At 37.2% G+C, this 286,862-nt stretch overlaps 19 protein-coding genes, 1 long non-coding RNA gene and 54 other non-coding genes across 75 annotated transcripts in view; 62 read left to right on the top strand and 12 right to left on the bottom strand.

The window, feature by feature from the left end:
• LOC114521158 overlaps positions 1-730 on the top strand; it is a 2,667-nt gene extending 1,937 nt beyond the window's left edge. Inside the window, exon 6 of the mRNA XM_028541576.1 lies at positions 1-730. This exon is cut by the window's left edge and continues 463 nt beyond it. Within this exon, the coding sequence (XP_028397377.1) occupies positions 1-22 (22 nt within the window). The 3' untranslated portion in view covers positions 23-730.
• Positions 731-1,343: 613 nt separating this feature from the next.
• On the top strand, positions 1,344-3,075 carry LOC114521106 (bcl-2 homologous antagonist/killer-like). The gene is made up of 2 exons (XM_028541522.1): positions 1,344-1,959; positions 2,506-3,075. The coding sequence occupies exons 1-2, from the start codon at positions 1,375-1,377 to the stop codon at positions 2,617-2,619; spliced, it is 699 nt and encodes a 232-aa protein (XP_028397323.1). The 5' UTR covers positions 1,344-1,374; the 3' UTR covers positions 2,620-3,075.
• Positions 3,076-3,216: 141 nt separating this feature from the next.
• Positions 3,217-5,769, bottom strand: LOC114521093 (transmembrane protein 19-like). Its single transcript, XM_028541508.1, has 2 exons — positions 5,392-5,769; positions 3,217-4,789 (listed from the first exon to the last, which is right to left on the bottom strand). The coding sequence occupies exons 1-2, from the start codon at positions 5,636-5,638 to the stop codon at positions 4,155-4,157; spliced, it is 882 nt and encodes a 293-aa protein (XP_028397309.1). The 5' UTR covers positions 5,639-5,769; the 3' UTR covers positions 3,217-4,154.
• A 13,321-nt stretch (positions 5,770-19,090) lies between these two features.
• On the bottom strand, positions 19,091-32,674 carry LOC114521103 (meiosis 1 arrest protein-like). The gene is made up of 15 exons (XM_028541519.1): positions 32,486-32,674; positions 27,942-28,099; positions 27,487-27,595; positions 24,324-24,391; positions 23,696-23,809; positions 23,534-23,612; positions 23,272-23,337; positions 22,883-22,987; positions 21,867-21,973; positions 21,584-21,721; positions 21,170-21,181; positions 20,747-20,848; positions 20,438-20,647; positions 19,660-19,785; positions 19,091-19,377 (listed from the first exon to the last, which is right to left on the bottom strand). The coding sequence occupies exons 1-15, from the start codon at positions 32,499-32,501 to the stop codon at positions 19,162-19,164; spliced, it is 1,626 nt and encodes a 541-aa protein (XP_028397320.1). The 5' UTR covers positions 32,502-32,674; the 3' UTR covers positions 19,091-19,161.
• A 1,088-nt stretch (positions 32,675-33,762) lies between these two features.
• LOC114521081 (26S proteasome non-ATPase regulatory subunit 13-like) lies at positions 33,763-50,106 on the top strand. The gene is made up of 16 exons (XM_028541487.1): positions 33,763-33,924; positions 34,324-34,402; positions 36,232-36,266; positions 36,354-36,409; positions 36,515-36,558; positions 44,206-44,292; positions 44,753-44,848; positions 45,411-45,486; positions 46,150-46,229; positions 46,368-46,446; positions 46,774-46,820; positions 46,933-46,995; positions 47,078-47,158; positions 48,292-48,337; positions 48,867-48,937; positions 49,766-50,106. The coding sequence occupies exons 1-16, from the start codon at positions 33,830-33,832 to the stop codon at positions 49,859-49,861; spliced, it is 1,131 nt and encodes a 376-aa protein (XP_028397288.1). The 5' UTR covers positions 33,763-33,829; the 3' UTR covers positions 49,862-50,106.
• Positions 50,107-51,430: 1,324 nt separating this feature from the next.
• LOC114521134 lies at positions 51,431-52,697 on the bottom strand. Its single transcript, XR_003686776.1, has 3 exons — positions 52,591-52,697; positions 52,326-52,484; positions 51,431-51,685 (listed from the first exon to the last, which is right to left on the bottom strand). It is a non-coding gene; the product is annotated as an uncharacterized LOC114521134 (long non-coding RNA).
• A 3,341-nt stretch (positions 52,698-56,038) lies between these two features.
• Positions 56,039-67,652, top strand: LOC114521140. The gene is made up of 4 exons (XM_028541551.1): positions 56,039-56,172; positions 56,450-56,538; positions 62,721-64,998; positions 65,759-67,652. The coding sequence occupies exons 3-4, from the start codon at positions 62,725-62,727 to the stop codon at positions 67,088-67,090; spliced, it is 3,606 nt and encodes a 1,201-aa protein (XP_028397352.1). The 5' UTR covers positions 56,039-56,172; positions 56,450-56,538; positions 62,721-62,724; the 3' UTR covers positions 67,091-67,652.
• A 5,346-nt stretch (positions 67,653-72,998) lies between these two features.
• On the top strand, positions 72,999-82,466 carry LOC114521042. The gene is made up of 3 exons (XM_028541430.1): positions 72,999-73,138; positions 78,381-80,658; positions 81,150-82,466. The coding sequence occupies exons 2-3, from the start codon at positions 78,385-78,387 to the stop codon at positions 82,464-82,466; spliced, it is 3,591 nt and encodes a 1,196-aa protein (XP_028397231.1). The 5' UTR covers positions 72,999-73,138; positions 78,381-78,384.
• Positions 82,467-87,273: 4,807 nt separating this feature from the next.
• LOC114521092 (achaete-scute complex protein T3-like) lies at positions 87,274-92,131 on the bottom strand. Its single transcript, XM_028541507.1, has 2 exons — positions 91,569-92,131; positions 87,274-88,572 (listed from the first exon to the last, which is right to left on the bottom strand). The coding sequence occupies exons 1-2, from the start codon at positions 92,037-92,039 to the stop codon at positions 88,471-88,473; spliced, it is 573 nt and encodes a 190-aa protein (XP_028397308.1). The 5' UTR covers positions 92,040-92,131; the 3' UTR covers positions 87,274-88,470.
• A 602-nt stretch (positions 92,132-92,733) lies between these two features.
• LOC114521183 lies at positions 92,734-98,221 on the top strand. Its single transcript, XM_028541602.1, has 5 exons — positions 92,734-92,966; positions 93,076-93,150; positions 94,532-94,654; positions 95,298-95,566; positions 95,846-98,221. The coding sequence occupies exons 1-5, from the start codon at positions 92,808-92,810 to the stop codon at positions 98,217-98,219; spliced, it is 3,000 nt and encodes a 999-aa protein (XP_028397403.1). The 5' UTR covers positions 92,734-92,807; the 3' UTR covers positions 98,220-98,221.
• A 4,008-nt stretch (positions 98,222-102,229) lies between these two features.
• Positions 102,230-110,954, bottom strand: LOC114521110 (putative ankyrin repeat protein RF_0381). 2 transcript variants are annotated; one of them, XM_028541527.1, is made up of 4 exons: positions 110,785-110,954; positions 105,478-106,722; positions 104,081-105,318; positions 102,230-103,237 (listed from the first exon to the last, which is right to left on the bottom strand). In XM_028541527.1, the coding sequence occupies exons 2-4, from the start codon at positions 106,688-106,690 to the stop codon at positions 102,434-102,436; spliced, it is 3,255 nt and encodes a 1,084-aa protein (XP_028397328.1). In that variant the 5' UTR covers positions 106,691-106,722; positions 110,785-110,954; the 3' UTR covers positions 102,230-102,433. The 2 variants fall into 2 exon arrangements, with proteins under 2 accessions (XP_028397328.1, XP_028397327.1); XM_028541526.1 differs by having other exon boundaries at positions 104,081-106,722.
• A 1,087-nt stretch (positions 110,955-112,041) lies between these two features.
• LOC114521127 lies at positions 112,042-116,314 on the bottom strand. The gene is made up of 3 exons (XM_028541538.1): positions 116,167-116,314; positions 114,940-115,925; positions 112,042-113,234 (listed from the first exon to the last, which is right to left on the bottom strand). Exon 2 carries the CDS (start codon positions 115,920-115,922, stop codon positions 114,954-114,956), a length of 969 nt encoding a protein of 322 aa, XP_028397339.1. The 5' UTR covers positions 115,923-115,925; positions 116,167-116,314; the 3' UTR covers positions 112,042-113,234; positions 114,940-114,953.
• A 3,344-nt stretch (positions 116,315-119,658) lies between these two features.
• On the top strand, positions 119,659-119,731 carry Trnak-cuu. Its single transcript has one exon. It is a non-coding gene; the product is annotated as a tRNA-Lys (tRNA).
• Positions 119,732-119,941: 210 nt separating this feature from the next.
• Positions 119,942-120,014, top strand: Trnam-cau. The gene has a single exon. It is a non-coding gene; the product is annotated as a tRNA-Met (tRNA).
• A 267-nt stretch (positions 120,015-120,281) lies between these two features.
• On the top strand, positions 120,282-120,354 carry Trnak-cuu. The gene has a single exon. It is a non-coding gene; the product is annotated as a tRNA-Lys (tRNA).
• Positions 120,355-120,564: 210 nt separating this feature from the next.
• On the top strand, positions 120,565-120,637 carry Trnam-cau. Its single transcript has one exon. It is a non-coding gene; the product is annotated as a tRNA-Met (tRNA).
• A 267-nt stretch (positions 120,638-120,904) lies between these two features.
• Positions 120,905-120,977, top strand: Trnak-cuu. Its single transcript has one exon. It is a non-coding gene; the product is annotated as a tRNA-Lys (tRNA).
• Positions 120,978-121,185: 208 nt separating this feature from the next.
• On the top strand, positions 121,186-121,257 carry Trnam-cau. Its single transcript has one exon. It is a non-coding gene; the product is annotated as a tRNA-Met (tRNA).
• A 266-nt stretch (positions 121,258-121,523) lies between these two features.
• Positions 121,524-121,594, top strand: Trnak-cuu. Its single transcript has one exon. It is a non-coding gene; the product is annotated as a tRNA-Lys (tRNA).
• Positions 121,595-121,800: 206 nt separating this feature from the next.
• Positions 121,801-121,873, top strand: Trnam-cau. The gene has a single exon. It is a non-coding gene; the product is annotated as a tRNA-Met (tRNA).
• Positions 121,874-122,140: 267 nt separating this feature from the next.
• Positions 122,141-122,213, top strand: Trnak-cuu. Its single transcript has one exon. It is a non-coding gene; the product is annotated as a tRNA-Lys (tRNA).
• Positions 122,214-122,424: 211 nt separating this feature from the next.
• Trnam-cau lies at positions 122,425-122,497 on the top strand. Its single transcript has one exon. It is a non-coding gene; the product is annotated as a tRNA-Met (tRNA).
• Positions 122,498-122,764: 267 nt separating this feature from the next.
• On the top strand, positions 122,765-122,837 carry Trnak-cuu. Its single transcript has one exon. It is a non-coding gene; the product is annotated as a tRNA-Lys (tRNA).
• Positions 122,838-123,047: 210 nt separating this feature from the next.
• On the top strand, positions 123,048-123,120 carry Trnam-cau. The gene has a single exon. It is a non-coding gene; the product is annotated as a tRNA-Met (tRNA).
• A 253-nt stretch (positions 123,121-123,373) lies between these two features.
• On the top strand, positions 123,374-123,445 carry Trnak-cuu. The gene has a single exon. It is a non-coding gene; the product is annotated as a tRNA-Lys (tRNA).
• Positions 123,446-123,655: 210 nt separating this feature from the next.
• On the top strand, positions 123,656-123,728 carry Trnam-cau. Its single transcript has one exon. It is a non-coding gene; the product is annotated as a tRNA-Met (tRNA).
• A 256-nt stretch (positions 123,729-123,984) lies between these two features.
• Trnak-cuu lies at positions 123,985-124,057 on the top strand. Its single transcript has one exon. It is a non-coding gene; the product is annotated as a tRNA-Lys (tRNA).
• Positions 124,058-124,265: 208 nt separating this feature from the next.
• Trnam-cau lies at positions 124,266-124,338 on the top strand. The gene has a single exon. It is a non-coding gene; the product is annotated as a tRNA-Met (tRNA).
• Positions 124,339-124,602: 264 nt separating this feature from the next.
• Positions 124,603-124,675, top strand: Trnak-cuu. The gene has a single exon. It is a non-coding gene; the product is annotated as a tRNA-Lys (tRNA).
• Positions 124,676-124,884: 209 nt separating this feature from the next.
• On the top strand, positions 124,885-124,957 carry Trnam-cau. The gene has a single exon. It is a non-coding gene; the product is annotated as a tRNA-Met (tRNA).
• A 262-nt stretch (positions 124,958-125,219) lies between these two features.
• Trnak-cuu lies at positions 125,220-125,292 on the top strand. Its single transcript has one exon. It is a non-coding gene; the product is annotated as a tRNA-Lys (tRNA).
• A 208-nt stretch (positions 125,293-125,500) lies between these two features.
• On the top strand, positions 125,501-125,573 carry Trnam-cau. The gene has a single exon. It is a non-coding gene; the product is annotated as a tRNA-Met (tRNA).
• Positions 125,574-125,837: 264 nt separating this feature from the next.
• On the top strand, positions 125,838-125,910 carry Trnak-cuu. The gene has a single exon. It is a non-coding gene; the product is annotated as a tRNA-Lys (tRNA).
• Positions 125,911-126,124: 214 nt separating this feature from the next.
• On the top strand, positions 126,125-126,197 carry Trnam-cau. Its single transcript has one exon. It is a non-coding gene; the product is annotated as a tRNA-Met (tRNA).
• Positions 126,198-126,464: 267 nt separating this feature from the next.
• Trnak-cuu lies at positions 126,465-126,537 on the top strand. Its single transcript has one exon. It is a non-coding gene; the product is annotated as a tRNA-Lys (tRNA).
• Positions 126,538-126,747: 210 nt separating this feature from the next.
• Trnam-cau lies at positions 126,748-126,820 on the top strand. Its single transcript has one exon. It is a non-coding gene; the product is annotated as a tRNA-Met (tRNA).
• Positions 126,821-127,075: 255 nt separating this feature from the next.
• Trnak-cuu lies at positions 127,076-127,148 on the top strand. The gene has a single exon. It is a non-coding gene; the product is annotated as a tRNA-Lys (tRNA).
• Positions 127,149-127,356: 208 nt separating this feature from the next.
• On the top strand, positions 127,357-127,429 carry Trnam-cau. Its single transcript has one exon. It is a non-coding gene; the product is annotated as a tRNA-Met (tRNA).
• A 261-nt stretch (positions 127,430-127,690) lies between these two features.
• Positions 127,691-127,763, top strand: Trnak-cuu. The gene has a single exon. It is a non-coding gene; the product is annotated as a tRNA-Lys (tRNA).
• A 206-nt stretch (positions 127,764-127,969) lies between these two features.
• On the top strand, positions 127,970-128,042 carry Trnam-cau. The gene has a single exon. It is a non-coding gene; the product is annotated as a tRNA-Met (tRNA).
• Positions 128,043-128,307: 265 nt separating this feature from the next.
• On the top strand, positions 128,308-128,380 carry Trnak-cuu. Its single transcript has one exon. It is a non-coding gene; the product is annotated as a tRNA-Lys (tRNA).
• A 212-nt stretch (positions 128,381-128,592) lies between these two features.
• Trnam-cau lies at positions 128,593-128,665 on the top strand. The gene has a single exon. It is a non-coding gene; the product is annotated as a tRNA-Met (tRNA).
• Positions 128,666-128,925: 260 nt separating this feature from the next.
• On the top strand, positions 128,926-128,998 carry Trnak-cuu. The gene has a single exon. It is a non-coding gene; the product is annotated as a tRNA-Lys (tRNA).
• A 208-nt stretch (positions 128,999-129,206) lies between these two features.
• On the top strand, positions 129,207-129,279 carry Trnam-cau. The gene has a single exon. It is a non-coding gene; the product is annotated as a tRNA-Met (tRNA).
• A 258-nt stretch (positions 129,280-129,537) lies between these two features.
• On the top strand, positions 129,538-129,610 carry Trnak-cuu. Its single transcript has one exon. It is a non-coding gene; the product is annotated as a tRNA-Lys (tRNA).
• A 210-nt stretch (positions 129,611-129,820) lies between these two features.
• Positions 129,821-129,893, top strand: Trnam-cau. Its single transcript has one exon. It is a non-coding gene; the product is annotated as a tRNA-Met (tRNA).
• A 266-nt stretch (positions 129,894-130,159) lies between these two features.
• Positions 130,160-130,232, top strand: Trnak-cuu. The gene has a single exon. It is a non-coding gene; the product is annotated as a tRNA-Lys (tRNA).
• Positions 130,233-130,438: 206 nt separating this feature from the next.
• On the top strand, positions 130,439-130,511 carry Trnam-cau. The gene has a single exon. It is a non-coding gene; the product is annotated as a tRNA-Met (tRNA).
• A 265-nt stretch (positions 130,512-130,776) lies between these two features.
• On the top strand, positions 130,777-130,849 carry Trnak-cuu. The gene has a single exon. It is a non-coding gene; the product is annotated as a tRNA-Lys (tRNA).
• A 210-nt stretch (positions 130,850-131,059) lies between these two features.
• Positions 131,060-131,132, top strand: Trnam-cau. Its single transcript has one exon. It is a non-coding gene; the product is annotated as a tRNA-Met (tRNA).
• Positions 131,133-131,399: 267 nt separating this feature from the next.
• Trnak-cuu lies at positions 131,400-131,472 on the top strand. The gene has a single exon. It is a non-coding gene; the product is annotated as a tRNA-Lys (tRNA).
• Positions 131,473-131,682: 210 nt separating this feature from the next.
• Positions 131,683-131,755, top strand: Trnam-cau. Its single transcript has one exon. It is a non-coding gene; the product is annotated as a tRNA-Met (tRNA).
• A 265-nt stretch (positions 131,756-132,020) lies between these two features.
• Trnak-cuu lies at positions 132,021-132,093 on the top strand. Its single transcript has one exon. It is a non-coding gene; the product is annotated as a tRNA-Lys (tRNA).
• Positions 132,094-132,302: 209 nt separating this feature from the next.
• Positions 132,303-132,375, top strand: Trnam-cau. Its single transcript has one exon. It is a non-coding gene; the product is annotated as a tRNA-Met (tRNA).
• A 266-nt stretch (positions 132,376-132,641) lies between these two features.
• Trnak-uuu lies at positions 132,642-132,714 on the top strand. The gene has a single exon. It is a non-coding gene; the product is annotated as a tRNA-Lys (tRNA).
• Positions 132,715-132,920: 206 nt separating this feature from the next.
• Positions 132,921-132,993, top strand: Trnam-cau. Its single transcript has one exon. It is a non-coding gene; the product is annotated as a tRNA-Met (tRNA).
• Positions 132,994-133,260: 267 nt separating this feature from the next.
• Positions 133,261-133,333, top strand: Trnak-cuu. Its single transcript has one exon. It is a non-coding gene; the product is annotated as a tRNA-Lys (tRNA).
• A 209-nt stretch (positions 133,334-133,542) lies between these two features.
• Trnam-cau lies at positions 133,543-133,615 on the top strand. The gene has a single exon. It is a non-coding gene; the product is annotated as a tRNA-Met (tRNA).
• Positions 133,616-134,161: 546 nt separating this feature from the next.
• Trnam-cau lies at positions 134,162-134,234 on the top strand. The gene has a single exon. It is a non-coding gene; the product is annotated as a tRNA-Met (tRNA).
• A 268-nt stretch (positions 134,235-134,502) lies between these two features.
• On the top strand, positions 134,503-134,575 carry Trnak-cuu. Its single transcript has one exon. It is a non-coding gene; the product is annotated as a tRNA-Lys (tRNA).
• A 209-nt stretch (positions 134,576-134,784) lies between these two features.
• Trnam-cau lies at positions 134,785-134,857 on the top strand. The gene has a single exon. It is a non-coding gene; the product is annotated as a tRNA-Met (tRNA).
• A 548-nt stretch (positions 134,858-135,405) lies between these two features.
• Positions 135,406-135,478, top strand: Trnam-cau. The gene has a single exon. It is a non-coding gene; the product is annotated as a tRNA-Met (tRNA).
• A 268-nt stretch (positions 135,479-135,746) lies between these two features.
• On the top strand, positions 135,747-135,819 carry Trnak-cuu. The gene has a single exon. It is a non-coding gene; the product is annotated as a tRNA-Lys (tRNA).
• Positions 135,820-136,025: 206 nt separating this feature from the next.
• Trnam-cau lies at positions 136,026-136,098 on the top strand. Its single transcript has one exon. It is a non-coding gene; the product is annotated as a tRNA-Met (tRNA).
• Positions 136,099-138,763: 2,665 nt separating this feature from the next.
• LOC114521041 lies at positions 138,764-141,632 on the top strand. Its single transcript, XM_028541429.1, has 2 exons — positions 138,764-139,112; positions 141,159-141,632. The coding sequence occupies exons 1-2, from the start codon at positions 138,972-138,974 to the stop codon at positions 141,630-141,632; spliced, it is 615 nt and encodes a 204-aa protein (XP_028397230.1). The 5' UTR covers positions 138,764-138,971.
• Positions 141,633-149,611: 7,979 nt separating this feature from the next.
• On the top strand, positions 149,612-149,684 carry Trnak-cuu. Its single transcript has one exon. It is a non-coding gene; the product is annotated as a tRNA-Lys (tRNA).
• Positions 149,685-150,476: 792 nt separating this feature from the next.
• Positions 150,477-150,549, top strand: Trnar-ccu. The gene has a single exon. It is a non-coding gene; the product is annotated as a tRNA-Arg (tRNA).
• Positions 150,550-159,210: 8,661 nt separating this feature from the next.
• Positions 159,211-163,950, bottom strand: LOC114521154 (achaete-scute homolog 2-like). Its single transcript, XM_028541568.1, has 3 exons — positions 163,539-163,950; positions 160,879-161,141; positions 159,211-159,730 (listed from the first exon to the last, which is right to left on the bottom strand). Exons 1-3 carry the CDS (start codon positions 163,855-163,857, stop codon positions 159,593-159,595), a joined length of 720 nt encoding a protein of 239 aa, XP_028397369.1. The 5' UTR covers positions 163,858-163,950; the 3' UTR covers positions 159,211-159,592.
• Positions 163,951-165,348: 1,398 nt separating this feature from the next.
• LOC114521144 (gelsolin-like protein 2) lies at positions 165,349-176,522 on the bottom strand. Its single transcript, XM_028541556.1, has 15 exons — positions 176,340-176,522; positions 173,727-173,816; positions 173,457-173,546; positions 172,925-173,020; positions 172,393-172,487; positions 172,010-172,082; positions 169,102-169,194; positions 168,711-168,776; positions 168,487-168,523; positions 167,733-167,812; positions 167,240-167,277; positions 166,786-166,868; positions 166,614-166,705; positions 166,009-166,129; positions 165,349-165,502 (listed from the first exon to the last, which is right to left on the bottom strand). The coding sequence occupies exons 1-14, from the start codon at positions 176,418-176,420 to the stop codon at positions 166,034-166,036; spliced, it is 1,110 nt and encodes a 369-aa protein (XP_028397357.1). The 5' UTR covers positions 176,421-176,522; the 3' UTR covers positions 165,349-165,502; positions 166,009-166,033.
• A 17,862-nt stretch (positions 176,523-194,384) lies between these two features.
• LOC114521038 (adhesion G protein-coupled receptor L2-like) lies at positions 194,385-244,333 on the bottom strand. The gene is made up of 31 exons (XM_028541428.1): positions 244,185-244,333; positions 241,023-241,178; positions 236,505-236,627; positions 218,297-218,492; positions 213,979-214,241; positions 213,026-213,251; positions 212,020-212,271; positions 211,681-211,700; positions 209,297-209,362; positions 208,424-208,586; positions 207,744-207,860; positions 207,004-207,070; positions 206,776-206,902; positions 206,175-206,221; positions 205,380-206,067; positions 204,667-204,729; positions 203,633-203,804; positions 202,892-203,011; positions 202,629-202,695; positions 201,533-201,653; positions 201,372-201,421; positions 200,805-200,940; positions 200,371-200,474; positions 200,084-200,183; positions 199,295-199,448; positions 198,937-199,003; positions 198,484-198,550; positions 197,726-197,823; positions 195,897-196,023; positions 195,691-195,732; positions 194,385-195,014 (listed from the first exon to the last, which is right to left on the bottom strand). The coding sequence occupies exons 4-31, from the start codon at positions 218,391-218,393 to the stop codon at positions 194,772-194,774; spliced, it is 3,864 nt and encodes a 1,287-aa protein (XP_028397229.1). The 5' UTR covers positions 218,394-218,492; positions 236,505-236,627; positions 241,023-241,178; positions 244,185-244,333; the 3' UTR covers positions 194,385-194,771.
• Positions 244,334-255,772: 11,439 nt separating this feature from the next.
• LOC114521194 lies at positions 255,773-258,048 on the bottom strand. The gene is made up of 2 exons (XM_028541620.1): positions 257,631-258,048; positions 255,773-256,093 (listed from the first exon to the last, which is right to left on the bottom strand). The coding sequence occupies exons 1-2, from the start codon at positions 257,965-257,967 to the stop codon at positions 255,897-255,899; spliced, it is 534 nt and encodes a 177-aa protein (XP_028397421.1). The 5' UTR covers positions 257,968-258,048; the 3' UTR covers positions 255,773-255,896.
• A 585-nt stretch (positions 258,049-258,633) lies between these two features.
• On the bottom strand, positions 258,634-262,780 carry LOC114521037 (non-reducing polyketide synthase cla3-like). The gene is made up of 6 exons (XM_028541427.1): positions 262,445-262,780; positions 261,942-262,322; positions 261,531-261,666; positions 259,312-259,496; positions 258,709-258,933; positions 258,634-258,666 (listed from the first exon to the last, which is right to left on the bottom strand). Exons 1-6 carry the CDS (start codon positions 262,778-262,780, stop codon positions 258,634-258,636), a joined length of 1,296 nt encoding a protein of 431 aa, XP_028397228.1.
• A 4,205-nt stretch (positions 262,781-266,985) lies between these two features.
• On the top strand, positions 266,986-268,011 carry LOC114521036 (uncharacterized protein K02A2.6-like). Its single transcript, XM_028541426.1, has one exon. It carries the CDS (start codon positions 266,986-266,988, stop codon positions 268,009-268,011), a length of 1,026 nt encoding a protein of 341 aa, XP_028397227.1.
• Positions 268,012-281,075: 13,064 nt separating this feature from the next.
• LOC114521035 (patched domain-containing protein 3-like) lies at positions 281,076-283,233 on the bottom strand. The gene is made up of 2 exons (XM_028541425.1): positions 281,194-283,233; positions 281,076-281,099 (listed from the first exon to the last, which is right to left on the bottom strand). The coding sequence occupies exons 1-2, from the start codon at positions 283,231-283,233 to the stop codon at positions 281,076-281,078; spliced, it is 2,064 nt and encodes a 687-aa protein (XP_028397226.1).
• Positions 283,234-286,862: the final 3,629 nt, after the last annotated feature.

Here is a 286,862-nt window from a genome sequence, read left to right as displayed (position 1 = left end):
AACTGCTGTGACTTATACCTAAATTATGTCAGAATGACTGAAGTGAGTTATGGAAGTTATATTCAAATCCAAACGACATTGAAAAGGACTGCAGAGCATTTTGTCAGACCCCAAAAAGAGAACTCTCAAAATAACACCCCCCTCGCTGAAGTTATTGAGTTTATTTCTGAGTGTTCCATTGTTAGACTGTTTACAGTAATAGTGTGAATAGATCAGACTATGGGTACAGGACCAAAACTTCAAGAGCAAGTCCTCCAGGAATTTAAACATAGCTCAGGCCTCAGTGATTCAACCTCTACAGACTCTGAAAAAAATATAATTAATTCAGAACTCATTATTTGTGGCCTTTGCATTGTTAATTGTCCTTAAGCATTGTTTAACAAAGGGGGGACATGCCGAGGTGAAATATGCAATTTTCACCAAGATTTTTCAACGAACTCGTATCAGCTGGTACCCAGGCGCTTTAATAGTAAAATATAGTAAAAAAATATCTATACAATAAATGAATTTAACATCTGTGGTACGAAACGCAAGACGAAAAGAAACCGGAAGTCTGAATTACATTCCAAAGTTAATAGAATGTAACACAGACGTGCTATTAGCTTGTTCTGTGTTCTGACCAATAGAAAATAACCTTATTACAGCATTCAACAGCGAAAAGCATGATCTATCATATTACAAAATTTCTGATTTCACCATAGGCGGCCCAGAAATCTGTTTATATTCAGTCTTCGACTGCATTGTTTACGCGCGCGGTCAGCTTCTCCTGCCTGTACTAATTACTGTATTATATGTTAATTATACAGTAATTAGTACTGGCAAGAGAAGCTGACCGCGCGCGTAAACAAAACAGATTTCTGGGCTGCCTATGATTTCACTTGCTGTCGCTGATCAAGTAATTTACGCACAATAGCACGCTTAAGTTAGGTTACCATTCTTTGATAGGCGCTGTACAGGGCGTCCCCCAAAAAAGTCCCCCTATGGCCCTATTGAAATGAAGCTTTTGTTAGAATTTGAAATTTTGAATGCATGGTCATGCAACGTAGACTTACGCAGTAGTGTGTGTAAATAGCATGGTTATTAGGTTGGGGCATTCAAATAAAGCGTCTTGCTTTTAATTGAGTTTATCATAATATTAAGGCAATCAGATATTAACAAAGGCTTGATTTCAATAGATGGGACATTTTTGGAGGGCACCCTCTATGTATAACGCAGTAAGGTGTAACGATGCAAATTTTTGTAATGAGATCAGTGACTGAATGAGATTCAGTCTGTTTTCTGTGCGCAATTCATATGTTCAAATATTCACAATTATCCCTAATTATCCACTAGTTTATTGTAAAATACTTTTTGCAATGTCGTCGTAAAAAAGTGATGGCAAGTTTTGCCGGCGAAGGAGATTCAAATTCAGACGAAAACGACTCAAATACAAGCTTATCGGACTGTGATACGGACGCAATGTTAAAGACTGAAACAGCCAGCATTGTTAGGCAGTTTGTTTACGACAGATTCGAAGAGGAAAACGAGGGTTTAGACTCTACAGGTCAAGATGAAATCCCTGTGCTCGAAACGGCAAGGCCAGATGCTTTAGAAGAATTGCGAAGCGTTCGTGAAGAAAACGACCCTGATTCAACTGCCGTAAGAGTTAGCAGACGTCTACGCGAGATTGGAGATGATATACAGCATAAATATCAAGACGAATTTCAAGATATGATTAATCAACTAAATCTGAATTCGGCAAACGCTTACAAATCTTTTGCCGAAGTTGCGCGAAGATTGTTTAGGAATGGTATTACTTGGCATCGTATCGTCGCTCTTCTGTGTTTTGGATACGAAATCGCTAAACATGTTTTGATAAATGGACTAGCTGGAACGTACATGAGAAAAATATACCAGATGATAGTTGATTTCATCGTGAACGAAAGGATTGCAGCTTGGATAACACAGAATGGGGGCTGGGTAAGTAATTCAGAATTTATTTCGATCCTCCCCCTTTCCTCTACCATTTTCGATTTTTTAATTCAATTTTATTTTAGTATATTATATGAATTCCCATGGTAAATTGTCAGTGTTTTCCCATACATGGTGTATATGTAAAGCAATCTTACAATTTCTTTGGAAATTCCAATTTGTTCTCAAGATTGTTTGTTCTTATTAGTGCCTAAGGTATTTTTAATAGTTTCAAATTCCAGGCTGAATAGTGCAATCTAGGCTGAATAACAAAAGCTGAATAGTGCAATCCACCAGATATTGTTTTTTTCAAATTGTAAAAAGTATAAGGAAGCATCTCTGATACACAAAGAAAGTAAACAGTGTAGGGATGTCATGCACAACATGGAATCACCCTTGGGGATTTAATAGTGTTTTCCACCAAGGCATTGTGTATAATCTCTTGAATAAAAAAAATTGTATTTAAAATATTTCAAGGGAACATTGTCATTCCTAAATGTTTTTCATTCCAAATTGATATTATTTATAGGATACTCAAATATTTCTCTCTTTTAGCTTGGCTTTTTGGCAGATTTTCGACTCAGTGAACCCAGTTGGTCAACAGTGGCAGCAGTCTTAGGTGTTGGTATACTCTTTGTAATGTGGTCTATGAGAACAGGAAACAAATAAACAAATCTGTATAGTACATTATTTTGTAAATTCAAACATGGGAATGTAGTATATTACCATGACATTGATTTTAGATAGGGAATTTTATGTATTTGGCAAAACTCTTCATTCCTTTGCATATACCTTTTTTGGGAAATAGGATCATTCAAATACCTTTACCATGTAACTAGTATTGCTAAACATAATTGTCAACAATTTTGCTACATCACAAGAAATTACATCAAGGCTTTTATAATTGTGGTTGATCTTCAGCTAGTGATAAATCACTTATGCTTTATTGCCATATTACCATTAAAACTGTTTCATCAAATGGAACATTTGGAGCATTTTATCTTTGCGTGTAACAGTGGATTACTTGATAGATCAACAATATTTATGTGTTATTAGTAATTAGTTGTAAGATTTGAGCATGAACTTTAAAATAATATGGTTGACTCATTTTACTTCCTGATTTTCAATTTGTTTTGCTTGAAATGTGTTTTTGCTAAAGGGAGGATGAAGTTTAGCTAAAACTAATTATAATAAATTAACCCATTACATGGCTTTTGAGATAGTCAAGTGATGATTCTCTTGAATAATTTACAGATAAACAATGTCTCATTTGAAAATAATTTTATGTAATTTTCATTGCTTACAGCTATTGTACATTCTGTACAGAAGAAGTCCTTGAGTAATATGTATGTGTACATGAGTTCCAAAAATTTAATTTTATGGTGAATCAGATCAGTGGTGGTTCAGGGTTATTCAAAATATAAATTACACCAGCCTAATCTCCAATTCAAAAACCTGATTGGTTATTCATTTCTAAAGAATATTCTTACATAAATATCTACCAATATGACTGGAAGTTGGAGCTGTGGTCATTTATTCAGATATTTATCCTGGATCTGCCACTGAGTCAGATACACCACACATTTAGCTATGGTTTCACTTGGGTGAGGGAGGGACACTTTGGTGGTCAAACTAATACAACATTCACTGTTTGTGTTATATCAATAATATAACAATTCAAGCATTTAATTTACCTAAAATTGTTCAGTCTATAACTACCAATGATTACAATTTAATATTAAATTACACAATTACAAAATAAATTAGCATAAAACAAACTAATGACACTCCATGACCCACTGACTAGGCAACGTGCCTGATATGTAAGCTAAAATCCAGACCTTAGCTTATAAGACTTATATCCATGGGAACCTTATCTGAGTCCCAAACAGAGATAAGGAGGTAGTTATGGAGCATTAGTGGCTAACCAGAGTTAGTCTGAATGCTCTTGTCTTGGGTGATTATTACATTACGGGAAGAAATGTACAAGGAAACATTTTGTTGTCCAGCAGACAATGTACTTAGCAGCAGGTGAAAAAGACCAGCGCAAAAATTTCAGTTGTCAAGTAATTCTTGTCTTAGAATGCACTTGTCTTGGATTGCTATGATTTGTTATCATTCTTCTGGGCTCTGACATGATTGCATGCACAACTAATGTCGCATTTGTCACACATAATAACTCAATTTAAACACAACACTCAAAATTAAACATATTTCCACAACACATATGCAATGACTGGCATAACAAATGCCGTTACCAATGAAGACACAAAATTAACACCATGATTACTCAGAATTGCTTTTCCACAAATGTGTTTTGTAGTTTCAGATGATTCATGAACTATTCTTTTGTTGACCTCACAGTACCCAGAATACTGCAATTTAGCACCAATTAGCGAGTCAAATAATGATCCAAGGATGCCACCCAGCAGTCCAGTTACAACTATAGGCCACTGTGGTGGGTACTTGTTAAGTGTCATATCAAATGCCATTACTGCCACTATAGTAACATAATAAGCAACACCAACTATGGTGCCTCCCACTAAACTGGCAATTGTACCAATTATTGTTACTCCACCATTAGTTCCAACAGGTACATGACGAAAGGTTGTTATCAAACGAGGGTTTCTACCATACACTGATCCAATTTCTGAAGCCCATGTATCACCACTACAGCAGGCTAATGAGCCAAGCAAAGCAATTGAAATAATAGAAGCATTAAAGTCATGAGCAAAGTCAATTGGTTGCTCTAGGCAACCAACATCAAGGAGATACAATACAGAAGCAGCAACAGCAACTCCTCCATTGCATACAACTTGAACCCAATTACGCTGACCACCTATATAATAAATATGAATTATAAAGCCTGTTTGTGTTTGAGCATTCATTGGAATCTCTACTATTGCATTCATTAATCAACCCATGAACAAACAGATGAATTATCTACTATATATTGATGATTATAATTGTGGTCAAGGGTCACTGATGTCTTGGTGTCTGTATTCCAAAATAATATAGGGAATAATAAATGGGTTCCCAACATAACTTTGGGAACAAAACTGTCACCACACAAATCTATATGGGGTTACTTTATATATTGCATAATTTTTCACTTTCTTGGGTGATCGGTCCATTATATCAAGAGCACATCATTCTCTAATGTGTTATTACCACCACGTTAAAATAATATAAACAGGGCTCCTCCAAAACGCTGGTTTCCATAGTATACATATTTATATGGTATATACTATGGAAAACAGCGTTTTGGAGGAGCCCTGTTATTATTTTAACATAGTGGTATAATAACACATTAGAGATTGATTTTCTCTTAAAACTGTTAATTTTTAATTTACTCTCATATTGGGGTATAACTTCAAGCAAATATTTAAGCTTGTTAAAACTTTGCAGAGGTAACTGATAATATATTAAATAGGAACAAACCTTCTTTAAAATCATATTCGATGCTCCGTTTTGCTTCCGACTTCAGTTTAGTGACAATCGACCCAGATACGAAAAACGCGAGGAGGGCAGAGAAAAAACAAAAATTCGTGAAAGTTAATAAGAATCCAACAATAAGTGACGACCAAGCACCACTTAAACTTAATGATTTCTTCTTGTAGCCACGGTTGACTATAAATAATGGTATGGTAATTGAAAACGTAAGACGAAAACCCAGAGGAATGTTCATTTTGAAAGAGATTTAGCAAGGATTTTCCGTACCAGTGTCCAGATTTGTACCACAAATTTACAGAGGCCAAAGTACAAAAATAACTTATATAAACAAATACATTTTTAATTTTTTATTGTGAAAATTTGAAAGTACTTTTGTGTACGGAAATTTCACCCCGGGGTCCAGCATCCAGGGTAAAATCACTCAGTGGGTAAAATAGCCTGCTTACCAGGGTCTGTCCACTGAGCTATATAATAATTCCAAAATTGAATTATTATATAGCTCAGTGGGTCTGTCCAGCCAGTGGTCCCGGACTCCCGACGTTCATTTAAATTTTCGTTAATTTGTCGACACCATAGGAAGCCCAGACAAATGAGTTGAAGTTAATAAAAGTCCGTAAAACACTTGAGATATGTGTTAAAATTAATTAAAGTATGTTATATGCTACAAAACTACTGTTAGAACCATGTATGTAGCGTGCTCCAGAGGCGCTGCCATTTGACTATGCAACTAGTGACGTAACTTACTATATCATTAGGAAGGATGGAAACTCTCGCCTCAATTTTCAACATGTTCACAAATTAAAACACAAATTACTATAGTAAAACGGCACGTCGACTGCTAAATGCCTACCCTAGGTTTAAGTTGAATAATCAAACTATACTTTCATCACAAAAATAATGCTGAATTCAAAAGAAAGCGCTGGAAAAACGTGCACAAACTTTGTAAATTTGCCGAAATTTTCGTGAATTCATGCGGGATGTAAGTACCTACCCAAAATGGTGGCGGCAGAAGAATCTGATTGGTCGAGAAAGGTAAACAAAGTATGATAAACCAATCTGATTGGTCGAGAAAGGTAAACAAAGTATGATAAACCAATCAGATTCTTTTGCCGCTGCCATTTTGGGTAGGTACTTACATCCCGCATGAATTCACGTAAATTTCGGCAAATTTACAAAGTTTGTGTACGTTTTTCCAGCGCTTTCTTTTGAATTCAGTATTATTTTTGTGATGAAAGTATAGTTTGATTATTCAACTTAAACCTAGGGTAGGCATTTAGCAGTCGACGTGCCGTTTTACTATAGTAATTTGTGTTTTAATTTGTGAACATGTTGAAAATTGAGGCGAGAGTTTCCATCCTTCCTAATAATCAGCGGCGTAGCCAGAACGATAATTGGGGGGGTCCATATTCATATATTCGTGATACGCAGGATTAATTTCTTTTCAAATCAATTGTCTTTACAGTCTGTTTACATGAATATATGAATGTGGACCCCCCCAATTATCGATGCTGGCTACGCCAGTGCTAATAATATAGTAAGTTACGTCACTAGTTGCATAGTCAAATGGCAGCGCCTCTGGAGCACGCTACATACATGGTTCTAACAGTAGTTTTGTAGCATATAACATACTTTAATTAATTTTAACACATATCTCAAGTGTTTTACGGATTTTTATTAACTTCAACTCATTTGTCTGGGCTTCCTATGTCGACACGTGCCACGTTACCTCTCCTGGTTTGTACGGATGCTTTTGTTAAAATCGTAACCATCTGCATTTGGACTGGCTAAAAGGTCACTTTAAAAATTAAAACTCTCATTTAACTAGAATCCTCACAGTGTTTTCTTGCGAGGAAACTCTTTCCAGCTCCATGTTATCACATATCACAAGGAAGATGTTTGGCATACTTTTGCATGCATGCTTGATCTCTGATGATTAACAAAGCAGAGAATCCAACTAGGAATTTAAACTGCCTCGTGGTCCTCTTGCAAACTGAATGCCCTCGTTGTGACGCAGTTAGTGGAAAAAGATGATTACTGCTAGTCGACTTCAAGAGGGCTGTGAAATTAAGGGAAGAAACATAATTGTGAAAGCAACTCTACCTCCTACACTGCCTGCACTGCCCCGCTTTTCGTCCAAGTTCAAAGATAACAAATCAATTTATGCTCTGGATTAATTAGATCGTCATAGCGCAGAACATCGTCAGCCAACAACTACAATCTGTAACTTCTTATCAGCTACATAAATTTGTAACAACCTTTTTATACAACCATTTACATGCAACCTTTACTTCCAACCTTTCTATACAATACAACCAATATATATATATATATATATATATATATATATATATATATATATATTATATATATATATATATATAATATACACCCATTTGCAAAAACGTTGGCCGCAGATAGATATATAGATAGATACTCGAAATCTAATTAGAATTGCATATGTTGTGTAATATGATTGAAATCCCATGCAAATGTAATCATATGCAATTCTAATTAGACTTTGAGTATCTATCTATCTGTCTATCTGCGGCCAACGTTTTTGCAAATGGGTATATATATAATATATATTATATATTATAAATATATATATAATATATATATATATAATTATATATAATATATATATATATATATATATTAATATATATATATATGGCACTATCCTGGCTTAATTCTCGAGGTTTAAGAGAGTGGTATTGGGATTCTAGGCTCCATCTACTGCTAAAATCACCAATGTCCTTTGTGCAACGCTCGCATCTCAACTCTCAAGACGCTGCAAGTGTTTCTCTGCTCCAGTTGTAAATTTCTTAGCAGAGAAATAGAGACGTTTTCACCGTCAACATCGTTAAGGACCATAATCAGAATATAGGCAGCCCAAAATTGTATGTTTTTCTCGCGCGACCTAACTGTTCGTCCAGATTTGTTCAAAAGGAAATCATGCAATAACCTCTGCCGTCCAAATCAAAGCTAGTACAGTCCTCGATATTCGACATATTCGGCTTGTTAAGAGCTGTCAGCGATGGAACACGAAAACGTAAGTCATTGAACAAATTCAAATTCGAAATATGACCTTTCCGAACGAGAGGATTTAGGGGGACAGAAAAAAAGAGCTCGCGCTATTGTTTATTACCAATTTTAGATATCAGCACTCTATATGCAACGAAAGAGGCAATGCATCTCACAAATGATGCGGAGAAAAGTAATGATCTTTTTAGGCAAGATATCGAAATTAATGTTTACTTAGTTATGAAAACGTAATTAATTCTTCGGTGTTATCTTCCATAATATTTGCCTTAGAAAATTTTTCATTTCCAAAGCAAATATTGCTGATTCGTATATTTTATGAATTTTTCTTTAACGATGTTACCTCAGCATAATTCGTTGTAATTTGGATTTTGTGTGAATTGGATTAGTCGTCGGAATGCAATACGCGTTATCAAATTTACGACGAATTATGACATGTGAAATCCATGTAACCTAGCTTAATTCGTTAAGGTTTTACATATTGGGGTAAAATCGTTAGCGGATCTACTTTCAAACCTGAGACCGTCTGGGTATAAAAAACTTCCATATAGGCAATTAGCTACATCATTTGTGACACCCTGTGGAAATAAAGTCTACTTTTAGCCGATACAGCCCAATTTCTACGCGCTTTCGTTCAAAACCACAGTGATGAAATATCAGTATTCATTACAGCACAAGTGTGATAGTTTTAATGACTTTTGGTTTTTACATGCATGGCTTCACAGGAAGCAACGTCATGCTACAATTAACATACATATAATAACAACATTGCAGGTGGTTATGACGATAGCTTCATAAACCGAACTTTTTATATAAAAGCACTTCGAATATTATATTCTTGAGACGCACAGTTGGTGTTATTCGTAGTATTATGTGGAGAACTTGCAGCTTAAAGTTGTGATTTTTACCCCTGGTTTCACAGTTGAAATTTGGCATTGATCGTGAGGGCACTCGGGTCGAAATTGTTTTGTTAATAAAACAGTGATATTTATTTGGGATCGCAATTGTATATTTAGCGTATCATTGGCATTGGCATTGCTGTAATTTTTTTGACCGTCGGGAGTAATTTCATATCTCGATTGCAATTTCTAAATTCGCTGCCAAGGCCGTGTCGGTAATCTTCAAAGGCTTTCAAAGCTGTAATATTTAGAAGAGGTCATCGGAGTTCTGTGAAGGATTGTAATCGGTTGGAATCTGACGATATTGTAAAATATTCGAGTTATTAAGAGGTTGCCCTCTTTGCTCTTATCGCGTGCACTTCAGCAGACAACACGGAATAGACCCAGTGTTTGCACAAGTTGATGTATTAAAGCGTTAAAACAAGGCGATCTTCGACATCGCGGAATATATTACTGGCGTTCAGATTCACAAACACATTTTTAGAAATCTTTTGAACACGTATATGGCGCAGTAAACTGAACCGATTGGAACAGTTTGAACCGGTGGCCAGGAAGTGAATTCGATATTGCAGGAAATTTTTTATTGGTATTACATTGTATATTCCGCTACATTCAATATTGTCGACTGGATTTGAGGAAATTACTGTTTGATTTTGACTGTTTGAGTTGATAACTCGGCCGGAAACTTCTAAACTGCATAGAAGGTGATATATAAAATCCTTCGGCTTCGGGGTTCAGTCACAACTGATTACTCATACTACTATAGACGTTAGAAACATGTCTATAAACAAGCGATGCATTACTATCGGACGAATTGTGATATTTTTGGTCGACGCCAACTACAGAAAGTTGACAAAATTTATTTTTTTAAAGACAAAGAGAATTTCAGGACGATATAGAAATTATTCAACGCTTTAGTTTGATTTGTATCGAGCTAGATCGCTTATAATGACTAATGCCGTAGGCCCGTAGCTAAATTGTTAGTTTGCCATGATGCATTGGTTGTTTGAAATGTAAGCAGACCAGGCCAGGGCCAGACAATTCTGAAATCCTAAAATAGCTGAAGATTATGTAATATAGCTAGATGAGCGTAGAGTTCAACTTGACACTTGCTTGTATTTGAAGGGTTTGTACTGAGTAATGTTTGGGGAATAAAATATAACAACAGAGTCTTTAGAGACTTACGGGCTCAAAATGAATTTTGAATCGAAGCAAAAAACACACGATATTTATGGCCAAAAACATCAGTTGTACTATTATAGCAATTTTAAAGTTTTTTTTTGAGTCGTTAACAAAGCACATGCATGGAATTTCAGCTTACGGACTATAAGTGTATTTTCAGTACTTTCATAGCCTAGAAAATTTTCCGTTTTAGTTGACAAAATGTCACAGCCACTCCCTAACATTGTAAGTCTGTAAATACCCAATATGGGCGATAAATTATTATGAAGTTTGAAATAACTTCAATGATAAACGGATTTACAACGAGTGAACGCCATGGGCATCTCGTAATATATTCGAGATAAATTATAACAGCTCACTTTTGTAATGTTAAAGCTTTTAATACAAATCGTCCAATGCCATTGGCCGGTAATGGACTTATATAGCATTATAATCTTAATTTCATTTTTTACTTAATATCATTGATGAGAATGTGCTATAAAAAGCGAGAAAAAAAGTTTTATACAGTAGGGGGCAAAAGTTTGAGTCCAGTCGTTGTAGAATTCCAGTATCAAATCCTGGCAGCGTATTCGAGTTAAGATATGCGTGCTAGTGTCTCAGTACTGTAAACCATATTAATTGCACACTGATTTGGTCATAATGATCCAAATTATAACAAAATAAAGTTCTTAGTCCATTACACTGCCCAAGATAAGTGCGAAAAAGGGCAAAGTGATGGCACACAAGGACAAATAGTTGCATAAAGTATTGAAGGATTCTTTCCTTGTAAAATCACAGAAAAAGCGAGAATTTCAAAAGGTGGTATGCAAGTAACCTTGGAGAGGCTCGAAGAAACTAAATCCTACTCAAGCAAACTTTTAGCTGCTTCGGTCATGCTGGGTTTGGCAATATCAAAAGATATAATCGGATCCTAATTAAAGAAAAGTATCATCCAATTCTTCAAGGACATGGAATTTCATCTGGTACAAAGATGATCGCACGTCTAACCATAGGCAGCCCAGACTTTGACTTGCGCGTGTGATACTCGCGCGCGTGTCGCGCTTACGTTGTTTACTTCGTATAGACGAAGTAAACAACGTAAGCGCGACACGCGCGCGAGTATCACACGCGCAAGTCAAAGTCTGGGCTGCCTATGGTCTAACTACATGATAATCACCCTGAGCACATGCACATCTTTTATGTGCCAGAAATCTTTTAGAAGCAAACTCGTTCTGGTGATCTCATTTTCATGGCTTTCCACCTCAAATTCCAGATCTAAAACCTATGGAGCACTTGTAGGACCGTTTTAACCGGAAAATGGAGAGGCACAGACCCATCAGCCTGGATGACTTGAGGCAAGTGGTCAACGAATGCTGGCAAGGTATTAAACGTGCGACATTAAAAAACCTATGGAATCTATGCCAGCAAGAATAAAGGCCATTTCAAGGGCAAAAAAGAGGAATATTAAGCATTGACATGTAATGCAATGTTTGCACATTAACATACGTTAATTGAATATCATAACATCTCATAGTTGTTTTACATCATGTATTTTCAGTTTACTTAATTATAATTACTTTTTTCTAGTTCACTTATCGGTAAAGTTTTCTGTAGAATATTAATATAAGCTGCTAAAACAATGAAATACAGTCACTGGACTCAGACTTTTGCCCCCTACTGCATATATTCATTATAGTATACGTATAGGCCTATATTCATAAATTGTAGAGAGCAATACAATAGAACAATGAAACAATAGAATAAGCCAATCGACTCCTTTTGTTTGCTCAGGGTAAAACCCTTATATTGTTTATACTGTTTTGCAAAATTTGAAGGATGCCATCTATTGTATCGCATTGTATCCCTTGAAATTATAAAATTCGTGACTTTTAGTGCACAGGGTATGTAACAAGTCATAATAAACCAATATACAATAATGCAACAGACCTAGTTATTTGTTAGTCTGCGAACCCAGGCGTGGAAAATGACGTCTGCGTTCGCAGACTAGTTATTTGTTCAACTGCTTCAATTTAAGAGGAGCTGTTGTGTGGGTGGTTAAGCCTTTGTTACAAACAGATTTGAATTTGGCATCAAAGTAAATCTGGAATTGAAATTCAGTGTCACAAATTCACGGATTTGGCTCTAGGGTCATTTCTGTCCTCCTATTCCATAACCATCAAATGGTTTCATACTAAATTATTCACCCTCAGTTGTGCTATTGCGACTCAGAGGGAAGCTCCAATTCAGGCAGAAAGGGAACAGGTTTTGTGTCTTCAAACATCTCAAAGCCGGTTTGGTAAATCATGATCAAGATCAAACTAGATTAATCATCTGGAATACCAATAACTTGGCCTTAATTTTTACATCAGGACTTGCATTTAAAATCTTGCTGGTTTAGTTTTATGAAGTTTCGGATTTTTCCACCTCTTCTGCGATCCAATAAACTTCACTTAGGTAAATCAGACTAGCCACGCCTCTTTCGTCTGGCTTTCCTTATTGCCCGTGGTCCGTCAACGAGTTGCTTGGATGTTGGGCACCTACATCTTAGCTTCGTCCTAATCGGGTTTTCTGTGTTGGTTGGGACCAGGTGGTTTCAACATGCGTGGTGGATTTTGGGCTGGTGCTGTTTGGACTGGGGTGTTCGGCTGTTGGCTTTGCCGAAGAGCCCTCTTCGCGATTATATTCCTTTAGTGTTTTATATTCCCGTCTGCTTGCCTATATACAGCGTATGAGGACGGGAGGGTGAGTCCACTGGTATAAATTTTGCTGAGGTATAGGTCTGCCTCTGATGTTGTTTGAGGCTGCGTTGTTGGCTGAAAAAATAAGTAAAAATTGTATGAATACAGCACATTATTTTACTTTTTGAAATAACCTCAGCCTCGTCAATATCGAAGCACAAACGAGATATTATCACTGATAGTATTTCTTTAAGAAAACGCTGAAATTTGCAGGTTTTGGACCGAAACACAAATTATTTGACAGATTTCTGCATGGACTTGTTTTTAGAAAGGTATTGTTTTTATGAACTCCAGAGATGCATCAAAAGAGAGTCATTTAATTTAAACTTAGCCGTGTTTCAGGCTTAAATGGCTTCCTATTACTCTGGTGTCATAATTACAATGGCGTTTTTCGTTTGTATCTTTATATACTTCGTTCATCTTCACTAAAAACAGCATGATAGCTTACCGTCCTCGATCGGTCTCGTTTTTGATACCTTGTGAAAATATTTTCCTATCCGGACCTCGCAGCCAGTAAATGACGATGTTTTAAGTACACTGACCTTGAATATTTGAGCAATAAGTTTCTGAACACTGAATGGATCAGTGCCAGGCTGGGTTGACCAGACAATAAACGCTGTGGAAAAATAAGATAAATTTCTGTATGAAACTTGCGGCGATAAATTAAGGCAAAAACGGCTTCTCAAATGCTAGATTTTTATCGCTGACTTCTACGAAGAACTTGATGTTTTCATCAAGATGTCGGTGGGTGTTGTAAAGCTGTTAGGTGTAAGAAAAACTAAAAATGAAAATAAAAAGTTTTAGCCTTATCGCTCCATGGCTGGAATACGGTTTACAATCAATTCCATCTCTCAGACTTACGGGAAGAAATTCCTGGACGTATATGAATAATTTTTGAGTCACTTTGCCATCAAAATGGATCAGTGCTGCGGTATTTGTAGGATTAATTCTTTATCGTAGCGAAACATAAAGCTCAAAGTTCAGCTGAATTCAAAATGAATTTCATTCACTGAGAATGTGGGTAATTTTTTGTATGTATTTATTTGCGTGTACAAACCTGGCGCCGTTCCCTGACTGCATCTATCACACTCTGTTTCCCGCATTGGTGTCTGCATGTGATGAAACCGGAGCCTGCAAGTTAAAGGTTTGTCAAAAAATGCAAGATAAAAAAGGATTAATCTTCAGGTTGTCTTCGGGTTTTCCTTTCCAAGAATCGAGTAAGCTCAAAACTACAGAAAACTGTTCTAATTTATCTCGAATGAGTCGACTCCCTAATAAGACACGATTCCAACCATGCACAGTGATTCTACGATGATTGTTCACATTATAATATTAAGACAACAACCTTTGAATGCTAGGTTTTTATCACTGACCTCCACGAAGTGCTCGATATTGTCTAGAAATCGCTGCCGCTGGGTGTTGTTCAACTGTTCCATATTTAAAATAACTAAAACTAATAATAAAAAGTGATAATCAATTTAATTTCTCAGACTTACGGAGAGAAATTCCTGAACGTTCATGACTTGTTTATGGACAATTTTTCGGTCAAAATAGCTCACTACTGAAAACGGTTCTATTCTATCCTTGCTCCCTGGCGTGAGACCCAAGTTCTACACTGCCAGTCAGAAGCAGCAAAATAGAGTTATCATAGCGCAACGCTCACCATATCATTCTTGGCTGAGATATTTTAGCCATGATCTGTTGGCACTTAGGTAGTGATGGTTGGTGGCTCTTTTACATAGAAAATAGGGGGAGAAAATATGAGACACTTGTCCTACACTGCCAGTCAGAAGCACTAAAATGAGTTATTATGGCGCAACGCTCACCATATGGTTGACGATCATATTTTAGCCATGATCTATTGGCCCTCAGGTGCTGACTGGTTGCTCTACAGGCTCTTCAACATAGAGAATAGGGAGAGAAAATAAGTATGAGATGTGGATGCGATTTATTGAGAGCTGAAGAAAGGTGATGAGAGTTGCATGTTATATAGGAGTTGATGAGAATTGTTATGCGAGATAATGAGAGAGAATAAGATATAAGAGACAACTAACATCTTCCTTGCCCATCGCCATTACCTAAATAAAAATACTTTCGTACAACATCAACACACAAAATAAATCTCGTCGTAAAAACGTACCGGATTCTCTGCCGGCATTGCCATCAAAGTTGACTCTTCCCTTTCCTTCTGCGTCTTGAACAACAGGCTGATAAACAATTTCCCATTTCAAATATAGTGTGAAATCTCACTCTGAAAAATTTCACTGTTTCGTAACTGACTTTTTCAAGCAAAATGAGGCAATTAACTTGCGCAAGACAATAGGCAATTAGGTTGCGTAGGGCCTGTGACGTGTTAACAAGAGAAAATTTGCGCGCGCTTCTCCCCTCGTGATGCCAGCTTTTCACTTCGTGAATTTTTTGTTCAGGTACTGTAAAAAGGAAGTTCAGCAAAGTAGTTTTCCTGCAAGAATACTTTTCACAAACCGTATCGTTTCGCCAGCGGAAAGCACCAACAAAATTTCTGCATGTCTGGTCAAGTCGCACAAACAACTCGATATTTTCATTCATTTTATATCGTTTTCTAGTATCGGTTTGTTTTCTTTCAAACGATGCTTCGTCTCCAATAATGAATAGGATGAGTTTAGGTCTAAAAAGTTTACATTTTGGTGCTAGTTGGTATGGGTAAACCACTCAGTCCGGCAATCTAGAAATAATCTATTGGTTTGCAAAGCTTGTTAACGCAACTCACCAGATGGTACAAGTTCTCCAAAGCATTACGAAGGTTAATGAAGTTCACTTAGTTAATGATCTGGTCGATGCAGTGGCTGCTTCAATCTCTCCTTCCGTGGAAATTTACAATCAAAAGATCAAAGATGAAGTTTTGAGAGCAGAAGGAAGAAGTGAAGTTGAGTCCAAGTGAGACTCAACGAGATTAATGTTGAAATGAGTCTAATGAGTCAATGAGTTATGAGTCAATGAGTGATGAGTCATAAAATTTTGCTGCATTTTCCTAACCACAGTTTTGTAACTGCGGATGAAGATTTCGCCTGATTTGCATAAAATTTACCTTCGAATTTCTCGGCTACATTTTACATTATCGCCAAAATAACTCTTAAACAGGGTTAGATATATCTATTCCGGTTTGATAAGTACTATACAACATTCGCATCCGTGTTGTATCAGAGATAAAAACACTCGTCTTCGGCTCGGGTTTGTATCTACTGATACAACACGACCGTTCATGTTGTATATGGTACTTATTAAGCAGTTATTTAGGAGGGCATTTATCATTTTATGGCATTATAAAATTCGGGGATCAAAAATATCGGAATCAGTCGCAAATGTTCAAAAACGACTTACTGCGGTGACTGCATTGTTCTACCTTGTACATATGAACCCTTGAAATTGTATTAATACTGGATTATTATTGAAGAATACTTCTAACCAGACAAATGCAAATAAAGTTCATACAGACAATGAAAAGTTCAAAAATCTGTAATATAATATAAATCTTAAGGGTGGTTTGCAACACCGTACCAGTAACATACTACCCAACTGAAAATATGAAAATAACATCGTATAAAATTCGTAAACCGTGATCTACATAGTTATATGTATCATCGATTTTTCACTGAACTTATATATATTTACTGTACTCACGTCAAAGGACTTTACCGGGCTTTCTGTCAAATCAATCTATTGCAAGAGAAAAACGCATGTCAGTGGGAATACATGTAAAAAAAAATTGAATTAAAAATTGAATTAAAAATTGAATTAAAAATTGAATTAAAAATTGAATTCAAATTCAATTAAGATGAAAATATATTGTCATGAAAAATAATGCTTAGTCGCTTAATAGTGCGATTTATGGAAACAGGATTAATAATTATGTAAACTTTTGAGAGATTTTTCGAAGGAGAAATTTCGTTCATTTTCGTTCATCATGATTATACCATTTAAGATGAAGAGGCAAGCGCCGTGACTATAAATATACTGTTATAATACAGGATGGAAAAGGATTGAAAGATAAAAAAAAGACATTTCCAAAACACTCACCGTTTCCATATTTGCCGTGAATTAAGAATTCAAAACTGAATTTGCTTTGGGCGCCAGTGTTTCCACAACGAAAATATTGTTTTCTTTTCGTGATGTGAAATTCTCCAAATAATTTTCTTATTCTCTGAATTTTCCTTACAAAAATCTCTAATTTTTTTTCCGTTTTTCCTTGCATGCGGCCATTGACTCTATTTAAGTTTTTAAATATTTATTCCATTTAACGATACTCTTTACGAGAATTTAACGAAAATAAAAAAAATTTTTGAGCTGACTCATAACTCATTTACTCACAACTCGTATTCATTTGACTCACAAAACAGGCGTTCTCGATCGCGAGATCAACGATTGCCTTATTGGGGCTCCCTGGAGACGAAAGAAGTAAATATGTGGAAAAACAAGATTCCTCGTGGTCTGGTCAACTTTCATGAACCTTTGGAGTTTGGAGGTGTACCATCTAGGGAAATGTTCCATAAAGATTGCTGCTAACCCATTCGCTAGGAGTAAGTTACTGACTGCTTATCATGCATGGTAAATATGCCAATTAATGGACAGAGCAGAGATCAGTTCTAAAGCAGTTTAACTACACGAGTGAAAATCAATTTGTCCTATATCAAGAGCAGATGGAAATTCAATCCGTTGCAATAGCTTTGGCTGATAAATACAACACCATAAAGCCAGCTGGAATTTCCATCGTTTTCAGCCAGTTTATACTGCTTTTTCAGGAGAGACATGTACACAGCTCAGACAGTTTCGGCGAATAATTGTTATATAATTCACCTTGATTCTATTTAATTAATTAATTAATTTGATGGTCATGCATTTGATGGTCATTAATTTGATGGTCATGATAAGTGACTGAATTATATGGCGATCACATGTTGGCAAATTATCCGGCAGCATAAGACTTTGATTGAAAGGAAATCGGCGGTATTGTTGAGAGAGCGTACGGGAGAGCGAACTGTATAATTATAGACAAGAGTTATTCAGTCCGTAGAAATATATATACTCTTCATTCTGTTGTAAGTTGTATTTCGTATTTTGAATCCTTAATAATTAATATAATCTGTGTAATAATAGTCTAAACAGAGTCAAATCATATACAAAGTAGCGTGATCTACACACAATATTAACTGAAACTCTTGGAAAAATACGTTATAAAGACAGAAATTGGATCCCTAATTTTTTTTAGGTATTAGCAGATAAACCTGCAATAAATAGTGCTAAAAGGAGAAGAAAAGAAATAATGAAAGATTGGTGAAGTGCATAGAAATATAAAGTGGGTTAAAAATTGATGTAGTTTTAGGCTTTAGCTGTTGGCTTATAAAGATTCAATTTACCTTCAAATATGGCGGCCAAATTTCGTTCCAGTCTCCTTAGGCTTAAAGTTCACTATTTTGGAAAGACAAATCCTTTTTTGAAAACCTAAAAGGTCCTAAATAATTGACGTTTCACGTCCGATTGAAACTAATGTTTGCACGTGATTGCATGTTTGCATGCGATTCTGAAAGTCCTAAAATAACTGCATATTCTGTAGTAAAGCTAGATGAGCAAAGAACGGGCAGTTGTTGTGCTCAACTGGAAATATATTTTTCTGCAATATTGGTACACCTGAATATTTATGTCAATTCACATCATATTTCGGGAGTTTGTCTAATTTTAAAAATCTTTCTTACACTAAGGAAAAAATACATAGAAACCTCCGTAGATTCGAGATTTGAACATTAAAATCATATTTGCAAATCATATTTACACCAAATATAAAATGAAAAAATCCTTACACCAAATGCACATAATTTTTATTATCGAATGTTATCGCCCATGACATCGTCAAATGCTACTCTCATAAATTATAACGATGTATATCACGCGTGATATTTAGGATTTGGTTCCAACACTGCAACGGTAGACAGTGTACGAGCCCGTTTCTGGGTCGACGTCGTCGTGTTTCGAGAACCAGTATGTAGGTGGCTTGAGGTTCGTGGTGATTGGAAAGAGACTCGTTTATTTGTCTGGCGCCCAACACCTTGATTTTCACTGCTGATAGAGTTGGATGATCGACTTTGTAAACCCTGGATTCTCTAAAAAGGAGCAAAAAAATAGTCGAAGACGTCAATTTGAAATCATTAGTAGCTACCTTTAAATGATATTAACAACTCCCTGAGAAGGCTAGCTTCACTGGCACTTCCCCAGCAAAACTTTAGCCTATGATAGTTGGGCTCATATATTATTAGAAAGTAAAAAAATAAAATCCAATCCATTATTCCATACTGGATAGTTCACCAATAAATTCTACATCGAATTATATGTTGAGGTAAAAAAAGGTCATATAGGTTATATATCCCAAGAGTGATTTTTAATACCTGTGGCGCTTGGAATTTTCTTTTACCACCCCGAGATCCTCGATTATTCTTGAGAGTCTTTGATATAAAGAACTTGAAAAGATTTGATTTCATGAAGAAAGGGTTGTACACATCCTGGACAGGTAACTTAAAAAAGAGAAAGTAATTTTTAAACATGATAGAGCTAGTAGAGTTGTAAAAAAATATTAGGTGATATTAGTTATATTAGTATTAAAAAGTTATATTAGTAGTAACCCACCCTTCCTCAAAAACTAATGGTTTTAGTGATTAGAATTGTTTTTGAATGCATAATAACCCGACGAACATTCAAACCAACATACCCAACGCTACCCAATCCTAGTAAATTCCTAGATCATTATTGCTGCATCTACTTGTATCAGGCCCTTATTTTCTCTAGTTTCATGCACTTAAGAGAAATTTGTCCGATGAGATGAATGCAGGCGAGAAGAATATTTGAAATGTTGCATGCTTTTTATACAAGGCAACGAAGAAATATTATAATTTGCCATTTCTCGTAGCAGTTTTTTTCGTATTTGAAGTTGTTTTTTTTAATTGTTTTCCTCTTTTCCTTCTTATATTTCTTTTGTTGTTGTTTTTTCCCTAACTTTACTCTTTCTTGAAATATTTCCCCCCTAAATTTATTTTTAACTGTGCGGTTAACTATGTACATTTCTAAAAAAGGAAGCCATACTAGACGTTATTTAACCGAGGTTATTCTTTATAGCGCAAATAACTAAAATCAAAGTATGAGCGGTGCTTAAACATCCTCTCATCCTACCAGATCTAGACATCCTGCGATGACTTCAGTAGATTGTTGAGATGTCTTCTCAGAAAGTGAGGGGAAATTTGATGGTAGCATAAGCTCTTCCATTACAACAGGCTTGATTAGCAGAGTGGAGTTAGAAGACGCCATAACAAGATAGTGTGCTTGGGGAAAGATCTCGTTGTTTGCGTCGTCAGTTTCGGATTTCAAGATCAAAGACAATTCCTGGATAACAGGATACATTACGTAACAACATGCAGGATATTTGAGAAAAGTCGAAAAGCACACGAATTGTGTTAGCATATATATGATTTGAATATTTACCTTTTCATTTAAAACTTTGCATAACGAGTTAAAATCTTGTTGATTTGAGTCCAATTCATCCCAGTCAAGCTTCCAGCAACACGTTGGACGAACAAACATGGGCTGAAAGGTTACCAAAGCATAAAAATATTTTTGCGATGTATTTTACCGATATAATTAATGCACGACTTTCTAAATAATTAGTTCTCCATGTAGCTGAATGAAACGTGGAATGGAATGAAATGCGTGAATAATACCATGCGAAATCTAATTCGGACTCGAATACCAAAACGCGAAACTGTTTAATTCCCACGACAACATTTCAGCACATATATACCAAATAATTTCATATATTGGTTCTCAATTTGACCAAAATCTAAACGTTCGTCTCAAACGTCTAACTCCAGTTCGTGCATGATATAAAATCGATAACCGGGCTCTTACCATCCCGTAAAGCTTGATAGTTGCCAAAACATCAAAGATGAAACATAAAAGAAAGATAAAGCTATTTTAATCTGAAATTCAAGCAATATTATTACCAATATAAAACATAACTGAAATTGATTGATTGATTTGACGGTCCTAAAAATGAAATGACCAAGTCATGTAATCGTCAATTTGAGTGGTGATCAGTAAAAGATTTCTCAGTTGCGTGGTCGGGGTCGAGTTTGAATGTGGTCAGTGTAGTGTAATGCTGAATAGACTGTCTGTATACAAGTGGCTATATATAGGAGGGGCATGCATGGACGTATTGCATGGATATATCTTCAGGTTCAATTTCCAGAGTAATCTTTCGACCAGAAGTTATAGTAAGTAATCCTTATTCAGGTTTTGAAGAAAGGCATATTAGGTACTTACCACAGATTCGCACACACCACTTTTTTTCACGAGAGAAAATGCTCTTAGTCTGTAGACTTTATTCACAGATTGCGACATATTTACAGCTTTGTTGGATTCAGAATAACTCTTCAGGAAATTGTAATCACCTTTCAAGGTCTAAGGATCGACAACAACATAAAAAGACTTTTTGTGAGTCCCACAAAAATAATAATATATGCTACGTGTTATAGTAAGTGTCGCCTCCCCCCTTTCGTTATACATGGTAAATTTTCAAAAAAAAGTAACAAGATTTGCCACTTACAAAATATTCTCCGCACAAAAGGTTTAAAGGGTCGATCAAGGATTCATGTAGGTCACATTTCAATACCATTTCATTGCTATGCGCGCCAAAATTATTTTCCATTAGATCTAAGAGATATAGTTCGGCTTTTAGAAATCATATAGATCATAAGTTCAGTTAGCTACTTAACGGTTTCCGTGTCTGGACTGCTTGATTCAAACATTTGGGAATGTTGCTCGAGTTAAGAAAAGCTCACAAAATCACTCGCCTCCGACTCGTATTTAGCGCGCTTTTCTGAACTCTCGCAATATTCCTGCGTGTTTGGATCAGGCCATCCAGACACGGAAACCATTACGTAACTGTTTAATCACCATCTTAATCGTACATCAATCGGAGTCATTAAACATAGTTTAGTTGTAATACAGTATTTATTACTGCACCTAACTAATTTATTCATAGAACTATATATCAAGTAACGAGATTGTCTTTTAGTCACTGATGAACGATTTTGACACTGACAACAGTGGCCGTGACTGTACTGTTTCGAAACATCAAATGGTATTTTACTCAATTTTTGGCCTAAAACGCAGTAAGCAAGTCATTTTTCAAGATAACGCTTCAGAGCGAACACTATTCCTGCTAATGACGTAAAGCACTGGGCAACAATGTTCTTGCAAACGATTAGCCTATTATTTTCACCTTGTTAGAATGGTGTGCAAATCTTACAGCAATCAAACAGCTGGTTCGTGAACACAGCTTTAAATATACTAGCCTAATGCTCTTTAAAGCCCATCACTTACATACATATCATGAGCTCACAGAAGCCCACACTTATTTTACTTAAGGGCCTGAGCGCCTACGGACATAATGCATTTACACCTTAAGACCCATCTTATTACCCCCCCCCCCCTCTAGAATTCGACGTCATTAAACTCCTGTCGGAGACCGATTGGAGACTGATTAATATAATTGATCTTATATAGTTCATACTTGATGCTTGTACACTACGCAAATTTCTACCTATTAAAAAATCTCACCTGGTGAAGAGCTGATATTTGCAGGCAAAATGATATGAACAGCTTCACTGTCAGTACCACAATCTTTCAACCATGTTTTAAAATAATTCATCAGGCTAAGAACGTCTAGACAAAAGTATAGTATTGACTACATTAATACTGATATTCCATATTTTTCGGGAAATACACATGCAGTTGCGGAAGTTGTTAACCCTGACCGCAATAATCGTGCCAATTAACCTCGATTGAAGGTGTAAATCTAAGTAAGTGAATATTGGATGTGGAATAGTCGTGGAATGTGGAATCCTTGTATTATTGTTTTACACTTTTCCCTCTAGATGTTTTAACCCTCCATCCTTCATTATTTCTTATTAATCTAATCGATTAGACAAGTTATACAAAAACCTTACTATTTTCGATGTTAGCAATATCGACTATGTCAGACAACGTCTCGTTTGAATGATCTGACCCATCCCCTGTTTAAAAGGAAATATAAATTGAAGCTCTTTACTTTAGTTTTATTCTGCGTGTCTTAATAGCACACGCAGTGTCTTAATAACATGTGCATTCCATGGGCGTAGCTAGACCGCTTCCGATTTGGGGTGCATATTCATATTGTACACTTAATATCTGTGGCAATGTCTTGTAGGGATTATTTTATGAAATATTTACCTGGTGGTGAAATTGAACTGTTAAGTTCACTCTGAATACTTGCACTATTAGGAAGTCTTAGATTGAGCACTTGAACCTTCTAAAATCAATTGAAAATCCCTCTTAAAATTAAAAATATCTCTCCCAAACAAAACCATGGCAGAACGTATGCGTATTCCATACCTTTAAGCAGTTTAAATCTAATGTTTGAGACAATTTGTTGACTTGCAGGCTGAGAGAATGGCTGGGTTGACACGATAGTATTGATATCTCTAGTTGACATGACGAATTCTTCACCTGTTGGGATGCATTGGAATAAACTTGCATTACTATATTATTATTATAGGTAAGTGTAACTATGAGGTTCCCATGCTGTGGACAGAAAATTTGAGCTCCGTTTATACACTGCATGCACTGCATGAATTTATCGCCACGCCATGGCTAAAATGGGCACTCGTGGCTTAAACATTGTAAAACTTAAACATTAAGTGTAAACGGGGCTGAAATATTATACACCAAATGTATGCTCCCGAAAGAAATAGTTTGTTTTCCCAAGAGTCGGAAAACACTCAAACTCAAGGGAAAACAAAACTCACTATTTCCCGAGGAATTGTACATTAAGTGTTTTGTTATATAGGAACAAAAACATACATGTTACACAACAATTTCCTTGAAAAAGAACCCCACTTTACTTTGTTATGGCAAGAAATGGCCAACAATTTTTCACTTGCATTTATTTAAAGTCATGTGACTACGAATGAACCAATCACATTTAAAATTAACAGCACCTATATAACAATTATACACATACCTGCCTAAACGTCTGCTGTTGTCTTTGGTATTGCAAAATAATATTTTTAAATCCTTGAATCAAAGAGTCTGAAATTATGAAAACAAGGTCGATTTAATGAGACATAAACGAGAAAAACGAAGATTTACCAAGAGGAAATTTTACATTCGGTGAAACATTCAACAAGAATGGACCCCCCCATATAGTGGCAAAATCACGCGATGCGTGGATCCCACGCGGGACGTAGGGAACAGTCGGTTTTTACCGAAGGCATGCGCGGCCTCCACGCGAGATGACTTGCGCACAAGTGTGTTGTTGCAAGTTGCAACATAGCCAGTGCAAATGGTACACGTAGAATGACTTGCGTGGGAGGGCTGTGCGCTCACGCTATTTTAAGACATAATTAAATACAAACTAAGGATTTGCGAAAACAATTTTTATTGCTCAAATTACACACGTTACAACATTGAGAATGTTTCTTTCAATATCCTTAGGACTGTTCATTTTAAAATTTGATTCTTTAAATATTCTTTATATGCTTTCATTGCTTTGTGATGATTGTTGTCGTGTCTTATAAACTGTTCTCTTGTCGTTTTAACAGTGTACTTAAGGGTAGAAGGCGTGGTAAAAGAGACAACAAAACCTGACTCGAGCGGGTCATTTTGGTATGAACTTTCTTTCCAACGAGATAGCTGATTCAAGATACTTAGAACATTAGGGTCTTCTACATTTCCCAGGGACTCGATCAATATAGAATCTGGGTCTTCGGTTAGTTGTTTCCAATGTTCAAGTACATGTTTACTGTTCACTCCACTTGATCGAGGCCTAGGACTCTCGTTACTTCGATAAACGTACTCCGTTTCATGTTTGTATTGGTAACTTGCTCTATGGCTTCCAAGCTGTACAATTGCCATGTATCGGGACGGCACTGGCATATATTACTTCCAACAGTTGGAGTAACTTGTTTTGTTTGGTTAGTGATGCGTGGGTACATGCAAAGGGAAGTCGCTATACTGATTTGACTGATCTGGAAAGGGATCTTCTGTTTGAGAAGAAGATAGAAATTATGAGTCGTTTACTCCGGTGGGAAATGGAAAATGAGCGAGCATTTATTTTTCGTGCAATTACATACTGCAATAAATAATAATTTCTCCTTAATCGTTTTCAACTTTTGGCGTTTGTCTCCAAGGGCCGTAGCATGTTTTTTGTTTGTTTTGGCACACGTAGAATTTCTTCCCGCCTAAAACCGCGCATATGGAATAACTCAGCACTCCAAGCGATGTGTCTTTTCGGGTGCCCGCATTGAGTTATGTCAAAAGGGCGTTTGTCTTTGGGTATTTAGATACGTAGTTACAATGCATGTGATTTTGCAATGTATATGTTTACAAAACGCCACGCTTCAACTCATAGGGAGTGAGGCAATGGCTTCAAACGCTACCGTAGAAAGAGGAAATTAGAGGAAGACGCAAAAAATGCGCAGCTGGAGAGGCACCGCGAATTTTACCAATATGTGTTTGAAAACCATATTGAGATCGTGGTGAAATTTGATAGCAAACGGATAGTCAATGGTGAAGACCTGATTCTTAGATTCTATCTTCTTCTTTTCAAACAGAAGAAAGTCAAATTATAGCGACTTTGAAACGCCTTCCATCTTTCTGCGCTTGTGGAAAATCGTTCACGGTAGATCATGCCCTGTCGTGCCTGAAAGGAGGTTTTATCCATCGAAGACATAATGAGATCCGTGATCTACTTGCTGCTGCTATCGATGACGTTGCTTACGATGTTTCAATTGAACCTGCTCTTGCTCCTTTGACTGGCGAGGTTCTTCCATCCAGTGCTAACTCAGCCGATGACGCCAGAGTGGACATTGCTGCGAGAGGTTTCTGGCAGAGATGTGAAAAGGCATTTTTTGATGTAAGGGTGTTTAACCCATACGCCTCTACACATCGACGCCAGACGTTGAGCAGCTCGTTTAAAGCCAACGAACGGGAAAAAAAGCGACATTACAACCAACGGATTGTTGAGGTCGAGCATGGCTCCTTCACACCGGTCGTCTTCAGCGCCTTTGGCGGATGCGGAAGAGAGACGCAACATTTTCTTTCCTTCCTGGGTGCGAAGCTGGCTGACAAGAAGAATCATTCTCCATCTATGGTGGTTAGCTGGTTACGACGAAAGATCGCCTTTGCTTTGCTTAGAGCTCGCGTGGTGTGTGTTCGTGGCAGTCGAAGTTGGAGGACTGCGTCCATCACATCAACTAACGACATTACGTTGTCGGAATGGAACTCCAACATTAGCGAGTAGTCTAGTTAAGTTGTTTTTGTAAATAGTCTGTAGAACTATTATACTTAATTTTAATGCATGATTGATTATTGTAAATTTCCCTAGTACTAATAATGTGAATAAATTATAATAATTATAGCGACTTTCCTTTTGCATGCACCCACGCATCACTAACCAAACAAGTTACTCCATCTGTTGTAAGTAATATATGCCAGTGCCGTCCCGAAACATGGCAATTGTAAGCCATAGAAGCCATAGCGCAAGTTACCAATACAAACATGATATGGAGTACGTTTATCGAACTAATCGAAGTAATGAGAGTCCTAGGCCTCAAGTGGGCCGAATATGCACGTACTTTAACATTGGGAACAACTACCCGAATGTTCTAAGTATCTTGAACCAGCTATCTCGTTGGAAAGAAAATTCATACGAAAATGACCCACTCGAGTCAGGTTAATTTTGTTGTCTCTTTTACAAGTCACGAGAACAGTCATCACAAAGCATACAAAGAATATTAATTTTTAAAGAATCAACTTTTGAAATGAACAGTCCTAATGATATTGAAAGATTATTCTCAATGTTGTAGCATGTGTAATTTGAGTAATAAAATATTTTTCTCGCAAAACCTTAGTTTGTATTTAATTATGTCTTACAGCTCTCCCACGCAAGTCATTCCACGTGTACGATTTGCACTAGCTATCCATGTTATCTCGCCTGGAAGCCGCGCATACTTTCGGCAAAAACCGACAGTTCCCGAAGTCCCAGATCCACGCATCGCGTGATTTTGCCGCTATATGGGGAGAGGGGAGGGTAACCTACTCTGAAATTAGCCATATCATCCGAAAAAATAAGGCAATATCCAGGGCACTTGCATGTATGGTATTTGACATAAGCGTATTCCCACCTGGATCAAATACTGGCATCGGGGTGTCCATCGCTGATCTTTTGAATTCTGTTGTAACCATGTAAAGTCGAGAAAAATTTCCTTTGGTTGGTTGTAGAGGGAAAATAGTCTAACAGAAGAAAAGCGGACCGTCATAAACAAGCCTCAAAGAATAGGGTCTATTAGACACACTGCCTTCTCGTAATCTCAAATACAATCTCATATTAGTTGTAATAGGATGGAAAGGCCAACTAGCGAACGGATAGGGAGGCAGAGATTTAAATCGTGGAGATGCGGAAGATCATTTACTTGGGGGGGGATAATATTCATTAATCCATTTTCACTGACTTTAAAAAAATATTTTGAAAAGAAACTAATATTGCTGAACGTGAATATATATAGACCCCCCCCCCCTTCCTTAACATTCCATTCAGATGCTTAACTATTGTCTATTGCGTGTGCATAAATCACCCTACCTCAGCATATTGTCCTATCGTAGTAAGGCCCAACAAAGGCACTCTTAATGGCCCACTGATGTGAGTGACCAGAGAGAGGAAATCTGTAAGACTTTGATAAACATTTACCAATGCATCGTGGTTGAATGGCTGAGATATATCCAGTATCAAAACGTGTGCTGGAAAACATTAAACACAATGAAAATTACATGTTGATTCGGGGCTACAACTGTTTTTAATTTCAACTTGGAACGGTTTACAAAATATAGCTAGACCTATCATAACAAGAAGTCTTCACTAGGAGCAGATGATCATGAGCAGTTCAGTGAGCACTGTGATCACTGATGCCTGCTCATCGCATAAAATTCTACCCAAAATATGATTTTCTTGATCTAACAAGATCTTTTATGCTTAGTAGGTTGGCCCTAAAAGAACCTATATGAATAAATGCTCACGAGAAGTTACGAGCAATTGGGTAAGCGCTCAGAGGGGGTCTATCATAGGGGGTATGAATTTTCGAATTCCGTCTGTCTATTTTTTTTTAACCGCAAGGTAATTTGTGCTATAAACATATGTTCCACATGCGGTGACCTACATAATAAATATATAGAGTTTAAAAATTTATTGAATAAGTAAGAAATTGTCAAAAAGCGAGATTATGTAATTATAACTTAATCACACAAGCTACACAGACAGTTAGCCACAACTTTAAACTATATGACCCGCGATTAGAACATATTAAAAGCTGTCAAACTCGCCAAAACGCTCCCGTACAAAAGCGCGATGTTTATTGTTTAATACAATATGGGCTATTTTGAGGAAGAAAAGCAATATTATTAGGTATCAGATCTATCCAGTAAAACAATTCAAAATCGACCAAAACTTGAACCGAATCCGACTAGAGAAATTCAAGATTTTCCGTCTACGGTCCTTCCGTCTAAGTTATCCGCAAATTCTCGTAACCGTAAAACTATAATAGACCCCCCTCAGACATTTATGGGAAGCACAAAGAACACAGACATTCAAACTAAAGGCTGCTTCTCATATGTCGAGCCTGGTTCTCATATGTCACCGACAGTCTACGATGTAAGGCACTTCATTCATCAGAGATCACAGACAATGGCAATCGCCGACCGTCGGTGACATATGAGAACCAGGCTTTATCATCAGTCGGGGATGTATTGTTAGTGGCCCGTAAGGGCTCCTTAACACATTAGTTACTTATGTTCAAATAAGAGTTCTTATACATCAGAGCATTCGTAACTAATTATTCGTTCACATCTATCAAAAATCGCACATAAAATGGCACTAAAAATTGCCAGTTTAAACGGGACTTAACACAGAAAATTAATTCAAAATAAGAAAGAATTCCATTCGCAAAAGCCATGCATAACCGACTTTCGGTGACATATGAGGACCAGAGGCCGGTTGTATAAAAACGTCGTTAACTTTTAACTAGGATTAGCGCTAATCACTGTAGTTAAATCCTTAACCATGATTAGTTAACTACACGACTTAAATGCGTTGCACAAAACGTAGTTTGTCGGATGATTAACTAATGACGTAACTTGCGTTGAGCTTGCGTTGGGTTGTTGACAGAGAAATAGCATGAAGTATTCCTGAATTGTTGACCGCTATTATTGATTTTGAACAAGACTGTGGACTCGCATTTACAAAAATTGACAGTATTTTGATCCAAACTTCAAAATAATTAAAAAAGTGCTCTTAACATAAAAAGGTTCCTTTGAGTCAAACTACTGGTTGCAGTTGAGAATGGAGATGACCAATCTTTGCTAGGATCGTAATTTGGCATCGATACGTCTCCCGAAGCAAAATATACTCTGTTGCTGCCCAAATGAAAAACATAAAAGCATATCGAAAGTTTGCAAGCTTCGACGGGGTCTTTTCTGAGTGGATAACGGCAACCTTGGTATGTGTTGATCAGTTTTAATGTTTTCTCATTCCTCAAAAGCTCAAGACGCCATTCTTAATTACGATTTGTCATTTGGAAAGTTAACGATACCTTTCTACTTTTTAACTGCAGTTAGCGCTAACTACGTTTTTATACAACCGGCCCCAGGCTTATTGTTGACGCAAGTGCTGTACCAGACGGTAAGTTTGGACGACTTGAGCTTCATTTACACACCAAAAAAATCTCGGAACGGAAAAATTTCTGCGATCCGCATGCGCAATACACTGTTCAAATGTTCTGTTCGTTTCAAATGTTCTGTTCCGAGGAAAGAACCGCATCGTTAATGCGATTAGAATGTTTTTCAACCCTTTTCTTTTTCGTTCCGTTTCAAAGAAATTTTTCTAGTTGTAAATGCAGCTTTGGGCCACTTGGATGAATAGCTTTGCTGCATTTACTGTTTAAATTCGGTGTGTTTTTTTTGCGCAAGACTTATTTTCCCACGCGGCCAATCTTCATTTTCGCGGATATTCTGTTTACTTGAATCAAAGCTAAGCGGCTTACTGTACGGCAGTGTACGCATATTCTGTGTTCTCGATCAAAACTAAACGACTGAATGCGATGTATATTCTGTGAATTCGATCGAAGCTAAACGACTGCACGCATATTCTGCGCTATCAAAATTAAGCGTTTATACGCTGTACTCGATCTAAACTAAACGACTGCGTGCATATTTTGTGTCACTCGATTTTGTTTATATATTTCAAAATTTAAAATATATTAGGTTGCCAAAATTTTAAATTCAAGCTAGCCTGCGCTGTTTTTACTGTGCGTAAGTAAACGCTCGAGTAAACGCGTGAGTAAAGGCTTATACTTAGAATGCAGAATCATTCAGGATATATACACAAAGAATACTTACACCTCTTTTGGAAAAGTAAGTTTTAAGACAATGTATATTCTTGACCTTAGCTGTACCTGACATGGATGAGGTTGTATCATACATAGGCTGCCGCATTTCATTACTAACTGACCTAGCTTATTCCATTTTTTCTAGATGGGTCAAAATTTATTTCATTCAATTCCATCCATTGACCTTACTCCATCCACTGTCACGTACATCTCGGGTCCAGAATTTACTTGTTCTAATTTTTAATAAATTGTAAAATCAACTAAAAATCACTCCCTCAAACTAAAGCCTGCTTTTGGTATGTCATCGACACTCAACAGCTGGCGATGTATTGTTAGTGGTCTGTGACACAGAAAATTTATTCAAAAAAACAAGGCATTCCATTCGACAATAGTCAATAGCCATCGCAGACTGTTGGTGACAAACATGCAGGGTGTTTAAAAAAAGAAATAAATATCGGATGTCTCATGCAAAAAAAGCGGACACACTATTAAATTCACCTATACATAGTTAGAATTTCAATGGCTGCGTTAGCACTATAAGTGTTCCAGAGTATCCCTGAAAACGGGCGCTATTGAAATCACTCACATAGTTTGAACTTTGAATGGCCTGAACCCAAAAAACCGAATGTTTCAGCGTTTCGCACTGCAGTTGGACTTTGAGTCTGCGTATAATTTATAACAACAAAAACTCGTTCTTCTGTGGTCAGTGGAACCATTTTCTCCCGAACTGGTCATAGGATTAATTTGTAATTTAATTTTTATTATTTTCGCAATTTTTTATTATTCACGAAGCCACTTTAAGGCCTAGGTTATACGTCGCATTTTGGTCACGTCGAATGCAATTCAAACAATAGATAATGAGATGATAAACCTCATTAAGCTTCATTATCATCTCATTATCTATTGTTTCAATTGCATTCGACGCGACCAAAATGCGACGTATAACCTAGGCCTAAAGCTCACTTCATACGTCGCATTTTGGCCGCGTCGAATGCAATTCAAACAATAGATGAGATGATAAACCTCATTTAGCTTCACTACCATCTCATTATCCATTGTTTGAATTGCATTCGACGCGACCAAAATGCGACGTATGAACTAGGCTATATACACTAATATGTTATTCGTGCGCTTTACATATAAATTTCAACGTCGTAATGAATCGTTTTAAGCATCTTTGCGTTCAGCTTAGTGCTAGGCGACGCCCATTTTCTGGGACACTCTGGAGCTTTTATATTGCGCTGTGCCATATTCAAATTCTAACAATAAGTGAATTCAATACCGTCCGCGTTTTTTTAATGGATATTTTTACCGGGATACCCTGTACTGTATATAAAATTCATATTCTTCTTAAAGCTCAATTGGGTTTAGGTTAGTGGTATATAAATCTCCTTTGTTTGCGCACCCGGCACCCGACTTTATTTAGACAATTGTGACGCCAGAACAGGATTACAAGCCTCAAATTCCAGTTACCACACGTCATTTGTGTTATTAACAAAGTTAATATTCATGATGTCAAGTGGTTGTTTTTTTAATCACCCAGTATAAGAACAGGATGCACAATGAATTAGACTCAGAATGCAGAATCGTTTAGGATTAATACACAGGGAGATAGAGCATACTTTGAGAAAAGAAAATGTAGGATAAGAATATTCTTGAGGCGAGAGTTGTTTCTGACCGTGAATGGGTTTACTAGATTTACTAGCCGCATTTACTAGTTAGAAAATTGACTGTTAAGTTAACTGACCTTTATTATTTCTCATAATGGTTCAAAATTTTATTTTATGATCCAAACCTATCCACCGTCAGGTACAGGTCTCGCAATAGGAATTTTATTGTCCTTAGTTTGCTTTTCCCAAAGTGTTCCGTGTGTATTAATCCTAGATGATTCTGCATTCTAAAAATAATCATGAATTGTACTGTAAATGCGGCAAAGCTGATGATCCAACCCCATCCACCATCAGGTACAACTCTCGCGTCAAGAATTTACTTGTTCTTAATTTCTTTTCCCAAAGTGTTCGAAGTGTTCCCCGTGTAATTCTGCATTCTAAGTATGATGAAATGTACAGTAAATGCGGCAAACCTAGCGGTACCTGTCTCACGTTTCCTTTCTTCCAGGCGATGTTCTAAACGGATGTCTGAGACTGAGTATTAATTACCAGGAATTTTGCATTCTAAGTATAACGAATTGTTAAGTAAATGCGGTAAAGCAGTAAAGCAGATGATTACACCGGCATGTACAGCTTGTACAGCTTAGCGTCTTGTGTCCGCATTAGTGTAGCTGATACGAGATTGCGAGGCCGGATGTTTCTGACTTTCAGCAAATGCTACTGACCTTTAACTTGAAGCCTAAGAATGCGTATAATGTAATGAACCAATGATTAGTCATGGGGATATGCGTGGGCGTCTCGCAGACTGAAAAAATGAACCCCGTTCAGTATACACGATTAACATGGAACATGGCCATTGCTTTACCTTTATCTCTGAGACTCTGTCCCCTCCTGAACTTTTTCATTTGGCGATGATGTTAACGCATAGTTAATATTAAACTTTTTGGGGTCATAGAAATTTCTGGGTAGCTAAACAAGCATACCTGGTTGATGGGTAAAACGTGTTCCAACTTGTGTCATCGTGTTCAACTGAATAGATTGTCTAAATACACAGATGATACATTATTATCACAAAAGTCGAAAAGACCATAGCAGCAATGTCTGCATTTCCTACGCTACAGTACAGAGGCCTACAGAGTTTTCTACTTTTCTTATACTTTTGAATGATAAATGAAACATTAAACATTTCCTGCCTGTGAATAGTATATTATACAGACACCTTACCTTCTAAAATATACTAAAAACAATCAAATTGAAAGGCAAAAAAGTTGATTATTAATAAATGCAAATTCCTCTGAATGATGAGGGTCTTTTTTTGTTTTTTTTAAAAATGGCGGGAAATGCGGAAACACCTCGAAGGAATGGCACTACTGCAGATACCTGCTGGCGTGTAGGTAGGCGGGCTCGTATTTGGCCGCCATCTTGATTCTTGAAAAAAAGTTCTGAAAAGGAAGAATTTGTGAAAGAGGACTTGAATAGAAATGAAGGACGTGAAGGAATATTTGACTGAGAGACGGAGTGAGAATGAACCGCTCAGTGGAGAATGGGCATTCATGGCGGAGTTGTATGATAAAAGGTTCGTCAAACGACCCGTATTTAATACGGGACATGTGTGATGTGATTAATCACTAAATCAGGAATTTAAGGATCTTCGATATCGATTGGTGTTGAAATTTGACGGCCAATCAGTGATAAGAGTTTTGTAAGCTGATTGTTTTAAGACTTATTGTCATTTTATTGGAATTTGTGAATCAATTGGTCCCTATTACTGTAATGGGTTAATTCTAGCTTATTTGTTATCTTACAGGATGTACTAAGTCAATATTTTCTGTGACATAATAGTTTGTCTTAAAATAATAGTTTTCATATTAATTTACTACCAATACTTCCACCTATTTTTCTCAGCCCAGAGCATTTCACATGCTGATCTTTAAGTCCATCTATATAATTATTTTTTACTTAATATCTGTTTTAGATTGTGGCATCAGTTAACACTTAAACTTATGGAATTTGTCAAAAATGATTATTTCCTTTCAAATGGTGGATTACTTGATGTAAGTCAAATATATACATAGTATATAGCATTTATTTTGCACCTTCTTGATGATGATTAACAGGGGCGGAACTAGGAATTTTCTAACCCTAGTCAAAAATTTTCGGTCCGACTACCGCAGTTACATTTCTCCCGATTATTTTTTTGGAACGATTCGTGGGGAGGAGGGGGTGCGCATTTTATTTTTAAAACAAAATTAATCATGATACATATTACAGATCATATTACACCACACTGTACGACAAACTATGCTTTTATAAGCTTTAAACTCCGACTTTCATGTTTCAGCAAAGAAATTTGTAAATCTGTGTGCTAAACTGGTTTCTTAGATAAAAATGCTGACAGGAAAGCTTTGGTTGATGTAAATATTACATGATATGAAATTATAATCAGCTCTAAATGACCTTTTGGTCTGACCGGGAACTGCTAATGTATGCAAATACAATAACAAACCTGGCTCATACATTTATAGTGCTACAAAACATATTGAATTTATTATTATTGTAATATATTGCTTGTATGAAAATCAGCAGAATTATTTACCTTAATGCTGTACACTTCTTACGAAGAAGGAAAATTTCTCTGCAGCATGTTGTTTGTGTTGTAATTAGCGGCAAGAAGCTCTTCGACTGATTTTGCACTTACCCTGTGAATTTCTTTCGAAAGATCTGCCTTTTGCGAATCGAATCGCAGACCTGACTGTCTCGTACTCGCAGACTGGCATTATCAATTCACATGAGCGATCGTATTCAATAAAAATTTCTGGGAATTTAAAACTTTGCTAACTAAAATGTTATTATTATTTCTATTGACTGAAGTTGATAGATTACCCCAAGCAGCAAACTAGTCAAATGCATCAAGCCAATCAGAAGCCAGACGTTTTCTTTAGACAGCCAATCAGAACGCAAGAATATTACGCAATTTAGTCAACCCCTGCAAACTTTAGTCAAAATGCGAATTGACCAATCAAATGGCTTGAATCTGCCCCAGGTTAGTCAAAATTCACGCAGTCATCCGCTTTTTTTACTAATCTGCATGCTGGATCAAGCGATGCATGAGATATATAACTGGACTTTCTGGAGAGCATTTGAAATTAATATGCGGACTTCTGTATGGGATATTAAAACTGGAGTACTTGGAAGTTCTCTGAATTATTTTATCTGTGCAATTTTTACCCTAGTCGTGTGACTAGTCTGACTACCCCTAGATCCGCCCCTGATGATTATCAATTGACATTTCCCCCTTTAGCTTTCAAGCGTGCAATGCGGGATGGTAGTTGATTATTAAGCAACTTTGAGTTGCGATATCTCTTTGTTTAGAAGCAATTTTGTTTGTAACTTGTAAGAAAACTTTGCCCATTCTTTTTGCTTCTTTGTTAAGCTAAATCACTCCTGAACATGGCGAAAACACAACTCAAATTGGCCTTAATAATCAACTACCATCACTCATTGTTTGCTTGAAAAGCTAAAAGGGGAAAGGTCTATTGGCTGTTCTAACTAATAACAAACATTTTTTGCAAAGAAGGCACAAAACTGACCAAAAAGTGACATGCTGAATGGAGGTTCTATTGTGTTGTTAAATGAAAATTACTACATTTGTAGGCACAAAGTTTCGTGTTGATTTTTCCAGATTTTCTGTACAATATTAAATTATGAAAATGTATATAGACACCAACTATACACAATTGCCCAATATTGTTATAATTTTTTCTTCTAAGAAAACTGCGGTATTGTACTTGTCTTCACTTACTAATGCATTGAGCAGTGATGAAGGGTCATATAATCAAGGGTCATGTGATCACTGTAGTAATAATCTTTTTTTACCTTTTAGCTCTATGAGAATTTTCTATCTGACTTTGAAAACAAGTAAGTTTTTTAATCTTCTGTTTTGAACTTAGGCAAGGTACAATTTTCAGGTTATTTTTTAAAGTAGGTCTTTTTATTTTCAAACAGAATCAATCCTTTATCATTAATGGAAATTATAATGTCAATCATAAGAGAAATTCAAGGTAATCAATGTATAATTTTACATGTACCTAAATTATTTTAGATATTTATTCACAACTAGTTGCATCTGTCTCTGAACGATTTACATCTTTTTTATTATTATGAAGATCCTGAAAGAGCAATTGAATTTCTTAACCAACAGAAAGAGAAGGTATAAACTTATAATATATTATAAAAACCTGTAAATGGTGTTTGCCCAAATCCTTATTTGTATGTATCGACTTTGGCGTTATATTAGGGTGCACTTGAAATTTTAAACTATCCCGCCAAACATCGTTGTTAATATTTGCAACAATTTATCCATTTTTGTCCAAAATTTGAAAGACTTTGCAAAACTTAATTTCCAGTCTCAAAACCTGGCCTGAAATCAACAAAATTGCTATTTCTAATGATCGAAAAATGTGTTTGCATCCATGGATTGAGGAAATTGAGGAAACTCTGTTGATTTAAAAACCTTTAATAACGCGTTACAAACAAGCCTGTTAAAACGGCTTATTTCATGACTTTGTACAAAAATATTCTCTAAAGTTATATATAATGCTTTAAATTATTTCTAGTCTACTTATTCTTCTATTCATTAAAAACGTTCATTCATTCAAATCGATAGTCACAAACGATTTTTCGGCAATGTCTTCAACAGAATTTTCGCCGGTTTCAAGATTTGTATCGTCTATATCTTTGCTTTTAAAGCAACAACAGAAAAAAGAAAGAAGTCGTTGATGAAATTTCTTTGATTTCGTTCTTTTAGCTCCAGTCTCGTCTTGCTTCTTCTTTTTGTTGGCTTTTGACTTCTTTTTGTTGTTCCCCTTCTTTTTCTTACATGTATTTTTCCCGTTTCCATCTTCAGTCTTGGAAGTTGACAGGCCGCCGCTCTCAGTCACTGCTATGTCGTTGTCTGATAAACAAAAGTAAACAATGAGTCGATAAAAACAAACTGATCTACTTAAAAGTGCAGGGTTGGAGTTTTTAAAAGTTCACTCAGTTCAAGCGTAAACTCTTACTAAACTTTAGTAGACTTTAGATAAGGTAAGACCCGGACCTCTTTCGAAATGATCATTCGAATCTTTAGATGCAAAGAATTGGGTCTAATACTACTGGATCTATCATATACCCACTTACCGTTAATTTCGTGCTGATGTTGTGAAGATGAATGAGGAGAAGCGATAATTTTACTATTTTCAACAACTTCGTTACCCGGCGCGTTTTCGACAATGACGATATCTTTACTTTTTTCTTTCGTGGAAGTCGATGATGGATTCTGTTCGGTGGAAAATGTCGTTGTCGGATGATGGCCAACATGTTCCAAAGACATCGTATCTTCGATATTCTCGCATCCGGAACGAGGCAGTTCACACTCAGGTGGAGACCCGGTCACGCTCGACACCTGAGCGGAGTTTGTCTCAGATCCAGATGGAGGAACACCGTTGATGCTTTGTCTGTCGGAACAATTGGGGTGACACTGGATGTCATTCTCGGCTTCAACATCGGGCAGGATTTTCTTTGCGTCATCTTTATTGAGGACGTCTGTCGCACATTGTTCACCTTCAAGTTGAACAGTGACATCTTCCACTGTTCTTTCCACTGTTCTTTCCTCAGTGTCCACCATAGATGCGCACACCATAGCATCCGCGATCAAGACCTGGCCAGCCTCAGTTGACTTGTTGTTCTCATCTTTTACAACGGACAAAAAAACACCATGAGGTTTGCGAGAGAAAGTGACTATATTTAAAATCGTTACGTCATGATTTACATAATCAACAACTTGTTTGAACTTACCAGAAACAAGAACAATTTGAGTTTCTTCATGGTCAGTTTCGTTGGGACAGGAGTAAGAAACCTCAACAGTTGTGTTTGTTTTGTCATCATCCAACGTCACAGGAAAGTTGTCTGTGTTTGAATCACCAACAATTAGTTGGGTCCCGGCTTCTGTTAAGACACAATTTAGTATGTTGTCATCATATGTAGTTCAACAACGGGCTAAAAATATATGTCGGAAAAAATCTCGGAAGTCCGCTATTTGGACATGTCATTAATTTAAAGTTGGGAAAAATATCGAGCATTTTGTTTCTGTGAGGAAAAACCGTAGTCGAAAAAAACCTGCCAGGATTGGAATTTTCACACTCGCCTTGGCGTCAACGCCATCAGAAATAAGTGAATATTTTGGTTACGTTTCTTCAATCTGTCATAATTTAAGGACAGTGACTATCCTTGTGTCGGATGTAGAACTCAGTAAAAGTATAGTGGTTGACTTAAATATTCACATGCATGATATGATTATTCAAAATAGAGAGAAGTACAACAACTGTTCTGTTTGTGCCAATATAAACGAATTGAAGGAAAACTAATCAATTATTACTGATCATGCTGACTTGTTTGTAGCTAGCTACAGACGGAATTATATAGCTCAGTGCTACAGACTTACCGCATGTTGCAGACACATGTACAGTCAGAGTTTCTTCATGATGACTTTCGTTGGAAGAAGTGAGAGGAACTTCAACATTTGTGATAGCTCCTGTAATAAACTGAATTTAGATTTGTCTGTAATTCGACATGTTGTGATTCAAAGTTTGCGCTTACCTTGAACACCACGGTCTTTCTGTTGATTGAGTTCTAACGTTGAGAGAACATCAGCATTTTCTTGGTCAGCGTTATCGCCAACCAGTGTCAAGGCCGTCTGCTCTGTGTTTACGTCATTTGGTTTCGGCATTTCTCCAGACACGAGAACAGCTTCTCCTTCGTCTTTGTGAGGTTCTTCTTCAACGCCGACGACCAATGATGTTTCCTTTAAAAGAGCGATGCTTTCTCCAAGAATTGTGTTTGAATTATTTTCCTCAATCTTAATATCTTTGCAGTCATTTTGCTCCAATTCACAAAAGAGATTTTCTGAAAATTCATTCACTTTAATGCTTGCTTCCTTATTGTTAGGAAAACCTTCGATCTCGATATTATCTTCCATATTGGCAACCGGAATTTCACTTGATGTTGACAATGTTGCTTCAAGATGTTGTTGATCTAATCAGAAACGTAAATAAAAAAAGTCTTTTAAAGTCGCACGCGCAATTGAGTTAATTAGCGAGTTTGTTGCATAGGAACGAGAAAAATAGTTTTATCTTGTGCAATAAAAAAACGATTCGTACAATTTTTGCAAACGATTTTCAAGAAATTTTTAAATGCTTTGTTGTACCTTTATTCTGTTTCTTTACGAAAGAACTTTCCAATTCTTCCAGATGGGCTCTTGTGTCTGCAGCAGTTTTCTTGGCCGCTTCGACGATTTCATCCAAAGATTTTGCGTCGCCATAGATATTGAATTTTATCAACTCTTGAACTATATCTTCCTCAGTTTCTTCATGAAATCTTGAGGCACCCTCAATATCAACTTCAGTCATGCTTGTTTGATTACTTGCCATTTCAAATAAACCTCGAAAATTTTGAATTTGCTCAGAAAACGTAACGAACGTGCGTAGTCAAGCTCAGTCAATGAATTATGACAAACATAATTATGACATCACGGCGTTTTTATTGCATGCGCGTCAAGCTAGGAATTGTGGGTAATGGCTCTTATGTGACATAATTTAATTGGAAAGTGCAGTAGAGTCAATCACCTAGATCGAACCTATTCGCGGGTGTGTCGGGCTTAAGCGTTTTTGAGGACGGACGAATTGGAATCAAATTTGCCCGTCTTTGGGTTATAATCGAATAGGCTTTGTTTTTCCAATTATTTTCCAATATAAAACATAATTTATACTGTATTATCTTATGAGAAGAAGTATCTCCGTTTGGCGTTTCCGAGGAATTTTATTCTTATTTTAACCCCATTTCAACGTGTTTTTTTTCTTTCGGGATCTTAGAGTTTTATCCCAAATTCGGGGTTTCATCCCAATTTCGGCTTGTATCCGTGGATAAAATAAAAAATTGCAGTGTAGGTTTTTGCGGGTTAATTTGGCTCCTATCCATAACAAATATTTTATTGTTCATTGCAATTGAGAAAAAACTGTTCATTTAAAAATCTTTAATAACGCGTTACAAACAAGCCTGTTAAAACGTCTTATTTCATGTACAAAAATATTCTATAAATTTATATATAATTCTTTAAATTATTTCTAGTCTAATTATTCTTCTATTCATTAAAAACTTTCATTCGTTCAAATCGATTGTCACAAACGAATTTTCGGCAATGTTTTCAACAGAATTTTCGGCAATGTCTTCTTCAACAGAATTTTCGCCGGTTTCAATATTTGTATCGTCTATATCTTTGCTTTTAAAACAACAGCAGAAAAAAGAAAAAAGTCGTTGATGAAATTTCTTTGATTTCCTTCTTTTAGCTCCAGTCTCGTCTTGCTTCTTCTTGTTGGCTTTTGACTTCTTTTTGTTGTTCCCCTTCTTTTTCTTACATGTATTTTTCCCGTTTCCATCTTCAGTCTTGGAAGTTGACAGGCCGCCGCTCTCAGTCACTGCTATGTCGTTGTCTAATAAACAAAAGGAAACAATGAGTCGATAACTAATTTCGGTCGAGAATTGTTTGAGGCTTTTTACACTCGTTATCAAGGAAAACTAGAAAAACGTCCATAGAAATTTTGAACTGAACTACTTAAAAGTGCATAGTTGGAGTTTTTAAAAGTTTACTTAGTTCAAGCGTAAACTCTTACTAAACTTTAGTAGACTTTAGAAAAGGTAAGACCCGGACATTTTTCGAAATGATCATTCGAATGTTAGATGCAAAGAATTAGGTCTAATACTACTGGATCTATCATTCAGTTAAAAAAATACCCACTTACCGCTAATTTCGTGCTGATGTTGCGAAGATGTATGAGGAGAAGCGATAATTTCACTATTTTTAACAACTTCGTTACCCGGCGAGCTTTCGACAATGACGACATCTTCACTTTTTTCGTTCGTGGAAGTCGATGATGGATTCTGTTCGATGGAAAATGTCGTTGTCGGATGATGGCCAACATGCTCCGAAGACATCGCATCTTCAATATTCCCGCATCCGGAACGAGACAGTTCACACTCAGGTGGAGACCCGGTCACTCTCGACACCTGAGCGGAGTTTGTCTCGAATCCGGATGGAGGAACACCGTTGATGCTTTGTCTGTCGAAACAATTGGGATGACACTGAATGTCATTCTCGGCTTCAACATCAGGCGGAATTTTCCTTGCCTCATCTTTATCGAGTACGTCTGTCGCACATCGTTCACCTTCAATTTGAACAGTGACATCTTCCACTGTTCTTTCCACTGTTCTTTCCTCAGTGTCCACCATAGATGCGCACACCATAGCGTCTGCGATAAGGAGCTGGCCAGCCTCAGTTGTCTTGTTGTTCTCATCTCCTACAACAGACACAAAGACACGATGAGGTTTGTGAAAGAATTGACTAAAATCGTTCCGTCATAAAGAACTTTGTATATTTACACCATCAACAACTTGTTTGAACTTACCTGAAACAACAATTTGAGTTTCGTCATGGTCAGTTTTGTTCGCACAGGAACAAGGAACCTCAACAGTTGTGTTTGTTTTGTCATCATCCAACGTGACTGAAAAGTTGTCTGCGTTTGAATCACCAACAATTAGTTGGGTTTCCGCTTCTGTTAAGACACAATTTAGTATATGGTCATCAGATATAGTTCAACTATCGGAAGTCCGCAATTTGGACATATCATTCATTTAAAGTTGGGGAGAATATCGAGCATTTTGTTTCTGTCAGAATGAAACGTTAGTCGAAAAAAACCTGCCAGGATTGGAATTTTCACAGTCGCCTTGGCGTCAGCGTCATCAGAAATAAGTATATATATTTTGGTTACGTTTCTTCAATCTGTCATAATTTAAGGACATTGACTTTCCTTGTGTCGGATGTAGAAACTCAGTAAAAGTATAGTGGTTGACTTAAATATTCACATGCATGATATGAATATTCAAAATAGAGAGGAGTACAACAACTGTTCTGTTTGTGCCAATATAAACGAATTGAAGGAAAACTAATCAATTATTACTGATCATGCTGACTTGTTTGTAACTAGCTACACACTTACCGCATGTTGCAGACACATGGGCAGACAGAGTCTCTTCATCGTGACTTTCGTTGGAAGAAGTGAGAGGAACTTCAAGAGTTGTGATAGCTCCTGTAATAAACTAAATTTAGAATTGTTTGTAATTCGACATGTTGTGATTTAAAGTTTGCGCTTACCTTTAGCACCAGAAGAACGGTCTTTCTGTTGATTGAGTTCTAACGTTGAGAGAACATCAGCGTTATCTTGGTCAGCGTTATCTCCAACCAGTGTCAAGGCCGTCTGCTCTGTGTTTACATCATTTGGTTTCGGCATTTCTCCAGACACGAGAACAGCTTCTCCTTCGTCTTTGCGAGGTTCTTCTTGAACGCCGACGACCAATGATGTTTCCCTTAAAAGGTCGATGCTTTCTCCAAGAATTGTGTTTGAATTATTTTCCTCAATCTTAATATCTTTGCAGTCATTTTCATCCAATTCACCAAAGAGATTTTGTGAGAACTCATTCACTTTAATGCTTGCTTCCTTATTGTTAGGAAAACCTTCGATCTCGATATTATCTTCCATATTGGCAACCGGAATTTCACTTGATGTTGACAATCTTGCTTCAAGATGTTGCTGATCTAAACATAAATGTAAATAAAAAAAAGACTTTTAAAGTCGCACGCGCAAATGAGGTAAATAATGAGATTTTTGCATAGGAACGAGAAAATTTTTTTATCTTGCGCGTTGAAAAAAAACATTCATACAATCTTTGCAAAAGATTTTTAAGAAATCTTTAGATGCTTTGTTGTACCTTTGTTCTGTTTCTTTACGAATGAACCTCTCGATTCTTCCAGACTGCCTCTTGTGTCTGCAGCAGTTTTCTTGGCCGCTTCGACGATTTCATCCAAAGATTTTGCTTCGCCATAGATATTGAATTTTACCAACTCTTGAACTATATCTTCCTCAGTTTCTTCATGAAATCTTGAGGCACCCTCAATGTCAGCTTCAGTCATTCTTGTTTGATTACTTGCCATTTCAAATAAACTTCGAAAATTTTGAATTTGCTCAGAAAACGTAACGAACGTGCGTAGTCAAGCTCAGTCAATGAATTATGACAAACATAATTATGACATCACAGTGTTTTTATTGCATGCGCGCTAAGGCTAGGAATCGTGGGTAATGGCTCTTATGTGACGTCATTTATTTGGAAAGTGCAGTAGAGTCAATCGCCTAGATCGAACTTGTTCGCGGGTGAGTTGGGCTTAAACGTTTTTGAGGGCGGAATAATGATTGAAAAAAAAAATGGCCGACTTACGAGTAAAACTTTTTTTTTTCAATTTTTTTTTCAATATAAGTGCTATATTTTCATTAATGTACAGTACGTAAAAGTTAAAACTAACTATGTCACACGTTTACAATTAAGCATGTACAAGCATAAGCAGCCCGATCAATGCAGTTTCGTCATACTATCTTATGTACCGCTACGAGTATCTACGGTTGGCATTTCCCATATTTCCCCCCCATTTCGACGTATTTTTGCTTTCGGTATTTTAGAGTTTTGTCTAAATTTCAACTTTTCTTCTCCATTAAGCATTTTATTTCCTATTTCATCGTTTTATCCATCATTTCATCGTTTTATCCCCTATTTCATCGTTTTATCCACCGTTTCATCGTTTTATCCACCATTGCAACGTGTTATTCCCATTTCAGCGTTTTCTCCCGATTTGAGCGTTTTATCCCTTTTTAGTTTTTCGAATTTCGTTCGGGGATTGGAAAAACCAAAAAGAACACTTTTACTTTTTTATATGAAGGTGAAAGCAAGCCATGATGCTCAAGTATTATGTCTCACTGCAATTGGAAATCTAAAGCTATCAGAAAAAAAATTAAAAGAGACAAAAGTGAGTTGTTTTCATCGCAAATTACTTTGCCCTGATTTGGTGTTCATTGACTTCGAAGACAATAAAATTGTAAAATAATCAATAATTATAGTAAATTAAGCTTTGCATAGCATTGGCATTAGCAGGATTAAATCTTCGGCCATACGCTATTACCTGCAAAAGATATATAGCAAACAGTGACAAGATATTTACGTTTTATATTGAGTTTTAAAGGGTTATAGTTTAGAATCACCTTCATAAATCCCACTGCCTAAGCACCACACAAAATAATTCAAATAGTCGATTTAAAGCCTTCTGAAACTAAGAGCGAAGGAACCAAAAGAAAGAAAAATGAACTGTTCTGTACATTATAATCCTTAATATCCCCATGCATGTATAGTTTGTTTTTTCCAGTCCCTAGTAAATACTCGTCGTTATACAGTCTGTATTTGTAGTGTACAGTATTTGTTGCGTTTTTCAGGAAATAATAGAAGAAGTAAACACACTTCTTGAAAATATCCAGGGTATTACTACAGTTCACGCTAGATTTTATGATCTGTCTTCTGGATATGATAAGGTAATATACATTATTGCTCAGTTATACTTCTCTAGGGTATGGTTACAGTATACACGATAGTTGTAATGAATGATCCGTGGTAATATTTTATGATCTCGTACACTCGAATTACTGCATTGAAAGCAAATAATAGAGCAGAATCCCTTGGTTTCCTCGCAATATTTCCCACCACGAGCGACTTGCTTGGTCTACTGATGTTTGTTGCGAACTAAATATCAACTGGGGCCAGTTGTTCAAAGATAGGTTAGCGCTAACTCCTGGATTAATTTTAATCCTGTGTTTTGTGCGCTTCTGAACCACTGTTCGTTTTAAAAATTTACAAAATGTGACGTCAATTGCCTATCGGTATAGAAAATAGTTATAGAAAAGATATTCGACTTTGTAAACAAGCGATTAAAGAATCAATGTAAAAATTTGCTTTAACCCAAGGTTAAGCTAAAATCCGGATTTTTTTTTTTTTTTTTGAACAACCGGTCCCAGAATCCATCTGTGTATCAAATTAAAATTATGTTTTATGAATATTTAATATCATTGAATCTATATTGCATATCGTCAATTATAGGCCGCTGGTTCATTCAATGATTATTACAGAAATGCTCTCAGATTCCTGGGCTGTATTGATGTTGCTGATTTGCCAGGTATGTTCTTTTACCTCCTGCGGCCAGTTGTATAAAAGACTAGTTAACTTTTAACTGTAGCTAAGAACAGAATTGGCCAATCAGAGTCGTGTATTTCTGAGTTAACTATATAGGATTTAACTATGCAAAATATAGTTAAAGAGTTTTATACAACCGGCCCTGAACGTAAGTATAAAATTATGTCGTTCTGTGAGATGATCTATAGTTCGAGCCGATACACTATTTGACAATCTGATGTCGATGTTTGATCGTTGAAATGAAATTTTAGTCTATCAATTTTGTTATGTGGGCATACAGCAAGTTGATTGAACTTTTTTACCCAAAATAAGTTTGAACAATTTAATTGCTCTACGTTTATGGTTTTATACTCTACTACACCTGCAATTTAGATATAACAGCCAGTGCAAAACTACGCAGAAATATAAAATATATTTATTACGGGGCGTATAGACTATATAACACATGCATATTTTCACCATACTTGGAGGCAAAATGTTGGAGGCAAAAATTGTATAAAAATATGTACAAAATGTCTGTACAGGTAAAGTGGCTTCCACCTCACATCACGAGTTCGTGATGTCGACCATCCTATACAAAGAAATAACTTGAATAAGACCCGAGTGTGGAATGTAATAGCTGTATTCATTCTATTTTTTAATTTAGCGAAAGAACAACAAGATAGAGCCTTCAACTTAGCCTTGGCTGCGTTGCTTGGAAGTGATATTTATAATTTTGGAGAACTGGTACGATTACTAGCGAATCGTGTTTAAGAATGAAATGCGTCCATACCATTGATTTGTGTTGATGTTTTTTTCGATATGTTAATATATATGAATTATATATATGTTTTATATTGCATCTTCATTCTTTTATTCTTTCAGCTTGCACATCCAGTATTGGATTCAATAACAAAAACGGACCACCAGTGGGTAGTGGACTTGCTTTATGCTTTTAACAGTGGTATGTGTTTATTTGTGATACTTTTATGTGTCACATCAATGCAACGAAACATTTTATACGTGCACTAATGGGTAATAAACGTTAGACGAAGGCCTCGCAAATAATTATTATTCATGTACTGTAATGTTTGAAAAACAGTAAAACCTACAATGATTTGGAGCGTATACATGTATGTCAAAGAGATTTCCCAAATTGTGATTTCAAAAAATCACAATTAATAGCGCTATCAAGGAAGTAAAGCTGCACATATAAAATGTCAAGAAAGCTAAAATGTGTGCAAGAAGTCCGAAACACTATAAGTAGTTCATTATAACAAAATGTTTTTAGGTGATATTCCCAGATTTGAGGCAATGAAATCCACTTGGACAAAACAAGTAAGAAAGTTGATACTCCGCGTGATACCCTAGTAACGTAGATGACCAAATGGAAATGCCCCGTTAAACAATTCCAAACACTTCCAATCAATTTTCTCATTTGTTATTCTAGCCTGATTTAGCAAGCCACGAATTATTACTGCGTCAGAAGATCACGTTACTCTGCCTAATGGAGGTAAAATGTACAAACGTGCACGAGGGTGGCTTATAGAATATTGTGCGATTTTGATCTAATAAAGATCTCGTTTTTATTTTAGATGGCATTCAATCGCCCACCAAACGACCGATCATTATCCTTTAAAGAAATAGCTACCGATGCGAGGATACCAGTAAACGAGGTAGACTGTATTCAGGGTCTCGAAATAACGGCCGGTCAACAGGCAATGACCAGCCAATGCTTGTTGACCGGTTAATTTTTTACCATGCCGGTCATTTTGACCATTTGACATAATTCTCTTGGCCTTCATTTATCAGCTCAACACCTATATTTAATGCTGATTTCATCAACGTTACCAAACATAGATTTCTTGAAAAGCCTTATAATACTACACACAGGAGAATCTGCGTAGCTTGGTTCTTAATTTTTTCGTGTTGATTTTTGAAAATTGTGTGATTTTGTGATCAGTCTAAAGCCCCGGCTACACTGGCGATTTTTGACGGCTATTTTCTTCTCTTGGTGTATGCTATTAAGTAAATTTAACAGAGTAGGTTACTTTACTTCGCCCCGCTTATACACTGCGTACGTAATTCACACAATAACATACGCTATGCCTATAGAAAGACAAAATCGTCGATGAAAATCGCTCTTGTAGCCCCGGCTTAATACCAAGTTTGACCGAGTTAAAATGAAGTTGAACGGTTACTTTGATCGGAGAACTCTCGGCCGTTATTTTGAGCCCTTAATGTATTATAAATATTAGTCGGAGTATGGGCGAAAAAATTATAAACAGTAGCTTTCAAGGCCCGGTTGTAGGAAAGCTGGACAGCGCAATACATCACGGATTGTGATTTTTCAACCGTCGTATAAAAATGTTTGAAAAGCAGTAAAACTACAGGTTTGGAGGTAACAATTACTACAGAGAATCCGCTAATTAGAAATACTAAAGTTTTATCCAAGGTTATACCGAAAAACGGGTAATATCAGAGCGATTAAAACACCGGTGGCGGTGCATGGGTGACGCTATCCAGCGAGATTTATATCGTTGTCCTGTTTTGAAGGATGCATGTTCGTACCATCGCACTGCGAACTAAACAAGAGTGAAATCAATTTTTCTATATAGTCCAGAAATTCCTACATTCGTCATTTTGTAACTTAGGCATACATTGATTACGTTTTATAGTAGATACAAGACAGTATTCGTATATATACAATCACATTTCTCAGTTCCATAGGCAAGCGGGTTCACACGCTAATAATTCATCCCACGATTCGGGGACTAACGACCAATGCTGTTTTTGTGTCTTTGTAAAGGTGGAACTACTTGTCATGAAAGCCCTTTCGATAGGATTAATAAAAGGTATCAATTTATTTAGGGGGTATTATAGATCTTCCTTAATTAAACCAAATTAAGATCAGACTCCACATATATTCTGTGTGAAAGACGTTTCGTGTACTGGAGCCGGTTGTTCGAAAGCTGGATAAAGTCATCCACTGGATAGTGATTTCAAACATTTAAAAAAATCCTCACCACTTGGCATTACCAATATTGAAATTTACAATTTTGAAGTTAAAATACCTTTTAACGATTATAAATTTAATAGATTTAAGTATAATTTGTGGATGACTTTATCCATCTTTCGAACAACCTGACCCTAGTGTTATTAGGGTGATTTAGCATGAGGACGTGAACGTCAAAGACGACGTGAAAATGGCGAGTAAATGGCGTGGCATGTCCATATTTGGGCGCATCACGCCATTTATTCGCCATTTTCACGTCGTCTTTGACGTTCACGTCCTCGTGCTAAATCACCCTAATATTAAATGTGGGTGTCTTCAATTAAAGTGTATGTTATATGCCTTTCTGATTGCAATTAATTCCTTGGCAGGCTCAATAAACGAAGTGAACAAGATTGTTAAGATATCTTGGGTTCAACCGCGGGTTTTAGACAGAAAACAGGTATGACTCACTATGGTACAGATATATGCATAGATTCGCGTCCGGGAAGTGTAGTATACTAGTAGCGACATGCATGTAAATGAGTGGTGGACATCTGCAAATTTAATTTAATTTTTTTATTACTGATCAATTCACTCATCAAATCACGTCTAATCGCAATAGCTTTAGATGTCATCTATATCTTTCAACTTTGTTGAAACTATACCGTGATAAAATCATCAATGTGATGATACAGATAATAGTAAGAAAGTTGTATATACCGCTAGTCGAGTGGCGATGCCGGTGCAATGCTCTTGCCACTGAGCTACAGAGGTAGCTGGCAAGAGCAAGCGTTGTTAATGTGTATAGGGTAGTAAACTAATGCTCAAAATTAAGACCCTTTAAATCCTAGAATTTACATGCATCGAGTAAAGTGCCAAAAATAATACTGCTACTGACTTGTGTATATATGCAATGTAAAATGTGTTTACTGGCAAGGATGGGGTATAATTATAGTCCATAATGTAATTCCTAGCTCTTTAATTTGGAAAGTGAGTTTTGTGGTTTTAAGGAAATGAGGTCTGTGGAAATGTGGCCGAAATCTGCATCTTCCATTAATGCATGCATGCTAGGCATCTTGTACTCATGTTTGGTGTTGTAGATTATTTGGTTTGGAAAGTAGGGGTTAGGGCTGGAAGGACGTTTGGTATAGTATAGTTTAGTGCTATAAGGCTGGTTAGTTAAAGTTTAGTATGGTTTTCTCCGCTGTGTTATGAAACCTAAGCAGCAAGGGTAAATATTAAGGTGTTTGCTATATGTTATGCCTTTTCTGCCATTTTCTTCATTTAGATATCCAATATGAAAGATCGTCTCTCAGAGTGGTGTGACAAAACAAAGAATACGAGTTATATGGTCGAAGACCAAGTCCCAGAACTACTAATATAATCTGCAATTGTAAATAACGTTTTTATAGTATTGTTTTGCCTGTCAGTTTGTTAAAAAACTTGTAATCAGTTAAATTTTACTGAACATCTGTGGTCCATGAACAATGCAGAATAATTTTTCCGATACACAATAATAGCCTTGTTGTTTCCATAGATCGTAATCATAGAAATAATAGACATATTATTTCTTTGATCGTAATTTATAATATCGGTTCAGAACATGTGTTAAACTAGTTATTATGAACTAGTTGCCACAAGATTGATACACTTAACGTCGGTACTTCAAAATGATCTTTCATACCCCCAGTAAACAATCCATACCAGGCAAAAGAATTCCACCTCCGCACACTAAAAAAAGGTGTGTTAAATTTACACACCTTTTTTGTCCAAATTTTAACACACCTAAAGGTGGGTTTTGAAACACACCTAAAGGTGTGTTTAACACACCATAAGGTGTGCAAAAAGCATCTTCAAAGGTGTGTTAACACATAGCAAGGTGTGTTTTTGTGCACACCAAAAGGTGTGTAGAACACACTAAAAGGTGTGTCAAAAAACACACCAAAAGATGTGTTTTGGCTATCTGTAAAACAAGGAACGGGGAATCGGGGAAAGGAATGGGGAAAGGAACGGGGAACGGTAAAACCAGAATCCGGAAAAAGCCGGAATCTGTAAAACCAGGAATGGGAAAAGCCGGAATCTGTAAAACCAGGAATGGACCTAGCCCCTTCTATATTATTATCATAGTCTCTTATCACTATTAAAATGATTCGTTTATACTTTACATTTTACGCGCAATATCTTATATATAAAGATAAAACGAACAATTCAATATGTAAATAAAGCAATCTTGAAAGTCAAAATTTCGACTTCATTTTAAAGAAATCTTCAGACAGAATGAAATACGATACTTTACAACGTATACAACACAGAGAATTAAAGCGCACGTCTGTCAAACGTCTGTTGCGAATAAAATTATAAAACTGAGTATGTATATAATAACAAACATAATAATGTTGATATGATAATAATTTTAGATAGTCTATGATAAATATGTATGATAACAACAATGCTACAGTCTGTTCCCGTTTGTTAATTAACACCAGTCGCCCCGTAGGACAAACACGCTCTACTGTTGTGAATATGATCAAAATCAAAAGAACATAAACATAACATTCATTCCTGGTTTTACAGATTCCGGCTTTTCCCATTCCTGGTTTTACAGATTCCGGCTTTTCTCATTCCTGGTTTTACAGATTCCGGCTTTTCCCATTCCTGGTTTTACCGTTCCCCGTTCCTTTCCCCATTCCTTTCCCCGATTCCCCGTTCCTTGTTTTACAGATAGCCGATGTGTTTTTGGCTTGTCCAAATTTTAACACGTTCTAAGGTGTGTTTTCAAAGAAGGTGTGTTTTCATACACACCTTGGTGTGTTTCATTACACAGCTAAAGCTGTGCTGGAGAACACACAAATTGTTTAAGTAAAAAGTTGCACACCTTTCCTAAAAGTAACATATAAACAGGGCTAGAAAACACACAAACACAATATTAATTTATAAATATATCTTAAGTTCCAATACTATTAAGAATTAACATGAAGTCACAGTAATGAATTATATAAATATCTTGAAGCATGCAGTTTAGTTTAAAATAATGTCTTACTCTATAAACAGTTTATTGACTTGATGTCGTCTCGACTTGACACTTGGTGGTGTTTTCTTGTCTTGTTGGTCACCCTTGTTCTTGTTTGTTGGAGTGTATGGTGCCTGCTCAACTGTTGCAATAACATCATCGCCTTAATTCATGATCTTCATAATCAACAAAGGTCACCTGAAAATATAAAATAAATGCATAAGAGGATCTGGTATTTAGAATTTTCCAATTTAAGATGTGCACAAGCATCTGTTAATTAATAGAACATGCTAAATGATACCCAATTTATGAGTTAAGATTTATTTTTGGTAAAAGAATTTAGGATGTATTGTCAGGTATAGGCAGGTATAATTACATGAATTATAACCTTCTGTTGAAATTTGAAAAATTGGGGTCTGGGCACATTTCCTATAGTTTCTTTAAAATGGGAAAGTTTTATTTAAATATGTATATATAGCTATCTTTCAGGATAAGTAGTCAAGTCTATAGTATTATAAAAAATCATAAACCATTCTGGAACACTCAAGTCAAATCAACTATCTAATATTTACAACATTTAGAAAGCAAATGCAGTATAGTGAGGACAAAAATTGGTCCTTTGGAATGTTACTAACCCCCAAAAGGAATACAAAATATTAAACATAAATTAAGACACAAAACAATTCATCAAGATTACACCTAGTGAATTATATGCTTTCTTTATACCAAGCATAAACTATGGCATAAACAGCCTTATGTATACACCGATATACGTGTAAATCTCCTTCTAAAAGCACCTAGAACAATTAAATTTTGAATGATAAAACGTAACACTCACCAAGTCTCTCTTGTGATGTCGAATCTGTTCGCGTCGCCATGCGCTTCGGTGGTCTCTGAATTATTAGAATGAAGCAGACTTTTCACTTTCAAGCTATTCGGGACCTTCGAAGTCTTGAATTTCTTTGCATCGTTTGTAACGGAACCATCAATTTATTCGCTACAAATAGATAGAGACAACCATATTGATTACACTCGTTGGCCATATTGAAATTGATACAAATGTTTGACACAAACGATTCGAAAAGCACTGCAATACAACTTACCCTCTTATAATTTCTTCTTTATACAACATCATAAGCTCTCGTGTGTTCATCTCCAAAAAAATCTTAAAATCGCCTTCACAATAAACATAATTTAAACTTGTAACAGACTCGAAACACAGTTGTCACAGTAGAGAAGGAAATGTAAAGTGGTTTGTATTTCGTGCGCGTGGGTTTCACACCTCGAGACATTCTTATTGGTTAAAAACGTATGACGTATTAGATCACTGACCTGTATATACAAGTCTGTATGGCAGATATTCAAAAACAACCCACGTTCATTCACAGTAAACCACAACGATCTGTAAATTCCCTTAAATCTATGTCTTATATAATGTTTAGAGTTTTTAATACTGATCAAAGCTGAAACGCAGGCCAAAGATGACAGGAATTTAAAGCAAAAAGTTAAATTTAAATGCAATGGAACAGCGTGAAATTTCCTGTGACTTGTGTAATTCCTCGTAAGGCTGACGCTTTTATCGACGCACTAAAATACTATAGGTAATAAATAAGGCCAATCAAGCATATTGTTAATAATTTAAAGGTGTGTTTTATAACACATCAAAAGATGTGTTTCTTTGATGGGTCAAGGTGTGCTGTCAAACACACAAAGGTGTGTTTTCAGTGAAAAGGTGTGTTACTTTACACACCTTAATGAGTAAAAGAAAAGGTGTGCAAAAGGAGGTGTTTTCGCTAACACACAAAGGTGTGTTTTCGAACACACGAATGTGTGTTTGCGTACACACAAAGGTGTGTTTCCTTACACACCAAGGTGTGCTTTCTAAAAGCGCGTAGAAAGGTGTGCAGAAATTACACACCATGGCGTGGGTGTGTAGTCAAACACACCTTGGTGTGTAATTCTACACACCTGTTTTTTGTGTGACAAATTCGAATATCATCGAAATCGAAAGTTTCGTTTTACACTTCAATTTGGAAGCACCATGTATTGGTTGCGTAAAGGCAAGTTCACACGATCCAATTTTGTTGGGTCCAATTCACTTCTGAGGGATGATTTATAGTCTGTTCACTTGCAAAGTATATGGGCAGCAAATCAACTATCCCCACGTCTCCACTGACCACGAGTCTTGTTCTTACGTGCCGGAATTGAAAATTCAAGTAAGTGAATTGCAGAGTATATTCAAACAACATGCCACTGGAAGAAAAGATGGAAAATTAGCGAAGGAATACTAACGGAAAACCAAAGCCGAACAAGAAGAAATCTGGAAAATGACTTTCTACTTTAATGGCACATATCAGCAAGCCCCCCTTGATAAAATTTTGGCAATACACCCCCTGGACGCACTATAATTATATGATTAGGTTAGTATTAAAGCTTGGGACACAGTTGTATGGGAAGAAATATATAAAAAACACGATAAAACGAGTGTTTCTAAATAGACAGTAGCCTATAATTTACGCGAAAAAGTGCTTAGTATATGTTCCACAACTGTCAAGGTGTACTGAACTCGTGCAGACGTGTGCTTTAGCGCTTATATAATTTAGTGCTTACATCGTTTAATTTCGGAGAATAAAATCCACTGCTCACGCCACAGTTCAATTGCAGCGTTTTTGCTTTCATGCTTTCAAATAAATCAATATAAAGTTATAATCAACCCAATTTTATTCTTGGGAATATCCTTGACATGTGATAGTATCAATAACACTTGGTGAGCTCTCGGAAATTGTACTCACCGTATTCGTGTGAAAACACATTTCCTATCACAATTCGCTTTCCCAGTTCATGTCATGTGTCACGCACATTCGTAATTCGTCAACCGGCCAGGAATTCTCGTCAACTTTTATTCCCGTGTGATAATTATACGCCGTATAGCCCCACTAGATTTGGACTGTCGAAATAAATATACCAAAGTCAAAATCTATCAAAACTAATCATTAGTGTGCGATTCTTTAATTCTTGGTGCCCTGATTCCTGAACTCGCACATGAATATAGACATAACATAATCTCAAAAAAACCGAAAAATATTGAAATCACTCATTGTTAAAATTTGAATGCCGTGTGCACGAATTTTAGCCAGTGGGGATATAATGCAATTCAGTAAAATGCTAAATGCTTTGTGTTGCTAGAAAAGGGAACATGTCGAAGGTCATGGTGATTGAGATGCACATTTAAATATTGTTAAATATCCATATTTGTAAATTGTAAATATTGTTAGTAAAAATAATTAATATCATTTTCGCGTACGAGCAAATTTTACTGCATCATACGCATGATACAACATTTACACTCCTGTGGGTCCCAACTGAGTGCTTAGGCATTCAAACTCTAACAATTACATTGTTATGCGTGATTTCAAAGGTTTTCCTTTTTTTTGAGACACCCTGTATACGTATAGTCTCGCAATTATTGTATTCTGGTATTTTGCTTTCTATTGAAATTTCGGAATATATTTTTTCATTTCGAAATACACAAATTCATCAAGTATGACGAGCAGTTATTGAAGTAGCGAGAAATATTTAATAAGGGTAAATGGAGCATTGGAATAAAACTGTGCATATTTTATTAAAATAAGTACTGTTGAAGTAAACATGGTTTGTTCTAACAGCTCTCAAGAAGTTATTTCTGGTTCATATTCTTGTCACAAATGTGGAAGTGAGGTTCATGTGAACACATGTGGCACAACAATCAAACAAAATGTCTGTGCTGTTCTTACTTGCATCTGTACAGTTGCATCAGCACCGTTGTTACTTGCATCCGTAATGTTCTTACTTGCATCTATAGAGCTCCTACTTGCATTTGTACTAGACACGTATCTGAATTGTGCTTACTTGCCTCTGTACTGCCCTAACATATATTTCTGCCGCCTTTACTTTCATTTCTATTGTTCCTGTCTGCATCGCAAGTGTTTTTATTACCTGATTAAACGGCAATGATTGATTCTGTTTCGTCTTTATTTTAATTAACACAGTAATTAATTGCGATGTCACTTGTGTGCCACCGTAGTTACTTAATGTCAATGACAATGTTTTTCCTCAAATTTTGCCGAATTCAAGAATAAGCAATGTAATTTATAGTGCAGCAATTGGAAAGTATTTGAACAAATATATGCAAATTATTTACTGCAAATTGCATATTCCTCAAGACTCAAACAGGCTCCCAATTCAATAATGACACAATATCCTCATCGAACAAAAGTCTATCAAAAGACATATACAAAGATGTATAGTACTAGTGGACTAAGTAGAGAACCCAATTGACACAAGTATCAGCGAACACCTTGGCTCAGATTATGATTTACGATGATATATATACTTAGAAAGGAGAGCGGACTTATAAAGAAGAGAAGTGCTATGAATTTCAATTCCCATGAAATTCCAATTCCTATGAAACTCCAATTCCCAGATTCCCCGATTCCTGTATTTCGCAATTCTTGGATCTCACCACCTCGAGCGTATAAAAGGACATGCTGCTATTAGAGGCACACAGTGCTAACGCGCAGTAAACTTGATTTGTTCTTAGCTCTTTGACTGTATACGAAGGTAAAAATATCGTTCGTTCAGTTTCACAGAAATTGCAGAAATTGAAGCGCTAAATTCGTGGTCGTCACTGAAGTATCTCCAGAAAGGTACGTCAAAGGTATTCTAATTCTCAAAACCTTGGACTTTAAGCTTCTTTCAAATCTTTGAGGCTTCATGATCCTCGAAGTATAATGATCAAAAATTGCCATTGGTGAAGTTCGCATTCATGCTACTGCTGGTGAACTTGCAACTGAGTCATTCGTTTCTTGAACAGCAATTATATACACGAGAGCTAGCTTTATAGGTTTCACTTCAAGCACAAAATTCCTTTTGAGTTTCATTGGTTTTGTTTATTTGTTTCTAAAACCATTATTCGCATTTTAGCTCTTTGATTTACACGCTGAAATTAAACCGATCGCTGTTCGGTAACCACTAAGCTGCATAGTATTGAAATTGGAAGTATATATCTTCAGGTATGGCAATATTCAATAATGTGAATTAATTAAATGAAACATTGCTTTACACTTTGTATAGATGTAAAACGATCGTAGATTACAATTATATCTCTTTTCTCAAACTCTGGGAATTGAAACTAGTTGTATTGACTATACATGAATGATACATACGTAATAATATCATTATGTAATATGATGAGTTTATATTGATTTAAATTCGAAGTGATAAGTCGTGGATTTTCTCGGCAAAGCACACATTTGGAAAACTCACTGCTGAAGTAATAACTTATAGTTGTTCGTTTTTGCACAGCAATTATAGAGGCAATTAGAACGGCCTTGCAACTGAAGATTGAAGTAATTTTCACCAAAGTTTTGCATCTTTGTTGCATAGTTTCCAAAGGTCAATAATGTTGGGTTGAAGTTTGATTGTAATCGCATTATCGCTTATAATAATGATAATATATCGCATTATCGCTTATATACCTTGATAACTCTGCATATCAGAAAAACCGAATTCAATCATTGTTTTATGATACATTTGAAGAATAGTATTAACGAATGAAAAACCTTATTTTATAGTAACATCCAAAAATACATCAATTATTCATACATAAATACATTCAAATGACTACCGCTTGTCAACCACCGCAGGCTCACTTGCAGATAACTCAGTTTTCTGCTAGCAGATAACTGGATTTTGCGTGATTGCACGATTTATCTGTCAACTATTAGTCAATCAAATTGCTTTTACTACCATAATGTATAATTATATGAGTTATGAGAATGCGTACTTATCACGAATACGTGTCCCACATTTTTTCATGCTGTTCCCTTTTAAATGCGCCATTTTGAATCTTGCGAGGAGTGAGAAATCTTTCAAAAAAACTTTAGATTCAAAACTTAAATTTTGGGTAAAGGCATATCACACAGAGGCAAAAATGCCAAACCCAGCTCGGCATTAAGTTGCAGAACAGAAAAAAAATTAGAAAAACAGAAAAAGCGACAAGCGATAATCGAGAAAGAGTCGGTTTTCACCGTTGAGCACACAACTGACAAACCAACGGCCTATCACCATATATATTCATTGTTATGTAGGAACTATAGTTAGTAGAGAATAATGTTTATTGTAATAGGTTGTCAATTAGTATTGCCTAACGAATTTTTCAACTGTGCTTTGCCTTTGTTTTTTGAGGATTTTCTGTTTTTTTACATGCAACCGTTTGTTTACATAAATTGTTATTTGGCTTGAACTGATTATTTGCCCCATAACGTTGCTTTGATGCAACGATAAATGGTTAAAAACTTTTTGCCTAGCTACGAAAAACATATCACTATGTATAAATTTTTAAAAGGTTTTATTTCTGCATAAATAGTTGAAGCCGTGGGAAGAGAAATGACTATGACTATATTTTATTTCGCTTCTCGTGCATTTTGTGAATAAATAAGAACACATAAAACGAGTTTAATACAATCAAAAAGATCATTTAGCGTACCTCAGTACCAGAGGAGATCAAGTGTTAATTATGTACTCCACACTCTAAAAGTTATGTCTTGTCTTTGTGGAGGTAATTTTCATTTTTCACACAATAAAATACTGCGTTATAAAGTCGACAGCGAAGCAGGATTCCATTTTTTCCGTATTATGACTTATGTACGCTTGAAAAAAGATTGATCGAAAGCTGAGAACAGCTATCAGACTCCATCAGTCAATTCATGAAACAATGTAGTCAACAGGGCCGTAGCTAGACCGCTTAATTGGGGGGGTGTATATTCATATATTCATGTTTATATACCATAGAAACAATAGCATACAAAAGAAATCATTCGGGCATATGACGAATATATGAATATGCACCCCTCCAATTAAGCTTCTAGCTACGGCCCTGGTAGTCAAACAAAAACAAAAACAAAAACAAAAACAAGCTTTTCTCTCAAACTCACTCATATTCATATCTCGCTCATCGCGACCGGGCACCAAAAACTCCTCGCAGGAGTCTGAAACGGGGAAAAATGCCCTTATAAATCCGCCATCTTTGGAGACAAATTTTTATAAGGGAAAAGGTATCAGTACGCATTCTATGTCTATTATTTCTATGGTTATGAGTAAGGAACTAGGAAGTCACATGAGATATGCATGCGCAGATCGAGTATTCGCTATTGAAGCAGTTGTGATTGCACCCAATAAGGGTGGGTCTGTTATTTGTAATTTTTCTCACACAGTGTGTTGGGTGGTAGATTCCCTAGTTCCTCACTGATTACTCATAGAATCACAATCAAACTTCAACTTACACTTGCAGGTAAGCCTTAAATTCTATTTCGTCATCAGTCACGTCACTAGGGAGTCACATGAGACTTCAAAGCTGCGCAATCACAGCAAGTTTGGGAACAAGGATTTATTGTATAACTGTACAGAGTCAAAGTTTTTAAAATAGTAACAACTGGAAAAGAAACAATACCTTTCATTCTGACAATATATCAGTTTAAACATTAATTTGACCATAATTTAATAACGTTTTACCAAAGTTGGTGTCCTGCCAGTCCTGGTCAATAACGTTTTTTTTTAAACTTTGCAAAAGGTATTTTCACTTGACCATCCAGCACTAGCCATGATAATGTCTGAAGGTATATCTGACTTGCGTCTGCTGCTGTTGTGGCAGCAGCTCTGGTATTGGCAGTTTTAAAAATAGAAATATCCATATTTGCCTGTTGCAAGACCGTGTGTATATATTCCAGTAGGTGATCATGCAAGACACATAATTTTTTGTCCACCGGATAAGCCTTAAAACACAGTTTCAGTGGTTTGGAACCAGGTTTCGTGGTATTTTGTAGTTTGTTGAAATGGAAAACACAGTCATCGTCCCCAATTTTCATGTTGTTGTTGTCAATACTTGTGATTGCAAAGTCTGGCATCGCTGCCCGGTCAAGAGTGACTTTCAGTGATAGTTCTTCGACAATGTTGAACTGTTTTAGGAGGTTTAAGACGATGTTCATTTCCCGTATCTCATGGTTTTTGAGCAGAGTTGGTTTTTCGGTGAATACTCCTTTAAGGAGCGTCGAAACAAGGGGTGTGTACCAAAACTGAACTGACAGGACAAGTTTGTTATTAATGAAAGTGCACATCGTGCTATGCTGATGCAGCAATACCCAACACCCGTATCCAATGTCCCTTTAACTTAAGTAGCATGCATGCCCATAATTATATTGCCCGCATATTGCTTTTTTGCTCTGTGCGCCAAGAGTTTTGGATGACTTTTGAAGCTGTGTCCGAAAGCCCCTGCTTTTTCAGCGGAAGTGCCATATCATAAGACATGCAGAGCTTTGGATTCATGGGATGTATCTCGTTGGTTGGTTTGGAAGTGATAATAGCTCCTTGCTTTTTAAAAAGACACTTGGTTTTTGGACAATCATGTTCATTGCTTTTGGCCACCATATCTGTGTTGGCCAGTATGGGATCACTAGAATCCCTGAGGCTTGATCTTCTTGATCCCTGAGATTTGATTCTGGAAGCAAATAAGTCAATGTCAGGGGTGAAACTGAACATGTTACATGCCAAGGTAAGTATTTTTTTTATTAAGGCACCATTCAGTACCCCAGTTGAAAGACCGAGGCTGGAAATCTGCTGGATAGTTTTCTGTGCTTCGGTTCTTTTAAGTGACAGGAGTTTGTCGGTTGATTTGGCAAGAATAACTCCTGCTTTCGCCAGATTGGATTGGTTTGCGCTGGCACGAAGTCCAATTAACTGCTTTGCTGTGTGTTCTATATTCTCGCCCAGATTTCTGGGTCTACTCGTGGCCCCACAAGTCTGTTACAGTTGTCTGGCCGGGGGTTTGATCCCGTTTTTCTTTTCGAAACCATTCTCAATTTTTGACAACTCTTGCCCGAGTCGAGCGTTTCGAAAGCTCTCAGCCAAGTCGGCCTTTGATGACCCACAAAGTACCCATATGCATGTGTCTTCGTCACTGCTCTGGTTATCTTCCACTTCTTCAGGCTCAGGTGTCACTGAAGCCAGGCGTGATTTCTTTCGTTTCGCGAGAGGTGTTTTGTCTTCCTGTAGGCGTTTCAGCGACTTTTCCATGATCGTGCCCACCATTGTTTGTAAGGACTGGTTTAACTGTCGAAGAAAACTGCTTCATTTCGCCGATAAGTTATCAATTTCGTTGGGTCCATTGATGTCTGCATCGGCAAAAAGTTCGTCTTCCTCGGGTGCTTCAACAGTTTGTTTTTCTGAGTCGGAATTCTGTACTCGTGTAAAACTTGCAGTGGAATACTTTGAACGACGCGTGCAAGTGAATACTTGATCTTCGCATGCATATCCCATGTGACTTCCTAGTGACGTAACTGATGACGAAATAGAATTGCAAGTTGCTACTAACTACAATTAAAAAGTTGGCGTTTATTGACAAATTCAGGAATTTATATTTCATTTGTAAATATTAGTTACTAAAGTTAATGATGGCTGTTACAGTACTACCAGAAACTATATAATATTCATGCACTGAACGTTTATAACAAAAAATACAAATACGCGTCGGCGAAGTTGCTCTATCTATATGATATTGAGCTCTCGCTGCGGAAAGTCCAGCCTATATTTAAAATTACTTTTTCGCAAATCTTGCAGGAGTGAGGGAACCATATAAATATATAATACAGAATTCTGGTTCCTATTGTAGAAATATTGTTGTCATGCTAAAATAAGAATATCTACTGTAATCAAAGTAAAATTATGCATCAGGAAGTAACCATATATGAGCTGCACGGTCACAGACCTGTATATGGTATACCATTTGCTATAGAATTTTGCATTATTGATTTAATACATAAGGAAAATATCGCATTGGTCTTCCAGCAGGTATAAAGGCAGTTAGAACTTAGAACAAATATTATCAACGGCTGGTTGGTATCCGGCGACATACTCTTTATTCATAACTCAATTTTTCTGAATTTTCTAGCCCTTTTCTTAATTTTCTCATTTGCCTATCGAAAAGTAAAACTATTCAGCCTAGTTGGCAGATCAAGTAGCTAGTTTCCATCTAATCAATGGCCTAATCTAGCTCCTCTTGCAAATCAGTGCTGACTAGCGCAATGAACTTCTATGGGAAATTTATCCTTGCCCATGATGGAAGCAGAGTTGTCTTCTCTTGTTAATCATGCATGATTTCAAAGTCAACAAAACAATAGGATTGAACCGAAGAAGATTTGTGTTGGAAAAGCCGTTCCTATATTAGATTCTCCCAAAATAAAATGGTTCAAATTATAGTATAAGACCGTATGCCGGTTTTTATGGTATATAAGGTATAATAAGTATTCGCTTTTACAATGGTCTTTCAAGGCTGATTTACTTGTCCTCTTTGCGTGTTTTATTTTACTCATAATTTAGTCCATTGATATAATAAACAGAACTTTACGATAACAGGCGAGCCGTCTATAATTATATGATCAACGATTGCTCTTAAAAGTATTTTTGAAAACCCTGCCAAGCAGATCTCCTATCTCTATGCCATTCTTATAATTTGTGAAAATATGATTATTGTATTCGAGAGATCAAAGACTAGAAAATTCAAAATTCAAATAATACATATTAGTATATTGTCTTTTCTACGAATGGTAATATTTTCAGCCGGGTGAAGAAAATATGGATTAGCTAGGGCGACATGAAATATTTCAAATTTTGAGAGGTCATGCAGGGGCCGCAGAAGATCCTTAAGTGTGGGGGAGGGGGTTAGTATTCATATATTCACGCTCAGGATTAATAGTTTCTTCCAAAAACTTTACGGTCTGTTAACACGAATATATGGAATTTGGATCTTCTTCAGCTGTCCTTGCAGGGGCTTCAAGATTGCTTGCATATCCCGTATGTGATTTCTAAATTCTGTAAAAGCCCTGAGAATTTTGGCATGATAAACAATTTTCTCTCCTGCATGCCTGAAGTTCGTTCAGCCCATGCACCATGCAGTATTTTGAGCTCTCTACGGTTGTACCACGAAGCTACTGCTCTCTAAAGGAAATATTTCCATGTTTATACGACATATAATTTGAGTGTTTCTCAACACTCATAGAAAGACCCTGGGCCAGTCAGAACAAATCTACTGGACAGGATCCCAAATTCTTGGGCTGGCTCAGTTGCTGCAAAGTTACCTCGCAAAGAATAGACCTTTTAAAAACGTATGCAGCATTAACTTTAAATTGTTCTTCCATTGCAGAAAAATGGCAAAGATGATTTCTTGTGTTGGACGGCCATTCGGCTTGGGAATGCTTTACGATCGTCGCTCAGACAAGTTGATTCTTGGCAAAACGTTGTGGTCTCCCGACCATTTAAATGCTGCACTCGACACTATACTACAACCATTCACTAACTCCAAAGTGTTCACAGAAAACACAGTTGAAGATAAGACAAGTGCACTTGACATAGAAGCCAGCCTAAAGTTGAGTTTTCTGTCCGGGCTAGTTAATGTGGAAGGAGCTGCAAAGTATTTGAATGATACCAAAACGTCAAAGCATCAATGTCGTGTCGTTCTGAAATATGAAACAACAACGGAACTTAAACAGCTCACAATGGAACATTTAGGAAAAGGCAAAATCCAATATCCCGAGGTGTTTGATACTGATATGGCAACTGATGTGGTGGTTGGTATACTGTACGGAGCAAAAGCATTCATGGTATTTGACAAAGAAGTCTCAAAAAACGAATCTGTAAAAGAAGTACATGGAAACATGGATGTCTTGGTTAAATCTTTGGCAGGCATCTCTGTTGACGGACATGGGTCTGTTGATATCACCGAAGATCAAAAGAAGAACTCCGAAAACATGCGTTGCCAGATGTATGGAGATTTCCGCACCAACGAAAGTCCAACAAATTACGAAGATGCAGTGAAAATCTACAAACAGTTGCCTTCCCTGATCGGTGAGAACGGAGAAAAAGCAGTTCCAATTAAAGTGTATTTATGTCCATTGAGTGCAATCGACAGCAAATGTCAAAGAATGGTGAGAGAAATCAGTTCAAATCTAGTTAACAAGACTGCTGAAATCCAAGAGCACCTCCTGTCTGTTATCGCGATATGTAACGACCTGGCAAGGGAAGAAATATGTTTCCATTTTCCAAGATTAGGAAGACAACTTAAAGATTTTTTGAAAACGATAGAGTTGTACAAAGTCTTTTTACAGAAGAAAATACTGGCGGTTCTTCGACCCCAAATTCGAGGTGGAGGAGTTGAGGAAACTGCGTTGGCACAAATCATCCAAGAGAAGGAAATGTCACCTTTTTCTTCCAAGGCTCTTGAACATTGGCTTGACTGTAAAAAACAAGAAATGAAGAAGTTACAGGGAATAATTCGCTCAATAAAAGAAACTCCAGTCGTGAATCCAGAAGCTGTAGAGAATGAGCTCTATGATCCAGACATCAAGTTTATACTTTGTTGTACGTTCAAAATTGCGTGCGAGGAAGACGAACAAATTTTGAAAATGGATGCCTATGTGAATGACAGCGAAGTTGTTACGAAAAATATCATCAAAGTTGACGAAAAATCCACCTACAAAAAAGTGCGTGAAACGTTGAGACATCTCGTGATTTTAAAGTCAGTCAATAAAGAAGACAGTTCCATGAAAATCCTCGCAACAGATGAACCGCTTCCCCATGACTATGAAGGTGAAACCGGGGCTTTTCTTTACTTTTATGAAGACGGAGAAATTGAGAACGAGGATCTGATTTCACAACCCCCGCCCAACAACCTGAAAGAAGAAGAAGCAGGCGAAAATGAATTACGTATTTCCTGGAATGTTCAAGCTGGAAACGATATTACGCGTTACAAGGTTCAATACAAGGATGAAGCAAGCGGGGACACGTGGTCAAGTGTTGATGTTGAATCTAGCGACAAAGTTCGGCAAACGGTTATCCTTAAAGAACTTAAACCAGCTACAAAATACATCATCCGAATCTGTGCAGAACAAAAAATCAATGTCGGTGAATACAGTGAGGTATTATCCGCGAATACAAAGCCAGCAACCTCTCCTGATAGCTGCGATGGAGCTCGGGAAAGCAACAACAAACCTATCAGTGATCGAATCCCTGTCCCAAAACAACCGGCAACGTTCCGTCCGGAAAAAATCCTTGGTGTGTGCAAGCTTGTCGAGCCACCTCAAAAATGCAAACTTGCTGTCTACACTCTTCCTCTTACTCATGTATTTGAAGATCCTGATCTGAAATTACGTAAATATGAGATTGACTTGGAACCCAGAAAGTCTCGAATAGCAAGTGTACCAAATAAAGTTATAATGATGGTTGGATCAACTGGTTCAGGAAAAACGACAACAGTGAATGCTATGATCAATTATATTCTCGGAGTCGAGTGGGAAGATTCCTTTCGACTGAAATTGATTCATGAAGATTCTTCCAACCAAGGATCAGAGAGTATTGGAAAACAGACTTGCAGCCAGACGCAGTTTGTCACATGCTACACCTTGCCACATTTGAAAGGTTTTAAGGTTTGATCTCAATTTTTTCCATATTATTTATGTTGCATCTCTTCAAATTGGTAAATTTTGTAATAAGTATTAGTATAATTATAAAGGTGATTATTGAAAATTCGGGCTTCTGATAGGTCAATCGACCTCGGATTATTACGCGAGAATCACCCTAAGCGGTTTTTCAAAATGGCTGCGAGTTGTTTCTGTCAAAGTGACACATGAAGAAATACGTTATTTTGACGCAAATACTGTACCTAAAAGCGCAGAAGTGAAAAAATTAGGCATAAAGGTAAAAACGTCTTTGAATATGTAAAACTATAAAATATTTTTACACCGGATTTTTACAAGGATCAAGAACTCTTGAAATCTTTAAGTTAAATTTCGACAAACTTCACCCTCAAAGAAATTTTTCATACAACATATCTTGCATTGCCATTGCCAGAGTTGCGCAAAGTATAGAAATGACTTCTGTTTTGTTCGCCTTTGCAAGGCATGTTAAATGCTGCATGACTCGTAGTGCCACTTTTGTTTCGCAATGAAGTTTATGAGGCTGAAAATGAAGGCCCTTCTATAAAATGAAAGATGTCAGCATCACGCGAAAAAGTGACGAGAAATACATTGATATTATACCTTCGAATTCATAGGTTAGACTACCATAGAAAAATTAACGCACATCTGCAACCGAAAGTTTTCATACGTTTTGAAGCGCTGCACTCAAGTACTTAATGGTCATCATCAGTCTAATTAATGTTTTGCCGTGATTTTCCGTTTTCTATAGGTACCGTACACTCTTACTATTGTGGACACTCCTGGGTTTGGAGACACTAGAGGAATAAAACACGATAAAATCATAACGGAACAGGTTCGCAAGTTCTTCGAGACCAGTGGCGACGGGGGAATTGATCACATTGACGCCATTTGCTTTCTTGCCCAAGCCGGTAGTCCAAGACTTACACATACCCAACGTTATGTATTTGACAGCATTCTGTCCATGTTTGGCAAAGATATCCAAAAGAACATATCAGTTTTATTCACCTTTGCTGATGGCGATACGCCTCAGGCCTTACCATCCCTGCAAGAGGCCGGAATTCTCAGTAAAGAAGATACGTATTTCCCGCTGAATAACAGCGCACTCTTCGCTGACAACTCCGGAAGTAATGCTAATAAGGTATTTGCCTCGATGTTCTGGTCAATGGGAATGAACAGTTTTGAGACGTTTTTCAAATGTTTGAATACAATGAAAAGCAGAAGTCTTGTTCTAACGAAGGAGGTGTTGCAGGAGAGAGCGCAATTGGAAGTTCGAGTAAGTAGCTTGCAGGATAGGATGAACCGCGGAATAAACACTCTTAGCTGCCTTCAGCAGAAGGAGAGAATATTCAAACAGCATGCCAATGATATTAATGACAACAAGAGTTTTAAGTACACAGTGACGCAAGTAAAAAGAGTGAAAGTTCCCCTGCCATCCGGTACATACGTAACCAACTGTCCTCCTTGTAATAATACCTGCCACTACCCTTGTGGTATTCCAAGGAGCGAAGATAAAGATGGGTGTGCAGCCATGACAAATGGAAATTGCCAGGCATGTCGTGGTCGCTGTCACTGGTCGGTTCATGTAAATGACTCAGTTCGGATGGTGGATGAATACGAGGAAATCCCACAAGAGTATGATGGTAAGAAGGCGAAGTTGGAAGAAGCAGAGAAAGGGTATACAAAAGTCGAGGCAGAAATCAACCGTCTTAAAGCGGAATTTTCCGAAACAGAGGAGATTGTTCTTTCGTTTGTTGCGGAGATGCAACGTGGCTTACAAAGGCTATCAGAAATTGCCCTAAAAAAAGATCCCCTCCAAGAAGTCGAATATCTTGACCTTCTCATTCAATCAGAAGAATCACAAGGCAAACCAGGTTTCATGGATCGTGTGAAGTCCCTAAGAGATACTCGGGAGAAAGCTGAAAAAATTAATAGCATGGCGACACCTGACTATGATCCATGGAAACAATACCGAGAAAACAAAGAAACACAAAAGTTCCTTCGAAAAGAAAACGAAAGGCAGAAACCAGGATTAATGGAACGAGCTTACAACCTTGGAAAGGACTTGTTTGGGAAAAAGTAGATTCTCCCCTCAATGTCACCTCAAAAAGAATTATTAGCGTCTATTTTTATAGTTATAGTAGTTACAGTAGTTACTACATTAAGTAATTAAAAGTGTATCCTAGGCATGCTGATAAGCCCTAATATGGGGCGAGGCAGTTCAGCTGGTGATCTGAAGACTTAAGCCAGAAAACTTTTGCATGCAGTATTATTTCAACTTTTTTCAACTTATGCAATATTATTTGTTATAATCAACGCATTAGCCATCGTAAATGATATTATATTCAATAAAGCCATCGTAAATGATATTTACTTTATTCTATTCCATATAAATTAATTATACAAATAATCGTAGAGATGTTTTAAAGAACAGACATTAACAATGCCACTGGAACCGTGGACAGTGAACGAAGTCAGAAAGGCGTGTACCTTAAACGGTGGATGAGTCCAAGTTCATACATTTAAAAAACATCTTAACTAAAGTTTTCATGATATATTTTTGTAATTTTGCATGACGAACAGCAATATATGATTTATCTTGTGTGTTGTATTCCACGTATATAATTTTACTGATGCATGAAGTCAACGGACCGAAAGCTTTGAGGGAATCGAAATATATACGTATGTTATACCTATATACAGACGAATAATTATTCTTCGCATATAAATAAGGTAGAATTACACTATTTTAAAATAACCAATTTACTGATAGAGACACTACATGCACCTGCTATATATATTCAACCCGCGCTTACCCGCACCCATATTCACCGAGTGTGACACAAATTATGTGTCTACTAGTCAATGAGAGAGTATTTTCTCGCTAAAAGGCAAGATTGAGAGAAAAACATTGAAATCTTCCAGTCGAATGGGAATACCGTCATGCAATCAAGGGCGCGCATACAGAATATAAAAGTAAAATATGGTTACTAAAAACGGTAAAAACCTTTGATTGCTATTCATATCTATTATAGACCTATCAAGTATATATCGGATTTCACTGGACTGAACTAGATGCTTTCTTGGTTTTTTATAGGCAGTGTCAATTAAATCCTCAGAGGCCCGCGAAGCAAACAGCGGGGGGCTATATATTATAGTTCTAAATGTTAATCAGCTGCAGTTACTGTCTGACTTTTATTTCAGAGTTTAATATAAAGTGCGGGTAGAGCAATTCATTTGTCACATTCATTTGTTGTTAAACTGGCAGCCAAATAAATAACTGTTATTTAGCGGCTTATCAGTTGTTCATGGCATAGCATTTTGGTAAAAAAAATAAATAAGCGTCTGTAATCACATATACACCATTCATTACTCATAACGATAAAACAAGGTATCATTTGTGTGAGCCAGCAACCATCAGAACGTTAAAATATGAATGTAGGCGGATTTGACAGGGAATTGAATTAAGCTCATATTCAATACGAAAATTTAAATATGCATAACCATTCATTATCGTCTAAAGGCATTCAACGTCAAGCAATAAACGTACAATAGCGTGAATATGCTGGCCATTGAAATCTAGAGAATATACATCAAAGTAAAAAATAATTCATTCTATTCAAATCGTTGTTCAATAAAATTTTTAAACACCAAAGGAGTGTCAATAAAATGAATGTATAATCATTACAATGGTGTAAATTACCAATTGTGTGATCGTACTAACAATAGAATTCATATCAAATTCATTAAACACAAATATCTTCTCAAGTTAACACTACAAAATATAGCTACAAAGATGTGGTGAAAAATTTTTAAAATTCAATCAGTAGACACGTGCAAGGGATCCGTGCTTTGTTTAAACAGTACGTAAGCATTCCGCAGACGAACATATAAAGACGTGTCAGGTCTTCTGTGTAGGTGATAGAGTCAGTACAAAGTGTACACTGTATGGAGACGTGGAAATGTTCAGGCGAAATAGAATCTCACAACAAGACAGGCATCGAATCGTACAAGCCTTTGAAAATGAAGACGAAGACTATTTACTCGTTGCAGATACATTAGGAGTTAACCCGTCGACGGCGGGAGGGATTGTCGCGCGTTTCATCCGAGAAGGACGAATCCATGAGTTTCCACGGGGCGGCAGAAACAACATCCGCGTAGACGAAGAAATGCGAGAGCGTCTTGAGCAAATTATCAACGAAAATTGTGTTCTAACATTTGTGCACATCAATAGAGAATTACGAAGACGTCTCCCACACAAACCCGAAATCCATGAAAGTACAGTTGCACGAACTCTGAATGGGATGTTGTTCACACTAAAACTGGTGCGACGTGTGCCAACCGAAAGAAATAGACCTGATGTGATTGTAAAGCGTAGAGAATATGCAGAATGGTTCATGAACCATGCTATCCTGCGCAACTGTGTGTTTATCGATGAATGCGGATACAACGTTTGGACCGCCCGTAGTCATGGTAGAGCTAGAGTGGGTGAAAGAGCGTATCGCCATGCAGGTTTGTGGACAGCGTGGACGAAACATGACAGTGGCCTTAGCTGTATCCGCCAATGGTGGCTTGGTGTTTCACACGGCATTTCTTGGAGGAATGAACCGTGAACGCTTTGCTGATTTCCTTACACAAACACGCCTTAATCTTGATCCTGGTGAGGAAGTAATCTTTATATATGACGGCGCACCAGCACACAACAATCCACCTGTCCCTGCTCCTAATACCGAGTTATGGAAACTTCCTCCATACAGTCCATTCCTAAACATTGTGGAGCAAGCAATAAGCGCCCTTAAAGCAGCAATAAAAGCAGACATTTCCCGCCCCGAAATTCAGCGTTTGATGGGTGATAGGGCCGCGGCAAGAAATCAACGACTACCTTTGGGAGAGTTCCGCACCCATCTCCTCTTAGATGCCCTTAATAGAAACATCGGTACAATAACTGCAGCAAAGTGCGGGCAATGGTACCGTTACATGCAGACGTACATTCCACGCTGTTTAAACGGAGAGGTCATCGACGGTTGAACGATAAATTGGGTCTTTTACTGCTGGATATTTTGCCATATTTCGTAGTGTTAACTTGAAAAGATATTTGTGTTTAATGAATTCGATATGATTTCTATTGTTAGTACGATCACACAATTGGTAATTAACACCATTGTAATGATTATACATTCACTTTATTGACATCCCCTTGGTGTTTAAAAATTTTAATGAACAACGATTTGATTAGAATGAATTATTTTTTACTTTGATGTACAGGGTGTATCAAAAAAAACGCAACCACTTAATATTCATGAATATCCTCTTTGTCCTACAACACAAAAGACGTTTGGCCTCTGGAATGCGAGAAAGCTTGTAATCATATTCTAGCGGCACAATCGTCGGTAAACAAAGTCGGGTGCGTAAACCAACGAGCTGAATTGAAAGTATTTAACGAGTAAAATTTTATTTACAATTTATTTTACAAGGTCGACATTTAGCATTCAAGTTATCATGCACGACAATAAAAACTCGCTGTTCGGTTGTTAGCTGCACCATTATTAGTTTAGCTGATTTGACCATTAGCAGTTGAACTGTACGATTAGAAGCTATTTTAAAATCCCAGGGGCATAAAATCTATTGAGCTTACGAACAATATGAATTTTAGAATATTAAGTGGTTGCGTTTTTTTTGATACACCCTGTACAGGGTGACCACTGACCACGAGTCTTGTTCTTACGTGCCAGAAATGAAAATTCATGTAAGTGAATTGCTGGGAGTATCTTCAAACAACATGCCACTGGAAGAAAAGATGGAAAATTAGCGAAGGAATACTAACGAAAAACCAAAGCCGAACAAGAGAAATCTGAAAAATGACTTTTTTACTTTGATGGCACTTATCAACAAGCCCCCCTTGATAAAATTTTGGCAATACACCCCCTGGACGCACTATATATGATTAGGTTAGGATTAAAGCTTGGGACACAGTTGTATGGCACCTGGGAAGAAATATATATAAAACGCGATAAAACGAGTGTTTCTAAATAGGCAGTAGCCTATAAGTCTGAGTGTTTATTTATCGGCGGCGAAAAAGTGCTTATATGTTCCTCAACCGTCAAGGTGTACTGAACTCGTGCAGACGTGTGCTTTAGCGCTTAATCTCGGAGTATAAAATCCACTGCTCACGCCACAATTTAATTGCAGCGTTTTTACTTTCATGCTTTCAATTAAATCAATATTATAAAGTTATAATCAATCCAATTTTATTCTTGGTAAATGTATTTATTTTAATTGATCCATACTTCCGTCTCTCGTGACAATTAAATTATCTTGGCCTTTGAGTATAAACTGTTCCCTTTCACTCAGTAAAATCAGGGAAAACATTAGAGCCAGTTGTGTTGTAAATGTTGTAAAGCTGGTTCACGAATCACGAATGCGCTGTTACACATGACATGAACTGGGAAAGCAAATTGTGATAGGAAATGTGTTTTCGCACGAATACGGTGAGTACAATTTCCGAGAGCTCACCAAGTGTTATCGATAGGCTACTATTACATGTCAAGGACTTTCCCAGGAATTCTTGTTAACTTTCATTCTCGTGTGATAATTATACGCTGTATAGCTCAAATCAGTAGCAATGCTGATTAGTTTTGATAGATTTGGACGGTGGAAATAAATATACCCAAGTCAAAATCTATCAAAACTAATCAGCACTGCTACTAACCATTGGCATTGCCCAAAGGCAAACGAAGATGTTGTGACAAGCGATTCGCTTATTCCGGTTATAGTGAAAACGGGGCTCACATTCGAATAATTTCACTGGAAAGAACTTGCACTTCACACGAACATCCATTCTATTAAAATTTTGCTTTTTTTAATACGGAGGATTTTTCAGAAAAAGATTTCTCAGAATTAGTGTGCGATTCTTTAATTCTTGGTGCCATGATTCCTGAACTCGCACATGAATATAGACATAATATAATCTATATATAGCATGCCTCAAAAAAACGAAAACTATTGAAATCACACATTGTTAAAATTTGAATGCCGTGTTCACGAATTTTAGTCTCTGGGGATTTATAATATGCTAAATACGAAAAGTTTGAAATTGTGAACATGATTTAAAAACTTAAATGAGCCTTGTTATTGCTTCGAAAGAAAATGGTACACCTGACCGCGGAACAACGAGTGTCTATTGTGATAAATTATATACGTATATCAAAGGCAAAGTTCAACGGAAGTGCGAAACCCTTTTCGACAAAGGTCGACAATGGTCTAGATATATATAGTCTCTCAATTATTGTATATTTGTATTCTGGTATTCTGCTTTCTATTGAAATTTCGGAATACATTTTTTCATTTCGAAATACACAAATTCATCAAGTATGACGAGCAGTTATTGAAGTAGCGAGAAATATTTAATAAGGGTAAATGGAGCATTGCCAGAATAAAACTGTCAAAGAAAATTAGGAACTTTACTATGCATATGGTATATACGACATATATCAATTTCTCAATGACAATGTTTTTCTCAAATTTTGCCGAATTCAAGAATGAGCAATGTAATTTATAGTGGAGCAATTGGAAAGTATTTGAACAAATATATGCAAATTATTTATTGCAATTTGCATATTCTTCAAAACTCAAACAGGCCTCCAATTCAATAATGACACAATATCCTCATCGAACAAAAGTCTATGAAAAGACATATACAAAGATGTATATAGTACTAGTGGACTAAGTAGAGAACCCAATTGACACAAGTATCAGCGAACACCTTGCCTCAGATTATGATTTACGATAATTTTATATATATACTTAGAAAAGAGAGTGGACTTAAAACGAAGGGAAGTACTATGAATTCCAATTTCCATGAAATTCCAATTCCCATGAAACTCCAATTCCCAGTTTCCTCGATTCCTGTATTTCCCAATTCTTTAATCTCATTAACTTAAGCGTATAAAAGGACATATGAGACGCTCCGCCTGCTATTAGAGGCACACAGTGCTACCGCGCAGTTAACGTCATTTTTTCTTAGCTCTTTGGCTGTTCATACGAAGGTAAAAACATCGTTCGTTCAGTTTCACAGAAATTGCAGAAGTTGAAGCGCTAAATTCGTGGTCGCCACTGAAGTATCTCAAGAAAGGTACGTCAAAGGTATCTTAAATCTCAAAACTTTGGACTTTAAGCTTCTTTCAAATCATGCAGTTTTGTGTCTTTGAGGCTTCATATTTCCTCGAAGTATTTAATGATCGAACTGGTGAACTTGCAACTGAGTCATTCTTTTCTTGAACAGCAGTTACACGAGAGCTAGCTTTATAGGTTTCACTTCAAGCTCAAAATTTCCGTTTGAATTTCATTAGTTTTGTTCATTTGTTTCTAAAACCATGCGCATATTATTCGCATCTTAGCTCTTTGATTTACACGCTGAATTTGAACTGATCACTGTTCGGTGACCACTAAGCTGCATAGTATTAAAATTGGAAGTATACATCTTCAGGTATGGCAATATTTAATAATGTGAATTAATTAAATGAAACATTGCTTTGCACTTTATATAAATGTAAAACGATCGTAGCTAGATTCCAGTTATATCTCTGTTCTCAAACTTTGGGAATTGAAACTAGTTGTATTGAATATACATGAATGATACATACGTGATAATATGATGGAATTTATATTGATCTAAATTCGAAGTGAGGTCGTGGATTTTCTCGGTAAAGCACACATTTGGAAAACTCACTGCTGAAGTTATAACTTATAGTTGTTCGTTTTTGTACAGCAATTATAGAGGCAATTAGAACGGCCTTGCAATTGAAGATTGAAGTAATTTTCACCAAAGTTTTTCATCTTTGTTGTATAGTTTCCAAAGATCAATAATGTTAGGACGGTGGGGTCTTTCAGTCACGGACAGTTCATGAGGCTTTAATTTTGAGGATTCTTATATATATATATATATATTGCTTACATAAATCAAAAACGAGACTTAAGGCCCTGTTACACGGTGCAATTTTTCTTGCAACTTGCAATGCAATTCTGCTTTTAATCACTGGCGTAGCCAGCATCGATAATTGGGGGGGTCCATATTCATATATTCATGTAAACAGACTGTAAACACAATTGATTTGAAAAGAAATTAATCCTGCGTATCACGAATATATGAATATGGACCCCCGCAATTATCGTTCTGGCTACGCCGCTGCTTTTAATTGATATAAATTAGTGAAGTGTCTTCAAAATGTTAAGTGTAAGAAATGCTATGGAGTGTAATAAAGACAAAAGTTTGGTAGTTGGCAAATTTAGATCCCTCAAAAGAAGAATTGCATTACAAGTTGCAGGAAAAATTGCACCGTGTAACAGGGCCTTTACCTGCAAGTGTGAGTTGAAGTTTGATTGTAATTCTATGAGTTATCAGTAAGGAACTAGGAAGTCACGTGAGATATGCATGCGCATGCAGAACGAGCATTCAGTATTTGAAGCAGTTGTGATTGCACCCAATAAGGGTGGGTCTGTTATTTGTAATTTTTCTCACACAGTGCATGTGTTGGGTGGTTGACTTCGTAGTTCCTTACTGATTACACTGGCGTAGCCAGCATCGATAATTGGGGGGGTCCATATTCATATATTCATGTAAACAGACTGTAAACACAATTGATTTGAAAAGAAATTAATCCTGCGTATCACGAATATATGAATATGGACCCCCCCAATTATCGTTCTGGCTACGCCGCTGACTGATTACTCATAGAATCACAATCAAACTTCAACTTACACTTGCAGGTAAGCCTTAAATTCTATTTCGTCATCAGTTAAGTTACTAGGGAGTCGCATGAGACTTCAAAGCCGCGCAATCACAGCAAGTTTGGGAACAAGGATTTATTGTATTACTATACAGAGCCAATGTTTACATAGTAACAACTGGAAAAGAAACGATATCTGTCATTCTTACAATATATCAGTTTAAACATTAATTTGAGCATACTTTAACAACGTTTAAACCAAAGTTTGTGTCCGGGTCGATAATGGTTTTTTGTAAAACTTTTTAAAGGTATTTTCCATCTTGACCATCCAGCACTGGCCATGATAATGTTAGAAGACACATAGTTTTTTGTCCAGCGGATCAACCTTGAAACACAGTTTCAGTAATTTGAAACCAGGTTTCGTGGTATTTAGTAGTTTGTTAATATGCATGGAAAACACACTCATCGTCCCCAATTTTTATGTTGTCAATACTTAGTGATTGCAAAGTCTGGCATCGCTGCCCAGACAAGAGCGACCTTCAGTGATAGTTCTTTGGCAATGTTGGACTGTTTAAGGTTGTTTAAGACGATGTTCATGTCCCATATATCTCTTGGTATCTGGGCAGACTTGGTTTTTTCTGTGAATACTCTTTTAAGGAACCTCGAGACAAGGGGTGTGTACCAGAACTGAACTGACAGGACAAGTTTGTTATTGATGGCGGTGTTGATGGAGCAATACCCATCACCTGTGTCCAGAAGTTCTGCCAGGAAGTTAATGCCATCACTCATATCCGGATAAATGGGATTAATGCCCAATATATTCCACGCGTATAGCTTTTTTGTTCCTGTGCGCCAAGAGTTTTGGATGACTCCTGTCGGATAACCCCTGTTTTTTCAGCTGAAGACTGAAGTGGAATATCAATAGACAGAGCTTTGGATGCATGGGATGTATCTCGTTGGGTTGGTTGGGAAGTGATAATAGCTCCTTGCTTTTTAGCAGGACAATTGGTTTTTGGTGAGTCATGTTCATCGCTTTTGGCCGCCATATCTGTGTTGGCCAGTATGAGATCACTAGAATCCCAGAGGCTTGATCTTCTTTGATTTTTTGTAACGCTTGCATTATTACACTAATGGTGCATAGGAAAGCATAGAAAGCAAATTGAGTCCACGTCATGTGAACGCGGTATTGATTGCCATTGCTTTGAGGTATGGTCTGAATGCTACACAGGGTTTGATTCTGGAAGCAAGTAGGTCAATGTCAAGGGTGACACTGCGCATGTTACATGCCAAGGTAAGTATGTTTTTATTAAGGCACCATTCAGTACCCCAGTTGAAAGACCGAGGCTGGAAATCTGCTTATTAGTTTTTCTGCTCCAATTAACTGCTTTGCTGTGTGGTCTATTCTCGCCCAGATTTCAGGGTCTACTCGTAGCGCCACAAGTCTGTCACAGTTGTCTGGCCGGGGATTTGATCCCGTTTTTCTGTCACAAACCATTCTCAATTTTTGACAGCAATGAGTCATTGCAGTTGTCAGTGACGGTGCCTGGCTTGAGTTAAGCGTTTCGAGAGATTACTGCCGAGTTGGCCTTTGATGGCCCACAAAGTGCCCGAGTGTCTTCGTCACTGCTCTGGTTGTCTTTCACTTCTTCAAGCTCAGGTATCACTGTAGCCATCCGTGCATGATCTCTTTCGTTTCGCGGGAGGTGTTTTGTCTTTGTGTAGGCGTTTCTACGACTTTTCCAAGATCGTGCCCACCATTGTTTGGACTGGTTTAACTGTCGACGAAAACTATTTGATTTCGCCGATAAGTTATTAATCTCGTTGGGTCCATCGATGTCTACATCGGCAAGGAGTTCGTTATATTCGGGTGCTTTGGCAGTTGGTTTTTCTGAGTCGTAATTCTCCATCGTGTAAAACTTGCAGCTGAATACTTTGAACAACGCGTGCAAAAGTGAATACTTGATCTTCGCATGCATAGCTCATGTGACTTCCTAGTGACGTAACTGATGACGAAATAGAATTGCAAGTTGCTATTTGCTACAATTGAAAAGTTGGCGTTTATTGACAAATCAGGAATTTATATTTTATTTGTAAATATTAGTTACTAAAGTTAATGATGGCTGTTACAATACTACCAGAAACTATATATAATATTCATGCACTGAACGTTTAAAAAAAAAATACAAATGCGCGAAGTTGCTCTATCTATATGATATTGAGCACTCGCTGCGGAAAATATAAGTCCAGCCTATATTTAAAATGACTTTTTCGCAAATCTTGCAGGAATGAGGGAACCATATAAATATATAATACAGAATTCTGGTTCCTATTTGCAAAAATATTGTTGTCACGCTAAAGTAAGAATATTTACTGCAATCAGTGTAAAATTATGCATCAGGAAGTAACCATATATGAGCTGCACGGTCACACCGTCACAGACCTGTATATGGTATACCATTTGCTATAGAATTTTGCATTATTGATTTAATACATAGGGAAAATATCGCATTGGTCTTCCAGCAGGTATAAAGGCGGTTAGAACTTAGAACAAATATTTTCAACGGCTGGTTGGTATCCGGTGACATACTCTTTGTTCATAACTCATTTTTTCTGAATTTTCCAGCCCTTTTCTTAACTTGCTAATTTGCCTATCAAAAAGTAAAACTATTCAGCCTAGTTGGCAAATCAAGTAGCTAGTTTCCATCCAGTCGATGGCCTAATCTAGCTCCTCTTGCAAATCAGTGCTGACTACCGCAATGAACTTCTAAGGGAAATTTATCCTTGCCCATGATGGAAGCAGAGTTGTCTTCTCTTGTTAATCATGCATGATTCCAAAGTCAACAAAACAATAGGATTGAACCGAAGAAGATTTGTGTTGGAAAAGCCGTTCCTGTATTAGATTCTCCCAAAATAAAATGGTTCAAATTATAGTATTAGACCGTATGCCGGTTTTTATGGTTTATAAGGTATAATAGGTATTCGCTTTTACAATGGTCTTTCAAGGCTGATTTACTTGTCCTCTTTGCGTGTTTTATTTTACTCATAATTTAGTCCATTGATAAACAGAACTTTACGATAACAGGCGAGCCGTCTATAATTATATGATCAACGATTACTTTTAAAAGTATTTTAGAAAATCCAGCCAAGCAGATATCCTATCTCTATGCCATTCTTATAATTTGTGAAAATATGATTATTGTATTCGAGAGATCAAAGACACATAGAAAATTCAAAATTCAAATAATACGTATTAGTATATTGTCTTTTCTACGAATGGTAATATTTTCAGCCGGGTGAAGAAAATATGGATTAGCTAGGGCAACATGAAATATTTCAAATTTTGACAGGTCATGCAGGGGCCGCAGAAGATCCTTAAGCTAGTATTCATATATTCACGTTCAGGATCAGTAGTATTTTCTTCCAAAAACTTTACGGTCTATTAACACGAATATATAGAATATTGATCTTCTTCCGCGGCCCCTGCAGGGGCTTCAAGACTGCTTGCATGTCCCATATGTGATCTGTAAATTCTACAATAGCCGTTACTGCAAAGTTACCTCGCAAAGAATAAACCCTTGTGAAACGTATAATAACTATGCAGCATTAACTCTATGAATTTATTATTAATTTCTTGCTCTTCGATTGCAGAAAAATGGAAAAGACGATTTCTTCTGTTGGACGGCCATTTGGCTTGGGAATGCTTTACGATCGTCGCTCAGACCAATTGATTCTTGGTGAAACCTTATGGTCTCCCGACCATTTAAATGCTGCACTCGACACTATACAACGACCATTCACTAACTCCGATGTGTTCACAGAAAACACATTTGAAGATAAGACAAGTGCACTTGACATAGAAGCCAGTCTAAAGTTGAGTTTTCTGTCCGGGCTAGTTAATGTGGAAGGAGCTGCAAAGTATTTGAATGATACCAAGACATCAAAGCATCAATGTCGTGTCGTTCTGAAATATGAAACAACAACGGAGCTTAAACAGCTCACAATGGAACATTTAGGAAAAGGCAAAATCCAACATCGCGAGGTGCTTAAAACTGATATGGCAACTGATGTGGTGGTTGGTATACTGTACGGAGCAAAAGCATTCATGGTATTTGACAAAGAAGTCTCTAAAAACGAATCTGTAAAAAAGTTACATGGAAAAATGGATGTTTTGGTTAAATCTTTGGCAGGCATCTCTGTTGACGGACATGGGTCTCTTGATATGACCGAAGATCAAAAGAAGACCTCCGAAAACATGCGTTGCCAGATGTATGGAGATTTCCGCACCAACGAAAGTCCAACAAATTACGAAGATGCAGTGAAAATCTACAAACAGTTGCCTTCCCTGATCGGTGAGAACGGAGAAAAAGCAGTTCCAATTAAAGTGTATTTATGTCCATTGAGTGCAATCGACAGCAAATGTCAAAGGATGGTGAAAGAAATCAGTTTAAACATGGTTAACAAGATTGTTGAAATCCAAGAGCATCTCTTGTCTGTTATAGCGGAATGTAACGACCTAGCAAGGGAAGAAATATGTATCCGTTTTCCAAGATTAGGAAGACAACTTAAAGATTTTCTGAAAACGACTGAGTTGTACGAAGTCTTTTTACAAGAGAAATTACTGGCGGTTCTTCCCCAAATTCGAGGTGGAGGAGTTAAAGAAACTGCGTTGGCACAAATCATCCAAGAGAAGGAAATGTCACCTTTTTCATCCAAGGCTCTTGAACATTGGCTTGACTGTAAAAAACAAGAAATGAAGAGGTTACATGGAATAATTCACTCACTAAAAGAAACTCCAGTCGTCAATCCAGAAGCTGTAGAGAATAAGCTCTATGATCCGGAGATCCAGTTTATTGTTTGTTGTACGTTCAAAATTGCCTGTGAGGAAGACGAACAAATTTTGAAAATGGATGCCTATGTGAATGGTAGCGAAATTGTTACGAAAAATATCATTAAAGTTGATGAAAAGTCCACTTACAAAAAAGTGTGTAAAACATTGAGACATCTCGTGATTTTAAAGTCAGTCAATAAAGAAAACAGTTCCATGAAAATCCTCGCAACAGATGAGCCGCTTCCCCATGACTATGAAGGTAAAACCGGGGCTTTTCTTTACTTCTATGAAGACGGAGAAATTGAGAACGAGGATCTGATTTCACAACCCCCGCCCAACAACCTGAAAAAAGAAGAAGCAGGCAAAAATGAATTACGTATTTCCTGGAATGTTCAAGCCGGAAACGATGCGCATGGTACGCGTTACAAGGTTCAATACAAGGATGAAGCAGGCGGGGACACGTGGTCAAGTGTTGATGTTGAATCTAGCGGCAAAGTTCGACAAACGGTTATCCTTAAGGAACTTGAACCAGATACAAAATACTTCATCCGAATCTGCGCAGAACAAAAAATCAATGTCAGTGAATACAGTGAGGTATTTTCTGCACGTACAAAGCCAGCAACCTCTCCTGATAACTGTGATGGAGCTGGGGAAAGCAACAACAGACCTATCAGTGATCGAATCCCGGAACAAAAACAACCAACGTTCCGTCCGGACAAAATCCTTGGTCTGTGCAAGCTTGTCGAGCCATCTCAAGACGGGAAACCTGCTGTCTACACTCTTCCTCTGACTCGTGTATTTGAAGATCCTGATCTCAAATTACGTAAATGTGAGATTGACCTGGAACCCGGAAAGTCTCGAATAGCAAGTGTACCAAATAAAGTTATAATGATGGTTGGATCAACTGGTTCAGGAAAAACAACAACAGTAAATGCTATGATCAATTATATTCTAGGAGTCGAGTGGGAAGATTCCTTTCGTCTGAAAATGATTCATGAAGATTCTTCCTACCAAGGATCAGAGAGTATTGGAAAACAGACGTGCAGCCAGACGCAGTTTGTCACTTGCTACACATTGCCACATTTGAAAGGTTTTAAGGTAAGGTTTCGCTTTATATACTTAAGTTTACGAGGCAAGTCGAATGCTTCGTTTACAGGGCTTTCATTTAGTTTTCTTTAAAATGAAAGATGCCAGCATCGAGCGAAAAAGTTACAAGAGATACATTGATATTATAGGTTTCACTACAATATAAAAAATCAACACGCAACCTCAACAGAAGGTTTTCATATTTTTTGAACTGCTACACTCAAGTATTTGATGGTCATCAGAGAGTCTCATATAATGCAAGACATAAAATTATCCCATGCATTAAAGCGTATTTTCCCAGTATACAAGAAGACTGTAATTGAGCAACGGGTTTATTGAAGAACATAATAAAGAGAATAATTTTAAGATATATTATATTTTTGGTACTTAAAAGGATCTAAATCCTGCCTCTGCCTGCATGTTAAGGCTGGAACACATGCATGCCACAAAAATGTACGCACTGGACTAATTAATATTTTGCCGTGACTTTTCGTTTTCTATAGGTACCGTACACCCTTACTATTGTGGACACCCCTGGGTTTGGAGACATTAGAGGAATAAAACACGATAAAATGATAACGGAACAGGTTCGCAAGTTCTTCGAAACCAGTGGCGACGGGGGGATTGGTCATATTGACGCCATTTGTTTTCTTGTCCTAGCCGGTGTTCCAAGGCTTACACATACCCAACGTTATGTATTTGACAGCATTCTGTCCATGTTTGGCAAAGATATCCAAAAGAACATATCAGTTTTATTCACCTTTGCTGATGGCGATACGCCTCAGGCCTTACCATCCCTGCAAAATGCCGGAATTCTTGGTAAAGAAGATTTGTATTTCCCGCTGAATAACAGCGCACTCTTCGCTGACAACTCCGGAAGTAATGCTAATAAGGTATTTGCCTCGATGTTCTGGTCAATGGGAATGAACAGTTTTGAGACGTTTTTCATATGTTTGAATAAAATGGAAAGCAGAAGTCTTGTTCTAACGAAGGAGGTGTTGCAGGAAAGAGCGCAATTGGAAGTTCGAGTAAATGGCTTGCAGGATATGATAAACCGCGGACTAAACACCCTTAGCCGCCTTCAGCAGAAAGAGAGAATATTCAAACAACATGCCAATGATATTAATGACAACAAGAATTTTACGTACACAGTGACGGAGGTAAGAAGAGTGAAAGTTCCTCTGCCATCTGGTACATACGCAACCAAATGTCCTTCTTGCAATTATATCTGCCACTACCCTTGTAGTACTCCAAGGGGCGAAATTAAAGATGGTTGTGCAGCCATGAAAAATGGAAATTGCCAGGCATGTCCTAATCGCTGTCACTGGTCGGTTCATGTAAATGACACATTTCGGATGGTGGATGAATACGTTGAAATCGAACGAGAGTATGATGGTAAGAAGGCGAATTTGGAAGAAGCAGAGAAAGGGTATAAAAAAGTCGAGGCAGAAATCAACCGTCTTAAAGCGGAATTTTCCGAAACAGAGACGATTGTTCTTTCGTTTGTTGCGGAGATGCAACGTGGTTTACAAAGGCTATCAGAAATTGCCCTGAAAAAAGATCCCCTCCAAGAAGTCGAATATCTTGACTTTATCATTCAATCAGAAGAATCACAAGGCAAACCAGGTTTCATGGATCGTGTGCAGTCCCTAAGAGTTACTCGGGAAAAAGCTGAAAAAATTAATGGCATGGCGAAACCTGGCTATGATCCATGGAAGCAATACCGAGAAAACGAAGATACACAAAAGTTCCTTCGAAAAGAAAATGAAAGCCAAAAACCAGGAATCTTAAAACGAGTTTACAAAGCTATGGTGGAGTGAGTTAAAACAAACGATAGCTATATACATTTATATAACAAGCTACTGCTCTTAGTGCTCTACTTATTTATAAGTAAAGCAGTATTTGTAGAGTAGGCAGAAAAAAAAAATTGATGAATCCGTTCAACTTTTGCAGTATTATTTCAACTTATCTCAACTTATGTAGTATTATTTGTTATAATCAATATATTAGCCAACGTGAATGATATTATAATCAATATATTAGCCATTGTAAAATTAATGATATTTACTTCAGTATACGATTCCATATAAATAATCGGTAGAGATGTTTCAAAGAACAGACATTAACAAAACAGTGGATAAGCCCAAGTTCATACATTTAAAAACATCCTAACTAAAGTTTTCATGGTATATTTTTGTAATTTTGCATGACGAACAGCAATAAATGATTTATCTTGTGTGCTGTATTCCACGTATATAATTTCACTGATGAAGTCAACGGACAGAGAGCTTTGAGGGAATCGAAATATACGTATGGCGTACCTATATACAGACGAATAATTATTCTTCGCATAAATAAGGTAGAATTACACTATTTTAAAATAACCAATTTACTGATAGAGACACTTACATGCACCTGCTATATATATTCAACCCGCGCTTACCCGCACCCATATTCACCGAGTGTGACACAAATTATGTGTCTACTAGTCAATGAGAGAGCATTTTCTCGCTAAAAGGGAAGATTGAGAGAAAAACATTGAAAATCTTCCAGTCGAATGGGAATACCGTCATGCAATCAGGGGTGCGCATAAAGAATATAAAAGTAAAATATAGTTAATAAAAACGGTAAAAACCTTTGATTGATATTCATATCTATTATAGACATATCAAGTATATATCGGATTTAACTGGACTGAACTAGATGCTTTCTTGGTTTTTTTTCATGCTTCTCAGTTCAGAAAAGTAGCTACTTATATAGAAAACAAGGAAGAGCCATGCAAGCAAGAGAGAGTGGCACCAAAGTATAGGCAGTGTCAATTAAATCTTCAGGGCCCACGAATCAAACAGTGAGGGGCTATATATTATAATACTAAATGTTAATCAGTTACTGTCTGACTTTTATTCCAGTATTTAATATAAAGTGCGGGTGGAGCAATCCATTTCTCACATTCATTTGTTGTTAAACTGGCAGACAAAATAAATAGCTGTTATTTAGCGGCTCATCAGTTGTCCATGGCATAGCATTTGTTCAAAAAATCAGCGTCTGTAATCACATATACACCGCGGATGAGCGAACTTGAGGGGCTTTAGAATCGCTCACTTTTATTTCGGTTTTACTTAATTTCTTTAAGTTTTCGTATCATTTTTCTGGCCTGGAATAAATTGCTGAGAAAAAGCCTTTCCTGTAGTCCTGCTTCTAAAAAAAATATTTCCGTCGTTTCTACCGTAAATTGAAATGGATGCATTTATGGTTCCGTGGTAGGCTAAACTGATGACTCATATTCCGCATATCATATGAATATCTTAATCAAAGGATTCACGGCGGAATACACTTTGTCCTGTAATTAATATAATCTTTGTTTGGCAATAAAAATAGTCAACAATGCACACAAAAACATCTGTCAAACGATAGTAATTTTGATTGCCGTTGTATGAAGAAGATAAACAATTAGATGAAAAAAGTATTATCTTCCGTCTACGCGTGTGTGTAATTACCAACAAACAATGATTATTTAGATTGTACGTGTATAACTGATTGTCTGTGGACAATGCTTTGAAATATTGTCTCTTTATTAAACATCAGTAACACAACTATGTTGACCTTGACCGTATTGGCACGTGCCCTAGCTAGCTATATTTGCCACGATGAACCTCATGCAATTAAATTTGGAAAATTGCACAATTTTAGCGCCCAAAACGCTAAAAATAATTTTATTTCTGTTATTTCATTACACATGTCAATAGTTATTTTTTGTTTCAGTCACTGCAACTTTTTAAAATCTAATTCTAATAGACCTAGCTTTGTACTGTACAACACCTAGCTTTGTACTGCTTCGTACAATATTCAGTTGTCGTGATCTCATTTTTTAAACCTCGTTTAATTATGAGTGGATATCGAGAGACATACGGACGAATAATAAGACTCTTTTTATTCCAAGCTATTTCAAGTAATAGCTGGGTATCTACAGCCAAGAACATAGCGGGATCCTAAACATTGAGCAACTAAAGTTATTATTACGAATTCTAATAATCATTACTTGAGTACTATCGCAAATGCTGCATTCTTATTGGCTAAGCTACTTATTGTCGTGATTCTTAACGAATTATTCAGTCGCCTAATTGGACCGTTATCTAGTAGTTTATGTTCAGACAGGTTTTCATTTGTAAAAAAAACTGTTAAAAGAGAATCATATTGGGAGCCGCACATGGGCAGGATACTTTATTGCCACACATGCAGACAGTGCGGCAACTGATGATCTTTTAATTAATCCATATTGTACGGGACTGCTAAAATTGGTACTCGTACCTATTTTTTTTTCCAGACTACCAATACAAAGGCCGAGAACGGATGAAATTTGCATGGGTACCCATTTAAGCCGGGTCGTGCCAATAAATTGGGAGTGGTGTTAGCGGGGCTGTATAAAATTTACATGTACAAGTGCGACTGCGCCTGCTTCCCTCCTCTGTTCACAGCCCCGTTATATTCAGCAATTATTTAGTATTTCCAGTAGCTAAGGTGGAATATCAAAAACCTCGGAATAACATTAATGGGGCCGTTTACAAAACGTAACGGTCTGAGGAGTAGGAGGGTTTCACAGGGTATGAAGGGGTGTCACTGGTGACGTCACACGATACGACAATCGGTTGACGAGCAAGTTGTGAAAAAATTCCATTCATAAATAATGTGCATAAAAATCCTCATCAAATCTTTATACTTCGCGCGAACAAATTGGCCTTGTGGAAAGTGCACAGTTTGAATTAAGAGGAGAAGGGATTCTATAAACTTGAATGGTTAGTTCTTTGCATTCAGTTTTCGTACGTAAAAAGACTACCAAGTGAAAACGCTCGAAAACTGGGTGCATGTTTAATTATATGATCCTCAAAAGATTTAATTTAATTTGATGCATGATATACGTTGCCTAAGAAGCTGACCATACGCTGACTATTTTAATATTATTGACTCAAATAGGAAATTAAAATTACACAAAAAATCAAATCGTATAGATACACACATATATATATATATATATATATATATATATATATATATATATATATATATATATAGAGAGAGAGAGAGAGATTAATGAATTGGTTAATACGAAGTTGCTGCATGTCAAAAACTGGTCAAAAATGAAAAGAGTCACGTTTTCTGTACCACTTAATAATTATTTGTTGCTGGTAGGGAGAGAAAGAAAGAGAGGAAACTATTACTCTACTTAAGTATCCCACTCAAATGATTACTAGTAATATAATTCTATTCATGGGAGCGTGCGTACGTGCACGGTATGGAAGAAGCTTTAAATAATGTTAAAAAGATATGCTAATAAGATACAGCTAGACATGCATATTATCAATAAGTTTATGAATTTTGTACATTCCTATAATTATATAAAAATATGAAAATGGCTAAACCAGTTTCTATTTCGGCATCGAGTATTATGTATATTGAGAATTTGGTACAGAAATGTTCCAGTAAGGCACTGAAGTATAATTGATTGGTTTTAACGATAAGCAGCCATTGGCATTGCAATTTTAATGGGATTCTCTATAGACGCGTTCACTGCATTTAGGGAGCAATCGGGCCGAAAAGTTGAATTTTGATCGCGAAAGCATTCAATTTTGCTATTGGCTGTTAGTCGGGCTGTGTGTATATACATATTATATATATCAATTATGCCAAGTTTTCTACAGTGCAGATAAGCCTTTATTGGTCGTAGTCAAAAATTTTGCCACAAATATTTCGCTTCAATAAAACTTGACTCTTCAATACAGGCAAAAGTTTTGTGTGATATTTTTGGAGATTTGATTATATATAGTTTGTTAAATTATATGCACTTTAATTGACAGGAAGAATAAATAAAAAAGCGGACTGTAGTGAAGGGCCACTCAGCAGTCCAACGTGTCCGCGTTTTTCTTATGGAAAAATATGCAATATAAGATGGACAGAAGGCGGAGCAGCGACCAGTAGCCAGGAAATGTCATTGACCTCAGCATCATTGACTGACTAGAGAGATGACGGATAGCATGCGTAATTAGGCATGCGCGAGGACACGTCGATTGTTCCGACTCAATGGCACTTCTAATCTCATATGCTTAACTTAAATACTTTTGAGATAAGGCGTAAAATTCCCAATATAGAACAATGCAAGCATTTCTGCGTCTAAAATAAATAAAAATAAGCAACTAAAAATCCAACCAATTACAAGAAACCGAATATAGCTTTACTATATACCTACTGATTTGCCTTTTATTGACTGGGTAAATATCAGCTCTATAAGACTTCGTAAGGCCATTTTCAAATATCAAACTTTTCATGCATGTGCAAATGCCGAATTATTTATAATGTTAATGAGGAATAGTGAGTGAACCAAATTGCATTTGGTTCGACACACATGAAAAATTCGACGTCTGAGACTCGTGGTGTAAAGATAGTGTTTTTCCACTGAATTTATCTTGGAACTCCGTAGAAATTTTGAATCACTATATAATTATGTTAACTTTGTATAGTTTCTTAGTCTAAACATGCAATATGTTAAACATACAGCCGTGTATTGAAGCAGTTCAAAAATATAAGTTGACCAGGCCTATATTTTAATGATTTCACTGTAATTTTTATTTTTAAATATACTATGCATGCACGTATGAACTTCGTGAGAATATTCATCCTAAAGAGAATGGTAGACAACTTGCGTTGGACGCTGGGAATTTCGCGTGTTCTTTTTTGTATTATCTCTAATTCATAATTTCCTCAGCTTAATTTTCTTTAATTTTATTCAATTCGTCATCTGTTACGAATGCCACGCTCGCATGAATACTGCATTGTTCATAGTTGTTCATGAAGCGTTATTAAAAATGCACAAGTCAATTAAGCTTTGATCATCGTTTGTACAGTCACAAGGATATCGTATTAAGTTTCTCTCTCAAGACCGAAATATGGCGGGATAATTTGCTATGGTAACATCTGGTAGGATCCCATAAAGTAATTTCGAGGTTCAGCAGTGTTTCTTTGATATACACATGTTAGCTGAATGTATGAAACGAATTTCTCCGTATATATATAAGTACTAACATGAATAAAGTATATTCTACTGAGCAATCATATATAACGCAAAGATACGCCGCTAGGTCACAGTGTGAGCAGATGCAAAAAGCTAGAAATTATGATCATTTACACAAAATGAGTTTTCTTCCATTTATATATAGATAAATAGAAACATCATTACATATTTACACAATAGGGAATATCGCTTCTATATTAACCATGTTCGTCAATCATATTTCATTTGGAAGAACATTTGCAACGAAAATTGAACCTGCGTTGTTTAAAAGAACACTTCATATTTTATATACCTACATACGTTTTAAGCCACTACTACGTAGTTTTCGTCATCTTATATGATCCTCGTGATATTTATAATTGAATTGAAACAACTGAGCTGTCCGCCATCTTGGGTGCATGTACACGTCACAACGACGTTACAGGGTCGACGTAAAATTTGAATTTAATCTAGACAGTGGTAGAAGCTATTTGATCGTTTGACGTCCAATGTCAAACCCCATATGTCTCTGACTAGATCGTCCAGTACCAATCCAATTCAATCCGCCGTTCACAAAGAAAGTTTGTCTAATGTTTTGCCTTTTGACTTCGATATAAATAATTATGATGGGGTTTTTTCAGTATAGTGATCCGCAATCAGTTTTATAGAGATATTTGTATAGATAGATATTATGACATTCGAAAATGTAGACGTCAATTTTCGCCATTTTGGTTTTATTCTGACTATTTGTCAAACATTGGAAGCTCTTGCACCAAAGCTGGTCAAAGTTGCAGTGGCCCTCGCTGTAGTATCCTCGCAGGAGCGTTGAAAAACGCGTCTTCGAAATCTTTGTATTCCGCCGCACCCTGGCTATCCTTTTTTGTCTAAAATGCAAATAAAGGGGAAAATTTAGTTACAATCGGAAAGCACAGTGTCAGGGTACGTTTCGATGTCGATGGAAGAACCGAGCAAGGCATAAAATAATTATTTTGTCATATTTATATCCGAATGCAGAACCATGCAAGATATACATTGCCTGAAAATGACCGCATTTATGCTTTTGATATTAAACTTATATAGATTCAGCTCGTTTCTTATAGCATAGAGGACTTGTTAACACTAACGGTAGCTTCGACCCCTCTTTAACCGTATCGTAGCGGGTCCTATATACCGTATTAAGTATATTCCTTTGTTGCAAAGTCGTATACGTTCTTTTAGTCAAGTGGCAAGGAAGCAATGACAGATATACCCCAGTCACTATACCTTTCCCTACGATACCGTTATAGAGTGGCTTAATGGAAATAAAGTGTTTTTGTTTAGAAATATATATAGCTAATGCACTTCGCTGTCTACTTAGCCGTAGCCTTAGGTCCGTCCGTCAACACTACTGAATAGTTATATTATTCGACATTTGTACGCTTAAAAAAGCTCAGCATGTCAACGGAAAATGCATCAATCGATTTTAAACCGATCTGCTGTTGAAAGTGAATACAAATTAAAATCGAAACCTCTATATTACAGTTATCGCATAATATACTGCTTTCATTTTAGAACGATAATGCAATCGATGTCTGCCATGTTGATTGCCGCTCACTTGCGTTTAATAAAAAGTCCGCTAGAGCGACAGCATCAGCAACAATATTGCCAAATTACTTATTGTTGCGGGTAAATTTTTATACAACCCCATTTTTGTCACTAAATACGGAAGACCGGTCACCGGCGTTAAAATCAGGCGTTCTATCTGACAGTCTTCCGGTCTAAGGAATCGATTTTGTGGACGAAAATAATTTGATTTAACCTATCGAACAAGCGCGTTATTTTGTTTTCACTGCGAGCGACGAAATACGCTACAAAGACCGTCTGGGAGCAGCCCGCTCGATGTTTTCTCGGTCTTACGAAAGGGCATATATACTTAAAAGTGATTAGTTTGGAGGAAGTCTTATTTTTCGCCATCATTTACAGGATATATTTATAATAATTTCCCTGCCGACTTGGAGCCCAGTCTTTGTGCCTCTATTTGCTTAATAATCCGAACAGCTACCGGCTGCTATTAGTTTTAATCAAAGTATTTAGTTCTATATCCTCTTTAAAGCCTATGTGACCGACAGATGTTTTTCTATAAATATGCAGACGCTATTCAATGCACAGCAATAGGGACTGAAATTGAATTTCTCACGCTGGCGAACGATCAACATAAATGCACCGTTCAGGCAATTTAAGACAGAAAACTATCCGAAATTCCCAACTTTTGAGACAAAGCTAGATGAATTATAGAGAAATAGATTCGGGCTCTGTTTGCGGTGCTGCGTTTGACATTATTTTATTGGATAGCATAGATGAATAAGCGATAATGTAAATTGTGTATTCATTAAAAGAACCATTAGCAATAGCCAATATGCATTTTATTTGCAGAACGAGCCACGCGACAAAGTATGCTTTGTGTGACTTGAAATAAGGAAGAATTATAGATTTTGCAACATTTGTAGAAATTTTCGTAAAACCAGAGTGTGTATGGCTTCAAATTGATCGTTTAATCCGAATCATTTAAACGAATATGTAATTTTGAGAACTAAAACTTTCAGCTACTCAAAAGAAAAAAACATTATTAATGAATGATAATCTTATGCAAAATCGACATGTATGAATATATTAGTTGGGGTCAGAGAGAGTAGTAAAACATTTTCTTATTTAAGTTAATACAAAATTTCACAAGGCTATATCCATCTTGAACGGTCGCGATTTCTTAGCAAATTAATAATTTTGTTTCTGTATCACACACAGTTGAGTTCAACAAAGAGAAAGCTATAATAATACAAGTTCATTTATTATTTATGCTAGTTTTACGAACACATTGCCGTATAACACTTGGACACATCTTCAGCCAAAACAAAAAGTAGATATATAATATGACGAATTCGTTCTTACTACAGCATCGACTACACGTCTAACCGTTATTAGAATTGAAAGTTGGGCTTTGGGGATTTTCGCCCGTTAATATAGATTTGACAGTGATCTGCGATTTTAATGACTGTTTCCTTGCTTATGACAAACATGAAAGATCGGCTTGATTCTAAATTTTTGAGAAGGCTATCTTTCAAACAAGAAATTTAAACGCTATATTACGCGCCTTGATCTCACTTTCTTGCAAGACATGAGAACTGGTAGAGTTCGAAGCACTCATTTGTATAAACTTTATTTAAGTTTTTATCCTTAAATTTTAGATTATCTTACGTACAAAGGTTTAAGGACTTTATGACATTGTTGTACGTTAAGGCTTTAGAGAATAATACGGGTTAAATGTTACAAAATACACTCGATATTATTCAATGCATTCCATTATAAATACTGAAACGGACTTGGAAAATAGACAAATTTTGCGCGTGATATTTTCGACTCGTTCGACTGATCTTACATTTAATTTTATCTTTTGACAATAAGTATACTTGCGATATTAATTCTCAGAACGACGAGGAAACGTGCATCAGCAAAACTGCTATATATATATAGGCAACAGTGATTAAAGGATTTGTGGTATATATATATATATATATATTCATATCATTTTTAAAGCATAAAAAGGGGCCTATTAGAAAAATGGCAGTATAGTAATGCATTAGAAGTTTGTGGGGCTGAATTCAGGATGTTTTTATTCACATCAAGTGCGCATTATGTTGTTACTTCGAAATATAATTTTTGCTTATTACGACTATTGAAGCCATTCGAAACGGGCAATAGATGATTTCAGATCGAAAATTTGAAGTAGAATATAATGTCTATATATCTAGGTCAATTAGGATAAAATGCTCACTACGAGAAGACCTATATATGTATGCTTTTGTATTAAAATAGCGAATAAAATGAAGTCATATAGCACTCTTACCAAGTCCAAATTGGGAAACCAATTATTCGGTCCGTTGACCGTAGTGCCTTGAAGGACGTCCAGTTTAGTAAAGTCGGACAATTGCAGACTGGAATTTTTACTTGCTTGACTTAATAATTGCTGCAGGTGGCGAATATACTCGATGGCACTCCGTAATGTCTTTACTTTGCTTAGCTTTTTATTTTTTGGATCAGTTGGGACGTGCTTTCGTAAACGAAGAAAGCCATCGTTCACTAATTTCACTCTCCTACGCTCTCTTGCGTTTCTTCGCGCAACAACTTCGGGTTCCTTTGTTTTAACAGTACTTCGCGCCGAGCTTGACCGTCTTCTCCGTGCGGCCGGTAGTAAAACAGGTGGATGCGATGTAAGTTCTTTTTTCGGCGCGTCTATTAGACTATCCATGGGTTTTTGATCAAACTCTGTTGAATCGGCGATAAGATTCTCGCTCTTCGCTTCAATAATTTCGGGCATTTTTGTTTTGTTGTGAGTTTGACAGGAAAAGTGGACGAAAATACAATCTAATTATATGCGGTGTCCATACCGAATACGTAACGCGTCTGTTGTTCTAGCTCGATGCTGATTGGCTGTGAGATCATACAGCGGTTAGGTGTGATTAATAAACATTCATGCATGTGGATAAATGAAGACGAGTTTGGGTTTTGGTCGAGGGTCGAGGGTCGAGGGTAGTAAGTCGAGGGTCGAGAGTGAGGTCGAGGGTAAAGTCGAGGGTCGATTTTTATCGCATTTTACAATCGGCAATGTCGAGGGTGAAGTCGAGGGTCAATTGTAGAAATTCACAATTTGCCTATACTAATATTGTATTGTTAATAATATTAATATTATATTATTAATATTATTATTGCTAATATTTTCTTCTACGCAATATGCGATACAGCGCAAGCTATACAAATTATATGTATAAGTATACATACAGATTGCAGTTGCAATTTATGAATCTTTGGGCATTATATTTTACAAGTCAGACTTCCAAAACGGGTTAAACTTATTAATTAATTCTCTTGCATGAACATCTTCCCATCTTGCGGTCTCACTTTTTTGTTTTTTGATTCCTGTGTCTTAATAATATCCGAGTTGTCACCTCGAATTGCCGACATAGTGGTGAGACGATGTGCCATGTGGTGTCGGTTTTCACTTTACTGAACTCTTGGCTTGGTAAATACAGCTTTCTATCCGCTAGCGAATATTTCTACTCGAATCTTTGTTGGACTAAAGATAAATATGCCGAAGAAATTGTATAGCGAAATTGTGTCCGGGCGTTGTAGTAAAAACGAGATTAAGACAGAAAATTCAAATAGTAGCCGGCAGCCAAACTGGCTAAGAGCATTTCAGCACGAGGACGAAGAAGTCGCCCTTCGAATGGCATTGTCATTAAGCAAGGTATGGTTGTATAACATAACTTTGACTCGTTAAAGCATCGATCTGAAGATGTAAATAGACTCACTGTGCTAATCAGACACTAAATTTCTTTCGCGTGTAACGCATACAGGAAAAACAATTAAACGACCCAGGCGCAGGACCCTCCAAGGAACTGAAGGAAGAAACTCCAGTTACAATAATCATTGTAAGTATGGAACAATATGTATTTCAATTGTAAGCAATCACAAGAATAATGTAGAATTATTAAAATAGGTCGACACAAGACACAAATTGAAAGCTAACAGATATATAGGCAAAAGCTGGTTTTATCATCAATGCGAAAATACTTCACGCGCACATGCATTCATGATGAGTTATAGTGAATAGACATTGAAGTTCGATTTAAATCAGCAAGGATGGTGTTTCTTGAGTATTTATGTAGATAAACGGACCTGTGTTAGTGTGTATTTGATATATTTCGATACGCGCTATTGCAAAACAGTGGCCAATGTGGCATTTACAATAGTGCAGTATCATATTACTGTTTATGGTTTGCAGGAATATATCGCATAGCATACACCAATATTATCAGTAACAAAATAAGGACATCATATCATTGCCTTCTTTTACTGAAAGACTAAGCAGTTTTTTAAGTTCTTCAAGATCGTCTTACGTAGGACTTTGTGGCACAAAGGACTATGCGGCACAACATATACATGCTTATACAGATTTCCTGATGATGACTAAATAAAGTCGAAACGTTGAATGAAAATGCTTACTTTATTCGGAGTTACTATTGTTGTGTATATTATACAGTATATGGCATATATTTATACTACATTATATCGCTGTCTGACGGGCTAAGAGTAATTAGAATTTTCTAGGCATTCCTTGAATATATGTTAGTTAACAGAATTAACTTCCATTTCAAAATGAAATGATTTGGTTCACCGCATCAAGCTCGAAAATTAGAACATCGGTACTCGTTATGACGTCACATCAGCAAACATGGCGGCTATAAAAGTTCGCATCTGATACCGAGGTTTGAGGGCAAAATTACTCAACTTCTACTTAACACACAAAAGTCATATATACATCAAACCTTTCCTAAAAGACTGAATATTTGTTTAGGCTAATAAAAATGAGGTGAAAATTTCGTTTCAGTAGCACTTTAACATATACGCCAACACTTTATATAATCGTTTTCTAAAGTAGGGTGGTTATGGCACTAAACAATGTTATGTAACATGCAGGTCACGAGTTTTTATTTTTCAATCTTTCTATGGTTAAACTCTATGAAATCTCAGATTTTGACATTTCGGGCACTCTATCAATCACGAAAGCTTCGGCAATAAGTAGATGTATATGTATAATAAGTAGATTGCCGCGTGGTACTTATTTGCTATGAAAGTATCAAAACAGCAGAAATATAGTTATATTAATCATTTGTGTGTTAACATAACCGTCATTTAATAGAATAAAAATTAAAAATGAAATAGAATATACAATATAAATGAATGTATACTAAATAAAATATATATTACTACATTACATTATATACATTACAACCTGAGTTTTCTTTATAGAGCGATGATAGTACTACTGAAGGTGAAGAAAACGAAACGGGGGCCCAAAGCCCATCTATCTTAGATTTTTCGGCCTTCAGGGATGTTACAATCTCAAGTGGTCACAAAAGTTGTCATAACAAGGTATGGAATGGTCTAAATGATCTAGTTAACACTACAGGGTGTATAAAAAAACTGCAACCACTTAATATTCATATATATTCGCTTCTATCCATTCACAAAATTTCATAGGCCCATGGGATTAAGGTTGCGCTTTTTTGATACAACCTGTATATGTAACGATAATCTAAATAGGAAACATATTTCTTCAGAAATGAGATCGCTTCTTCTTAAACAATTATCTCATCGGTATAAAAGCAGCTAACTTTCCATTAGCCAATCCTTGTAGTACTGATACTCCTGCACCCAGAGCAACTTCCCCCTAGCCGTTATGTAGAGTTTCTGCCTGACATTTAGCAAAACCAATCAATATCAAATCGATTACATATGGTTAACACCTTCGTCCACCTTACCCGATTGCATGGTTAGGCGTTAGCTCTGTCGATCGCGGGAGGGGGGGCTTGGTACTGTTACTTGGAGCCAGGTTGAGATCCGCATCTTAAGCTGAACAATTTCCCTCCCCCTAAATTCCCTCTGCTCCGTGATTTGCCACTCGCCTATCCCATTCAGTCACGTGGTTTTCCTGACGTCACGACCCGACGTCACTAAACATGTTTCCTCGCTGTTAATCTTGGTTATTACATAACCCCATTTTTCGTGATTTAAGACACAGCGTACTAGAAGAAGATCTCCAGAGTTCGAATCTTGGGATGAGGAAGACTACAATCCTGGTATTCCTGTCCTACCATTAAGCAAAATAGCTTATAAAGTTCCTTCCGCTGAGCCATCTATACGTGTCAGTGAAAATTTGGAAGATGACAACGATATCGTAGAAAAGCAGACGTTTGAGTCGAGTGACGAGTCATCAGTTAAGAAGGACAATAACCATGTCGTGAAGGACGGGCAAGATAAAAACAAAAGGAAAAGAAGAAAAAGGTAGTTAACTCACTATTTTTGATTAATTCTCTTGGATATATTCAAAAATTTTAAAAAATTAGCATTAGACCGTGCTCACGTAGAACCGGTCAAATTTTCATTCGTTTTAACCTTGTGAACACATGAACCGGACGAATTCAAGCACGGTTCCAAATATGTCCGGTCCCGTGTGAACGTAGCGTTAATCGCCACTTATGTATATGTATCCTGAGCGGGACACTCGAGTTAACAATCGAGCGGAGCACTAACGGAATGATTTATTTATGTGTATGTTACCAGAAGCCGGAAGACGGTGTCCACATCTTCAACTGAATGCAGTGACCGCACCAGCGACAGCGATATTAGTAGCTGCAGTGAAACCTTTCCAAAACAGAGAAAAATTGCCGTAGATTTATGGGAGAACGTTGAAAAGAAGCTCGTGGAGAAACTGCCTGTTGATATTAATGGTCTTTCCGCTTTTAAGATCAAAGAACTCTCCACAAAAAAGAAAATGGTATCGGCTTTAGTCGACGGCAGGAAATGGAAAAAAAATTGTCCGACGAACTGGGCTGGCCATTCCCGTGTGCGGTACGCGGACTGCAAAGGCTCGTTCAAATGCATCGAACCAAGATGTCCTTACAAGGTGCAGTATGGGATCGTGAATACGAAGCAGTTCGATAACTCGAGAGACGGTAATGCCAAATGCCGAGTTTGTGGAAAAAAGGCAGAACATGTTCCATGTAAGGCTCGAAGATATATAAGTTATGGACAAACAAGTGTCACTGTATTTCATTATGGTCAGCACACTTGTCCTGTTATACCACCACGGACTCAAGAAAGACCAGATATTTCCCAAATGTTAAAGGATAACCCGAAGATAACACCGGCAGAGTTGCAGTCTGCATGTATATTGGCTGCAGTACGACAAGAGTGCGATTGGAAAGAGGTTGAAAAACAAGCACAAGCAACATTGGATAAAAACTGGATTTCAAATGAGAAAAAAAGGATGAAGAAAGAAACTGAGCCTTTAGGACACAATTTCGAGGCTGTGGTAACATTCAAGGAGTACTGCGACAAAAAAGATGAATTTTATATATACAAGGTAAATGACAAACGCGGTAATCCGGATAAACCTTCGTTTGTTTTTAAGACAAGCAAAGAAAAACTCAAAATGGCATTGGCTATGGATCAAGAGGGTGAACACTTTTTAAGTGAGGAATTTTGCTTCTTCGATGGGAAGCACAAACGTTGTCGTGGGTTCATAACATTAACAGCCAGCGTTTACCACCCTCTACTGCGCAAACAAGTGAGCCTTGCTACAATGGAAGCCGAAAATGAGGACACAGAAAACATAACTTTGTTCTGGAACCTCTTCAACGAAGCGTTAAAGAAGGTTTCGGAAAGTGACGATACACAGTTTAATCCCGCGGGGTGGTGCACCGATATGGCAGGCGCGAATCTAGCTGGGCTTACAGCAGTATATGGTAGGGACGTGCTGAGACGGATAAAGTCGTGCGAATTCCATTTTAAAGACCATAGGAATAAAAAGGCTCAAAAGTTAAGTCCAGATAGCGCGGAAGAGTTTAAAGAATTGTGTGACGAAATTATGCAATCCGTCACAGAGGCCCGTTACAACAGTGTCAAGGTAAGATTTGATTCATTTATTTCAAGCAAGGAGGAACATAAGTTTTTAAAAACTTGGTTAGCATGGTGGCACGATAGGAGGGGGTTTATTTTCCGTGCTTTTGCCCCTCAAAATGCACCTCGAATGAACCAAGCTGAGGTGATTCACGCTGGCTGGTCCCACAAAGACTCGCCGAACATGTCGCTACTTGAGGTCTGTCAAGCAGACATTAGAGACTCTTTAACTCTCGATGTTCAGCTGAAAGAATTTGAAGCGGGAACATCGACAGGAGGAAGTGGACCATCTTATTCCCAAAGGAAACAACGGGAGTACGTACGCGAAATCAATCAAGCCAAACGGTTTGGAGAAGAAATACTGCTTAATGAGCAGAATTCAAATGGAGGTCGAAAGGTTGATCCGAAGTCTTCTTTCAAACCAGCCGATAAACCAAAAACGGGGAAAAAGACAAAGAGACAAGTAAGCGTTTCCAACAGCACCCCCCAAGTGACAACTAGTGATAGCGTCGTGTCCAACTCATCAAATTTATTTGCGAACGGATTGCAAATTGAGCGGATGCAATTCCCTCCAACATATCCTGTGGGTGGCATTCACTCCCATTGTAGTAATTTGTTCACCCCTGTACCTTTACCTCCTCTTCCTGTACCGCCTCCTACGATTTCGTACCCCCCAAACACCTGGCATGCAGGTATGTCGCCACATCCATACGAGATTTTGTTTCTGCCTAATAATGTCAGAAAATGTTACGGTTGTGGGAGTGACTTCACCGTCAAATACAGAAATTCGCCTTTCAATGTTGTGGTAAAGCATGTTGACCGGAGAGTCATTCGAAAATGCGAGCAAACGGGGCAGTTAATTTATAGTCAGGACTATAGTAACACGTATTATCATTTGTCTTCATTACATATAGTAAGGAAAAATCCAGTTTTTAGCGGCGTTGCCACAATTTCTAATTCAATTTTATCGGCACTAGATGCAGGGCAAAGGGAAATCCTCAATCAGTGTGACATTCAAATTGTATCAAGTTTCTAGGTTTTCAAGATTATGACTAGATTTTGACTAACGACGTATTTCGACCCTCGACCAAAACTTCTTTTACAAAAGTTCGTTATTAAATAGATTCATTACTAATAAGTAAATTGTAGGTGCATCGCGTACGTATTTAATACTGCAAAGCATGGCGAGCTACAGCAGACTTATCCAGTTTACCTTCTCGCAGTTCGTCGTATGTTCTTCTAGACGTATTAAGAGAGAGTTTTAAGCTTTGCTTTTAAGCTTTTTAAGCTTTAAGTTTTAATTATCTTTGCAGTATAAAATATTTACGTGGTATACCTACAAGCTAATTTTATATCACTATGCAAACGTACAAGAATATTGTTATAAAAAAATTATGTTGTATTGTACATATTGTACTATGCCTGCATTTCAGTTTGAAAAACAAGCATCACAAGCCGTAACGCGTAAATAGCAATGCGAAAATAACAAATATACCATACTCTTCCTATGGCTATTTTACTCTTTCCAGTGTAACATGCAACTGTTTGCAGAAGCGGTGAGCTGCCTGCATGCGTTGTTCACATGCAACTGTCAATTCACTTATAATAGTTTCGGACAACAGGGCGGAAAATATACGCTCGACATTGCCGATTGCAAAATGCGATAAAAATTGACCCTCGACTTCACCCTCGACTTTACCCTCGACCTCACTCTCGACCCTCGACTTACTACCCTCGACCCTCGACCCTCGACCAAAACCCAAACTCAATGAAGACCGCTTAAATATGCAGTAGTTAATTTACACCTTTGCCACAATTAATACTAAGGATGGCGCGTGGAATTCAATGTCTTGCGCTATTGGATATCTCTTCAAAACAATTTTCCTAAAATCTGTAAAACGTTTTGACACTGGAGACGGGTAACAAACCTATACCAATCTTTGTAAAGCTCTTTCATAGAATAGTTTATAATTTTAAGCTGTAGAGTGATAACTATATCTGTATTATACCGGAGGAAAACAATTATTTACAAATCTATACAGTCGAAACTTTCCAGCTTCAGTAGAAACCGCACAGTCACTGTCACAGTTACTGTCTCGGTGTTACCACAAGAAGAAATCTGGGGCCGGTTGTATGAAATCCAGATAGCGCAATCCACCGGATAGTGGATTTTCCAATAGCTTTCAAATTGCCCGTTGTTGGCTGAAACTTTGATTAAACCTTAGCATTCCTAAATTGAGGATCCTCTTTAGTAATTATTGCTCCCAAAGCTAAAATTTTATTGCTTTTCAAGCATTTTTAGAAAGGTTATTTTAGAAACGCTAACCAGCCTTCGTACAACCGGCCCCAGAACACAGCGGACGTAACTCCTCTGTTATTACTCCTCTTAAGTATTAAAAATAGTAGCGCAGGGTTATATTAAAAAAAGCCATATTTGTCCATGTACATTCGCATCTTGACATGCAATTTCGTTCAAATACCGGCCATATTGTGGCCTATGAAACTTTTGCCGAACATTGCTTTCTTCGGGAGACATACATATAGCGACACGAAATGTAATCATCTTTCAATGTGAATACGATCAGCAGGATTCTGAATACCAGGGCATCATAGTATTGATGCTTTGTCCGTAAACAAAGCTCTAAGATTATCATTATAGCTGCCAAGTTTGTGCGAAAGAGTTTATAATTTTACTCGCACGATAAAAGTACGTTTCGATACGGCAGATTTCGTAAAAGCTGGGTGCACAAATGTAATTTTTTGCCTGTTGTAATTATGCCGTTAACGAATATCTCATACGTGTTTTTCTAATGAATTGGGTTAGTCTAAACTTTTCAGCGGAATTTTCCTGTATCCCAGTGTCCCATCTCAACAATATGTCGCAATTAGTAGCCATTCTCCCAAGGGAAAATCATGACCTCAAAACATGCCCTCGCAATGTCACACTGTTTGCAACAAAGACAATTTTATTTAACAATGTTCTAGTGTTAATTTGAAAACAGCGCCTCACAGCACGGTATTTTCAGACGCGTGTTGTTTATAAAAGGATGACGTCAAGCGCGACGGGCAGCGTATGTCTTGGCAGAAATTTATTTCAGTTTACTGTTACGATAGTTTTATTCAAATTCGTGTGTAACAGAACAGCAGCAAAAAAGGCATAGTTAAGAAAAAGTTATATACTGACGTCAGGCGTTGTATGAGCTCACGGAAATATTTTTCCCGTGTTATCAGCTTTTTTTTAAATGAAACAATAACAATTTCGTCAGTACTGTCATTTAACGTCAAGACATCTTTCGTTTTAATATCAGTTATTACTACACGAGTGAAGACCTATATACCCCTAGATACCCCATACTCAAACATGCTTCATGTGGTGGGGATAGGCATAAATAATTTTACTGTAAATCAATGCTTTGCAGATGTTGTGAAGCATTAAACTCGAAAGAAGAAAATGAGATAAAATGTGGTGATTAAATCTTCTGGGAAACTGCTGCTCCATAACAAATGGACTAGAATTATTCTCTTTTTGTTTAAAATGTATTAATAGAAACCAACCTGGCTAACAGCATATGTTATATGGAAAGTTTTCAAATAAACTCTTTGGTTGAGACTACATAATTTTCATCCCATCGTTTTTGCATTGAAATTTTTGTTAGAAAGCTTGGTCCCCACGCCTTCTGAGCAAATTTCTGAGTTGGTAGGCCTGATTGTGATTGTGTGTCCAAGACGAAATGGGTCGGTCTTAGATTCCTTGATGAGAACGGTCATGAATTGTGAGCATTGTGTCCCGGTTTGTATAGCGAAAAAGTGTTCCTATCGCGGTTCACAATCGGATTAATTAAAGGCTGCTGCTTTCCACTGTCGCGTTTTTTTGCACGTACGTACACGCGCGTAAAAGCTTAAAACTTTCTCATTGCACGTGAGCTCGCCGAGCCGCAAAAACCCGAAAAATACTAACGTTAGTATAGATCGTAGATCGGTAGATCATCAAAGTGGAAAAGTTTAAAAATGGTGAACTGATGCATAGATTGTATGGATTATACGTATTCTGTGCCTACAGTAAAATCTATGCAGGGGAAACACTCAGGCGATGCATACACCCCACACTGGGCTCATGCTAATCGAAGAATATTTTTCAGCTCAATTTTGAAACCTCTTAACTCGGCCCCGGCAATAGCTTTTTTAAGATAGTTTACATCTGCCTCTTTCAGTAAGCCGCTAGATCACAGCACAATGCTACGGTGAAGCCCGTAATCGCATTTGTTATTAATTCCTCTCAATGAAAGGAGCTAGAGTTTGTGTCAAGAAAAAATAGAAACGAGAATATAAGTCAACTAGATCTATATGCCATAATTTTATAGGAACAGAATAGAACGACAAAAAACGACGCGATTTTTACAAAACTCGACTCTCCGACATAATGGACAAACTTTTGTCGCAAAACAGAGTACGTGCACCAACGTTATATACATACGGTCAATATATATATATATATATATATATATATATATATATATATATATATACCAAAAAAAGTTTACAGTTAGAAAAACGTCGCTAAATTAATCAGGGCGCATGCTTGGTAAAACCTTTGGTGGAAATAAGTTGTTTGACGTCCATTGGTTTATCTGACAGCGATATTGTCTCAAAAAAGAACCATTTGTAGAGTGAGAATTTTGCTAGCGAAAAGCACTTTTGAATGAGCTTGCGCCAAAAAATGACACGTTTAAAATGCAATCTGATTACATGGGGGGGGGGGGGGAAATATGGAACATGTTGTTTTAACTAACAAAGTCTCAAAGCATTTGGTCAATACCAACGCGAACGTACAGCCGCCAAATCTTAGATTATTTTCTCTTTTTCGTTTTAAAATGTCATTTTTAAAGCCTCATTAATTATGCATTGTCATGTCTTTGCACGCTAAGATTTTTGCCTAAATTATATATATATATATATATATATATATATATATATATATATATATATATATATATATATATATATATATATATATTATATATATTATATATATATATATATATATACGACAAAATGAATGCATGTATTATGCAGTAAATTATGAAAATAGTAAATCGTGTTGATTTGGCCTCATGCAGTTCAACAACAAAAGAATACAATGTTGTGATATAGAGAGATTTGAAATGTCCAAATCCTAATAATATTTTTTCTTCATGATCGAAGCTCGTCGTCGCTAGTCTCTGTGGACAATTTCTGTATTTTGGTGTAGTCTCAGGGAACAAAAGAATCTTTCAGCGCTTCGTGAGCATAAGGTCTATCATCAATCTTGTGACGAATCAGCCACGAAACAAACTTTCGGGCTCTACGAACACCAAGTTTCTTCAAATTGACAGAGTTTCCTTTCAAAATATTTTTCATTCGATCTAACGAAGAACCGAAAGGGTGGTCACCTTTAGTCAAGATGAAGAAAGCAATCATACCCGCGACCTGGACATCTGATTTCTTTTTGAAAGGACCCTTTTCTGTTTTGTCTATAGCTTCAATTACCTCCCGCGCCATCCATCCGGGAGTACCTTTAGCAAATGTTTCAACTGTCGTTTCATCGTCATTAAGAACGCGGCTTATTCCAAAATCCGCTAATTTCATGCGACCTTCGATATCAACCAGAACGTTTGATGGTTTTAGATCTCTGTGCAATATTCCTTTACCATGAAGAAATTCAAGTCCGGATAGAATTTCCTTAATCATTCGTGGACCATGCTCTTGCAGATGTTCAAAACTACATTCATGAACATGTTTCCTTAAGTTTTCTTCGCAAAGTTCAACAACAAGGTACATGAATGTATCGTCACGGTGAAAATGTCGATAGTTCACAATATATGGAGAGTTGTCTGTTTTAATAAGAGCCATGATTTCCTTTTCGTTTTCAACTGTTTTATCGTCACTTTGTACCAAAATTCTCTTAACTGCTACTTCGTTGCCATCTTTCATAAGACCAACATAGACGCAAGAATAGCCACCATCGCCAATTTTGAATTGATTGTTTGCGACAAAAGCCTGCATGGGTATTTCAATCTATGGGAGAAACTACATAAATTACTAATGGCGAGAAGAAAAAAGCAACAAAACATCTGGGCGTATAAAAAAGGGAGACAAGAGTTAAATCTTATTGGTTACTTAAGGGTTAGAGACTGTTGTGAGTCTATTGTTCACAAATAAACGCACGCGCTGACCATACAATGAACGAGAAATTTCAATACTGATTAAATGTTATCATACAATGATTTGAGTTCATTGTATGATCAGCAAGTGCGTTTGTTTGTAAACAAAACAAGAGCATAAAGTCTGACACTTTTAACATACAATCTGAGTTCATTGATTGCTGCATCGAAGATCCACGCTTCGTTGCATGCTGTCATTTTTCAATAAACCATGATTTTCATGGGTTATTTTGAATAAACCACGATCTTCATGGGTTATTGCAAATAAATTATGATTCCCATGATCTGTCGCCAGGCAACAAGAAACACGTAATTTTGATTTAGGCCAATCTTAATAAATGTCATACGTTATGGCATGTTATAATGTTATACCATATTTGTCTAAATTTTTACCACATTTTCAAAATCTTGAAGCAAAGAGATATAATTCGAATAATTATCTTGTATAGGTTGTACACACCCGGTTTCAAAATGTCTCTTGTGCGGCTATTTGTATATACCCATGTCAATGGTTCATTACGGATGTGAGTGGAAATAATCGTAATTTTAGTTATTTGGATCGCAGTCTGGTAACGAGTTAAATTATGTTACCCACCACTAACGATGCGACGTCATAGATTTTAAACATTCTATTAACCTTGGTTAGTACACAAACTCATAACAGTACAAACTCATACATGTTTGAAATAATTATTACCTTTTCCAACTGGTTGCATTTCATTGTTTTCAACATCTGAATTTTCTCACGATGTTTTACAGAACTTTTGAGGATAGTTGTAATTTCATCATGGCCAAGATGAAAACTCCATTCAAGAAGACTCATTTGCCTTCCTTCAACAAGAAATGTTCCAGCTCTCAATACAACAATGTTCCTTTGCAACAGGAGATTTACCAAAACAACTGAATTTTTCACAACAGCCATCTTCAAGATGTCAATGCCAAGAGTATGAACGTTTATTTTACTTTTTAGAGTTATGTCAGCACCCTGTTCAACTAAGTACTTGACAATTTCTAATGCACCAGCATCGACAGCAGCGTGCAGCACTGTCCATCCATCACCATCCTCGCCATTTACATCGGCACCCTGCTCGACAAAATATCTCACCATGTCTAATTTACCAACTCTAACAGCACGATCCAGAACTTTCCACTCGGCAGCTGTGCCCTGTCCAACTAAATATTTGACAATGTCTAGTTCACCAGCCTCAACAGCAGCTTCCAGAGCTGTCATTCCGGCCGTATCCTTGCCATTTACATCAGCACCTTTTTCAACAAGATATTTTACTATTTCTAGCGTACCTTTAGTAACAGCAGAGTGCAGCACTGTCCAACCGTTAGTGTTCTTGCCATTTACATCAGCGCCCATTTCAACAAGATATTCCACCATTTCGTGCGTACCTTTGGTAACAGTAGCGTGCAGCACAGTCCATCCGTTAGTCATCTTACTGTTCACATCAGCGCCCTTTTCAACAAGATTTCTTACCATTTCTAGTTTACCTTTAGTAACAGCAGCGTGCAAAACTGTCCACCCGCTGGCCATCTTGCCACTTACTTCAGCGCCCTTTTCAACAAGATATTTTACCATTTCTGGAGACCCATCCGTAACAGCAGCGTGCAGCACTGTCCACCTATATATATCTTTGCCATTTACACCAGCGCCCTTTTTAATAAGATATTTTACCATTTCTAGCGTACCTTTAGTAACAGCAGCGTGCAGCACTGTCCACCCGCTAGTCATCTTGCCATTTACATCAGCTCCCTTTTCAACAAGATTTCTCACCATTTCTAGTGTACCTTTAGTAACAGCAGCGTGCAGCACTGTCCACTCGTAACTATCTTCGCCGTTGACATCAGCGCCCATTTCAACAAGATATTCTACCATTTCTTGCGTACCACTAGCAACAGCAGCGTGGAGCACTGCCCGCCCGTAAGAATCTTTGAAATTAACATTAGCGCCCTTTTTAACAAGATATTTCACCATTTCTAGCGTACTACGTTTACTAACAGCAGCGTGCAGCACTGTCCTTCCGTAACTATCTTCGCCATTTACATCGGCGCTCATTTCAATAAGATATTTTGCCATTTCTATCTTACCTTTATGAACAGCATGGTGCAGCACTGTCCACCCGTAACTATCTTCACCATTTACATCAGCGCCCTTTTTAACAAGATATTCCACCATTTCCAGCGTACCTTTAATAACTGCATAGTGTAACACTGTCCACCCGTTAGTCTTCTTGCCATTTACATCAGCGCCCTGTTGAACAAGAAATTTTACCATCTCTAGCGTACCTTTAGTAACAGCAGCCTGCAGCACTGTCCACCCGTTAGTATCATGGCCATTTACATCACCACCCTTTTCAACGAAATATTTAACCATTTCTGGCGTACCATTAGTAACAGCAGCATGCAGCACTGTCCGCCCGTGAGTATTTTCGCCATTTACATCAGCGCCCATTTCGACAAGGTATTTCACTATTTCCAGCATTCCTGTAGTAACAGCATAGCTCAGCACCGTCCACCCTTTAGTATTTTCACCATTTATTCTAGAGCCCTGTTCAACAAGATATTTCACCACTTCTAGCGTACCTTCAGTAACAGCAGTGTGCAGCACTGTCCACCCGTCAGTGTCCTTGCCATTTACATCAGCGCCATGTTCAACAAGATATTTTACTATTTCTAACGTACATTTAGAAACAGCACTGTGCAGCAATGTCCAGCCGTCAGTATTGCTGCTATTCACATTAGATCCCTGTTGAACAAGATATTTTATCATTCCTAGCCTACCTTCAGAAACAGCAGTGTACAGCACTGTCCACCCGTCAGTGTCCTTGACATTAACATCAGCGCCCTGTTCTACTAAGTAGATGACAATGTCTGTTACACCAACGTGAACTGCATAATGTAAAGCAGTTTTGCCTGACCTATCTTTAAAATTTATATCAGCACCACAATCATCAACGAAATATTTCACAATTTCTAACGATGAAGACTGTATTGCCTTTTGAAGAGCTATGTAATCGTCTCGAAAATTATGTTCAGGGCCATATTGAACAAAATACTTAACAAGATCAAATAAACCATTTTTCGTCGCCATCCAAAAAACTGTTTCACCATCTTGGTTCTTGGAATAAATGTCTGCCCCATGTTCAACTAAATAATTGACAATTTTTTTATCAACTGGGCTGAACTGAAAAGCGCGCCAAAGAATTGTCCTCTTCCAACGATCTTCTTTGTTTTCACCACATTCAACTTGCTTTCTTATTTCGTCCCAAAATTGTAGTTTTTCTTCTTCGCAGACATTCATACTTCCACTTGTCTTTTTCTTCTTTTCAATACCTGCATTTGCAACACAAAGATAAATCGTAAACACCAGGAACCCGCCGAACGAACTTCAGGGAGGGGGGAGAGCGAATGTTCAGAGATTCCTCAACATTTTATCGACTGACTTTTAATCCCTGTTCATGCACACGGTACCTGATTACTATCACTGCAGGTCAAATTTTGAAGTTAATGAAAGATTTTAGTTTTCATGTTAAAGCCCTGAATAAATATACCAATTCTATCAAATTAATTAAGCATTCATTAATAATCGTTGCTGTATAACGGCAAACGAAGATGTCGCGATAAAGGGATCCGGTACCGGCGTGTGAACGTGCTAAGTCCTCCTTAGCACTTCTTAGCCTTCCTTAACATTCCTTTTTCCTCCTTAGACCTCCTTAGTCCCCTTATGCCTCCTTAGTCCGCCTTAGCCCCTCTTACCCCTCATTCGATCTCCTTAGCTCTCCTTAGTCCTCCTTAGCCCTCCTTAGACCAACTTAGTCCTCGTTAGCCGTCTTTACATCTCCTTAGACCTGCTTAAGCTTCTTAAGTAGGCTTCCTTAAGGTTTCTTACATCTCCTTATCTCTCCTTAGACCTCCTTAGCCTTACATCTCATTAGACTGCCTTAATAAGTCCTCCTTAGTCCTCCTTAACCCTCCCTAGGCTTCCTTAAGGTTCCTTCCATCTCCTTAGCCCTCCTTAGTCATCCTTAACCCTCCTTAGCCGTCCTTACATCTTCTTAGACCTCCTTAGGGAGGGCTAAAGGGGATTAAGGAGGACTAAGGGGCTGTTTATATGAGAGCTGGGTTGGCCCGCTTAGCAAGACAGCCCGGCTTGAGAGATCTCGCCATGAGTACATTGCCTAATAAAGGCTTCTGTGCGCTAATATGGCCAGGCGGGTTGGCCCGCTTGGCGAGATACCGCTTGAAAGAGGGTATATAACTACCTCAAAGCCCTAAGAAGCCATTTTAAATAAACACTTGTTACTAAGTTGGCTGCCTTGGGACAGTTTTGATCTATGCTCGTGCGTGATATTTTGGTGATGTGCCGCGAGACTTTTGTTTGTGCCGTGAGACTTTAGTTTGTGCCGTAAGATTTTTGTTTGTTCCGTGAGACTTTAGTTTGTGCCGTGAGACTTTTGTTTGTGCCGTGAGACTTTAGTTTGTGCCGTAAGATTTTTGTTTGTGCCGTGAGACTTTTGTTTGCTCCGATGCACGGCGGGCGACCGTCGGGGTAAGAAATTAAGACTTCCGTGAGGCCAAAAAGTGAAGCCAGATTAGGCGGAAATTGAAGCGCTATAATAATTATAGTACGTCAGTTTCAGTCTCCTGCGCCTTTAGGCCCTTAACTTTGTTGAACACAGTATAGGTTACAAAATACACAACAATAGTAACTCCGAAAAAAGTAAGCATTTTGATTCAACGTTTCGACTTTATTTAGTCATCATCAGGAATGATGAATAATGAATGATTCATCATTCCTGATGATGACTAAATAAAGTCGAAACGTTGAATCAAAATGCTTACTTTATTCGGAGTTACTATTGTTGTGTATTTTATCAAAATATTCAGTGGTTCCCGCAATTATAGTAGGTCACGTTTATCATTTTTTTTTCGTATGAAAACAAGTATATATACAAGGCAGAATAGACTTCTGAGACAGTTTAATTATATGTTTATAAAGTTCACATCAAATATATACACAGTTCGCAAGAAACAATTCTTGGAATGAACAGTTTTAACGTTTTTACTTTTTTAGCATTGTTTTGGTAAGGTGAAGTCTTGGTTGGCCAAAGTTGATCACTGCCTAGACACCATCTGTAGTCTGCACTTGACATTTAATTGTTGAATGCTGGTTGATAAAAGGGAGGTAGTAATTCAGGCTTCTCTTCACGAAAATAGTTGGCTACTTGCCAGACAATTCTTATTTAGCCAAATGTATTATTTGACAAGTAGCCGAAGCAAAGACGTACTCTGAATACTGGATTGTGTTGATTACAAACAATCACGGAATGTGACGAAATCTATTCTGCACTTGTTTTCATGAACCAAAATTATAAGCATGACCTGTTGTGGTCAACAAAGTTAAATTCACAGTGTTTATGTTATATTTTGACATAGGTAATTGGAACCATATTGTAGTTCTTATATAGTTATAAGTTAATTTGTAACAATTGTCTGAATTAAACCAACTAGAGAAAAAGGTTAGGACGTTGTGTATATGTGGGCAAAAGAAGAACATAATAAGTAATTTGTTGAATAGTTAATTTCGGATTAAGGGGTGTAGAAATAGAAATAAATGTTCCGTTTGTTGTAATTGTTTGTATCTGTGTTAAGTTTTAGTTGTTTTTTTTGTCATTTGGGGTGTGTGGGTTTGTTGCATCTTAGAAAATCCAGGATTTGTTGTTGGGTGTTGTAGTTCTAGTGAGATGGAATGTTTATGAGAGGTGCTGATTGTTGCTCATTGTTGTTTGGTTGATGGGTTTGGTGTCTGTTGTTATTGGGTTGTCGATAGTGGGTTGGTATTCAAAGTTGTGGTGTTCTTGTTACTGTTCTTGTGCTAGTTGTTCCGGGTTTATGGTGGTGTGGGTTTGCATGAGGGGTTTTGGTTTGTGTCTGTTGGTTGGTGTGTGTGTGGGTTTGTTGGTTGGTTGGCTGGTTATTGTTCTGTATGGTGCCCTATGGGGTGAGGAGGTTGTTGGAGTGATTCTAGTCTTTGTGTTGTTAAGTCGTTTAAGTTTTATGTTGCGATTGTGGGATGGTGCTAGGCAGGCTTGTTTTGTGTATTTGGTTGCAATGGCGTCGGTTTGTTGTACGTATGTTGTTGGCAGTCGTTGTGTCACATTTGTTGTTTATTTGTGCAGTTTTATGTTGTATTTTAAACTCTGTGTTTGTTATTTCCTGTTTGTGATAGTCAATGGTTACAGTAAGTATAGTTCTTGTGAGGCATTCATTAAGATGTCCTCCCGTCTTTGTCAAGTGTGCATTTGAGTTGGTTTTCTGTGTGCTAATAATGCGGAATGTTTCCAGGAGGTGTGGTGGTATGTTGTTGGGGTTAGGAATGGATTGTGGTTTGTCATTGTGTGGTGTGGTGTTGGTTGTGATTTGGGGGTTAATTGTGATTTGAGGTGTGCTGTTTGTCTCTGGGTTTTCGTCTTCTGTGCTTAAAAGTTTTTGTTTTTCCTTATGTAGGCCTTCTATTATTGAATCAGTTTCCTGATCTGATATGATCAATTTGTGGCCGAAAATAAGGGAGGTGTCCAAGTCTGTTATGTCTCCGTCGTCGTTGTTTTAAATCGCTTGCTGCGCAGGACGCTGAAACTGACGTGCTATTTCGCTCCAATGTCCGCGCTATTTTTGGCTATTAAGAACTGACTCTATTACTAATAAAACAATTATTCGCCGAATTGAAATCGGACGAGGTGAATATCACTGAATAAAAACCGAAGCGAAGTCGAGGTTTTTATTTGAGAGATTTTGACCGAGCCAAAGCCTTGATTTCTAGAGCTCACAAGGCTGTTTACTAATTTTCGCCCCCAACCGGATGTGTAGCTGTTGTGCTCAAAACAAACTAAGCAGTATTCAAACATTTGCCCTTAACATTTGTGTTGTAATAGATTAAAATGACAAAATTTGGACAAAGCGGTTAATATTCGCTTATCAATTACATCATCTTTGAAGATTTACACCCTAAAACCGGCATTCTAATCGACGTAACAGCCATGGTTTAGACACAGAAATTACCAACTATATGATGTAGCTATATTTGAATATTCAGGTTCGTATATTCATACATATATTGGTGGGTGTATATTTATATATTCATGTTCTTATTACCGTAAAAACATTCGCTTTTGAAAGGAATCATTCGGGCATAAAAGACGAATGTATGAATTTGTGCCCTCGATTTTGTCATGTAACTCATGTAATTGTATATTTAGGGCTATTCCAGGTATAATATTGGTCTTTACGGTTATTAACACTGCTATACAAACACAATGCCTCGCACATATAGGATTAATCTGACTTTATTAATTAATAAAGTTACTGACTAAGCAGAGTTATTTATTAACTTCCTACCTTAAATAGTTGATATCCTACAACATCGACAGACCAGCATCGAAAATAAGCTAATAAAATATCATGAAATCTTTGTAATCATCGTTTCCCGCCGAGATATTATCATAGTTATCCAATATTATTTGCTATTGTTCAATCGATCATCTTGTCTATTTGTAGTATGCTGTATGTTATCTCAATGAAGTCATCCTCCCGGAAGAGGGATAACTCCGAATAGCAAACTAGTTCTCAGGCTTTTGGAGTGAATTACCATCAAATGTGTACAAAAATTTGGTAAGTCAAGTAAGACTTTGGGACACTTCACTTTATGTAGGATAATTTTTCCAAAGGGTTTAAAGGTCTTAATTTGGGAAGGTCATTTGCGACTAAGCATTTTTACACTGGCCGTAAGGACCAGTGTCTTAATGTTATTAAAAGCGGCCTACGTTCATGGAGTATAACGCGATCCTATCTGGCCGAATCCAGGCTCGTATCAAAATGGCCGCCGTTTTAGGAGCGGAGTAAATATCAAATCACTTAGTATCAAAAGCCCTAGTACGAGAATTCCTAATACTGGCAATATTAAATTGTTGAACAAAAGTTTACCGCTAGCCTGCGTAGCAGAATTGGGACCATGGGGCACTCATTTGAAAAAGTGCATAATCAAAGAAATATAGCGATTGCTGTACGCTATCCTACAACATGCATATTATTATTCTCGCGGGCAAATCGAGTTAAGGTCACTTGTTCAGGCCAGTGTGAATGCCTAAGCAGGCGTCTTGTACTAAATCGAGCATGTACCAGCTGTCGATTATCTCTTCCGCCGGGCATCGGGAGTATTTAAGAATTAAACGAGACTTACCTAAGTTGAAGTTTGATTACAATTCTGCCAAATCAGTACAGTACAGAAGGGTTAACATGAGATGCGCACGCACCGCCGTGGATCAGCTTTCAAAAAGAAACGTTTTGTGTTCACGTATAAACAAACAAAAGAACGACCCTGCTAATGAGGAAGAACGATAACCATCGTCTCACACTGAGGTAAAAAATGGGCCGGGAGAAAATTATGGGAACTTCGGGCATATTAACCCTTCTGTACTGTACTGATTTGGCAGAATTGTAATCAAACTTCAACTTAGGTAAGTCTCGTTTAATTCTTAATTCTACCAAATCACCACAGACATCCGGGTTACCATGAGATTTCAAAGCCGGGAACACAAAATGGGAAAAACACATATGCAAGAAAAATAACAACAAAAGTTTAATTAACGACCACCACGTACAAAAAATTAAACTACTCGTGCAAAATGGCTCGACTCATTTGGTCTGTGACTGCAACTGGTCTATTGTAGAAACGACGAAAAGTAGACTCTTGTTTCCACCCAACGGTGGCTAAAATTACGTCCACTGGGATAGTAGCAACCGCTTTGCTAGTTGCTGCGCTCCTAGTACTGTGAGCAGAGAATTGCTTTGTATCCACTCCGGCTTTACCCAATAAGGTTTTTATCCAACGCCCAATGGTCGATGTGGTTACAGCACTATAAGGCTTAATATAAGACACAAACAAACTGGTAGAGGACCTCAAATTCCTCGTAACGTTTAAATAACAGTCCAAAGTTTCATAAACACACAGTTCTTTAACCGTATACCGATATAAACACAAGTCTCCAAACACCGACCCCGGACGGTCCTGTTTAAGGTGAGCAGTAAGGGCGAAACGATAACAATCCACTGTTTTAACCATGTAATCCGCTGAGATATCCATAAAGGTCAACGCCTGACACCGTTGGCCCGTCGTTAGAGCAACCAATAAGACCAATTTGAGTGTAAGGTCCTTCAGGGACAAATCGCGTAACGGCCATAATGTAACCAAATAGTCGAGGACAGGATCAACCCATCAAATGGAACGGTATTTCGGGACAGGTTTAACCACATTGAAAACGCCTTTGAGATATTTACATACGAGGAAATGACGACCAACAGGGATCTGGTTGGGGCTGCGATCAAGCGTAAAATCCAAGGTAGATACAGCCGAACGAGCCGTATTAAGCGAGGAATAACTCATACCTGCCTTGAAAAGTGTATGCAAAAACATCAAAAGGGCCTTTATAGTTGGCCGCAGAGGATCACACGACCCTTGCACACAAAACTGTATCCACTTTGCGATGTAATGGCTGTATTGCTTGTGGGTCGCGTCTCTCCACGACTGCATGATGACATCGACAATGTCTGTCGGAATATCTGCGTCCTGTAATGATCTGCGGATAATTTGCAGACCATTAACTGTAGTCGACCTTGTAGAGGATGCGTCCCCCTCCAGAGTGGGATGGACTAGGTTCTGTGGAGTCACGTTGAATATCCGCGGAGTCTCCACCAAAAGACTGAGAACGACCGAGAAGAAGGGCTGTGTGGGCCATAGCGGAACAACTAGGATTCCTGTTGACTTGTCGTGAATGATCTTTTGGACACACCTAGAGACAAGACAAAAAGGCGGGAAAGCATAAAAGAAACTATGCCATTTAATTGAAAAGGCATCTATAAAGCTCGCCTGTGGGTCCGGTTTCCAAGAGGCGTAATTGGCAAGTTGAGTGTTTAAACGACTAGCAAATAAATCTATGTCAGGCCGACCAAAGACGTTAATGATAGTCTGAAACGTCTCTTTCGATAACATCCACTCCAGATTTAAATTAAGATTTCGAGACAAGTGGTCAGCATCGACATTGTTAGTGCCACTAATGTGAGCAGCTGACAACCAAATACCCCTAGAAATAGCCCAATTCCAATTAGCCTAGCAACAGAATTGCAATGGGCAGACTTACAACCACCCATTTCATTAATATAAGTCACTGCGGTCATATTATCACACATTAAACGAATATGAACAAGACTAGCATTATTTAACAAAGACGAGAGCGCTAGATAAACCGACTGTAATTCTAGAAAATTAATATGGCGATGAGCTTCAGCATTAGACCAGACACCAGAAGTACTTAGCCCGTTGTCCAGTGTTGCACCCCAGCCGACGCCGGATGCATCTGTGTGTAAGACAATATCCGGCTGGGGGTGACAAATTTTCTTGCTGGCCGTGGGGATGGTAGTTATCCACCACGTTAACTCTTCTAAACTATCCGACGATAGAGACATTAATTTATCAAAATCACCAAGATGTATTCTCAAATGAGAATCTTTATCTGCCTCCAACTGGCGATAATAAAGCGGACCAAACTCAACCCCGGGGAAGGAGGAAACTAAGGATCCAATTAGGGATGCAACCTGACGAATAGTAAACAATTTATTCGGCTGTCGAAACTTCTGACACATCTGGATCAATTTATCCCTTTTCAAAGGAGTAAGGGTTACTGTCATAGTGACAGAATTTAAGAGAAACCCAAGAAACTCGATACATTGAGTTGGAACAAGAACAGACTTATCCGGGTGAATTTTAAAACCTAAATCACTAATAAGCTGTACAGCATGTAAAGTAGCCTGAAGGCATTCCTGCTGTGTGTCTTCAATGTACAGAGAGTCATCAATATAACTTAAACAAGTGTGTCCCCACTGGGTCCGTAACGTGGCAAAAACCGGCTTCATAACCTTAGTGAATATTCTAGGACTACTAGATAAACCCATAGGTAAACAAGTAAAACAATAAAGTGTTTCCTTCCAAATAAATTTCAGGTATTTTTGACATTCAGGTGCAATCGGAATAGAATAATAAGCATCCTTTAGGTCAATGGAAGTCATGAAACAACCCAGTCTCATGAGCTTAATAGCAGTGTCCAAAGTATCCATCTTAAAATGATAGGACACATATTCATTTAAACCTTTAAGATTGAAGATGACTCTAGAAGATCCATCTTTCTTGGGGGTAATAAAGATAGGTGAAACAACTTGGTCAGGTTCTGAAAAGGACTGCTTAATTATCCCTTTCTGTAAGAACTTGGCAATCTCAGAATCAATTAGTTCTTGCTCCGTTAAATTAAAAGTAAAATAAGGTCTAGATTTACTAATGGCTGAGTCAGGTAAAGAATTAAATTCAATGTGGCAATGTGTAACAGCATCCAAAACAAATGGATCTGAAGTAATTTCTGTCCATGCCTTGACACAATGCTTTAAACCCCCAGCTGAAAAAGTGGGTTGATTGGTAATGATAGAAGAAATAGAACGTTGACCTACCTGTTTTGTCACTCCTACTGACTCTTGCTGGTCTTGGACATTGAGGATGGGGGACGGGTGAGCCCCCGGCCGCCGCCTAAAAAAGACCTCGCTCTTCCGCGTCCTGCACTCTGATGAAATCGACCACGTCCACGTATACCTCGTCCACTGGACACTTTATAGGGCTCAAAACGTGGTGCGGAAGTGACTTTACTGCCAAGCTTATAAGATTTGCTCACCTCCTCTACTTCCTTGCTAAGATCATCGCCAAATAAGTTGGTAGAAATGGCGACAGATGGGTTACACAATGATCCATATTGTTTGTTCAAATCAGGGCGAATTAAATCGCGGCGCTTTAAGTTAATTTCTCGATTGGCTGCCAGCAGCAAAACAGCTGCATGAGTTAGCACACGTTTCTGGTCTCCACCAGCAGAATTACATACTTCAAGAACCGCACAGAGGCCGGAGATCATCAGTCCCTGAGCTTTCTGAATAGCAGAATCACGATTGCGAGTATCTTGCCGCATTTGATGCCAAATCTGCTTATTCACTTTAGGAGAAACCAACGTCGGACAATTTTCTGGCCGGACATACTTAGGCTGCAATTCCTGCAGTTTCTCTTTGGGCAGCTTATCTTTTAAAAGCCCATTAACAATTTCAGCTAAACCAGCTGCGATTGGAGCAGACGCGCGCTCATTTACAGAAAACTCTTCGGCTAAGGTCTGAAAAGATCCCTCGACACTAGGACTATCCTGTGCTGGCTGCACAAAGCTGTCGATCTTATCAGTGAGCCCAGGATCGGAAATTCCTGCGATGGAGCCTTCGGCTTCATCATCAATAGCGACCATGTCAAAATCAGAATAGACTTGATCAATGTTCTGCTGGACTCGAGTTAAAATGTCGTTTTTAGTCTCGTCTAACAACTCTTTAAACAAAGCCTTAAATTGAGGCAAAGATGTACCGCTCCCAAGGTCGGTACCGGACTCAACGGTAGATTGCTCCATAATCTAAACAGAAAGATAGAGTGCCTCTATCAACGGGCGAAACAATGCCCAAACCAACAAGAAAAGACACGTCTTATTCTCGTGGAAAAAGTATAGAACAGGACACGTCCTGTACACAATCAACCGTGGCAATGTGACTCGTCACAAAACCGGGAATTGAACAGCTTTTATTTGTATAAATATGGTAGATCTCGTCTACAAAATTAGCCACGCTAAACAAGCGGATAAAAGAAAGTTAACTTACCTGCTAAAATGAACAAAATCGAACGATTTTAAAACAAAAATTCCCGTAGAAATGTAGAACACATGCGAATCCAACGGCGATAAACAATGCACTGATCCACGGCGGTGCGTGCGCATCTCATGGTAACCCGGATGTCTGTGGTGATTTGGTAGAATTGTCAATCAAAGGGATAATGTATTGTCCCGTGGGAAGTGGCGCGTAAAAGTCGTAAAATTACCACGCGCATTTGTAGAGCTGCTGGTATGATGATCCGTGTGCCTTTTGGAATTACCCTGTTGGCGCGTTATCTATTGCGATTTCGTTCGAGAGATGGTTGTTATAGATCAGCTGCAGTGGTTTGTGATCGGTTATCAGGGTGAAGGGAGCCCCGAGTAGGTACAGATAAAAATGCTTGATTCCCCACACGATGGCAAGGGCTTCCTTCTCCGTTTGGGAGTAACGTTTTTCCACCGGAGAGAGAGCGCGACTAGCATAGGCAACAATATTGCATGAAAGCATTTTGTTGTCGATCCTTCTGAGATAGTATCGCAGATAATCCCACGGAGCTGGTATCTACTAATATTTAAGTCTCTTTATATTTACTAATATTGAAGTCTCAAAATGGCTCATGACCGGACTGTTGAGTGGAGCCTGCTTCAGTTTCGGTCATAAGCTGTTTAGTGTTTATGTGTCTGTTTCCAATGGGCGAAACCACGCTCAACACCGTAGAGATTTTCGTAATATATTCGTATTGATTCATATAATTATTCTGAAATGATTGCGTTTGATTAGGTTACATTATATTAGATTATATTATTGATTAGTGATTATAGATTTTAGGTAGAGTTGTGTTGTTGTAGACTTGTAGTCGGGTAAGACATTCTTCCAGAGCACGGTCGTGGTCTTCCTTGGTGGTACCAAATACAATGATGTCATCTTTATTCCCCTTTGATGATCTTGAGTACTTCCTGTAAGGTATGTTGATAAAACTGGGCCGCTGCGTTGGTGCCATAGTTTAATCGCTTGCACCCAAACAGTCCTAAATGTGTGCAAAAGGTTGTGATATTTCGTGACTCAGGACTGAGTTCTAGTTGGTGGTATGCTTGGCACAGGTCGAGTTTTGAGACGAACGAAGCTCCATTGAGTTCCATCCATGGAGACCGATTCAAGAGTTGGTATTGGGTGTCTCGTTCGCTTGATGGCTGTGTTTGCGATACGCGTATTGACACATAGTCGAATGTTGTTGTTTTGCTTTGGAACAATAACCACTGGGGAAACCCATTCTGTTGGTGTATTTTCAGGAACTTTCACAATGATACATCATGCTTTAACTTTTTTATTTTATTTTCCACTTTTTGGCGCAGATGCAATGGTACCCGTCGCTGATGTTGTGGCACAGGGGTAATACTTTCGTCGATGGATAATTTAACTTGCTTGTTTTTAAGTATTCCTAATCCGTTGAAAACAGGTACGTATAGTTATCTAAAATGCGTTGGAGGTTTTCGTCCTTACGTGGTTTGGGTTGTGATGGTTGTTCTGAACTGGTTAGTGAGGTTTCTTTTTTATCTGATTAAGATGTAAACTGACAAAAGCCAGTTCTTGCGCTGTTTCCGAGCTTAATAGACAACCATGCACCGTCGTCTGAGATTACGTATATTATTGCTACTGTATATTCGTGTTTCAATTCCGCAAGAGCCCGAAATTATACCCTTCCATTTTGACTGGCTTATAAAAATTAAAGGGGTATGCTTTGACCGATGTTTGTTTAAGTTCAATATGTTCCTCAGTTTTGCAAATGTATTCTCATCAATTACGTTTATGCTGGACCCGGTGTCAATTGTCCATTTATTGACGCTGACGTTTGTGGGTGTTTTCGCTTTTTTTCGCCTGCATAACAATATTCCGTAGATTCGCTGTCACTATTACTGCTGCTCCCATCGTCAGATTTTCTCATTGGTCGTAATTCCTTTTGGCTGTCATGGGGGTTTTGGTTTCTTCGTGATTTGATTTAAAATATTGTAAAAAATGCAATAAAACAAGGAAAAAGTTCAGTTTAATTCAACGAAAACGGCGCTCTTAATACAAAAAGGTCTCTTTGAGTCAAAATACCGGTTTCAATTGAAAATGGAGATGGCTAATCTTTGCTAGGATCGTATTTTGGCATCGACACGTCTCCCGAAGAAAAAATATACTCCGCTGCTGCCCAAATGACAAAAATAAAAGCATATTGAGGGTTTACAAGCTTCGACGGGGCCTTTTCTGAATGGATAACGGTTGAAAACCTTAGTTTTTGTTGATTATAATGTTTTCTCACTCCTCAAAAGCTCAAGACGCCATTTTTAACTACAATTTGGCAAGTTAACGATGCCCTTGAGGATAGTTAACTTTAACTACAGTTAACGCTAACTACGTTTTTATACAACTGGCTTCACTACGTGATTAAAGTTAACTACATTTTAAGTACAGTTGGGTGGTTAAAAAGTAGTTAAAACATAGTTCAGTAAGAGTTTTATACAACCGGCCCCAGGAGATGAATCCGCAAGATCCAGGATATCGAACTTGCAAAGTTCCCCGTAGACACCTTGTGCTGTTTGTATGAGCAACATTGCTGAAACATCTTGACCATGATCTTGATCTCATAATATCACAAACTCTTGACCACGTGAGGTGATGCTCATGCCAAACTTCGTGAAGGTTCCGACTGGATCCCATTCTCCCCCAACACACGCGGTCCTGCAGTGCTTAGTTTATATATACCAAACATATGGTTAAAATTATGATTTTAAACTCACTTTGAAAACTAAAAAAAATTTATCTTCAATGTTATCATTTTTTAACAAGTGAGAAATGTTTTCTGACATTTTCATTATGGAATAATTATAATATCTCCAGCAAATTTTTTTTCTCACTCCCCGACACAGCTAACCCAAGCCAAATATAAATGCCTAATACAAATACATATAAGAGATGCCTGCGGAGTAGGCTATCATTTTTTTAGCAGTAAGAAAGGTTTTTTGACATTTTCATTATGGAATAATTATAATATTTTCAAGACGAATTCAATTCATCAAAGAAACACGCGATTCTAAGATTTGAAACGTTCGAAATATCATAAGATAGCTAATGAATGGCCTGACTACATGGGTTGCCCGGCTAGCTCAGTCGGCAGAGCATTAGACTCTTAGGCCCGTATTCAAAAAGCTCACTCACACTCAAACTCATTGAGTGGGAGATCTTAATCTGCCCATAACGTTTTACATATCTATAATAATTTATAAGCCTAATTATTGACATATTGTTCAAATTATGATTTCAAGCTCTCTTTGAAAACTAAAAATTTCCTTAATTGATATCATTTTTTAACCGGTTAGAAATGTTTTTTGACATTTTCATTATGGAATAATTATAATATTTTCAGGATGAATTCAATTCATCACAGGTACACGCAATTCTAAGATTTGAAACGTTCGAAATATCATAAGATAGCTAATGAATGGCCTGACTACATGGGTTGCCCGGCTAGCTCAGTCGGTAGAGTATGAGACTCTTAATCTCAGGGTCGTGGGTTCGAGCCCCACGTTTGGCGGTTTATGTATTGTCTGTCTTTGCTTCAGTGATGTCTAGCTAGTGTACATAAAAATTTTCGGGATTCTTTGAGGATGGACCCCGGAGGCAACAGGTTGAATTATATTAGATAAGGTAAGTAATTTGACTTTATGGACCTCGAAAGAGTATTATTTCGGAAAACTGGGCAAACAGACCATCAAACTTTGTGTTCGAGAAGTTACCGCGCAATGCCTTTTTAGCGCAGTAGGTAGCGCGTTAGTCTCATAATCTAAAGGTCCTGAGTTCGATCCTTAGACAAGGCCCCAAGTTTTTACGTATCTATAATAATTTATAAGCCTAATTATTGACATATTGTTCAAATTATGATTTCAAGCTCTTTTTGAAAACCAAAAATTTTCTTAAATGATATCATTTTTTAACGGGTTAGAAATGTTTTTTGACATTTTCATTATGGAATAATTATAATATTTTCAGGACGAATTCAATTCATCACAGGTACACGCAATTCTAAGATTTGAAACGTTCGAAATATCATAAGATAGCTAATGAAAGGCCTGATTACATGGGTTGCCCGGCTAGCTCAGTCGGTAGAGTATGAGACTCTTAATCTCAGGGTCGTGGGTTCGAGCCCCACGTTGGGCGGTTTATGTATTGTCTGTCTTTGCTTCAATGATGTCTAGCTAGTGTACAATAAAATTTTCGGAATTCTTTGAGGATGGACCCCGGAGGCAACAGGTTGAATTATATTAAATAAGGTAAGTAATTTGACTTTATGGACCTCGAAAGAGTATTATTTCGGAAAACTGGGCGAACAGACCACCCAACTTTGTGTTCGAGAAGTTACCGCGCAGTGCCTTGTTAGCGCATTAGGTAGCGCGTTAGTCTCATAATCTAAAGGTCCTGAGTTCGATCCTCAGACAAGGCACAACGTTTTTACATATCTATAATAGATTATAAGCCTAATTATTGACATATTGTTCAAATTATGATTTCAAGCTCTTTTTGAAAACAAAAAATTTCCTTAAATGATATCATTTTTTAACCGGTGAGAAATGTTTTTTGACATTTTCATTATGGAATAATTATAATATTTTCAGGATGAATTCAATTCATCACAGGTACACGCAATTCTAAGATTTGAAACGTTCGAAATATCATAAAATAGCTAATGAATGGCTTGACTACATGGGTTGCCCGGCTAGCTCAGTCGGTAGAGCATGAGACTCTTAATCTCAGGGTCGTTGGTTCGAGCCCCACGTTGGGCGGTTTATGTATTGTCTGTCTTTGCTTCAATGATGTCTAGCTAGTGTACAATAAAATTTTCGGAATTCTTTGAGGATGGACCCCGGAGGCAACAGGTTGAATTATAATAAATAAGGTAAGTAATTTGACTTTATGGACCTCGAAAGAGTATTATTTCGGAAAAACTGGCGAACAGACCATCCAACTTTGTGTTCGAGAAGTTACCGCAGTGCCTTGTTAGCGCAGTAGGTAGCGTGTTAGTCTCATAATCTAAGGTCCTGAGTTCGATCCTCAGACAAGGCACAACGTTTTTTACATATCTATAATAATTTATAAGCCTAATTATTGACATATTGTTCAAATTATGATTTCAAGCTCTTTTTGAAAACCAAAAATTTCCTTAAATGATTTTTTTTTAACCGGTGAGAAATGTTTTTTGACATTTTCATTATGGAATAATTATAATATTTTCAGGATGAATTCAATTCATCACAGGTACACGCAATTCTAAGATTTGAAACGTTCGAAAATATCATAAATAGCTAATGAATGGCCTGACTACATGGGTTGCCCGGCTAGCTCAGTCGTAGAGCATGAGACTCTTAATCTCAGGGTCGTGGGTTCGAGCCCACGTTGGGCGGTTTATGTATGTCTGTCTTTGCTTCAATCATGTCTAGCTAGTGTACATAAAATTTTCGAATTCTTTGAGGATGGACCCCGGAGGCAACAGGTTGAATTATATTAAATAAGGTAAGTAATTTGACTTTATGGACCTCGAAAGAGTATTATTTCGGAAAACTGGGCGAACAGACATCCAACTTTGTGTTCGAGAAGTTACCGCGCAGTGCCTTGTTAGCGCAGTAGGTAGCGCGTTAGTCTCATAATCTAAAGGTCCTGAGTTCGATCCTCAGACAAGGCACAACGTTTTTACATATCTATAATAATTTATAAGCCTAATTATTGACATATTGTTCAAATTATGATTTCAAGCTCTTTTTGAAAACCAAAAATTTGCTTAAATGATATCATTTTTTAACCGGTTAGAAATGTTTTTTGACATTTTCATTATGGAATAAATTATAATATTTTCAGGATGAATTCAATTCATCACAGGTACACGCATTCTAAGATTTGAAAACGTTCGAAATATCATAAAAAGCTAATGAATGGCCTGATTACATGGGTTGCCCGGCTAGCTCAGTCGGTAGAGCATGAGACTCTTAATCTCAGGGTCGTGGGTTCGAGCCCCACGTTGGGCGGTTTATGTATTGTCTGTCTTTGCTTCAATCATGTCTAGCTAGTGTACAATAAAATTTTCGGAATTCTTTGAGGATGGACCCCCCGGAGGCAACAGGTTGAATTATATTAAATAAGGTAAGTAATTTGACTTTATGGACCTCGAAAGAGTATTATTTCGGAAAACTGGGCGAACAGACATCCAACTTTGTGTTCGAGAAGTTACCGCGCAGTGCCTTGTTAGCGCAGTAGGTAGCGCGTTAGTCTCATAATCTAAAGGTCCTGAGTTCGATCCTCAGACAAGGCACAACGTTTTTACATATCTATAATAATTTATAAGCCTAATTATTGACATATTGTTCAAATTATGATTTCAAGCTCTTTTTGAAAACCAAAAATTTCCTTAAATGATTTTATTTTTTAACCGGTGAGAAATGTTTTTTGACATTTTCATTATGGAATAATTATAATATTTTCAGGACGAATTCAATTCATCACAAGTACACGCAATTCTAAGATTTGAAACGTTCGAAATATCATAAAATAGCTAATGAATGGCCTGACTACATGGGTTGCCCGGCTAGCTCAGTCGGTAGAGCATGAGACTCTTAATCTCAGGGTCGTGGGTTCGAGCCCCACGTTGGGCGGTTTATGTATTGTCTGTCTTTGCTTCAATGATGTCTAGCTAGTGTACAATAAAATTTTCGGAATTCTTTGAGGATGGACCCCGGAGGCAACAGGTTGAATTATATTAAATAAGGTAAGTAATTTGACTTTATGGACCTCGAAAGAGTATTATTTCGGAAAACTGGGCGAACAGACCATCCAACTTTGTGTTCGAGAAGTTACCGCGCAGTGCCTTGTTAGCGCAGTAGGTAGCGCGTTAGTCTCATAATCTAGAGGTCCTGAGTTCGATCCTCAGACAAGGCACAACGTTTTTACATATCTATAATAATTTATAAGCCTAATTATTGACATATTGTTCAAATTATGATTTCAAGCTCTTTTGAAAACCAAAAATTTCCTTAAATGATTATTTTTTAACCGGTGAGAAATGTTTTTGACATTTCATTATGGAATAATATAATATTTTCAGACGAATTCAATCATCAAAGAAACGCGATTCTAAGATTTAAGTTCGAAATATCATAAAATAGCTAATGAATGGCCTGATACATGGGTTGCCCGGCTAGCTCAGTCGTAGAGCATGAGACTCTTAATCTCAGGGTCGTGGGTTCGAGCCCCACGTTGGGCGGTTTATGTATTGTCTGTCTTTGCTTCAATGATGTCTAGCTAGTGTACAATAAAATTTTCGGAATTCTTTGAGGATGGACCCCGGAGGCAACAGGTTGAATTATATTAAATAAGGTAAGTAATTTGACTTTATGGACCTCGAAAGAGTATTATTTCGGAAAACTGGGCGAACAGACCAATCCAACTTTGTGTTCGAGAAGTTACGCGCAGTGCCTTGTTAGCGCAGTAGGTAGCGCGTTAGTCTCATAATCTAAAGGTCCTGAGTTCGATCCTCAGACAAGGCACAACGTTTTTACATATCTATAATTTATAAGCCTAATTATTGACATATTGTTCAAATTATGATTTCAAGCTCTTTTGAAAAACCAAAATTTCTTATGATATCATTTTTTAACCGGTGAGAAATGTTTTTTGACATTTTCATTATGGAATAATATAATATTTTCAGGATGAATTCAATTCATCAAAGACACGCAATTCTAAGATTTGAAACGTTCGAAATATCATAAATAGCTAATGAATGGCCTGATTACATGGGTTGCCCGGCTAGCTCAGTCGGTAGAGCATGAGACTCTTAATCTCAGGGTCGTGGGTTCGAGCCCCACGTTGGGCGGTTTATGTATTGTCTGTCTTTGCTTCAATCATGTCTAGCTAGTGTACAATAAAATTTTCGGAATTCTTTGAGGATGGACCCGGAGGCAACAGGTTGAATTATATTAAATAAGGTAAGTAATTTGACTTTATGGACCTCGAAAGAGTATTATTTCGGAAAACTGGGCGAACAGACATCCAACTTTGTGTTCGAGAAGTTACCGCGCAGTGCCTTGTTAGCGCAGTAGGTAGCGCGTTAGTCTCATAATCTAAAGGTCCTGAGTTCGATCCTCAGACAAGGCACAACGTTTTTACATATCTATAATAATTTATAAGCCTAATTATTGACATATTGTTCAAATTATGATTTCAAGCTCTCTTTGAAAACCAAAAATTTCTTAATGAATCATTTTTTAACCGGTGAGAAATGTTTTTTGACATTTTCATTATGGAATAATTATAATATTTTCAGGATGAATTCAATTCATCACAGGTACACGCAATTCTAAGATTTGAAACGTTCGAAATATTATAAAATAGCTAATGAATGGCCTGATTACATGGGTTGCCCGGCTAGCTCAGTCGGTAGAGCATGAGACTCTTAATCTCAGGGTCGTGGGTTCGAGCCCCACGTTGGGCGGTTTATGTATTGTCTGTCTTTGCTTCAATCATGTCCAGCTAGTGTACAATAAAATTTTCGGAATTCTTTGAGGATGGACCCTGGAGGCAACAGGTTGAATTATATTAAATAAGGTAAGTAATTTGACTTTATGGACCTCGAAAGAGTATTATTTCGGAAAACTGGGCGAACAGACATCCAACTTTGTGTTCGAGAAGTTACCGCGCAGTGCCTTGTTAGCGCAGTAGGTAGCGCGTTAGTCTCATAATCTAAAGGTCCTGAGTTCGATCCTCAGACAAGGCACAACGTTTTTACATATCTATAATAATTTATAAGCCTAATTATTGACATATTGTTCAAATTATGATTTTCAAGCTCTTTTGAAACCAAAAAATTTCCTTAAATGATTTTTTTTTTACCGGTGAGAAATTTTTTTGACATTTTCATTATGGAATAATATAATATTTTCAGGATGAATTCAATTCATCAAGGTACACGCAATTCTAAGATTTAAAACGTTCGAAATATCATAAAATAGCTAATGAATGGCCTGATTACATGGGTTGCCCGGCTAGCTCAGTCGGTAGAGCATGAGACTCTTAATCTCAGGGTCGTGGGTTCGAGCCCCACGTTGGGCGGTTTATGTATTGTCTGTCTGTGCTTTAATCATGTCTAGCTAGTGTACAATAAAATTTTCGGAATTCTTTGAGGATGGACCCTGGAGGCAACAGGTTGAATTATATTAAATAAGGTAAGTAATTTGACTTTATGGACCTCGAAAGAGTATTTTTCGGAAAACTGGGCGAACAGACATCCAACTTTGTGTTCGAGAAGTTACCGCGCAGTGCCTTGTTAGCGCAGTAGGTAGCGCGTTAGTCTCATAATCTAAAGGTCCTGAGTTCGATCCTCAGACAAGGCACAACGTTTTACATATCTATAATAATTTATAAGCCTAATTATTGACATATTGTTCAAATTATGATTTCAAGCTCTTTTTGAAAACCAAAAATTTCCTTAAATGATTTTATTTTTTAACCGGTGAGAAATGTTTTTTGACATTTTCATTATGGAATAAATATAATATTTTCAGGACGAATTCAATTCATCAAAGAAACGCGATTCTAAGATTTAAAACGTTCGAAATATCATAAAATAGCTAATGAATGGCCTGATTACATGGGTTGCCCGGCTAGCTCAGTCGGTAGAGCATGAGACTCTTAATCTCAGGGTCGTGGGTTCGAGCCCCACGTTGGGCGGTTTATGTATTGTCTGTCTTTGTTTCAATGATGTCTATAGCTAGTGTACAATAAAATTTTCGGAATTCTTTGAGGATGGACCCCGGAGGCAACAGGTTGAATTATATTAAATAAGGTAAGTAATTTGACTTTATGGACCTCGAAAGAGTATTATTTCGGAAAACTGGGCGAACAGACAATCCAACTTTGTGTTCGAGAAAATACACCGCGCAGTGCCTTGTTAGCGCAGTAGGTAGCGCGTTAGTCTCATAATCTAAAGGTCCTGAGTTCGATCCTCAGACAAGGCACAACGTTTTTACATATCTATAATAATTTATAAGCCTAATTATTGATATATTGTTCAAATTATGATTTCAAGCTCTTTTTAAAAACCAAAAATTTCCTTAAATGATTTTATTTTTTAACCGGTGAGAAATGTTTTTTGACATTTTCATTATGGAATAAATATAATATTTTCAGGACGAATTCAATTCATCAAAGAAACACGCGATTCTAAGATTTAAAACGTTCGAAATATCATAAAATAGCTAATGAATGGCCTGATTACATGGGTTGCCCGGCTAGCTCAGTCGGTAGAGCATGAGACTCTTAATCTCAGGGTCGTGGGTTCGAGCCCCACGTTGGGGCGGTTTATGTATTGTCTGTCTTTGCTTCAATCATGTCTAGCTAGTGTACAATAAAATTTTCGGAATTCTTTGAGGATGGACCCCGGAGGCAACAGGTTGAATTATATTAAATAAGGTAAGTAATTTGACTTTATGGACCTCGAAAGAGTATTATTTCGGAAAACTGGGCGAACAGACATCCAACTTTGTGTTCGAGAAGTTACTGCGCAGTGCCTTGTTAGCGCAGTAGGTAGCGCGTTAGTCTCATAATCTAAAGGTCCTGAGTTCGATCCTCAGACAAGGCACAACGTTTTACATATCTATAATAATTTATAAGCCTAATTATTGACATATTTTTCAAATTATGATTTCAAGCTCTTTGAAAAAAAATTTCTTAATGATATCATTTTTTAACCGGTGAGAAATGTTTTTTGACATTTTCATTATGGAATATAATATTTTCAGGATGAATTCAATTCATCACAGGTACACGCAATTCTAAGATTTGAAACGTTCGAAATATCATAAAATAGCTAATGAATGGCCTGACTACATGGGTTGCCCGGCTAGCTCAGTCGGTAGAGCATGAGACTCTTAATCTCAGGGTCGTGGGTTCGAGCCCCACGTTGGGCGGTTTATGTATTGTCTGTCTTTGCTTCAATCATGTCTAGCTAGTGTACAATAAAATTTTCGGAATTCTTTGAGGATGGACCCCGGAGGCAACAGGTTGAATTATATTAAATAAGGTAAGTAATTTGACTTTATGGACCTCGAAAGAGTTATTTCGGAAAACTGGGCGAACAGACCATCCAACTTTGTGTTCGAGAAGTTACCGCGCAGTGCCTTGTTAGCGCAGTAGGTAGCGCGTTAGTCTCATAATCTAAAGGTCCTGAGTTCGATCCTCAGACAAGGCACAACGTTTTTACATATCTATAATAATTTATAAGCCTAATTATTGACATATTGTTCAAATTATGATTTCAAGCTCTCTTTGAAAACTAAAAATTTCTTAATTGATATCATTTTTTAACCGGTGAGAAATGTTTTTTGACATTTTCATTATGGAATAATTAATATTTTCAGGATGAATTCAATTCATCACAGGTACACGCAATTCTAAGATTTGAAACGTTCGAATTATAAAATAGCTAATGAATGGCCTGATTACATGGGTTGCCCGGCTAGCTCAGTCGGTAGAGCATGAGACTCTTAATCTCAGGGTCGTGGGTTCGAGCCCCACGTTGGGCGGTTTATGTGTCGTCTTTGCTTCAATCATGTCTAGCTAGTGTACAATAAAATTTTCGGAATTCTTTGAGGATGGACCCTGGAGGCAACAGGTTGAATTATATTAAATAAGGTAAGTAATTTGACTTTATGGACCTCGAAAGAGTATTATTTCGGAAAACTGGGCGAACAGACAATCCAACTTTGTGTTCGAGAAGTTACCGCGCAGTGCCTTGTTAGCGCAGTAGGTAGCGCGTTAGTCTCATAATCTAAAGGTCCTGAGTTCGATCCTCAGACAAGGCACAACGTTTTTACATATCTATAATAATTTATAAGCCTAATTATTGACATATTGTTCAAATTATGATTTCAAGCTCTTTTTGAAAACCAAAAATTTCCTTAAATGATTTTATTTTTTAACCGGTGAGAAATGTTTTTTGACATTTTCATTATGGAATAAATATAATATTTTCAGGACGAATTCAATTCATCAAAGAAACGCGATTCTAAGATTTAAAACGTTCGAAATATCATAAAATAGCTAATGAATGGCCTGATTACATGGGTTGCCCGGCTAGCTCAGTCGGTAGAGCATGAGACTCTTAATCTCAGGGTCGTGGGTTCGAGCCCCACGTTGGGCGGTTTATGTATTGTCTGTCTTTGCTTCAATGATGTCTAGCTAGTGTACAATAAAATTTTCGGAATTCTTTGAGGATGGACCCCGGAGGCAACAGGTTGAATTATATTAAATAAGGTAAGTAATTTGACTTTATGGACCTCGAAAGAGTATTATTTCGGAAAACTGGGCGAACAGACAATCCAACTTTGTGTTCGAGAAAATACACCGCGCAGTGCCTTGTTAGCGCAGTAGGTAGCGCGTTAGTCTCATAATCTAAAGGTCCTGAGTTCGATCCTCAGACAAGGCACAACGTTTTTACATATCTATAATAATTTATAAGCCTAATTATTGATATTGTTCAAATTATGATTTCAAGCTCTTTTTAAAAACCAAAATTTCCTTAAATGATTATTTTTTAACGGTGAGAAATGTTTTTTGACATTTTCATTATGGAATAAATATAATATTTTCAGGACGAATTCAATTCATCAAGAAACACGCGATTCTAAGATTTGAAACGTTCGAAATATCATAAAATAGCTAATGAATGGCCTGATTACATGGGTTGCCCGGCTAGCTCAGTCGGTAGAGCATGAGACTCTTAATCTCAGGGTCGTGGGTTCGAGCCCCACGTTGGGCGGTTTATGTATTGTGTCTTTGCTTCAATCATGTCTAGCTAGTGTACAATAAAATTTTCGGAATTCTTTGAGGATGGACCCCGGAGGCAACAGGTTGAATTATATTAAATAAGGTAAGTAATTTGACTTTATGGACCTCGAAAGAGTATTATTTCGGAAAACTGGGCGAACAGACAATCCAACTTTGTGTTCGAGAAGTTACCGCGCAGTGCCTTGTTAGCGCAGTAGGTAGCGCGTTAGTCTCATAATCTAAAGGTCCTGAGTTCGATCCTCAGACAAGGCACAACGTTTTTACATATCTATAATAATTTATAAGCCTAATTATTGACATATTGTTCAAATTATGATTTCAAGCTCTTTTGAAAACAAAAATTTCTTAATGATATCATTTTTTAACCGGTGAGAAATGTTTTTGACATTTTCATTATGGAATAATTATAATATTTTCAGGATGAATTCAATCATCACAGTACACGCAATTCTAAGATTTGAAACGTTCGAAATATCATAAAATAGCTAATGAATGGCCTTTACATGGGTTGCCCGGCTAGCTCAGTCGGTAGAGCATGAGACTCTTAATCTCAGGGTCGTGGGTTCGAGCCCCACGTTGAGCGGTTTATGTATTGTTTGTCTTTGCTTCAATCATGTCCAGCTAGTGTACAATAAAATTTTCGGAATTCTTTGAGGATGGACCCCGGAGGCAACAGGTTGAATTATACTAAATAAGGTAAGTAATTTGACTTTATGGACCTCGAAAGAGTATTATTTCGGAAAACTGGGCGAACAGACCATCCAACTTTGTGTTCGAGAAGTTACCGCACAGTGCCTTGTTAGCGCAGTAGGTAGCGCGTTAGTCTCATAATCTAAAGGTCCTGAGTTCGATCCTCAGACAAGGCACAACGTTTTTACATATCTATAATAATTTATAAGCCTAATTATTGACATATTGTTCAAATTATGATTTCAAGCTCTCTTTGAAAACTAAAAATTTCTTACTTGATATCATTTTTTAACCGGTGAGAAATGTTTTTTGACATTTTCATTATGGAATAATTATAATATTTTCAGGATGAATTCAATTCATCACAGGTACACGCAATTCTAAGATTTGAAACGTTCGAAATATTATAAAATAGCTAATGAATGGCCTGATTACATGGGTTGCCCGGCTAGCTCAGTCGGTAGAGCATGAGACTCTTAATCTCAGGGTCGTGGGTTCGAGCCCCACGTTGGGCGGTTTATGTGTCGTCTTTGCTTCAATCATGTCTAGCTAGTGTACAATAAAATTTTCGGAATTCTTTGAGGATGGACCCCGGAGGCAACAGGTTGAATTATATTAAATAAGGTAAGTAATTTGACTTTATGGACCTCGAAAGAGTATTATTTCGGAAAACTGGGCGAACAGACCATCCAACTTTGTGTTCGAGAAGTTACCGCGCAGTGCCTTGTTAGCGCAGTAGGTAGCGCGTTAGTCTCATAATCTAAAGGTCCTGAGTTCGATCCTCAGACAAGGCACAACGTTTTTACATATCTATAATAATTTATAAGCCTAATTATTGACATATTGTTCAAATTATGATTTCAAGCTCTTTTTGAAAACCAAAAATTTCCTTAAATGATTTTATTTTTTAACCGGTGAGAAATGTTTTTTGACATTTTCATTATGGAATAATTATAATATTTTCAGGACGAATTCAATTCATCAAAGAAACGCGATTCTAAGATTTAAAACGTTCGAAATATCATAAAATAGCTAATGAATGGCCTGATTACATGGGTTGCCCGGCTAGCTCAGTCGGTAGAGCATGAGACTCTTAATCTCAGGGTCGTGGGTTCGAGCCCCACGTTGGGCGGTTTATGTATTGTCTGTCTTTTTTCAATGATGTCTAGCTAGTGTACATAAAATTTTCGGAATTCTTTGAGGATGGACCCCGGAGGCAACAGGTTGAATTATATTAAATAAGGTAAGTAATTTGACTTTATGGACCTCGAAAGAGTATTATTTCGGAAAACTGGGCGAACAGACAATCCAACTTTGTGTTCGAGAAAATACACCGCGCAGTGCCTTGTTAGCGCAGTAGGTAGCGCGTTAGTCTCATAATCTAAAGGTCCTGAGTTCGATCCTCAGACAAGGCACAACGTTTTTACATATCTATAATAATTTATAAGCCTAATTATTGATATATTGTTCAAATTATGATTTCAAGCTCTTTTTAAAAACCAAAAATTTCCTTAAATGATTTTATTTTTTAACGGGTGAGAAATGTTTTTTGACATTTTCATTATGGAATAAATATAATATTTTCAGGACGAATTCAATTCATCAAAGAAACACGCGATTCTAAGATTTAAAACGTTCGAAATATCATAAAATAGCTAATGAATGGCCTGATTACATGGGTTGCCCGGCTAGCTCAGTCGGTAGAGCATGAGACTCTTAATCTCAGGGTCGTGGGTTCGAGCCCCACGTTGGGAGGTTTATGTATTGTCTGTCTTTGCTTCAATCATGTCTAGCTAGTGTACAATAAAATTTTCGGAATTCTTTGAGGATGGACCCCGGAGGCAACAGGTTGAATTATATTAAATAAGGTAAGTAATTTGACTTTATGGACCTCGAAAGAGTATTATTTCGGAAAACTGGGCGAACAGACAATCCAACTTTGTGTTCGAGAAGTTACCGCGCAGTGCCTTGTTAGCGCAGTAGGTAGCGCGTTAGTCTCATAATCTAAAGGTCCTGAGTTCGATCCTCAGACAAGGCACAACGTTTTACATATCTATAATAATTTATAAGCCTAATTATTGACATATTGTTCAAATTATGATTTCAAGCTCTCTTTGAAAACTAAAAATTTCTTAATTGATATCATTTTTTAACCGGTGAGAAATGATTTTTGACATTTTCATTATGGAATAATTATAATATTTTCAGGATGAATTCAATTCATCACAGGTACACGCAATTCTAAGATTTGAAACGTTCGAAATATCATAAAATAGCTAATGAATGGCCTGATTACATGGGTTGCCCTGCTAGCTCAGTCGGTAGAGCATGAGACTCTTAATCTCAGGGTCGTGGGTTCGAGCCCCACGTTGGGCGGTTTATGTATTGTCTGTCTTTGCTTCAATCATGTCTAGCTAGTGTACATAAAATTTTCGGAATTCTTTGAGGATGGACCCCGGAAGCAACAGGTTGAATTATATTAAATAAGGTAAGTAATTTGACTTTATGGACCTCGAAAGAGTATTATTTCGGAAAACTCGGCGAACAGACCATCCAACTTTGTGTTCGAGAAGTTACCGCGCAGTGCCTTGTTAGCGCAGTAGGTAGCGCGTTAGTCTCATAATCTAAAGGTCCTGAGTTCGATCCTCAGACAAGGCACAACGTTTTTACATATCTATAATAATTTATAAGCCTAATTATTGACATATTGTTCAAATTATGATTTCAAGCTCTGTTTGAAAACTAAAAATTTCTTAATTGATATCATTTTTTAACCGGTGAGAAATGTTTTTTGACATTTTCATTATGGAATAATTATAATATTTTCAGGATGAATTCAATTCATCACAGGTACACGCAATTCTAAGATTTGAAACGTTCGAAATATTATAAAATAGCTAATGAATGGCCTGATTACATGGGTTGCCCGGCTAGCTCAGTCGGTAGAGCATGAGACTTTTAATCTCAGGGTCGTTGGTTCGAGCCCAACGTTGGGCGGTTTATGTGTCGTCTTTGCTTCAATCATTTCTAGCTAGTGTACAATAAAATTTTCGGAATTCTTTGAGGATGGACCCCGGAGGCAACAGGTTGAATTATATTAAATAAGGTAAGTAATTTGACTTTATGGACCTCGAAAGAGTATTATTTCGGAAAACTGGGCGAACAGACCACCCAACTTTGTGTTCGAGAAGTTACCGCGCAGTGCCTTGTTAGCGCAGTAGGTAGCGCGTTAGTCTCATAATCTAAAGGTCCTGAGTTCGATCCTCGCACAAGGCACAACGTTTTTACATATCTATAATAATTTATAAGCCTAATTATTGACATATTGTTCAAATTATGATTTCAAGCTCTTTTTGAAAACCAAAAATTTCCTTAAATGATATCATTTTTTAACGGGTTAGAAATGTTTTATGACATTTTCATTATGGAATAATTATAATATTTTCAGGATGAATTCAATTCATCACAGGTACACGCAATTCTAAGATTTGAAACGTTCAAAATATCATAAAATAGCTAATGAATGGCCTGACTACATGGGTTGCCCGGCTAGCTCAGTCGGTAGAGCATGAGACTCTTAATCTCAGGGTCGTGGGTTCGAGCCCAACGTTGGGCGGTTTATGTATTGTCTGTCTTTTCTTCAATGATGTCTAGCTAGTGTACAATAAAATTTTCGGAATTATTTGAAGATGGACCCCGGAGGCAACAGGTTGAATTATATTAAATAAGGTAAGTAATTTGACTTTATGGACCTGGAAAGAGTATTATTTCGAAAAACTGGGCGAACAGACCATCCAACTTTTTTCCGAGAAATTACCGCGCAGTGCCTTGTTAGCGCAGTAGGTAGCGCGTTAGTCTCATAATCTAAAGGTCCTGAGTTCGATCCTCAGACAAGGCCCCAAGTTTTATGTATCTATAATAATTTATAAGCCTAATTATTGACATATAGTTCAAAATTAATTATGATTTCAAGGTCTTTTTGAAAACCAAAAATTTCCTTAAATGATATCATTTTTTAACGGGTTAGAAATGTTTTTTGACATTTTCATTATGGAATAATTATACTATTTCAGGATGAATTCAATTCATCACAGGTACACGCAATTCTAAGATTTGAAACGTTCAAAATATCATAAAATAGCTAATGAATGGCCTGACTACATGGGTTGCCTTAGCTCAGTCGTTAGAGCATGAGACTCTCCTTCTCAGGGTCGTGGGTGCGAGCCTCACGTTGGCCGGTTTATGTGTCGTCTTTGCTTCAATGATAACTCGCTAGTGTACAATAAAATTTTCGGAATTCTTTGAGGATGGACCCCGGAGGCAACAGGTTGAATTATATTAAATAAGGTAAGTAATTTGACTTTATGGACCTCGAAAGAGTATTATTTCGGAAAACTGGGCGAACAGACAATCCAACTTTGTGTTCGAGAAGTTACCGCGCAGTGCCTTGTTAGCGCAGTAGGTAGCGCGTTAGTCTCATAATCTAAAGGTCCTGAGTTCGATTCTCAGACAAGGCACAACCTTTTTACATATCTATAATAATTTATAAGCCTAATTATTGACATATTGTACAAATTATGATTTCAAGCTCTTTTTGAAAACCAAAAATTTCCTTAAATGATATCATTTTTTAACCGGTGAGAAATGTTTTTTTTACATTTTCATTATGGAATAATTATAATATTTTCAGGATGAATTCAATTCATCAAAGAAACACGCGATTCTAAGATTTAAAACGTTCGAAATATCATAAAATAGGTAATGAATGGCCTGACTACATGGGTTGCCCGGCTAGCTCAGTCGGTAGAGCATGAGACTCTTAATTTCAGGGTCGTGGGTTCGAGCCCCACGTTGGGCGGTTTATGTATTGTCTGTCTTTTCTTCAATGATGTCTAGCTAGTGTACAATAAAATTTTCGGAATTATTTGAAGATGGACCCCGGAGGCAACAGGTTGAATTATATTAAATAAGGTAAGTAATTTGACTTTATGGACCTGGAAAGAGTATTATTTCGAAAAACTGGGCGAACAGACCATCCAACTTTTTTCCGAGAAATTACCGCGCAGTGCCTTGTTAGCGCAGTAGGTAGCGCGTTAGTCTCATAATCTAAAGGTCCTGAGTTCGATCCTCAGACAAGGCCCCAAGTTTTTACGTATCTATAATAATTTATAAGCCTAATTATTGACATATAGTTCAAAATTAATTATGATTTCAAGGTCTTTTTGAAAACCAAAAATTTCCGTAAATGATATCATTTTTTAACGGGTTAGAAATGTTTTTTGACATTTTCATTATGGAATAATTATACTATTTTCAGGATGAATTCAATTCATCACAGGTACACGCAATTCTAAGATTTGAAACGTTCAAAATATCATAAAATAGCTAATGAATGGCCTGACTACATGGGTTGCCTTAGCTCAGTCGTTAGAGCATGAGACTCTCCTTCTCAGGGTCGTGGGTGCGAGCCTCACGTTGGCCGGTTTATGTGTCGTCTTTGCTTCAATGATAACTCGCTAGTGTACAATAAAATTTTCGGAATTCTTTGAGGATGGACCCCGGAGGCAACAGGTTGAATTATATTAAATAAGGTAAGTAATTTGACTTTATGGACCTCGAAAGAGTATTATTTCGGAAAACTGGGCGAACAGACAATCCAACTTTGTGTTCGAGAAGTTACCGCGCAGTGCCTTGTTAGCGCAGTAGGTAGCGCGTTAGTCTCATAATCTAAAGGTCCTGAGTTCGATTCTCAGACAAGGCACAACCTTTTTACATATCTATAATAATCTATAAGCCTAATTATTGACATATTGTACAAATTATGATTTCAAGCTCTTTTTGAAAACCAAAAATTTCCTTAAATGATATCATTTTTTAACCGGTGAGAAATGTTTTTTTGAGATTTTCATTATGGAATAATTATAATATTTTCAGGATGAATTCAATTCATCAAAGAAACACGCGATTCTAAGATTTAAAACGTTCGAAATATCATAAAATAGCTAATGAATGGCCTGACTACATGGGTTGCCCGGCTAGCTCAGTCGGTAGAGCATGAGACTCTTAACCTCAGGGTCGTGGGTTCGAGCCCCACGTTGGGCGGTTTATGTATTGTCTTTGCTTCAATCATGTCTAGCTAGTGTACAATAAAATTTTCGGAATTCTTTGAGGATGGACCCCGGAGGCAACAGGTTGAATTATATTAAATAAGGTAAGTAATTTGACTTTATGGACCTCGAAAGAGTATTATTTCGGAAAACTGGGCGAACAGACCATCCAACTTTGTGTTCGAGAAGTTACCGCGCAGTGCCTTGTTAGCGCAGTAGGTAGCGCGTTAGTCTCATAATCTAAAGGTCCTGAGTTCGATCCACAGACAAGGCACAACGGTTTTACATATCTAAGCCTAATTTTTGACATATTGTTCAAATTATGATTTTAAGCTCTCTTTGAAAACTATAAAATTCCTTAAATGATATTTTTTTAACGGTGAGAAATGTTTTTTGACATCTTCATTATGCAATAATTATAATATTTTCAGGATGAATTCAATTCTTCAAAGCTATTATACACGCGATTCTAAGATTTGAAACTTTCGAAATATCATAAAATAATGAATGACCTGTTTACATGGGATGCCCGGCTAGCACAGTCGGTAGAACATGAGTAGGTAACCCCCCCCCCCCATATAGCAACAAAATCACGCACCGCGTGATTCCCACGCGAAACGTCGAAAACTGTCGGATTTTTCCGAAGATGTGCGTGGTCTCCACGCAGGGTGAGAGTGTGACGTTATTAAACCAATCACAGCAATCGGGTCATCGGGCCTAATAGTGCCATATAAGGCCATATAGGGCCCAAACGGGCCTAATAAAATACCTGACCTACGAAAAAATGAGCCAATTATTATTAGGAATTTGTTGAGCAATCATCTAAATATGGGTCGCACGCGTAGGAACTGCCCTGTGTTTGGCTGTGGTAGTACAAATTTAGCAAGGTTAGCAAATCATCTCGACCAAGTACACGGTATGGACACAGAGGAACGCAAGAAATGGTTAAAGTGGAGTAAGATAGGAATATGTGTACCTCGACAGAGTAAAGAACCAAAGGAATTCAATATGGAGGAGTGTCTGGAAAATTTATTAGAGCGCCAAGAAGAGATGGAGAGAAACTTTAATGTTTACTTAAGCACTGCAAAATTAAAGCATGTGCAGCCTAGTCGTAAACGAAGAACCTCTACCTCGGGGGAAACGAAGAAAGTACATAAGGGATGGTTAACATTTTAGTTTGTGTGCATGCACTGGACTACGAAATTAAAGTACCGCGTAGATGTTTAATGGAATATTTGTCCATATTCGCGGGTTGGGACGCCCAGTCAGCAATCGGGCCATCGGGCCTAATAGTGCCATATAAGGCCATATAGGGCCCAAACGGGCCTATGAGCACATGCTCATAACTGCTCATGAGCAGTTGCTCACCTGTTCATAAAACTGCATTGCTGCTCGATAACAAGGCATTTCCACACTGTTAGTGCTAAGGGGATGAGCTGCCAATTTTGCGGAAGATACTTCAGCCGCAGTTACGATCAGCGCAGACACGAACGGGAGTATTGTCCATGCACTACGAGAGCAAGAAAGAAACATGTCTCAAACAGACTATGACAGCGAAGGTGGAGATTTCCAAGAGGATGTCTCGACCACTTCCAGTCAGCAGTCTGAAAGTTCGGCGACGACGACTGACTCAAAATCTGAAGAAAAAATGGACCCATGGATGCCGCTTATAGAAGAAGCAATGCAAAGAAGTAATAGAGCTTTCGAAGAAATGCAAGAAAGCCTTGTAAACAGTGGTTTTGATGAGGACTCTGCCAAAGGGAAAGCTTTCTCGAACATCATGCCTAACCTTCAGAAAGAATTAAAAAATATTTATATGGAGTGCCTTTTGTGGATGAGACAACTAAAGAAAGACCCGATACATAAGAAAATAATGAACACAAAAGATGCATTTGTTGAAAACGATGATTTTGATCCAGGAGAAGCAATAGAAGCTGCTATTGATAAGAGAAAGTTTCTTATCAAAAGACTTTTGAACGAATACAAGTTTGAAGATGAATAGTAAAATAAAGAAAGCGATTTAAAAGGTTTACTAATAGAGCGTTTGTTGAAGAATCCATGGCTAACGAACAAAAAGGGATACGAAATGAGATTTTGATGTATTACAATTTATTGCTGTAGTTAATCGTTAGATGAATACATGTTAAAAACGCAAATCTATATCTGTTTTAATACAACTATTTCCGGCGTTTAACCCTCACACAGCAGTTTACCCCGTGCTGACACTTCGGTTTCGGGAGCTCTAATCTGTCACCCCATTGCCAAAAGTTACACGGATTTTTACGATCGCAGCAAACAAAGAACGGTCTCCCAAAGTTACGTTTACTTAGATCCTTCACAACTTTCATCTTGGTCGGCCTTTGGTGTGTGTCACACAGCGGATGAATCGCACCATTCGCCCTCCGCATCATCATAGCCGTATATCAAAGAGCGAATGAACTTGTTCAGGGCAAAATAATTCACAACATTTAGGGTTGTTCTTGTTACAAACCCAAAACTTTCCTCTCTTGGTAGAGATTGCGGTCGCAGGCACTCCATGTAAGCACTCCATTGCTGTGTTTTCTCGGGCAATTTCTGTTCGATGTGCGATATTTATGTGCAAGCTACTCTTTGTTTGGAGGCGAACATGTTCAGGTTCGTCCTGTCATTAAAACCTATTACCAGTAATGTATGCATAAACGCGTTTGGACAAAGTCATCAACTGACTCATAACTACGCGTGGGAGTAGCGCACACCGTAGCGCTCACAAATTACCTTTTGTAAACAATATGTTTGATACGAGAAGGATCTCCTCGCAAACCTGAACATTCCCTCCATCAATTTGGAGTGTTTTGGATGCCCGAAAGCGCAAATACTGATAAAAAATCTAGTATGGCTGGAGACCTGCGGAAAGCATTTGGCAACCGACGCATATCAACATTGTCCTATTCACAATACTCTTAATGATATGCAAAGACTGATAAAGGTATAATAGGCCGGAAATGCGTTAGGAGAAGCTGTCACGTGCCTAATAGAATGGGAGGATTGTTATAAATAAGGCAGCATGGTTAGAACACTCCCTTCTTACTCAGTTACACTGGCAGTGTAAGGTTCAGCTTTGTGATTTCTTCGTACGATCCCGCGAATTTCTTTTTCTACGTTGGGAGAATGGATAACGAGCCGGAGATACAATACGTGGCGCCCGTGAATCAACAACAAGAGCAAGCTGTACAACAGGAACCTCAACAAGCCGGGGATAATCCTGCGGCGGCACCCGTTCGAAATGACGATCAACAACATGAATTGGAGGTAGGGAGTTTTGTCTTTTGTTGCTCTAACGCCACGATTGTTAGTGCCGTAGATTACTCTGGGTTGTTTAACTCAACTAGTTCTTTTACTCGTGTTAATTTTGTTCTCGTCACTTAGATTTTGTATAAAAATGCATAGTCGACCTTCCCGCATTGTTTATTTATTTTATCGTCTTTTGTTGTTGTTTTTTATATCCCATCATAGTTTACCAAAGTGCCGAACGGGCCCTGTCCGTGACAATTAAGCCACTTCGGTCTCTGTCGTTACGCATTACATGTACGCATTACATTTATTGTACGTATTATCTCCAATTTATTCTTTACTTAACACACATTCACGGCGTTTTGGATTCTACTGCTGAATACATAGCTGTTTGTCTCACACGTATTCATGCCCGTGTGGTTAGGAGGTATACTATTGTCTTTAATCGCTGGGAAAGGACAATCGCGCCCTTTGTTCTTCCAGGGGGAGTGAACAGTAGTTCCACTTGCATGTTATTGTCTTGTTTTCATTAATGATCTAAATAGTCATGTAGTCCCTAGCCTGCAACGCAGACTATATATTGGGGTATATATAGTCTGCTAATCAGCGGCACAAAGCTTGTATGGTCACATGAATGTTCGAATTATTTCCGGTATTATAATTATGATTATGTATCAGTGTTATGTATATGATTTGCGCGCAAATTGCATAATTATTTGTGACAACATGGTCGCGCTGATATGCGTGCTGTGTTTCTCTGTGCTGGAAAAGAAGTCAGATATAAATCTCGTAATAGGAAAGCGTTCTCTCGACATTGCGGCCGAAGTAGAAGATTTGGATTTCGTTGTCCAACCTGTTTCCAGACATATTTGTCGGCCATGTCTCAGTCTGGTTTCTTAAAGAATCACGCATCGTCAAAAGCTGGCGAATCTTAATCAAAAGCTAAAGGATGACTACCTAGCTAAAGCCCGAGCAAATGGTGTAACAGGGAAGATGAAGCACCCGTCGAAGCGTTCTCTACCAGACGATTTCGACAAAGAGGCAAACACAGAGCAAAGGGAACCTCGAACGCTTGCGCCAGTTTACGTAAGCCCACCGGTAACATCTGTCGAGACACCTCGTTCGACTTTCCACTTGAAAAAAACAACATACAATCCGAATAGCTTCCGAAAAGTGCTCTCCTTCAAGTAAAGATGGTTCGATGAAGGACGCCAAGTTGTTTGTGAAAATAATAAATATTCTGAAATTTTGATTATTTTGCATAATTATAAGCTAACCAATCAAAATGAGTCCCACAATTTCTCGGGAAACCCACGTGACCATACAAGCTTTGTGCCGCTGATTAGCAGACTATATATACCCCAATATATAGTCTGCGTTGCAGGCTATGTAGTCCCATCCTTCTTTGATATGGAAATCGGTTATAAAATAGCCTAGCTTTCAATGGGTTGTCAACATTTAATATGAAGGATGGGTGATAATTCACCTTGAATTATGGGTGACAATTCTCCGCAAAGTATGGTTGAGAATTCACCTCAGAATATGGGTGAGCATTCACCATAAAATGGGGGTGAGAATTCACCACGGAGTATGGGTGAGAATTCACCACAAAATATGGGTGAGAATTCACCACAAAATATGGGTGAGAATTCACCACAAAATATGGGTGAGAATTCACCACAAAATATGGGTGAGAATTCACCACAAAATATGGGTGAGAATTCACCACAGAATATGGGTGAGAATTCACCACAAATATTATGAATGAGAATTTACCGCAGAAGACAGGTGAGAATTCGCCATAATTTATGATGCGCATTCTTCATACAATGGGCACCTGATTAGTCGCATGCAACCCCGGTGTGGGGGCAACTATTATTATTCATAATGTTACCCATAATTACTTGGATAACTGCCATGTGAAAAAAAAAAAAAAAAAAAAAAAAAAAAAAAAGAGAGGTAGTTAAATATTAAGTGTAATGGAAATGGTCACCCATAATCGTTAAAGGTTGCCCATTTAGGGTATAAACCCAATGTTAAGGGGTCATTATTTGTCACTTATAGAGATTACGACAGGATTTGGCCAAGTTGCAACAGTCGATCAATGACCTATCTGCCTTGTCGGTTCCCGTATTATCCAAGAAAGCTCTGGACTATGCCATGCGCCCTGCTTCTGAGTTTAACAAGTATGACGCTTTGGAAATTCTTGACACGCTACAAAACTCTGCGAGGGATAGTAAACATGAGCGGGCCGAATATTTCAGACTGGCCTTCCAGATGGCTAGATCCAAGATTGACTTCCCGCATCAACACTTCCAATCCCTTGTTTTACGACTTCTTGGTGATAAGGACCAGCAGAAGGTTTTTGATGCACTCACCAAGGTCGAGAAATCTATGCTCAAAATACCGGCCACATCACGGACGTCCTATGCTCGGGGCAACGCTGCCCTTATAGGGTGTCTCCTAGGGAAAGCACAACCAGGAACATCCGCTGTTTTCATTGCAATAAATATGGACATGTCTGGTCGAAATGTATGATGAGAAAATCTGAGTTAACTCAGTCTATATCCACTCAGAACACGCCGGAAAGACAGCCAAAATAGACGCGCCTATGTTTAGTAAGGCACCGTTTGGTGTATACTTGCTGTTGTTTCCTATGTTTGAATGAACTGTTCAGGATATTTATTGTATGTTGTGTGTGAATAAATTCTTCTAATATTTATGATGTCAATCCATTATAGATGTTGGTATATATAGTTGTGCTTCTTTATTGTGGGTTTTCTTCTTATATCGAAACGGAAGGGACCGACTCTGCCGTCTGTGGAAGTTGGCACTTTGAAAACGGGGCATCTAAATCAACCCTCCCAGTCAAACTGGGTCAAAGCTGCTTTCTCTCTGCTGGCGGTCATGGGTATCCCCTTGGTGAGACCCTCTGTTTTTTTTGTAGAATACACCTTATTGGCATTGGGAAAGATCCGAATCGTTCGATTGCCAGGTTCGAACGGTCTCATCTGTGAATCATACGCAGTGGGTCAACATCCGGGGGGAGCCTGTGTCTGCCGCAGGAGGGAGGGCAGCGAATGACCATCTCCTCCAACACATTCGTTCTGTCGAATCAAACAAGGAGATTGGCGATGCCCAATCCTTAGTGTTCCCAGATCCAAATAATTTCCAAGCGGGTGAGTTGCACCGCAACATAAACGCATGGGAGGACTTAGCCAACCGTTTCCCAGCACAAGAACAACAGGAAGTTTTATCCTGGATACGTAATAAAGTTTCTGTTACCGGTTATTTTCGGCCCTTTAAGGGACAGTTTAAGGGTCAACATTATGATTCGGAGCGTCCACCCCAGAGACAGTTTAAAAATAGCACCTGTTGTAAGTCCTTTGTGACTTTTATTCAACAAACACTTTTGCAACGCCTACGGAATGGAGCAATATCGCTGCTGGGGCGCGTGGGAGAAGTCGATCCCCCATATCTTGTATTACCTTTGACGGTTGAGCCGACAAAGCCCAGGTTATGCCATGATGCGAGATTTCTTAATCTTTGGATACAGGACAGACCTTTCACCCTCGATAAATTGGCTGATTTACCAAGATACGTTTTCAAGGATTCTTACCAGACTGTTTTAGACGACAAGTCTGGGTATGATCATTTATTACTCACCGAAGAGAGTCGCACCTACTTCGGCATACAATGGGGAGGTTGGTACTTCACATATAACACATACCTTTTGGCTGGAAGTTGTCGCCATACATCTACCAAACTACCGGTCTTATGGTCTCCAATTTCTTTCGTTCCCTGGGAATCCCCTGTCTCCTATATATTGACGATAGACATAATGGACAATTGAATATCACCCCAACTCAAGGCGCATATGCAATGTTAGCGAACTTGGATGACCAATGCTTCGCAGCCGCAAAGTCCGCTGTCTTCCTTATAGCCTATTACCTCATCCGTCTCGGCTATTTTTTGGGCCTCGCTAAGTCAATTTTGGAACCGCGGAAAGAGGTCCCGTATCTCGGCTTTTGTGTGAACTCGTCTCAGGAAACGTTTCTCATGATCCCAGAAAAGTTACATAGGTTTCTTGCGCTTATAAGGAGCACACTACAAAATAAGGTGGTTTCCGTGAAGACATTACAGCGTCTTTCTGGTAAGTGTGCCTCTTACTCCTTGGCCGTCCCTGCGGCACAATTATTTACGCGGGAAATGAACACAGCAATTTCAAAAGGCCAGGGATCTTTGCGACCTCTTCCCCTGCAAGGTCCCTTGCGGACTGAACTTGAACATTGGCTTTCCCTAGAAGTCTGGAACCGTCCCTTAAATGGAGAGATGAGCGACATGTGCGCGTCCAAATGGCAACGGATGCGTCGCAATCAGGATGGGGGGCTCTTATGACTGCCCCATCCTACGTTGAAGCGTCTGATTATTGGACACCACAGGAGCAATCGTGGGATATTTCAACGAAGGAAGCGATTGCCATAGATCGGGCTTTGCACGCTTTTCATGACCACGTTCGAAACGCTCGCGTCGATATACAGGTAGATAATCAGGCAGTCATTCTCGCTTGGCAGAATCGTGGGGGCAGGAGCCCTGTTTTGAATGATGTACTAAAACGGCTGTTTTTCACTACCATAGACTTGAATGTCTCACTTAGTTTAGCCTACGTCCCTACAGCGGACAACCCTGCCGATAGTCCCTCTCGACGGTCCTCTTCACTTGACTCGACGCTTACCCCGGCGATCTGGGAAATGGTCCAGAAGGAATTTGGGGGTAGTATCGGCCACACCTGTGATTTGATGGCACTCGACTCGAATACGATGAAAGATCTTGACGGGAACCCTCTTCCTCACTTCACTCCACACCCTTCCCCATCATCGTTAGGAGTGAACTTATTTGCACAAGATCTCTTTTCATACGCAACGTACCTCCAGCGTCCTTATGCCTTCCCACCATTGGTTTTGGTTGGCCCACTCCTTCGTTTCCTTGAACAATACCTTCAGGCGTGTACTGTGGTAATTTTAGATGTGTATCCTCGTAAGTATTGGTGGCCCTCATTACAGCGTACATCGCGGAAAGCATGTATGTTGGCGCCCAAGGGAGACATGCTCGCACTCAATGTCCCTACTAAGGATGGATGGCGCCCCACCCGGGACTTCCAGGAGACCTTTGGGCATTTGCTTTGGACTTTACTACATGAGTACTGTAGATAAAATATATTTATACGTTGTGTACTGATGGTATCTTCAAATAAATATTCGTTAATATATTGTTGTCCCATTTGTTTTGCGGCTAGGATCTCCCAGCTGTTGCAAAGTTATTCCTGCCGTCAGTTAGCTGTCCAACGTGCAGCCATGCGAACGACCATGACTTCAGATTCTGCCAACGATGCGGTTATCGTAGGAAAATTGTCCAGATACGATCAGGTTCTTCGGTGCCAATTGATCTTGCTCAAATTGACGATCGCCTTAACCAGTTATTGAGCTTCGACCGTGCAACTAGCTACTCTAAACAAAAAGATAGTCTACGCAAAGAGTTGGAGTCTTTCCTGTCGTCCCTACCGGGACACATCACAGTAACCACTGTGACCCCACGTGATATTTGCCGTTTCCTTATATTTAAAGATCGTAATGGTAAAACGCAAATTCACCGAAATGGTTGCCCGCATTTGGGACTCAAAGGCAAATTTAGTTGTTCATGCCCGTTCCGCCTCTCGTATAACACAGTAGATTCCTATATTGGTAAATTGCGTGCCATCTTCCACTCGGTAGGACGCGACGGGGAATGGGACAGACGGTTGGGTTTAGGCAACCCCGCCGCAGACAAGTCTGTGAAGGATTATCTCCGCTTAGTCACCGCAGAGCAATTGCAGGCCAGGATCACCCCTAAGCAAGCTACGCCATTTTTTGTGGACAAATTAACACAACTCTGTACTCATTTGGATCGCAAATTGCAGACCTCTACCGATTCGGTTGAGCGTTTTCTCCTAGCTAGGGATCAGGCGTATTTCAAAATGGCGTTTTTTAGTGGTGATAGGCCAGGGGATTTGGGACAAATTAAGGTTTCGGAGATCTTGCGATTTCCGAATGACGATGGATTACTATTTAATCACGTGTGGGGCAAAACCCTACGCGACGGCGATGCTAATGTTTTTGGTATTAGGCGTAATCCACAACGCGTTATCTGCCCAATACAAGCCATTGAGCGTTACATGGACCTTGCTCGCCAGCTGGGTATTGACTTGACGCGGGGTTACTTATTTCGCCCATTGGCACCTAATAAGGGAATTCAGGACTCACCACTGAGTTCCTCGGCCGCCGAAGCGCGCCTTAAGGGTTATCGAAGGAGATGCATGCAGATCAAGGGGAGACCCTCCATGGTTTTCGTGCAGGATGTGCCATCACGCTTGCGCTTTCAGGGGCCGACCTGGCCGAAATCATGGAACACGTCGGATGGTCAAGAAGACATACTGCGGTGTATTACATGCAGTTAGCCAAGGTGCTTAACCCTCAAGCCGCTTCAGCTAGACTTGCCTCTCGCAGTTCGGAGGAGCCAGTTCAATCGTGGAATGATATCAATGAATTACGACGTTTTGTGTGTGCTTTTCCACCCACTAATCCACAAAAACGCCTTGCCCCGGACACGTAATGTGTGACCAAGCGCTACCAGTTAAGGTCTGGGATTAGGTTTGGAATAAGGGATGGGGTGTGGAATAGGATTGTTGGGAGGATGGCAGACATTGGGATGGGTTACCATAACAGGTGAAAGGTCGCTGACCTACATTTTACCCATACCTGAATCCAACTGAGAATGAATAGAGTGTTAGGGAATAGAATACTATTCACAATACTCTTAATGATATGCAAAGACTGATAAAGGTATAATAGGCCGGAAATGCGTTAGGAGAAGCTGTCACGTGCCTAATAGAATGGGAGGATTGTTATAAATAAGGCAGCATGGTTAGAACACTCCCTTCTTACTCAGTTACACTGGCAGTGTAAGGTTCAGAGCGACCCTCCCGACACCCACCCAATTCGCCGGGATCGTCCTCAGAACCCGTCTAAGCCATTTTTTTTGGCTTAGACTACGCTGACCTACATTTTACCCATACCTGAATCCAACTGAGAATGAATAGAGTGTTAGGGAATAGAATACTAAAGTTGAAGTGGAAGCGTACGGGTTATGGCTGCAGAGAAACAAATGTAATCACAAACAAAAATAAAAAACCTGTTCCCTTATAAACCAATGCAAATAATTTAGCTATGGACATATTGACACATGGTACGATGAAATAAAAATTTTAATTAAAGTATAAACTAACGGTGGGGAAGCATCGCACAACAAACGAACTTTTAAAATAAAAAGTCCTAATGCTATGGAAAGAAACATACTATTAAAATGTTGACATACTAAATGTGTATATAACCTGACAAATAAAATATTTTCCTCGCAAATCCTTACTGTGTACTTAATTACGGTTTAATAACGTCACACTCTCACCCTGCGTGGAGACCACGCACATCTTCGGAAAAATCCGACAGTTTTCGACGTCCCGCGTGGGAATCACGCGGTGCGTGATTTGGTTGCTATATGGGGGGGGGGGTTACCTACTAACATGAAATTCTTAATCTCAGGGTCGTGTGTTCGAGCCCCTCGTTGGGGGCAACATTTTCATTATGGAATAATTATAATATTATCAGGATGAATACAATTCATCAAAGGTACACGCGATTCTAAAATTTGAAACTTTGGAAATATCATAAAATAAAGAATGGCATGATTACATGGGTTGCCCGGCTAGCTCACTCGGTAGAGCATCAGACACTCTTATAGTCGTGGGTTCGAGTTCCACGTTGGGCGTTTTATGTGTCGTTTTTGCTTCAATCATGTCTAGCTAGTGTACAATAAAATTTTCGGAAGTCTTTCAGGGTGGATCCCGGAGGCAACAGGTTGAATTATACTTAAATAAGGGTAAGTAATTTGACTTTATGGACTGTGAAGAAGTATTTTATTGGAAAATATGGCGAAGAAACGATCCAACTTTGTGTTCTAAAAGTTACGTGCTTTGCCTTGTTAGCGCAGATGAGACAATTTTGACTTTTAAAAATAGCTGAAAATTCTATTTTTATATGAGTAATAATATACATGGATAATTTACTTAACAAAAGTTCAACATACTTCTTTATATGACTTTAACAGGTTGATACAAGCTAAACTGATATCCTGTGGCACTTGAGTGTCTTTAAAAATTATAACTTGCAGGACTGGCAATTCTATTTCATGATGTTTTGGATAGTCAAAGTCCAACAAATAGAATGAAGCCAGGAAGGCAACAACTGCATTAGCTATCTTTTCAACTGCCGCCCACATCAAAATATGTTTTTCAATAATAATGTAAATACCTTCCTGGTCAATCAGGATGATTGGAAGATTTCCAACTCATTTTCCCCAAAATGCTTTGGATCTTCACTGTCGACCTATACATATATAGAGTACAAACAAAATGAATGCTAATATTAACAATTTAAGTTCACATTGTAAATTATGCCTGAAAGCCATTTGTGAGTGTTTACATGTTATATTGCTTAATACCTGTATAGCTTTACATGCAGCTAATTCATGGACTAACTAATCAGGAAATGTCTCAGAAATCTTCTTTAGAAGATGTATCATGTTACGACAAGCCTTCTGGATGTTTGGGAGATGGTTATGCTATTGATATTATTGTGATTTGTGACAAATAGAATTTTAATGTTTATAATTTCAAAATTTGCAACATATCTAGCAACAATCTAACTAGCAAAAATCTGGCAACATATATGTTTATTGAAATGTAGGCCATAATCATATAGTTTCTCTAATACAATGCAACAAGAGAAAAAATATTTCTTTATAATGCATTAAAAATCAAGGTAATAAAAAATAATTAATTTTTTAGAGAGGAATCGAGATACCAGATCCCAGGTCACACAGCACAAATATCGGGTAATAAACGTTTACATGTAAGTGATGTAATGGCATCATACACATCATTACTAAACAATAAACACAGTAGCGTAGCCAGCCTGTCGATTTGTCCCGCTATGCTAATATTTTAGTGTTCACTGACTGTAAAAACAATAGATTTCTAAGGACATGAATAATTATAATAACTCGATATTTACATAGCGGGACAAAATCGTCAGGCTGGCTACGCCACTGAATAAACATCATACTAAAATACGATTGAGCTAATTATAAATCAGTCTTAAGCTTGCGATATTTACTATTCGTAAAACGATAATTATTTTACTAGCAGCAGAATTTTGAGTTTAGTTCGTAAGTCGTAACGAATTTATTAGAGTACGTTCGGTTAAATACTATTAAAATTGTATCAATACTTAAGAAAATTAATACCTTCCAATATCTGCTCGCATTCTTTGACCACACTAGCGATTTGTTCGAGCAAACTTGTCGTTTCTTGATCCATATTAAAACGTATAAATTGAAAAAAATCGATAAAATATCGGCGATCAGTGAAGACGCGTAGACGTACACGACAGCGAAGAAAATTTGAAAAGGACGCGCTTCTTTCCCACAATGCCTTTAGCGCTCCTTTGTTGATCGCGTGATCACGCGCGATATGTCGCGCACACGACGTTATGTTGCAATCAATGCTCCTTTCCATGGTAATTAAAATTCAAAATATCAATCTTTGACTTTTGCATTGTAAATCTTACTTTTAGGGCCTGTTTATATGATCCCGTTTAGCCGGGACGGGATGTTTTCATCCCGCTTAGCCGGGAAACTCGCCTAGGCGGGATGGCGTGTTTATATGGAGTTCATTTTGTAGTGCAGGTTCCTTCGACGGCATGTTTTATTGTAGAAAACGAATATGCCAATATATACACATGCTCCTAATGTATGTTAATCGCGAATCATCCCGGCCAAGCGGGATGGAGTGTTTATATCGCAATTTCTCGTCCCGTCTAAGCGGGATCCCGGCAAGAAGTGCCGGGATCCCGCCTAGGCGGGATGGAAAATTGGTCATGTAAACACTAATTAGTGTTTGTATTACAAGCGGGATCTCGGAAACTGTCCCGTCCCGGCTAGGCGGGATCATATAAACAGGCGAATTAAGGTGGTGTTTTTAGTGCAATAACCAAGCACACCTATTGAAAGGCAAAATGTGACACATTTCTCTCATGATGAAATTTGTTTTTTAAGAGCTTCTATATAAAAATTGTTTGTACATAAGACTTAGCTAGATATAATTTATAAAGGGAGGCAATCCTCAGACAAGGCACGACGTTTTTACATATCTATAATAATTTATAAGCCTATTTATTGACATATTGTTCAAATTATGCATGATTTCAAGCTCTCTTTGAAAACTAAAAATTCTCTCAAATGATATCATATTTTAACCGGTGAGAAATATAATTTTCAGGATGAATTCAATTCATCGAAGGTACACGCGATTCTAAGATCTGAAACTTTCGAAATATTATATCAATAAATACCTGATTACATGGGTTGCCCGGCTAGCTCAGTCGGTAGAGCATGAGACTCTTAATCTCATGGTCGTGGGATCGAGCCCCACGTTGGGCGGTTTATGAATCGTTTTTGCTTCAATCATTTCTAGCTAGTATACAACAAAATTTTCGGAAATCTTTTAGGATGGAATCCGGGGCAACATGTTGAATAATATTAAATAAGGGTAAGTAATTTTATTTTATGGACTAGTACTGCGAAGAAGTATTTTATTGGAAAACTTGGCGAAGAAACGATCAAACTTTGTGTTCGAGAAGTTACCGCGCAGTGCTTTGTTAGCGCAGTAGGTAGCGCGTCAGTTTGATAATGTAAATGTTCTGGGGTCGGTTGTATGAAAGCTGGATAGCACTATCCACCGGATAGTGATTTTTTCAACCGTTCTAAAAATGCTTGAAGAGCAATAAAATTTCATCTTTGGAACCAACAATCGTTAAAGAGGATCCTTAATTTAGGAATACAAAGATTTAATCGAAGTTATACCAAACAACGGGCGATTTTGAGGGGATTGAAAAAAACACTATCCGGTGGACAGCGCTATCCAGCTTTCATACAACTGGCCCCTGAGTTCGATCCTCAGACAGGACACAACGTTTTTACATATCTCATTATATTATTTAAAAGCTTGATTGACATATTATAATTTCAAACTCTTTTGGAGAAAGAAGTAAAAATTTCTTAAGGGGATCATTTTTTAACCGGTGAGAAATGCTTTTTTGACATTTTCATCAGGAATAAATAATTATAATATTTTCAAGGTGTATTAAATTTATGAAAGGTACACGCGATTTTAGGATTTGAAACATTCGATATATCATAAAACAATCAATTGCCTGATTACATGCATGGGTTGCCCGGCTAGCTCAGTCGGTAGAGCATGAGACTCCTAATCTCAGGGTCGTGGGTTCGAGCCACTCGCTGGGCGGTTTATGTATTGTTTTTGCTACAATCATTTCGCGCCAGTGTACAATAAAATATGCGAAAATATTTGACGATGGGTTCCGGAGGCAATAGATGAATTATATTAAATTAAACAGGGCGAAGAAATTTTTGGATGGCGAAGAATTATTATTAGGGAAAACTTGGAGAAGAAGCAATTTTTCGAATTGTTACCGCGCAATCCCTTGTTAGCGCAGTAGGTAGCGCATTAATCTCAAAATCCAAAGGTTCTCTCCTCTTATGGGGCAGAACTTTTTGTATAGCTCATAATTTAAGCGCTTAATTGCATTACATATTTTTCTAATTAGATTTCAAACTCTCTTTAAAAACTTAAAATTTCTTAAATATTATGATTTTTTTAACAAGTGAGAAATGTTTTTGGGCTCAAGGTGACAAAGATGGAGCCAAAATTTTAGATCTGCACATGTATCTGTGTTGCTATTTTCTGAGTTACAACACAAAAAATCTGTTTGCATGTAATTCTGGCAAGCAGTGTATGTATGAAAATTTGTAGCAGAATCTTGTTTTTATTTTTGTTTATTTACTCTATGAAGATTTGGAGATATATGCTCACGTTCCGGTCAATAACAACCAGTAATTAACGACCTAACTTTAACAAATACTTAATTTATACAACGATATCAACAGTGGCGTAGCCAGCCTGACGATTTTGACCCGCTATGTAAATTTCGATTCATTATAATTATCCATTACTTCAGAAATTTGTGGTTTTCACATTATGAACACCAGGGACCAGTTATTCAAAAGCCGGTTTGTTTAACCCTGGGTTAACGCAATTTTTTAATGAATTTTTTTAATGGTTTCTCTACAAGATTCAATATCTTTTTTCTTCAATATTTTCTGAACTAATAGAATTAAGTCATATTTTCTAAAGTTTTAAAACGAGGAGTGGTTCAGAAAACAATGGATTAAAATGTAACCCCGCGTTGGCGCTAACCTAGGTCAACAACTGGCCCCAGAATATTAGAATAGCGGGACAGATCGTGTGGCTACGCTACTGTACCCCTGGCCCTGGATATGAATATTTGACATCAGGTAAGTCACTGGCAATTTTCATGCTCGCCAATTCATTTAGTTAAGGAAAATCACTATAAATATGTTCTTAAATGGGCGAACTAAGAAATGTCTTTTAACCTTCAAGTTGTCACTTTTTTAGCACGAACCTCCACTCAAAAACATCTGTGTTTGAGACACATGAAACTTTCACACTTGAAGTGTGAAACTTCGTTTCTGCAAAAAGAATCACGCGGATGGGAAAATATAAAGTTTTTGAACTGGTCGGTAACATAACCAAATATTTGGGTTATTAACATAACCAAATATTTATTAAAAATAACACTGCTTCCTAGTTCGCCCAGTCAACCCTCACCCAAACCCAACCCTGACATTACCCATTACTTTACATTTTATTCTATTTTAATCAATTATATCGTAATTTCCGTTTGTTGCGGTACACAGCTTAACATTTATACGTTTCAAGCAGGCGAATAATTTATAAATCAACCTCACAAGCAGAACTTTGAAGACAAGAAGAGCCAACAAAGCTACAGGACTAATCAATATTGCGTTAATTGTTATTTTACTTGCACGTAGGAAGAATTCACTGTCAGACACAACATGATAACTTTCACCATGATAAACTGCTCGAAGGAGAGACAACACGCAGATAATGATGACTGAACACAGTGACAATGTGGCAAAGAAATTCTCATGTGCACTAGCGAATGGACGGATATATATATGAAGGACAAGCATACCCAGACAAATTACTACAATCACCAACGCACGGACACGGTTATCGCTACTGAATGTTAAAGATAAGATTACCATCAGTCTACACAAGATGAGCACTCCTTCCCAGGGAATTTTAGGTTTTATAATACCGAAAAAACGCTTTTGAGTCCTGAAAGGCCCAGAAAGGATTCGAAGAAGTGCTTGTCGACTGACATTATCATTATCGACACCTGTCGCATCGCTTAATTCAGTATCAGATTGCCTCTTGCAGTATATTATGAGCTTATAAGACCAATAACAACAATATGGTAAAGGAAAAAGACAACTAAGAAACAATTGGCGAGGCGAAATTTGCTTCAGAAACAAGAGGTAGCACCCAAGAACAGGTACAAGACAGAAAGGGAGAACAGAAAATAAAATATATGCCATAAGGAAATACTGATATGAATGATAGCATTTCACCGTCCCGTCAATGAAGAGTACCCTATCTTTACCCACTGGAACGCAGTTCAAGAGAGAAAAACACAATTTTGCCGAAGAACTGTACATTAAGAGCGAAACATATATGAATGCACAGTTGATGCGAACACAGAACGCGGAGCGGCGAACATCGCTTGAAGTTCGAGTTCCCGAATCATTATTGCCTTTCCATCGTGCCCTAATCCAAACTGCAAACGTATGCAAAAGGTGGGTAAAAATTAGCAATAAAAGCAAACAAAAGCCTAACGAATGAAGGAACATTGACTTTGAGATTGGGCGAAGATTTTTGAACGGACAGTCTTGAACGGAAAAATTGACTGTGATCAAGTTCATTACTCGAGAAACAAAATTAGTCAAGAATCCTATCTTGTGACCAGAAGGAATACCTTTTATAATAATGTAGGCTATTTGGTAATGAAAGAAAACAATTTTGAGATAGCCACCAGCACTCGAATGTTTCTGACGGGGTTCTGCATTTGTGGAACTTTTAGATAATTGTATGGATGATAAACATTTTACAAAAAACCGAGTGATTTCTTCGTGGTATAGAAAGAACAAAAGGTGTGCTAATAAAAGGAGAGAATAAAGAAACCAGAATGTTGAGGCAGTACAGTCTTCATTCATTTTACATTTCGTAGCAAATAGTGGTTCTGAAGTACCTTGTGGACATCTACCACACAAAGTACCAGTTCTGTTACCATGACAATGACTATAGGACTTACAGGTTTCTTCCTGACAGCAGTATCCAGATGGACAAAACTTTACATCTACTTCGTGCTTCTTTTTATAACCCCAGAATCCTTTTCGCACATAAAGCTGTCCAGACTCGCACACGGCTCCTCGAGGACAGTTGTAACATAGTATATCGTTAGTAATGTTGTTCTTCAACATTCCCTTTTCTATGGAATAGGTCTGTCGCGGACATTGAACACACGATGCATGGAAGTATGTCCACATCACAGCCCGCTTCTGACTCATGAAGTTAAAACGATAACCAGAAGGACATATCATTTGAATGGTACCTTGATTCTGAACGTGACCATTGCGTCCCGCACTTGGAGTAAAAGGTTGATGCTCCATAATCACCAGATCTGAAAAAGTTGCTGTTATATTAAAGATATTAGTTCCCCTAAAAATAATCCCGCTATTCGATTCTCCATAAATTTGGAGGGATTTCGTAGTGTTTGTTTTCAAAAACAAGCAATTTTTTACCACAATTTTCGCTGCATTGGCTACAACAAGTACAGCAGAATTCGAAGTTCCATGTGAGTAGTTGTTTACGAAAGTGCAGGAATACAAACGGTGTCTTCCCCTTCCTAGATAAAGAACTGGCGAATACGAAGCTGTAGAAGGATGAAAAAAGTACCCATTTTGTGAAAACGTGTTATTGCTGTACAAAATGTAAGCACCTCGCGGAAATGAGAAGGTCCTCCACCGTCTTATTTCGGCATACACAGTTCGAGCAGTATTATTTCGGAAAACATTGTTTATAATTTTTATTTTGAAGTTAGACGAGCGTTTAAAGAAGGGATTAAGGCTTACTATTGTCCTACTATTCCGATTATTTTCAACCAATAGCTCATCCAAAACTATGAACGTGCTCCTTCTGTTATTGTTAGTAGCTTCAAGTAGATCGAAGGAGTTGCATAAACCAGAACTGTTAAAAAATGTAGATTTGCGTACTGTTATATTAGTTACCATGGAAACAGTTTTGATGTTCAGAAGTTTTGGGCATACGCGCCCACGGTATTCTCGATCGTTTCTAAATGTGCAGTTCCAAGTGTATGAATAAAATTCCTGCCATAAGACTAGATGATTTTGGATTGTCTCAAGCAGTACGAGACTTGAGTGAAAATTACAAGATATGAAAATGGATTTCATGTTCGTACATTTTTTCGAATGAATTCCGTATTCGCCATTTTCTTGAAAATTGCAGTTGGTCAAGAACAGCGATACCCGTAAAGAGTTTTTTAGATATATCCCAATCAAATTTTTCTTAAGCCAGCAATTTTTCAAAACAAGATGGGATGATGTGTTGAAATAATTCACTGCAACTTGTGCCATGGACATTGAAAGATTTGCAAACTCTACTACTGGTCCCTGGACTCCGTTACCTCGAATCTCAAAAAGACTGCATCTGTACCGGCACAAAATAACAGCTATTCCTCCGTGCCCATGAATTGATAACGACTTATTTATAGTGATGGACGCTTTCGATATTTCACAACTTTCACATTCGTTATAAGACTGTCCTCTAGCATAATCTACCAATATTGTGTCCCCAGCTCGTGATATATTGCCCACAGCAAATCTGATAGTTTTACAAGGTGAGAATAATTCACCGCAAGATACTTGATCGTTTCCCATCTGACCAACATGTATAAAGTGAGAGTTTGTTATTCTTAGGCCTGCGAAAGTAAGAAAAAAACATGTATAGGGATATTTTAAATTACAGGTCCTTAACGATCCTAGCCAGGGGTGTAGCTAGAACGATAATTGGGCGGGGGCATACTCATATATTCATTTTAACAGACTGTAAAGACAATGGATGTAAAACCAACCATGAAGTAATTTTTTATCAAATGTGTATAGAGATAAATTATTAAAAATTATTGAATGAAGTTCAACATGATATGAAGAATTATCAAGCTGAAGTTTGTGGACGTCATCAACCGAAGCCGAAAACCGAAATCAATAATTGTGTTATTATCCCCGAGCCGGTGCGAGGGTACTAATTCCGCTCGAAGATTTTATTTACTCCCGGGAATGCAAATGCGTCATGAAAGTTGTCCGCCATTATGCCATGGACGTTGGGCGTCTTTGTAAATAATGCGCATGCGTGAGTTTAAGACGGGTTAAAACTGATAACTAGCAAACGTTTGCAAACGTGCGATTGACTAAAATGAACGACCTTGCGAGGCAGTTAGCTGAGCCTGAAAAGCCTAGCCACGAGGCTACCGATGTGCTAAACTTTTATTTAAAAATATGTATGTTAGCTCGACGTCGCTCGCTTTAGTTAATTATATTGCTAGAAATTAGCTATCACATTCCAGCTGCTTTCATGTCATCGAGAGGCCGTGCAAATGCCTGATTTGAAGCCGTTGTTGCCTGTTGGAATGACAACGCTGTCGTGGGACCACAAATTATGCATAGCTTTTGTCTCGCTTGTGGAGTGTCTTTGTTTTGCAAGCGCGTCGTCGAGCCGGCCGCGTCGTGAATCGTAAACTCTGATCCCTTATAAAATAACTACTTGTTATTTTTCTTTTCAGAAAACATTAACAGGGCGAGTTATATTTTAAATTTAATATGTCATGTCACTGGTTTCAAGATGCATAACGTCATGGCCGTTTGATTCAGAGTATATACTTTGTACAACACTTCCATACCAGAAATTGCATAAATTTACGCATGCAACATATCAAGCTGCATGGTAACGCGTTACATGGAGCGAAAGAGTAGCTATAATAATAGTGAAATATACTTACAACAGACTAAGATAGTACCAACTAAAAGAAACCATTTCAACATCTTCAACAATGATAACAACTTGGAGCCTGTCTTGTGGATGTTGTTAACTCTTCAAAGTATTACTCGTTAATTTGAGCGGATTCCGTGTTTGCTTGCTGCTTCTATTTGCAAACTGAGGCGAAGCTATAGACGCCTAACTAGGGGGCGATTATTCATATATTCGTTTCGTGCTCTACTGATTTATTTTGAAACCAATTGCCTATAAGGTAAATAAACATGAATATATGGCTTATATAGGAACATATTATAGCCTCCAGTAACGCTTGAGCTACGCCGCTGTGTGCAAACAGTTTGTTTTCAATGTCGTTTTCTATTGTTTCGCATTCTCTTAAATAGCGCTGACGCTGATCGACGGCCCAGCACAGCTTTATAATAACTAATAGGTATAATAATAGTGCGATATACTTACAACAGACTAAGATAGTTCCAATTAAGAGAAACCATTTAAACATCTTCAACAATGATAACAACTGGGAGCCTGTCTTGTGGGTGTTGTTAACTCTTCAAAGTATTACTCGTTAGTTTGAGCGCCGGGACTCCGTGTTTCAGTGCTTGCTGCTTCTATTTGCAAACCAAGGCGAAGTTAGACGCCTAACTATAGGGGCCGAATATTCATATATTCGTTTCGTGCTCTACTGATTTATTTTGAAACCAATTGCCTTTAAGGTAAATAAACATGAATATATGGCTTATATAGGAGCATATAGCCTCCAATAACGTTTGAGCTACGCCGCTGTGTGCAAACAGTTTGTTTTCAATGTCGTTTTCTATTTGTTTCGCATTCTCTTAAAAAGCGCTGACGACGATTGACGGCCCAACACAGCTTTATAATAAGTAATGAAATTAATATCAAAAAGAATCCGTACATTTATAATGTTGTTATGTTGCTGTGATTAGTCGATTCGTGGTCACGTGTCTTCACACATGAGAAATTTTTGCCCACAAAATGGCGTCCACACTTAATACACAATATATAAACATTTTTGCAGTTTGTTCAAATAATTGAGCATGTAATTAATAGGAAAATGCACAAAATTAAGACGAACAAAGAATATATCGCAGAGATATTTCCACAACGTTCCGCGATTGAATTACCGTCAGGCTCGGTATATACTGGATTGTCTCCGGAGCGGTTAAATTTTGTAGGTCGCAGTGAAATATCATATTTCTAAGATCAATAAGTGAATCAGTAACACATCTATCAAAAAAATCAAACCTTGAAGCATTGGCTACTAAACATTGCATGTATGCACTTCAAAAAATAGCGGAGCTTTCGTAAGAAGCAAATCAGCGACGTTCACACGGGACCGGACTAATTTCCGACCGTGCTCAAATTGTCATCCATCATGTAGAACACCTGAACCGGAAAAATTCAAGCACGGTTTCAAATTTGCCCGGTCCCTGTGAATTAAGAAAAGTTTCATTATTTTTTATTCAAATAGCTTGAGAAATCATAACAGTACGAATTTTAATATCCCATAGAGCATGACGAATTGTCTGTACGAACAATTTTGCGATAATTAAGGGGGGGATCTATTGCTTATTCATTTATACGTTCTGTCCGACAAGACAGAATATATTAATGTTAACCCCCCCCGCAATATTTTTCTTGTTTCGTTTCTGCTCTCAAGTGATTAATTGTTGCTAAATTACGCAAAAAACTGGTTCCAAATATTATAGTATTGATTCAACTGCGATTTAAATAAGCTGGTATCGCCTATCCTTAAAGTTAACTTATAACTACTTGCAATTTCAATTGTATTTTTAGTTTACACTATAGTTATGGTTTTAGTTTAGTATTTTCAGACTATCCGTGATATTTATCCTAAATTTTACTAGGCCCCATTGTCGGATTACATTGTGATTAAATTACATTCATTTTACCAATATTGCTAAAACTTATTTTCACACTCGTTTTAATTTTTTTTCGACATTGATATATATATATTGCTTAGGCAAAACTTGTGATTAAGGATTAAAGCACTGTGTGAGTGCGTTACGAGTTCATAAAAAATGAGGGAGAAGTTCACTACTACACGAGGCGAAACCGAGTGCAGTATATTGAACTTCGAGTTTCTTGTTTATGAAGGAGTGCATTTAAAACTCGATAACGCACGAACAAAGAGTGCTTTAAGCTTTTAATAATCATTTTGAATAAACACATAAAGACTCAATAAAACCTTAAATAAATAACACATGCTTACCTTTAAATACGTTTCGTATTTTTAGGTGTGGATTCATCTATGATTTCCCCAATTTCGTCGTCGCTAAGCTCGCCAAATTTTTTGTTTGTTTCCGAATTAATTGCTGCCATTTTGCTAATGCCGTGGCGTTGTTGCTGTGTAAAATTCACTCACGTGGTACAAATCAACCAATCAGAACGTAAGTTTACAAAAAATAAATAATAATGCTATTCAGTTTAAGCTGGTTTTCTAATAACGATATTTTTCGCGCAAAGCGACTTCATTCTTTTGTATTTGGGCAATTTGTTCCAGATGGTTGCACGGTTGAGAGCTCTGAAGCAAAACAATCGATTTGCAAAAAGATCTCTGCTAACGTTCTTTCTGAATAACTTTGTTTTAAATTTTTTGGTGTATTAAGTATAGCAGCATTAAAATTGGGAAGGGGTTGATTGTTCAACGTTAGTTACTGTATATAGTTATTCTATACGGTTTACTTAAATTGGCGAGAAAAAATCACTTTTCACGCGATGTGAATCATATCATAGACTGGCGCAATAGGAGTGGCCAGGGTTTTTCGCAATGCAAATTGCCTTTTTATAAGGTCATTGCTGTCATTGGTTTATGGTTAGTTTCACGACAGCAAATGAAATGTAAACTTTAATAAACTTTAATACGAGACACAAGTGAGAAAAAAAGACTGAAATACTGCACCGCATATATGTGTGCTTTGTGTTCTTCTTCTTGAAGTTATATGATTAATATAGGTGAATAAATCTATCTAAAAAACTTTAAAAAGTGCTGTATAATAGGTGTATTTTACAAGTTTGACACTAGAAACTAGTTCACGGTACTGAAAACTGTTTCGAATGTTCATTGTGATTTCACTGATTTGTTAAATCAAATTTCAACTTCGTTTTTCCAAATATTACCATATCATCATATCCTAAATATTAGTTAACTGTACTAACTTACTGTACTGACTTACGTACAGACTTACAAGATTATATTTATAATATACTGCCAAAATATCAGCTACTTTTAGATGATTACATGGGAATTACTCTACTGTTACTTGTATACATCTTAGAATTGATAGCCTTGTAACCAAGGATTTTCGACTTGTGGTTCCATCTGGTGGACGTTCTGTCTTGGAAATGTCGATGTGTTCATGCATGTTGATGGAATATTTTGCCGTTGATGTGAGTTGTATACGAAAGGCACCTAACAAAGATATTTCAAGAAAATTATAAATAGTTCAAAATCTTATACAAGGATGCCAGATTACTGAAAAAACAAGCCTTCAAACATTGTTGTCGTCGGCTCTTTGATTTCTTTGTTTGAAACAAAGAAAACAACGATTATGCATGGTAATAATATTTGGCTAATTTGTTCAGTAATCTGGCAACCCTGATCATATAATTATTGGGCAATTGTAATGATGTCGTCGTATCATTCTATGCATGATGTTGGGTCTTATTTTTGTTTTCCTTTATTAACCAACGGTATATCAGTTTGCTCATATCTGAGTCCTGAGATGGTGGTGTTTCTTGCAATCTGATTGGTTAAAAATAGTGTGACTAATTTCCAAATCGCACCATTTTTGAGTATTAATCACATCATTTGTAAGCCAATTAGATTGAAGCTCTGCACCACAATAACCAATGAGATTTAGCATTTCAGTTATAACTATCCAATCAAATTACTGGGGAAAATGGCAAAGAATTATTATTTTGTATTTTTAAATGCCCCGCAAAATTTCTCGACAAAAATAGATGAAAATTAATTACATTTTACACCGTTTTCGGTTCTTTCAACCAATAAATCGCTTTGAATTTGTTTACTTTTTGTATGATTTTAAAATGAATATAATAAAGGGGAAATTGCACTTCGTGTCGTGCAATTTTGGTGTGAAATCAAATTTGTGATTACAAATTTTGTAATCACGCGTTTGATTTTACACTAAATTGCACTCCACACAGTGCAATTACCATTAATTATTCCACTACTCTTGGAAGTATGCTATAATTCGTACTGTTTCATTGATTTCAAAATGAATAGAATAGATATTGAAAATATAGGCAGTATAGGTCTACATAGACAAACATGCATGACACAAACGAAAGAATATCCTGTATTCATTATTTACCATGCATCATTCTAATGCGGGCAAAAGTTGTTTGACTTCGCTGACGCATGCCAGTTATAGCTGAACATGGATAGATATGTATGTATGCAGGTGATAGATGTCGTATGTATATAAGGATTCTTATATATTTTATGGTAACAGATTGGGCAGAGTGTCTCAGTGTCCGGCTTTTTCCGGTAGTTTCTGTGATATTTACTTGCAGCGATGTCGAAGATATATTTACCTGTGCACGAGATAGTTTAGGAGAACACATAGCATAACTTTGCCCAACTTTAGCGGCATTCTGCAAATCGCTCTCTTTGATCATATCTTGTAAATTCTTAATATACCAGATCGCTTTCCTTAGTATCTGTAACTTAGGCAACTTCCTGTTGCATGGTTCGATCATCAGATGCTTGCGCAACTCGTAGAATCCATCACTAATCAGACGAACGCGTTTTCTTTCACGTTCGTTGCGCTTTGAAATTGTTCCCTTACCTCGTTTACCTGTAAAATATCATAGGATTTATTTGACATCCCTTTAGACAACAGTTTGGTAAGGTCGGCGTTAGATCATATCGAACTAACGTACATGACGTCATAAAATTTTCAATAGCCCTAACACTAACCGTAATTAAGGTAAAGCCAGAGATACTATTACATAAGTATATGATCACTACTATACTGGGTATGAGGGTAACAGACATTTACACTTTCGTGTACATTTATAAATGTATAAATGTATCATCATTCATCGCCATTTTTATTTTATTATTTTTATGAACCAGCTCTAGAAAGACTTCATGTAAGACTTCTGTTATTATACTTCCGTTATTGCAAAATTTATGACGTCATGTACGTTAGTTCGATATGATCTAACGCCGACCGTTTGGTAATAGCTACAACAGTATGACAATATACCCTTCCATTATAACCCGGTTTTCCACTAGCGATATTCTTCGTGCGAATCGACATTTTATACTTTTGTTCTAGAGCTCTCAACTGCAACCATCTGGAACAAATTGCTCAAATACAAAGGAACAAAGTCGCTTAGTGCGAAAAATATCGCTAGTGGAAAACGGGCTTTATACATGACACACAGAAGAATATTTGTTCATTATTGGCTCCTAAGGCCCACTATTGGTCGAGTGTGTCAGAGAGGAATTATTTGCTATTTTGCAGCCGATTATAGAAGGTAAATATACTGGATAAAATTTTGGTGAGGTGATCTTCGAGGTGATCTTGGAAAGGATTTACATGCATGAGCATGCATACTAAAGATGCAACTGTTCATGTACTGTATTGAATCTCTCATCGTGATCTGTATCATTAGCATGATTGATCATGCAGGCATTATACAATACGACGCCCTTGCAAGGCGTGTACTATAAAAGAAAAAAATGACAAAAAGTATCATTTTAGAATGGGGTGACTGGTTTAATTTGTGTTGTTTTGCCTTCAAAATAACGCCACGTTACCCCAAATACCAAAAAGACAAGGGTTTATGAAAAAGGTTCGGAATATGTGTGCTCGCAAAAATTCCATACACTGCATAATTGTGGTAAGTGTTACTTAAAACCTGATGTAGACGACAAGCTGTTTTAAATTAGAATCGGCAGGAAAACGCCTCTGCTGATTCCCCATTGTTTGAACAACTCACTATCACAATCATGATCATCAATCATAAATGCTCTGAGAAAGAAAAGGAATGCTATTATGCCGATAGTCGTTACATTGTATGTCGTATATTAATTTATAGATTAATTTTAATGTAAGGCTCACACGCCTACGTTTTTTAGCTCTATATGAACCCTTATCTGTGCATTGTATCGACCGCATTAAAATCTGAGAACACATTTAATAATGTTCGCCGGCAAAAACATATTTTTGTCCGACAATGGCCTCAATCTATCGTACATATATGAAAATTAAGTTAAAGAAAATCGCATCAATACGTCATCTTTCGCCATCGTGAACGTTATACAACCGGCATTTTATAAAAATAAACTTTCGGTGCACTATTTTACGAAGCGCTCTTGTTTTATACTGGCCGGCATAACATGTTAAGTCAAAAACACAAAGGTTAAATCAGAAGTTAAATCAGTTAAAGACTAAATCAGATTATTGTTTTCGATTAGTGTTATATACGATGCAACTTGTTATTAAATCGAATTAACTTAACAATTGATCGATTAGTTTTACAACACAATCGATACATAACATAAAAAGCAAAGAGTTGGTATACTGTATACGATCTGAACTATTTGCAGTCTCTGTATATTTCAGCGACTAACAATATCCGGGGCTTTATCATGTTAATTGGGATTTCACCATATCAAGAGCAGTGCGCTTTTTGTCGTACATGTTTGTATACACAATGAATTGAGACTGTGACGTTATATAGAACTCTTAAAACACTCGACTCTTCAATATTGGCGGAAAAAAATCAAAGTTCGCTTCCCTTTTCGATGTTGGATCACCACGTGCACTGGGTGCGGTAACTTTAACCCGTATAAATGCCTATTTCACTTAGCATATTAAAAACTTGATACGTTCATAAACATTGGCCCATTGCTTTGCAAAGCTTACTCGCGCGGCGTAAATCGCGAAATTATTGAAGATGGTCACGTCCGGGATGGGAAATTTTCAAAGCGATAAAATGAAGTATTGCCTTAATGCGTGTCTATAGGATGGATATACAGTTATAATGCAAACTCACTTCTCACTACTCTGGCTTATCACACCCAAATTACTATGGCATTTAGCGTGCATGTGCTGATTTTCAACACAAATAAAACATAAATCTTTTCTGCATGAGTATATAACAAGCACACTGACAAGACTTAGCAAACACAAAAATGCATGTCTACAGATTGAACTACAAAATTACCCGTTTCATTTTACCTCGTCTATATCTGCAAGCAGTCTTCTCGTGCCAGTCTTCTTCACGATCTGCTCCATTGCCGAGCACTTTCTCTGCTTTCGATTCGGAAAAGCTATCCTGATTGATCAACGGCTTGATTTCTCCTGGAAAACTGGTTGTATTTACAGTCTTGTCCACAATATATGGTGGCGAACTGTCGTCTGAACTAAGTTCTGAATTTGAATACCCACTCTCACCACATGTGGATGAATCGCTATCGACGCCATGTTCGTAATGTTTCAAAGTCAACATTCCTAGTCCGCGATCAATGCAAAAATTAGGTTCCGGCATTTGGTACATTTGGTCGAATTAAGCAAGTACAGAATCGAAAGATACTGTACAAAACGGAGCTGTAGACTCCATTCGTGTGCCTTGTGTCTTAAAAATGAGATTGTTCGCTCGTCTCGCTGTTTGATTTTCATTTTGAACACCCAGTGAGATTTAATTAAATCTCGCCGCGCCGCGCTAAAATTAACAATAGCTACGCAAGGAACAATGAGAGGTTTCTTTACCATTTTGAATGCATTTTCGGCATGAATTATTTGCAGTATGCACAATTTTAGTCTTTAACAGATATAAATGAAACGGTGGCTTTTGTATTGTTGTGATGTTGTAGCAACGTTATTTATAAACCATTTTCAACCGAATCACTGTGACGTTCACATTCTGTTACCAACAATATGATGCCAAACGACCTGTTGCCACGTATTTGTAAGACAGATAGACACAGGGTTTTGCACACGTACGTTGCAATTCGACATTTTTTTACACTTATTTAGTTTAACCTGATGAGGAGTGGGGATAGAGCACAGGCGATTGCAGATACAAAATGAGTCCTTTCTTGGGACCAATACACTTATGGTATCAACCGTTTTCCAAATGTAAACCTGCTTGTTATTAACGGATCATATTTACTTTTAACCTCTCTTTATACACGATCGAATTATGTATTTCCCCCTGCCGTGGAATACTAATACATAAGTGCTCTAATTTGCATATTCTGTTTAAGGCCGGTTTTCGCATGTCATGATTTATCGAAATTCCCATGTGTTAATTCGTTGTTATTCGCATTCCGACGTAGAAAAACAGAATTTCAACAAATGACAACTTATCAATTACGACGAATTGCAACAAACTTTGAGATATAAGAGACAGATTTTACAGTTTGTTTAGACTAAATTGGTTTGTTTTCTATCACGTGATTGCTTTTATATTCACAACATAATACATTCTCCCACTATTCCATGCTGAAATCTAGACGAAAGGCCGTTCTTCGAAACTATCACAGCGAGCTATTTTGGAGAAAGTGCCCCTCTCCATGCTCGAGGGTTACGATCGACGATCATAAAAGAGTAAATTCTAAATGTATTTTTAGTGCATGTTACACAGCATGTATGTACATGATTGTGTTATAATCTTAACATGTTCATTAACTCCAGACAACCAATATATACAAAATAAATGCTCGGCGGAAATAAGCAAGGGACTTCTTGTAACGATATTAGAGAAACCATGTCATAGTTTTGTGGAAAATTGATTCAATCGGATATAAAAATAAAGAATAGGAAATTGTCGGCAGAGGAGCACATGCGCTGATTGTAGAATTTTCAAAAGGGTAGCCGTTTTAAGGGATGGCGTCTGATACAGAGGGTTAGGGGGGAGGGTAAGGAAGGTACCGCTCTCTAAATGGGTTTGAATACAAGTTTGGGGGGATTTCCTTACAAAATAATTTTTCCTCTTTTATCAATCAATAAATATTTAAATCAGATACCAGCACACCGTAAATTTTAAAATGCGTTTATTTTGATAATTATTTCCTGGCCATTTGCATTAAAATGGATCTATTTAACTGTTTTATTAAAGTTACTATTGACTTCGTGATTACCTCCCACAGCACCAAGCTTGGGACAGCAACATTGAAGAACCAACAAGCAAGTAAAGAATTCTAAAAAAAATTGCCACAATATGACATTATAAATGCGGACGTGAATGAAGAAAACCAAACTGATATATTAAAGTTGTTTACTCGTAGAAACTGCTGGATGGGGCTGAGCAGGGTAGAGTTATCAACCTCTATAGCAAAAGCACTAAGCAGCATTCCTGATCGGGTTGCATAAAAAGGCAAGGAAAAACGAAAATGGATTGATGAATGTAAATTAGGATTAATCAGGAAAATCTTTCTGCCGGTTCATAAATATATTCGTACTGTTTTTGCAGAATGCACGTGTTGCAGGGTCTTAGTGTTGCCCGTTGGCAGCTAAGAAAGTGCGTTTCAGAACAATTTCGGTGCGTTTTCTAAAATGCAATGAGCTGGGAAAAGTATATGATTGAGTGACTATATCAGCTATAATACCCTTAGTTCGTCATCAGGTGAAATCTCAAATTCATCTTCTTGCAACAAAGCTTTTTAGGCATTATTCGTCAAACTTTAAAGCGCGAAATTCAACTTACCATTTTAGAAAATTGGCAAAAATATCTATTCAAAAACGCTGTCGAACTCTTTGGATTCGCCTTTTCCCTCAACAATCACAGTGGTGGGTGCGTAAGGATGGTCGGTCTGTTGCAAATAGAACTATATAAAAAATAAATACCAGGTTGAACATTTCTTGGTTTTGCATGACTTGAATTTTGTCAACATTTAAGCGAGCGTTCAGCGTGAGACACCCAGAGCCATCGTTTTCTCGCCAGAGGAATCGCGGGCTCGGGGAACGAGTTGCACTTGTGGCAAGTCAAAATCAAAATTCATTCTGTTGCACTCACAAATAACCCGATTTTCGTAAGTTTGTATGATTTGGTAGCTATCATCCTTCAAACACCATTTTCTTAGAGTTTTGAGAATTTGACGTTTTTGAAAAAAAGCATGCTTACACTTGAAAAGCTTAGTACTGATAGGGATAACCTGTGGAGACCCTCATTAATGTTATAAGTATGATAAAATATAATAATGACATGATAAAAAAAGGGATTTTGTAACCGTTCCTCAAATTTTATGGTAGATTGAATTAAGCGTCTTGTTTATATTTAAACTATAACTGGTTTAACCGTCTAAAACTTACGTGAGCCATTGGCAAGGCATTCTTCTTCTCATCTTCACTAGCACGTGATCCAATCCATACGAAAACATGATTACCCTGATCAACAACAAAAGCTTAAAAACAAAAAATATAATTGTAAAAAAAATGCTCTTGAATCTATAATAGTAGACTTTAAATAAGTCAATTAACATACCATCTTCAGAGCGAAGATCGTCTTTCCTTAAATCTCCGGAAGAAACCAACTGTATATGAAGTTTACCACTGTCATCTGAAACTCTGAAATGTAGACAGCATAAGCTAATAAGTTGACGAGAAAAAGATTACTAGTAATCTATAGTCTAGCTGCATGACTACACGGATGAGATTTCGTAAAAAAACAAAGCGACCGCTATAAAACTACAATCATTTTGGTATAGCCAAATTACTGGTTTATAACATAAACCCAGATCCCCGCGCCCCTTTTCAATCTTGTGTCCCAAAAAGACAAACATTTTGTTCGCAAACGTGTTTAGATTTGAAATCTAAAATCGATTTACAAAGATGTATGACAATCATAATATAGATTTTTGCAACATTTGAAATGATTATATATAGCTATATAGAACTAATTGATATTTCTTAATTAGTTAGTCAAAATTAAAACTTACTTGTACATTTTTTTCTCTGCTGGGCCGTCGACAACATCCTATTAACATGACAATTATAGAAATATGTAGTAGAGCAATGATTCCTTGTTTAATTCCCCTGAGGAATACAAAAAATGTCTATTTCTTATATAACACAATGCGGTTCAAAACAGTATGTACTTTGATTAGACTGCGTGCGCATTGACGTCCAACACACTATTTTTCACCACAAAGACCATATACCGAATTCCCATGCAGTAACAAACTGTTAGTTTAGAGCAATTAATTTAACAGCCAATGTTAATATTTTAGACTAAATTTGACACCAATTTGAACTTAATTTAAGGCGAACAATGTCGTTAAAGTGAAATGCTGCATGTTTTTCGCAAAGTTCCTACTTAGGTCTCAAAAATGGTATGTTTCTGCCTTCATTCCCAAAAATCTATATAAGAATTTTTGATAAACGCTTTTCATTCTGTCGCTAAGGAGCGCGTAAATAGCTACATAAAATTACCCTGTCTTTCTTCTTTCTTGGTTTGCCACCGGTTGGTAATTTAGTATTGAAGGGGTTTTTCGGCGAGATTCTGTCTTCCTCTAAGAAAATGAAAACAATGAAAATGAGTACACCGTTAACACTACGGGGATTAACATGGCTTGAACAAGATGTAGTCCTTTATAGATGTAGTATTTAAATTTTATGGTCCAACAGAGACAAGTGGCCCAGACCTGACCAGGTGCACGAGTTTTGTAATCCCACCAAAATCAGATTTAAAACGTAAATCTGTTTGGTTAATTTGGATCGGAATCTAATTGCATAACCCAGTGACAGAGGCGAAGCTAGACGCCAGTCAGTGTGGGTGTCCTACTGATTTCTTTTAAAACCGATGGTTAATAGCATGAATATACGAATATACACTCCCGACCCCAATTAGCCACGCCGCTGCCCACTGTAATTATTTGCAATATATGTCCAGCTGATCTGAGTATAAAAATCAAAAAATCAGAAGCCAGATCGTCGACAAAACTGAATTATCATTTCCTTAATTCATATGACTTCGGCACTTGAAAATTTTAAGTAGTTATATTAATGCGGAAAAACGTTTACTTTTCACTTGACTGTTAAAAATAAAAAATATAATTTTTCGCCTTTAATATTAATAACAGAAAGAACGGGAAAAACTACTCCAGGCGAATGATAACTCAATCGTTTTGAGGCGTCTCATGACGTCATGATTCATTATCAGAATTCGATTGACTAAGAAATTTACCCAGTGTTTCCACCTTTGGACGTCCATTTCTGTCAGACTAAAGAATGGTAAGAAGCTTATTTTAATAAAATTCACGGACAATCATCATATATACAGTTTGTTGCTGTACACAAAGTCGGAGACCCCAAAAAATAGTCAGTTCAAACTTAATATGTGCTTTACAATATTCTCAATGAATACAATGGCAAAAGAGTCAAGTTTGATGAAAAATAAACAACATTTACCTTCAAATTTTGTACGTATTGCAAGGCAGCAAAACGTTCATCCTTATTTGAAGTTTTACCATTCCACTAAACAACAAACATATATGTATATCACAACAGAATAGACTGAAAGTTTAAAGATTAAATTCGAATACAATTGAGTGAGATGATAAATCATACTGTTACAGAAGACCTAATATTTTTGTATTTTACTTCACGTGGCGTCCCAATTCCTCGGTTTCAGACACAGTAATCAGAGTGAGACGCTCACTGTACGTTTAGCTTCGTGTTTGGAAGATAATATATGCAAATTCGAATTATTTTCCCTGTCAACAATTCAAGAATTCTGAGAAAGACCTAATGACTGACTGCATTGGAATGTACTTATAAGTGGGGGATGCAATGTTAATACCTGAAACAGTTCTAAACCAGCGTCAAAAATGAACACGTCATCAGAATCCAAAGATTCTTGAAAGCAAGCTACTTCCTTGACCACAACTGATCCCTAAAACGAATTAAATAAGTCTATGTTTGAGGTCATTCATTTGCCAAACAATCTGTAAAGGTTAGTATTGCCAAAAGTTCGTTTGGAAAACGAGAGTAATTGCTATTCTTTAGATACTGCGGTGTCGTCGCAGCAACATATTATGGTACAACCGCAGTGTTTAGGTCCCGACGCAAAGCGGGTAGTTTGAACGCGCTGTGGACATTAGAAAGATATAAATCAGGTAATATACGACGCCACTGGTGTTACCTTGCAATAGAATGCGGTATTGTGGGTGGTTTTGTACGAATTACATATGGAACATCGGCAGCACGTTACCCTCGTCTGGAATAGAATAAACCGATCATCAGCGAGTCCCTTTCCACTCGTTCAACTCAAAGATGATGAAGCATGTATGAATTATGCATGTGATAACGAATGATGCAGTGAATTCCTGGTTGCATACATTATAGTTTGTAGATTTAGTCCAGGAAGCCTTTGAAAGCGTACGACAGATAAGACGAGTTCAACAACGATTCCTTCATTGCGATTAAAGTACTTGTGTTTAATGATACAGAAGACACATCTGAACAATGATAAGCGAACGTACAGAACATGAAGGTGCTGTTCTAATTCCATTAGAACAGCATTTTAGAACAGCACAAGGAAGCTTGAGAATACATAATGGCATAGCTTGTTGGAATGTTGACTTTGCATGTTTCATCGAACTGAATGAAAAACAAATGATAAGAAAGTACGTCTGGATGGATGGCTATTTATCAACTTCAACAATAACAAGAATCCCCCAACGGCCCAATTACATGTGTCTCTATTGTTAGTTCCAAGATTAGTTCCAGTTTATACTGAAGGGAACGCGAGGCAGCCTGGGAAATCCCTTTAAGCACAACTTAAGCACCCTTTCGGGGGATAAACTTAACTCGGAGTTGCTCAATCGCTAGGTATGCACTTGAATTAATGATATAGCAAGGACTATCTATACGAGAGGCAATAGACCACAGAGAAATGGATGAAATCCCCATGCGAACGACCAAGGTATTTCACACCATTGTTAAGGACCACATTTGAGCAGCAAGAGTTTACATGCGAACGATGACAGATCGACATAGGCAATTTATGGTTGCGCCATCTTGGTTGTCTTTTTTGTATTCCATTAAGGCATTAAACATCCAATAATACAATAAATATAATACAATGAATATGACAAGCAGTCACAAAGTAAAAATAAAAGAAGTAAAACAACTCGGATATTGAAAATCTGATGTAAACTTTGTATAGGATCAACCAAAATAGCGTCAAATGAATGATTAATTGTTGGCGTCATATACAAACGAACACAGCGTATATGCATCATAACACCGTTTGTATCATAACAGCGCTTTTAAACGTACAAATGTTGTTTCAGCAATACAAGACATGCTTTACCATTCCGTGGTAAACATGATAACATGATGCTAAAGCTACTTCCTCATCGCTGCCGCTTGCAACAATTAGGGAGCTTTAGCAGTAGCACAGAATACCTATCAGAAGTAGAACTCCGGTACTTTTTTCGTAAGTGTGATTCGTCATGATTCGTCACTTAGCAAGTGCATTTTTTTGAGGCAGTCACCCCCCCTGCCAATACAAAATATGGTTTGATTTTAGACATTAGCAGGGGGGTGACTACCTCAAAAAAATGCACTTGCTAAGTGACGAATCGTGACGAATCACATACGAAAAAATAGTATAGAGTTATTCTTCTGATAGGTATTCTGTGGCAGTAGGGAGCTTTAGCAGTGACTACGAGTACGACTACGAGTACGAGATTCGTCATTCTCGCGCGTTTTTTGATAAATTTCGTACTCAAAAGCCCAACGACTACGAGTTTTGGTTGATGGCGCAAGCAAACAACGCGCGAGAATGACAGCCTCGTACCCAGGCGCTTTATTGGAAAACATAAATGCTGCATTCAGTGTAATATAGAGATCTGTGGCTGAGATGTGCGAGCGCGCAGAGGTGCTTGGGGAGGACGCGGCAAATGAAGCTCGCTCTCCCGTCGCGTCCTCCCCAAGCACCCCTGCGCGCTCGCACATCTCAGCCACAGATCTCTATATTACGCTGAATGCAGCCTTTATGTTTTCCAATAAAGCGCCTGGGTACGAGGCTGCAAGAATGACGAATCTCGTACTCGTAGTCGTACTCGTAGTCACTGCTAAAGCTCCCTAGTGACTACGAGTACCTTGTAGTCGCAGAGGTTTTGAGTACAAGTTTTTCGATAAATTTCGTACTTGAAAGCCCAAAGATTCCGAGTTTTAGCTGATGGCGTAAGCAAACAACGCGCGAGAATGACGAATCTCCTACTCGTAGTCGTAGTCGCTGCTTTATAAAGCTTCCTAATAGCTTGTTCTGAGCCGCGTAAACCAAAGCGTCGCGTACCTATATTAATCGCGTACCTATACGCATCATGCACAAATAATGTTTCCTGCCACATCGACATAAGAATGTTCAAAACACTGCTTCATATAGTTCACAGCCAGGTCTCATGCTACAAAGTGCCGGATAAATTGTTCTGCGACCATTATGCATGTTTACCAAAAAGTATAAAAAAACATTGAATTATTCCGAATATATTGAATCCACAAAAGGATCACCACTCCTTTAATATGCCTCCCCCCATTCTTATTTGTCATAATGTCAAATATTATTTATCAAACAACGCACCAGTGTGCGTACTCCAGTTAGTGGTTTGTTAATTAAACTCACTATAAAACTACATTAGTGAAAAATATTTCGCTTTACAACTCTCTCGTCCATTAAGTAGCTACCTTGCAACACCCACCTTTTCACGCCTAAATTGGAAAAGTCTTGGTGTATACTTCGTCGGCTCAACATGGCGGAAACCGGTTTCAGCACTGCAATTAAATGGAAGTTTAGAAGTCAGTAAAAATACTGCACTAAATATACTTAAATTTGGATTAATTTAACAAGTTCCAAATGGCATCCTTACTATCCACTATAAGTTTCTGGTGTACCAAAAGGCTGCGCTCTCGTCTACCCCTGGATTTGTTTCAATTCAATCCGCTTCTTTTTTTAACTGGGAATTTTATTTGTTGAAACTTGAAACGTTTTGTGAATTTTCCGTACCACTATCCCAGCAAATCTAGTTACCAGGACTAAATGCATAGTGTGAAATAGGTCGTTAAACCGAAGCTTATAACTCACCCTCCTTTCAATACTGTAATTTCCTTGAAGTAACTCCTGAACATTTGACTTTCATGCTGTTGTACTTCGCGATGTTGTACCGGCTTGTCGTCTAACTAAAAAATTAAATATTTGGTTTGGTAAGAAAATAATGAATATTATTTATATCTTTGTCTTTGATCTGTACACGTCCGTCAAGGGCACAAGTGGGACTCACTTTTCTCAAGTTTCAGCATACACAAGGATGGGGGGTAAGGTGAAAAGTGCAACCATCCAGCTTAAAAAAGTACAATCGTCTAGTGAAATCATCTTGAAAGAGAAAACACGACGAAACGAAGTTCAACAAACGATGTTTTGTGAACATTTTCTTGCATGCGTCGCAACAGAAGTGCCTTTTTACAAAACTGCCCCCTTTGCCCTTGCCCTCGCATCGTCCCAGCACCCCTGATCATATGGCTTTCGTAAATTTAATTGGATATCACCAGAAATATGTATCTCGGGATTCCCTGGTTGAACAGATAAAGAGTTTGGTTAAATTTGCGAAATCACTTACAAATATGTCCAGTTCAACAGTTTTATAAGCTGCAGCTCCATATTCATCCTGAGTGGAATATTTACCAATCCAGAAATGTAAATCATACAACAGTTCCTGTCGAAAAAATGAAATGCATAAACCAATAATATATTTAATTGATTGGGCAAAATTAAACCTTTTGACTATCTGAGGGAACGCAAAGAGCATGAGAGATTTGTTCTCTGCATATGTGTAAAAGGAAGCATTATTCAACCATATATGCAAATAAACTCATAGTAAAACTGGCTATATATTATAGTCATTTGCACACGTTTTTTAGTGGGGGAGCCAGTGGCGTATAGCCAGCCTGATGATTTTGTCCCACTATGTAAATTTCAAGTTATTATATTTAATCATGCCTTTAGAAATTTACTGTTTTCATAGTCAATGAACACCAAAATATTAGCGTAGCGGGATCCAAAGAGACAATAAACTAATATACATTTTATAATAAACCTTCAGTCTCATCAAATTATACATGGGGAGTGGGGGGGTTAAGAATTGAGCATACATCAGTGTTTGGTTTCTTGTAGGTTCTCAATATGATATAGGAATCGCCGCTGAAGAACTTTCCATAATCTTCCTTGGGCCAATGAGTAACCTGCAGGGAGAAAGGTACATCAAAATCATATTATCATGACTAGGGAAAATGTCAAATGACTTTTGCGGTTTTGCCTATATGTGGCTATGACGTATAGGATTCACATTCCATGCAAAATGAAATAATTCATCACAAACATTTATATTGCATATTATTAATTATTTATCATAATCATATTACTTTAAATTTGACAATTCGCCAAATTTGAATCCCAGGCCTTTGACCAGCGTTTTCCCATGCTTTTTCTGTTGCAGCAGAGGCTTTTTTCACCTGTGGTGAGAGAAAATAGGAATTAAAAGAAATGCCAAAAACAAAGGTGTGGTACTTCTGGACTAAAAGATGAACTAAATTGCCATGATAAACAACGAGGGGGGACTTTGAAGTTTTCTATAAAATACAACCAACCAGATAAGCATTAGACTGAAGTATGGGTTCCTTCAGTTCTCCAGCAGAGACAAAACGGGGGGTGTCCATTTAAAGGATTGCAAGGCAATTCGTAATCAAGGACATGTTTACACCAGTCCGGTTATCCGTGATTCAACGAAGCGTAAGATCATTTTGAAGTAATAAAACCAAACAAGAAAAGGCTATTTTTGGGATGACCACACGACATGCAGCCAGAAACATGGTTTTCGATACCTCGAAGGCTCGAAGTCGTTTTACGCTTCGCTTAATATCGCCTGAGCGGGATCATGTTTAATCCATATAAATCAGCTTTAAAGACGACGCTAGAAAGGCAGCCAACAAGCTATAGCACAATCGCGTTTGCGGAAAACATTCAGACACCGAATCATCTAACATTAATAAACACGAGACCAAATTTTAAGAAAGCGCTCCCTCGCCGCCATCGCATCTTTCTGGCGTCATGAACGGAAGGCTTAAAATCTACTGTTTGGCTTATCCGTTTAGTTTCACGAAGCAAATAACACATGCAAACGGTAGCTTTCAAACTCAGTAAACTTCTTGCAGTAGTTGGTATTTGGTGTACATAAAACAACACGCTGATTGTCGGAAATCTATAACATGCTTGTAGCTAACATCACAGCGACTATATTAGTGTGCATTCAAAATATTGCATAGTTTGTGCAGAAGTAATGATCAAGTTCGCATTATTGAATTTTGAAAAAGTTGTCCTTAAAACCCGTGTATTGCTATATAGCCTACAAAGATATAAACCTAAATAATATGTAACAGTGAGAGAACAATTGAGGTATTTCGGCAAAATGATGAATAGTAAACTGTATATATATTTTCCTAAAATATCCGTGTTGGTTATTCCATATCTCAAGACCTAATGTTTTCAACCGTAGTTGAATGTCACCTCAATCCCTCTGCACGATGCTTTGATATAGGCAGTGTTGAAAATCCGTAGAAACTAGAAAGTCCCTGCATGCAGCAACCAGCCGTTTCTTAACGCAGCGGTCCGAGGAATTACTAAATCGCCTATTGTCAGAATTTGTATGCCCTAGCACTTAAAGACTCAACACAAATGCAATTAATTAATGAGCAAGCACAATGGTATAAAATTTGATGCCTGAATTATTACACTATTCCACGCTTATTTTCGTTTGCCTAAGACTAAGTGGCTGGGTATTAAAATCTAACAGTAGGTGGCTGTACTGAGTAGTTTTAATGATTTAGAATACCATGTGATCCCCTCAAAGCATGAAACCTTCACAAGCCTTTTAAGGATCTTCTTCGACGAAAAATAATTGCATTTTAATATATATAGACAGACAAGTTATTATTCATGTCTAAGATAAAGAGTAAACAATAGGAGGCAAAAATATACACTAATAATAAAAGTTATCTATTAATTAATCGAGCTGCTGTGAAAAAATTTGTTTCGATTTAAATGTTGCGCCTTTCCGCAATAGCCCCATGCAGGACTAAGGAATTATACAAGTTTTACGGACACGTTTCGCTGCCTTGTGTTCACCTGCCACCTGTCAACAGACAAGCAACCCCACACTTGAGCCCTGTTTTTGGCTGCGAAATGTATTATATAGCCTATAAGTATATATATAAAATAAATGGGTAGGATATTATAGGATCTTAAATTTCGAAATGGCTCATTTAACTCTTTCTTTTGAAAAAAATATGGCTTCGGCACTTGCAAGGGGCGGCGTATAGATTAATGTTGCTCCAAGTTCAGGCTTTACAGAACTTGCAACTAACGCTTGTCGCTCTAAATTGATCCCACCGGGAGTAAATTCGGCGCACGAATGGTTGGACGACTGAAACAGGCCTCTCACCAAGCGCATATGGTTCAACACAATGACATCATATAACGGCATGTTGGCTCAAGCAAATGTTGAAGCATGTTTTGGCAGTTTTGACTTCTTAGAATCGAAGATGCATGATAGTCGATAGATTCGATACATGCCAGCTGTCATTCATGCATGTATATATCATTTGCTTTCCTACAACAGTATATGCTTTGCTTGAATACACAGACGAAACTGTGTGCGAAGCCGTGCTGTTTGTCATGAACTTTATACATGCTGTTCAGAGGAAAGATATTCTTGAGCTCAGGTTGCAGTAAATAACCTCACAACACAGACGGAAAACGAACGTCCTCGTTTTTAGTTACCGATATTTTCAAACTTTTTAGTTTAACAGTTTGTCTAATAAGCAAATTGTGATACACCGAGACAAGCTAGCAGCCCTAAATGGCTAAATAACATTCATGTTGGAAGCTTCGCGACGGTTAATATATCTGACATTATAAGTCATAATTGCTGTTTACCCAGAAATGTGTGAGGAATTTCAATATTTAATCTGTTTTCCTACCTTCTTTTCCAGATCGGAGCCAAAGAGCGCCAAGTTTGAGTCCTTCCAGTCATACTTTTTTGCTTTAACTAAACCTGACATTTTCCCTAAACACCAAAGAAACAGACAGATGTTTTAAGCACCAACTGGCAGCTACAAGCTAGGCTTAGACAGGGCGTGAAGTGCATAGACGTGGAGCGTTTGTGTGCTTTGACAGAATAGTTTTCCGTATAAGGTAATAATAGCAGGATATTTGAGATCGCACGAACACAACTGTAATCTCATCAGTGATACCTAAGGTCGGGAAAGGTCAAATTGTTAATAACGACAAAGCGTATAAAATCATAGTTGAGCAGAGATTTTATCGAGTCGGGAATTCGGCAGGCTAATAAAGGTCTATGCTCTCTCTTTGCATGGATTTGTTCATGCCTCGGATTTACGCTCCCCCCGAATTTTGCCACCATTCGTCTGCTTCCTGGGCTGTTAGAATCGAGCAATGTAGCTAATGTTAGATATTGTATGATGATCTGAAATTTTTATTACTGTATATATTGTTTAGTTTGAATGGACTATCTAAATTGTAAAATATTCAACGAGAACGTCGATGTTTCAAGTATGATGTTGAGTTGAGAGAGTTGAAAGAATGAGTTGAGGAATAATTAAATATACAATAACCCATCTGTCGTGAATGTAGCAGGGTTCAAGCTGTCACGTGATGAAAATTAACTAATTAGGTGGATTAATTGAAACAACTGTAAACAAAATTATTTTAAAGATTATATTAGCATATTAGCATAAGACTATAAAAAGGCGAAGAAAATGAATAAAAAATAATAAGATTGGGAAAAATATGTAAATTGCAATGCATGTGTGCTGATGACAGACATTGTTAAAGGAACGCTTGTTGACGCCATGCAGATGAATGGGGATGATTTAAGATCTTGAAAAATTTGACATAGTCTATCCGTATAACGTTTTGGACCATGCCCGATTTTTTGTAGTATCGATGCAACTTCGGCGAGAGGTCTCCACTCTATGCGTCTCGTCTGTTTTCGCTTCGACATAAATCAAAAGCGCGTTGATTGCTGCCAGAGCAAATGATCACTGATATTCAACCTAATTTGCCTTATTTGTGCATCGTTACTCTTACGGGTTGTTTACTTATTTTTGAACAAAAGGCTCCGTTTTCATGGCAGGTTTACTGAACGGTTTAGGTTTAAAAATATTTACAGTAGAGATATATGAGGTTACGCAGTAACCAAGGTTAATATCGTAGGAACCGCACGCGGGCCGGGCACAATGGCAGCGAGGGGGCTGGGAGGAGGTGTATAACTCTGGAAAGGAGCGGATATAGCGAGGAATGAGCACGCAAGGAAGCCATTAGCGTAGTTAACACCAGCAAAAGAAGTAGTCCGTGAAGTAGTCCGTGTAGTATTTTCATAAAGCATTGTTACCTTTCAATATAATAATTGATATAAATGTCACTGTATATTAATTGTGAGTATTATACCATAAAATGCCGCATTGTGCGCGGAACATGTTGTATGCTGTATTAGTATCATATAATAAGAGTTTAAAATTTTAAAATGGAATTTTAACAAGAAAATTTTGCAACTTTAAATATGCTATAATTTTGACCATATAAAATCTGTATTCGGTAACGCAGTAAAAGCACAACGCGGATTGATGTTTGTGGCAGTTGTTTAGTTCAGTGGAATTTGCCAAAAATCTTATTCTTCTGTCATTTTTTTCCGCAAAAGCCTTAGCAAGGTCTCAAAGATCGACGTTATCTATTCTTTTGTTGTGAATATTAAGCATAAGTAGCGAAAAAGTAGCAAGAGCAAAAAAATTGCAATTCATTATGTTCCTATACAGAAGATATGACAGTGGACATATTACAGTCGTGCCAATAGAAACCTTCTGAAAAACGTTGACCAGCTCATCGGCCTAACTTGAAGGAACACATCTGAAAAATTCCCCAACAATTTGAAAAGTCCCTTAAAAAGTTCCTAACCTCCTGTTTTATTGACCAATCAGACTGTTCAAAAATAAAATATAAAATTTGTCTATCAAAACGCCTGTAAGAAATGGGTGACATGAACTTCAATGTTATGATTATATTTTGTAGCAAATGATTAAAAATATTGGCTATCGACGCTTTGCCATTGAGTCATTCCATGATATAAAGTTTTAGTTGTAGATAATCTTGACCCAGGATTTTCTTGGTTCGAAATAGCGAGGGGTCTGCATGACACCGCAGAAATTGGTGTTTAAGACGTTTCAACCCGAAAATCTAATCGCTGGTTCACAATTGTGCATTTCTGTATCGCCCTATCAAAGAGAAACCTTTTGAATATCTTAAAAAAGTTCAATTTTTCTTCTGAATACGCATTCTGCAATCTTTTGACAGCTCATCATACACATCTGACCGCTGTGAAATGGCCATTTTGAGGCTTAAAGTATACACAAGGTTATTAATTCAGACGATTCGTTTTTACCGTGAGCAAGCTTCAAATCTTTTGTGCAAGACATATTTTCTTGAATATTTATAAATCTTTTTCCTCACCAAGTTTGAAGTCTAAGTATCGAGAATTGCGGCTAAGCCTATACCAATTTCCGCGGTGTCGGTCTGCATGCATGCACGTCTGGTAGTAAATCCCGTGATAAATGTCTAGCAACAAATTCGATGTCGCCATTTTGGTTTACTTTGGCGTACATTTATCAAAGAAAACCATGAGAAAACTTGAATTTCATAGTCGCTTAACCCCCCAAGTTTTGCCAACATTTTGTTTACGTTTCTCTGCCTCTTTGTATTAAGGTTAAGAATATTTAGTTTGCTTGTTGAGTAAAACGATAGACTTGCTCTCTATTTTGAACTTAACCACCGTTTAAGCTAAACGGGCTTGATACAACCGGCCCCAGGTGAATATAACAAAACCGAATTTGTAAAATGGCGGCTAGCCGTTTTGTGGGCGTTTCTTACAAAGAAATAAGCTACTGACAAATGCAGTTCTTGTGTCAATTTACTTACTTGTGGAAAAATACCAAAACAATTATTCGCCTTAGGCTTAGGCTTTGACCGCTCGGTCATGCATTATCGGGGAATATTCATCCCCGATAATCACTTCGCCTTCGGCGAATAATTGTTAAATATTCTGTTATGCTAAGAAGATTTCTATTGAAAGTGAAATTGTTTTCAAAAGAAATTATAGCAGAATATATTAATATGGTCCCCTGAATTAACGCTCGATTGAATAACTAGCCCAAACAGACTGGTCGCCATGCGGCAACGCGACGCGAATTTTCCGGCAAAGGTTTTAAATTTCCAAAAGTAAATAAATTTTAACCTATGAGAATAATTTTATAGATTACTTAACGATAATGCATTTCTGCTGTGGTGTCCATAGATTTCACATTTTGCTGCCAGAATTGAATTTATATGCTCCTGAAAACGGAAAATTCGTGTCGCGTTGCCGCGTCGTGTTGTAGCATCGCGTCCGTTCTGTGTGGGTCTTAATTCGTCAGCTATCATCAGCAAATATACGACACGAATTCGCAGAATGACTGTTATCTATTATTATATATTAATAATATCTATTATTTACTGCCGTTAATAATCTATTATTATATATTAATATAATATCTATTATTTACTGCCGTTAATCATCTATTATTATATATTAATATAATATCTATTATTTACTGCCAAGTAAAGACTTTGGAAAAGGACTTACGCTCTCCTATTTTATTAAACTCAATTTTATCTGAAAGTGGAGATGTTACAAGATATCAGTTATACATGCAGAGAGCGATTGCACGTAGATTTTTAAAGTTATTTCGGGAAAATATTTTAAAGGCGTTAAAAATTTAGAATTCAAGGCAGGCAGTGTTTATCAATAATATCTTGTTTCAATATACCGGTACAACGGCTGGGTTCTACTTATTTCAATATCCTCCAAAGCCTAGGTTCAATGTCAATATCTATCTATATCTAGGTTATGATACGTGGCCTTTCACGTGGTTAGGCCGTATTCTCTGGCACGAAAAGTCGCTTAGAAAACGATTTTCGTTGCCCCCCTTCGGGCACTACTTGAAAACACGATAGAAAATTAGGATAAATTATAGAAAGTCTAAATTCACTTGTTTTCACCTTCACAAACCTGCAGTTTTCGAGCATTTCATCTTCGAAAAATCAGTAAATTTGCATGTTTTGCAATACACCGACGCCATTTTGATTCAGGAAATGTATCGGATACTTGGTGTAATATACGACATATATTGCAGATTCAGCAGTTTTATACCGGGATTTAAATGAAGTTCCCGGCATTTTTGCTGCGCAAGCAGGTTTCAACAAGGAAGCTTTGAGTGGAGTTTTACGAGGTTTTTCACAAATTTTCATAGTTTTTCTAAACTAAATTAGTCAGAGAAGACTTAGACAATTTTGCTTACACGCATCAAAATCATCCACGGGCGTTTTGTTTCAGTCAAGTTATATGAAATAATTACTACACAATTCCTTTCCTGCTTAACCTTTGTTTTATATTAACTACTTTTATAATACACACGTTTTCTCAACAAAACTATTTACAACATCTCAGTTTTTTTACAAAGTTAATTACCAACGCCTTTATCTTATTATCATCAATCCACTAAAAAAACGAATTTTTTGAGCGAAGACCCAGACATCTTTACGAAGTTGAAAGAGAACAAATTTCAAACATTTTCCTTATGAAAACGTGAGAGGACTTGTGAAAACTGCCAAGTTGGCCCAGTCTAAACTTGCTGAAGTATTGGAACCTGAATCTGGAAATCCAGAAGTCAATGTTATTCAGTCGATGAAAGGAAAATGCAAAACATTTGGCGATGATGCAGAGAGACAACGAAGAGCTGAAAAGTGAAAAAGGAGTCCAGAAAGTTCACATCTTCGGAAAAGATCAGAGTGTTCCAAAATAGTGGAAAAAGTGTTTAAGATCCGGTGAAAACAAGGAATCCCTCATATATTTTTTATGTGAACACTGGAGGTGATGGGACTCCTCCCGGTGGTTTTTCCATTTCAACTATGTACGTAACTGCTAAAGAAAGATGCTATGTTTTATATCCCGGTGATTCCCCGAACGATAGTGTTACAAGTAATGAGGTGTCTTCGCTTCATAGCAATCACGAAAAAGCAGACACTCGTTTAATTCTACATGCTAACCACGCAGCAGCAACGTACGATAAAGTTGTTATCAAAATCCCTGATACAGATGTTCTTATACCTGCGATTACCATGCAACAACAGATGCAAAAAGAGATTTTCTTTTGACTGGCACGGGAGATGGACGTCGTTGCGTATTTGTAGCAATTATCTCGAAATTCTTGGGCGTAGATGTTGCTCTTTGTTTACCAGGCTTTCATGCTTTTACCGGTAATGGCATTAGCAATCAAGCAGCATCATAGTATCAGTGTTTAAGTGCAGAAATTGATCTTCCATCACCGGTTGGCAATGGCTGGACGTTTGACGATGAAGAGCTAGAGATAACTTGGATGACACGCCCACCCGCTCCGCGACCTTAAATTGAGTGTGCTGAGTGAAAGTGCAAGACTGGATGCTCGACCATGCGTTATTCCTGCAAAAAGGCTGACTTAAAATGCACCGACCTATGTTTGTGTGGTGATTGCCAGAATGCAGTGGTTGAAGATGGTAATGAGAATAATAGCAGTTATGGCCTGGCTCAATCTGATGACGATGATGAACTTGAAGGATCAGGATCTATTCTGGATTTCGGAGATGACGTCGATGATGAGTTGTGGTATTAGCTGTCCGATTAAAAGGGTTTAATTCAACGTTTCATTTGTGTTTTGAAATCATAAGGCTCTTGTAATTCTCCCACAATTTTATTTGGTTGAAATTGATTTAAGATACGCAGTATGTTGTTTCTGTATTATATAGTTTTAACTATAGCAAGTTAGTTTATTATAAAGGAGAGTAGCATCAGTGTATGGGGTAGTAAGGTTGTAGGATAATGCGTTCTTTTCTTATTTGCAAAATTCCAGACTTTGTTGTCTGCCAATTTGTTATGTGTTTTCTTTTCGGGTCAAAGAAAGAAAGATCAGCAATGGAAGAATTACCACAATTCAATTCTAAGAAGAAAGAGAAGCGTTGGCTTTTAACCTGTAAAGCGTTGCTGCAGCATGGGAGGGAGAACACGCTCCAGATTTTCCCAGATTAAAAGAATTGTGTAGTAATTATTTTATATAAATTGACTAGAAAGAAAACGCTCGTGGATTATTTTGATGCGTGTAAATAAAGTTGTTCTTATTTATTTGTAAATTCCAAGAGCAGAATGCTATAAAAAAATCACAAAATGTCGGATGTTTTTCCGATTAATTTTGTCTGTTCTCTGACTAATTTAGTTTAGAAAAACTATGAAAATTTGTGAAAAACCTCGTAAAACTTGACTCAAAGCTTCCTTGTTGAAACCTGCTTGCCCCGCAAAAATGCTGGAAACTTCATTTAAATCCTGGTATAAAACTGCTGAATCTGCAATATATGTCGTATATTACACCAAGTATCCAATACATTTCCTGAATCAAAATGGCGTCGGTGTATTGCAAAACATGCAAATTTACTGATTTTTCGAAGATGAAATGCTCGAAAACTGCAGGTTTGTGAAGGTGAAAACAAGTGAATTTAGACTTTCTATAATTTATCCTAATTTTCTATCGTGTTTTCAAGTAGTGCCCGAAGGGGGGCAACGAAACTGAACGATAATCGGCCACAGAATACGGCCTAGGTGTTAAGTGCCTAATTTATGACCAGTGCGAGTACCAATGGCTCCGGTTTATTCGATTTTTCTGATACGTGACGCGTAAACAAGAAAAATCAAGTTTGCCTCGTGAACCATATGCTCGTATAGTCTGATTGTGATCGAAATTGCTCGACCAAAGTGGAAAAATGAGCGATATAAATGATAAATATAACAATAACAAATATCTTACCTTGTTCTTGACTTTTAAATTTGCTAAATGCAGTCAACTCAGGTAGTCCTTTGAATGAAATTTAAAATCGCAAAATAACTTACGAACCTTTCCGGAAGTAATAACCACCTGTAGTGACGAACGGTTCGTCGCACGTCACTACTTTGTATATATTACCGAATCAGGGGAGGAAGGCTCTCACATCATATTGTTGGAAAATCTTTAAAGTGCCCATGCCATAAAATTGTAATTTATATCATTAGAATCGCCATGAAACGTAGATTACGAAAATAGTAATCAAATTCGAAATCGAGTTTGTTTTCGCGGAGAAATAAAGCAAACAAATTTGAAAATTTCAAATTTTACGGCAAACGTTTTTGAAATCCGGAATTTCGGAAATTCGTGAATCATACGTCGCATATTGCGCCTTTAGATAAATAATAGCATGTTACTAAATACTATATTATTTATTATTTTCAAGAGAAGCGATTTTATTGAATTCGGTTATTAAACGTGGTAGAAATATGTCTTCATCAAGTTTAGCTATTGAAAAATTACCAAAGGACCTTTAGTTTTCGATCTCATTTTGCGATCAACTGTTCCGGGCTTGAATTTGAAGTATGTATAAAAATGACGGTTCGAATGAAACCTGCAACCTTTGGCTTTGAGTCCGAGGCGCTAAATACGTTTTGTGCCATGCATTGCAATAGGAAATGAACAGTTTCAGTTGAATCCGGTGTCCTGCGCGACTGGGCTGGAGGATCCTACCGCAACACTGCAACAGGGGAAGAACAGTGCTTGACACCCTTAACATAATCACCAAACAACTGAAAACACCGACGATATTTTGACCGAGAAGGAGCATTTCATTAAGAAGCAGGTATATCACCAGTGAAAATGATTATTTTGATATGGTGATAATACATATGAGTCAGGTTTATAAATCAATATTGTGATCGTCTTCCTCTGAGTAACCAACCGAGCAACCTGAAAAATTAGCCGCTTAACAACGGTTGGAATGAAATCTGCAAACTATGGCTTTGGGTTCGAGGCGCTAAATACTGCTTGTGCATGCATTGCAATAGGAAATGAACAGTTTTGCAACTCTGTGTTCAGGAGTTATTGAGATGGCTAAGTCCATTTAATTTAACATCTTAATTACGTCACAGGCCATATACGCAACGTAATTGTCTATTGTTTTACACAAATTAATTGCTTTATTTGGCTTGCGAATGCAGAAAAATTGAGCAAGAGCTTTTAGAGTGGGAAGGCAAAATGCACGCAAATGGAAAATTGTTTGGCAACTTTTTGTTCCAAAAGAAGAAAAAACAGACGAAGAAAAGATCAAACAACATTGACCGAAATGAAGACTCATGTGATTTTTGTTTACGTAGTGCGCACAATCAATGGTCAAAGGGAGTACTAGTTTTCATATTGAACTCGCGTCTTTGTTATATTGTAATGATCAAAACAATTATTTAAACCCAGTAAGAATGATCGAATCAATGGGTTTTCTTGTGCAATCTTCTGTGCACACATCTTCTCTGTAATTAATTATTTTTTGCTTTTGCACTATTGCATTATTTCGCGGATTTACTTACTGTAAAAGGCAACGAAAACGTACCTATATCCGAAATCTATTATATAATTTATAGAAGGGGTCAACAACAGCGAGATACCGAGATTATATGTCCATATTACCACGTAACAGCCTTCAACGGGATAAAACCGCACGTGACAGGTGTTTAGTGTTGTTGGTTTAGTTTCTGGTTCAGTCACTAACTAAAACACCACTAAATTGATCACCCGAAATTTGGCAACTCAGATGATATTGTGTCCGAAGGACCTTGATGAGGCAGCAATATTAGCAGTGCGATAGGATTGTTTTGACTTCAACCCGGTGTCCTGCGCGACTGGATGGAGGATCCTACCGAAACACTGCTTGATCCCTTAACATTATCAATAAACAACTGAAAACACCGACGATATTTTGACCAAGAAGGAGAATTTCATTAAGAAGCAGGTATATCGCCAGTGAAAACCATTATTTAGATGGTGATAATACATATGAGCCAGGTTTACGAATCAATATTGTGATCGTCTTCCTCTGAGTACCCAACCGAGCAAACTGAAAAATTAGCTTAAAATTCCACGGCTGGAATGAAACCAAACAACATTGACCGAAATTGAGGCTCATGTGAGTTTTAGTTTACGTAGTGCGCACAATTAATGGTAAGGGGAGTACGAGTTTCCACATCAAGGGCGTAGGAAGCATTCAGAGGTTGGGGGGGCACGGCACTTTTGGTTAATAAAAAGACGGTTAAAATGGTTAATAAAAATATATATTATAGGGACGGTTTGATTCAGGGACCGCCGACCGCAGAGCATTTTTCGTGCTAGGGGGTCCGGGGGCATGCCCTCCCAAGAAAATTTTGAGATATAGGCCTCTGAAATAGCCGCAAATCCCTCTCAATTTAAGGATTTTTGGGAATTAGTAGATACTTTTTTCTTTCTTTTCGCTTGCCAAAAAGGCATTTTTTCACAAAAAGGGCACTTTTGGTCCCTTAAAAAATCTTGAGGGGGCACGTGCCCCCAGTGCCCCCCCCCCTTTCTACGCCACTGTTCCACATTGAACTCGCATCTTCGTTATGTTGTAATATGAAAACAATTATTTAAACCCAAATCAGGTTGATCCAATCAATGCCAATGGGTTTTCTTGTGCAATATTTTCTGCACATTTAGTGAAGGGGGGGAGGGGATACTATTGTATTATTTCGCGGATATTTTCGCTATAAAAGGCGACGAAAACGTAGCTATACCCGAAATCTATTTTATAAAATATAAAGGGGAACAACGACAACAAAATACTGAGATTCATGTCCATATTACCAGGTAAAAGCCTTCAACGGAATAAAAACCGCACGTGAGAGGGGTGCTTGGTGTTGTTGGTTTAGTTCAGTCACGAACTAAAACACCACTAAATACCACTAAAATCATCACCCAAAATTTGAAAATTGTGTCGGAAGGACCTTGATAAGGCAGCATAATCACCAGGGGCCGGTTGTTCAAAAGCCGGTTAGCTTAACCCTTGGTTAAAGCAAATCTTTACATCGATTTTTTTAATCGCATGTTCAGAAAGTTGAATATCTTTATCCGAGCAACCTGAAAAATTAGCCGCTTAACCACGGTTGGAATGAGACCTGTAACCTATGGCTTTGGGTCCGAGGCGCTAAATACTGCTTGTGCATTCGTTGCAATACAAAATGAACAGTTTTTGCAACTCTGTGATCAGGAGTTATTGAGATGACTGTAATGATTGGAAAATGAAAACAATTATTTAAACCCCAGTCAGGTTGATCCAACCCGCACGTGAGAGACGTGAGAGGGGTGTTTGGTGTTGTTTATTTAGTTTCTGGTTCAGTCACGAACTAGATCACCGCTAAACACCACTGAAATCATCACCCAAAATTTGGCAATTCAGATGAAACACACTGAAAAGTGATGGACACAATGAACAGTTTTTGCAACTCTGTGTTCAGGAGTTATTGAGATGACGAAGTCTATTTAATTGAATATCTTAATTACGTCACAGACCATATACGCAACGTAATTGCCTATTGTTTTACACAAATTAATTGCTTTATTAATTATTTGGCTTGCGAATGCAGAAAAATTTAGCAAGAGCTTTTAGAGCGGGATTGCGCAATGAACACAAATAGAAAATTGTTTGGCAACTTGTTGTTTTAAAAGAAAAAAACAGATAATGATTAGAACAAACAACATTGACCGAAATGGAGGATGAATGTGTACGTAGTGCGCACAATCAATGGTAAGGGGAGTACGAGTTTCCTCATTGAACTCGCGTCTTTGTTATGTTGTGATATGAAAACAATTATTTAAACCCATTAAGAGTGATCGACTCGATGGGTTTTCTTATGCAATATTCTCTGCACAAGAGGGCGGGCGGGGTGCTATTGTATTATTTCGCGGATTTTTTCGCCGTAAAAGGCGACGTAAACGTAGCTATACCCAAAATCTATTTTATAAAATATAGAGGGTGTCAACCACAACGAAATACTGAGATCAATGTCCATATTACCACGTAAAAGCCTTCAACGGAATAAAAATTGCACGTGAAAAGGGTGTTCGGTGTTGGTGGTTTAGTTTCTGGTTCAGTCACGAACTAGATCACTGAAATCATCACCCAAAATTTGGCAACTCAGATGAAATTGTGTCCGAAGGACCTTGATAAGGCAACATAATCACCAGTGAAATTATTATTTTGTAGTGATAATACATATGAGCCAAGTTTATGAATCAATATTGTGGTCGTCTTCCTCTGAGTAACAAACCGAGCAAGCTAAAAAATTGGCTTGACCACGGTTGGAATAAGATCTTTAACCTTTTGGCTTTGGGTCCGAGGCGCTAAATACTGCTTGTGCATGCGTTGCAATACAAAATGAACAGTGTTTGCAACTCTGTGTTCAGGAGTTGTTGAGATGACGAAGTCCATTTAATTCAACACCTCAATTACGTCACAGACCATATACGCAACGTAATTGTCTATTGTTTTACACCAATTAATTGCTTTATTTGGCTTGCGAATGTAGAAAAAACGAGCACGAGCTTTTAGAGCGGGAATGCAGTAGTTAGGCAACTTGTTGTTTCAAAAGAAGAAAAAATAGACGATGAAAAGTCCAAACAACATTGACCGAAATTGAGGCTCATGTGAGTTTTTGTTTACGTAGTGCGCACAATCAATGGTATAAGAGGAGTAGGAGTTTCCACATTGAACTCGCGTCTTTGTTATATGTTGTAATATGAAAACAATTATTTAAACCCCAGTCAGGTTGATCCAATTAATGGGTTTTCTTGTGCAATATTCTCTGCACATTTGGGGAAGGGGGGAATAATGGTGGTCGCTCTACCCGGAAACGACCATATTTGTCATCATCTCTTCAACTAATTATTTTTCCCTATTGTGCTATTGTATCATATCGCGGATTTTTTCGTCGTAAAAGGCGGCAAAAACGTAGCTATATCCGAAATCTATTTTATAAATTAATATAGATGCATGGAGTCAACCACAACAAATACCGAGATTAATGTTTATATCACCGCATAAAAGTCTTCAACAGGATAAAAACGGCACGTGAGAGGGTTTTTTAGTGGTGATTCAGTTTCTGATTCAGTCACGATCTAAAACACCGCTAAACATTCATTAAGAAGCAGGTACATCACGAGAGCAAAATTATTGTTTTGGTGGTGATAATGCATACGTGTCGGGTTTATGAATCAATATTGTGATCGTCTTCCTCTGAGTAAGCAAACAAAGCAAGTTGAAAAATTAGCTTGACCATGCACGGATCAATATAATTCCACTTGAAATTAAGACCCCTTAAAGCTCTTGTGGGCATAATTATTGCATGGCTGGTCTTGAATATTTATGCTGCCCTGCTTCGAAGTAAATTAAAAAGAACTCTTGACACTCAAACTAACATAATGAACATGCTAAGTGATTATTTTCAAACGTTCTAAAACTGCTTGAAAAGCGATAAAGCATTTCAGCCTTCGAACCAACTTACAATCATTAAAGAGTTCCTATATTTAGGAATACTAAGGTTTAATTGAAAATAATTCCCAGGGCATATACTTGTCTGGAAATATGGAGTTAGTTAGGGGACTTAATTCACTATTCTAGTGTCGAATGAAAGTGTCAAGGCGTTTATTTCAGTTCGTAATACGTGTATTGGGGTCGCCTTTCATCTCGTCGCGTCCCTTTTTATCTCGTCGAGTCGCACGTTTCATATCGTTGCGTCGTACAGAGTATCACGGTTTCGTGGCGTAGCTTTCGCTAACTGTGGAGAAATATCTCCCGCTAGGAAATACCCGCAATTATTCGCCATGTGCTAAGATGGCGGACCAACAAGTGCAGCACGGTGTTTCTGTTTTAAAAAGTGCATTAAACGTGATTGAAAACTCTGTTCCCAACAGTCCTACTTCTTCCTCAGCTACTACTGCTTCAACCTCAGAAGTACCAGCTCCAACTACTGCTTCAACCTCTCAAGCACCACATGCAGTGTGTGGCTACCACATTTCTTGATAATGTTCGGCGAGATTTCAGGTATATAATATTAATATATTTGTTTATAAATTTATCCTCATTAATTTCGTGTTGTGCATCGATATCATTCAATCAATAGATATGAATATGTTGGCAAGATTAATTAAACATGAAGATCATAATGATATGAATTGTTAAACTCATGACAGTGGAAGACTTATATATAACAATATTTATTAACGAAAACTTATAACTTACAAGTACTGGAGTCAACTACACCAGTTCAACTACTTGAACAGTTCCAACTAACTTAACAACTACATGAAACAAAAACTTTACACTGCTAGTGTTCATGTGATCATGACACGTGTTCATAGATAGACTGACGTCATCTAAATATTAATGTTTATCTTAACATGAATGATAGTCTGATAGATGTCAACAATATAAATGATTGGTATCAACAATTCCTCACAGTTGTAGTGTGATGCCAGGGTTTCCATAATCTAAGGAAATTTCCTTAGAAAATAACTCTACTACAGGGGGAGGGGGAGGGGCAGTGAGCCTAGCAAAATGCAAAAAGTCACTGCATATTTTCAGCCTAGAAACTCGCAGACCCATGATTTTTGCTTATTTGCTGAAAACACTCAAAAAGTAACACCATGCATCATTAAATGACCTATCTAAACTTAAAGATGCTGGACTGGGAAAGAAGAGAATTGTCTTTCCTGATAAGAAATCCCCATTTATGAAATTAAAGTCAGTTCTCGAAACGGAATATGCAAAGTTAAAGTCTCAGGACGATGCCTTTGAACTTATGCGGGCTGAGGGTGGTGGTAATTCGAGACCAGTTTGTCTCATTCCAATGCCTGCTGATGGTTATAGTGTTCCATACTTTAAAGAGGTAGTTACTGGTAGTAAAATGATTTATATCCGACCCATTAAAAGCTCACTTTCACTGGCAAAGGCTGAAGTATCAACCAGTGCTTCAGAATGTGCCAATTGTCAAAAACAGGTTCCCATTTTAGAACTGCGTCAACATTATGAAGCATGCAAACCTGTGACTGTTGATGTCGATGAGAAAACAAGCGTCTTTGATGATAATGACATACAAGTATTAGTGGATAGTGAAGTCTCAAATGAAGATAAAGTTCCTGACGATAACACTGCATGCAATCACAGTACTGTTGATAGTTCGCTAAACTGGAAACCCCAACTGCGAAAAGCTTTCCCTGATGCCAAACATGATGATATTGAAGAGATTACTTCCCGCGCTCTAACTGTTGATGAAGCTGCTGGTTTCCTACTGGACAAAAGATCTTCTACTGCTGAAGATACAGTGCACCTGATATTGAAGACTTGATTGAAATGTTTGTAGATAGAAATGCATTGCCTTCGGAGGAAGCGATTGTTGTTGATAGAGAGTCGCTATGGATTGACGACTTCTTCAAGTTCTATAAAAAATCTCTTGGAAAACATGACAATCTTCAGAAGGAACTTTGTGCACCCTTTTGCCAACAAAGAAGGTCTTGACGGAGGTGCTCTGAATGTAGAGTTTTTTACACTGGCCCTCGAAGAAGTAAAGAATAGACTCTTTGAAGGAATGGAACCTTATATGGTCCCAATTAAAGATGGGACAAAGGGAATTTTGTTTCACATTGCTGGTTAGATAGTCAGCCATGCAGTTTACCAGAAAGGCTCCATATGATTTCTAATACTAGCACGACATCTTTATTCATCATATGTTGTCGATGAACCAGAAGATCAGATTGCTTCATGTATGATGAAGGAATATATCCCATTAGATGCATCGACAGCTTCATTGCATGATTTTCTAAAAGGCTTAGCTTGAATCTTTTCAGTCAAATGGTGATTTGACTGAGAAGACTGTGAAGTTTTATGGCAAGTGATAAACTCTTCACGGTGCATGGCCAAAAGAAAAGCTCATAGCATCTAGTTTATCATGAATTGCTAACATCTAGGAGAAATGAAATGGATGAATTCAAAGAAGGATTGAAGTCTTTGCAGGTTTTCTCCAGTTGCTAGCTTTGCAAGAATAAAGAAAATGCAAAGTACTTCTTTGTTCTTCAGAACATGCCGCCCTCAACATTGAAACTCTTAAAGATTATGATGTTTAATGTTGAATCCTCGTAACTTTGCTGAACGTCGACAGTCCTATGAATGGTTCCTAGAATACATTGGTCAAGAAAAGGATGTCGAGTTTCCTGGTGACAACAGATTGACGTCCCTGCTTCAGTTTTGGCCAGATGGACTGTTATACCATTTGGTGGTTTGACAAAGAGGTTGAAAGTAGCATTTCTGGCTGATGTACAGCATCTGCTTGTACAGCTGTGTTACGAACCCTAACGGTTCAAAGAAAACATTTTTCGAAGCAATGGATATTGCCTTAAAATTTGCAAAAGTGGGATTCGGTAACTCTTAATCAATTTAGGATTAACAGATTTACAGGAAAGAAATGTACAATATATTATCAATATTGACTATAGCTTACAGGTTTATGTTGATGATAATGCTTAGACATCTATATTGGAGGTTTAGAGTGGACATTTATATTTATGCTAGTGTAAGTAGTACTATTTAAGTTTTGTCAAAATGTTTCCAGATGACATAATAATATGGACATACCAGGTAAAATGCATGTAAAATACTTTATCTAGTTTAGTTTACCCAGGTAGGTCATTTGACGAGTTGAGTTACTATAATTTTTTTTAAACCTGTCCATACTATAAATGCAAAGTATAAAGATTACTGCAGTGTGCTAAACTAATAATAGTGCACATATTATTGCTTGTGGATAACTCAAACTGCACTTATTAGCATGTTGAGCTAAAACAATTTCTTTTAGCATTTCATCTAATTCCAAATTATTCTAGATCATCAAGTTATTTTATTTCAGAATTGTCGAGGGAAATAGTTAATAGCCCACATCATTTTAACAATTACCTAGGCCATTTTAAAGTGCCCCCCACTTATTCTTACCAGCTACACCATGTGTCCTGATATAAAAAGTTAACTGCAATAACACAACTGATGTAAACACAAAAGTAAGAACTTTATATAATGCCGTCTGGAACTAGTTAATTCTATTGAACTAGACATATTTTCAACAACCTCAACTGTGTTAAAATAAATGTCAACTCCATAGCATAATGTGTTATATGCTTCAATAAGTGTGTAAAAAATTAAGTTGCTGTGGAAACACATGTTACCGTAATCCTTGCTCGTCGCTTCTGATTCCAATATGCACGATCTGTTCAAGTTTATAATATAAAAAATAATCAAATTCGTTACGATGGTTGCTCAAACAGACTCCCTACAACATTACTTCGGCAAACTTCCGGAAACATGAAAAAAGCCTTAATTAATACCTGGAGCGAACTTACAATATTCGCCATATATAAGATTTTCAAACTTTCTTTCAACGTTTATAGTCTTTTATACAGGTTTAATTATGGATAATAAAAATAGGAAAAATACGTGTTTGCTATTTGCTTAATTTATAAGGAAAAGTCACTGCCCAAATTTGCTGCAAGCTCCACCACGACGATATGAAACGTTTGAAACGCGCGACCAGCGACGCGACGATGTGAAACGCGACGATGCGAAACGCGCGACTCGACGAGATGAAAAGCGACGAGATGAAACGCGACTCGGCGAGATGAAAGGGGACTCGGCGAGATGAAAGGCGACTCGAATACACGTATTACGAACTGAAATAAACGTTAACGCCTTGACATTCGACACGACGACTAGAATATTGAACTATGTCCCCTATATACCTAACTCCATACCTGGGAGTAAAGATCAGAAAAATATTTCTTGGAATACTGATCTTGCTCAGTACATCTACTCAGAAATATAGTGATATTGTGAATCCGAATTGGCTTTAAGGCGGGCCCCTTCTGTGAAGAAAAACGTGAGGTCTTATATGCCCATGGTAAAATTGCGACCTAATCCTAGAGCAATTGCCTTACGCACTTCATTCTTTATTTATTATATTTATTAAGTAAAAAAACAATGTTATTATAAATGGATCAAACACAGAGGTTCAGACTTGGTTAATAAGCGATACTGAGCGCAGTGGCCTGCGAGTTTGGCAAGCAAATAATAAAAGTCGGTAAGTAAGTCATGCTTAATCGCTTTGTTAAAGACAATAATAGTATTCTAGCTATCTTGCCGTGGACATCGAACCCAAAACATTTAGGCCTAGTGAATTGAGTATCGTCCATCAACTATAATTTGTACTCGTAAAAATACCATAATATATACCAAAGAGTAAAGTCGCTTTGGGCGAAAAATATGCCTAGTGGAAAACCAGCTTAAAATAGCATTATTATCTATTACGAAACGTATTTAAAGGCAAGCATGTGGTATTTATTTAAGTCTTTATGTGTATCTCGGCTTTGCCTTGTGCAGTATTGAACTTCCCGTTCCTTAATTGTATATGAACTCGTGCATATGCTTTTACATATGTAAAACCCGGTAACGCACTCACACTGAGTCACAGCTAGAATGCTTTAATCCTTACAAGTTTTCCTAAAGCTATATAGCGATGTCGCCATGTGTTTATATATATTTATAGTCATGTTCGTAGGTGTTTAAACCTGAGTGAGGATTGGGGAATGGCAAGCCATACCATATGTTTTCCCATATATATTTTTGACCGGAGTTTGTGAAGTATAAACAAAATTATATACACAAATATGCCCCATATAGGGCCTTTGTGTATCTTTACTCTCTTTCGATGAGCATTATTTTCCTCGGCATATACTTTTTTTTTAATAAATATGTTTATACGGTATAAATATACTTTTTTTTTAATAAATATGTTTATACGGTATAAAAAACAACTATATACAGTATGCATACATTCTATAATCGGTACAAATATTGTTCTACAGTTCGGGCCAGTAGTACTACATGCAGAATGGCACGTTAAAGTATTGTACGGCTATAGCCTATAAACCTATATCTAGAAGAAAATTCATATTCTCAACAATTTTGTTTCACAATGACATGTATTTTTAACCCGATTTTGGGCAGGGCCGAAACAAAAACGATGCCGGGGGGAGAGTTTTATTCATATAATTTCATTCAGTTTTACCGGACGGACCTTTACAAAAAATCCGTCGGGTGGCCGGAATTGAAAAAAAAATTGTAGTTAAACAACACCCCCCCCCCTCCTCTTCCACCCGAATTATCGTTCTAGTTTCGGCACGGACTTAGGGAAGTTTTACTGTTATATAGTATATTAGAAATGATTATATTGAAATACTAGGTCTAGGCTTATCAATCATCATGATTCAAAGTTTCAAATCTTTGACGCAAGATGTGTAATATTTATGATTCGCGCCGTTCAGTGAATATTGACGATCTATCGTGACATACTGTCTTACGCGTATAATTATTTATATATATGTACTTGCAGTTCGGCTGTCCATTGTCCCTCCATTTTTATCGTCAACAGCACGAATAGACAAAAGCCGACAATTAGCGATGGAAGAAGTGTTTGGATCTTCTTCACATTCATTGGGGGAAAAGTTATTTTTTGTCGGCGCTGTATGTTTCGAGTTATTATTACCAGAAGTGTTAGTGGATGAAGTAAATGTTAAACGCCATCTACGAGTTGCGCGGGAGAATGCCATCCGGTTCTAAAAAACAAAACATGAATCTCATTATATTCGAAATAAGAAAATTTGGAATTCGGTTTGAGTGTGTGATCAAGTTTGGTCATGTTCTACAAAGGTTTTCAGGAAGTTTTTCCGAAATTAACGATCGAACGGTTTGTTTAAAAAGTTTGTGTAGATCTGCTATCCGTTGGAAAGTTTCAACGTCAATGTTATTTGAAAAAGCAGGCATCACAGTTCATCATTGTCTATCATATAGACTGAGCATATCTGAGCGTCGTATCATGGATTCATGAGAAAAGTTCCAGTTCCATAATTGATATTAGCTTTCAGTATAAAACGGTAAATGCAAAAAACTGTTTCCAATTTCGTGTAATGTTTTCAGTACTTTTTAAAGCCCTTGAGCGTGAAAAAGAAAAGCTGATTATTTATAGGATTTAGTGTAAATATATAGCTAATTAGTTATTTTTGAAGAATTGCCAGGTTTAAATCGGTTTACGAAATGGGCTTAGCCAGCGGTGTAGGCTCATCGTGTTTACAAGAATATTTTTTCAGGAATTCAAGCATGTCCCTATTTAGAAGTCAACCTCTCCCAATGTTCGTATTTATCACAGGACTGTAATGGTATTCTTCTCTACCAATCTACCAATCACATTCGACCGGAAGCGACGCTTACCATATGTACTAAATAATATCTTACCTCTGTATTTAGTGCGTATTGAAACAAAAATATAAAGAATCCCTGAAATATGCATCAAAATAAAATGTTACATATCATCTGTTTCAAGCAAATTATAAAGATTGAACGAACCATAGTCTATCCATCACAACCAGTGAAACAGACGGGCGACTGTAACGACTGTTAGCTACTAAGTATTGAACGTTAAAGCAATCAGGAATTCTCACCTGCAGCGAACAGAATATCGCAAAAAGATATTCCAGCGTTAAAGTACGAAATCCGAAGAAGAGAATCCCGAATATCCACGTGAATCCCATTACAGGAAATAAAATCACCAGTGAACGAATCGTTGCTCTAAAAATGCACAAAACACAAAGCTAACACATTATGTGAAATTACACTAATCAATCAATTTAAATAGAGAATAATTATCATTTATAGACCTGGAACAAGGGGAATTCGACGAAATATTACCCCAAGGGAAGATATATCCCGAGGGCTTCGCCCGAGGGATAAATCTTCCCGAGGGGGTAATATTTCGTCGAATTCCCCGAGCGGAAGGTCTATAAATTATATATTATATCGAAACAACGTGTAGGCAGCGCAAAAGCTGGGTGAAATGGCTTCTTTTCCCTCCATTTTAAAATTGTTCACAACCTCGAGTCGTGTGCGAGGCATCCACGCGTGGTACACCGCTGCAGCGGGGTATTCGACTTTTATAGCATAATGTGAAAAAATTCGATGGAACTCCATGATTAATTTACTGATCACGTAGTACAAATCGAGCTTTCTGATTGGATGATTTAGAGTTGAGATATAATATTGGCGAAAATATTCTCAACACGAAAAATAACCATCATTCCATATTTTCAAAACCCCATATCCGGATCGTGGTCAACATATTCCGTATCTGGACCAGTATACCGGATGTCTTATGCAGTTCAGCCATATACTAAACAAATCATTGACCGCTTGTTCGGTCTGTAAAAGCCGCGGTCTGATATGAAAAACAGAGAAATTCTGAATGAATAAATGCTCAAGAGAAAATTTAATTGCTTTTGAAATTAATAAGACGTCTCCAGACAATTTAGGTAAACTAAATAATTCAATATTTTGTTTTTTGTTTTTTGTTTTTGTCAAATGCGTACCAGGCTACTAATACGAATTGATGCATTTTTTGTTTGTTTCAAGTGTAAATACATGCCTTATGATATATAATAAACTGTTTATTAAGCTCGCTTGCTCGGCCTTTACCGAGAAATATCGGACATCAATCTTTTGGTACAAACCTCGCTCTTCGGTCCGATACTTCTCGGTAAAGACCTTGAGCTCGGTTAATAAGAAGTTAGTAATACTCGCACATGTTAAACGTTTTCGCACATTTTTACATTAGCTAACTTCTAGTCCATTTAACACTCCTGTTGTGAGTGTTTTGTTGACAAATAAACGCACGCGCTGAACATACAATGAACGAGAAATTTCAAGTTCATTGTGTGGTCAGAAAGTGCGTTTATTTGTAAACAAAATACGAGCATAAAGTCTCTAACACTTTTAATATACAATCTGAGTTCATTGATTGCTGCATTGAAGATCAAAGCTTTGTTGTAGGCTGTAATTTTTGAATAAACCATGATTTTCATGGGTTATTGCGAATAAATTATGATTCCCACGATTAGTCGCCTGGCAACAAGAAACCACGTGATTGATTTTGACCAATCACGTGAGTAGATTCAGGCCAATGCACGAAGATTGTATATTCATGTGGAATAACTAACAAACAAACAAACAAACAAAAACAAACAAACAAACAAACAAACAAACGCTCGCACTAGTAAGGGCCCTCGTCAGGAGAGTCAGTAACATGATATCAACGAGAAGAAGTGGAGACGTTTTTCGTGTTGTAACCAGTTGTTATACCACATTAATTTTGATGAGAAGTTATTCAAAGACACTGCTCCCCTCAGTTCACTGATGTTTGGTTACATTTTTAGATCACTGTTATGGCTTTCAACCCAAGCCAATTTCGTAAAAGGTTGCAATTAACGAACTGGCGTACCTTGCAATTTCAAACCTCGATGCAGCTTTTGAAGAGATTGGCAACGACGTCTTTTTAATAACTTGCCTTAGAACCATGAATAGAATCACGAAATTTATCTAAGACGAAAAAAGTGGATATCTTACATAAAGCGTTTCCTCGACAAACAGACCTTTTTTCTACACTTGTTTAGTCAATATACACTTGTTTAGTCAATTGTAGATTGACATGATTGACATTGACACCTCGACATGTTCACGACACCCACGACAAAATTGAAATCATGCAGGCATCATTAACCGCCGAGACGGGGTGGGGGGTTTTGGCGATCATTATTATTGAAGTAAGGTAAGTAGGGGGGTATTCTGTTTAGGACTTACCTCCCCTCCATTCTCTCATAGAGGACTTACGACATTCTAGCTTACGACGAAGAATTGATGGGTATTTGAAGAAACATTTTCAATTTCGGAAAAAACGAATGTGTTTGCGCGAGAAACAATTATACTGTCCCTGTGTCCCATACATGCTATAGCATGTAAATATTTATAAAAAATTACATAGAAGAATGCTGCTGAATGCGCTCATATATTATTGGTGAAAATTAAAGTTTAAGGAGTGAAAAGACCATCCAAGTCTAGATCAGGAGAGAGAAATGGAATTTTTGTTTTAAAAACCAACAAAAATTGTGCAACAAAAACCACGAATATGTGAATACTTTGAACATTGAAGTAAATTTTAGTTACAGTATCAATGTATTTACAGTTAATAATGTATCATACCAATAAAATAAGACAAAATGGACCAACAAAAGCGTAGACGGTTCCACCCTCAGCAGATATAAAACACCTACAAAAACAGGGAAAGGTCAAGGTTGGTTACAGTTTTCTCGAAATCATGCATTGAAGTGCATGTTAAAAGCAGATTGCCAAAATCATCCAAAGACCAGGTCGATGTTGCTCACTCTTTCTCTCTAAGAATATATCATTAATTTTTTTGCGGTTGTCCATCGATTATACATACATGTCGCTAAATATATAGGTGACTATAAAAAATGATGCATGCGTAATTGACAAATAGCAGGGCATTTTAAAAATGTTTTCCGGCAATTTCTTTAATTAGATCAACATGCCGACATCTTTTTATTTTTCGAACTGGAATTTTCGTTAACGAGGCAAGACAGGAATAAATTAAAGAAGGGATAATGTAACAAAGTAATATCGAAACGAACTTACGCAAGGTTTCCACCATAATCGTCATAACGAGCTCCTAAAGTTACTCCTACGATAATTAGTGGTAGACCTGTAATAAAAAATCACGTCTGTAAATAAATAAGTTCAACCACTACACTTTTGCGATTAAAATCAAAGAACTTTGCTAAAAGCGCGAAAAAGTTCTAAACAAAACAAAAATGCATATCAAATGCAGACAAACCACGCAGACCAAAAGATTCATAATAACGAGGTGCTGCATGAATGCTAAAGTAGTACAGGAAACACGTCACAAAATAACTGGCTATAGGGAGCACTGTGACACCGGCATGCAGCTCCTTGACATTTCATTAAAAGAGATTACATCTTCGTTTGAACTCACCCCAACTTGCACTTAAATAAATAGGTAGCTTCAGATCACCATGTGAAAAGGCAGTCTCTATCAAGATGGCTAAGTGAACACCTTCGCTTAGCATGAGAAAGAACGCAACCATATAGAAATAATGTAGACATGCTGCAAGTATTTTACAGAGAATCTAAAGAAAACACACAGTATAATATTGAGTGCACAGTTTTTTTGTATTTTTTCTGGTAAGAATACAATTACGTTCAATTTTAACCATACGATTCTGATGTTAAATACACCAATGCTTATAGGCTCAGGGGCATAGCGTTTGGTGTTACACCCCCAAGTTTTGGCAAGGTGGTCGGTTAAACGACGACGTCGGTCAGCAATAGCACACAAGACAGCAATAACTCACAAGACTCGGTAATAGCACAGAAAGGTCGGCAATAGCACACAAAAGATTTTAGCACACAAAAGTATATAATTTTGCTTGCGATAATTTAAAGTGATAAACAGATTCTGAAAATTTTGCATCCAGTGTCCAATCATTCAATGATTATGTACACTTCTAAAACGCATACATTTCAGATTTATAGCATTTTTACCATGCAGTGATATTGATACATGCTACAGTTTAAGCTATTGGATGTTTGTATAATTTTACTGTAGTAATGAAACCAAGGCTATATGCTTTCTTAGACGCGTCTCAAGTGCCACGTGTTCGGTGGTAAAATTTGAGGGTTGTGACGCCACGCCCCGGCTTACGCTGTTTCTATAACCACCAAATCAATATTGACAGTTTAGGCCAAGAAAAATAGTGCTAACCTGGTATTTTGTTTCAGTTATACCAAATAGTAAAATTAACTGAGCTACAGCGATAGCAAATGCCAGATTAATGTGGAGATAGTGACGAATATCTTTTTTCCTAAAATATAGATTAACATTTAACATGAGTTGGTGGCAGGATCGTGGCCAATCAGCACCGTGTATTTTGGAGTTAAGCACGATGCATTATTAATCCAAAACGCACAAAAAAATGTAATGATCAAGGTTTCGTTTGAATAAACACAGTTACTTATGTTATGTAAGATATAAGTAAAGAAAACACTTACTTTAATGTGAAGAACATAAGAAAACAGAGCAGACAAGCAAGAATTGATAAAGTACTTCCGATTATAGTGATGATTTTTAAAGATAGCGGAGGATCGCTGTACGGCTAAAGAAAAGCGATAAATGGCATTTATCAAGACATTCTTTCAAAAAAAAACAGACAAAAAGGCGATTTTGAAAATATATTGCAATTATAACCTAGTCATATGAAATAACCTTTCCCACCCTCTAACTGAGCCTCTAGCTACGGTCCTGTCGTAAAATACTGTAAATCGGAAGCTAATTTTTAGCTTTTCGCTTGCCAACAAACATTCATGAGAAAATAATGTGCTATTCTCTTTGCCATAAGCGAATAATTGATTTAATTGACTTGCGCCAGAGGCAAAGTATTTGATTGGGCTTTCTTTCGCAAGTTTCTACTATTCTATACACTTACGGCTCCTTCTCTTTGCAATAACAAGGCAAAATTTGTCAAGTGGTTGCACAAGCACACAGCTTTCGTAGACGTTGAGTGTGTTTTGTCCAGCTCACAACCCTCACTTGACCAACTTCCCAATTTCCCATCTGAAGCTCTTAAAGGAAAAGAAACAAATATTCAGTAGAAATTTAGTGTAATTTACTATCCCATTTCGACCTTAAGAATTTACTATTCGATTGCGGCTCTATATATAGCGCTTTCTATACTGAATTTCGCTAAAAATATCTTTCCATCCTTGCACTTTGCCCTGGTTGCTTCTTACAACTTAAGGTATATTAAAGTTTTAGGCTAATATGCTTTATGCTTCTTTCTAAACGTTTTAGCTATATATATGCGATAAATGACTATAAAATTCTTGCTCCAAGAAAGGACGAATACGTATCAAAACTGAAATAAAATGACCTAATACCTACTAATAGCTATTCTCATTTTTACTCCATTTATTGTTTTGCACGGTACAGTTTAACTTATGCCCAAAGCTATATTTGAGCAAGTAGAACGGCGGAAGTAGAACGTCTTTAATACCTTTCCGAGTGATTCCAAAATGAACAAACTTGTTTGTTGGAAGTATTAATCTAAACATTATGAGGCAATAGTTGATGCTAATGCTATATATTCATGCTTTATGCTGAACATGCAGTATATTTTTTATATAATAATTTAAACTGATGATGCAAAGTTCAAACCTGAGCATGGTTAAAGGTGATTTTAAATCGATTTTTCGGGTCTAGAGGTTTTTTCAAAGATGGATGAACTGCAGCTGCAATAATCTTGCTAAACAGTTCCACTGTAACGTTTGGTTTTGACCTAGAGCAATCAAATGAAATGAAATAAATATTCATATACTGGGTGCATAAAAATGTCCCTATTACCAGAAAACGGTGAAAATATCCAGGTCGCGTTTGTGACGAACAGTTAAAATGAAGAAAATATCCAAGTCGTTCGAGGTGTTAAAAAAATAATGAAATCGCTTTGTTTTTTATTTCGCTTTTGAGTTCGGTTTTCAAATTTATTCGCATGCAGTATTTATTTACTTATATAGTATTAGAAATTTCTTATTAACCGAGCGCGAGGTCTTTACCGAGAAATATCGGACCGAGGTCTTTTTGAAGTTTGAACAGACCGAGCTCAAAGAGCGAGGGGTTTGCACCAAAAGATCGAGGTCCGATATTTTTCGGTAAAGACCGAGCAAGCGAGGTTAGTAAAAAGTTTATTATATTACATGGCATAAGGCATGTATTTGCACTTGAAACAAACCAGAAATGCATGAATTCTTATTAGTAGCTTGGTACGCATTTGATGAAAACAAAATATTGAATTATTTAGATAACGTAAGCTCTCTGGAGAAATCTTTCTGATTTCAAAAGCAAATAAATTTTCTCTTCAGCATTCATTTGTGCCTTTTTCATTCAGAATTTCTCTTTTTTTCATCTCGTAATGATAACGCCGGTCCATTCCGGCAATCGACAATCACGCTAAAACCAACGAAGCATTTAATCTACTCTGCGTAATGACATATTCTAAAAACTTTAGGGTGCTAGCGTTGCTCTCATCACAGACCATTTTTTTCTTAACTTTGACAGCTCGTTTGATAGCCATATTCTTTGTAAGCTGTGTAGTGACATTTCTTTTTCTGCTTCACATTATCCGCGCACATGCTAACCCTCTCGGTAGAAGGAATGGAGAAATTAAGGAATGGAGTCTCAACTATGCGTAAGAACACAAAAATATTCTCTAATTTTGCTACTGTTCGACTAATAATAAAACCAAATTCCTGCTTACATTCTAAATTCAAGGGGAATCTTCTCATGAAGGTGGCTATAAGCAATACAAGCAAAGGCTCTTGGCTCTATTATAAAAAAAATAAAGATGTGTTGCCCGTTATAATGCTAAGCTCATCTTAAATATAGATTTATATATAGAGTTATATAATTAGTAACGTTTTACCACAAATACTAGCTATAGGAACTAGAATCAATTATACTTATCAGAATCATAACTATATGTGTTGCATGAAAAATTTGAAGGAGGAATGTGATTATTACTTCCACTTTCACTCTTCACCATTTCATCAGGAAATGAAATGGTTTCACTAGATTTCTGTACATATTCTTGCTCAGGCGATGGAAATGAAAATCCAGTGAGAGGAATTGTCAAGTAGATGACTATAAAATATACATAATTTATTCGGCATTAAATTTAAAGTTGACGTTAACTACCAACAACCAAAGAGATGCTCGTGAAAGGGTACAAACTCTAAGCGAAGCTAAAGTCAAAACTAAGTATTTTCTTATAGCGTCCAGGGGCCGATTGTTCGAAAGTTAGATAAAGTTATACACTGGATAATTAATATTTCAAACGTTAAAAAATCCCCACCAATTGACATGACGAAGATTGAACTTCACAATTTTGAAGTTAAATTACTTTTTAACGATAATAAATCTAACATAAGTTAATCATCTTTCAAAGCCGTTTTACGACAGTTAAAAAAAGTCAATATCCAGAGAATAACTTTATCCACCTTTAAACAACCAGCCTCTGCTGATCTGCATGAGATCATGATGTCATAAAGCGAGTGCGCCTGGAGTCATTTAATTATGATCGTTCTTTTTACTGAAAGCGTCATAGGCGTGAAAAAAGAATGCATTTGTGTAAAAATAATAGAATTACTCAAAAATAAATTTTTGGTCGAGGATCTGGCTTCTGATTGGTTGATTTTTGTATTTAGATCCGCTGGCTTTGCCTTCTGGACGAGTGTCTTTAATTTGTGCAACAACCAAACTTACGTGCACTTGAAGTGTTCACAGTTACAGACTGATTAACTTTTAATGCTTTTCGAGTAAGATTAAGAAGGATAATTTCAGCATCTTTGGTGCCACCCATTGCAACTCTTGCCCTAGCATCATCGTCTGATGTGTTTGCCGTTACAGCGATCGGCAAAATTTTTCCAAAGTTATTCTGAATAAAATAAAAATACAGAAAACGGTTATACCATTCTATGATTTACGCGCGATAACATATTGTTTAGAGGGTTGTAATAACAAGTATAACAAGGTTGGTGCAGTGATTAAAATTATAAGAAGTCTATTCGTGTAGAATGAAGGAAATCAAAATTTATTTACACTCTATAAGCTAATTTATTAGTCTAGTTGGTCCTCCACCCTCCCGAGACTATAGAGTATAGTATTTAGGCAATGAAAAATAGCATACCGAGCGGAAAGGAAATTAAGTATTAGCAAAGTAAGAAGTGAATAAAAAGACTTCTTTTCAGACATTTTAATATAAAAGTGAGCGATAAAATTACACGACGTTTCGATGTCATCATAACATCATTCTCAAGTGAATTAAAACTAGAATAAACATGTCCTTATATGCCATGAACTAAAAATTTGCATTTAGCCCTTGCTCAGGACAAATGCAAATTTTTTGCTCATAGCATATAAGGACATGTTTATTCTAGTTTTAATTCACTTGAGAATGATGTTATGATGACATCGAAACGTCGTGTAATTTTATCGCTGACTTTTATATTAAAAAGTAAGAAGTACATCAATTATCGTGGGCCTATTGCTATACAGTGGCAGTCATTTCACTAATATTAAAATAAGTAGACGGTTATTAATCGTCACGGGGGTATCAATCTCGCTTTCATGGGTCTGTAAAAACACTTTATACTGCATGAGAAAAGAACTTTCTACTTCACAAGCAGATTTCCACGTACTTCTGGTAAAAGATGCTACTAACAATCTTGTCTTATTGAACATTTTTTTCAACAACTTATATCAGCTGCAGGCGGTCAAAACTAAGCGGTCAGACTTACCTTTAAAAACTCCACTGCTCCTGTTTTATTCTTAATTTTTTCCAAATATTTCCGTATAGAACTCTAATGCAAAAGAGAGACGAATGTAATATAGAATATTCTACTAATATTTAAAAAGAATAAAGTTCGTGGAAAAACGTAATATTTAGAAAATGAAATACCTAAATTATTGCTCGCTGCTATCTAAGTTCTGATATTACGGCACGTCAAAGTTACAATTGGGCAAAAACAATTAATCGATAAAAATATAAAATTAACAAACTTGGTTCTATGAGGAACTGTAAAAACTACTTTCACATTCGGTTTATCATCACACTACATTACCACTTCAGTAACGCATAAGATTTTACATGGATATTTTAAAGACCTAATTTCAGTGGCATTGTACGTGACTAATTCCTTTTGAAATTGTTTATCTTACAGTCTGCATGTTAACATGAATATATGAATATGCCTCCTCCCACCCCCTAGTGCCGGGCGGGAATCACATTCTTAGTTATAAAAATTAATGTTCAACAAGTTGCTTAATCTTTTTACTGAAAATGGGATATGTCATGGTGTCAATAAATACGAGTGAGGTTATAATCCTTCATGGGAAATCATAATTGCATACCACATGCATGCATGCTAAAGATTGTAGACGATCTGTTAATTTGATGAATACAACTATACGATTACTTTCGCTATGTACTACTTAAATTCACAGCACTTACAGTTGCAGGTTTAATTGAAGTTGCAGTTGCAGTTGCAGGTGTAGGTTTAGTTGAAGTTGCAGTTGCAGGTTTAATTGAAGTTGTAGTTGCAGGTGCAGTTGGAGTTGCAAGTTTATTTGAAGTTGCAGTTGCAGGTTTAATTGAAGTTGCAGTTGCAGGTGCAGTTCCAGGCGCAGTTGCAGGTGCAGTTGCAGATGTAGTTGCAGGTGTAGTTGTAGGTGCAGTTGCAGGTGTAGTTGCAGGTGTAGTTCCAGGTGTAGTTGCAGGTGCAGGTGCAGTTGCAGGTGCAGTTACAGGTGCAGTTGCAGGTGCAGTTGCAGGTGTAGTTGCAGGTGCAGTTGCAGGTGCAGTTACAGGTGTAGTTGCAGTTGCAGGTGCAGTTACAGGTGCAGTTACAGGTGCAGTTGCAGTTGCAGTTGCAGTTGCAGGTGCAGTTACAGGTGCAGTTGCAGGTGCAGTTGCAGGTGAAGTTGCAAGTACAGTTGCAGGTGCAGTTACAGGTGCAGTTGCAGGTACAGTTGCAGGTGTAGTTGCAGGTGTAGTTGTAGGCACAGCAATTTCAATTTCCAAAAACAAAGCAAAAATTGTCAAATGATTGCATAGGCACACTGTTTTCGTGGAGGTCATGTTTTCCTTGTCAAGTTTACAGCCGTTCGTTGACCAACTTCCGATTTTTCCATCAGCAGCTCTTAAATTGAAAATACTTAAAATTTAACGTTTACATTTTGACGAAAACGAGAGAGAGCATCAGGTAGCCAAATAAATCGGTTGAGTATATATTGGAAAATCTTTTACCTTTTCGAGTCATTCCAAAATAAACATTGTCGTTCGCCCGAAACAATCTAAACAAAAAAACAAACAAAGACAAATAAATTTTATCACCTCCCCGTAGATTATAATCATGCAATACATTTTGCTATTGGCGTTCCCCGAAGTTCCAGTGAGAAACTAGTGACAAGTTTAACGCTCCTACACAATGTATCAAGGAGGAATTGTTTTGGACGAAAACAAATAGCTTAATCTTGAATAGAGTCCTATGATGCACTGCAAATCCCAATATTATATACCACTCATTTACCTACCGTATTTATGGAATAGCAAAATAGAATATAGAAAACAGCCAAAGCAACATGTTACAGACAATAGATATCTACTTCAAAACTTGAAAAGTGTATATTTTAAGCCCCGTTTACACTACAATCAGTTTACTGACGCGGCAGGGGTAAAATGGATACCCTTACCAAATTTTATTTCTTCTCAGACTACCAATACAAATTCCGACCACGAATGAAAATGGCACGGGCACCCATTTTCGCAGTGCCGCGCAAAAAAAATTAAGCGTAGTGTTAATGTCGCTTTAGTAGGTGAAAAATTTAACAAAATGCTAAGTCCAAACCTTAGTATGATTAAAGGTGATTTTAACTGTATTGTTAAGAGATTTATTCAACGGTGGGTCGACTGCGGCTCCAATAAGCTTGCTAATCAATCTCACTGTAATATTTGGTTGCGAAGGATCAGATGAGCTGTAGTAAAATACAGTATATTAGCAATTACTGATTACTGGACAGTACAGTACATATATTATTTTGAAAGATAATAAACGCACGTAAATGATTATACTCACATTATAAATTCACGAGGCATATATTCAAGAGGGTTGGAATAGGCTATACAAGCAAAAGCTCTTTTACCTGTAATATTCATAAAAACATTCACATGATAATTTTGTATACAGCAGGGAAACATGCATAAAACTGACAAAGATAAGTATATATAAGGTATATATATAACATCTTTCGGTTTTTTGAAAAAATGCAGCATTAATTGCATTTAAATAAACAATGCCGGAATAAAGTCATGCATTTACATGTTGCGACTTCTTCAAAGCATGTATATAATTATGTAAACTGTCTTCAATGAATTAACATCAAGTGATGTATGGTATTTGAACCACAAATGTTACCGATGTCTTGAAAAAGCACTTTGGCTTGATCCAAAATAGCTTCTTAATCAGTCAAGTTATCAAATGAAAGAAGTTTCATTAAAGTTTCGGTAGTTAGAGGACAGACTAACCTGGATTTTGATATTTTTAGCCGTCAGACACTTAACAAACTGATGCAAATACGACATTAGCTTTAAACACTAATATCCCTAACTAATAACAGTAATATGAATTTTTGAGTAAAATATAATTGAAATATACCATAATCTAAGTTTACGTTTCCTTTATTTAATGAAATTTATTTCAGTTTCATGAATTCACTTGTTAAAAAATTATTATCAATCAAACCGGAGCACATTTTCAATAACTCAATTTAGATCATCCATAAAAATATTAATTTGAAGCAGGAATGTACTAGCTACCTCCATTTGCCATTTCACTGGGAAATGAAATTGATTCATTGATTTTCTTTTTTAATTTTCTTTGTTCTTCATCTGATGGAAATGTAAATCCAGAATCTGGCTTTGTCATTAGGACGACTATTAAAAAGAAAACATCATCCGTGCATAGAATGCTCGTGCAAGATCCCTAATGTAATGTACAGTACTGTCCAGAAATATCCTAACAAAAACCGCCGTTAACCTAAGTCAAACCTCGGTCTGATCGCGGTCAGTGGAGGTAAGACCGAGATGGAACCGTGGTGAGACGGAGATTAAACCTCGGCCTTACTCGGTTTGACAGACATTTCTTAAGATTTTTTCGATTTGATCATTGTGTTGTCCTTTTCTGTTCATAAAATTTCATTCGGAAGCAAACGGCCATTGCGTATAGGTATTTTTTCTTTTGTGGTCTATTGCTCGACCGCAACTGAACCGTAACCGCAGTGTTAGGTTATTTCTGGACAGTACTGTAGGTTGTCGACTTGATACACTTTGATTGCATACAGAAACAAAAAAGATCAATGATTTCACTACCAACAACAATAAGGACAATTATATACTGTACCTTGACCGAGCTAATAATCTCGCAAACGTTTAACTGTATCTCTTTTTTTTTGACAAGTTAGGGAAGTTTTTTAATTCTATGCAACCAACCAACTTACGTGTCTCCACAGATTTAGCCTCCACAACTCGAGATTCACCGACGTCCAGTGTATTTTGAGCAAGAATAAGAACGATGCTCTCAAATTCTTCAGTGATATTTTTTGCACTAATTGTCCTATTATCCTCCACAGATGCATTTGCCATAATCTCTGCGACGTATTCCTAACAAAATAAAAAATGTTACTACTAATACGGAAGTGTAGTCCAATATTCCAGGCGAGAGCGCATAATTATTTGAGTCAAACAAATAATAAAAAGTCTAAGATTATTATTATCATTAAATAAATATCCAACATAACTATAGGGTGCAGCGTGGCAGCGTCTTCAAACAACTTAGCATCAAATGTGGTACTACCTAAAATAGACAAACATATCGAACTCTCCTGACGAAGGACCTCAACTCGAAACGTCGAGAAGTGTTTTGTCTATTTTAGGCAGTTGTTATACCACATTTGATGGAAAGTCATTTATATGATATATAAGTGATTAACTACAATACGGTAATTCAGCAAATTAACCTGTTAGGACACTTCATTTTCCTTAAATAGAGTTACGCTTTTATCGACATAATTATGTTTGGATGGACCTCTGATCTTTTATGGCATGGGGTCTAATTGTGCATCCCTAAACTGTGACCCCAGGATCAGAAATAAACGCGTGTATATTGTGTATTTTTCACTCCCTGGTACAAACCATCGCTGATCGCAATGTTTATAGGGAGACAATATTTTCTTTACAAGCAGATAGTTTTTTCAACAATTTACGAGCAGTTAAAGCAAAAGTATACCGCTGACACGCAGTCTTATTTACGTTTTCCCCAAACTCTTAATATTATAATAGTCGCAAAAAAATAAGTCAATTGTCAGACATACCAAAATTAATTCATCTGCTTCAGTTGCATTCTTGATATTCTTAGCTCGCTGCTGATAGGTAAGACTCTAGTGCAAAAAAACGAATATTGACAGGGAATATATTAGTACATTAAATATAAAATTGATTTAGAATGGGATTAGTAGCTACAGTTGTGGCGAAAAACATGAATTTCGAGCACGGCTTAGTCATTGCAAGAGCAATACCAAATCACATGCCAAAAGATGAAAGGCGTAACCTGGTGGATCCTAACTTTATTTCTACAATTATTTGGTATGAAATCAGATGCACCATTTAGTGTTAATTCAACAAAATTTCGTGGCCTGGGGCCGGTTGTTCAAAGGCCGGTTAACGCTTACCCATGTAGGGTTAAATTTTAAACCTCGGTTGATTTGCGTTGCACAAAGCCCGGTTAGCGTTAACGTTAGGTGGTTTAACTAAAAGATCCTGTTAACTTCGATTCAAAAAGGATTAATAAGGAGTGGAAACACGTAAACATGCACGTACAATTCTTTATGAATTAAGCACTTTTGAAAGGTTTAACGAACAATTTCGGATAGCAAACAGTAGCGTAGCCAGCCTGTCGATTTGTCCCGCTATGCTGATAATTTAGTTTTCACTGACTGTAAAAACAGTATTTTCTAAAGATATGAATAATTATAATAACTCGAAATTTAGCGGGACAAAATCGTCAGGCTGGCTACACTGCTGACAGCAAAGAATTATTTCAGTTTGGCTTCGTTCTGTTTTAGCTGATGTATTGATTTATTCATCTTCTCTTCAATGCAGCAATACATGATAAATATACATACAACCGTAAAAATGAAAACATCGTAATCGAAAAATATATAAGGTATCTTAGCTGATCATTGTACACTAGCGGTCAAAAAGAACTGCACAAATGTTGCTGTTATCGTATGCAACAGGAATCGTAACAATCAATATTTTACTGTACACTAGCGGTAAAAAAGAACTGTTTAGATACAAATTCATAAAAAAGAAGCGAATATAGGAAAGAGCTTCATAGGCATTTTGGATAATTCTCTTATTCCAAGCAATATTTCAATAATGTAATGCAACTTGCCACCCTTCCAAGATATAGTCAAACAATGGTTTCAGGAAGAGGGAGTGATTTATGCGTTGCTGTAAATACTGTCCATACCATGAATTCCTTTTGACCGTTAAGATTATCACCTTAACAGAAAGTATGCCACGCCAGTTTAAGGCCGTCATCAATTATAAGGCCAAAGGAGGGCCAACAAAATATTCATATTTCATATAGCTTAGCATGTAATCTAGTTTAACTTATAATTATTTACTCGTATGTATTGTTAGAGGGACAGTTACGTTCATTTGAGAGCATTTTAACTTGTTTCAGCAGTTCTTTTTCACCGCCAGTGTATTTGAAACTTCAAAATATCAATGTTCGTGATTAGCAGTGGTATGACTACGTTTGCTTCTTAATCTAATAATCAAACATTGCCTGCAATTCAAAAATCGATTGTTTATAATTTGCTTAATTTTATGTCACATCGTTTAACATACAAAAAGACCTTTCATTTCGAAGCTTTCCAAAATACTATTGACCAATCGAAAGCGTTTTTATATCCAAATTAGTCCTTAAAATACATTTAATCCTACGTTAAATATTTGAACCCAGGCCCTGGGTTAACTAACCGTACCGCTAACCCTGCTGTGAACAACACAGTTTAACCCAGGTTTAACTAACCTAACGTTAAGGCTTTTAACCCAGGTTTAGCACTAACCCAGAGTTAAAGTTAACCTGCTTTTGAACAACCGGTGTCACAGGAAATTTGCCCCCCCGGGCCAAATTTGCTAGGAAATATCTGACGGATTTTATATGGTGCATGTAACCTTGTCTTTGTGTTTGCCGATTGTTTTTAAACGTTTTTATGCAAATTTGTATTAATTACTCCCTAAATGTTAGTCGCATGGACATTAACACTTTCGCCAACGCATGTTGTCATCGCTTGCTAAAGTGTGGTTGTTATTCTGACGAATTTCATATTAGGTTCAGAAACTTGTTGAATATTGAGTCAAAAGTTCGCGATTTCAAAACTATATATATTTTATATATATATTGAGAGTATAAAGTATGTTGCCGATGGGGACCAAATTTCCGAATTGTGAAATACAATTGATTTGTCCTCCCCAGAAATTCTTAATTTGGCGACCTTATAAATTATAGGCTTGGCGGTTATACATACATAGGAAAGGTTGTTTTAGGAAATTACCACTTATTTATTTATTTTTCGATTAAAGCCCCTAGTAATGTTATCTATCTAGTAATGTTAGCCGTGTCCAGTGGAATAATTAAGCATATTTCATGCCTCTTTAGATTAATTGAGGTTAATAACTGACATACCTTTTTCTTTGTCGGAGAAGCTTTGTTTTCGGATAAATAAAAAAGACGCGTTAAAAAAGAGAAAAAGTAATGTTCATCACTTTGGTGTATAATAGAATACAAAAGAACCACCACATCGCAATAAAAATGTGGTTTGATACTATCGAAGGGGACATATAGGGCGCATGGTGAATAATTCGAACCCGGTCAAACATAATTCAGCTCAATCACCCCTAAAATATTTTGTAGCTCGCAAATTGCCGTTCACTAATTCGATTGCCATCCTATATAATTATAGACAAGCAATTCAAATAAAAAAGCTGCCTCGAAATAACACGCTACATAATTGTATTCACTTACGGACTGTAGTTGCTACGTTGCACCTCATAAGAATTCGTATCTCCTTTTTAGACAGTGTTTTATTGTAGATATAAAAATCGTCCATCAATCCGTTTAACGCCTGATTTCCGTAGATATCTTCACTGCCAATTAAAGGCAACCTTCCAAGGGGAGGATTATAAACAGATAATTTGCCATTGTTAGCGTTTTTCGTCCTGTGTGGCTTTCCCTTAAACTCAGTGCCATTGACAAAAAATGTACAGCTCTCGTTTCCTAAACAGTAAAAACACCAAAATTCATTTAATGTTTATACAAAAGATAAAAATCAGAAATATGAATATGGTCTATATAGCCTGTACTCCCGGTTAGACGCACATTGAACAAACACAAATAATTACATTGCTATAGTAACGTTCTATTTGTACTATTTTACTTGTCTGTATGAAAATTCTTCATGTATTTTAGTGGGGGTTTACTTCTGGGGGTCTCTAGCCCCATATAGACCCACCCGGTTACGCCGGCATTGGATGTTCAGAAGACAATTGGGTGAATATTGCAAAATTATACGCTATCCAATATTCTACAATACAGGTCAATAAAGCATCTAAACTAACTAAAATTTGCATATTGTCCCATTGCACTATAGATTTACGTACTTTTTTAATGGCTACCAATTTGATGCGGCTATATCTTGCATGAATCTCACAAATGTTTTATTAGCAGACTTGTTAACATGTGATAACGAAATACAATTCCAATTAATCCAAATTTTTATCGTGTTAAAATGTCCAATCTGGTGCATATAATAGCCCATTAAAATATTGTGCCCCGATAATATTGATCCTTGTGCTCCAATAATATTGGAGCACAAGCATCAAATTCTACAAAAGGAATAAACCCTGTTTGGTTTATAGTTTTGATCTTTCATTTCTTCCTATCCAATTTAATTTAAATAAAATTCATCACACTTCTTCCGTACTTGGATATACATAATAATCCCAAGTAAGAATTAAAGTATAGCACCTACCTTGATTAAAATTGTAGCTTACGGCGATGTGATGCCATACTCCAACTTCCAATTCTGTGTCATTAACTCGCTTGAATGCTATTTTCTTTTCTTTAACATCAAAAGAAACTGACCAGCGCAGTTTTTTCCTTGGAGAAACTCTAAAATACAGGAACTTCATCCTGTCGTTGTTATCCGTCCCATTACTGACATGAAAACTTGTAAAAATCGAACGCCGTTCTTCCGGCTTGAAAAGTATTGAAAACAAGACTGTGGAAAATTGTATCAACTATCAACTGCCATGAATCGAAGCAGTTATTATAATTTTTCATTAAAAAATTACGCTTTAAAATATGTACATTGTACATTTTATACATCTTTATAGCTATTCACTACAGAACGTTGTACTAAACATATTAAGATGGGTTATCTTAAAGGGTATTGGCAATAAAAATTTAGATTTCATTAATTTCAAAGAGCTTTTGAATTATAATGATAGTTCTATTTCAGATTTTTTCATATCGCGCTTTCTTCATGAAATATTCTGACTGTCCGCCATCTTGGATTATTACAATATGCATTATACGTCGCCACTCACCATGCAGTGGGACCATGCGACATTATTATCTTGACTGCCGATTATGAATATGCCACAAAACGTACATCAAAATAGCTAGGCTTGAAATAGATCCCATGGACCAAGTTTTCAATCCTATTTTATTCGCTAGAAGCAATTCTAAAAGGTTAATCCCGCATGTGACGACATCAAAACTGTAGGTAATGGGACCCAATAATGAGGTTAGAAAATAATCCAAGATGGCTGACAGTTTGCTAGTTTTAGTCAAAATATCTCATGAACAAAGCACGATATGACAAATATAAGATATAACTCTTATCCTAATTTTAAAAGCTCTTTCAAATAACATATTTAAACTAATTTTTTATTTCCCATACCCTTTAAGACGTCAAATTACCTCATCAGACCGGTTTTCGTTCAATTTGATCCAAGCGACAACAGTTATCGCCAAACCTGACACGTTTTTAGAGCTGGGTCGATTGAAAGATGGTTCGTCGATACGTAGAGGCCGTCCAATAAGAACAATTCCTTGCTTACATTTTCCTTCTCGTCTTTCTATATTATCCATCGTCGCTAATCTTTTGTTGCCTGATTTATCAAAAACATTTTCTTTCGATGTCCCTTCAAAATCGTAGTTCAATAGGCAATCTTTCTTCAGACCTGAAAATATCAAATAATCAATATAAGATAGATGGTAAGTAAGCCTGGGAACTAGTATGTGCTGAACAGTCTTATTTGCACTGAATGAATTTGATACCATGCAATGATGCGCCCTCTAACGCGGTGAAGTCGCATTTAGCTTGGTTAAAAAACTTCATACATCTCGCCCAGCACATTGAAAACCATATTTATAAGTCAATGTTTATATTCAGTACACGCCATAAAGAGGGTAACAGCGGGTTCCGAGTGGTGCATTCTATTTTTTCTAGGAATTAATCAGGAGAGAATGTTTAGTTGCCTTAATCGTGAAGCTATAGGTTAATTGTTGACGTTGTGTAGGTAATGGTTTTTAATGAATGCTGTGCTATAATTTGCTCTTCTGAAAAGCGAATATCATTTTGGTCCCAAGTTATTTTCATCGGGAACTCAAATAATTTAAGATATGAACTCGAATAACCAAAAGTGGAGCACATGGGCATAAGTATTTATTCTGAATCATGCAATGACTCTGTATTTTGTCTTTAGGTAATTTTCAGATCAGGTTTATTAGAAGTTTTAATGTCACCAAGCTCTGTGTTCATTCTTTACTTGACATATTTCCCAACGTACAGTACTGTGCAAAAGTTTTAGGCCCCCAGTCAAATTGTCACTTGTTAGTAAAATTCATGCTATTGCAAGACATGCTAGGTAGAAAGACTTGTAGTGGTTTTGCACTTGTACAGCTACCATGAGAGACCATTATTGCAGCACAATGCCCACTCATTGACCTAACAAGCTTGTTTGTTACATCTGGATCAACAGCCTCACGTGATGCGAAAATGGTCTCTTTCATTCTTCCAGATGTCGAGATGGTCTTCTATCTGACCTCTTCCTCACTTATTCCCAAAAATGTTCAATGAGGTCTACGTCAGCAATCTCTTATAGCCCTGGGCTGGTCAATATCACTTTCTTTCAGGCTCTTTTCTGAATGACATGGTGCCCCCATCTTACTGGAAGATATAATCTCCACCACAAAGCCATCTCATCTATTAGGAAAGTTCTAGATACAAGCCAAACATACTATTTTCTGTATCTAGTCGAAAATTTACGATCTTGGGACTTCCTAAAAGGTGGAGAGAGCTTTGCGGTTGAGATTTTATCTTTGAACAAGATAGGGCACCATGTGACAGAGAAAAAAGCCCCACTGAAAGAAATATCAATCAGTTCAGGGCAACGAAAGAATTCTGACCTAAACCTGTTCGAATATCTCTGGGAATAAGTGAAGAAGAGGTCAGATAGAAGACCATCTCGACATCTGGAAGAATGAAAGAGACCATTTTCGCATCACATGAGGCTGTTGATCCAGATGTAACAAACAAGCTTGTTAGGTCAATGACTGGGCATTGTGCCGAAATAATGGTCTCTCATGGTGGCTGTACCAAGTGCAAGACCACTACAAGTCTTTCTACCTATAATGTCTTGCAATAGCATGAATTTTACTAACAAGTGACAATTTGACTGGGGGCCTAAAACTTTTGCACAGTACTGTACATCCACAGGATGTATAAAAAAACACAACCACAATAATTCCCAGGGGCCTATAAAGATCATTTGTCATTAAAAAGAAGCGACTGAAAAGAAGTGGTTTCGTTTTTTTTATACTCTCTATATTTTTTTTAAATCTGATGAACAAAGCCCTTTCTAAATGATTGCAGCGTATTTAATTAATAAAACATTAAGCCAAGTTCTTTTAGACGTCAAACTTTTCGTGTGCTGAATCTAATGTTAATGAGCTTTGTTTTAGGTATTTGCATTTGATTTAGCACATGAAAATCGCGGTACCTGTATACATTTGAAATTGATAGTTGAAATCGAGAATGCAGCCAGGCAAGGGCGGCAAACTCCACATTGACAGAGTCTACAGGCACCTAACTTATAAAACCAAAATTGCACGAGAGTGCATGAGAGCGAATGTGGTGTGAAGCAAGGGAGAAGGTATCTGCAGCCTCTACGTTTTTTGACAGGAAAAATAAATTGCGCCAGAATCGAAAGTGCGTAAAATAGAATGTTCTTGAAGAAGGACGCCCACCGACCCCGTGTAGTTCTGCACGTGCCCCCGCACAGAATTTCGGCTGCCTGTATAAAGTATTTTCCCACGCCAATGCCGAAAGAGATTGACGACGGAGAGTAATAAAAATATATATGAGGCCAATGGATTAATTTGCTCCGCACCAGATTCTATTGTCACGCCTGGTCAATCGATCGATCAAACGGTGTTTGCACACAACGCGTACAGAATGGTCATCTCTATAATGAGGAGGAGTCTGACTTGTGAGGAAGCGAATTATGGAGACGGGAGAATATTGGTCAGGAGTAAATTGTGAATGCAGGTTTTACATATTGAAAGAATGAACAAAAGAGGCCATGGGGGGGGGGGTCTTTGAGTGAGGAACCAGAATCTGTTATTTTCAAATATAAACATAGACATAAATGAGACATAATAGGCTAGTCGCTACACAACTATAGGCATAAGAGAAATGCAATATCAATATAAAAATATGAGTAATTATGCGGGTTTTTTTGAGCAATAACGCGTTTGTACTGTTTTTAGTATTGCGAGAGGGATACTTCAGTTTTATAAAACATCCCGTATATTTTATATTCTTGTAATTTTGAAAGCACTCAAATCATAGGTTTGTAGAAACATCACTTGTATTTATGGCCTAAATGCACGGATGAAGGCCAAGGCGAAGACGCGGGTTAACGAATCGAAAGCTCCTCACAGAGTAAACATATCACGTGCAGGTATTCCTACAAAAGTGACGATTTAAGTTATCTTGTATTTAATTTATTTGAATTACAGCCGGTTTGTTCGCTTTTCAGACATACAATGAGATTACGTAATTTGTTTTCTCAAATGGGTTAACAGACAACTTTTCAGCAGGGGGTAGTTAAATCGTAGTCAACTGAAAAATACACGATTTAAATTGGATAATTTCGCCATTAACAACCGGTCCTTTTACAATCATACAGTAGTAGATATTGATATAGTAATTTCGCCTGGGATATTAAGGGATTTTAGGACTAGGTGCCGTATTTTCAAGCGACGTCGAATTTACGAATAGTTTTTTGTTTCAAAACGTAATGGGGGGCCTTTTGAAAATACGCTACGATGTATCGCATCTAACATGCTCTAGCTTTTGTGTACAGAAAAACCACGGCTGGGTATTCGATTAATTGGTCCGACTGTTTATGCATGTCTATAGTTGACATTTGGTCTCAACTGTCACAAACATGTAAGTTCTTTTTTACTGATGTGAGGTAGTCCGGATGTATATTTTATATTCAAATAAGTCTTGGTTGACAGCACAGACGTAACAACATTCTATAAACTCGTTCACCTTGACATGCCCACAACAGCAACCATCAAAATAATGGAAACTTGCCTTCATAACACATCGTGTTTGTGCACACCTGCTATACCACAAGTTTCAAGGGCATTCATGCAATTGATCGGTAGACAACGCTCACGAATTTTCTCGCATTTCAATACATATAAGAGCTAGTTGGCCACTACTGAAGACACAAAAAGAGTTGTTTCTGTGAACATTTCAAATATTGATGAGAATTTTTAAGAGGTTTTGCCACCACTATATAATGTTTACAGTCAAGGCCCACTCGATCTCTTGCAACCTTTATCGGGTGCCGGTAAAGACTCGATAAAAATCTCATGTTAAAACTGCTTGAAGAATTTGCAACAAATTAAGACAACTGACAAATTATATGAATTTGAAACCAGCCTTTATCGCTATGACTATATAGCCCCGTTTACACTACAGTAAATTTATTCGCACGACAAGCCTAAAATGTATTCAATTATATTAGTGTTCAGGCTAACAATACAAAGGCCGAGCACGGGCAAAATGGGCACGGGTATCAATTTTAGCCGTGCCGTCCGTGCCGATAAATTGAGTGCAGTGTAAACGGGGCTTATATGTTAGGCACTGCACTACACGCACCTGCTTAGAATATATAACACGTTTGAACTACATATACTTACGCTATACAAAACTTACCCGTCTGTACTTCACCAAACACAACGATGAGATGACATAGGCAGAGAGCTACAACGCTGATGACCATTGAATTCCTGGCTAGATGTTTTGTCATCATCCCCACTGGGAGCAATGCAATGAAATATTACGATCTCCTCGGATTTTTTTAATTCTCACAGTAACAACTTGTAATGAGTCTTTCTATTTCTTTGTCTTTCTAAGTGAAATAAACATCGAAATATTAAATTCACAGGGCATTGACATTTAATCGCGATTATAATTGTTCGTACAGTGAGCACATTTGGATTACAGCATGCCTACTTGCTACGGCCCTGCTTGTGAAAAGTATAATTAGCATTTGATAGGATAATTTACATAACACAAAGCCATCCAAGTATGCGGACAAATGATATTGTCATATTTTAATGTTACGTCCTATACGTTTAACAAAGAGACACTTAAAATAACATGATTATAAATTTAAAAATGCAAATTCGAATTTATTCTCGAATGCGAAACACGTCACATTTTATAGAGTCATTATCAAAATACTCATGGCAACAATATACATGCAATATATTATAGATAGCTACGGTGCATCAAAGAAAACGACTTGGCCGCAAAATAATTTATATTAGTGTACCCCCCAACTTGCAGGCAGGTTTGGATATTAATAAAGTAAATGCATGTAAAAGGGAGTTTGTTATTTTTCGGTCATGGACAATTTCAATATCATCATAAGAGATACTCCTACTCCTCAAGTCAAATTCAAAAGTATTGAAATGACTTTCAGTTAGCGCTAAGTGCGCATGCATGATGATGGTCCGCCACGCGTATTCGAGAAATTTCTAGATGACAAAAAAAATTGGAACGGACTTGCAAACATTACAATGATAATCGGATCGGTCACGCACTTTTCAGATGTTGCATGTGAATTGATAATCAGAATTCATGTTCCAAGGGGGTTGAAGTCATTTACGAATGATAATCATGTCTGTAATGCAAAGCACAGATAATCAGAATGCCTATCATAATTATAATGCCTGGTGGGAAAAGTAGGAAGGAGTGCTGACCGAACAATTTGTTGCCCCTGGAACTAGCGATCAGCACTTTCCAACAACTATAGGAGAGGAGAATTATAACGCTATCGAGGGCATGCGTTACGACAGCGGTAACGTCGTCGAAAGAGAGGGCAAAAATATCACGTGGATGGATGAGACGAATGTTAATCTGTTTTACTGAAGGTCGAGCTCCAGCATGTGAACCAGCAGCTATTAGACTTTCATCGTATCAGATGAATTAGAAAAGGGGGATGGAGGGGGGGGGGGGCATTTTTCTGGTAATGATTGAAAGGCTTCCGCGGCTGAAATGTAAGTAGACCCACCAAAGAATGACAAAGAGTATGTTACTCATCATCTAGACACAATCGTACATGTTTCGGACCGTGTTCAGGGAATTGCATGCGTATATATCCCTGCTTGTAGAGATAATTTTGAGCAAAATAAAAGCTCGTATAAAGCAGCACATGCATGAGCTTCTCCAGCTCAACTCCTCGGGTGGTGAGAACAATTTTATATATAGCAATTAACAAAGATTGACGGACTGTTTTGCTGCATATGTACCATGCAGACAGGCTGAAGACACGCTCATATAGTGACTCTAAAAACCGATGGCCCTATATATGTACATATCAGAAGGTACCCTTCCATTAAATATTCAGTTTACTGTTCAGTTCAAGAACATCAAACATCAAGCTATCAAACAACTTCTTGGAAATCTCAGTTGCGCGATAAGCCCTCAAAAAGATCAAATCGTATGAGTTCTCGTTGTATTCTCTACATCGTAGGCTAGAAGCCTGTCTAATCATACATGCTGAGATGTTTATGTCTAACCTACAAGTTCAGCTGTTCGAGAATAATTAATGTAAATTATTTGCTATTCCAAGTGAAAAAAACCTCCCCTAAATGAATTCCTATATTTATAAGTACAATTATATAGTGGAAGCAATAAAGAGACCGATGCTTAAAGACGTCAAGTTGGAAGTAATGAAAGATTTAAATATTCAAGTATTCAGAACTTAGAAGAGTATTACCTGGTTTAATGTACTTTTAACCCTTGAATCGTCCGAAGTTGCGAATGCTAAGTTAAAGCCAGAAAAACAATATGTATCGTATTGACTTGACAGTCCTGTCTTACGGAATAATTGCATCGAAGCGTTCTCTATTTTGCAGGTACCATATACTCTACATATTGTTTTAACTTCCTTCGAGACAGATCTAATTAACTTCATAATCCAAAATAATGTCGATAAATAAAGACTATCCCGCTGTTACGAAGTTTGAATAATTATAACATGTAAACAATACTCAATGTTAAAAATGAAACGTTTAATGCTGTATCCAAAGTGCATCTATATGATCTACTGAATTTGCTTTTCCTAAAGAGTAACCGACGTTTTCATCGTACTGTACATAGATACAGAAAATACTATATCAGCGACAAATTTACGCTTGTTTCTTAACAGCTGGTCATTGGCATTGCATGAAGCAGTCATTGAATCTGATAAGGATACAGTCGGCTATGATATAAGCCCTAACTGGTGTCGAGGAGTAAAAAGCCGAAGTTTGAAATCAGTTATATCGATGAGAAGAACATTTATCGAATAAAATGAAACGTATACTAACGTCTTCTAACATAAACAAGAACAATAAGTCATTATAATATTAATCACTTTTTAAAATAGCAACCTATCTCGAGACTACTAGTTATTTTGCAAATGGAGTGGACGTATGTGTTGTACTGCACATATGAGTATTCTTGAGCAGCTGCACTCCACTTCAGTGTGAGTAAATTATCCCCACCATGCATGATTAGATGCATGATTAGGTTTCCGGTGAAAAAACATAGAATTCCACGATTCGACACTGCGAGACCACTCGTCCAACTGAGAGCTCGAAGCAGTGTCTTAATTTGTGTGATTGATTGATATTCGTGTAACATTTCTCGGATACAATCTATTTAATTAAACGTCACATCGCTATATAACGGTATAGAAAACGAGCTCAGATTGAATTTTATATTTTCAAATCCAGCTTCTTATTTCAAAAGCTAGGGGACTTGAATGCGGAAATAATGTTGTATTCGTTCATGCCAAACATTCCAGGTTCACAGCAATTCCACTACGACCTTTCAGGCCTAATCAACTAGCAAGTTAATATTTTCAACACGATCATGCATGCAGTTAGCATAATATTCATTGTTTAAAAAAAAAATCATAAAATCAATCTATTTAATCGCTTATCAAGCCCATTCAAAATTGAACTGATATCACGCTTTTTTGGGAAAATCTATAAAATCAGTCTTACCTGAATTAGTGTGAGATCGTCCTTATAAACATTGGCAATGCTAAATTGCCCTGCACTTGCTCGAAGTGTTATCAGACGCATTAAGACACTAAACAGTTTGTTTATATTACAAGTAATATATACTCCCACGGAAGCGGATGTTAATTATAAAGGGCAACGAACAAACAAAAAAGTGAAATTGATTTTTTAGGCAGTGTTAACCGCAGATAACAAAGATCTATAACAACTGACAAATCGCTCAATCTGCGGAAACGAGGGGAATAACAGCTTTGCCAAATAGATCAAAAGAGAGCCAAACTACAATCAAAGCCTCCATAACAATCGAAGCCTCCTATATCCATCCATCCATGCAAGCTTGGTTTGTGAATTGCAATTAAAAAGTTATAAATCATGCATACGGTATTATGAAAAGAGCAAGGCGTTCAATATTTTAATATATTGAAATGAAGCACTCTTGATGACAGAGAGTGGATGAAGTGCGAAATTCATAAATGCATGCGGTCAAATTAGCACTTGTCTGAAAACATGATATGGCCAACATTCGGGATATGCATTATTTGTATTGCCGGGTTATGTTTTCAAAAGAATTTTAATTTGGTATCATTGTCATTGAATATTCTTTTCTCTATTCTAGAACATTCGAAATTGAGTGGTCAGACTTTCGGCGCCAAGCCAAAACCATTAATGGTGTGGCAAAAGAAGTAATTTTACTTTTCATGTTGTACAATAGAAACTCGGCCAAATGTATAAGGCATTTTCAAACATAGATTTCCACGATTCAATTTAACAATGTGATTTACTCGTTTTGCAGAAAAAATGATAACGAGAATTTAAATTGCACGTATATATTATACACGGGATATAGATATTGCCATGCGGCATCGAACTGCATGAGGAAACGGTTTTACAAGCTTGTAAATAAAAATAATTAAGAATTTGTGCGAATACATGCTCGTATCTTCACATTTGTGTGCATGCAAAACGCTTAAATCTCAATCTGTCGAATTTTTTATTGCCGTAATTGACATTTTTAGGTCCTTTATAGCTTCAGCATGCAGTTTCCATAGTAGTCGACGATACACCTACATTGACTCTGATATGCTATGCGATTCTAATCATGCAACTCAGGTGATATATGCAGATCCAAGACCCAGGGCTTTGGCTCTAGCCTCTATGCATGTTCATTGTGCGATTTCAGTTAAAACTCAATTCAACTAAAGTTTGACCTGATTACATTAACGAATTATATTCTGCATGGGTTTGCAGTTAAATTCTATTCATGCATGGAATTTTCGTGATAACTGTTGGTCTTCCGGATTTCTGATATAACTTTAACTGTTTTTTACAATGCAGGAAGACCCATGCAGGAAACAACTTACACTTTTATATACAACGAATAAACAGTTATATATATATTCCTATTATATATGAAATAATTTGTGAATTCTATAAATGGAATAATTTGCAAAATCTATCGCGCCTATATATATAGTGAGTACATGATTGCCCCATGTATATATGGTCAATATTCTAATGTTACATCTGCTCACCTCGCATAATCCTTGTTTAATATCTTGCCACTAGGAAAATCTAGTTGCAGGAAATTAAAACTGTATGCATGCAAGATTTATTATAGCTGTTCGAAATTTTTGTAAACATCTGGAGATGCAATACTTGCATGAAATTGAAATCCAAAACAGCACTTATACTGAGAAAAATGTATTGAACTGCAGGTGAAGTCATAAAGTTCGTAGCCGATACTATGTGGATGAGGGATATCTTGCCTTTAATTCGCCCTTGCATGTGCACGCAAAGCAAAACATTAAATTTACTTCTAACGTTTTAAAGGACCTTATATAGGCTTTTCATTTTGCCAGTCTGGAAGGAAACAATTCAGCGGTCTGTTGCTTTTCTTTAATTCTACTTAGGATGCATGCATGCTGACTTAGAATTAAAGGTACGTTTACACAGTTAGACATTAAAATAGCCCGCTGCCCTGTTAAATCACAAAATATATAACAGCCTATAAAGAATATTTTATGATCGACACTGCATGCATTTCGATAATTCTGTACCTGTCTTTATTTTATTTTTTACTGATATCTTTCGGTCCACACAAAACACACAGATATAAATGTACGAAAACGGTAATGTACATATATATAGTACCTAAATTACACCAGCTTATATATACGCACCAAGGTCGACGATGCAACTTTTTCTTGGAAAAACTTTCACCAATGCATGTTACTCTTGCAAATTCATATTGGGGAATGCGATATCTGGCTATGAAATTGACGAAGAGCAAATTTTACGCAACTGAATCAATCTATCTGAAAACACCTGCCGCGTAAATTAAATTAAAAGCGAACATGCAGGAAGAATTACTCTTTACACGCACTTAACAAATATTTGCAAAGTAAAGCATCGACAGAAATTGTTTGAATAGAAATGAATAGAAGCATGCATGTATATAATTTTATATAATTCATAATGAAGAGCTTTTAATTCATAAAGAGAGCTTTAAATTATACAAAAGATACACATGCATGCAGGAGGAAATACCGAGTTGGTGTAGGTTACATGACGAAAACAAATTTGATGTTCTTGCAGGAACAAAATATGTTTCTTATTTATACCTTTTTAAAATGATTTAAAATCATCAAGCTTTCAGTTTTAGTTTCAGTTTGGTCATCTTAATTATAGGTACACGTGTGGGTACAAATAATCGAGTACAAGCTACAAGTTTCAACCAATGAAATGGCCTTTTGAAATTGTGATATTATCAAAGAAAGGTACACACAGCTGCGTATTCGGCGCGAACGCGCAAATTCTTTATCCTAAATGTCAAGAGATTCCCGTATATAATAATTAAAATTGCAAGCTATATCTCAGACTTATTATGAAAGGGAAATGTTACCGAAACGTTCATTTTCATATCGGGCGGGGGATTTAAATCATATTTCATTCACTGTTATTAAAACCTAAAGTAATGAATCATTAATATCAATTAAGCAGCTGCTAGCATGGTCAAATCGATTTCAAATATCATTCTTTCGAGAATACACCAGACTGGGCCAACAATCCAGGGCCTAGCGCTAGGACAAAACATTAGCTCAATAAAGAATTATGTCTGTCGCAAATATTATTGAGAGTTTTGGAACTAAGATATTGAAAAAAAGTCTAACTTTAAATCATATAGCAATAACACACATGCTTGTCAAATAACGCTTCGTAGTAATAATATAGGTGTATAATGACTATCTTAAAACTGACTAACGTCGCGCAAAAGGTTTGGAATTGGTTACCCCTCGCCACCAGCCTCGTACCCAGGCGCTTTAATAGTAAAATATATAACGTTGCATCGAGTTATTCTATAGAGGTCAGCTGAATAAAAGGCGAGCGCGCGAGGTGCTTGGGGTGGTTTTGACAAAACCTACTTTTTCAGCTAACCTCTATACAATAACTGAATGCAACGTAATATATTTTACTATTTTATATTTTACTATATAAAGCGCCTGGGTACGAGGCTGCCTCGTCACGGCCATATATCATTTCGGCAGATGCATCCACAAACACTTGAAAGAAAAATCAATCGAGAAATCCCGCGATCCATATTTATGTGTCTACGCTTTAGTTATCTTGTAATGAACCAGGGAGCAGCGTGGCAAAGATATACAAAGTCAAGTTCTCGAGCCAAGTTCCTTCGTCAATTATTGCTGTCAAAATAAATCGCCGCACGCAGGTCGAAACGTCGAGAAGTTCTCTTTCGTATGTTAGGCAGTTACCTAACCGCATCTGCCATCTGATAAGATGTTTGTCGGAAATTTAGTGATATACGATGATATAAAAACAGAACCAAAAGTTTCACTCATTCAATGCCACTGTGAACGTTTCATGCATTCAATGCCACAAACTTGCCATGCAGTGCCTAAATAAGCGGTTTTTGACAGATTGCTATGGAATGAATGAGGGAGAGCAAAACATTACACGTGCAATTGTAATGCTTAACGTTAATAATTGTAATAATTGTCACGTGGTTCGTGCTTTTAGAGATGAGAAATTTCAGTACACGGTGACCAGACTTGCATGTATAGCATTATTTGCTGTTAACGCTGATATTTTAATAATTATCCTTGGAAAATTTTTGTCCTGATGTTCATATATACAATAATTGTCCTCTTGTCCATATATATGCTGTATATAGTTTGAACCAGGGCGTTCGAACCATGCATATATGCATAATATATCGATGCATAATATAGTTAGTTTTAGGTTTATACCACACTGCAGTCTATCATGCATGCATGTATACATTGAAATCGATGCAGTGTGCAATGTGTCCGCTGTAATAGCTATATGATATTGGACTTAATAAAACTTACTAAATTCAGTCGACTTGGAAATGGTCATCTTCGACATATTTAGTTGCATTATCTGCCTGTCTGCCGTTACTTTCCATCATCTCCATGGCTGTGAAGTGTAAACACAAGTCCTCACATGTCATAACACACTGATGTTAACGTGGGGAATACAAGGAGCTCGATGGCAAAATACAAGAAAATTAATTTTCACACCCAATTGAATGGAACCGCGACGTACACAACCCGAAAAATACAATATCTCAAAGGCGACCACAGACGTTTTTAACTCGTGATGCTTAATGGGCCGTATGCTTTCGATTTAGCCACAGGCAGTTATTACTGCTTAAGTCATAGCTAATAAAGCGATTTTGGAACATATGGAAAGCTGTTTATGTCTCTTTCAAAACAAAACATATTCAAGTTTGTTCTATTAAGATTATTAGCGATATACGTATAGACGGGAATTTTTTAACAACTATACATCTTTATCGATTGCATACATAATTACATAACAGGCCATGAACACATGGCCTTATTAGCAATAACATAATAGTGCATTTCGCATGCATGATGTAAGTAGCTGCATGGCTAATATATCTTTACATTATATATATTGCTAACAAGTTCACGGACTGATTAATTCAAATTTGTGGTTCAAAGCTGTATGTTACAAAAATCCTGTGTAAAAAGTCAAACTTAGCTAGCTATATAGTGCGTTGCTATATATATCCCATATAGAATTAGATTATTAAACGACTTTATCATATATTATACTTTTTTTTTCTTTGCCGAATCCGCCATTGCATAAACAGCGATGATAACACATGTATGACTATACAAATTATTATAACCGGAGCGATTATCTATGATAACAACACATGTGCGATTATTCATGATAGTTATCAATGTGCGATTATCGTGTTTGATCCACCAATCAGGAAGCAGGTATACGCGTCCTGGGGGGTAAAAACTTTTGAAATATGTTCCTCTATTTTAAATTTTCTGATAAATGCTGTACGAGTGTCGAAAGGTTTTATTTAGTTTTTACAATTTTATGGATTTTGCCAAGACTTCCGTTCGTAAGGAGGCCAGTTCTACTCGCTTTATCCAATTAAGTGAAGACGGTGTCCTTAATAAATTTGTGAAAAGTGAAGAAAACAAAAATACAAAGAAAAAAACAGTAAGTGACATTTCCCAGATAAGGTTATTCCTTGCAAATGAACACGAAGATCGACAAATTCAAGACATTCCACCATCGGAATTGGATGCTTACATGAGCAAGTTCCTCTTGTCTGTGAGAAAAAAGACCGGGATGGAATATGAACCGACCACTCTACGAGGATTTTTGGCTTCCCTTGAGCGGTATTTAAAAAAGTTTCAGTATTCGGAATCTATTTTAACGGGCCAAAATTTTGCGAACACTCGAGAAACCTTAAAATTAAAACAGAAACAGCTTAAAAGAGAGGGAAAGGGAAACAAACGCCAAAAAGCATCCGCCCTTACCAATGAAGAGGTAGCCAAACTTTTTAGTGAAAAAGTTATGGGAAGCCACTCGCCACAAGCGCTTGTAAACACACTGTGGTTTAACAATTGTTCACACTTCGGTTTGAGAGGTGGGAAAGAGCAACGAGATCTAAAGTGGGGCGATGTTGAACTAAAAACAGACAGCAATGGCATAGAATATTTAGAATATTCCACAGAAAGACAAATAAAAGCAAGACCGGGCGATAATCCGTCAAACAAATGGATGATTAAACCACGAATGTACGAAGATAAAGCAGCTGGGCTAGACCGCGACCCAGTCTTTGTTTACAAATTGTACAAAAGTTATCGACCGGAGAAAAGTTCAACTCCTGACTCGCCATTTTACTTAGCTGTCAACACATGCACTGCCTGGGAAGGTTCAACTTCGGAGAAAAGATGGTTCAAATCACAACCCATTGGAGTGAACAAATTAAAACAAATCGGAAAACTTTTGTACAAAAGTTGCAAAGACCACAGCGTTCCACCGACACATATAGCACAGGTAACTGGACACAAGAATCTACATTCCATACACGACGACGGTACAATGTGCGTAAATAAACAAGAAGCTATTCCATCTCTGTTGTCCGGCGCCACCAAGGAATCGTTCAAGCTATTCCCAGACCACGGCAAAAATGAAGTACATTCAGAGTTCCCAGGAAATTATATCTCTGGTTGAAACTTCAACATTCATGTGGCCACAAGCACTAATAGGCCTAACACTTTGATTGCGGAAAGCCTAGAATGAAAATGATTTGGTCGACTTCAAGCGCTAGATAGCAGCAGTTTGATAGCAGCCTACAAAGCTAATAAAAACTGGTGTATTTTCTCTACAAACTCCGACAAGTTTTCCATAACTGTATAGAAACAGGAAAAATGTTTTCTATTTCTTTTATAATATAACTCAATAAAAAGATTTTGTACAAATATTATAATTCGATTCAATTGCAAATTCTTATTATATTACTTCGCTTGTCAAGTTTGATTGGAAAATTCCCGTGTTTCTACATCGTTATAGAAAGACGCTTCTCGACCAATCAGCACGCGCGTACTATAAATGTTATATTATAAATATATTTGCTATATTATAAATAGATCAGAATTTTGAAAGGACTATGATTATATAAATAAAAACAAAAATTGTGCCTACTATATATAGTATAGTATACACGTTCGATATCAATCTCGAAACTCTGTATATTGTATTCTATATAATTATATATAAATATATATTGACCACATAATAATGGACATTCTAAAGGATCTAAGCTAATTACTCCGGCTACCATAGGTACGCCGGAGTCTTAAAACACCAGCGGCCGGAAATTTTGGGCGTCACAAATGCGACCTACGTTCATGGAGTTAACCGCTTTTTTCCTCGAACGGCTCACGGGCTCACGTCAAAATGGGCGTGGATTATAAAGGATTTAAATTTTGGTTTTTCCATCAAATACTGCTACTGTTTTCCTTGGCATTAGCACTCGTAGTGCGTCGGGTTTTACTCGTAGGATTTTGGCACAATCAGTCGTTAGATCATTGGTGAATATTGTAGCGCAGATTGTATGCATCATATACAGTAACTTCGATTTTAATATACTGTATACAGGCTGTGCCTGTTTATTAACTTGATATTTGTGGAAGATAAACGAACTGAACAAGCTTTAACAATGTGTGGAAATTTTACATTGGAACTCTAAGCCATTAAAACTCTACAGATGTCACGTATCATTGTTGTCTCCGTTTTATAGCTCATCTATTAAAATAATATTGGTAGCAACAGCTAAATTTTGCCCTCAAGAAAGAACAATATTGCTCTCAGCATCACAAACCCCTGCCCGGTCTCGTTATTTCAACGGACGCATATATATGGTACGCCACCTGTGCCGTAGCCGGAGTGTACGCCTGCCCAGGCGTCTTGTTTAATAAGGTTTGCCTGCCGTTCTATAAAAGCCAAAGCCTAAAACTGTAATGGGGCGTTTACAGTCGCTTCTGCGCATCGGTACTGCTCATAGCAATTGTAGTTTATTTGTTTCAAACTGACGGCTAAAATTTCGTATGTTGCGTACATCTCTTAACATAAACTTTCCCTCATGCATACCCATTTAAAAGTATATAACAAACCAAAAGCATGTCAATTATTCTAAGAGTTCTTGATATTTTAGGAAGCATACGGATTTAAAATGTAAACAAAGCGTTTGTTTATATTACTGACTGTATCCCACCTTTAAGTACGAATCATTTGAAACATCACGGAGGCACTCGTGTAGAAATTGCTTTTACGCAAAACTAATTAACCGATGTTCTTTTATGACCAACGAGGCCGTGCAGTATAGAGCTGGACGTTGTGAGTTTCATACCTTCAATAAGTCTTTTCATCAATTAATTCACTATAATCAGATATTCTTCCATCAATCGATGCTCTCCGTCACTTTTCCTATAATGCCTCAACCGCAAGCTAATATTAAAACAAAAAGGCAAAGTCATTACATGCAACTAAAAGTAAAATAGATAAGGAGACCTGCGGTTAGGAAATTGGTTCTTATCGCTTTATTTAGACAGAGTAGCAATTGGCCTAAAAAATATCGTATTCCAGGGGCGTAACTAGAACGATAATTGAGGGGGGGGGGGTGAATATTTATATATTATTATGTCCTGCCCGACGGATTTCTATTGTAAGCTATTGCACTTACAAAAGAAATCCGTCGGACAGAACTGAATATTCACGCCTACCCCTTCCAATTATCGTTCTAGTTACGCCACTGTCGTATTCAGTGGAAACTGTGGAATTACATTTATCTCTTTCCTTTTTTACCCTGAGAACGACGGTGTTGAGATACAGACGAGCCTATATATTCAGAGCGTCCCCGTACCCTGGCCTACCTGGGTAGAGCTTGCGATCAGGCCGATGCATAGATACATGATTTATGAGAAATGAATTCATTGCCGATTGCGCATTGGAGCTGCGCACTCGGCTGCCATGTAAGTTGAAGAAAAAGGTTGTATCAGCAAATTAATGCGGCGAACACAGAAAAATTCTGGGAAGAGCCCAGTCAAAATTCGACAAAAAAATATCACATTTTACAAAATCAATTAAGGTGTTAAGGTGTGCCACTTCAAGCCGTTACAGTTACTTAATTGTACCTCGAGAGCTTTCTAGATCTTTACAATTTACAAGCAGGGTGTTGATGACGAGGTACCGATTAAGGTGAAGACTTAATTATGATACTGTGTCAAATTCGAACTTGAAATTCGTGAAAGGTTGCAGAACAGGGACCGGTTGGACGAAAGGTGTTTAGCTTAAACGGTGGGTTTTGTTTTCACGCATTTTTGAACTTATCCACCGTTATAAACGCCTTTCAAACAACCGGCATTTTCCTTCAGTGGCTAGAGTAGATAATTATGCAGTAATTGGACCCATGCACACGAAATCATTCATATGCGCGGGAATTAAAGGCAGCGCGTTAGGAAGTTTACTTTTTTTAATAATAACATTAACTATTTTAACTATATAAAAGCGACAATTTCGCGCGCCAACAAGTCAAACCTTTATATATATTCGTCAACAAGTCACATATTTCCATTCAAACTTTTGTATCAAAATTGTAAACAGTATATGACTTATTTCAGTTCGTGTCGACGTTATTTATTATTAATTCAATTCAAATTTTTCTCGTGTAAACTTTCCTTTCCACTGGCACTGACATGAAAAGGTATTTTACGTACTTTTTAATGGGTTATTTGATGTGTAATGAAATGTATTACTGTTTATTTCGATTTAGTTATATTAAACGTTATATTAAACGTTATACTCAGTATATATACAATTAATGATTTGGCTAAAATGATCAACATGACGTAAAGTTATTAGCGTACAAACTCGCTCTGGCAGCTCGTTCATTTTGGCAAAAATTTTTAAACATCTCCGTACTATTAACTGCCATCGCATATTTATCTATACTATAGTCTCCTAATATACCAGTAATCTCTCTGCACTGAAATACAAGAACACCGGTCCGGCCGTTTTTACAGAATAAGGGATATAATTTGAATTAAAGTCCATCTGGTTACATATACATAATATACATAATATACATATATCACATATATATTGCTAATTTCGCAGTTCATTCGAGAACGATGTATCACATTATTATATCAGACGCACGTATTATCTCGGAAAATTGCAATTAACATACAAAACCAATATTTCAAAATGATAACAAAGGGGGTAATGCCTGCAGATCTGTCACGAAAGATATATTTATGCTTTTTGCAACAATTATAAAAAAAATTGTATTTTCCCACTAAATGCTCTGAATATTATCGAGTCTTACTAAACTACTTCCTATAAGTTGGTCGGCAGTGCTTTTATGCATGTTAGAGTATTTTCAAAAAAATTTTAAAGCAGCACTTAACACTTAACGGTCACCGTTATTATAAGTAACTTGACACCGTCCTATGTTTGCGGATATACAAACAATTTATGCCCAAAGGCTAAAATAAAACGAAGCACGTTGCCCATGGGATTCGGTGTTCAAATGGGATTCGCAGACTTAAGCAATACAATATATAATATAGAAACACTTTCTTGAAATACGTTACTTAATCACACGCAACCCAATACACTCGAATGCTATATTTGAATACATATATATAACGTATATAACGTAAATAGACCATGCACCTTTTGCTTTTAAGGAAAAAATCCTTCAATTAATCATGCAACCTCGCAAAAATTGTTTTTAAAGGCTTGCCCCTTGAAAGCGAATTACACCCAAACAGCCATAATGACATATTTTTAAGCACTACACATTTCATCTTAAATTAATATAAAATGTAATATAATAGTCGACTAACCTTTGGTACTTTGGAGAAAGAAACATAAACAAGTTGATTTTTTTGTTGCATATAACAGACTTAAAAAAACTATTCGAAGTGGAGTGTATACTTCTTCTTTTAATCTATACAGACGACGAAATTGAATAACTGGCAGTAATTAGGTGAGACATGCAAGAGGTTATCAATTATGCAATAAATATATGCATGGCGTTTAGTCGCCACCGCCAAGTGGGCACGTGCGGTTTTGTTTGTATATCTTATCAGATTAAGTGCGTAATCTGCTGAAATATCTAAAAGCTTGTGTGATGCAACAAAACAATCCCATGGCCGGATCCAAGTCAATGAGATCCTATACACTCCCGGTTGCTTGCAATGTTTTTGTTCACGTTTCTCACTTTCACCCTTATCATTTAGTTTCTCTATACAAGGCGTCGCTAAAAGGAGTAACCACTTTAGAAACAGGTTTTTAAAAGAATTTAAAAAAACATTATTATATGCTCAACAACGAGTTCGTACATAAAATTGAGAAATGAGATTAAGCATAGGGAAGCATGGAAATTGGAAGAAAAGTGTGGTTTCAAAGGGGGCGAGGTACTTCCTTAGAGAACAATCTGCATGCAAATGTGCAGAGGTAAACAAAACATTTACCTCAACAAACATTTACCCGTTATTATTATTTTAAACTTCTTTAAAAACTGTAGCCCTTCATTAAAGATGATTTTCAGGTGGCCGTTTGCATGCAAAATATAAAAAGAATTAATGTACATGAAAATTACCTAACTATATAACTACAATGTATACGAATAATTAACAATGAATAATTAATATATCTGGCTATTGAGAATATTTTTTAAACTGACCAATAATTATATATAGTCCTTCAGTTTTTACAACATTTGGCAAATTATTCCACAGCATCGCTCCAAAATAATTATGCTCTTTTTCATGAAATTAGTTTAGGCTTCGGAACTAGTTTTAGGATCGGCTTCCAGCCTAATTCATTAAATATATCGCTTGATCTTATTTCACCCGTTATGACTACAGCCCTAGCTAGCTGTTATGCATTCTTTGTAACTTTTCAATCAAATAATTACAGGAATTATCCCATGCAAATAAAACTATAGTCGAAACGGGGTAAAATTATAGCATTATACAAAGTATACTCATTGGCGTATAAGCTTTTAAACGTCTTATATAACACCACCCTTTAGAAATCTAGGAAACAATTGCATCTATATGATTTTTCCACAAAAGTTGATCATCAACGACAATCCCTAATGTTTTTATCTCATTGACTCTATTAATTTCTGAGTTGCTCAATCAATCTTATTGATGGGTCAATATCCATTTTACATAAGCGCGATGCCGGGAGCCTATATATTATCATATATTCATTTTTCCGTATTAAGAGCTAATTTATTTGCTATAGCAGCCACCTATGCACCCTTTTCAAGTCTTGATTTAATTGATTTTGAACAGATTCTGTTAAATTACTACAATATTCGCATCGTCTGCGAACATCGATGCATTTGAATATGTTAGACAGTTTAGAAGGTCACTTATGTAGAAAAAAGCAACGGACCAAGATTTGAGCCTTGCGGAACACCACATCGAATAGCTGAAGGAGGTGACAAAGATCGACCAATTTTACACAATCATCCGGATTCTGTTTGAAAGATAAGATGTAAACCAGTCTAATGTAGTATCAATCAACCACAAAGAGCCAGTTTTTTCAAAATAGAATGATCTACACAGTCAAATGCTATTTTCCAAATTCTCTGAGAGTCGATTAGTTGTTTTTTTTTAAATTTTTTGCGATAGATGTTAGAACAGATATACAGGTCAGCCTGTAGGTACCACAGTCGAAGCGTTCGTTAAGTTAATCGGTAAGAGTTCCGAGAAAGACGTCGCGTGGTTTAATCAATAAAGGTTCATGTAAATATTGGTCATCAATTAACGTTCAACTAAACAGCGCGATCGACATATTTTCTAATGTGAAAAAAGTTTACTATACCTAGCTATATATTCTATAATTTAGAACAATATACCTAAATAACAAAATAAAAAACTCTTTATTTCATCTTTACATTCGAGCAGTATACGCTTCTGCTAAATTCAGCTCCTGTTAACACAACGAATTTTTGCATCGTTTTTGAACCATTGTTACGTTTTTCTTTATATACATATATTATTTCATATAGCTGCCGAGAAAAGGAAATGCCAAATAGTTTCTTGAACAGTACCGGTACGCAAATAGCATGCAGGAGGGTAGGGCAGGGAAAAATAAACATATATTGATGAATCATTGTAGAAATAGTTCGAATAAAAATAGCAAAGGTATAGCTTTCGAGCACGGAGAAATATGAATTCGTTAATGTGGTTATAAGTTAACGTTTAATTGGTTATATACACAGCACTAAAGTACTTCCAGTACTAAAGGAATTAACGTCTGCAAATATGGTTCACTTGCATGGGTTTGAGAGAAAATTTCATTTATATATGAAATTTATAGGCCTATACGCCACTTTATTTCTTTGCATTGCATGTTTGCAAGAACGTAACGTTTTCCTGTGAAACTACTAGATCTGAAAGTTTGAAGAAATTCTAAAGTAGAGCGGCTAAGAAAATAGTGATTTAAATAAGTATAGTTCGTGGCTACGAGAACGCTATTACAGAATTTAAGGAACCACTGTATTCATATATTTTTCAGCCTGCCCATGAACGGTTTGTGATGGCGTTGTTAATTCTGCATGAATGTACTATAATTTTATATTGAATATTCTGGTATAAAATGAAATGGCGATGTGTTATAAATAAGCCTCTCTTGAACTCGCCCATGGAAACATTCCTCCATCTACATCGTTAGAATGAACTACCAATAGCGTGATTAAATTAACTTTGGTATTTAACTTGCAGTGTTTCTAGCATTCCAACAGTTGTACGTTAGAGTCATATGAAAGTATATGAGCATCTCTGTTTCACAAAAGTATTAAATCTTTATAACGTATAAACAGTCAATCGATTCCATAATGAATTTTTAGCAATAGCGATGTGCTATAAGCTTCTCAGTTTTAGTTTTGCATCTCTCCTATGCAAATTACAACATCATGCATTAATTATTTAGTGCAGGCATGGGTAAATGCACCAAATCTACGACGCGGACGTAAACTGTATTTACAGACTCCTTAATTGGGTGCAACTCCTTAATTACTAATAAACAAAATCAGAGCCATGCATGTGCATGTACAACAAATTAAACTTGGGTTCCTGAGACTAGCAGCTGTTTTCGTCTCACCTCCGCATGCGTGCACGTGCATGGTAGATTTAGTGCATCATGCATAAACTCGCTATATTATTACACCATAACGGCACGCGACTCGTGTTTAATTCTTAATATGATTTAGTTTATAGCTGACACTGTCTCACAACAAGCCTAGCTCTTACGGATTTAGGGAGATGTATACTTATTCCATCGACACGAAGACCATGAACAACCACTTCACTTTTGTGGAAAATGTTGGATGTCCATTCATTTTTACTTCGCAAAGCACGCAATCACAAACACGTCTCATGGCTATAGTTTTTGTCCACTATATTTATAAATCAACTACAACACATCAAATATATCATGACGAATATGATATCCGCGCTAATTACATTTACAGTCAATAACGAAATTACTTTCGCCCGTTCAGTGAATTTCGTAAAACCATGAATTCTTTCTGAAATTCCAATGCACTGAAAAACCTGGTTAAACTATATATCATGTAAGTCGTTAATCAATTTGTAAAAAGATAATAAGGACCAGGCTTGCTTTTGTAACCTTGGATGCAACTTAACAACAACTTTAAGAAGCAATCCTATTACAACAATTTCAACAAATTTATACATAAAACAAAAGTATTGAAACGACTTGATCATACTATTGTTCGACGGTTCACAACCTTCAGTGTGGTTGTCAAAATTGTTGTCAAAGTTTAATATCCATGCATGCACTTATATGTATATATCTAGCATTTCAAAAAGCAATTCATGAATGTCACACGGAATATATCAACGACTGGTATAATATATAATATAGAGATTTCGTATAGTAAAACAATGATTCAAAGAAAATATATAGTTAGACGTCCATACCGGCAGTGCCATGCAGTTTATTTAAGATCTTCCTTAATGTTCGTTTCGCTGTTTCTTGAATTCAGGAAATCGTAGTGCGTCCAAGACTTGTCTTCAACCGCGTGTTGGAGAGATGGTCCGTCTCTGAAATGATCACAAAACTGTATCAACATAATAATCAATAGTTATGTGCATGTTGTGCATGGCGAATTGTGCTGCCTTTATACTATAGTTCTGTCGAGAACAATAAATGATCATATCAATATATTCCCATATAGGTTAATCTTTTTTGACATGACTAAGCAATGACCCGCCTAGTATTAATGCATGACCACAATCACGTTAAGTTTTCATATCTTTCGTTAACATTCATATCTATGCTTCAAATCCAAGACGCAAAGGGTGAAAAATATCTCCGTAAATATACACGCGATATTACCTGATTAGAAATTTAGAACAAATCCCTGCTAATTATGTACTAGTCGATACCTGCGACCAACTCTGATTATGTGTAATAATAAATAATCTGTCGCATATTTGAAAAATTCTTTGGTGTTATGTTTCAATTTTTTACATAACGATACTTTGTATCAAGACTTGCAAGTCATTTTGTTAAACATTCTTTTCTAGAAAGAAAGAACCCCCTGTTGATTTCTTTCAACTCGACTCAGCCCTCTATATATGGCTGATGATACCGCGGATTTTATTCCAGCCATGAGCCCACTATACGAGCCTGGGACTGTGGCACAGACACCAAGCCATGAACTTATGCCTGCAGAAGCAATTCGACGCGAGGCTTAGCCCAGATAATCACAGTGACTTATTTCTGAAAAGTTTAGTTTCCCAGGCTACACCCTTATCACAGGCAAACACTAGGCGTGGACCGGCACGTATAGTATAAAAATACCTATGGTTTTCGAGTGCGCACTGCGGTTTTTTGCCTGTTTGTATATGCATGTAACCGCGGTGATCAAGTAAGTATTGAAGCTGCGTAGATCAACGCGCACTTCTAGAATATCTGTCCATAAACACCATAATTTAGGGGGTTTTCCGGCAATTTTTTTCAATAACGTAGATAGCAAACCAAGCCATATATGTAATTTTGCGGGATTATACATGACGATTTAACGCGGCGTAAAGAAGAAAGAATAGAGTAGATGCTTTTCGAAAAGCAACAGGTATGAAATAATTCAAATCACATGGTTTTTTTCTATTTAGGCGATCCGTCGCTCGCTCTTTTTCGTTGGTGTAAAAAAATTAAACAAACCCTAGCAAGCATGCACGGTTCTTTATCACTTCTCCACCCCTGTCCAAAATGCGGGGGCGACGTTCATGGGCTTATACCAAACATGTAAACTACAGCCGACGCACGTAGTATTTTCCGCATTGTGTGGCCTTTGCGAGCGGAGAGGGCTACTTGGATGTTGCAAACGTATGCAACTGATTATATAAAAGATGATGTCCCAGTGTTAGGAATCTTAACAATGTATAGAAAACGATGTTGATTGTTATTCCATTTAATTTTGCTACCAGCTCAAAATTGCCCAAGAACCAAATCATATAGTATACTATATACGAGCAATAAATGATGACAATAAATGCGAAAAGTGGTTAGCAACTTATTATTTATTTAAAAATATTTAAAATGACCAGGGAACAGCTTAGCAGCGTCGTCGAATAAGTTAACGACATACAACAACTCTTCTGACCTATATAGGTCATTAAGCCTTTTTGAAATGTCAAGAAGTCTAAGTTGGGCAGTTGCCTAACCACAGTCATGCATGGGAATATTTTGACAGAATAAAAAGTATAATGCGGTTATCGATGTGCCATAGTTAAGCCTCTTTTTCACTCATCACGAAGACCAACATGGAAGTTCGCTGCAAATACAGTGTCTTTCTTGAGGGAGGCAGGGGTATATTTGCGAGACTCAGGATTTCCCATTTGTGCGCACCGTGATTCGTTATACCTAAGCCATTATGCATGTGAATCAAATACTAGCTACATCGTTTAATTCAAAACATGTGCTGAATGCAAATCTTTACGAGTTCAGCGTATATACAATTGCCAAATATATAGCAAACTACCATTGAATTTTCCTCCTTTAGCTACATTTAATATTCATTTGTAAGGATTCTTCAAGAGGTTCAATCTTTTTGTTTAGCAACGTTTCGAACAGTTTTAGACAATCTTCAGCTACAACAGATACAACGTCAACAATCCTAACATTTATATAAACGTTGTAGCCTGACGGTGGTACGCTCCTCGGTGAGTTCGGGAAACTTCAAGCGATCTCTATAGTATAGGGGAGGAAATCCCAGAAACATCTCCATGCAATTATGTAGTATGTAGTATGTTACGGTAGTAGTAGTCTGGGAATTTACAACCAATATATACTGTTGTAATTACAATATATTGTTCTAATATAACTCTCCTGACCTTCACTAACTCTCCTGACGAAAGCCCACAGGTCGAAACGTCGAGAAGTGTTCTTGTCTATTTTAGACAGTTATACCACATTTGATGCTAAAGTTACGGTATATTGAATTTTAGAATAGACCGTAATTTATTCTGCCTAAGACTTGATCCATCACCGTGTTATACATTGCTGTTAGACTTTCGAGACCAGAAAAAATGCATGTGCGAATTAGAATAATTGTATAAGAATATTGTGTATTAACATATATAAGGCACTTTTTTATGGTCATTCGAAGATCGGCCTGTCTAGAAAATATATTTATCTACTTAACTCCCGCCAAACACATCTAGATCTACCTTAATTAATCGTTGGACTCTACAGACAATACACAGTACATATATATTCAAGCGCGAACAAAATCTCAGGAAAACTAACATAGCATGAGCAATTACTGCAGAAGCCTAGTACAAAATTTAAAGACATGCACATAAACGTGACGTACAATATACATGATATCAATTGAGATTGCAAAGTAATCTGCGTCAAACAGTATGTAGATTTCATCGATCAAAGAAGGAATGCTAATAATTTCGGTGTAAATTAAGCGATTAATTTGCGAAGTGCTGTTTTATAACTTCAGTGCATGGGTGTTATTTGAACTACACTGGCACTGTAAATTTAACCCGAATATGGTGTTAAATTTCATAATAACAACAAATAGAGATTTAGTTTGAAAACAACAAAACTATTTCATCAGAAACGGCGTTCAAAAACAGGTAAGACGGATTCTGTTGCAACTAGCAAATCTGATTAAGCACATTGTTGTGCTTTATAATCCGTTGTAACCTTCATATACGCGACCCTTTTCCATGCCTGTATAGTGTCCAAATAAAATACTTTTAGCGATGCGGGAAAGTAAACGTTATACAGACTTGGTTTTGAAAAAAATCCGGTTTTAAGACTTCGTTCCGCTTTTGTGTTTCCAAATAGCTTGAGCTGCATGTTCGATGTAAAGATAATCTTCCTGATTTGTCATAGCGCGACCCCCCTCACCCACTTTATCAATCAAAATGCTTCTTAGCTGATTTTAATCATCGCATGCAGTGAGCCAAAAAAATTGGTTTCTGCGATGAGCTGCTATGGACGTTATATTTATGCATGCAACAACTCCAGACAATATATTTACTCTGAATTCCCGGATCGTCATGCTTATGCCTGGTTTCCATAAAGTCGTAAGTGTCGGGAACATGTTAAGGAGGCTGATGTGATAAAATATTTCTATTTGTGTGCAGTCAGCAATGACTGGTTTGAATACGGAAAGACAAATTCACAACCGGCCTATTTCTCATCGGGAAAAAGACTCGTTCACGACAATTACGATTTAATGGAAACCAGGCTTAAACCATGGGTGTACATATAAGCCTAAAAGACGAGGGCCTTGGCGAGAAATCATGAACGCAAACAAATTCGGGTTAAAGCTTGGGGTACTTTTTTGGGACACCCTGTATTGTATATATATTACTGTATTATAAATAAATATCATAAAACGCCATATACGATCAGTCAAAAACCTGGACTAGCCAGTAACTGTTACATCTCATATATGTAGCGTAACTTTCCCAGGCGTTTTTATTTTATGTGCAGTTTGGGGGTTTCTTCCTTGAGGAGAAGGGTGCGGGAATTCTCCCTATATATACAAGCTAAGAAACGCTTTGCATGAGGTTGGTGTCAGTCGGTGCCAGAGGCAAATATAGAGCATATAATTAATTTACGCTAATTATAAAAGCCAACACAGTATAGATTGTGTACATGTAAATCAAATCACAAACCCCTTTTATCAAAATATCGTAATCTTAAAACCATAAAGTTTTGAGTTATTTAATGAATTATATACCCTCCAAACCATGCATGAATTAAGACGTTTGATACCGGAATTTGTATTTTAGAGCAGTACTTTTTCTTGAACCTATTTTGTTATTGCAGAAAGGCGTAGTCAGGGCAGGGGCTAGGGAGTTCAGGTAAAATTTTGAAACCTAATGAAGAAAATAATTTCAATTCATTCATTCGTTGGAAAAAAAATCAGAGTAGAAAAATAGTTGGGTTACCACACAATAATTTACCTGCGCAGTGAGTCTTCAGAATGAGCTATTCTTCCAACATTCTCCAGACCTGGCTCCTCAAGTAAATCAGCTTCAACTATTGGTGGAAATGCAACTACAACATCGTACCATACGGGCTTATCCTTAAGAACACCCGATTTCAACAGGTCTTTCACCCTAGAAATACAAAGAACTGTTATAAGGAATACTTTCACCTCGAAAAGGTTAAATTTATAACTTAAAAATGTTCGCTAATTATTGGAAGTGAACTTTTCATATGTTCGTATACAGCGAATGAAGTGTAATATAAAACTTCACAATAATACCCTTTACAACCAGGGGCCGGTTGTATAAAACTATTTAACTACATTTTGCATAGTTTAATCCTAGTTAACTCTGATTGCTCAATTCTGTCTTCAACGATATAGTTAAAAGTTAGCTAATATTTTATACAACTGGCCCCAGCACTGCCCGAATATAGCAGCGGTCCAGTACGTATCTACGGAGTGGCGTAGCCAGAACGATATTTGGGGGGCGGTACATATTCATATATTTGTGATACACAGGATTAATTTCTTTTCAAATCAATTTTTTTACAGTCTGTTAACAGGAGTATATGAATATGGCTGTATCTATACGTAATATGATCGAGTTTCGTGTTAGGCTTTTTGTAAAAATAGTAAACAGTGTTTATGATTAATTCTTTAAAAATCAATTTCTATAGTTCATCGCGTTTTTAGTTATCATCAACCGATACCAACGCTTGTTCGTATAGGTAGGTAGCAACCCTAACGTTTAGAACAATGCTCAGGAATCGCAAAGGTGTAGGCTTCCTAGAAAAATCACTAGCGGAGAGATCACGAGGAGAAGAATCACTAGCGGAGAGATCACGAGGAGAAGAATCACTAGCGGAGAGATCACGAGGAGTCTTGTAGAATCACTAGCGAAGAGATCACGAGGAGAAGAATCACTAGCGAAGAGATCACGAGGAGAAGAATCACTAGCGGAGAGATCACGAAAAGAATCACTAGCGGTGAGATCACAAAAAGAATCACTAGCGGAGAGAGCACGAAAAGAATCACTAGCGGAGAGATCACGAAAAGAATCACTAGCGGAGAGATCACGAGGAGAAGAATCACTAGCGGAGAGATCACGAAAAAGAAGAATCACTAGCGGAGAGATCACAAGGAGAAGGATAACTACCGGAGAGTTTACGAGGGGTAAATCACTACGGTGAGAACACGAGGAGAAGAATCACTAGCGGAGAGATCACGAGGAGTAAAATCACAAGCGGTGAGATCACGAGGAGAAGAATCACTTGCGGAGAGATCAGGAGGAGTAAAATCACAAGCAGTGAGATCACGAGGAGAAGAATCACTAGCGGAGAGATCACGAGGAGAAGAATCACTAGCAGAGAGGTCACGAGGAGAAGAATCACTAGCGGAGAGATCACGAGGAGAAGAATCACTAGCGGAGAGATCACGAGGAGAAGAATCACTAGCGGAGTGATCACGAGGAGAATCACTAGCGGTGAGATCACGAGGAGAAGAATCACTAGCGGAGAGATCACGAGGAGAAGAATCACTAGCGGAGAGATCACGAGGAGAAGAATCACTAGCGGAGAGATCACAAGAAGGATCGCTAGCGAAATATGATTATTGTCAACTTTCAAATCTTCGTTGGTTCGGGTGTAAACCAAATGAGTAAATAAATATTGAATTCAGCTTTGTTGTTGGAACATTAAAAAAACAGCGATTGTACTGGAGGATCCCTTTTGCATGATATAACATTTATATCGCATAAAATTGTTATTTGAAAGTTCCGGATGTGCAGTTCTCCAGATCAAACCTACCAACTAAGTGAACCAACCAAACAAACCAACCCACCAAATCTATTTACCAACATATGATCTAGGATCATAAGTTTACTACCATGTGGATATAACTTCTACTTACACCTTAACCGTACGTGTTCCAATTTGATGTAAATTAATTCTATTCTTTTTTCCATTTGCACAATTCAGCAAATCTATCATAATACTCTTTCGGTGAGATGCTGAGAGTTAATAAAGGAATCACAGGCAGTGGTATCATTAGCAAAGGGTTTCTTGAGAAGGGAGAAATTGCAGAGGAATTGCTAGCAGAAGGATCACCAGCAGACTGGCATCAAAATGTTAGGAAATGGATTAATTATTAGAAAAAGATTACAAGCAGTGGAATTACTAGCAGAAGGGTCACTTGCTGAGAGATCAGCAGCAAAGAGATTACTAGTGAAAAGATTACTAGCAGTGGAGTTGCCTAGCAGAAGGAAGGCAAAAAGATTAATAGAGAAGGAGTTACTAGCAAAGGAAATACTAGTTACTTTAGATATCACTAATGTAGGGATTTTACATTTTTAGACAGTTAAGGGCACATATCAGGTTCAAATGCATTCAATAATTGTTAAATTGCCCACTCTGAGGTGGGTAATGTGGGTTAATGCATAAAAAGGTACTTCAATGAACAATCAATTTAAAATGTAGCAGAATAATAGCATTGCTACAAATTGCCTTTGTTAAAATCTAGCCTGGGCACGGCAAAAATTATCACAGGTTTCCAGATAAAGAAAAATTTATTCCACCTTAACTAGATGAGCAGGTGATCGGCATATGTATTTGGTATATGGTATATATTCTGGAGGGACTCTTCATGAAGTAGTGCTGCCCATAACATAATAAGAAACTTCACACTTTTTTATACATAATCCTATTAATAACAGTCATAGAACAAACAAGAGTGCAATTGATGCCAAGATCATAGGAGTGATTACAAAATCAACTGACTGCATAGTAGGAGGTTGATTTTCTATTACCACAAGTATGACTTTTTAAAATGTGATCTGTTCTATAATTACATATAATATAATTATCTTTAGCTGTAATAAAAATGGGAGAAAATGCATTTTGTACTGGAGTGCATTCAAAGCTCATTCAATGACTTTTATAATAATGCTTAAATCAAGCTTCTCTGAAGTAATAAAATTCATTATTGGCATTTGACTATAAGGGCATTTATCTTTTTGTCATTGAGTATTCATGCACTGTGTTGCAAGGTAGTGAATGACTTCAGCATTTGATACAATTTTGTGGTAAAAACTGTTAGCAAGAAAAATGTAAAAAATTTCAGCAAGAAAAACAGTTGATACCTTGATAACAATGTCCCTTTCAAATGACGAGAACTTGCCATACTCAAATGTAGTTGGTAACCCCTTTGCCTCAAATCATATCTGATATCTATATGTCGATATAGCACAATTATATTGCCAATAGAATTTATAAGCTCTCCCAGCCGGTTTCTCGGTTTCTCGTCCGCTCCTTAGGAATTTAAGAGGACATAACTCATATTTCCTAAAGCGTCCCCTCACATCCCTGTCGTGGGGTTGATATACTTTGTGTAAGCACAAGCGTAAGCAGTATTAAACAGGGCTTCCACTTGCAAGGAAATTTCCCTGCAAAAGGAAATTTTGGCTTTTTCAAGGAAAAAGGCAAGGAAATAAAATTGAGGAGGAAATGGCCAGGAAATTTTAGCCTGGGCAAGGAAATTGCAAGGAAATCTTAAAAATTGTTTATATTAGACTTAAAATTTAATAAAAAATAATAAGTTTGCAAAGATTTGGTTCTTGAAGTATATAACCATTTTCCTCACTCATACGGGTGTAGGGTTTTGTTTTCTTCCGGGAGGGGGGCTGAAAACTTGGCTAACCAAGGTAAAGACTTCATGTAAGCCGAGCTAAAAGTCTCCCTGCATAAAATGAAGTAGTGGGTGCGGATCGAAACTTCGTATTTCAGAATTGCTTTTCAAGTTGTTTGATATATTATTATATGTTATTATATTCACTAATAAAACTGTTTCATGTGTATATAAGGATGTCTTTTTAGAGATTCAACATTGCTATATGATGCAATTATTACCTAGTAAAATTTTTACCCTAAAATTTCTCGGGGGGTTCTAGCCCTCAGCCCCCTCCCCCCCTCCAATACTCTACGCCTATGTTAACACTATCTATCAAAGTTTCTGTGGGTTAATTTGATAAAAAGTTACCAATTTTTTGGATAATTTTGGAAGTATTTTTGTATATGGAATATATTTCAGATGTATCACTTAAAAAAATATTGTTTATTTTGTCACTGAGAAAAATTTGTTCGATTAAGGCCGCTATTTGCAAGGAATTTGCAAGGAAATTTGGAAGTTTTCGCAAGGAAATATTTTTGGAAAAAAGGATTTTTTAGCATCTCAAAAGGAAATTTGGTAAATCGATTGTGGAAGCACTGGTATTAAAGTGAGCAACGTAATAGCGATTAGCGAATGGCGATTATGTAATGTGTAGTCAAGCAGTCCAGCATTGTGTTATTTGTATATGCTGATAAACTATCGAGAAATTTCTTTATAGGATTACGTTATCACCCAACTAATCAGCACGCGCGTACTATAAAAGTTATATTATAAATAATTCTATTAGACTATGTCATATGATTATAGTACAGCCTCGTTCCAAGGCGCTTTAAATAAAAACGTTAAAATCTCTGGTTAAAATGTTTACTATTTTACGAGCTTTCGGCTGTTAAACTACAGTTTTCAACGGGTGGGGAAAGTGGAAGTGTTATAAGAATGAAGACATTAAAAACTTGTCCTTGGCGCGTTTTCTCGATACCTTGTTGGTATAGCGTTTCCTTCCTCAAAAGGTGTTTTTCAATTTTGAAGTGAGAAATATTATAAACAAAGAGAAATTTCACTAATCTGAGAGTCTGAAAAAGTTTGTAATAAAAAACAACAGATGAATGATTTGATGGTAACCAGGGTTAATCATATTGGAAAATATGGACGTTCTCTGGTTAAAATGTTTACTATTTTACCAGCTTTCGGCTGTTAAACTACATTTTTCAACGGGTGGGGAAAGTGGAAGTGTTATAAGAATGAGCACATGAAGTTTACATTTACAAAGCGGTATGTATGACGTAATGACAGCTATAGAGGCAAAGTTGATAGACCCACTGAGCTATATAATAATTACTATATAGCTCAGTGGATAGACCCACTGAGCTATATAATAATTCCTGGAGGACCGGCTCGTCATTTTTCGGTAACTTCGCCGCCATCTTTTTGTCGAAAAAAACATGGCGGACTTTGCCTTCTGCGCACTGCGCAGAAGTTTTGCTGACGCCATATGGTCCCCTTTGCCCAGGGTAATTACCACTGACCAGGCTCAAATCTGAGCCCGCTACAAGAGATGCTCCCCCTGGTTTATCTAAACAACAGTATTTCCCCCCTGGTTTTTTTATGAATATTTTTTTGCCGTGAAACATGTTGGAAACCTTGTTGTTTTGTATTTTTCGATTTATTTTTGTGTTACAAAGCGTTGCAATAAGGCGTTTATTTCAGTTCTATACAATCGTGGATGCTGTTTTGCCAATGCCAAAGAAAATTAATATTAAAACGAAAAAAAAAAATGTGGACGAAAAATTTTTATGTACGATTAGCTAACAGTGACAGGTTATTAACCGTTATTTTATTTTTTTAGTATTTATTTTCATTATTCATACATTTCTGTATAAAATTTTTGAAAATATTTTTCGAGTCTGGTCAGAAATTTGGATTATCTTTCGGATATCAATCGCCGACTAAAGGTTACCGGCAGAAAATATGTGGTTATGTGATGTTTTCCTTAAAGAATATCATGCTTATGCATATCAGCCCATGCATAACTCAAGGAAACAAAGGCCAAACCTCATGCAAGATGCTTGGCAGCTGATTAGTAATAGTACTTCAAGATATATTCGCATAGGATATTTTCATTTAGGTCATTATAGCTATAAGTTACCCATATCTTACTGTATCCCAAGTATTGCACTTTCAAATAGTTCCCTGCTTGACTCAAGAATTTGAGTGGAATCATATTCCAGATAATGCAAAGAAAGGCTATGGTAAATAACAAAAATTTGATTATATATGGTACCAAGAAGATTATGGTACTAGTTGTGCTATTAAACAAATGTCTCATGAATTCATGATAATGCAACTGAGCCTATTCATTCCTGTATTAGTCTATAATCTATTAACCTTCAATTCCTGATTAGCCCCATGATAATATTCCTTTGAATGGTGGGGAGGGTAAAACTGTCCAGAAAATTATAAAAGTTGCTGCAAATTGAAAACAAACTGCTCAGTCAATGCATGTCTGTATAAATTTATTTTCCATTTAAATAACTATAACTATAACTAACAAAGTCAACATGGTAAAATTAACAGTTTAATGTTCCAGTAATTTGCAAAAAAGTCATCCCCAAATTCAATAGCATCTTCATCCTAAAAAAGAGAGATCAGACCAAGTTTAACTGTACTCTATAAAGTACACCCAGAGGACAGAGCCAGAGGGGAGTAAAAACCATTGCAAATTAACAATCAATCTTGTAGCTTGAATCAAGCTTGTAGCTTGATCAACAAGGTGCAAGATGCCAAGAAGTCTATTAAGCCATGATTATTGACTTTGCATTTGACAAGGCAAACAAGATAACATACTAGACTTTTAACAACCACTGTTGAAATCTGACAGAAAAATATTTTGTATCAGCACTCACACAGTCATCATGTTTAATGTTTTAAATTCATCTACAATAGACTAAAAAGGATCAATAGAGAGACTACGTAGATTCACTGGGAGGATTGAATCATGGCCAGAAATTGCGGACATGGAATATGCAGATTGCCGTAGCAAATTTGCATATCTGTTCAAATATTATTCGTTTGCAGAACTATAAATTATATTGCGCATTCTTAAATTTCGCAAAATTTACGAAAATCATTGCATCTTTGCAATTTGCCCTGGTTGTTTCCTGTAATTCGTGTCATATTAAAGATCCTGAGGTAATATTTTGCTGGTAAAGGTTTATGTCGGCTCTGCATTTTTATTTTATTTCTGCGCTATTACGGTTTTCGTTTTATATGGTATTCAACGTGATAAATGACCAAAACTTTGTTTTGAAAATGCAGGACGAATACTGAATAAAACATTTTGAAATACTATATAAAAATATTAAGATTAACTTGCTCTGCAACGAGCAATTAAGGCAAATTATAATCGACCTACCTAAAGGTGTATTTTTAGCGTTTAGTACTGTGCACATTACAGTTTACTATAAACTCACGAAGCTTTATTTTGACACCATATGCAAATTTAGGCGGAAGTAGAATGTTAATTATGTCCGAATTTTCTGGCCATGATTGATTCATCTTAATTGTTTGACTGAAAATACTCATGAATTGGCATTAAATATGAGTGAAAGCTCCAGTGCAAATCCCATAAGAGTTCTATTCAAAAGCCAAAACTCAAAAGATCAGTTATTGATCCTTTTTCATAAAATATAGTTTTTAATAGCGTAACTAAGTCATGTACCATTGATCAAAAAGGCTGCACTCTGCAGCATATTTGCCGTTTTTAACATTAATTTCAAAATAAATAACTGCAACAGACGCTTTGGTAGTTGTCTATACCAAAGGCGAAAAACGAAAATATTATGAAAACTGGCTTACCTGAGGTAAAAATTAATCTCCCGATAGGTGAATTAGGCCATTCACAGCATCATATGTAGAGCAAGAAATCACTTCTCCATTTAACTTGTTGAACAGGGAAAAAGAGTCTTTTTAGATGAAATGCGGAGAAAATATATGCCGAAAACAATACCGAAAACCGAAAATATATTTTCATAAAAATCGGGAGGGTGATGGACACGTTTTTAACTTTGTATCGCGGTATGTCAGTGGTAATTACCATGGGCAAAGGGGACCATGTGGCGTCAGCAAAGCTCAAAATCCGCCATCTTTTCTGGTACGCTTTTTGGTGGCGAGCCGGTCCTCCAGGAATTATTATATAGCTCAGTGGGATAGACCACACCAATTGCGAAACTTAGTGACCGCGCCTTCGTGCAACATGGAAACGAGGCTTATTATGCAAAAAACAATATTTGTATTTTTTGCAGTACAAAGCTATTCGCCGAGTTATATGCCGTTTTTCGCCTTTGTTTTGAATATTTTTCGATACCTTTCAGCTTAGTTTCATCGTTGTTATCATAGTTTTCAGGTTAGGAAGTTTTGCCTTTCAATTGAGGCGTTTTTGTGGTGTTTTCATTAATCTTTTCGGCTGCTTTCGTCGGGACAGTGTGGAAAAGGCTGACACAAACTCAGGTAAAAATTTAGTTTTTCCAAACTATTTCGTCTCAAGTTTTGAAAATTTATTTCATTTTTCTCCCTCTTATTTGTGCAAAATTAGGCGATATATATTTGGTGCGAATTCTATGTTTTTTTATGTCAAAAATTATTGAAAAGTGACAGTCAGATTATATAATTTTCAAACCTGATGACTGAAATGGCTTCATATATTCCAATTTATTCACAAATATCACTGTATTTTTTATTCTTTATACCACAGTAATACTGTTAAAATGGTCAAAAGTAACTGACTGAAATGTTTTTTGTTTATTTTCGTTTTAATAAAGTACAGACGATGCATAGCCATAGCTTGCATGCCGGCCTGGGGCCGGTTGTATCAAGCCCGTTTAGCTTAAACGGTGGATAAGTTCAAAATAGAAAGCAAGTCTGCCGTTTTATTCAACAAGCAAACTAAATGTTTTTAATCTTAATACAAAGATACTGTTTACAACTACATATTCAGTGCATAATATTCGAGTTGACTCATTCAAGAGAGATGTAAGAGTGTTATTTAATTTTGACTTATCCACCGTTTAGGCTAAACGGGCTTGATACAACTGGCCCCTAAAGGCCGAATTTTATAAAACTAATAAAAGTCGAATTCGAATGCATCTGAGTTTGCATCTGAATTCTGCATTTTTGTTAGTACAAAACACTATTCTTTCTATCTACTACCATGCAATAGATGTTTAATAAGGGTTAACCAGGAATACTTGAAAAGGAAAGGATCCCGTTCACCATCGTAAACGGAAAAACACTCCGGTTTCACCGCGAACTCCGGTTTAAATATTTTTCGCTTTCGGCTTTGCCATCCGATGTAAAGGTGTATCTTAAAAAACGCTGCAGCTCGCATTGTGGCTGCCTTTATAGTATGTTATTGCCGGAAAAGGAATATTCAAATGGCAATTCAAAATAGACAATGATATTATGTTTTGGTTATAAGTATTTTACTATCCATGTCATGCATTTGTGCCAAGTTGAAGAGTTGTTTTGCTTTTCAGTCAGCATAATCACTTGTACTGTACTCTGTAGTCTATATACACAGGGAAAATAAACATAAAACTCCGTTGCTTATTTTATCTCTTATAGTTTTTGTCAACAGATTTCTACTATTTTTTTTGCTGAGCTGTAAAATTGCTGTCAAATTACATCTTATCGATCGATTAAATTGGTATAAAAAAATTTTAGATGAGAAATGTGAACATAGTGGTTTGTTCGATCGTGACTTTTCAATAATTTTGACATAAAAAGACATAGATTTTGCACCAAATATATATCGCCAAATTTTGCACAAATAAGAGGGAGAAAAATGAAATACATTTTCAAAACTTGAAACCAAATAGTTTGGAAAAACTAAATTTTTACCTGAGTTTGTGTCGGCCTTTTCTATATTTCCCCGACGAAAGCAGCCGAAAAGATTAATGAAAATACCACAAAAACGCCTCAATAGAAAGGCAAAACTTCCTAACCTGTAAACTATGATAACAACGATGAAACCAAGCTGAAAGGAATCGAAAAATATGTAAAACAAAGGCGAAAAACGGCATATAACTCGGCGAATAGCTTTGTACTTCAAAAATACAAATATGGTTTTTTGCACACCAAGCCTCGTTTCCATGTTGAGCGAAGGCGCGGTTACTAAGTTTCGCAATTGGTATATATAGTACAATGTTGCATTGTTACATTGGTGAGATAGGCAGAGGGCGAAGAGAACACGTCTGAAATGTTAAATTCGAGACAAATATGGCTCTAACATTGCTAATGTCAAAGAACTCTATAATTAAAATAAAAATAGGCACGCTAAGCGTACATGTATCTGCTCGCAACAATCTCGTTCGGACAGCAAATGGACCATTTGGATTTGGCCATGTTTTTTATTTTCCCGTCTACTGGTGAATGGGGCTTGATAATTGCCTACACTATTTTTTACCATTCTTCAAACAATAGGAAATATGCTTAGTAATATGTAGTAATGTCAGTCATGATAGTAATATAGACGTGCTCTGTTTTGAGAGCTGGGAAGTTTCATTGGCTTTCCAGCCAATGCATTGGTTTGCGTTTCCTAGCTATATGCCATTGCATATGCACTTCACTTCTGCTTAGCCTCAGGGCTCTGTGTTTCATTAGCTCGTTTTTCCTTCATGAATTTATCAAATATTCTGTTTTTTGCTTACGCTGAGAGCTCCTATTTGACTGTTCAAGATTTAGAAGTACCTGATGCCAAAGTTGATACATAATGATACTCATCTACATGACCTAAATAAATATCTCAAATATATAAATATATATATATATATATATATATATATATATATATATATATATATATATATATAATTTTTTCTGCATGTTTTAGGTTGTGGTGTGAGCGCGTTATAAACTGATCGCTGGTTGGCTACTTATCTAATAAATGGCCGTATGTTAACATATTATTGCGTTTCGCAGATACAATAATAACCACCCAGAGGCACCTATCGACACAGACGAACTCTTGAGTCATATAGCACTTAGCACACTGCATGCACAAAAGAGTCAGACTACAATTCCCTGGCAGGCTAAAATATTTTCACTCAAATTGGCAGTTAAAACAAGCGATACAGTCATTCTGGAAATAGTCCAAGGATACAAGCTCCAGTTTTTGGGACATCCGATTCAAAAGTCAAACCCAAAACAACTACACGTCCCCAAAAAAGATGGGGGCTATCGTCTCGTTATAAATCTCAAGGAAGTAAATCATTTTTTATGATATCACCGTTTCAAAATGGAGGGATTAATTCGTTATCACCATTTCAAAATGGAGGGAATCGCTTCGCGACCTGCTACAACCGAAGGATTGGGTTGGCAAAAAAGATCTCAAAGACGCTATTTGTGATTCCAATCTGGAAAAACCATCAGAAATTCCTACACTTTCTCTGGATGGGATCCATGATGGAATTTGACTGCCTTCCATTCTGTCTAGCATGAGCCCCTCGTATTTTCACGAAATTAATGAAACCAGTCACTGCCCTCCTCCGGAGGGAGGGAATACGCCTCATAATCTACGATATATTATTTATGTCAACAAGTCAACAGGATTACATTTGCTAGAGAACCTAGGATTTGTAGTGAATCAGACAAAATCGATGTTCACCCCTTGACAAACCTTGGAGTTCCTGGAGTTTGAGATGAATGTGACCCTGAACATGACCCTGGTCTTACACCAAACCAAAATCATGTCAATACAAACAGTCTCTCTGCGCAGATGACTGAACAGAAAGAGATCACTGTCGAGACATTTCTTGATTAATAGAGAAGCTCACTGCTTCTATTCAAGCAGTCTTTCCTGCTTCATTACATTTTCGACATCTCCAGATTCATCCAGACTCATCCGTCTGAATAACAAAGCCCTTCAATCAGGGGGGGGGGACATGCGATTGCAAAATAACTCTCAAACAGGAATGTTACGAGGAACTTCAGTGGTGATTTGCCCATCTAGATGCTAACTTCTCCCACCCGATCTGATTGTTGAAACGGATGCTTCCATGTAGGGCTGGGGAGCCGTGTGCAATGGATTAAGGATTGGGGGACTTTGCATGGCCACAAACGGAACGGTTATGCCATGCACATCAACTGTCTAGAACTGTTATGGCAGGGGCCTTTGCTGTCAAAAGTTTTACGAAAAACAAGCTATATATATATACGTGTCCGTTTCATTAACAAACTTGGGGAGACCCACTCTCCAATTCTATCCAACCTAATGGCTCAATTGTGTAATTGGGCACTGTAGAATGCATGCCGAACATTTACTAGGGATATGAAACACACAGGCCGATCAGGAATCCAGGTATTACCACGATCCCAGCGACTGGAACTGAATCAATCTCGAGATTTTCTGTGCTCTAATAAAATTTCGGGGTCCTTGTCAGATAGATTTGTTTGCGAATCACCTAAACACCCAGCTTCCAAACTTTTTTCTGAAACCGGAACACCAGAGTCTAGCATCAGATGCTTTTCAACAAACATGGTCCCCAGGGAGACATTATGCATTCCTACCCTTTTGCCTAATTATGAAAACAATAGACAAAGTTCAGGAGGGGAGGGCGGGGACTGGTGGTAATTACTCCAGTTTGGCCGACATAGGCCTAATATCCAACAATTCTGGACATGTTGATATCTTTCCCAACCTTATCATAGGCCCTCCAGCAGTCCCAGCAGTCAATCGCAGCAGCATGAATTTCAGAAAAGGCTACCAAACTCATCTTGACATCTTAATTGGAGGCCAGGCACAAATGCAATACACTCAGCCTGGCTCAAATGGAATAGAGTGGTGTAGGGAACGAAAAATTAATTCACTTCATCCTTGTTTGAGCAGTGTTGTTCTAACTTCTAAAAACAGAGTTTGGGAGTCTTGTATAGCTTTAAACAAGCATTGTTATATCGAAGCTTTTGTGTTTGAAATATATATTTGAAGATTTTGCAAGGGTGCGAAGCGCCTGAAGTAAAGTGGAAATTATATGAGAACTCAAAACTAAGATATAACAATCCCTCCCAGCTCCTCCCTTATGTTTGAGTAGAATTACAGTTATTTGATTCAACCTTATAGGTAATGCCATCGATCCTTTTAGGCTTGATGCTCTCGCTCCTTAATGGGTTCGTTAGATCATGTTTTTGAATGTTCACGCTCAGTAGACTGTTTCTGAATTCTGTACACGTTTCATCGTTGAATGATGTACATGTTCTTGTTTTTGTTTTTATTGATGCATGCTCATCGTATTGGCCTTGCTGGTTCGAACTGACGAAGACTGCGTAAGATGGGGGATACTTTTTTTCCTTATATGGTTATTACTGTAAACTAGCTGTATTTTGCGAGCTTTATGCCTTATGAGGAATAAAGCATTTTTATATCTCACTTCTGTGTTCTCATATAATTTCGACTTTACTTCAGTGGCTTCGCGGCCTTGCAAAACGACCAGATATGCATGGTGTCCCTCAAAATCACCAACCACAACCTTTTAGCTCTTCCTGTTGCTTAAAGCCCTTGCTTCCTTGGTATGTCGTCAATGCTTTAATTTAAATTGGCAAAAAATTCTCTTCCGCGTTCCAACCACATTTACTTTTTTAAGGGTTAGTATGATTTATTATAGTTAATTTGATTAAAAGTCCGTGGTAATCTCAGTTCTCTAATCTTTCACCCGGTTTCACTGGATAAATTTGCAATAAATTGGCCCAATGCAACAAAGTTGAGACTTATCTGGTACTTCATTTCTTCAGTAAAATTAATATGCGAATGTATGTTCCAATTTACTGCCAATTTGGTGGAAATACATAAGAAATACTTAATGCCTCGTTGCCGCCTTTTGTTATGTTTTATCTTCGATATGCCTTAATATAGCTACTTATTGTTCATACAAAAATTAAAAAAAGCCTATATAGATATTATAGTAAAACCTCTCATTTGAACATGTCTCTGATTTTATCCAGTCCGTCAGGTTATACAAAGTAATATCAGTGCTAGCCGGCATGCTTTTAGTGATATTCAAAGCGGCAATCCAGGCACATTTAGATATTTTTGATGGCAAAAAATAGAAAATTGCGGAAGTGTACATTTATATAAGTAATAATTATAACAAACCGCTCGAAAAGGCGTTATTCCAATAATAAAAATAATAATCGATACATGATGATCTGGCGTACATTTAATAATTATGCTTAAATCTTGTCGTTCAACTATTTTTATTGATATATAATTATTCAATCCATGTGGACTAACTAATTTTCGTTTGCTAAATTATGAAAAACGATTTTAACCGATTCTTGCCAATTTATTGGGTTGTAAAGATAAATACGCAATGGTTGCAAATTCCAAATAAGAATTTGGGCAAATCTAATAATTTCTCGTGAGAAATGATGAAAAAATTCGCATTTCACTAGCTAAATTAACTTCATGCAATTTGATTGGACGTACGTTTTTTTTCGTGTGAAAAATTAGTATAGGTCATTTTGGCGGCAATTTGTTTACATTTTTTTCATGATGGCGTCAAAATATAGGAGTGAGATTCAAAACATAATTCTCAAATGCAACTGACATTTTCAGCACATTTTGAAATCGTAAGAAAAGAATATCTGACTTCTATTGAACAAAACTACAAAGAAACTGAACGGTAAAAAATATGTTTTGATGCATAAAATTTCGATTTTTGTTTCTCGCTCTGTTTTTGTATATTAAAGCGTGTCATTCGGTCGTTCAGTGACAAACTGATCTCTATAGATTTAATCTCGCTGTAAAGGATCGCAAAGCTACCCTAACTTGCTCGTTTTGCAATCATTCACAATAACTCGTGCATAATAAAAATCATACAAACAAGCCAACAATGAAGTGATCTTTATTTATTATGAAATAGCAGTAAAGATTATTATAAAAATCATATTAATTTAAAAATAAGTGAAGTAAACTCAACATGTTTTAACAATATATTTAAAAATATATTTATACAAAGATGATCATTTGAAATTTATTGTTTACAAAAAATTAGGTTTGGTTTATTTCCTGAACTACCATTAAAATCCACCTAAGTCTTAAACCCACTATATATGCATTCTATAGGTATGATAATAATTGTGATAATTGTAATATGATTAAATATTGTCCATAAAGTGACTGTGTAACCATTACCCATCAGTGCATGAACGGTATCCCAAAAAGTGCTTCTAAACAATCCACTAGTAGTTTGAGGCGCTGCCAGTCCATGGATCGGAACGTCTGAAGCCGGCCTTTTTTGGTCAGCATACATGTCAGCAAATCAACGTATGATTTTTTTCCATGGTGTTTCTGAATTACATGAACATGCCTTCCAGGAATGATGTTTGTCAAATCTAAAAAGTAAAATATATTTTTGTCCTATGATACCTAAATATCAATCACGTGATCTTTATTTGCGTGGTTTTTGCGCGAAACCATCAATCTTTAAATAAACCCAGTACCATATTAGAAATATATATTGTATCAGAGAGAGAGTGATATATTAATCGGCAATTTACCATGAAAAGTCCATAGATAAAAATAGTGGTAAATTGTTTTCCCTTGCTGAAAACTGTGAAAAAATACGGGTAACGTGAATATTTGCGGTTTTGGCCTAGAGAGACATTAGCATTGCTCCCATGGGCTTACAGGAGCATCTATTTTTTGGGCGATAGCTTACTTAGCAAAAAAAACAACAACATCGCCTCCAACTGGCAAAAAATGATTAAACCCTTTTTTAGTAAAATCTGAGGTGTCCTTGCGCTTGTTTTAGACTTTTACTCTTGCTCATGCAGATGGCCTTGTTTATAAAAACCGGCGTTGTTTTGCCGGTGCTGTAATTTCAACTGTTGCCCTTCGTTGAAGTCTTTTTAGAGATCACTGGCAGCAAATCAACTAAAGCCAATTCAATGACAAACCCAACCCACACCCAGGGTTGCCCATTTCATTGTGATCGAGAACTGATTTAAATATTCGACTAAAACACGTGACATGTAAAAACTTCAGGATGTAAACATCCGGTAGAGTTTCCAGTGAGCTTGGAGTAGGAAATTCCGTCATTTGTCGTAGCAAATATGCGAAGCCGAAGATGGCGGAAATTAGACAAGCTACAGTATCATCATAGTAAGTACTACAGCCTTCAATCATCGTGCATGAATGGTCGCAAGCGACTAGACAGCGACCAACCGCCATCCTAACGCTCCCCCAAATCTCTGTAATTTTCCTGCCCAAAAAATCCCAATGGCTGCCACCAGTCTAGCCCTCCAATTATTTAATTTTCTATTGAATCAGCGAACTTATTTGAGCTGTTATTGCGTAAATGTATGCGCAGCGAAAAATTGAAATTCTAAAAACAATACATAATAATATATATTCCAATTGCAACAATTTCGTCTTAAAATATCATTGAGCAATTAATTAATACTGTTTCAGACTGTTTAATTCAATTAAGACTGTTAATTCAATCGCAGTATAGGTCCAGGGGCCGGTTGTATAAAAACGTAGTTAACTTTTAACTATAGTTAGTGACAGAATTGACCAATCAGAGTCATGTATTTCTGAGTTAACTACGATTTAACTACGCAAAATGTAGTTACGAGTTTTATACAACCAGCCCCAGGTGGTTGATGGATATTGTATTTCTACGTGTTTCCTGTCGACAATATATGTCCGAATTAAATACGGAAAAAAATGACAAATGGCCATCGAGATTATTTCTCATCAGTGAAAATGACTTACCGGGCTTCACTGGCGCAAGTTATATCAAGTCGAAATGTCATTGATATAAGATATTGCTTTTTTAGCTATTTTCAAGGCACCAAGCTCTCTCATTTGCTGGCTCCGACAACAAGAAAAATGTGTATATGTGTTCATTTCGAGGCTAAGACTTACCTCTCATTGCAATATTTCGCATTTTGTGAAATCCAAACGATTTATATTGAAAACTAAATACGGTTTCTTCGCAATTCAACAAGAGAGTGCCTTTTATCCATTCTAACGAACCTATAGATGTACCAGATTGACTTGACAGCATCCAGATTTCTACTCCTTGCTTTAGAAATTCCACCAATCGTTCTTGACGCTTTGATCTTACTGCCTGGAATTTATTGTATGAAAATTTTGACAGATAGTTCATTGCTGCTGTAGTCATCATGATGAATCCACAAATTTCCGCGCGAGTCTCCTCGCTTAGCTCTAGATGACGTCCAGAAACGTAGAGCAAATCCATTCTCTCAACTAACGTTCCCCATATCGCTGGTGTGGAGAGAGAGAATGAGTTTGTTTCATCACAGCTTATGTATGTTAATGTCCCTTCGTAGCATATCTTTAAAATAATAAGAAAAAAAAACATACTTATGGACTTTTAACACATGAAATTGCCAGACTCAACACAAATCATCGTGCAAAAATCTTACGCGGTATAACTTGCGCGAATGTATAACTTACGCAGCTTGGCCCAATATGTGAGCTAAAAATTATATTTTTATAAAATGTAGATGCAAATTACTCAATTTGTAATTTTGTTAAACTTCAAGATGTTGAAATTTAACATGCTTACGCTTACGCTTCGTATTTTGCAATGTACTCGAACAAACTCGATGATATTAAATTTTGGGTCTAACTTGAAATAAAAACTCAGCTTTGTCGCAATTTTCTATCCATATGAGCGCCAAATAAATTAGGATCCGCGAAGAAAAATACATTTAACCTTGCCTCCGTAGCCTCAGGAACGATTACCTTGCTCATTATTAGCGTAGAGAGGAGCCAAGAGGAGTAAAATTAATCCAGTATTTATATATCGTCTGTAATCTTGGGGAAAACTGCAATTTCATTGGCTAAGAGGGGCGCTAATGAAAATTCTATTATCTGGTTTTAATCAAGTTCCCATATTCTATTAACATTTCAATTTCTTGATGTTTTTATGTAACTAAAAAAGTGAAAAGATCTTAAGATAAAGTAAAACATTTACCTTGGAAGGTTGCCAATCCAAGTGAGTCTCAGCGGCAGATCTGAGTTCATACTGAAGTTTTTCTGCTTTTTCTTTCAAAGGAAACACAAGGTTTTCTTCGGCAGCTTGATTCTCTAACGCCGCAATGACTTTCACGTCGTCTTGTAATTCTCCATAGAAATTATTGAGGGTATCTTTATTTATACCCAGTTCAGCGAAGGCCATTTTTTCGATTAGTTTTCTTGTCTAGAAATCAAATTTGAAATCCAATAAAAAATGTGGTTGTTTTATTCAAAGTTTTTTTGTATGAACCAGTAAAAAGTTGGTCCAATAAATAGGTAACCGATTTTAAATTGTTTATATAGCTTTTATTGTCAAGGTATCCAAATTGTATACACCAATTTTTTTGGTGTATACAATTTGGATACCTTGACAATAAAAGCTATATCTCCACAATTTCAAATTCGACAAATGGAAAATCCCGTTTATTTGTTGCTGAAGGCCGCTATAATTGTGGTATATAGCACATTCTCACATACTCGTTTTTGCAGCCGGTCGACTCAAGAAAAAATTAGTAATGTATAGCAAAAGTGAATATAAACAATATGAATGATCGCATTTTACCACATATTTTTCAGTCAACTTCAACTTATGCTCGGCAAATTTTCTCACGAATTCGTTGGAGTTTGCCAAAGCTTTAGGGTGCCATCCGTACGTATCCACCATGCACACCATTGCGACAGTTTCATTATTTCTTTTTAGTTCACTCGCCATTTCGTAAGCCACCATGCCACCAAAGGAGTAGCCAGCTAAAAACATAATATCCTAGTTATATCCTAGTAATATCTAATATGGTTTGCGACTCGATAATTTCAATAATTTCTAAAACGTCTACGATCTATCTATAAAATAAACAGTCGTTATTCTATTTAGACTGAATGACGCCTACGTTTTGCATATATTCATAAATTATAGAGAACAATACAATAGCACAATGGCTATAATACTTTTCGTTTAATTCTCGCTAATAAAACTTTTCGTTTAATTCTCGCGTTCTTTATATATTTTTTGGAGAGAAAATATTCAGGATCGATTAGGGAGATATTTTTAATTATATTCAAAGTGTTCCGTTGCGACTCGTACTCGTACTCGTAGTGACTGCTAAAGCCCCCTTCTGACAGACTACGGCATTTTTAAAACTATTTTGCCTTCACTACGTGATTTAAAAAGCCACACGACTTGATATTTCTTGGAGTTTTTTTTAGAAAAAAAGCTGAGAGAACTGTTTTGATGACCGTAATTAATTCTTCGAAATGAAAAGTCTAATTATTTCCGAAAAACGTAACACGCTTTAAACACGCTTTTATTATAATGGACAAAAAGAAAATTTCCGAACAGTACATACCAAAATTAGTAAAATTGCCAAGTTTGGCTGCGAAATATTGTAAGGCGCGGAAAATATAGCCATGCGAATTTGGCAATTTTGTATACCTTTAACTTACGGGCGGACGTGTGTAATTAAATTAATTACACGCTTCCGGCCGTAGTAAAAAAGTATACAAAATTGCCAAATTCGCGTTGCTATATTTTCCGTACTAGTTGACATTTTGCAACCAAACCTGGCAATTATACTATCTTTGGTATGCTCTTTTTAGCTGTGGTGGTTTATTTCTTCCTGAATGCCTAGATAATAAGTTGGTCTATTACGCAATTGGTCCATTGGTGGCGAGGTTCGATTATCAGAACAGTTCCAGGTAGCGTAGCTAAAAACATGTTCGTTTTGCCCGACGATGGTGAATCTCGGAGCCGTAGCCAAGTCTAAATCTCCCTATATTGTTTATGAAAGGACGTCTTGTATGACAGTTGAGAACCCAACATAGAATTATAGGAAGTCTTTTATTATTATTTGCTTTCAGGTTCACGATGAAAATTTTATCAAGATTGCTTCATAACTTTGTTAGTTATCTTTTCCCAAAATAAGGGGAATGAGAATTTTAGTTTGCTAAGAAAAGCGACGCCTACGTTTTACATATATTCATAAATTATAGAGGACAATACAATGGAACAATGAAACAATAAAATAACCAATGGATCCTTTCATTTGCTCGGAGAAAAACCCTAACTAATAAAACTTTTCGTTTAATCCTCGCGTTAATTATATATTTTTTGGATTCAGGATCGATTTAGGAGATATTTTAGTTTGCTTTTTTTTAAAAAAAGGATGCCTCGTGATTTTTAGTGTGGTAGACGATAACGCATATATTTTTAACCAAACAATATTCCTTTACCGTTTATTTTTAAAATTAAGGTGCAAAGATGGTGATCGATAGAGTCAACTTTAAAATGTTAACATTTTCCGTCTTTCAAACACCTTTTCTTCTGCGTGGAGTACCGTTGACAGGGAGTGTATCAGGTGTTACGCTGCGACCCGTAGTCGTACTCGTAGTCACTGCTAAAGCCTTCTTCTTACTGACTGACTACGGCATTTCAGTGTAAAAATATTGATATTTCTTGGGGGTCAGAGAAAACTGTTTTCATCACCGTAATTTTAAATTTATTTTTCAAAACGAAAAGTCTAATTATTTACGGAAAACTTAACAGTATAAACACGCTTTTATTATGGTTGGTGGCGAGGTTTAATTATCAGAATGGTACCAGGCAGCATATCCAAAAAAATGTGCGTTTTGCTCGACGATGGTGAATCTCGTAGCCGTAAATCTAAATCTCCCTATATTGTTTATGATAAGGCGTCTAGCATGCATGACAGTTGAGAACCCAACACTGAATTACAAAAAGTCTTTTGTTATTTGTTTTGCTACAATGCTTAATATAAATATCCATACCAAGATAAAATGGACCGCTTGGCTGTATTTTTCTGATTAAATCTACATATCTTCGGGCGAGTGTCAGCACTGTTCCATAGTCACTCTTCTCAATCGACGTGTCATCTACTCCAATACCATACAATGCAATCTTGGCCTGTAACAGAAAGTTGAACAAATGATAACCTCTGGAAGCATGGAATAGAAGAAAATTAAATCAGCTCTCTTGTACAACAAAGTGTATGAATATCATATGTCTCTCTCGATAAACAAGAGCATTGCCACACCTAGTCTCACGCCTTATTTGTCAAACGATCTTTAAGGCGATTGAGTAGCGCGGAAAAAAGAGAAAGTGCGATCTGTCCTCGTTTTGAAAGTTCTTCTTGTGCTCTTCCTGTGTGTATATTTTATGTTAAAACAACAAGTTTTCACCTGTTTTTGGAAACCTTGTGCAAATGATGCCAAAGCAAGGGCTGATTTGGGGCTACCATGAACCATGAACACTTTCACAAACACACTTTCTGATGTATAGAGAGGAATTACTTTCTCGGGGTTGTCAACGGATTGCAATTCAACTCCATCTTCACTTTCTTCATTCTCAGCGTTGTAAACGGGGAAAACATTAGATAAGAGAACATTTTTATCTGCAGAAGCGCCCTTCTCTCTGTCAACAGGCAAACTATTTGTTCTGCTTTGGTTAGCTTTTTGTGAAGATTCACCCTTCACACTCGTGGTGTTGATGTTCTCGATTTGTTCCAGAATATCATTGACGATTGTTAGGCCGCTCACATTTGGTTGAATAAAATAGTACGTCTAAATGTCAAGAAAAATTGAAATCTTTATAAATACAAATCTGTACCGGATAAGTGCAGTCATCATCAGATGAACTTGGCAATGCACGAGATCTTGCTGACTTATAAATATTACAAACGTACCTCAAACGTGGCACCAATGCTGTTTTTAATTTGAAGTCTCATATTTGTTGCAACAATTGAATCGATGCCATACTTGTAAAGACCGATGTTTAAATTCAATTCGGAGGCTTCACTTCCCGACCAAGAGCTGAGGAGGCGTTTAACAAAATCTTGAACGTAGTTAACTCTGAAGTCTAACGGTTGTAGCGCTAGGTTTTCCAACTTCATAATATCGTCAGTAACAACAATCGTTTCATCTCGTTTCAATTGCAATCTCGAAGAAGTATGCCCTTTAAGATAGATTTGCCAATCCACAGGACATACACAGACTTGAGCTTCTTTAAAATTTTTAAGCATGATGGATTTCAGAAATTCAATTCCTATAATTATATAAAAGGGAAAATACGTGTATAATGTTGGATTAACTTAAATAGCTAAGTGGACAAGGGGCTATGCTGAGTAGCACAAAAGTTTTAAGTTGGAACTTGGAAAAACAGCGGTGAATTTGTGTAGGTAACGAGCTATGCGATGTCTAGTATAATTCGGGATTAGGTCTAATAGTACGAATGAATTCAAACATCGCGAGTATACTATTATTTCAAATTGTATATGAGCATCATCGCAGTATAATTGTTAATGGACCTTGGGCTATAGCTTTTTTTATCTAGGCGATGAAGTGGAAATTTTTCGGAATCGGAATATTCAAATTAGTAAATACCAAGTTTGGCTGTGAAATGTTATAAATGTTGAAAATATAGCCTGAAAATTAGCAAACATAACTTGGTATATTTTTGTATTACGGCCGGAAGTGTTTTTAACTAGCTAACTTAGCAGCGATATTATCCAGACTTCATATGTATTAAATAAAGAAGATTATATGGTTGCGCAGAAATATGGAATTTATTTCGAGTGTTGAGACAATATTGCTTACGAGTGTGAGCAATATTCTCTTAATTGAGCAATATTCAATACGATAAATAAATCTATTTTTCCAAGCCACCATGTACTATTCTGTTTATTATAACTGCAAATTATGCTTAACAGGGGTGGATCCAGCCCTAGTGCACTAATTTGCATTACAAAACAAAATGGCTATTTTGAGCAGTTTTCTTGTGTTATCCAAATTAGTGCACTAGTGCTGGATCCACCCATGATGCTTAAACGACAACTCTTAGTAACTCAAAATGAAATAATTTTTTATGTATTGAAGGGCACACATTTAAAATAACAATGTTCAATAAAATGCGCTTATAGTTTTAGTCTCTTGAACCGTGTACATATACTGTGTATAAATATGGTATGAGATAAAAAACGAACGGAAACTGTGAGCTACAAAGATTTTTTTAATTGGTCAAACATGTTCATAAGCTTGCGAAAATGATATTTTTACACGTAGAAATATCGTATTTTTACGTGTGTTTAAACACGATTTTTCTCAGTGGCGTGAAACTCTCAATATATAACAATCGTGTTCATATAATAAATATATTTTTACGGTGTAATATAGTTATTTATAGACATGATTGACATTATCTTAATTAGGGGACTTCGAGAGAAGAACAATAGAAAAGTGCGAGTATAACATAATTGTATCATATTCGGTTGAATAAAGAAATAAAAATATAAGCAAACATTACAAAGGCGACGAGTGAAAATACACCGGCAACAACAATAAACGTCCCGAGAAGTGGTCTACCACCATTTCCACCGTTCGATCCACATGGCGATCAAGCAACACTCAGTACTAGATGGCGAAAATGGTAGCGAAGATTTTACAATCTTCTGGTTAGTCTTCGAGAGGAAGACCCAAATGTTAAGCGAGCTCTACTTCTTACGTATATTGGTGAAGATGCCAACGATATTTTCGACATATTACCGAATACAGGAGAGGATTATGACACGGCAATCCAACGCCTAACTGAACATTTTGCGCCAACCGAAAACAAAACATGGCTATATTTGATTGCCGGCAAATAACGCAGCAAAGTGGCGAATCCATCGACGAATTCTACCGTAGGCTGAAAGAAAAGTCAAGTTTGTGTGCATTCCATGACGAAGATAATGAGAAAAAACGCAAATCATACACAAAACGACCGATAGCCGTTTGCGTTGCAAAGCCCTTCGCGAACAACTCAGCTTGAAGGATACTATCAAATACGCAAAAACTTTGGAGCAATCAGATGTCGTTGCTCAGAAGTTAGAGAAAAATGAACAGCCACAAAATGATGTCGCAAATCAAATCAACAAAAGAAACAGACAACGACAAAACGACCGAGGAAATCGACATAACATGGAATTTCACAACGGGAACAAGAGTAAACAAACATGCAGAAATTGTGGAGGAGCGTATCCCCATCGTAACGGCAAAACAAGCTGTCCCGCTCACGGAAAGGAATGCCATAAATGTGGCAAAATCGGACATTTTGCGAAACACTGCCTCTCTAAGTCACAGCCAGCAACGAGAAACAAAGTAAACAAGAACCAGGCAAATAACATCGTTTCGGATCCATTTCTGGAAACAAGCGACACGGACGATGAATTCACATTTAACGTTTATGACAAGAAGCAGCCACAAGTCACAGTTTCCATCGCTAATATTCCTATTCGTGTCCTTATCGACTCAAGATCAACTGTAAATATCATCAATGAAGGAACATTTGAAGTTTTCAAGCAACATCGCAACGTAAAACTGGTGAAATCAAGTGCTAAAATTTACCCATACGGCACAAACAAACCACTGCCAGTCATAGGGCAATTCACGGCTACCATAGTCCATGATTCAACGTCAGTGACGGCAACATTTCAAGTCATCAGGGGATCAACGAAATGTTTACTGAGCCATAATACATCAACTATTCTCGGACTATTGAAAACATTTGTTAACAACTTAAATGCTCAACACCCCGATCCAAAGATACAACAAATCCTCAGCAATCACAAATCATTGTTCCAAGGCATCGGAAAGCTCAAAGGCAAAGAAGTAAAGTTAGAAATCGATGAAACGGTTGTTCCAGTAGCTCAGCGTGCGCGGAGAATACCCCATAGCATGAAATCGAAAGTGAATGAGAAGCTTAAAGAAATGCTTGAGCAGGACATTATCGAGAAAGCACAAGGTGCAACGCCGTGGCTTTCACCGCTCATTGCAGTTCCAAAAAAATCAGGCGATGTTCGTCTAGTTTTGGACATGCGAGTCCCAAATCAAGCTTTAAAACGACGACGTGTACAAATGCCGACAGTTGATGATATTCTAAATAAAATGCAAGGAGCAAAGGTCTTCACCGAAGTCGACCTTTCTCAGGGATATTTGCAAATTCCATTGGCCCCTGAATCCCGGTATATCACAGCCTTCCCAACCCCAGACAATGGACCACATCGGTTTAAAAGGCTAATCATGGGAGCGTGTCTATCCGGGGAATATTTTCACGAGGAAATACACAATATCATTAGAGACGTACCGAACTGTGCAAGTATATCTGATAATATCTGGCTATGGTCTGAAAACGAGACCCAACACTTGAAAGATCTCGACAACCTGTTAACAACCCTTGAAACAAGTGGCCTCACCCTACGTAAAGAAAAATGTTCGTTCGCTGTCCCACAAATTAATGTTTTTGGACACATCGTATCAAGCAAAGGCATACAACCAGACGACGCCAAGACGTCGTTACATCGACAACTACAGCAGTATAACGTACCCCCTACGTCAGCTAACAAAAGCAAATTCCCAGTTTCAGTGGACTAAACATCATCAGAACGCCTTCGACAAGTTGAAGACATCACTCAGCAGCTCTCCCGTTCTGGCCCATTACAATCTAGCATCACCTACCCGAGTAGTAACTGATGCATCGCCTTGGGCTGTTGGAGCAGTACTCCTCCAGCAACAGTCTGACATGTCTTACCACCCAGTAGCTTACGCCAGCAGATCACTAACCGACACAGAAATGAAATATGCCCAAATCGAGCGCGAAGCTCTCGCAATAGTTTTTGGTTGCGAGCATTTTCACACCTATTTATATGGACGAACGTTCGAATTAGAGACTGATCATCGACCTTTAGAGTATCTATTCCAACCCAAAGTCCATCCCACTGGCAAACCACCCCCAGCTAGAATTGAACGCTGGATTCTACGCCTTCAAGAATACGATTTTACAGTCGTTTATCTACCAGGAGTGACAAACCTGGCGGATCCATTGTCAAGACTCCCACTACCAACTACAACACGCAGTAATATGGAATCATGCGCTGACCGATATGTCTGCAACCTGCTGCAACAAATGACACCATGTGCTATGGACACAGAAGAAATTAGACAAGTTTCCCTAGAGGACCAAGAAATATGCCGAATCAACCAGGCATTGGCAACCAACCAACTCCAGCTACTACCCAAACCATTCCAAAACATATCGGACGAGTTATCCGCTACAAATGGTGTACTATTTCGTGGAAATCGAATTGTACTTCCCAGGAGCCTCCGAAAACAAGCAATCCTCCTAGCCCATGAAGACCACGCTGGAATAACACGCACAAAACAACGCCTTCGCTCCAAGCTGTGGTGGCCAAAAATGGATGCGGAAGTGGAAGAACACATCAACAAATGTCACGCATGCCAAGTCACGGGTAGTCCCTCTCGTCCGGAACCGGTCAAGCCTACAGAGCTCCCCAGTGAAAGATGGTCGTCTTTAGCCATAGACGTCTGTGGACCCTTCCCATCTGGTGAATACGTAGTCACACTCATCGATTACTATTCTCGTTGGCCAGAAGCCAAAGTCATGAAGTCCATAACATCACGAAACATCCTGGCGTGGCTCGACGACGTTTTCGCAACCCACGGATACCCCAAGCAGATCAAATCCGACAACGCTTCTTACTTTATATCATGCGAATTCTACACAACATTGAAATCGTGGGGTGCTACCGTCAAGTATGTTACAGAATACTGGCCTCAAGCAAACGGACTCATAGAACGTTTCAACAGAGTTTTCTTGAAACACGTCCAAACGGCGCTAGTCGAAGGGAAAGATTGGAAAGCAACACTTCCAACATTACTTAGAAACTACCGTGCCACTCCTCACGGATCCACTGGAGAAACACCATCGCAACTGCTAATGCAGCGAGAGTTGAAAACTAAACTACCATCGACATCCCAAGTGATAAATTTACCACAATTTAACGACTTGGAAGTTCGACACACGGATGCGCAGTCGAAGAAAAAGGGGAAGGAATACGCGGATGCGCGGCGAAATGCCAAGGAGAAGAAGATTAAATCAGGAGACTATGTTCTAGTTCAACAGAAACATCGAGACAAATTCACAACCAACTTTCAAACAGAGCGAGTAAAAGTCATTAAGGTTAACGGATCGCAGATCGTGTTCAAAGACAAAGACGGAATAGTTCACCGAAGAAACTCGGCACATGTAAAGAAAGTCCAACACGAAGATCAAACTGATGAAGAAATTGACGACGACATGGTACAAACATCAGCACAACATCAACGCGAACCAGTAGAAGAAATACCACCACCTATCCCACCGAGAAGATCAACTCGTAATCGAAAAGCGCCGGAGTTTTACCAATCTGGCTACAGTTAAGAAAAACACTAAACGATTGAACAACAAACGTTAATGCAAGAACTAGAAAGGGAGGAATGTAATATAGTTATTTATAGACATGATTGACATTATCTTAATTAGGGGACTTCGAGAGAAGAACAATAGAAAAGTGCGAGTATAACATTATTGTATCATATTCGGTTGAACAAAGAAATAAAAATAAGCAAACATTACATACGGCAATTAAACTTAATAGTTAACATTCACCGAAGGCGTTAAACGAACGCAACGTCTCATTACTGAACGAAACAATCGTTAAAATACAGTTTCCCATCGGCTAAAAGCGCTGAATCCGTAGAATAGCAAATTGGACAAACGTTTAATAACGTTGGGCTTGATTTATTCGCACGAAAGTTGCCAGCTTGGAGAACTGAACGCTTGCTTGCTTACGCACGAAACGCGAACATGGAATTTCCTTGCAACAGATGTTATAACTCTGGACTTAAGGCATGCTACAAATTTTATATTTCACAACTCGGAGAAAAGGTATATAGCTTACTCACTAACTCTCTAAGATCGTCGTGCATTTAATCCACTGCGCACAATAAAATATTCGTCAGCTTTAGGGGTCGCGCGGTGCTCCTAGTTTCCATTATTTTTCCTGAAACTTTGACAGTTTATTAAAAACCTTTTCTATACCTTTAGACAGTTAAATGATATCTCAATTTCAGCTACACATTTTTGCGCGCAAGCCCTCTCAATATCAGTGAATAGGACCCCCCCCCGGTAACATAATTTTGTTTATGTAAAAACAAACTTGCCCTAGGTATACCAGAAAAGTCTTAATTATCTCTAGAAACACAAAAATATGCCAAATTCTGAAAAACAACTTGAAAAACGGAAATTTTACATTTGCGACATTTTTTTATACACCCTGTATAGCTGACGAGCAAAAAACCATTAAGGCCAAAACTTTATCACTTTTTATGAAACACAATGGTCACAGTTAGCCTTACTAACACTGCATGCCATTTTTGTATTTAATTTAGTATATCCACCAAAGTGTTAATCATCTTCAGCTTTTATTTGTTATAATATATAAATAAAAATAAATTTGCATAGATTGCTTATTCATAAACTATAATATATACCCAATATACTTTTTGGGTGTAAAATAACCTCCATTTTTTGGAGGGTAAAAAAAAAATTGTTAAAGTCACCCCGAAAATTCGGGCAATATTTGAGACAAAAAAATTACCTCGCGTTTTGGGGTAAAATGTACATCCTATATATATATACCGTTACTCTACTGTGAGGGTAATATTTACCCCCTTCTCCTAAAGGAGTAAAAAATACCCCTAAAATACGGACGGTTTGGGGGACAAGTGAGAACTTTACTGTGCAACATGATAAAATAATGGTCCTTTCAGCACAACTGCGTGCAAACGAGCGATTGCGAGTCACTATAAGGAAAGTAAAAGGCAAGGGGCCGCTGTGTGCGTGGATTTCGTATAGTTAGCCACAATATACCTTTTGTATAGTGAAGGGGAAGCAATCCAGAAGTTTCCAGGATAGATGTAATGTCTGTATTTCTCTCCAATACCCCAGCACCACTGATCGGTCCCCAGTTAACCGACAAGGCAGGCAGCCCAAGCTTGTTTTGACGATATTCGCATAGTTGGTCCAAAAAGGAGTTAGCTGCAGCGTAAGATACTTGGCCAGCATTACCAAGAACTCCAGATATTGAGGAAAACATGATGAAGAAATCTAGATCCATCGATAGGCTGAATTCATGAAGGATAACACTTCCTATTTAGAACAAAGTAAATTTCTTAATAATCCAATAGACCCTTTTGATAATTACTTCATAATTTAGAAAGAAATTAATAACATTTTTTACTCTCATAAGCTATAGTCTAAGATGCAAAACATCTTTCCCGAACACGTACATGAGGAAGAATGTTAAATTTTCATTGATTAATCTGGAAATAAGTAGTAACTCGTGTGTCTGTCAATAGGACAAAATTATCGCAAGAGTTTGTAATGAATTCGAATATAGCGTAATGCAATGTCCACTGTGAACATGGCCAGAAATGTAGGTCAGTCAGAGCCTCGTACCCAGGCGCTTTAACAGTAAAATAACGTTGTATTCAGTTATTACTCCGGCGTGAGAGACGAAGTTGAAAATTCACCTGGGTTTTGTTTTGTTTTTGTTTTTTCTTATTATTTTTTGTCGTCGCAAGTGTGTTTTGTAGCGAAATATACTGGTATTTGATAAGTGTATGCATGTGACTGTATTTATCTATGTCACAGTTGTCTCCCATAAGCTGTGGTGGTATAGATATACTTTCCCATTAGGATGGCCATCATCAAAATATTTTTTCTCGGGAACATACTTGGGTTACATAGAAAGCAAATTTTAATGATTCCCCACTTTTTTCTTAGAGGCGCATATTGAATCCTAAATCCTAAGATTTTCAATTTTAAAAATCCGTCAACCGTCAAATCCGAAACGTAAAGGAATTCTTGTAACTGTTGTTAAAATTCCTTGATTGATCGGGTCGATCGAATATAGTTATAAAAATCAAGTTGAAAACGTTTATCTCAAAAAAATTCCACATATATCGCTAGCTTAACTACCCTTCTCTCAAAACACTCTTCTTAATCCAGTGTAATATATTTGGGAAACAGCGCATTGCCATTGGTCCAAAAATTCAAGTGACAGCTGTCCAACCTCCTCTGGAGTTAGTTTATAAGCAGACTACAATACCACAATAAGCAGAACACTTACCTTTTACCTTAGTACCCACAACCTCTCTGCATGTCTTCAAGTCGGCATTTTTTAGCAATTGATCTGCTAATACCATGGCAGTAAAAACAATTCCGGCTGTCGCAGGCAAACTTTCTAGTTCACTCCTTATTACATTCATTTCTTCCAAAGATGTTACGTCTGCTTGTCGTAAAAAAATTCGAGATCCAGTTTTTTTCTCCAAAAGTTTGACCTCCTCTTTCTTTTCCTCGCATGGTGCTGAGCGAGCCGTACACATGACTGTTTTTGCTCCATTTCAACCATCCATCTCGCGACTTCGAAACCAAAACCACGAACACCACCAATAACAAGGTAAGTGCGATCATCTTTCAAACCGTTGTCGTCAAGAGGTAGACTGTAAAAATCAACTTGATCAGGAGGATACTTAGGCTTCAGAGATATTGTATTTAAACAAAACTCTTTCTTTGTTTCAACATCAGGCGTTTTTTCCGTGCATCGCTTGTTGGATTCATTGCGGAACCCGATGATATCGTATATGCTGGATGCGTGTTGTAGTATATTCAAAAGGTTGTTCCAATGGCCTTTCGATTTCAAGACTGAACAGCACAAATCCAATAACTCTGAAAAATCCTTAGAGTTTTCCGTGATGTCTTGTAAACTCGTTAAAACCAAGAAGACATCCTTCATGTAAATCCATGGGTTGAACCTGACCGTTTCTTCTCCATTGAGAGTAATTGCAATCACAGTAGCCCCTGATTTAAGACGTTTCAGTATTTGGCGTGTGACATAAGAACTGGTCCTACCGAGAAAGCATACGGCATCTAATTCGTCATAACAAACATCTTTTGGGTCAGCCCTCGTTAATTCCTCTTCAGTCACAACCAAGAACATACCAAATTTCATCATCCGGGTTTTACTTGCCTGATTGTCCACAAGACACACGACATTTTTATCCATGGATACGGCAACGGAAGCGAAGATGAAACACACTTCTTCACTTTGATGATAGACAAGGACTTTTCTCTTACCCTCTAGATCACCAAGAAGATTTGCGAGAATGTGGTAGGACATTACCATTGGAAATCCAATGGACGCAGCTTGTTGCGCTGTGAAATCGACTTTCATCTCGGCGAAACAGCATTTTTCCGCAGCAACAAAACTTCCAAGATCACCAACTTTGCAAACACCCACCACAAAGGAATCAGTTTCTTCGTGTCCATTGTATATTTTACCGGCTATTGAAATACAATCGTTCCTCTTCATATCTCGCCAATGCTTGTGTAAGATAGGACAGGCATAGTGAATTTCAATTTCCTTCTTTTCTTTAACTCGTTCGTTCGTTACTTTTTGTGGGAACCACTGACCTGACATACTTGCCAATTTTATAGGCTTACGTGTCCCGTCTTTCCAGAGAGGCGATTCTTTTTTTGCAAGCGTAGAATCATCAAGGACAAGCTTTTTGATACGATTGACATACCGTCCACCACCTCGATAAACAATTTCTTCTTCCAACACATGTTTTTCAACGTCTTGTAGCATTGCATGAAAATCTTCTTCGCTAGGGTCGGTTGGCAAGTCGATCACTGAGGCACTGGGGATTGTGAATTCTTCGGAGAAGGTTCTTCTAAATCCAAACACAGAAGCACCCCATGGAAAATTTTCATTCTGATTTTCTTGGATTTGAGGAATTGAAACCACTCCTGAAGTGACAAAAACGAGCTGAATCTTCCCGAGAAAGCCTTCTCTTTTTAAAATCTCTTGAGAAACTGTAAGACAAGTTTCGAACGTAAGGCTGTGGACAATATGAAAATTTTGTGCATCAGCATCAAACATGCGGGCATCGACAGGCCAGAAATTGATCACCAGCAACTTTTCATTGCCTTTTATTTTTCTCAATACTTTATCTATTGCTTGAGAAACTTCGTCACGAGTTGAATCAGTCGTGTCTTTTACATCAACAAAATTTACACTTTCGCATTGGGGAATATGCTGTGCAAATCGTTCTGCAAACTTGCTTTGGTCTCTTAGAATAAGCCACACATTATCCTGACTAGCCTCTGATGAGTCAGTCGCCAGCTGCTGCCAACCAATAGTGAATACTGCTTCATCAAATGTTGTCTTCACTTTGTCTGATAAAATTTCTGTTGTTATGAACTTGTCAATAATCATCACAGCTTGACCATAATAATCCATAAGAGTAATGCTGTAAGTGGGTGCTTCTTTAGATTCTATTTTCTTTACGTGAGCATGAAACAGTTGAGTGCACGGGATCTTCTGGAGAATGGTGATACCTGTGATCGTCTTAGGCACAAATTTCCCCGCAATACTTTTTAATAACAGGGTTGTCTGGAAACAAGCATCAATTACACAAGGATGGATTACATATCCTGATGTATTTTTGATCTCTTCAGTTTGGGCATATGAGAGAAAGAGCTTCGGTGTCATTAGACCAGGCCTGGGTAATCAAATTAAACTGAGGACCGAATGCGAATCCCAAATTTTTACGAATCTCTTGAATATGTGTTGTAGACCTCTCTTCCATTCCAGATTTGAGCTTTTCAATAGTGTGGAAATTTCGTTCCGGGGGGTTCCTAATTGAAAAGCGTTGAATTCTTATATAGGAAAAAGATAAATAGGATAAGAATAAGCAAAAGGTATAAAGGTATATTTTTTGAACGTTGTCTCGTCCATAAATACCTAAATATTAACATCAAACACGTGATCTTTTAAATTGCCTGCGTGGTTTTTGCGAGAAGTCGATCTTTAGAGATCCCAATTATAGTACATCAGAGAGAGTGATATATTTATTGGCGATTCTCAATGAAAAGTCTATAAAGAAATAAATCATGCGTTAAAAGCTAAATTTCTTTATCAGACTGAAGCTGTTTGCCAAATCGCAGCAACTTATTTAACACGCATGACGTGAATGATTACGGTTTTAGCCGAGACAGACGATAACATTATATGCCTTATTTGGCATCTCAAATACGGTAGCTAGACGATATAGCTAAAAACATGAACACTACATGTGTGAAGCTAATTCATTTCGTAACTTTATTCAATGATAGTGAATTTTTGCAAACTAATATGCCTGTTCGCAAGCATATATTTGTGCATGACTGTGTAATCATCTTTAGAAATGAGTAGGCTAATAATGTCCATGATTGTGTTGAAGCAATGTTTCTTTTAACTTGTTTCGTAAATTACGGGGCATAAAGAGGCTTCTTCGATTGGTTGCATGCCCATGGTGATGGTTTGAACATCGTTCGTCATTTGTGTTGCCATGCACCAAGTGAAGCAACTTCCATGCATTAGGACGCAAAAATAATCAGGTCACGTGGTTGATATTTAGGTATTTATGTATATAATTGCCCATACATTATCATACATTATATATATATATATATATATATATATATATATAATATATATAATATATATATTATATATATATAATATATATATAATAATATATATATATATAAAATTTGAAATGAATTGGAGATTAAAACCTAAAAATTGTTCATTAAAAATTTAAAGCACAACAGTTCTGTTTCGAGAGGCCTATTAAAGCTCCTCTCTCTTCAGGTGCGTGTTCAGATTGAATATCCCGTGTACCGATCGTTCATAGTGGTGTGATACCTATCCATTCTTAAACTCTTTGTCAGCTGATCAGATGACCTTTAAAAATGGTTGGCTCATTTTAACTTGCATTCTCTGTGCAAATACTTGGCTGATTTTAATAAAAATTAAACCATTTAAAAGAGGACATTGTCCTCAGTAGATAGATGTTTTTTTAGTTCTATATGTTTCAAATTCGCTAGGATATTTGCTTTAGAATGCATTGGATTTGGCTATTATTCGATATTATACCTCAAAGCAGCCTAATCCTTAGAATATTGCCCAAAACGCAAACAAAAACTGGTTACCGTGATTTAGTTCACATTTCTAGGATCATTTTGATATATTTAGCTTCAAAATCGTGCCTTTAGACGATTTTTGCCGATTTTTTACATAAACATTCATAATCTGCATTATGGTATGTATTATCGCATCGCTCACGGAAAGCATTTCACAATAATAAAAAGATTCACCAAAAATTTCGGGCAAAAAAAGCCGAAAAACGGACCCCTTGGTCCAATTTTACGCCAGGAATCGATTTTTGGGGTCAAAATTAACCTAGGGGGTGGGCATCACAGACCTTTGTCACATTTTTGAACCGCGTGACAACATTCCGAGCAAGCGCTAAACACGCGCTTAGCAACGCTCATCAACGCTAATCGCTTAGCTCCTAAAATGGCTTATTTCTCCGATTCTCTAGCACATCCTAATCCAAAAATACATCGAAGTTATAACAGAATGATAATAGGCAAAATTGAGTCAATCTAAAGCCAACATAGAAGAAAATAAATTGACAAACATGGAATTTTGAAAAGTATATGGTTGCTATGGGCAAGTAATTTGAGATAACAACGCAAGCTAGTACTTTGGCTTATATTACAAGTGTGGCTTATAACTATCTGCCGATTTGAATATAGCATTTATATGATCTCTTCAAGCGCTATCGTTTGGTGGTATTCCGGTATCTTTAGCGTATATACTTGCGGAGATATTCAATTTAAGCTAGGGTCCCTTCTGTGACACCCAAACATTAGGACCAGTCCATAATGAGTTTTAAAAACTTATTTGCATGCCGGCATGCACTAGTCAGTTCGTTTCTTTTGTTAAGAGTACAATACTCGGGTTTACAAATAATGAAGTACTTTTCCATTATGCATAAATTACATTTTTTCCCGATATTTGAATACGAGCTTGCGCGAGCCATTATTTTCCAATCTATAGCGTATCTGATGTTATTATCCTTTAGGGACCAAATGTATTTACTTAGCTCTGTCGAGTTTCTCTTGTTATTATCTCGGAATGAGCTTGTATGATTGTTATAACGTGTTTTGAACTGATCACCAGTAAGGCCAATATATGTCTCCTTTGCGTCATTGGTTTTGACAGTAGCCTGGTAAATGACATTATCGCGTGAACATTCTCCTTTCATTGGGCAATTGGGTTTGGATCTACAATTACACATTCTTTCCGCTTGTTGTGGGGTTTCTCTAAGAATTGATTTGTTGTGGGAGTTAATTTTTCTTTCCAAATTGGGCATACACGAATAGCTAATTTTCAGAGTGTTTTTATTGAAAATTTTATGCAAAATATGTCCGCTCTTGAAGGATTCTTTCACAATATTTCTAAACTTACGTCCTACGTTTGTGGCGACGTTTTTGCTGAATGGAGGGTTAAACCACGTAATTTTCCTACGTCTACATCTTCGCTCAGGGTTATAGTTATTAAGCTCTTTGTATTTTAAGTTGTAGTTGTAGCCGCTTTTTTCTAATGCACGTTGATATTCAGGTGATGCTTTATCAAATGATTCTTTGTTTGAGGAAAGTTCATTAAGTCTTTTCTTGGTGGCTAGAGGGATGATTTTAATAATGCTTGGTGGATGGTTGCTCTCGTTGTGAATATATAAAGGTTTGTTATTAGGTTTAAGATACGGCTCATGGGCTCCTTTGTTGAGGTGTAAGGTTACATCCAGATAATTGACGATCTTTTTGTTGGCTTCAATTGATATTTTCAAGCCATTATCTTTGAAGACTTTGCAAATCTGTTTCTTGATTTTTTCAAGGCATTGGGGTGAATTTTCAAATGCTCCTAGGCCATCATCTCTATATAGACCGAATTGATTTCTGATAGTCTTAGGAAGTTGATGCAATAAGTACGATCCAACCAGTTCGCAAGTTTCTGCGCCATCAAACGAGCCCATGTTTACGCGATAATGTCATTTACCAGGCTACTGTCAAAACCAATGACGCAAAGGAGACATATATTGGCCTTACTGGTGATCAGTTCAAAACACGTTATAACAATCATACATGCTCATTCCGAGATAATAACAAGAGAAACTCGACAGAGCTAAGTAAATACATTTGGTCCCTAAAGGATAATAACATCAGATACGCTATAGATTGGAAAATAATGGCTCGCGCAAGCTCGTATTCAAATATCGGGAAAAAATGTAATTTATGCATAATGGAAAAGTACTTCATTATTTGTAAACCCGAGTATTGTACTCTTAACAAAAGAAACGAACTGACTAGTGCATGCCGGCATGCAAATAAGTTTTTAATTAAGAATGGATAGGTATCACACCACTATGAACGATCGGTACACGGGATATTCCAATTCAATCTGAACACGCACCTGAAGAGAGAGGAGCTTTAATAGGCCTCTCGAAACAGAACTGTAGTGCTTTAAATTTTTAATGAACAATTTTTAGGTTTTAATCTCCAATTCATTTCAAATTTTAACCTAGCTCCACTTTAGTGTAGAGCACTAAACGGCAGAAGGAGAAAACCAAATTGTATATATATATATATATATATATATTAATATCACCTTATGCGAAGGTGGAAGAGCTAGAGCATTGGGCTATAGCAAACCATAGATCGCGGGTTCGATTCTCACCATGGTCAAGCTAATTTTTCAGCTTACCCGGTTGGTGACTCAGGTTAGCATCATCACATTATTCTTTTCATGTTTACACTTGAGTCTTATGCAGTATTAATCCAAAAAAATGTTTATAAAAACTGCATAGTTTTTCTTTTATTCTGAAGATCACAAGAAAATCTAATGTTCAGATTTAAAAAGGATGCGTAAAATTATCTTAACATTTTGAAAGTGCAATTTCCCGTGGCAATTACAGTATTTTGCCACCGTAACCAGCCTCATGTTTTGTTTTATGGATTGGATTTTGATGGATTGCTTCAAATTGCGGCCCATGTGTAAACAGAACTGAATCAGCAATTTGAATTGCAAATGCTCTTCAAAACTCGTCGAGTAGAAGAAACCAAGCTGTTTTTCGTTGACAACAGACACATATTCAGAAAGTTTATAAAATAAATGATATCTGAAGGTAAATATCTATCTGTAAACGGATGATCTGTTTAGACCGGTTTAAAAAATCTTACCTTTTAAAATATGCCCATCCTCAACACCGAGTTGAATAGAGCCTTGTGAGACAACAATCTCTTTCTCGTTTCTTTCCACTATTGTTATCTGGAATGATTTTTCTTCACTAAAGGATTTTCCAGGCTGAAGACGCGTTCTAATCCTGTGCGAATCATTGTTGGATATGGTCAGGAGTTTTTCAAAGCTAATGCTCCGTATTTCGGGAGTTGATTGTGGAGATAAATGCAACGACATTGCAGCTATCATCTCGATATAAACAGCTGCAGGCATCACTGGGTTCGATGATTGTGAAAATTTGTGATCCTTGATGTAGGGAACATCGTGCAAATTGATTTCAGATTCCCAAGCTTCTAAACCAGTAAATGTTTCTGTCGGTACAGTTTTACCAAGAAGGGGATGGATAGTGGCAGTTGTAGTAGTTTGTTCATCAGTGTTTCGCTGATCAAGGAATGTAACGAATTCAGGCGGATGGGCATTGCGGTACCAAAACTCTTTTTCTTGCCATGGATATGTCGGACGGGGGAAAAAGGTTTTCGATCCTGAGCCTTGTACTTTATTCCATGATAACGACACACCATTTACAAAGAGACGAGCAACACAATTTTGAAGAAATGATAAGTGCTGGTTATTGACTGACCGCTTTGGCAGAGTTTGAACCACAACGACGTCATTTGACTGCAGGGAGCCAGACGCTTGAGACGCTTGATTGCGGGACCAGGTTTCACGAACATGGTACGAAAGCTGAGGCGCTGCATTAATTTCAAGAAAGAACTGGTGACCATCAGAAAACATATTTTTTAATACAGGCTCTAGTAGAACCGTTTGACGGATGTTACGCCACCAATGCTCGAGTGATAAAAGCTGACCAGATAGTTGGGCGCCGGTAACAGTTGAATAAAATGGTATATTGCTTTGCGTCTGATTGACATTGAATTTACTTGTGAGTTTGAAATATGCTTGCTTTATTTCATCCATTTCTCGGCTATGATATGCTCGTGTTGTGGTAAGTTTCTTCCAAAATATTTCTCCTCTTTGATTGGATACGTGGTTTTCAACAAGATCTACAGACAATTTGTTACCAGATAGCACAACATTACCAGGGCTATTGACGACTGCAACATCAACTTCGTTTCCAAGAAGATCTTGCAGCATACGTCGAGCTTCTTCCTCTGCCATCCCAATGGCAGCCATACAGCCTGTTGGGGAACATTTCTCGTGAAGTTGGGAGCGGAACAGAACCAACTGCAAAGCTTTACTCAAAGGCAATGCTCCAGATGCCCAAGCTGCTGATATTTCTCCAAGGCTGTGACCAACTACAGCGGACGGTCTAACACCCCAAGAATCCAGCAGCTCAGTTAAAGCAAAATGTATGGCAAACAGTGCCGTCTGTCCAATTTGGTTTTCATGAAGTCGGGAGGCTTCTTCGGGTTTATTGAGCTCAGTAATCAAGGACCAGGGAGCATTGTGTTTTTTCAGGAGTGCGTCAATCTCTGCAATGCTTTCCTTAAATTTTGGCTCATGGACCAACATTTCTTTTGCCATGCCATGCCACTGAGCCCCTTGACCACCGTAGAGGAATACGACACTTTTAGGTACTTTAGCAACGTTGCCGGTAGCCACTAATTCTTCCCATCCATTTGTCTGACTGGAAAACATCTCTAGGGCTTTTGCTGCATTTTTGATAGAATAAAAGCTGACCGCTAAGCGATGGGGCAGTATTGTGTACCTTTCATTTAGGGAATAACAAATATCGTCCTTAAGAAGTTCATCGTCATCAGGCTTTAACATAAGCGATTGGGACATCTTCCCGGCCATTGCCCTCAATGCATCTTTCGACGCCGCAGATAGTGTCAGAACTTTGTTAAATGAAGATCTGTTTGGAATTGTAATGACAGGCTTCTTAGTAACTTCTCTGACGATAGCATGAGCATTTGTTCCACCGAAGCCGTACGAGGAGATCGCAGCAGCTCTCGGTTTGTCTTCTTCAGTTTTCCAAGGTTCATTACATGCTTGAACAACCATTTTTCGCTCGCGCATTTTAAGCTGAGGCTTCAATTGATGCACGTTAATTGTCGGGACAAATCGAGCATGTTTTATCATCAAACATACTTTTATCAATCCGGCTAATCCTGCTGTTGACTCCGTATGGTTTACGTTTGATTTAACTGATCCTACACGAAGTACTCTTCCACTACTGTTTCCATAAACTTCGGATAATGAGCCCATTTCGACGACGTCTCCAACAGCTGTACCAGTACCATGTGCTTCCACATAACTTATATCGTCTTTAGACAAACCAGATTCTTGAAGAACTCTTTCGAAACAAGCGGCTTGTGTTGCCTCACTAGGTGCTGTCATTGGGATTGCCGTTTGACCATCGTTATTCGTACCACACGCTACAACTTCCGCATAAATGTTATCTCTATCATCCAAAGCGTTTTGAGTTGGTTTCAAAATGATGGCAGCTACACCTTCGCCCCGCCCATATCCGTCTCCTTTTATGTCAAAACTTTTGCAACGTCCATCTTCGGCTAATAATCCAGTCCTGCAGCATGCCGTATGGAATTTGTTTCCAACCAGAAGAATATTTGGCGCACATACTATCGCAGCGTCGCATTCACCATTTTGTATGTGTGCATATGCTACATCTAAAGCAACGAGAGAAGATGAGCAGGCTGTATCCATCGTTAAACTTGGACCGTTAAGTTCAAGGAAAAAGATATACGGTTTGACAAAACTGACAAAGCACAGCCAGTCGACGAGAATTGATCAATTTTTCGAATATTTGACGGAGCCATAACAAGAGAGCCGTATTCTATATTCATCGATCCAACGTAAACACCAGTTCGACATTGTTGTAAATCTTCTAGACGTATGCCAGCATCCTCAATTGCTTCATAAACAACTTGGAGAAGTATTCGCTGTTGCGGATCCATTGACCGACACTCGCTTGGGGATATTCCAAAAAAATGGGCGTCGAATCCTGTAATTTTATCAAGAAAAGCACCAGTAAGGACATAATGTTTTCCTGGCGTGTGTTTTCCTGTATTAAAGGAATCGGTAAACTCTCTCGCATCTGGCCTGTTCGTTGGATAAGTGCCAATACCACATCTACCCTCTGCTATCATATCCCAAAAGGCATCTTTTGAGTTTGCACCACCGGGGAAGCGGCAACTGATTCCGACAATTGCAATAGGATTAGGCGTTTCAGTTTTAGCAACTGATTTAGAAAAACTCAGGTTTTTAATTTTTCTGAATTCGCGTCTCTTTGTACGGTTGAACCATTTCGTAATAAAAGAGTCAATGTTTTCTACGCGGAAGTCAAATATCTTTCCTAGTAGGGTCAGGTAAACAGGTAATATAACTAAGCCATGAAGCAAACCAAGAATAACGATACCAACAAACATTTTGAAAAATGTTTGAAATACTGTGGAGGAAGTGAATCCCGTTGGCATCATTCCAAGGAATGTACTAAGCCCTCCTAGGAAAACACTACCGCCAACTGTGTGTAGAGCATCGATGACACGAAGTTCAGGCGTGGTAGCCTTAGAGGAAACAAAGTGAAAAGCGACGTGTGCGTTGTAGTCTACAGAAAATCCCAAAGCCATAATAAGGTTTATCATAGAGATTGAGTTTAACGAGACATTCCATATGTACATCAGGCCAAGTAGTTCAAATATAAGAGCAACAAATCCCCATATGAGACAAAATATTATTACAAAGTGATTAAGAAACAAGCACGATATCAAAATAATTGAAATTCCGGCGACGATCAAGTTCCTAATGGTTTCATCAAGTACACGTGCATACTGTTCAAAGTATATGAACGGCAGAGCAACGGCAAAAGCATGAACATTCGAGGAATGGAGGAGATCTTTTCGAATGCTGGCCATCATATTTCTCTGAAAGGTTGAGTCAGGGTCACTTCTAGAATAAACTAAGATCCTTGAAGCTTTCAAATGTGTTTTATCTTCAGAAAATTTGAGATCCTGGGCGAATCTTTGATACTTCGGAATTGAAATAAATTCTTGCAAGTAGGCATGGAATATTCTGGTATTGTTAATCTCGATGTTTCTTTTTTGTGCCCAAGATATATATTCAGATAACCATGATATGCTTCCTGTGTCGAAATATTCATTATTTTCAACAAGATTCTCCACATAAGAGTATGTTTTTTTAATTTCGTTGCTCGACTGATCAGCCTGTGCTGTAAAGATAATACTGACTTCGATATTAAGATGAAAGTTTTCTTCATAAACTTTTAGAAATTCCCGGTAATGCGAATCTTCAGTTGTCAACAGCTTTCTGTTGAAGCTCTCGTCAATGCTACGAGCGCCATAAATCCCAAAAGAAAGGAGAAGTAGTGAACTCAAAAAGATAATGGTTTTGCCAGCGGGTGACACTATTTTTTTCCCCCATGCTTTCATAACGTTGTCAAGTCCACTTCTCCGGATTCCTGAGCAACAATCAGTTGGGGGAGGACTCATTAACCAAGGCAAAAAATCCCGGCGTCCAGCGTTGATTCTTTTAATATCAAACCACATACAACCAACGAAAAATGTTAGCAGCAGAACAAAAACAGATGAAATTGCTAGAGCTGCGTATGTGCAGAAAATACGAATAGAAGGGAAGATGGAGCGACAGCTCACGGCAAATGCTACGAGATCTGTAAGAGTTGTCATAGTAATAGTTGGACCGCTTCTAGCCATTGTCCCACTAAGAATATGATTTGCAGGTATATCTTGACGGATCATTTCATTAAGTTCGTGTAGGATAATGAACACATCGTCAATGCCAATGCTAACAACCAAAAATGGTAGAACACCGACCATACTGATAAAAGGAACACCGACCAACATTAAGAAACCAAGCGAGCTAGTGACCCCTAGATATATGGACAACAAGGCACTAAATCCTAACAATTGATGGCCGTAACGAGCATCTGCGCATCTTCCATTCACAACGCCACTAAGAATTCCCATGATCACAAATGTTACGGCAAAAAACTTAATATCAGAACCAGTACTTTCCTCAACTGAGTCGTCCAGGCTTCTTTCTGCTGCATAAAAGACATTCGCACACGTAGTATTTTTCGAAAAAGATGATACTTTATTCAAAAATATCTCTTCCCACTCCAAGATGCCTTCCCTTCTCTCTTCTCCTCTGTCATGCTCTTTCATAAAGTAAACTATTCTCAGTGCGTTTGTGGAATTAATTGAATTAATAGAAGCAGTGTTTCCAAAAATTTGATTAAAATTATCCAAAAGTCTTCTTCCGTTCGACATAAGAAAAGCATCATTCTGGATTATGGTCTCGATACGTCGTAAAATATTGCTAACTAAATTTTTCTTTTGAAAACCAAAAGCTTCCAATATGTTTGTTGAGGCACAACTGCTATTAGAGTTTGGTCTAAAACAGTATTCGTCGTAATTCTCTATCCCTGTGATAATGTTGTGTAAATCAGTCATTTCCGCCAAACATTCTTGCGACAGGACAGACTTCCCAGGTTTAGGCAAGACAATAACTTCTTCTTGTCGCACTTCCAGTTCAAAGCCTAGACTTCTTGCTCTTCGTATATCCTGTGATGCTTCACTGTTTTCTGGTAGGTACAAAAACTTCACACTTTTTTCGACTTTTAATTTCCCAAAGCCACCCGTTAGAGCAATAGTGACAAAAAGACAACACAACGTCACGAGAAATGGCCGTCGAGAAATAAATATAGCAGATATTTCAAAGAGTTTTTCAAGAAATATGATAAAAAGCTGGTGTAATAAAGCCCATTTCTGTAGAAGTGCCGCTCTGAAACAAAAGCGTGTCCGTTCCTTAGAGGGGCATTCTTCTTCACTGTTATTGGCGTTGCTGTTAGCTCGCAAACTGCAGCTATTATAAAATAATAAAAAGAAAGTAAATGTTGAAATAAGTCTTCACATCTGAATTGAATTGATTATCAACTAAATACAGTAGTCTCTCGCTAACTCGAACTCGCAAGAGGAAAGAAAAATTGTTCGAGTTACCGGGGGTTCGAGTTAACTGGAGTTGGTGTCAGATTACGTTTATTATATAAGTAATACAATAAGATATAAAATCCAATCGAATCATTCTTCAAGGGATACCAGGCCTCCCAATATGAATGGTCAGCGACAGTGGACGACGTTTTAAAATTAAAAAGATCGAAAGAATACAAAAGGAACTAAAATAGTTAGATCAATAACGACCGTAGCACCACACAAAATCTTTTAAAATTTATAAGCATTTATATACAATTATACACTGATTAACTTGTTGTTATTTTGATAGTTTCCAGTTGTCAAAATTCTATCTTCTCACATTTTAAAGTTTGCTGATCTATGATTCGAAACCAAAGTTCGAGTTAACCGGATATATTTGACCAAGGGGAAACAAAATTTGTTCGAATTAGCGAGGAGTTCGAATTAAGCGAGTTCGAGTTAAGCGGAGTAAATTACTATAAAAAACACTATCAAATTCAAGGGGAATTGGATTTAGTTCGAGTTAGCGAGGAGTTCGAGTTAAGCGAGCTCGAGTTAGCGGGGGACTACTGTAGTAACTATGAAAGCTAATTAAATTTGCGTTTAGGTGCGGTTGCATGCAAAGAAGACACTTGAATCAGGGTTATATTGGCCCAAGCAGCCACGAGGTTACAAATATACAATAATACACAAACTTAAAATACAAATATACAAACTTAAAATCACCGTTGGCCGAGACCTTTCTTACTGTCTACCAACCGTTTCGTCATTTAGTCAATGCAACATTCAGATTTTATAGCTCTCTAAAGTTGCGATTTTTGGAACTTCCAACTTCCAACTTCCAACTTTTAGAACTTCAAAACCTGTAATTGGGATAAACTATCAGCTAAAACGTTCTTAACCCACGGAACATGGCAAGTGCAAAATAAAATATTACACTTCAGACATGCCACCACCAGTCGGCGCACAAATAACATAACCGTCACGTCACGAGAAGTCGCTTTATTTATAATATCAACCAATGCCGCATTATCCGTATAAAACGTGATCCGCTTATTACGCATCTTAATTATCTCCCCATACAAGAACACTAAGAACAATTGGGTAGAATTCTAAAATAGTTATATTAAGTTGCTTCCAGTTTTCAGGCGACGGGCAAAAAAAACCACTCGCAACCAAAGACTGCACCGTAACCCAAACTACCAGCTACGTCAGTGTATATAGGTTTAAACTGAGCGAATCAGTCCATACATCGCTAAGAAAAAACGATCGGCCGTTAAAATCATGTAAAAAAGAACGTCAAATGTCTATTTGGTAAGACGGGTGAAATGATGCGCGGGTTTTATTCCCTTCGTTTAATCGATCAGACGACGCACGAAAGCCCGCCCGGGGACAACGACTGAGCATGCAAAATTAAGTAAATCGTTTACATTTTTCAGTTCTGTTAAACGGCAAACGGGCGTCCATGCGCAAAGTATCTAATTCAATGCCTGCAAAAGAAAGGACATTTTTTGGACCGACTGTTTTCTCTGGCGCCATTGGTACGCCTAAGTAATCGCAGAGAGATAAGAAAACATTCATTCATTCATTCATTCAAACTTTATTTACACACACAAAATCTTTTCAACAATAAAGCTGGTTTTCAAAAGAGGTGTGTACTAAGTTTACAAAATGAAATCCCACCCACCCCCTTAATCTATCTACAATATACGTACAATACTTATAAACATATAATATAAACATGAAAGTGTAAACTATATACGAAATTAATAGATAAAAAGTGTACTTTTAAAAATTAATTTACACATGAGGATTTATAAATGGAAACGTCGAGGAAGAAAGAAAGCTTTTCACAAAATGAGTTATAAGATGACAACGTTCTTATGTCCTCCGGAATTTGGTTCCAGACATAACCACCGTTGTAGCTAAAACGTTTTTTCAAGTAATCCGTCCTGGTCTTGGGAAGACATAACCTAGTTGAGGACCCTCTCAAATCAAAATCATGCATCGTATTAGAATGTTGAAATAGATCTCCCAATCTTCGAGGAGCTAGATTGTTAAAGTGGAAGTCAAGTCCGTTCTGCGCATAGGTTCTGCACATAACAAGTGAGGGCCCTCTGATATGAAAATTGCCTAAATTCCGCATGTTTCTTATTTTTTCTAAACATAAACTCTAGTTCATATTAATCTAAAAGCGTAACGAGCCTTAATAATGTTAGGTATTCAGACAGCACATCGTATTTTAAAAAATAGTGAAGTTCAAAATGTAAACAAACCGTTTTTTACATACGGATTTGACTCATTTTTAGGGCAAAGTTTCAGAAACTTTGCAGTATTGTGATGAGTGGCAAAAATTCAAACGAGTCAGTAAGTCAGTCAGTCATAGTGTAAACTTTACGGGCGTTAAGCTGATTTATGCGTATAGTAACTTTTTGTACATGATCATGATCAGTTTTTTAAAGTTTTCAAATCAGTTTAGCTTGCTTTAGTTACTAATGCAATATCGCTTTTGCTAAGTTCACAAAAATATTGAGGTATTTTGACCATTATACTGTAAATTTTGAATCATTGCTTTTTCGTGGTTTGGGTTTTGTTTTAAAGGGATTTGCGCAGATTTACCCCCCGGAACACCCGATTTTTTCTTATACGTCGCAGCTGCGCATGTGCCGTCGAGCCTTGAGGCTGGAACATTATTCACGATGTAAAGAAACGAGGAGCGACGAGCATTGCTTCAAAACATTTCGGGCGTAAAAATCGAGCAATTCTTTTAGAATCTACGCAATTTATCAACTTATGTTATGAATTACGAGCATTCAATTCAACACAAATATAATTTGGAAAGTTTATTCCATAAATAGAGCTAAGAGGCTAGGAAGAAACGACGCTGTGTTGTTTATGTATTGATCGATCTCTTACACGAATATATATTATGTCGATAGCAAGTCGATACCTGGTATTCTGAGAGCTCTCAACTGCGACCATCTGGAACAAATTGCTCAAATACAAAGGAATAAAGTCGCTTCGCGCGAAAAATATCGCTGGTGGAAAACCGGCTTTAGCAACCCATTCGCATCATCGACACGCGCATATTCGTACTGACGCATGCTCTG

This window comes from Dendronephthya gigantea, unplaced genomic scaffold, assembly GCF_004324835.1.
Source record: "Dendronephthya gigantea isolate DGI-Jeju-01 unplaced genomic scaffold, DenGig_1.0 000019F, whole genome shotgun sequence".
NCBI classification, from domain to species: domain Eukaryota; kingdom Metazoa; phylum Cnidaria; class Anthozoa; order Malacalcyonacea; family Nephtheidae; genus Dendronephthya; species Dendronephthya gigantea.
Note: the sequence above shows the minus strand (reverse complement) of the source record. Positions and strands in the feature narration are given on the sequence as shown.

Coding starts and splice junctions, on each gene's coding strand:
- LOC114521042 (XM_028541430.1), top strand. CDS start 78,385: ATGGAAAAGACGATTTCTTCTGTTGGACGGCCATTTGGCTTGGGAATG. Junction 80,659..81,149: donor CACATTTGAAAGGTTTTAAG/GTAAGGTTTCGC, acceptor CGTTTTCTATAG/GTACCGTACACCCTTACTAT.
- LOC114521194 (XM_028541620.1), bottom strand. CDS start 257,967: ATGGATTTGCTCTACGTTTCTGGACGTCATCTAGAGCTAAGCGAGGAG. Junction 256,094..257,630: donor GCGAAATATTGCAATGAGAG/GTAAGTCTTAGC, acceptor TTTACTTTTTAG/ATTTGACAAACATCATTCCT.
- LOC114521127 (XM_028541538.1), bottom strand. CDS start 115,922: ATGGAGCAATCTACCGTTGAGTCCGGTACCGACCTTGGGAGCGGTACA.
- LOC114521103 (XM_028541519.1), bottom strand. Junction 19,786..20,437: donor TCGCAGGATGTCTAGATCTG/GTAGGATGAGAG, acceptor CTCTTTTTTAAG/TTACCTGTCCAGGATGTGTA. Junction 19,378..19,659: donor GAAAATTCCAAGCGCCACAG/GTATTAAAAATC, acceptor GCTCCTTTTTAG/AGAATCCAGGGTTTACAAAG.
- LOC114521035 (XM_028541425.1), bottom strand. CDS start 283,233: ATGACTGATTTACACAACATTATCACAGGGATAGAGAATTACGACGAA. Junction 281,100..281,193: donor CGGGATTCACTTCCTCCACA/GTATTTCAAACA, acceptor TGACCCTACTAG/GAAAGATATTTGACTTCCGC.
- LOC114521110 (XM_028541526.1), bottom strand. CDS start 106,690: ATGAATGTCTGCGAAGAAGAAAAACTACAATTTTGGGACGAAATAAGA. Junction 103,238..104,080: donor AATGCAACCAGTTGGAAAAG/GTAATAATTATT, acceptor TTTCTCCCATAG/ATTGAAATACCCATGCAGGC.
- LOC114521041 (XM_028541429.1), top strand. CDS start 138,972: ATGGATAACGAGCCGGAGATACAATACGTGGCGCCCGTGAATCAACAA. Junction 139,113..141,158: donor ATCAACAACATGAATTGGAG/GTAGGGAGTTTT, acceptor TGTCACTTATAG/AGATTACGACAGGATTTGGC.
- LOC114521154 (XM_028541568.1), bottom strand. CDS start 163,857: ATGTACCAAATGCCGGAACCTAATTTTTGCATTGATCGCGGACTAGGA. Junction 161,142..163,538: donor TGCTTGCAGATATAGACGAG/GTAAAATGAAAC, acceptor GATATTTTACAG/GTAAACGAGGTAAGGGAACA. Junction 159,731..160,878: donor CTAAACTATCTCGTGCACAG/GTAAATATATCT, acceptor TATCTTTGTTAG/GTGCCTTTCGTATACAACTC.
- LOC114521106 (XM_028541522.1), top strand. CDS start 1,375: ATGGCAAGTTTTGCCGGCGAAGGAGATTCAAATTCAGACGAAAACGAC. Junction 1,960..2,505: donor TAACACAGAATGGGGGCTGG/GTAAGTAATTCA, acceptor TCTCTCTTTTAG/CTTGGCTTTTTGGCAGATTT.
- LOC114521081 (XM_028541487.1), top strand. CDS start 33,830: ATGAAGGACGTGAAGGAATATTTGACTGAGAGACGGAGTGAGAATGAA. Junction 34,403..36,231: donor CAAATGGTGGATTACTTGAT/GTAAGTCAAATA, acceptor TTTACCTTTTAG/CTCTATGAGAATTTTCTATC. Junction 48,938..49,765: donor GGGTTTTAGACAGAAAACAG/GTATGACTCACT, acceptor TTCTTCATTTAG/ATATCCAATATGAAAGATCG.
- LOC114521183 (XM_028541602.1), top strand. CDS start 92,808: ATGCCGAAGAAATTGTATAGCGAAATTGTGTCCGGGCGTTGTAGTAAA. Junction 93,151..94,531: donor CTCCAGTTACAATAATCATT/GTAAGTATGGAA, acceptor TTTTCTTTATAG/AGCGATGATAGTACTACTGA. Junction 94,655..95,297: donor ACAAAAGTTGTCATAACAAG/GTATGGAATGGT, acceptor TCGTGATTTAAG/ACACAGCGTACTAGAAGAAG.
- LOC114521037 (XM_028541427.1), bottom strand. CDS start 262,780: ATGCTTAAAAATTTTAAAGAAGCTCAAGTCTGTGTATGTCCTGTGGAT. Junction 261,667..261,941: donor CACAAGGTTTCCAAAAACAG/GTGAAAACTTGT, acceptor TTTCTGTTACAG/GCCAAGATTGCATTGTATGG. Junction 258,667..258,708: donor TGGATTGGCAACCTTCCAAG/GTAAATGTTTTA, acceptor TCACTTTTTTAG/TTACATAAAAACATCAAGAA.
- LOC114521140 (XM_028541551.1), top strand. CDS start 62,725: ATGGCAAAGATGATTTCTTGTGTTGGACGGCCATTCGGCTTGGGAATG. Junction 64,999..65,758: donor CACATTTGAAAGGTTTTAAG/GTTTGATCTCAA, acceptor CGTTTTCTATAG/GTACCGTACACTCTTACTAT.
- LOC114521092 (XM_028541507.1), bottom strand. CDS start 92,039: ATGCCCGAAATTATTGAAGCGAAGAGCGAGAATCTTATCGCCGATTCA. Junction 88,573..91,568: donor GGTTTCCCAATTTGGACTTG/GTAAGAGTGCTA, acceptor TTTGCATTTTAG/ACAAAAAAGGATAGCCAGGG.
- LOC114521036 (XM_028541426.1), top strand. CDS start 266,986: ATGGATGCGGAAGTGGAAGAACACATCAACAAATGTCACGCATGCCAA.
- LOC114521144 (XM_028541556.1), bottom strand. CDS start 176,420: ATGTCAGGTTTAGTTAAAGCAAAAAAGTATGACTGGAAGGACTCAAAC. Junction 169,195..172,009: donor TCCAATTTAGGCGTGAAAAG/GTGGGTGTTGCA, acceptor AATTCGTTTTAG/GGATCAGTTGTGGTCAAGGA. Junction 168,524..168,710: donor AATACGTACAAAATTTGAAG/GTAAATGTTGTT, acceptor ACCATTCTTTAG/TCTGACAGAAATGGACGTCC.
- LOC114521038 (XM_028541428.1), bottom strand. CDS start 218,393: ATGATGACAAAACATCTAGCCAGGAATTCAATGGTCATCAGCGTTGTA. Junction 212,272..213,025: donor AAGCTACAATTTTAATCAAG/GTAGGTGCTATA, acceptor TTTACTGTTTAG/GAAACGAGAGCTGTACATTT. Junction 208,587..209,296: donor AAGCAGATGAATTAATTTTG/GTATGTCTGACA, acceptor TTATTTTGTTAG/GAATACGTCGCAGAGATTAT.
- LOC114521093 (XM_028541508.1), bottom strand. CDS start 5,638: ATGAACATTCCTCTGGGTTTTCGTCTTACGTTTTCAATTACCATACCA. Junction 4,790..5,391: donor CGAATATGATTTTAAAGAAG/GTTTGTTCCTAT, acceptor TTTATTATATAG/GTGGTCAGCGTAATTGGGTT.